This window comes from Onychostoma macrolepis, chromosome 19 (genome assembly GCF_012432095.1).
Source record: "Onychostoma macrolepis isolate SWU-2019 chromosome 19, ASM1243209v1, whole genome shotgun sequence".
Classification (NCBI taxonomy): Eukaryota; Metazoa; Chordata; class Actinopteri; order Cypriniformes; family Cyprinidae; genus Onychostoma; species Onychostoma macrolepis.
The window spans coordinates 11,219,343-11,474,002 of NC_081173.1; the positions used below are offsets into that span (position 1 = coordinate 11,219,343).

The 254,660-nt window shown below is 37.4% G+C and overlaps 8 protein-coding genes and 1 pseudogene across 23 annotated transcripts; 3 read left to right on the plus strand and 6 right to left on the minus strand.

Annotated features, from left to right (window-relative positions):
* The first annotated feature begins 438 nt into the window (after positions 1-438).
* Positions 439-105,600, plus strand: atxn1a (ataxin 1a). 4 transcript variants are annotated; one of them, XM_058752720.1, is made up of 5 exons: positions 439-844; positions 27,332-27,506; positions 69,943-70,043; positions 93,915-96,032; positions 96,913-105,600. In XM_058752720.1, the coding sequence occupies exons 4-5, from the start codon at positions 94,230-94,232 to the stop codon at positions 97,471-97,473; spliced, it is 2,364 nt and encodes a 787-aa protein (XP_058608703.1). In that variant the 5' UTR covers positions 439-844; positions 27,332-27,506; positions 69,943-70,043; positions 93,915-94,229; the 3' UTR covers positions 97,474-105,600. The 4 variants fall into 4 exon arrangements, with proteins under 4 accessions (XP_058608703.1, XP_058608704.1, XP_058608705.1 ...); XM_058752721.1 differs by lacking the exon at positions 439-844 and adding an exon at positions 17,314-17,697; XM_058752722.1 differs by lacking the exons at positions 439-844; positions 27,332-27,506 and adding an exon at positions 69,359-69,854.
* A 1,483-nt stretch (positions 105,601-107,083) lies between these two features.
* Positions 107,084-114,912, minus strand: gmpr (guanosine monophosphate reductase). 2 transcript variants are annotated; one of them, XM_058752725.1, is made up of 9 exons: positions 114,555-114,912; positions 110,951-111,070; positions 110,625-110,708; positions 109,858-110,031; positions 109,677-109,758; positions 109,445-109,551; positions 108,484-108,526; positions 108,211-108,370; positions 107,084-108,090 (listed from the first exon to the last, which is right to left on the minus strand). In XM_058752725.1, exons 1-9 carry the CDS (start codon positions 114,639-114,641, stop codon positions 107,910-107,912), a joined length of 1,038 nt encoding a protein of 345 aa, XP_058608708.1. In that variant the 5' UTR covers positions 114,642-114,912; the 3' UTR covers positions 107,084-107,909. The 2 variants fall into 2 exon arrangements, with proteins under 2 accessions (XP_058608708.1, XP_058608709.1); XM_058752726.1 differs by lacking the exon at positions 114,555-114,912 and adding an exon at positions 113,692-113,828.
* A 1,515-nt stretch (positions 114,913-116,427) lies between these two features.
* LOC131526173 (tissue alpha-L-fucosidase-like) lies at positions 116,428-123,004 on the minus strand (annotated as a pseudogene).
* Positions 123,005-124,000: 996 nt separating this feature from the next.
* On the minus strand, positions 124,001-126,964 carry LOC131526172 (tissue alpha-L-fucosidase-like). Its single transcript, XM_058754324.1, has 8 exons — positions 126,443-126,964; positions 126,233-126,367; positions 125,645-125,782; positions 125,374-125,479; positions 125,082-125,282; positions 124,759-124,949; positions 124,333-124,432; positions 124,001-124,249 (listed from the first exon to the last, which is right to left on the minus strand). The coding sequence occupies exons 1-8, from the start codon at positions 126,793-126,795 to the stop codon at positions 124,121-124,123; spliced, it is 1,353 nt and encodes a 450-aa protein (XP_058610307.1). The 5' UTR covers positions 126,796-126,964; the 3' UTR covers positions 124,001-124,120.
* A 3,622-nt stretch (positions 126,965-130,586) lies between these two features.
* On the minus strand, positions 130,587-134,579 carry zbtb8b (zinc finger and BTB domain containing 8B). Of its 11 annotated transcripts, none has more exons than XM_058754775.1 (5): positions 134,306-134,359; positions 133,683-133,749; positions 132,545-133,590; positions 131,925-132,139; positions 130,587-131,257 (listed from the first exon to the last, which is right to left on the minus strand). In XM_058754775.1, the coding sequence occupies exons 3-5, from the start codon at positions 133,560-133,562 to the stop codon at positions 130,952-130,954; spliced, it is 1,539 nt and encodes a 512-aa protein (XP_058610758.1). In that variant the 5' UTR covers positions 133,563-133,590; positions 133,683-133,749; positions 134,306-134,359; the 3' UTR covers positions 130,587-130,951. The 11 variants fall into 11 exon arrangements, with proteins under 11 accessions (XP_058610758.1, XP_058610759.1, XP_058610761.1 ...); XM_058754776.1 differs by having other exon boundaries at positions 134,302-134,355; XM_058754778.1 differs by having other exon boundaries at positions 134,331-134,349.
* A 16,160-nt stretch (positions 134,580-150,739) lies between these two features.
* On the plus strand, positions 150,740-155,831 carry heyl (hes related family bHLH transcription factor with YRPW motif like). The gene is made up of 5 exons (XM_058754104.1): positions 150,740-151,309; positions 153,033-153,099; positions 153,446-153,529; positions 153,640-153,721; positions 154,617-155,831. Exons 1-5 carry the CDS (start codon positions 151,230-151,232, stop codon positions 155,234-155,236), a joined length of 933 nt encoding a protein of 310 aa, XP_058610087.1. The 5' UTR covers positions 150,740-151,229; the 3' UTR covers positions 155,237-155,831.
* Positions 155,832-166,495: 10,664 nt separating this feature from the next.
* zgc:91944 (uncharacterized protein LOC436941 homolog) lies at positions 166,496-176,440 on the minus strand. 2 transcript variants are annotated; one of them, XM_058754553.1, is made up of 11 exons: positions 176,204-176,440; positions 175,598-175,709; positions 173,994-174,402; positions 173,055-173,140; positions 171,800-171,910; positions 170,838-170,963; positions 169,856-170,006; positions 169,230-169,312; positions 168,980-169,075; positions 167,940-168,061; positions 166,496-167,811 (listed from the first exon to the last, which is right to left on the minus strand). In XM_058754553.1, the coding sequence occupies exons 2-11, from the start codon at positions 175,674-175,676 to the stop codon at positions 167,668-167,670; spliced, it is 1,407 nt and encodes a 468-aa protein (XP_058610536.1). In that variant the 5' UTR covers positions 175,677-175,709; positions 176,204-176,440; the 3' UTR covers positions 166,496-167,667. The 2 variants fall into 2 exon arrangements, with proteins under 2 accessions (XP_058610536.1, XP_058610537.1); XM_058754554.1 differs by lacking the exon at positions 170,838-170,963.
* Positions 176,441-183,672: 7,232 nt separating this feature from the next.
* Positions 183,673-198,564, plus strand: tmem54b (transmembrane protein 54b). Its single transcript, XM_058753415.1, has 6 exons — positions 183,673-183,814; positions 184,527-184,720; positions 189,676-189,735; positions 193,790-193,981; positions 197,784-197,930; positions 198,206-198,564. Exons 1-6 carry the CDS (start codon positions 183,802-183,804, stop codon positions 198,407-198,409), a joined length of 810 nt encoding a protein of 269 aa, XP_058609398.1. The 5' UTR covers positions 183,673-183,801; the 3' UTR covers positions 198,410-198,564.
* A 1,183-nt stretch (positions 198,565-199,747) lies between these two features.
* hpca (hippocalcin) lies at positions 199,748-237,688 on the minus strand. Its single transcript, XM_058753416.1, has 5 exons — positions 237,409-237,688; positions 208,193-208,338; positions 205,356-205,637; positions 202,454-202,559; positions 199,748-201,423 (listed from the first exon to the last, which is right to left on the minus strand). Exons 2-5 carry the CDS (start codon positions 208,286-208,288, stop codon positions 201,326-201,328), a joined length of 582 nt encoding a protein of 193 aa, XP_058609399.1. The 5' UTR covers positions 208,289-208,338; positions 237,409-237,688; the 3' UTR covers positions 199,748-201,325.
* Between the last annotated feature and the right edge of the window lie 16,972 nt (positions 237,689-254,660).

The following is a 254,660-nucleotide window of genomic DNA, read 5'->3' on the forward strand; positions in this document are numbered from 1 at the left end:
ATGACGAATTCGGCTGTGGGCTGAACTAGTTTGAGGGGAAAAAACATTATGTGGATAATTCAGATATTTATAATAATACAAGGCCGCAGATGTGGCCAAAAGCATGCTGATATTTGCGATATCTTTTGCTGATGTGATATTGCTTTCATAAAACAAGAAATTAATATTAAGTAACTTATATTTGTCTATTTCATACATTTCTTTAATAAATATCGCTGGCAGAGTTCCAAAAGAAGCCACGGCGTCTATCTTTAATGTTTATGCACAGGCTAAAACCCGGTCTGGAACATACTCAACGAGTGGAGCGGAGTGACACAGCTTCATAGCGTTCTATAATCACTCGGCTCCAAATACACTCCGGGATTTCCATTTCCGAGTGTTTCTGTTCTGAGCGAATGATACAAGCTGTGCAGTTTCCCAGTGTTGTTGCACTAAATAGCAGCACTCCCGGAAAGCTGCTGTGTATATATCAGATTAGAGAAACTAACTGACATGTAATATTAAACTTTAAAAGACACCATTTGTTTATGGAGTCACAAACGTCATTATGTTTTTATATACTTTTAATGGAGCAGCCTCCAATGCCTTCTCTTTAACTGGGCCGGCCAACTGCTCCATATTTGGATTACACATTCACACACACTCTTACGCACGCCTCCACACACTCACTCCCTCCGTCACACACTCACTCACTCACTAACTCACTGGAGGTGGGGGCACGGAGCGATAGAGCTATTAGCTCGGCTGCAGTAGACCTTGTACGAGCGGAGGGGAGACGATTCCACCCGGCAGTGCGCGAGAACGCACGGAGAGCCTCGCGCTTCCCTGCCCGTTATACCGTACAGTAAGTCCGTGCATCTAATTTACCAGCACAAAACTGTATTTTGGATTTGCTTGCGATCTTGGAAAAATGGCTGGGAACTAAAGGACGCAGGAGGAACAGAGTGTGACGTTTATTTAAAAAGCTTTGTAAATATTTACTGTGACAATTGCACTAATTATTATGTCAACCTGTCTGCGGTCGACCGGGCGAGATGTTCAAGATGTGCTGTTTGTCATCTCGATTAAAAATTATATAACTACTTTGAAGTAGCGCACGGGAAGCGGGGCGGTTACTTGCGAGCTGTAAGCCCGAGCAGGGAGCGCTCTCGCCGGGGCTGAGTAACTGCGCCACCCCGCCTCCTTCCATTGCTCCGGATAGACTTATAAACATCAATTTATCTGCGGGTTATTGATCAGTCAGCTGTACTTTTTTCAAACAAACTGTCACTCGTCCTAGCTGTGCGCACTTCTGCTGAGTCAACACTGTTGCTGGAAGCCTTTTGATGTGAAAACACAATCGCGGAAGTGTTAAGTCTGTACTAGAGTTGCGATTTCAACCCGTTTAATCCACGGCGACGCGGTTTATGCAAGTGCATTTACCGCCCGTTTATGTTTAATTGAGAATAGCACGCACAAGTAGGCTACAACACTTTTGTCTCCGCTTCACTGTCACTGTGTTTTAATAGACATCGGTTGTGTGCCAAAACCTAGCGAGCGCACCATAACGCATGGTTCCTAAAACGCGGTGTGATTTGCTCGGCGCGTTCCGAACAGACTCCAGTAATGCTGTCTAGGTAGGCAGCCTTACTAGGCGTTGAGACGCAGCCATTGAGTGTATCCCGTCGTGATGTCACTCAGTTCATCCCGGCAGGTTATATAATGAGCTGTTGCTGTGTATATTTCATGTGTTTGCAGGGCTGATGTGGCTTCATGCATTGTGACCGACATGCAGTGCCAGGTTTTGTTTCTTTACTAAATAAACCGTGCGATTTAGCGTTATGTAAACAGTTGGTTAAGACAGCATTAAGTAGGTCTTTCGTTTGAATAACATTATATCAGATACTATACTGTACTATGTGATCTGTACATTAATACACTAAGCAGCAGTTTACAACAGTAATGTACTGTACTGTACCAAACTATATTGTGCAATGTATTTAGCCTTAACCATTTTACATTTGCAAAGATTTATTGCACGTGTCATATAACAGTTACGGCATATGTTACACTTTATACTGTATAGTATACTCTAATGCAGTACACTATGATATACTGCACTGTACGATGAAACGCATTGTTTTGACTTTTGATCTGAGCTGATTGTGAACAGTTATATGGGGCAGTTGCATATACTATACTGTATAATATTGCACATATGACCGTACAGCATATATTATACTTTACTAGAGTATGCTATAATATACTGTACTAAATATTCTACACTATACTGCAATATATAACTTTCATTTTTAATTCATTAATTCCATTTTATTTAATTGTGTGCACGTTTACAATGGTTAATGCACATACTGTACTATACAAATGTACTATAATATGTATACTATACCATGCATCTATATTATTCCATGCAAAAATTCATTTTTTTAATGTAGTGCATTACGTGCAGTTTTACAGCTCATAGGACTTTTGCAGCAAATGTGAAGCAAAAAAAAAATTCCATGTGAAAACATTGTTACTCCCAAATGGCTGTTTGAACAGAAAATATCACCCTTGATTCAGTTTTCTGAGGAGATTTAATTTACTTTTAAACTTTGCATGCCATAAAGGGGCAAAGAAAGAAGACAGACATAGTGAGAAATGAAATTTACTGCGTGAGATATTCTTGCGTTGAATGTTGAAAGACCAGCATGTTCAAATAAATAAAGGAGGATTATTTGCAGGGTCACCGTGCTACAGTTTCACCGTGTTCTGCCGAGTATTGCCTCTGCATGCTCGGTTTTCATGCTTATTATTAGTGTACATTTCCAAGGCTCTTGGATGATTAAGAAATCCTAGCTCTTTTAATGAAAATCCTATTGTTTCGGAGAGCGTGTGGATTAGTGTTTCCCCTTTTTTGTGGGGTTGTAATACATTTCAAACAGTATGGGCTGCCCTTTGCAACCTGGGACTAAGCAGTCTGCTCTGATTATGCAGTGAATGCTTTTTTCAGAGGGATTTATGTGGCGGTGAATTGCTCAGTGCTATAACTCGGTAAGCAAATCTCTGTTTGATGGCCCCAGTACCACTTACTTTTAAATGTTAATGAGTAGTAATTAAGACACCGAGTATGGCCTAATCACAAGTGCTCTAGTGCGTCTGCTCATTTGTTCGGTTTTACACATACACCTGCCGCTTGTGAAGTGCTCGTTCATGTTTCCCCTTAGTATCTGCGCTTTTCAAACTACCACAGTGTCAATGAGGTTGAGTTTGCTGAACCCAACTGAGCTTGTGACAGATGCAGGCAAGGCTAACTTGACACGCTCGAGTGCCAGTGAAAAACGGAGGGACACACCTCCACCTGCAGACAGTGCTTACATAATGCCGCTGTGATTGACAGGGACAGTATCAGCCAATGGCTGAGTAGAGCCAGCTGGACCAGAAATTTGTTTACACATTGGAGGGGTGGAGCTTAAGTCAACCTGATTTCACCCTTTGCTGGAAAATGAGTGTCAAGTTAGGCCTATCCAGGCAAGCTTTTAAAGTACACTCCCTCACAGGTATGCATGCATGAACTCAAGACCTGGGCCACATTGTTCTGTAGCATTAAAGGCAAATGAATGTTATGCCAATTCTTTCTTTGAGCTCTAAGTTTGTTGGCTATAGCTGCTTTTTGTGATTGCACCTTGAATTTAATACTTTACACAGAGTCTTGGGTCATTTGATCGCAAGTGGCCATCTGTTTCTGTTTATACATCTTGCATGTTCCATATATACTTTTGAAATTTTAATTTGGCTGCACGTGATGTTTTGAGCAGAATGCTTTTCATTATCTTAGGGATAGTTTACAACCAAAAAGGAAAATTCTGTCATCGTTTACTCACCTTATATGACTTTCTTTGCTCTACATAACACAAAAAAAGATATCTGAATAATGTTTGAGCTGTTTTTATTTATACAGGGTCCAAAATTTTTAATCTCCAAAAAGGAGTTCAGTGGTTTAGTTTAAGTCTTTGTATTTCATTCCTCTACCTACATTTTAATTTTAAACTTAAAAAACGTACCTATACAATTCACTGCAGTTGCCACTTTCCAACTGAAACAAACACTAGCAGCAGTAAAACACTTTTATTCCTTTTCACACTCATTTTTATTACAGAGGCAGATTATTGATTAATAAAGACTTATTCTTGCATGGTTCTGAACTCAAAAGGCTTTTTCCATAGTGCATGATTTGTGAACTAATGTATTTTGACATTTGCATCATATAACCTACTCCATATGTACTGTTTGGTTTTTCTGACATTGTAAACTTGCTCAGTAGCTCACCTGGTATACTGCATTGCAATTGCGATCGGAGGAGTGGACAGGTATGAGTCAAACAAAAGTCATGATAAAAGAGCACAAAGACTTGGAAAAGCAGGATAAAATGCCATTTTTGTTTCAGTAAATAAATACTTCTCTCACATTTGCTCTTGTTTACACTATTGACTAGGTTTAGGGTAGGGTTAGATATTTCACCTGAAGATCCAGTTATGACATTTTGATTAAAAATTACGAGATTAAAAAAAAAATGGAACATGCATGGATGAATTGTTAACAATAAGAAAATAGATAATTGAATTTCAATTAATTTAATTCAAAATCCTTGTTTTAGTGCACTGGTTGATTGACAGGTGAGTAGGCAGTCCATCACTGCTCTCCATGACGCCTCAGAACAGATTAGCATTTACACTACAAATGCAATGTAGTCACATGTTTTCGACTACCTCTGAATGTGATGTGAGGGATCCGATTTACACCTGTATTTTTCTCTTTCCACTGTCCACTTGTGATCGGATGCGAGGACCAGTGTAAAGGGAGTCTACAGAAGTTCAACGTCCTTTCACAGTGTCAGAGTCTCACAGTAGGGAGAGAGTATGTGGTGGGGAGAAAGGAGGCAAAGAATGGGAGGGGAACGGGATCGATTGAGCAGTGCTGTTTCCAGACCTTTATAGCCCTTTTCTTTCATCTCTCGGTTCTATTCATTTGCTCTCCCTCCATGGGCGCAGTACACATCCCCAACCTGCTTTTGTACTCCAGCGCTCAAGAGCTTTTTTTGATATTAAGATGAAAAACATTCCTTTCTCCAATGAGTGGATGTCAGCGTGCAGGCTGCTTGTCTTCCTCTAGACTCCCCGTGACGGCTTTATGTATAGCCTGAATTGAAGCTTTTTATTTTTTAGCTGAACAATGCGACGAACGTGAACGTGCTTGAAACTGTTCATTGTTCAGTAAATGTGCAGATTTTTTTTTTTTATTCTTCTTGTCAAAGTGTGGCGCTTCAGGATCATCAATAAATCTCTTCATCCATCTAGAAGCATAGTTAAAAATAAAGCACTTGCATGAATAAATCACATTCAGGCCTCCAGAATTCATGACATATCTAGGCTCTGCAGCTTGGAGAGTGACATACTGTACGAACGCATGTGGTTTCTGTACAGCCGGGAGTCATTTTGAAGCCTTTTAAAATCGTGTTTAATGGCCTTAAGTGGCCTTTGAGTCGGAAATATCGCAATTTTGAGTTGAACTTAAAAAACACATGAATGGCCATGCGAAGTCAATTTAAGAGTGTGTAAATTCTCAATGATACCTGGTCCCTGCAATATCTAAGATGTCAGAAGGCAGTATTATTGCAGAATTGAAATAGGGCTGCACAATATATATATATATATTTTTTTTTTCGGCCAGATGACTTGGAAAAATTTCAGATTTATTGTAAGTGTATCTGCCTAAAAAATAAAACTATTACTTTTCACTCTGAAGACGTATTTTGGTTGATCAATTTGGGAAAATGTGAAAAATTTGGGTGTATACTCGTAAAAAGATCCAACTCAAAACTCAAAGCCTTATTGCGATATTGATCAATATGTCGATATGTTTTGATATATCATGCAGCCTTAGATTGAAATGAACGATTTTACTCATTCCAGTGCTGTATATCAGTAATATTAATGTGTTTGGTCAACAAATATAAAGCTTATGACTCAGATTGTGGGTGGTTTATGCAAATTAATCTATCATTTTTCATATACCATGCATACATAAATCAAAGGCTGTGTGAAAGCGATGCAGGAATATTTAATTATGCTTAACCACTTGTACAAGCTCATCAGGTTGTCCCCTGTTTATTTGTTAGATTTTCCGTATTTTGTTTCCTACTCAGATTCTGTAACACGTTGCGATAATGTCTGCCTACCTTGGAAGTAGCAGCTTACCAGGTGTCCATGAAAGCAGAATCTGTGCTTGTCAGTCAGCTGATCTGAGGCTTTGTAGTGAAGATAGGTTCAGATATAGAAGGAATCGATGGCTGAAGTTCTGAATGGCAGAGTGTGAATAGTGTAGCGGCTCTGTGTCAGTGTGGGGATCGATGACCCCTCTATGGGCTGCTGTCCTCCTCTGGTGTGGGTATCTGTATGCTTGCTGCTCCCTCTGGGCATATCCAGACAGTAGAGCCACTATTGATGCCACTCTTTCACCATGAAAGCAACAAAGAACAGCAAAGCTTCACGCTCATGTGCAGCTGGTTTAGAACACGATGAAAATCCTCTTAAAGCTCGTCGTGGAAAAGGCCTGTTTCTGAAAGCCTTAAATAGCATCTGTTTTTGGAGCCTCCTTAAAGGGATAGTTCACCAGAAATGGAAATTTGGTTATCATTTATTCATCTTTATGTCAATCCAGACTTGTGTAGAAAAGTAGACATTTAGGAGAATATTCATGCTGCTCTTTTCCATACAATGAAATTGAATGGAGACCAGGAGCTGTTAAAAATACGAAAAAGGCACCATAATTGCATTAATAAAGACTCTTCCAGTATTTTGCAATTCTTCTGAAGCTTACTATGGTGAATAAATTGAAGTTTACGTCCTTATTGACCAAAAACCATCCTTGACCACCATTGTTTGTTACCATTCCTTTTCAGTGAATGGAAAAAGGCAGCTTTATCATTCTGCTAAACATCTCATTTAATGTTTTATAAACATTATAAAGGGTTGGGACAACACAAAGGCTAACAAATGATGACAATTTTCATTTATTGAAGAAATATTCCTTTCATTTATCTGTTTTGCAGTTCATGATTGTGCAGGAGGTTGATGGTTCTTAATATAACAGCCCTCAGGAAAGCGACAGTCTAAAAGCCTTATTCTCAACATATATAGCAAAAGAATTATGCATAAGTCAGTTATTGAGGTACCGCACAAAGCTAGACCTCTGTGCAATGTTAGTGTACATTCATGTGTCTCAACCTTTTTATCCCCACAGTTGGCCTTCATTTATATTTAATGGCATCCGCTATGTAGTTTGGCACTAGAATTGCCTTATTTGTAATGAGGAACTTGGTAGGGAAAAATTACCCACCTATTTTTAGGCTCCTTACTGTCAGTCTCATGTTTCATGTCACTAGTAATTCTTTTAGTATGAAAATGACTAAATAATAGAGCATTATGTGGCTGAATACCTCATCTCTGTTTCTCTGTTCCTTTCCATCTGATATGTATTACGTTTTGAAACTGCAATAAATTTAGCTTGTTTTGAACTGTTTTGCATATAGTTCATAAACAAAGGGCAGCTGGAACCATTTGACCAGTTTGTTATAAGCCCTGAGGCAGAGAACACACAAATGAAGACAATTCTCGTGGAGCAAAGATGCCATCCTTTCTGATGCAACTACTCAGATAAATAGGACCACCAAGTGTTCTTTAACCGCAGCACATACTTCTGTCCGCTCTCACATTTCATGCAGTACAAGGAGGGATTGCAGATTAAAGTTCCTTGGAGTGACAAGCTTGATCGTAAGAAGGGAAAGAGAAGGAATTGAGGTAGAGATTCCACGGGGAAAACATTTCAAGGGAATAAATTTCCCAGCATGGATTTCACATTGGGTGCAAGTTTGTTAAATGTGAAAAACTTGAATTCGCTGTGTTTACTGATATAAAGCTGTGTGGTTTGGAAGTGACCTCTGAGCACATGCATCACTACACTATTGACAATGGACCTTAGTTTCGCTAATATGACGGTGCCATAAGAAGTTTGTAAGAATGCTCCTTACAGTGCAATTCTAGGAACTAAAATAAACCTAAAATGCTAATATTTTCTTGAGAAATTACACTTTTATTTGTTTATTTAAATAGTTATATTTAAAAAGCTTTCTCAAGCATTTATTTGTCATCCGTTTTCTTGTGCTCTCTCTTTCTCTCTACAGTGAATGCATCCTGTATTTGTGTGTGCATTCTGAAACAACCTAAAAAATCATGAAACATCTTACCTTCGGCAATTTATATCAAGTTGGAGTTAGTTATCAAAACTTTAAAAGGTTATTTGCAATGATTTTAAGCACATTCTTTTCAATTCAAATTCTTTTGTCTTAAGAATTTTTTATTTTTTTTATTTTTTTGATTGTTCTAAAGAATATTCTTAAGTTAATTTTGAAGTTAGAAAATAGCAGTTAAGAAGAATTGCGTTCTTATGAATATTACATGAATCCAGCCCACTGAGGTGGGAATACTGGAAGATGTCTCCACCTTACCAGGTGAGAGGGATGCAGTGGGACCTGCCAAGCATCATGGGTCTCACAGCGGGTTTCAAGAATTGAATACTTCCAGCACAAAGGAGGATATGCACCGAGAGAGGAATTCAATAACAGGAAAACTGCATGGATACAAACAATCTGTGGAATACCGAAATCCACCCTTACCACTGTTATGTTTGGCATGATATAGTCTTTCCTTATTATGCATGCTGTATTATTCAGGTGATGTGAAGTCCCTAGCAACTGCTCACCTTGGTGAATTTGGTGGAAAGAACGCAAGGCTTTTGGGCAGGGTGCAGGGACTTTACTACAAGCTGTACTTAGTGCAGTTACAGTACGTTGAAGGAATTTCCTGAAGTTAATGCTGGCCTTGAATAGACAAAGTGTGGTTTTGACAAAGGGGAGACGCACCAGAGAAAAACCAGGCTGACGCAAAGCAAAATACTGCGTGCTGAGATAAAACAAGCGAACGGCCATCCCAGTTCCATCCCATTTCCCCTCTTAAGTGATGTCATTGGAGCGGTGGATACGTGCCAGTGTTTGGAGGGAGAGGCGCTCCCCTCCTCTCGTGGAGTTATCCCGTAAAATCTTTCCAGAGAGACTCTCAGAGGAGGCAGCCAGACAAGCATTCCTCCCTCTCACATCTCTACCGCTCCGTTTTTTTCTTTGTCTTTTTCCATCAATCCCTCCAACAATGTGCGTCTGAGTCAGCCAGAGGTACTTAAAACATAAATTCTCAACGTGGGCACATTGAGAACAATTGAGTGTGTTCATTAGCATCATACAGCATTCAAATCATTTGGAGAAGATCACAGATCTCATGAGTCTTGTTTAATGGCTGTTAGTTTATCATAAAAAGTATAATCTGTCTGTTTTTCATTGGCTAATGTTTTGATTAGTGGTGCTTCTTATTAGTATGTGCTCTTACTTTTGCCCATGCTTAAATCAAAATGTACACTATTGAGTTTGTTAGCGCACATTGCTAGTCTTGAGGTGAACAGTTAATCCGTGCAAGTTAATCCTCTGAAAACAAGTGTTTGTCTTGGTAATCTTTAATCAAAATCGGAAAATTTGCTTCCGCTGTGAAATGGCATTCCTTCTCTGATGACGTCAGTTTGACGGCTTGGGCAAAGTTTCCTTAACCTCTACCCTTAAACCGTTAGTTTGCTGCAAGCAAGAGAGATGGAGAGGATCCGCTAAAATAAAAACTCGTCCCCGATTTAATATTCCATTTTAGTTTGAAATATGTCACATAGTACTGAAGTCAAGTCAGTAGCAACTTCAGAATCACGCAGACTTTAAGGTTTGTAACATGCTCATGCCACATACGTAGTAGGCCTATCTCAAATCATTCTTTATTGATGAGAGTTATTATTCATTTTCTGAGCAATCTGACTTTTTTTCCCCCTAGTAGATAATAAAACAGGTGAATAAAATGTAGGGTTGCACTGATATTAAAGTATTGGTATTTTCTTAAAGATCAACTAAGCATTAGATGACTGAAAAAGTAAGTTCAAGTTAAAGGGGTCGGATGCAAAATTCACTTTTACATGTTGTTTGAACTGAAATGTGTGTTGGCAGGGTGTGTCTACACAACCACCCTATAATGATTTTAAATCCACCCAGTGTTTTAAAAAAAAATCCAAATAAATAATATCCCCTTTTTAAGATCAAGCTATTCTCAGATTCTTGGCTGTGACATCACACAGACCCAGGCCCCTCCCACGACTGTTGATTGACACGGCTGTCTTACCTTAGACCCGCCCTGCGTGAGCTGTCATCAGTCCGCCATTGTTTCAACGCCGGAGCTGTTGTAGACAAGAATGTCTCTTAAGCGATTGAGGTGTTTTGTTGTTGGATGTAATAATGAATATAGCAGTCGTCATTTACTCCTGACATCTGAGCCGCTGAAGACGCAGTGGAGTATGTTTGTTTTTGAAGGGAATCTGCATTAACTAAGTTCGCATAAATCATTCGTGATTCGGCTTCACCTCCAGAAGAAGTGAGCATAAGTTTTTAAATAAATTTTGCTAATCGCCTTTCCTAATAATATGGTAGTTAGCAAGTTTCACAATGAATGCGGCTAAAGTTTACAGTCTCTCAGAGAACTGCGCGTCACCCCATGGAGGGAGAGGGTAGCGGGGATAGCAGAGCTCATTAGCATTTAAAGGGAAATGCACCGAAAAGGCTTGCTGTGAAAAGAGCTGCATTTTACAGGGTATAAAAAGGGTGTTGTTTTACACTACCATTGAGAAATTTTATCCAAAGTATGTTATAGACTTTTCATTAAAACCCTAAAGAATCATATCAACATGTGGAAAATTGGCATCTGATGACCCCTTTAAAGTAGTGGAAAGAAACATGAACAATTTGAAATCCAATAATGGCCAATAAATAACCAATATACATATATAAATGAAAACATCTCTAATATCAACTAATATGTTGTATATCCATAAAACAACCACTTCAAGGAGGGACACAAAATATCATATCATAGAAACTTGAGGGTGGGCTCTCTTGACAGTAAGCAACCAACCAGCTAGCAATCTGAATTACACCTTAGCATTGTGGCTGCAACTTTTGCACATGCAAAATGTAAAAATCTAGTGGCTCACATCTTATACCTTAGCTAAAATCCTGTCAATGATAATTTTGAAGGCTCTTGCTAAATAGGCCGCCTCTTGCACAGAGTCAACAGCTGTCAGCATGGTGAAGCAGCTTTGGGACGGGGAGGTTTGCAGGATGAATGAGCAGCAGGCAGTGGACTGATGAGGCCTGACACAGATGAATGAGGTTAATCTGAAGGCCACCGTGTAAAGCGGTACCCCAGGTGTCAGCAGTGACTGAGAATATTTACCATAAGCTACTGCACATTAAATCCAAATATATATTTGTTTACTTTACTCTTCTCGCAATGGTTACCCAACCGAAACCGCCATCTCGAAAATCATACAGAGAAGGGGGTTGCTGTAGTACACGGCATGAGGATGTGCGGCTGTCTGATGAGTCTTGTTCCTGAAATGTCAGCTGTCTGTGACATCTGCAGATCAACACTTGTTTCTTAATGCAGATTCAAAGAGGTCTGCTTGTCCCAGCATGCATGTTCCATTGATGCACTCTGTTTTAAGGGCATCATGGAAATCCATATTGAGCGTAGTAAATACAGTCAATGTGCTTTAGCCAGGACTGAAAAGAGAACTTTCCTATACGTGAGACAAAAGGCATCATATCGGCTACAAAGAACGATTGAGGGCTTTTGGTTTGCGTCTGAAGTGCTGTTTTCCAGAGAAAGAGGTGGGGTATGCAAAATAGATACTACAGCCTTGGCTCTGTTAAACATTTCATGTCACGTCCGGAATTGCTATTTATTTACCCTTCACAGTTGGAGATGAGAAGGCGAGCAGGCGTGAGGGAGGGAAACAGGGGGAACTCTCTTCTTTAGCAGTCTGAATGCAACCGTCTCATGAGAAAACACTATCTACTAAAAGAAAACATTTCCTAGTTAACTTCATAAAGCTCTCTCTTTCAGTGGTGAGTGGTGCACATTCATATGCTGTAGCATATATCTGTAGAAAGCCTGCAAAGAACCAGGGTTATTATAGAACAGGGTTATTAAATAAACTTAATTATAATTTTTTTTTTAATTTCAGCTAGTTTCCATGGCAAAATTTCTTGTTTTCAGATGTGACATGATTGCTTTATGATGAGCAGATTTAATTTAACCTTTTGTTCACATCTAAACATTGATTGATGCAAATACAAAGAATACATCAAATATGGTAAACAGAAGCTCATAGTTATGCTTCCTTGACATGCCAGAATATGGTTTGCTCTTGTGCGTTAAGCATGTACTGACTTTTTGATGCTTGAAAGTTTTGTATGCTTGAAATTTTACCGGATGGCAAAATTGAAAAATACCTTAATTTGTGTTTCGAAGATGAATGGTAGTCATATGGGTTTGAAACTACAGAGTGAGTAAATGATAACAGAATTTTCAATTTTGGGTGAACTTTTCCATTAAATGTAAAATTTTAAGTTTAAGGGCCAGATTTACCTAACAGCTTGTGCCAGTGCAAACAATCTTTTGGTGCTAAAATAGTACTGTCAGGATTTACTAAAGACTCGCATGTGAATAATAAACGCTGAAAAGGCATGCACACAGTTATATTTGCGTCTGACCTTATTGAATATGCATTTGTAGGAGTTTCCCTTTCAGACTCAAAATTTATGGGTGGAGAGTATTAAAATGAATCACGCAACGTGATTTACTAATGTTTGCGCATGTCAAAATTACTGTTATTTGCGCCATTTAACACCCCAAAAAAGCATGTCTTAAAACAATTTTGCACCTGTGTTGTAAGTGGATCACCCGCGCCTGATGAGCATCAGCTCTGCTTATTTGTAACTATGCTAATTTGTGCTGTGCTTGGTATATTGTGTATATTAACTGAGATGTTGCGTCTGTGTTCTTTAGTTTGCGTGTTGTCAGTAAATCACCCCCAGAAATTTCCACGCCCATCAGCACTGTTTTGGAATTGCCCTCTTGCACAAATTGACCCTGCTTAGCAAATCTGGCCCTAAATTTCTTACCGAAAATTTTACAGATCAAAAAGTTGTAAAAGTTTTTAAGAATAAAAAAAAAGCTGTTTAGTCACAATGTGCAATATAAAGTCACAAAGCAAGAAAAAAAGTTGCAGTTGTGAGATATAAAGTCAAAATAACCTTTCAAGTTGAAATGGAGGGGTCTGGATCCACACTGACCATGATTTCGCCAAGTAGGACGTGTTTGTGAATCTGTTGGTCCTGGAATAGCATTCCTACCAACCAATCAGATTAAATGGTTATTGTGGGTTTGGGTCTTCCACCACATTTTTGTCAGCATTGATTTTAGGGGTAGATAATGTTAAGGGTTTGGTTTGGGGTAAGAGAGGCATATGTTTATATATTCCAGGACCAACAAATGATGTTGATCCGAGAGCTTGTCCTACTTGGCAAAATTAAGCTCACCCTGGATCCACCTAGTTAGGCTAATGTAACAGTACTAGGGCGTACCAAGCTTTCAGTACGACCTTTAGCATAGACACTACATAAATGCATGATGTTCTGGTATGACTGAATGTAGCCCCGGCCATGCATGTCATGGTACAGGTTTCTAAACCAAGCCAGTATGACACCTACCCACATTCAATGCGATTGTGATTCTAGTAAATGTCAATATGTGATGCAAAACCAGCTGTCAGAGGATTTCTAGTTGACACTGCCTGAAGAGTTGTAACCTTGCGTGTCAATGAACTTGATTTGACTGGAGACTACGCTGTGGCCAGGGTCATTATCGGGAGGACGGTCCTCTAGCTGAGCGTGCTTGTGTTGTTCTGGAGATTACATCAGGAAAGGCATACCAGAAAGGGGCTGAGGGCTTCTTCATTTTCCTGTTGGGAAATGATTTGATTCATGTGGCCTGTGTTCTCAGCAACCTATTCATACTAGTTACCTCAATGCTGAAGTGCAAGCCGAGCTCTGGCGTTTCCTCTCAGCCGCCAACAGTGCATGGGTAAAATATGGGATGTGCTGTGGAACACAGAATAGCACTGTATTTTTTGGGCTTTGAGCAACTTCACAGAGGAGGCAGTACTTGACAGGAACCCACCCTTAGAGAAACATTATACGGTAGACTCGCAATTTCAAGGATAGTCTACTTTGAGCACAAAGGCATTCTTTCCCATTCGCCGCCGAGCCTTCAAACTTTCAAGTCCAAAGACAAGGGAACGTAACTGTTTCCAAATAGTTTTCTCTATGAAAAACTTTGGCAGATGATGTGCCATAGTCCTCGCTCTATCTGCTCAGAAGTTGCTAGATTAGCAGGTTTCATTGAATTCTCACAGTCTGTTTGCCAAGTGTAGCGCGTGATTGTTCCATCAATAGTAATATTTCTCAATCCTGCCTGTTCTAGCTTAGAAAGTGTTGGACTTGTTGTTGTTGTTGTTGTCGGTGGTGATGTTTAATCTCTTAAGCCTGAGGGCAGATTTTGTAATACATTGTAAAGGAATTACACATTGTTACACCAACTTCCCATAGTTACTCCAATTTCCCAAATCTCAGAGGATAATTCAGACCTTTCAGTAAGCATTCTGTATTCATTTTTTGGAAAGAGGATTTCTTTCTTGTTTGGTATGGTAAAAAAAAAATCATTCAGCTTCACTATTTTTTAGATGAACCACATCTCATGTGCCAAGTCACAGACCCTTTATTGTGAATTGGGCAACTAAAGATCCTTGCTGGTTATTGAGGATAGCTACCTAAAGTTATACAGCAGTTATACTGTTATCTATAGATATCTAAAGAATAGCATCAAGACAATGACCCCACTTTCCATTAAAGTAGAAATGGCAAAAAGAAACATACTTAACATATTTGCATAATTGTTCCTGTTTGCTTTTCATAACCATTCATTCTCATATGAGCAATTTAAATGTAACTCTTTTGAAAAACAACTTTGTGTAAATATAATGAAATATACAACAAAATTAATAATAGTAGTAGTAATAGTAATAATAATAATTATAATTATAATAATGCAAATTATCTTTTGATTGATGCAAAATAACTTTGCATAAGTGTAATGTGATAAATAAGAAAATATTATTATTATTATTATTATTATTCATAATTCATGTCATGTTTTTACATTTTGTTTTCTAATAATTGTTAATATTGCATCAAAGCCAAAATAATACAATAATTCATATTCATTGTAGTTTAGATGGCAAAGCAACTTTGCATAAAAGTAATGTAATGAAAAAAAAACATAAATGGAAATATAATTGTATTGTTGTATATTATTATTATTATTATTATTATTATTGTTATTATTATTAATACTTTCCATGTTTTTTTATTTTGTTTGAATATTTTTGTTGTTGTGTCAAAGCTGAAATACATCATCATTATTCATAATACATGCTATTTTTATTTAATTTTCTAATTTATGACATTGTGTTATGCTGAAAAACAGTAATTCAAATAAATTAAAATAAAATATAAAAAAAGAAGATCATTTGTGTTGTGTAAGAGTTAACTAATTGCTGTGTTTCAAGACATGACCGCTCTCCACTCTCACTCGGTTTATTCCTGTTTTCTCACAGCAGTTTAATCATGTTAACTAATCACTAGGGGTCAGATGATAGTATTTCTGTTTCTGATAAGAAGTTTTTCCATTAAATGGGTCAGTTGAAAAGACATGAAGCACTGCAGTCTAATCTGGGTATTCCTCTTAAGGGCTTTTCGGTAACCACTGCTGCGTTACTAAAAATTGTGCAGCGTTTCTCTTATAGTTAATTAAAAGACCCCAGATCTTTCCCTCAATTACTTATCAATTATCCCGGTGCTTCTCTGTGGTTCTGCAGGGCTGACTGGGCTGTTCCCCCAGGTGATGCGGATTTGAATGGGACGGTATAATAAAGCGGAGCTGTATTGGTGTATTTATGCGTGTGAGAGTGTGTGTGTGTGTGTGTGTGTGGGGGTTCTTTTTATTTCTACCACTGGAGTCGTTTTCATTTTTTTTCTTGTCATCATCTGCCCCACTTTCAGTCTTTCATCTTCAGAATGGACTGTCAAGGAGATGTATGTTTGTGTGGGAGTGTGTCACCTTGTGTTTTTATGTGCGTGTGTGGGTAAGGTGCCTTTACACACTTTTATGTTACGTTGTGTGTGAAATGGGTGTGTATGCTGCGGTTTATAGAGTGTACGCAGGGAAGAGCTATTTCGGGCCTCTTGTGCTCTTGTATTTGAATCTGTAAACGTGTTGTGTGGGCTGGAAACTGAACGTTATGAGCTGCAACCGATATGGTGTGTGGAAACTAGTGGGGTCATTGGTGAAACTCCAGCCGGGGTTCTCCAGCCCTGATCCCTGGCACCTCTCAGGAGTCTTATATCTGTTTACCATGAGGTCGACTGTTCAGTTGAGTTACATACAGGGTCCAAAATTAACTTTTTGCCAAATCAGTCCATGGTGATTGAACTAATTTTCAACAAATTAATCATAAATATATGTTTTTGGGGCCATGAAACGATATAAAATGTTTGGGGGTCAATTCATTCAATTATATTAAATGTTTGGGGGTCAGTGTTGTTGTTTTTTCCCCAAAATAAATTAGTACATTTAAATTACTTTTTATTTAACAATCCGTAAACAAAAATGTCAGTTTCCACAAAAATATTAAGCAGCACAACTGTTTTTGACAGTGATAATAAGTGTTTCTTGAGCAGCAAATCAGCATATTAGAATGATTTCTGAAGGATCGCATGACAGTGAAGTCTGGAGTAATGACTGCTTAAAATACAGCTTTGCATCACAGGATTAAATTACATTTTAATATATACACTCTTAAAAATAAAGGCGCTTCACGATGCAGTAGAAGAACCTTATTTGTATAAATGAACCTTAAACATCTGAAGAAACTTTCTGTTTATAAAAAGGTAAGAAAGAGGTGATTTTTTTTTAAAGAACCTTTGACTGACCGGTTCTTTGTGGAACCAAAAATGGTTCTTCTATGGCATCGCTGAGAAGAACCTTTTAAGCACCATCATTTTTAAGAGTGTATTAAAACAGAAATTGTAATAATATTTCACAATATTTTTGTTTTTATACTGACCCCAAACCTTTGAACGGTAGTCATTCATTCATTCATTCATTCATTCATTCATTCATTCATTCATTCATGTGATTAATAAATATTTTTTTGATATGTTGTAATTTCAACCATGAATTATTTTGTTGCATGTAATTCCTAGAAAAGCTGGAGGCAGTTTTATCAACTTGCCAAGCCATTTGTTTCCATGTATTTTTATGCAATTTTTCAATATTCCTTGGATGGGAATATTATTAATTACTACCAACCACCAATATTATTACACTACAGTACACATCTCTGTTCTTTCTTCAGGATGTCATTGCTTTCCAAAGACACACACACAAACGCAGCTCTCTGGGTTTTCAGCAGTGGCTGTTGTTGATCACAGAGGGTCTGCGTTCCCCCTCCTGGGATTTGGGAAAGTTTTCAGGCTGGCCTGGCACCAGAAGGCTTCACATCTCAGCAGATATCCAGACCCAGTGTGTGTTAAGTAACAGCAGCAAGAAGCTCTCTAGTGTAAGTGTGTGTTTGTGTGTCTCTGCATCCTTCATTACATAAGCAGGGTCATTGCAAACAGAGACCCGCAGAGACGAGAAATGAGGGCCCCTGACGTGTCTGCTGTACACATACACACACTTTTTGTGTTTAGTTTTAAAGGATGGCGACCATATCGACAAATAAAAATCAACTTAACAACAAACAGACTATGAAAATCATTTCCACCCCAGGCCTGCAGGTCTCAAATACCCTTGCTGATAAAAATCACAAGGTGGGTCACATGACGTGCATGTTCAGGTCACTGGGTAGCTCTTTGAAAAATAGCTCCGCTTTGTAAAACAGGTTTTGTCTGCAGAATCAGTCGTATCATGTGTTGTACGTCCCACAGCCAATGAGATTACTGTGCGGGTCGGTTCAGCGTTAGTTTCCTGCGGTTTCAGAACTACCGTGGCGCTGTTATGTAAGAGTCTTCATTGAAAGTGACAGAAAAAGGTTTTTCCGAAAGGTTTCGTGACCTTTTATCCGGTCGTTCCGAGGCTGTATGTTAACAAACCATTTGTAGGGGAGCATGGGAAGGCTAAAAGGTTTTGCTGTCAAGAGTGGTGAAATCTCGTGGTGGTTTGGATTGAATCGGCAGGTCCCTGCTGACCTCGCACATGTGTGCGCGCACACACACACACACACACGCACGCGCGGCGGGGTGTCGTGCGATTGACTGTCGGCGCTGGATCACTGGTCTTGGGGTGTTTCATTCGCACTCCAGCTGTGTTTGTGCTGCTTTCACGGATCTCCAACTTACATAAAGCACATGCTTGTGTTCATCCTTCATGTCCTGCGAAAGAGGGTGGGAGTGACAGCTTGCGCTTAGAAAAAAGTATTATGGTGGTTCTTTTTTATGATATTTCCATGCCATTTTTCATACTATTAAAAATCTGTTCTTTAAATGTTTTCATGTTATGTCTGATAACCCATAAATGGCCCATATTGAAAATCTATAAATCTATTAAAATAAAACACTACAACTATAGTGTTTGTAGACAACATGTTTTTAGCCATGCAAAATGTTTTTTTTTTATACCAATACCATGGTATTGTCTTGTTTTTATAAGTGCACATGGTAGTTTTTTTTAAACATGCACAATGGTATTACATTATTATTTGAATTACACAATGGTATTACCTTGCTATTTAGATATGCATCATAATATTAACTTGTTTTTACATGTCATTTTATTACCTTGTTTTTAGACATGATTATGTTATTGCTCTTTTTTTTTCTTTTCTACATGTACCATGATATTATCTTGTTACATAAATATGTGCTGTGACATTACCCTGTAATTTTTAGATATACACTATGATATTAACTTGTTTTACATGCACCATAATATTAATGTTTTGAGACATGCATAATATTATTGATAGGTTTCTTACATGTATCATGGTATTATTATTATTATTTTTTTTATGGTACTACCATGCTTCTACCTTGTTTTTAATTTATCATGGTATTACCATAGTTTATTTGGTGTACTATGATAATACTGTGAATAAATACCATGGTTTTTGGGCCTGTACCATGCTGATACATGGTTATTTTGAACAGTGACACTACCTTGGTTATATTTCAATCATTTGGATTTACTAGACAAGATGATACCATGTTAATGGCATGATATTATTTGAGATATCTTTCAGAACCAAGAAAATGCTATAATAATTTATGAATAATGTAATCATTCAGTGTCATGGAACATATCCAAATATTACAATCTGAAATCACCAGTTATGTTTTTATCAGGGCAGAATGAGTAATTATTGAAACAGAGAGGGAGAGTACAGGCAGGTGAATAGAGATGCGTTGGAAGTGTGCTATATATTTCGGATTGTAATGCTTTGCAGCTCTAATCCTTGCATTATACCCTCTGTGGATTTTCCCGTGGAATTACCCTGTAGTAAAGAGATCAGTGTGTGTGTGACTGGTGGCCAGACACTGATAAGTAACGCTAATGGAGGGGAGGGTGCGGTCTGAGCGACAGCGAGAGGGTCTCTACTGTGTGCCGTTCTCGCTGAGTGGCAGGAAGCCAGGACAGGGAGAGAATCTCATTGGATGTGACAGTGTTGTGAAACAAACCAGCAGCAACATAGCAAGTGAATTACAGAAGCGGAGGCCTGGTGTCTGGGAAAGGACCGACTGCTGGTGTGTGAGAGCATGTGGTCGTGTGTGTACAGTATGTGGGAGAGGCTGATGTTAGCACAGTCGTGTGCAATTGTTTCTGTGTGTGTGTATGCTCTTGAAGGATTTTCTTTCTTTTTAATGTCTCCACTACAGCAATTTGAATTGCAGTACTAATTGATTTAATAAGCAGCGGCTGTATTTTAACACCCCATCTACACCGCAACGGGTGACACCAATCAGATGCTTCTGAGCATTTACTAAATCACAGAACTTAGTGTGTTTGCAAAAAAAATAATTATAATAATTTTATAAATACTAACTTCCATTTATATCAGTGTTACTGTTAACTAAAACGGTACTAACTTTGCTTCGCAAAGAAGTAAAATAAGTTTAAGCTGATAAAACAAAATTATTACAACTGAAATAAAAATAAATTAAAGCTACATAGAAATAAAAAATAAAAAAACTATTAAAATGAAGACAGCACCTAACAAAATTTACTTAAACTAAAACTAACAATAAAATAAAAACTGAAAATCTAAAAAAGAAAAACTAATTCAAAATATAGCATATAAATAGTACAAAAATAATGTTGGTTTATATGTACTGTATATTTTGTATGTAATGTATGTCTGTAGTGAATAAAAATCCACATTCTTCCTTTTGTTGAATCTAAATATATCAATTATTTATTTGCTCCAGAAAATGTTTTACAGAATAATTATGCATGGAGTTTTGAGAATTAACCTACAATCGTGTCAAATATGTGGCAAACTTAAACTATAGAAACATGTACTGTGCATGTTCTGTTCTTAACTTTTATAACACTGACGTTTAAAATAGACAAACATTTTAATCTACTGATTGATAATTGTTTTGTGCTTTTAAAAAGAAATAGACTATAAACAAAGAAAAAGCTTAATCAGAAATGAAACTGTATCTGATATTTACAGATACTCTGCATGACCGAAATCATTCATGGACACATTACGTAATTTCAGAACAGCAAATACTAAACACTGCCAAATTATCAATGTTCATGTCATAAAGTGACTATAGGCCATTTCAGTCTCATGATCATGTCTGGACTTGAAGGCATAGTTCACGCATAAATCTCATTCACATGTTAATTGTAAATTTATAGCATAGACTGGCACATTCTGGAGAAAGAAAGTCACACAGCTGACATGATGGTGAGTAAATGATGACTGAACCTTAATTTTCTGTTACCTGTCCCTTTAAGGATTAGGTACTCCCTCAGAGCCGTAGTGTTATATTACCGTGAAGCAAGAGTCCATTGACAGTTCACCAGTAAGTCATTGTCATGAAGCTTGTTCTGGGTGGAGTGTTTGTGTGTGTTTTCATTATCTGTGTCAGCAGTGTACTGCGTGACTGGCTGCTGTGCGCCGACAGGTCAGAGGTCAGCCATCTGCGGTGAACAGGAGAACTTTGAGCTGACCGATAGGGGTGTGTGTTTGTGGTTATGTAAGCACCACTGAGCCTACAGTAGTGTGTGTGTGTGTGTGTGTGTGTGTGTGTGTGTGTGCACCAGGAGCTTTGTTCAGTAGTTTCTAAAGGGCCCTTCACACTGACAGCAATTTGTAGCGACAGAACAACCTGAAGTCTTTCATTTTCAATGAGAGTTGGTGATTTCCGACGAACACTTGCCATGACTTAGATCAAATTTATGCAGATGGGCAATGACGTCACAAATCTGTTCTGTTCTGATGGGTTTGCCAAAATGTTATGTGCAAATAATACAGATGACCTAACCATATAATTGTGTATAATATTAATTATGATTGCAAAATAATACAATTCATTTTTAAAGGAAGTGAGAAAACTATTCCCATATCTTGTGTTATTGATATTGTGTTCATCTGGTAATATAGCTAATACTATAGCTAATACAACTAGTCAATAATTTTCATTATTGATTATTATTATTATTAAATTTGATTATCGATGAACTGCACCAGTGCACTGTGCATGGAAAACATCTGCCATTTATGTTACTTTACAAGATTGATGTATCGTAACTTTAAAAAAAAATTAAAAATACTGAAAATAAATTTTAAAAATCTGATTAATTGAACATATTCAACAGATTAATTGAATATCAAAATAACCGTTGAATTTCCGACTAATACAGTACTATTGCACACTTATGCTGTTGTGTATTCACAAAAATAGTTGTCCTATTCAGCCCATCCTGTTAATAAGTTAGCATTCTGTTGGACCAGTTTATGGTAATATTAATAAAATAAAAAATAACTTTTTAATAGATTAGATATTTTCATTTTACTTTAAGACTTTTATTTTACATTTTCAGGACAAAATAAAAATGGACAGTAAACACTTAGCCTAAGGTAAATATATGAGGGAGTTAAAACATTGTGGGAGATTGTGGAAGAATAATAGATAGATCCAGAAGAAAACAAGACTGATAGAGTGCGTTTAGAGAGAATAAAGTACACACTGTGCCTAAGTGTGTGTGTTTTGGTTTACTGTATTGCTATTTGGGGTCATAATTATCTGGGGGAAAAAAATTGCATTTTAAAACTAAACAAATATAAATATAATTCAATACTTTTGTGGTTAGTCATAATTTGCTCATAATTTGTGTGTGTGTGTGTGTGTGTGTGTGTGTATGTATGTACTGGTATATATGCTTTACGAGGACACAAATGTGTATAATGACATGGGTACTACAACGTGAACATGGTTTATGAGGACACTTCCTGTGTCCCCGTAAAACAAAAGGCTTAAAAAACATACTAAACGGTGTTTTATGAAATTCAAAAATTGCCAGTAGTTTCCTGTAACGGGTAGGTTTAGGTGTAGGGCAATAGAAAATATGGTTTGTACAGTAGAAAAACCATTACGCATATGGAGAGTGCCCGTAAACCACAAATTCAAGTATGCGTGTGTGTCTGCGTGTGTACCTACTTAACCATATTTTGGGGACAAATTGTTACTCATAATTGAGTTTTCTGTTAGGGTTAGGTTATAGTGGCCTAGTAAACGTGTGTGTGTGTGTGTGTGTGTGTGTGTGTGTGTAGCTATACTTCCAACATTTTTGACTAGTGAGGTCCAAACTGTCCTCGCTTTTCAAAAATGTACTCAATAATATAGTGAATAAAATATAGTGTGTGTGAAAGAGAAAGAGAGGGAAAGCTGAGGTTAAGACATTTTTAACCTTTCCTTTAGTAATATAAACACAGCTGCTGATGTGAATGGGCAGATGAACTTGACATTATGAATTTTTTAAAGACTGAAAGCCCTCAGGAACACACACACACACACACACACACTGTAGCTGCACAAATAGGCCTAGAAGTGGTGAAGGTAATTTTGTTTTATTAGGAGATTAAAGCTCCTGTATGTCTGTCTTTTTTGTGTTGTTATTATTATATTATCTTACTTCAGAGTATTGTGCAGCAAACCCTAGTAGTCCAACAACACTGAGGCTGTGAGGGACAGAAGTACAGTTTATATATATATATATATGTGTGTGTGCAGTGTTTGGGAGTAACTAGTTACATGTAATGGAATTATGTAATTTAATTACAAAATAAATATAATTGTAATCAGTTACAGTTACTGAGAAAAAAAATAGTAATTAAATTACAGTTACTTGTGAAAATGTTAAGAGGGGGTTACATCTGAATTGTATTCACACACACCCACATACAGATTTAATTGATTTCTTTCATAAATTGCAGTGATTGCTCTAAAATATGTGACACCATTGTTTATTCAATAACTCCTATTTGGATTAGTGTATTTGCTTTATTTTTTAAGATTAACATAACTATGCAAAGATTTGATTTCAAAAACCGTATCATAGCTATTAAAATATTTCTTGTTATGGTTTTAAATCTGTATTTAACCTCAGAATGATCTCAAAGTCAGTCTGATTTTGTGGTGGGTGTGCTTTAAAATTAAATTATTATAATTTTAATACAAGTGATGAAGGATTTTGAAAATTTGACAGTGTTGAGTACTGCTGTAAGGTTAACCCTGCCTGGTTTACATGTTTTAAAACTTATTTAAAAATGACATTAGAAAACATTAGAAATTTAGAGAAGTAATCAAAAAGTAATAAAATGTAATCAGTTACATTACTTTAATAAAGTAATTGAAAAGTTACACTACTTATTACATTTTAAATAGGGTAACTTGTAATCTGTAACCTATTACATTTCCAAAGTAACCTTCCCAACACTGTCTGTGTGTGTGTGTGTGTGTGTGTGTGTGTGTGTGTGTGTGAAAACACCATCCACGCTATACGCCATATCACTTAGCATTGTTAGCATGTTAATAATACCCCTTGACTTGTTTCGTTAAGGAACAAATACAAGTTGTATAGATTTGACTGTTTGTGGTCACCTGCCATTTAAACATTACACTTCTGTAATTCGTCAGAAAGATGAGAGAGAAACAGCAGCCTGCAGCCCTTCTCAGCTGCTGAATTATGGGAAACAGAAACAGAGAGTGCTCTTTATGAAAGCGGGACGAGAAGATGCTCTTTTTAGTGTAAACTAAACACTAGATGGGCAAAAGTGCTGTTTGAAATGTAAAATGACTCAAACCGCTACCAACGGGGAGAGATAAAGTCAGTAATATTATAATGCCACAATGCTCATGCCCTTTCTAAACTGTATTCATCTCGATTTTATTCTAAATACCATAGTAAGAAATATCTACCATAAAATAAGGACCATACATGTATACATACATGAAATGTTTTACATTTTGTCACTTCTCAACTACCTATATTCCAGTAAGCCTGTGTCTTATTTTGACTGTGATTATGAATAGGTTTTAAAATATCAGATGACTAACTGTTACTTTTAGTATGACTAAATAAATAGTTAATCTTAACAGTCAAGTCATACTGTAATGTTAGTATGTAAGGAGCATAACGTGTGTAATCCCTATGAAGGAAGAGGTGGGAGGTGTTTGACTGACAGTGGGCGGAGCATTAGACAGTTGTTAATATTCTTTCCTGTGTTTTTGAACAGTCAGCAAAATTCAGCGCTGCTGACTATGACAAAAAAGGGTGATGGTTTATATGTGAGTATATTTGTCTGTCTATATATATTTATATCTGTTGGTATGCATGTGTGTACGTCTGATTCATAACTTTTGCAGAAGTATTTAGCCTTTCTTCAGTGTAGTAGAAGTAAAACTGCTACTCTCAGTGGAGTCAAGGCTCCAGTATCATGTAAATCTCAGCAAAAAGAGCAAAACTGGTCTGTAGAGCATAACAGAGACCACTTTTCTTGATTTTTCCCATTCATTTTCTCCATAGGCATTTCAAATCATTCTGTAATAAAGTCTTCTAAATCATGAACCACACCAGTGAGGGAGTGAACTACTAATTATGCCATTTTAACCACAATATAATTAAAGCTTATTGCAAATTATTGAAATATATAAGCTATGGGCGCTTATACAGTGAATATTATGCTAGTTGCAATGCTTTTATAGGAGCGTTGCTCAGAGACTTGAAAGGTTTATACATTATGGTTAAAATCGGTTTCCCTGTAGAGAAAATGAATTGTTATGAATTATGTTTTTAGTTCTGCCAGATCTGCTGAGGATGAACACCATGTGGCCTACATTCAGTGTAAAAAAAAAAAAAAAAAAATAGTTAGTTTTACTCACTAGGATGCCCTTTCAATTAGATACGAAATCAGCCTGTAGGTGTTTAAATCAAATTTTAACCGATACAGTTTAAAGTGATGTAAACAGCTTGTGACTCCTCTACACGCATTAATACTGTATGTGCCCTCGTTGCCATGGGTGATGGCATCTAAACAAGATTAACTGGTGGTTTACTCAGAATAGATTTGACACAGCAATATTTAAGAGCACAAGTAGCTCGTACACAAATGCACAAAAGCACTCGTATTGTCCTGCCAGAGCATTACCTCCACCCTGCCCTTGTTTTGAAGGAACATACCAGAGCAAATCGAGACAACTGAGTGTCTCAAGTCCCAGCGCCTGCTTTGAAGCAAGAAGCGAAACATTTGAGGGGAAAAAAGGAGAAATAGTTTCTGATTCAAACAAACAAAGAGTGGTTGCCATGTCGACAGGCATCTATAAATAGTGTCCAATGTTTGTTTTGTGAATGCGGTCTCCCCCAGGAGCTTCAGAGACCAGGAGAGTGATTCTGATTAAACAGCCTTTCCTCATAGCTCTCAGCCCCGGAACGAACCATTAAACTAGACCGAGAGGTCAGACAATTTAAGGGGGTAAAAAAGCTTTTGTGTAGAGGAATGTACACTTAGTGATAAAAGGCTACGGCTTGAAATCAGGGAAATGTTAATTTAATAAAGACTATACTTATGTAAGCTTAGGGTTGGTAAGATTTTATGGTCTCTTTTGTTCACCAAGGTTGTCTTTATTTGATCAAAAATACAGTAAAAACATTTCAATTTCAGTCTGGTTCTCTGGAGAGCACCTGGAGATTTGGTTTGGTGGTCACACAGGGTGACCCATTAAATATAACTATAAAAAATTAAATAATTAATAATAGCAATTGTAGTATTTGCATTTAATTTAGTTTTTAAAAGTTAAAATATATTTTTTAAAAATAAACAATAATAAATTGTTATAATACTATTATATTTTAAAATTCATTAAATAAAAGTAAAAAATATATATTATTATCTTTTTAAATTTTAGTTTTTTAAGGAACTTTCAACATTTTCAAATCTAAAATCCTCAAGCTTTTATTTTGGTGGGTTGCGGGTTATTTTGGGGATATTTCAGTGACACATGATTTTTCAGAAATCATTCTAATATGCTGATTTGCTGCTGAAGAAGCATTTCTTATTATTTGCAGTGTTGAAAACAGTATATTTCAGGATTTTTCGATGAATAGAAAGTCCAAAACAAAACATTGTGACATTATACATGTTTTACTGTCACATATGGTTGTGTATGTATACATCACACACGTGTTAAAAAATACCTTTTATGATATGTTTTATTAAATATGCTTTTAAGGGTAACATTAGCAATTGATTTATTGACTAATTAGTTGATCTTTTTTTATTTTTGGATGGATGATATTAGTCTGATAGTTAAAGGAAATCCCAACCCTAAAGCGTCTCGCTGGTTCATACGGCTGAAACTATTTCAAGTACATTCTCAACTAGTCTCCTGTTACCTTGGTTACATATTCAAAAGGAGTGATGGTGGCATTATAAGAGGATCTCAGGACACATTTATTTTATTATACATAAAATATATAATCTAGCTAATTTATATGTTTCCAAAATTCATGCTGTAAATAGTCAATTAACACACATTTCTGTTTATAAAATGCAGTTTTTGTTCTGGATGTTGATTAGTCAGAAAAACATTCCAATCATGATCAAATACACAGTCTAGCAGTACAATATAGCCACTCGGACCTGATTGCTTAAGTGCAAAGCTCTTTGTTTTTGTATGTGGCAGGGAATGGTGAGGGCTGTTGGAGCCAGGCAGACGCAGACGTGGACAGACAGAGTGGGAATCACGAGCCGTCCCCTCAGACAGCAGGAGAGATTTATCCATCCCTATCCTAGTGGTTTTATCTGGACTCTCCTCTCCAACTGAACCTGGTTAAGATCTGCCTGTATCATCCTACTGGGTAAGACAGCAGTTTACTTTCACTTGAATGTTTCTGGATTGGCTTGTGCATGAGACTCATTCTTTCTTGGGTCAAGCTTTTTTACCCTCAACTTCAAAACAGATGTACTCGTAATAGAAAGAGAGGCTCGTGTGTTGTCTTCTGCCCAGCAGGGTTTTCTGACAGATGTGACAACTGGAAAATAGTGGAGCGTTTTCTGTCCCTTTCTCTGTAGCGGTTCTGTGTAAAGATGGGTGGTGTGAGGTCAGCCTCATCACACATCTGCGTGAAAATGCGTTGTGTGTCTGTTTCTCTTCTTCTTTCTTGCTATACTTCGATCACTTGTTATCTCTTTCACTTGCTGACTCAACACTGCACTTCCTCTTTTTCCACTCACTGTTTTGGTATTTGTTCCTACCTCTAGTTGTCTTTGTCGTCATCACATAGTTGTCTGGAATCCTCTCTGTTTTATTGTCTTTTTGTCCTGTGATTTCCACAGTCAATGCAGTCTATCTTTAAAGGAATATTTAACCCGAAAAATTAAAACAAAGAAAAACATATTTCAGCCTCATGTTTTCCAAACCCTTATGACTTTCTTCTGCTAAACTCAAAATGAGATATTTTCAGGGTTCACACTAGACCCCGATGACTTGACAAGAACAATGAGACCTTCTTGAGAATATCTTCTTTTGAGTTCTGTATATGAAGTCATACAACTTTGGAATGACATGATGGCAAAAGTTTCATTTTTGGGTGAACAATTCCTTTAATTTGATTAATACTTTCAGCTATGAATAATTAGGAATGAGCAGGATGGTTAAGTTGTCCAGCAAGCTGTGATGGTTTACAGCAATTACAGGTTGATAATTAGCCTGTTTATTCATTAAATGTTGGTCAGATTGTTGGGTTTAGTGTTTGTATATGTTTGCGGTAGGACAGTCTTAAGATGATTTTCAGCGTCTGGTTATATCAATACCCTGTTTTTAAGTTGGCGTACAAAAAGATAAAAAATCTAACATTTTAAAATGCGTCAATATCAGTATTGCGCTAACTTTTTTTTTTTTTTTTAACAGAAGGCAGTTTCATATAGGAATGAATGACCCATAAGAAATGTCATTCAGACAGACAATGACTAATTAATTTGTGAAATATGTATTTCTGCATATCCTACTGATAATATTGTAATACTCTCAGCTCTGTTTAACACATTTCACCATATTTTACCAACCTACCATTCAAAGGTTTGGTCGGTAAGATTATTATTTTTTTGTGTGAAGTCTCTGATGCTCACCAAGGCTGCTCTTATTTGATCAAAAGTACAGTAAAAACAGTAATATTGTGAAATATTTTTAGAGTTTAAAATAACTGTTTTCTATTTGATTTCTATTTACATTTATTCCTGTGATGGCAAAGCTGAATTTTCAGCATCATTACTCCAGTCTTCAGTGCTGAAAACAGTTGTTCTGCTTCATATTTTTGTGGAAACTATGATAAATGTTTCTCGATAAATCGATGAATAGAAAATTCAAAAGAACAGCATTTATTATAAAAATCTTTTGTAACATTATAAATGTCTTTATTGTACCTTTTGTCAATTTAATGCATCCTTGCTGAATAAAAGGCCCCAAACTATTGAAATGTAGTGTATGTTCTCATTCCACAACAACTCTTGCCATAGAAATGTATTATAGGGTCACATTAGTCAAGAGTGGTTCACCTTTTCCTCATCGAAGCTTTGATTTTCATCCTTCACAAGTTGTTTTTCCTCTCAGCGCCGTAAGACAGTAGAAATAGTTTAGCTTCTGTTGTGGAACTCATCTACCAGCTCCTGTTTGGAAAGGAAGAAGCTTCCAGCCTGTCAAAGCGTGTCAGTGCACATATAGGCTGAATGTGGATGTGATATGCGGTGTAAGATGACGTTTCAGTGGGATTGGCTGTGTGTATGCGTGTAGCTTGTCTGTGGGGACAGGATCTGATGCTGGTTGAGCTGTAGTCGGGCCCAGCGGTGCATGGATAAACCCGTCAGGAGTGTCTGTTCAGCTTTGAGCTCTGACAGGGATCTCTCTCTGCCTCTGGTGTCAGTTCACACTCCCTCATTTTCTCCTCCAGTCCCCCCTGGTCGGTCTAAACGGAAATCCACTCTGTCTCTCTTTCCCCTTCATTCGGTGACATTCTACAGCATCTTTTTCCTTTATGTCTCTCAACCTTTTTTATTAGGAGTGTCAGAAGTACTGGTACTTTGGTACCAAGTCGATAGTAACATTTTGAACATGTAACAATCAGTACCACAGAGTATGTGAGCGGAGTGGGGTATAGAGCTATTTTTTCTTGTAAACAGCTGTGTAAAATTGAACTTTTGTGGTCAAATGTTCTTGAATAATGACCGCCAAACCAATTTTCTACATAATTACATTTTACGTCTCTTGTATCACTTCACAGTCTCTTTTTTTTTTGTCACGAACTAAAATAAATCCAGCTGAAATCAATATTTCATCCCCATTTATTTGGTTTGTTCCAGTGTTTAAAACAGGATAATGTGCAGTCAGGGTCCTGAACACAATGTTTGGTAATTTTGCGATAATAGCTTGGTAACTGTATTACATATGAAATATTAATACTAATATTAACAAGTAAACTCAAAGCAAGTGCTTCTCAATTATCCCTCTACATCATCCCTTTTAAACACTGGTAAAAACCAAATAAATGAGAATGAAATAGGCTATTGATTTAAGCTGGATTTATTTGAGTGATGTTAAAGCTAAATTTTCAGCAGGCATTACTCCAATCTTTAGTGTCACATGATCCTTCAGAAATCATTATACTGTAAAATTAATCTAATATGCTGATTTGCATTATCGATGTTGAAAACAGTGACTTAATAATAATTTTGTGGAAACCACAATGCATTTTTTCTTTCAACAGTCTGTGATGAATAGAAAGTTTAAAATATAATTTATCTGAAACTGTGTTTCTGCTTTTGTAACATTATGAATGTCTTTACTGCCACCTTTGATCAATGTAATGTATCCTTGCTGAATTAAAGTATTAATTTATAAAAAAAAAAAAAATCACTGGTCCTAAAAATCTGAACGGTAGTGTATATTACATCCCTTTTTTATACATTTAATTTTTTTTATATTCATATTTTTTCTATATTTCACTTTTATTTTTTATGTTAATATTGACTTTGGTACTTTTGACATCCCTAATTCCTTTTCACATCCTCTCACCCTTCCTGATTTTTTTCATCTCCTACAAATGTTCTCCTCATTTTCTCTCATTCATTCTCTTTCTCTCTCTCCTGATCTCTAATTATTAAACAATGAGTTAATTACCTGAGTCAGAGCTCATGAATTTATTCATATGCTCTCTGGCACTCTGGTAATTACCAAAAGCTGGTTGTGTACCAAGCAGAAAGGTTCTCCCCCACAAAGGAGCTGTTCACATCTTATTGCAGTGCCCCCATATCCGTTCACCGTCTCTGTACAGGGAGACCCTGCCACTGTTACCACAAGATGACTTATCAGGCAACTCTTATTATGAAAGTCGTGCCTTTGTTCTCATAGATAAATGTTTACAATTTCCACTTGGAACGAGAGTGACTAAATAAACCATTACATCACCATTGTTTACTGCAGCGATATTTTGGAAAAGGGAGGGATGGAGGTATTTTTCAGCTGTGTGATTGTCCATCGATTGGCCCATTTCCAGTTAGTCCGTCCTCAAGTGGGTCTTTGTGCCGAAACTACAAGCGTCTGCACTCTTCACAGCTCTTGGCACAAACTGCACAACAATGCAGCCAGTCTAGTATCTATAGAGATACTGTGTACAGAAAGTGTTGCATAATGATCTTTAATATCTGCAGCTTATTAGGAGCTAATTCCTCCTCTGTGGCTCAAGTGTATCGATTGAAGGGCGACTGGGGAAGAATAGCTTCATAATGGCCTAAGAGTTGAGATTCAAGAGTGTTTTCGATCTGACAAATGAAAGCTAACAGTATGTTTACATTGTGAAATGAACCCTGTAGGCATTATATGGGATTATATTGTGAATGAACAGGATTGAGGGTCATAGGAGGTCAGTGTCAGAAGAAAAATACATAAAGAAAATATACATTTAACTCATTTTGTATATTTTTCTGTTATTTTTGGTATGCTTGGCATAGCATCACTGCTGTGCAGAAACGCTCTGGACGTACTGAAGCGCTGTCATTTCCCTCGTGGCCTCACTGATAAAGACTAAAAGGAAAGGTCAGTCGCAGGCCGGATGTCTCACAGACAATGTGAAATGTGTTCAAAGGAGCTGCTGTTTTTTATAGTTATTATCGAACGGGTCCTTCTTTCTCGCGCTTTGTTCGGCCAGATAATGAAACAAAACAATTGAAACATCCTTATCTGCCGTGCCTTGCAAATCCACATATTAGTGTTATTATTTTACGCCGTTATGTTACGATATCAGTGGCGACTATCTTTCGGCTATAATTAGATTTGTGTTAAGGTTATTATTTGGCTCTGTCCGCACTTTCCTTACTAGTATTTTTTTTTTTACATATCCTCTTCAACCAAAAGTTTTTGCGGCTATTTCAGTTTGCATGTATCTCATATGTTTTTATGAAATGTCGGTGTCTATTTTAGTCGCCAGGTAACTCCACCCACACTGAAATCTCATTGGTCCAAAGTCTTGCTTGACATTTTTGTATTTTAAACATCAAATATGTTCAGATTGGCTCTGTTTTTGTGCTCATTTTAACTTTCTTTCAAATGTGGAACAAAAGGAAGAACTTTTGAAGAGCATTCTAGTCGCTCTTTTCCATGTAATCCCAATGAATAAGGACTGAAGCTTTCAAGCTTCTAAAAGGAAAGGAAGAGGAAAAGGAAGTACGACAAGACAACTTTACATGAACTTTATACATATATTTCTTTTCAGTCAGATCTTTTGAGGAATTAGTTGATCCAGGTCTGAATGAACTGAGTGTGTAAATGGTCAGTAAGAGCTTTAATTTCAATCTGTTATAGCATATTTATGATGCTTTAATATAATTTCTGGTGATTTTGCGTCTGTATTGCTCCATGCTCAATTATGTGTAAGTGCAATGGTGAAAAACAACCCATGCATTCTGAAAAATTCTGCTTTTGTGTGAGAGATGGTGCACTTTTGGGTGTCCTGCACTTGCCAAGCGACTGAATGGGAATACTAACGGATAATAGGATGTTCGTTACCAGTATATGGTAGTTATTCTTATACTGTACTTTCCTGCAGGCTGTTTTGTCTGGGTCAGGGACACTGGTCACTAAGAAGCCAGAGAGACAAGAACAGAGCAAGTCTTTCAGCGAGACAGGGAGAGATGAGTCATTCCTCATGTGAGAATTTGAGGAAGAATTAAAGGGAAGCCTTCGGCAGGGATGCGCCAGGTCTTTCTGTGCTCTGAAGCTGCGAGAGAAAGACATGTGGCAGATAAGGTGCAAGGCGGGGGAGGTGATGTGTTTATCGTAGGCAGTGTGTGTGAGTGTGCTCATGAATGTTTTTCACAAGCCGGACAGCTTCCATAATGTGCGGCAAGATGCTCGAGGTCTCTGTGATTGACGGGTCCTGCCGGGTCCGATGGATCCTCGGAGGGAGAGGAGAGATTAATGTCGCTATTTTTCTGTCACTTGCTACTTTGTTCAGCTTTTGCCCTTTCGCTCTCACTCACTTTTTTCCCTTTATTGTTATTAAGAGTGAAACTTGATTCATTTGACTGACAGGAAGTGCAGTTCTTGGAATGCAAACCTGAGCATGCACGTATCTGTCACACCCTCGTGAAAATGCAAACACTGCACAGCAGTGTTTAATCAACACGTACAAAACATGCAGCGACACTCAGCAACGCTCATTTGCATGCAGCGATCCGTGCCGTGTGGACTTTTGAAATGAGGAGCCAAATTCCCCTCTGGGCTTTTTCGTCCAATTCATGCAACTAAATGATGTTTATATTTCCATTTGATGGAGACTTCATTTCCATTTGATGTTTACAAGGTTTATAGATGGCAGGAGTTTTCAAAATGGGGTCCAAGGGCCTGCTAGTGTGCCCATGAAAAAAAAGAAGAAGAAAGGAATACATACAAAAAAAACAATTACAGTACCGTTTCATTTTGCGTTAAAAAGACTAGTCAGACTAATCATAATGACTGCATTCACAGTTATTTATTCTGTTAAAAGCAATATATAAAAAACCCTTACATAGATTTCTATTTTACACATTTTATTTTTCAATTAAGCGTTCATATTTTCACATTTTCTCCCTTTCAGCATACATACTTTCAAGAATAGCTGGTATTTGTGTCCTTCGGTTTGTTGGATACTGTTTTCTATTAAAACTAATATAATAGTATATTGTCATATATAGTTTATTATTATTATTATTATATACTTTTATTGATTTAAAACAATATTTATGCTGTAAAAATAATTCTAAGATTTAATGCTACTTGGCTTAATACAAAGTAAATAATTTCAGACATCATTTTAATATATTCTTTTGCAATAAAAAAGCCAGTTATATAATTTAGCGCACAATCGTCTTGATAATATAATGCGTACTATTTTTCTCATTCAGTTTAAAAAATATCTTTATGAAGCTCCTTTGTATCCTTTGGTCCTTTGTATCAAAAGATTTGAAACCACCTTCAATATATGAAACACAATTTACCTTATTCTATCAACAAGCAACCAGTAATTAGTATTTTTGTATGGTCAAATACTAAAGTCATATGAAAGAAATGAAATGAATGCAATAAAAGCATATTATAACAATTAATAGGCCATTATTAATAGCCACTTTCTTTTCAGACCATTAGACAACAAATCCTTGGTAAATATACTGTACACTGAGCAGTATTCCTGAGCAGTTGCTGCCTACTTGGACAGAAGCCACTGGTTGTAATTGTTAGAGCATGTATTCAGTAGTCCATTCTTGGAAAATCATGCCCTCTTTTACTCTCTCTCTCTCTGTTCCCTTGTTTTTCTCTTTCTTTCACATTCACAGAGACAGAGCGAGGGATCAGTTGAGTAGCTCTCTCTGGTTGAATGATTCATCCCAACACACACACACACACACACACACACACAGCTAGGAGAGCTTCTGATGCAGATATTTTTAGAGCGCATTGGCAGTGGGATCCAGGGAGATATGTGTGTGTGTGCGTGCGTGTGTGTGTGTGTGAGTGAGTGAGTACTACAGACAAAACCAGAACGTGATCAGAGAAGTAATGTCACCTCAGAGCGCAAAGACAGTGACTCAGTCTACAATTCTCCTTCCAGTAAAAACACACAGCGCTCGCAATCAACAGACTCTACTGTCCAAATCATTATAGACATTATCACTAAACAAAACACAAATCATCACACTTTGAGCAAATCACAGAGAAATCAACACATTTGCTACAATCCATACTGACCAATTGGCAACCAGAGCACAGACAGTACTGAAACAAATAATTTGTGTTCTGTAACCAGGGCCAAATTCACAAAAATCTCTTAGAATAAATTATAAGAAGAATGTTAAGTGCAATACTTGAAAAAAAGATGTTCTCATATATTTTTATTCCCTGATATTTCCAGTTGGAACACAAATATTTGATAAATCCACAAGTATTCTAGATTATACAAGTAAAATATTCTAACAGTTATATGTATTATATGAAGCTAGTATTAAAATGTTTAATATCTGTAACAACCCAATAAATCCATTACACATCTTCGCTTTTGGTTTTACTTTATTTATTTATATTTTTTCAAGAATTTGAATTCTTTCTTTTTTTTTTCTTTAGAACATTCTTTTTCAGAGTTTCAGAATACAAAATATTCTTTAAAATCTTATTCTTTGGATTGTTTGATGCCTCAGACACATTTTTGTGAAGTGTAGTTAATCTGGGTAATGCTTTTTATCGTAATCAAGAATTTATTTTATTTTAGAATTTTATTGCTATAATTTTTTTATAAACTATCAGACAAGCCAACTTATTACTATACAGTATGTGTACTATAAAATGCACTTGCCCTTCCATTTGCAGCGTGATGAACGAACAAGAAGAAATATTGAATTTCAGTATCATTATAAATACCGTGTGTAAAGACACAAGGTTAAACACAGTCACAGTATGTTACCCTATGTGTATACCGCACAGTATGCATAAAGCAGTATGCTAGTATTCCTTTACTAACAATAGCCTTAGACTCTATACTAACAGCACAAAAACAGTGACCTCATAGCTCCGTAAAAGTGTTTCTTGTGATCTGCACATTGGGTATGTTCACTATGCTATTGTTATGCAAGCGCTCACTGTTCAACAATGTAATGTAAACACTGCCCTGCCCTGAATGGAAGTGCTAGTGCATATCGATGAGACTGTATCAGCCTGCTAATGAAAATACATTTCAATTAGCATGGATGTACTTCCAGTCGGACTTAGCTAAATCCTTTATGTGAGTCATATATCAGACTCTGAGCTTAGTCGAGGCAGCCATTCTGGTGTAAATGAGCGCCAACTCTGAATAATTAAAATGCCTTGTCCTTGCCTGGTCCCTCTCTCATAAGTCACCTACATATAGAGACCCGGGCTGCAATGGTTTACGGGCTGTGGAAACGCGTCATCTAGTCGTTCCGAGGGACAACCTGTTCTCACCGTCTAGAAGATGAATATGATGAGTGAGGTGTGGTTGTCATTCTCTCCCTTTCTCTCACTCTCACACTCTCTCAGGCGTTTCTCTTCACTCACAACTCTGAGTGAGCGAAAACTTGTTTAGTGAGTGAGAGTGTGGGGTTTGTAGGTGAGAATGGCACACCTGTGTGTGCGTTCGCACTTGAACCTGCAAATACATCGCATTGTGTGCAGGAACATCTATTCAGTGGAGCAGAGCTTCTTGTAATCAGCATGAAAAGGTATTCATACTTTACCTTTTTTCATTGTAGGTGTTTGCTTTGTGTGTTTGATCTACATATACTGTGATTGTGACGTTACAAGTGGGTTTTGAAGTAAATAAGCAGAAAGGAAAAAGGATGATGCAACAAGAAGTGAAAGGTTTTCAGAGAATGACCAGTTTCTATCGAAAATGCTACAGGCACGGTCAGAACATGAGGTTTTATATATACAGTTTTGTGAAGCAAGATTTTAACTCAACTATGATAAATTCAAGTTTTGGACTCTTATTGCTTTTATAAAAACAGTGCCAACAGCAAAATGAAAAAGAAAAAGAAGATGAAGAAAAAAATTATTTATTTTTTATAATTGTCATTTTATGTCAAATATATGTATAAGTATGAACAAATATGGATGATTATACAGCAGCGGCAACCAAGGGATTATATTGCTGCTGTTTCATAAGCGCCACCTGCTGTAGTGAATTTGCGTTTTCATTCAGCCCTCATTCTGCTGTTTTTGTTTCGTGCAGATGTTTTATGTAGTGTAGTTTCACAAAACTGTTTTTGCTTCATATTTCGAAATGATACAGTCTAATTTAGATTAAAAACTGCTCATGCTGCATGTATGATTAAAATACAGTGGTTGCCTCTCATTTTAAATGGAAAGAGCACAGGTGAAGGCTTAATTTGTTTATATGAAGATATTTCTTTTATTTGTGTTATTTGCTTATGTGATTTATTTATTTGTTTTTTTAAATTTCAGTGTAGTTTGTTATCTGACATATTTCGATTTCACAAAGAAATGTACAACATTTTGTCCAAGCAATAATAAAAGGACACCTTTTCATTTATAATTTGTCTTAAATTTCATTTAAAAAAATAGAAAGAAAAGAAATCATGAGAAAATAGTATCGTGAATTGTATTGCATCATGAGTGAATTGGTATATCCCTACATTTAATAGATAGGCCTAATAGATATAAATAACTTGTATATAAATCAAATAAATGCTGTTCTTTTTAATTTTCTATTTTTTAAAGAATCCAGAAAAATGTTTCCACAAAAATAATAAGCAGCACAATTGTTTTCAACACTGATAACACAAAAAAATATTTTTGAGCCACAAATCAGCATATATTATGTGACACTGAAGATTGGAGTAATGAAAATTCAGCTTTACCACCACAGGAATAAATTACATTTTAAAATATATTAAAATAGTTTGTTTAGATTGTAATGTTATTTCACAATCTTTTATTTATTTAATTATTTTATTTTTTTATCCAATAAATGCAACCTTGGTGAGCATAAGAGACTTCTTTCAAAAACATTTAAAAAGTGTTACTGACCCTAAACTTTTGAATAATAGTGTATGTTAAAGAAGTATGAAAATAAAACATTCATTAATGTTATTGATTATTTTCCTTCCACCAAGTTGTATAGTTTATTATCCTAATTATAGGCTGTTTACATTCAAATTTTAAATGTAATAATTCTTTGTTTTTTGTTTTGTTTTCAAATCCATGTATTCACTACTGTCACATAAAATGGACGCCCACCAACTCAGCTACCGCCTCCATCCTTGCGTTCAGCCATGCCTCTCGCATTTCTCCCTGTCTTATTGTCACACCTGTTTGGAGGTTTCCCGGCCCCTCAAAACACACATTTCATCACCCGACAGTGACGGGCACTGATTGGAGCCTCGGACCAGTACGAGGGTGTGAAGAGGGGGCGAAGTCAGTATTCATCCCGTATTCTCCGGCTGCTTTGGGTGGCTTTTCCTGCGGTTTCTCTCCTGACAGCCTTGGCTAGCACACAGGGCAGGCTGCTGTCACTGATAAGGCAGGTGACAAATGAGCCAGCCGCTGCCTACATCGGTTTTACATTTAAAAATGGCCTAGGCCATCTTTCGGGATGCCAGCGTGAAAGATTCCCACACCGCACCATCAGAATCGAAGCTTTCTGATGTAACCCCCCACCAAGTTCAAGTCCATTTTAACCCCTTGTATGGACCAGTGGAGGTTTGCTGGACCTGAATGGATGAGAAATCCATGAGAGTTGAGTGTCAGGCACTGTGGTTCATACAGCGAGACTTATGAAAGCAGTGTTGTTATTTTACGCTCTCCTCGTCTCCATGGTCACAGGGCAGATTAGAGTGCCAGCGCTGTGTGTTGTGATTGCGATGATGCCCTGGTAGCGGCACGACTGACGCGAGTGAAAGAGAGAGACTTGTAGTGTACACTACGAGAGGGTGCTAGATGGATTACATAGGATCCAAACCGAACACAGATCCATTAAACATCTCTCACATCCACATCACTTTTCTCACATTTTTTTAATCTACTGTATCAATGTGCTTTGTGTTTGTTTCTTCACATAATGTCTTTTTTTTAGCGTAGTCCACTTCCGAGGTCCTTTAATTAGTATTGTGGTCAAATGACAGGTCACTGTAAGCCCAGTGAGGTTATGATGTCATAAAGGCCATTTATAGTAATGGTCAGCTCTGAGATATTAGATATGATGTACAGTGCTAGGCATGTGCATGAGAAAACGTTGCTATATTTTTAATAGCTGTCCATTATGAGCCATGCTGTTGCTATTTTTGAACGTTTAAGGTCAACATGGAATCAAAATCTCAAACCATGCATTGATGTGTGTATATATATATGTACATAGATAGATACATACATACATACATACATACATACATACGTGGTCAGAATTGTTGGTACCCTTGGTAAATATGATCAAAGAAGGCTGTGAAAATTAATCTGCATTGTTAATCTTTTTGATCTATTATTTAAAAAATTCACAAAAATCTAACCTTTAATTCGAGAATAATTTAAAATGGTGGAATTTAAAATGATATAATATGAAATAAATGTTTTTCTCTAATACACATTGGACACAATTAACGGTACCCTTTTATTCAATACTTTTTGAAACCTCCATTTGCCAAAATAATATAGCAGTTTTCTCCTATAATGCCTGATCAGGTTAGAGAACACCTGACAAGAGATCAGAGACCATTCCTTCATCCAGAATCCAGATCCTTTAGATTCCCAGCTCTATGTTGGTGCTTCTTCTCTTCAGTTCACCCACTCGTTTTCTATAGGGTTCAGGTCAGAGGACTGGAATGGCCAGCAGAAGCTTGGTTTTGTGCTCAGTGACCCATTTTTGTGTTGTTTTTGAGGTTTGTGTTTGGATTATTGTATGGTTGGAAGATCCAAACATGGCCCATTATAAGATTTCTAATAGAGTCAGTCACTTATTGATTTTTTTATCTGTTGGTATTTGATAGAATCCATGATGCCATATGTCTAAACAAGATGTTCGGGACCTCCAGCAGAAATATAGGCCCACAACATCAAAAATACAGCAGTATATTTCATTGTACACATGGGGTACTTTTTATCCCTGTGTTCACCAAACCCATCTTGAGTGGTTTTCTGACCCCGAAACTCAACCTTTTTCTGCAATTCTGCAGCTGTGGTCCTTGGAGAGTCTTTAGCCACTCAAACTCTTCTTCTCACCATGCATTAGGACGATATAGACACACGTCCTCTTCCAGGCAGTTTCATAACCTTTTTCTGTTGATTGGAAATTCTTAATTATTGCCCTGATGGTGGAAATGGGAATTTTCACTGCTCTAGCTCTTTTCTTAAAGCCACTTCACTAATTTGTGAAGCTCAAATATCTTTTGCTGCACATCAGAAATATATTCTTTGGTTTTTCTCATTGTGATGGATGATTAAGGGAATTTGAGCTTTGTTTTCCCTCCTATTTATATTTCTGTGAAACAGGAAGCCACGGCTGGATAATGTTCATAATCACACTGGTGTGCTCAAAATTGTGAATATGAATGGGAATATACTTCAGATATATTTTACTCATAAGAATTTCTAGGGGTACCAGTAATTGTGTCCAACACACACACACACACACACGTGCTCAGAATTGTTGGTACCCTTTTTTTATATATATATTTTATATATATACACACACACACACACACGGTCAGAATTGTTGGTACCCTTGGTAAATACATACATACACGCATACATACATACATATACACACTACCAGTCAAAAGTTTTTGAACAGTAAGATTTTGAATGTTTTTAAAATAATTCTCGTCTGCTCACCAAGCCTGCATTTATTTGATCCAAAACTGCTTTCTATTTTAAAACGCAAGTTATTCCTGTGATTTCAAAGCTGAATTTTTCCATCATTAATCCAGTCATACAGTCCTTCAGAAATCATTCTAATATTCTGCTCTGCTGCTTAATAAACATTTATTGTTATTATTATGTTGGAAACAGCTGAGTAGAATTTCTTTAGGTTTCTTTGATGAATAGAAAGTTCAGAAGAACAGCATTTATCTGAAATGGAAATCTTTTGTAACCTTATAATTGTCCTTATCATCACTTTTGATCAATTTAATACTTCCTTGCCAAGTAAATGTATTAATTTGTAAAACAAAAACAAAACAAAAAACTGACTCCGAGCTTTTGAGTGGTATAGTGTATAATGTTACAAAAGCTTTTCTGATCTTTGGATCGGTAACACTTTACAATAAGGTGTCATTTGTTAACATTAGTTAATGTATTAACTAACATGAACAAACAATGATCAATACATTTAGTACACTATTTATTCATCTTTGTTAACGTTAGTTAATAAAAATACAGTTGTTCATTGTTAGTTCACAGTGCATTAACTAATGTTAACAAACGCAACTTGAGATTTTAATGATGCATTAGTAAATGCTGAAATTAACATTAACTAAGATTAATAAATGCTGTAGAAGTATTGTTCATTCTTAGTTCATGTTAACTAATTTTGTTAACTAATGAACCTTATTGTAAAGTGTTACCTTTGGATCTTTCTATTCATCAAAGAATCCTGAAACAATGTACTCAGCTATTTTAAATATTGATGATAATAATAATAATAATAATGCTTCTTGAGCAGCAAATCAGCATATTAGAATTATTTCTGAAGGATCATGTGACACTGAAGACTGAAGTAATGATGCTGAAAATTTAGATTTGATCACAGGAATAAATTACATTTTAAAAGATATTCAAATAGAAAGCAGCTATTTTAAATAGTAAACATATTTCGCAATATTACTGCTTTTGCTGTATTTTGGATCTAACAAATGCAGGCTTGGTAATAACCTGTATATTGGATCAAATTGGATCTTCGCACATGTTTTGGACAGTTTTGGCCTCAAAAAGGTTGAGAACTGCTGATCTAGGCTGCAAAAGCTTCTTTTTTTTTTTTTTTTTTAACTCGGGCATATGTCATGTTGTGGAAATATAGTGGGCTGCAAATGTTGTTTCCTTTTTCATTTTACAGGTTTCGTTTTGAATCAAACTGTAGTCTTGATATGACTGGTGATGAACCAAACTGCAGTGATGCAAAAGATTACAAGGCCAAATTTTACAAATAGGCCGATACAGGAAATTCACACTGGACGATCTGAAATTTAATGCGGATGTGGTCTAGGCAGTTGACTCAGTGAAGTAAAAGACCCCAGTGCTGTTTAAAATCTGTTCTCATGGCCCCGGTCCGTATGCTAATCATTAAGCTCAGGCCTCTCTTAAACACATGTTGAATGACCACAGATCTTGGGCCCGTCGAGTCATTTCCTGTTTAAGTGTACGTGTGAGCATATGATATGCATTCAGTGACTGTCAAGGTCCAGGAGTCATCGATCTGTACTCAAGTGAAAAGAAACAGGCCTGGATGAGGAGCGCCAGAAGATGATGGATGTCCTCATTCGGTCATTGTGTAAGCAAGGGTTGTTACCGAGTCAGTTTAGTGCATTACGCTATTGACTCCACTATGAACGCCACATCCATTGTATCCATTGTCTGTACAGTTATAATCTTTCCTTCTGCGTCGGCGTGAGATCTGTGTTTGGAGAGCTGTTACTTTAGACCTAAAAATACAAGCTGAGTTCACAGCTGCGATGGAGGCTGCTGTGTTCGTTTCCTTATGGGCTCGAGGGTTCGCTGAAAAGCATGCGATGAGGCTGTGAAAAGGTGGGAAATGGGAATGCCTGTAGGGAGGAAGTGATTGTGAATTCTCTTTGACAGGGTTCTTGCTGCTTTTGTTACTTTTTTTAGTCTTTAGCATTTCTGTACTCCTCTTTACAGCTGTACATGTCGATTCAAAGCGTATCTTATGCCATGAGAGAGAGGATGAAACATTGTAATGAGTAGCATATTTTAATAGTCCCTCCCACACTTATATTCAAGGCTGTGAAGCTGTTATGTGATACCTGGTGATTCCTGTCAGGAAGTGAATATTTGCTATGGGAAGTGGAGATTTTATGTTTATTTATGGTTGATTTTAGGTCCTTTCAAGTCAACAATTGGCTTCGGTGTTTAACCCTCATAATACATTCAAAATCTGTATACCATTTTACATTCCATATGGACCCGAAGAATTGGTGTTTTATAAAACGTAACTTAATATTTTTTTCTGGTAAAACCATATTGTATTGTAAGTGAATATAAATGTGTGTCAGTTTTGAAAGTTATCATACTATTACCATGTTATTACTCTTTTTGATTAATTAAAAAATATTTAGAAACTTTATAACTCATGATGGCTAAAAAACAATTCAGATTTATGAAACCTACATATTTATATCTAACAAAGCAAAATGAATATTAACATAAATATTAATCTGAAAAGATTTGAAACAAAATAAATTCATTTTACTTGCATAAACTTTCACTTTCAGATAAAAAAAAGTCATAAATTTTTCATATTTATAAACATAATTCAGCCCCAAAATGTTGATATGATGTAATGTGATGCACATTTTTATATTTTATATATACACACAGATTGATAATAATGCAACTTCATAGGTAATTTACCCGAACATAAAACGTTTAACTTTTTTTAAAAATGGTTATATCTCTTAAAAAATAATTGTGAAAAATATGGGGGGGAAAAAAAGTGTAATTTTAGGGACTTAATGCATTTAATGCACACAAAATTTTGTTCCCTTACTAAAAACTAAGCAGTTTTTTAAAATTGTTATGTATCTCTTCCAGGTCAAAACAGAATATGTTATGAGGGTTAAAGTTTGTCATTGCCAGGTTTGGCAAAAGTCAGGATGCACAATATATAGTTTTTAATCATTTGTAGCAAATTTTCAAATGTTTTGCATTGAGCAATATTGGATATTAAATTGTTCATGCTAATTTCCTCAAATTTTACATTTAGATCACCTAAATATAACTCTCACTTATTAACAAAAATTATTAAATTGATTGATTGTTTAGTTTATTCATTTTTTAATTTATTTAGACAAAATAGTATAGAATTTTCAGCCATGTATTGGTTATCGTTCAAGATTTGAAATTATTATCAACTTGTCAGAATCAGAATTTTAATATTAATTCACAGTAGAAAGTCAGTATGAGATATAGGACTTATAAAATTGCCCTTCTGTAGCGCTGTCTTTTCATGTAGAGGTCAAAGTGGTTCCTGTTGGAAGGTGCATTGAAGTCCTGATATGAGTCAAGGGAAAGGAACTTGTGTATACGTCCGTTAGATGTGCAGAACATGCAAAGACATCATTTTTCCATCTCAGCTTGCACATTATGGTCTGAACTTATAGAGGAAATGCATCTCACCGAATATATAGGAAATGTATTACTCTTGTTCGCTTTCTGCTTTTCTCATGCACTCCGACTTGAGGTCTGGTTTCAGTCAAGGTTGTGGTTTATCTGTGGTTTTCCATCCCCCACAATTCCATAGGGCAATGGTGAAAAGCTCAAGGGCTTGTTCTGTAACTGCCCTGAGGTTGTCAGTGTAAGCAGTGCTGCTACATAAGCACCCATAATTACACCGACCTTGGGTCAGAGTCGTGTATACCGTAACGAACAACTAGAGGAAATGGAGCCATTTGACATTCAGAATCTACTGTGATTGTTTGAAACACTGATAAACCGTTGTACATAATGACAGAGAAAAGGGCGTGCATCAATCTGACTATAAGGGACGGGAATTAAGACTGCACGATATTAAAGAAAAATGTGATTGTAAATTGTTTAATTAGAGTGAATTCAGTAAGTGAGCTGTTTAAGACTCGTTTGTGAGTCATATTGATTCATTAAAAGAATATCTCAAGCTCCATGACACTAAAAATTCAGTTGTAGCTGTGCAGAAAATTGTAGTATTTTGTTATAGTGCTCCCTACACAATGGTGAATGCATGTTTGAGAATTGTCAACAAAACCAACCATCACTAAAACAAAAACAAAAAAACTAAACGAGTATGGTTCTCGATTCCCAACCCACTCTTTACTTCTCCTGTGAAACACAAAGAGATTTCATACCGACTGACACATCGGTTAATTGATTCATCGTTTGCACTGCATGGCCAGTCACCTGAAGACAGCATCCTGATCTCGATATTCCTCCAGACTTAGACACAGATAAATGGATCAGGATGGTTTGTAATAGACACTGCAGGAGCCGTAAAGAAGCAGAACACATTGATTAGGTGAGAGTGAGTCTGAGAGCTGAAGAAACCTCCTCGTCTCAGCGCGTAGGACAAGGGCACTTATCAATAATGAGAAGATGGGAGTGATTGCTGCAACAGCAATGAATCTCTATCAGCACATATACCATGCAGTATCATATGGATGAGTTATGTTAGTGTGCATATAGTGGATGTTTAATGGAGATGTGGGGGAGTTTCCATTTGTTTTAGACGGCATGCTTCTCTTTAACACTTTGTCTGTTGAACACTTTGTTGAAAACAAGGGACCCATCTGGGCAGCAAATACCAAAGCCAGACCACTCCTGATTTTCTCTCTCTCTCTCTCTCTCTCTCTCTGCCTGATGGTGTGGTGTAGTGGCACTTAAACTCCCACTCAACTGGACTGTATTCACTATCATATGACTAGTGTATAAACAGATAAACTGTGGTCACAAACATTATGCACTGACCAAAACAGATCAACTTCCTCTTAAAGTAGTAATGCTTTAGGCTGTTCTCAAGAGGTGTGGAGAGGCCGATTCCTTTTTCTGTGCACTAGTATGTAGTAAAGCACACAATGGGAATAATTATAAAGTTCCAGCATTAACAGTATTTTTGCTCTTCTATGATGATCATAATTTTGATATTTTTAGTTGTCAGAATGTTACCGCTGCACTAATATCATAAAGAGGAAAAAATATTTCATTTTAATTAAGCTTTATTGGCATAATCTATATTATGATTATTATTATTTTATTATTATTCTAAAAATAATATTTAAAAAAGTAAAACATTTTGTCTGCCAAATCAAAGTTGTGTGTTCCAACCAATGTACAGAATAAATGCATATAAAACAGAAAATTATATCTGCAGTCAACAAAAATATTTTTTTGGTATCATTTTATCTTAAATATCTGATAATTTGACCTTTTTGTCATAAGGCTAATGTTAGTTCATGGTAGTACAATGCCATGTGGTGTGTCTCCCCAAAAGCTGAATGATATTGATAAATTCATTTATTAATTATAATATAAATATATAATCTGTCTGTCTGTCTGTCTACATACTTAAAAACCCATAACTTGAAATAATGATTTAGATGTGTACTCTGACCTCATCGATCTCATGAACTATAGCAATTCCTTTCTTCTTCTGTAAATAAAAGCCTAAATTAAATCTGTTCATCAAATAAAGTGATCGTATCACGTCACAACTCTTGGATTAAACTGATCAATTCATATGGATTTTGTTAACCCAGATTTGCAATGGAGGGACTTATTCAGGTTTAATTAAAAATATCTTAATTTGTGTTTTGAGGATTGACCCAAGTCTTAAGGGTTTGGATTGACATGAGAGTGAGCACTGTATATGATGACAGAATTTCATTTTTGAGTGAACTATTCTTTTAAAGCACATTATCTAAACCCACTTGATGGAAATTGTTCTGAAAGCATAATGGATGGTATTTTTACAGGAATTCTCTTCGGTTCTTGCTCTTGGCCCTTCTGAATTCAAACACTTCCATTCCAGACAAAGCAAGCAGGTTTCAATTAAAGAACGTGGGAGTTTGGCAATTTATTGTTACTCTGGACCTTCTGCTACACTTAGCGTCACAGCGAAGCCTGCAGAAGATGCACGTTTGTGTGTGTGCAAGCTAGCTTGCTTGATGTCTGTGAGAATGTCAGACTTTTGCAAGAGTGCCTTGATTTGTGCATCTTGTGTGCGGGCGTCCTCATGCTTGTGTAAGAGGCAGCGGATTCGATTGATTGAGAACTAAAAGCCCCGCTGAGGGGCGCAGACAGCTGTGTGTGTGCGTGAAATGTGTGGGCCTTAATGTAGATGCATTATCACAAGCGCTGGTCCATTAATAATGACACATGTAATTTGCTGCCTCTCTAGTGCCCTTCTTCCTCGTGCCTAAAATGGGATAAAAAGCCATGATTGGTGCGTTGTGTAGAAAGCTGTTTGTCAAACTGTGGATAGCCCTAATCTGCCACAAATAGGAGGACGGCACTGGCAAAGCTAACTGATTATATCAGCCCCCGCTCCCCACATAAATGTACGTACTGCCCATTTACAGCCGTTTAACTGGTGATCCCACTGGGTCTTTAGTGTGTGCAGTGGAGACGTATCAAATGACTGGAAATCGAAACACATCAAACTGTGTGAAGAATCCTTACATTTGTTTTAATAAAGTCTGTAACCACACTGTAAAAAAAAAAAAAGTTGAGTCAACTTAAAATTTTAAGGCAACCAGCTTCAGCAGATTTTTGAGTTTTCTCAACTTGTCGTTTTAAGTTTATACAACACAAATTTGAGAATCTCCCACAAAAATAAGTTGAGCAAACTCAAAAATCTGCTGAAGCTGGTTGCCTTAAAATTTTAAGTTGGCTCAACTTTTTATTTATTTATTTTTTTACAGTGCATGCACATTTTCAGCAGAATTCTTGAGAGATGTTGTCCTGTGATTTACTATTAGAAATGAGTAATAAATTACTATTAGAAAATAAGAAATAATTATTATAATACTTTTTACACGTGCTATATTATAGTATTTATACAATTTAAATATCATACTATTTATTATATTATTATATTTATAAAAATATTATAATTATTTCAAAAATATACTAGACAAAATAAATGATTACCTTCACATTGTTTGTTTACATGCATAAACTTCCGATCTGAATTTGATTTTTGATTTCATATTTTGAAACTTCTGTTCATATCCTTAAACTTTGCTATCCGATTCACATATTTTTTCCAAACAAAACTTCCATGTTGAGATCAGGAGAAAGACTTCAAAATAATATGTGCGCAAGGCATTTTTGAATCCATTTGAGAAAGGAGTTTGATTCAAGTGTTACATGCTTAATTTTTGTCTGATAAATTTAGTTGTACACCAACCCCAACATGTAGGACCGGAACCGTTTCTCCTTCTCCACTTATTTTGCTGTGCAGACATATTGACAAGCAATGACAGACAGCAACAGACAGTCACAGCACTCATTCAGACAGAGAGAACGGATGGAGAAATGACAGAATAACAGACATACCACATCTGGAGTTTTTTCACGCTAGATAACGACAAAGCTAAATATGACATTTGCTATAATGTGTTTGTGTGATTAAAAGGGATCTGATAATTTGCTATTTTGTCCTTTTTAAATGTTAAAAATATAGTAGAAAAACAAAAATAACTGACTAGATTAGAGGTTTAATATTAGCATCAATATGAGCAGCAATGCTGTTTTTGATAGATCAAAAAGGAAATAAGTGGTATCATGCTTACCTCATCTCTGCATTTTGCTTCTCAAGTAAACTGATCATGTTTCAAGACTTCTGAGATACATTTCCTGGAAAACAAGACACTGATTAAGAATAGGATTTTTTGCAGTGTGTAGGAAAATCCTTTCATTTCAGCTACATCTGCTTGTGTGAGTGAATATGTGCGCACACTCCACTAGCAAGCATCTGTTCTTGTGTGTGTATGTACCTATGTTGGGGATAAAGTGCACGAAAGGGCACAGGTGTGGTTGACTCAGCCTTTTAGACTTAAGTTTGTGAAGCCGTTCGTTTTCTCCTGCTTACTTCTCGGTCTTGCAGAAATGCTAAGCATGCTAAATGCAAAGGGCCATCGATGGTTCTAAACGGTGAGCGAGCTGTAGGCTGCTGTGATTCGCTGCCCACGGACAGAGCTGTAAAACCAGCTGGGCTCCTAGTCAAGGTTGATTGGATTGCAAATAGCATTGAGCGGAAGGATCGGCCCACGTCAGTGGCTATCACCGCTAATGACCTCTGCATTGTGCCTGAATTAAAGCCTGAGACAGTGGCTGTTCGGTGTGGATGAATATGAGAAATATTTTCTTAAAATCAGCCTCACCTAATCATTCTCATAACAAGAATCCTGAATGGTTGTTGCCATGCACTTGCTAAGGTATCCTCAAATAAATAGTGGATTTAACATCAAAATCCCTTCTCCTTTTGGCGAGTTAATAAGAATATTGGTAACACTTAAGTGTCCAATTCTCACTTTTAACTAGTTGGTAATTAGCATGAATATTACTGGAATATTGGCTGTTTATTAAAAAAAACCCCAAAAAACCCAAATATTAATGTCTAATTCTGCAAGACCTAAATCCTTAATCCTACCCAATAAACTTAACAACTACTTTACTAAGTATTAATAAGCAGTAATTAGGAGTATATTGAAGCAGAAGTCATAGTTAATAGTTTGTTAATAGTGGGAATTGGACTCTAATCTAAAGTGTGACCAGAATAATTTATGTAGTTATCTTTTATTTATTTGAAAGAATTAAAAGAACCGTTTCATGTCTATCCTATCATTAACTTGTTGAGGTTGATATAGGATTTAGAAAGTAATTAGTAATAAGTAATTAAGAGTAATTTGTACAGTAATCTAATTAAACTGTTGAAGATGTAATTCGTAACTAGTAATGAATTACTTTTTTAGAGTAACTTACCCAACACTGCTGCTATGGTGTTCTCAATGGCTGTTAGCTTGTGATTTGTTAATATGTCATGGTACTCTCCTGTACGTGCGCACAAAAAGTATTCTCTTAGCGTCATAAAATTAAGGTCAAACCACTGATGCCACATGGATTATTTTAATGATGTCCTTAATATGTTTCTGGGCCTTGAACGTGTCAGTTGCGTTGCTGTCTATGCAGGGTCGGAAAGCTCTCGGATTTCTTCAAAAATATCTTAATTTGTGTTCAGAAGATGAACAAAGGTCTTACGGGTTTGGAATGACTTGAGGCTGAGTAATTAATGACAGAATTAACATTTTTGGTTAAACTATCCCTTTAAAACCCTTAAAGGGATAGTTCACCCAAAAATTAAATTTGCTGTTCATTTCCTCAACCTCAGGCCATCCAAGATGTACAGTGGCGGCAAAAATTATTAGAAAATTAGATATAATTATACAGTTATATCTTTTGCTGTAGTGTGTCAGTAGGAAATATCAGTTTACATTTCCAAACATATATTTTTCCATCAATTGTAATTATCCAGTGAGATTTTTGTTTGACAACAGCGAGTGCTCCACACAGAGATCTGATCTGATCATCATCCAGTCCGTCTGGAATGACATGATGAAACAGAACAAACTGAGACGGACTAAATCCAGAAGAACTGTGGCAACGTCTCCAAGACGCTTCAAGAAACCTACCTGCAAAGCTCCCTGAAAAACTGTGCTCAAGTGCACTTAGGGCAAAAGCTGCTTTAAACGCAAAGGATGGTCACACCAAATGTTGATTTAATTTAGTTTATAGAAGTTAATCGAAAATCTATTTATGACATCATTTATTTATGACAACTTCATTTTACAGTATTTTTACACAAGTGCCTAAAACTTTTAACAGTAGGGTGATGTCAGCTAAAATGGGCCACGTTTTGGTAAATGACTTAAAATACCATCAAATAAGCTATGCATGAGATCTAATGACATTCTTATAAATTAGCATGGGTCTCTTAAATATATTTATATTTTTTAAATGTAAAAATTATAAAATTATGAGTTCGAGTATCAGCAGTTACCTTCCTGAGCCACGGCAAAACATTCAGGTAAAATGGGCCAGTTGTTCAGTTAAAATGGGCCAATATAAAAAGAGAACAACACAGGTTATTTCAGCTTAAATCATTTTATTTTTAACAGTAAATTGACACTATTGTCTTTAGTATGCCATAGCAACACCATAAATGTATTTCATTAAATAGAAAGTTGAATGAATATTTAATTAAACAATGCAATTAAAAATGAACTGATCATGTTGTGTAGGTGTTGTGTATTGGTGTCTTTTGTGTGCATGTATGTGTGTATGCTTGTATTTTTTTTTTTAAAGACTGTTAAGATTTTTTATGGATACATACAGTATATAGGCCTATTTTCCTATTTTCACCCTCAATTTCTGTCTAAAAGTGTGTGTGCGCGTGTATGCAGCCCATTTTATTTGAAATTGTGGCCCATTTTAGCTTGACAAGCTCTTTCTACCTAAAATGACCTTTTTCACAAACATCAAAGTTTCTTTTATAAATTCAACTTTTTTTTATTTGAAAGAGCATGTCAAAACATTGTTCATAAACCTTTGCTTTGTTGGTAAGCTTACTTATAATTGCTTTAGTACCCTTATTAGTGATTAATGAAATTTTCTGTGTCAGGCTCAATTACCTTACAATTTCTCTGACAAGCTTCATGTAACACTCTGCCCTGCCCGCCTAAATAAAAATTATTGTTACATGTCAACAAGTGTTGAAGCAACAATGCAAGATAAGTTATTGTGATTTTCTGTAAAAATTTAAGGAGATATGATGCTACAACCTCATTTGGCCCATTTTACCTGATAGCCCATTTTAGCTGACTTCACCCTACTGTAGCTTTGCAGGTAGCTTTCTTGAAGCATCCTGGAGACGTTGCCACTATCTTGGGTAAACTAAGTAATCAGTCTTGTACCTTTTCCCTTTTGTCTGACTTTCAAATACTTTTTAGCTTCAAATCAGATTTTGTAATGTTGTGATTCACCTAATAGCTGGTTAGTTTGGTTTATAACTCTTCAACAAAGACTTTTTGAAAATCCCTATAGAAAAAATACACAGGAAAAATACTTCCAGAATCAAAACCACTGAAAAAGTAGGCAGGCACTGTTGCACTCTGTAGTAATAGGCACTGTTGCAATAGTAATAGTGACATTGCTTAAGCAAACACCATCCTTTATCACATGAAAATCTCGATGAAGTCTTATTACAGCTGTAACTTCATTAATGTGCTAGTAGGAATTCTAGGTGTTGCCACTGTCATAATCTCTGTTCTTTATGAACGCCGGTGAAGTTCGAGAACAGCAGCTTGGCGAAGAAGCGCAGAGAAAAGTATATGGGAGGAGTTTCCCAGTCGCTCCTCAGCGAGTGTATCTGGTGATACTGTGCTTGGCTGCAACTTTGCACGGCTTTATTCGATCGCCTGCCTGTGTCCTGCAACACAACGACTCTCTCAAGACCGCATTTACCCGATACGAGTAGAAAGGGTACAGATCTGGCCTCTTCTACTTAAACATGGCCACTGATACTCATGCAGATTCTGCACGCCGACGTAATTCTCTCACACGCGTACACACATGCTGGCTTTCACACGCTTGTGTAGTGAGTGTAAGTAATCCCCCCTGCTGTTTCAGGCAGTGACTCATCATAAACACTCATGTGGCTGGCCTCGCTGGAGTACACACCGTCCTGCTCAACCGCACACACAAACACACTGTAGTAACGAGAAATGAAAGCACAGCTTTCCGACTAACAAGCACACACATGCTCTACTACATGATCTCTTGTAGCAATTGTAGTTAACAATAGTGCAAAATGCTGCCATAGGCAATATAGGTGGGCTCCTAGAGTGAAAGCGCTTTCTGGTGCAGCATAGGGTACATGCTATACAAATGCATTCTTTATTTATATATAGGTTTTATATATATATATATATATATATATATATATATATAGATATATAGATATAGATATATAGATATAGATATATAGATATAGATATATATAGATATATATAGATATATAGATATAGATATATAGATATAGATATAGATTTTATGTAGTTTCAGGTTTTTTATAATTTCTTGATCATTTTATTTGATGAAAGTTCATTATAGAATCATTTCTAATTTTATTTTATTGTTTTCATTTTTTTTTACAGTCATGTTTGTAGATTACGGAAATCATTTTATTTGTATTTAGTTTTATTGTTGCATTAGTTTGTATTTAATTTAATGTTGTATTTTATTTTCTAAACATGGGTAGAGAATAATTTTTTTAGTCGTTGTAGATGATTATTTATTTCCATTTAATTTTTCGTTGTGTTAGTTTGAATTTTAATTTAATTTTGTATTTTATTTTCTGAACATAGGTAAAGACTACATGTTTAATTGTTATTTCTGTTTACTTAAAATACTATTTTATTATTTTATTTATTTTATTCAAATGTGTAAACGACAGGTATTTATTTTATACACGAGCATATGCATCTATATAATTAATATATTTTTTCTGTTTGATTTTTATTGTATTATATTCAATGTAATTTATATTTTTTTGTTTCTGTTTAATTTTTATTGTATTATTTTGTATATAATTTAATTATGTATTTTATTTTTTTTTAAACATGGCTAAAGATAAGATTTTTATTTTTTACTTTATTTTATATTTATTTTTTATTTTATAAATGTATGTATAGACTGCATTTTTTATTTTATTTTATTTTATTTTAAAATTAGTTTTTTCACCTCATGTTGCCAGGACCATGTTGCATGTGAGTCAGGACCACTACTGTCATAATGACACGTAAACATGTTTGCTCACATGCATGCATAGACACACACACAACATAAAGCCAGCGGAATGGTTACCCACAGCAGGAAAACCACACGGCATATGTAAATGAGATGCGAGGGAAGTGTGAGTGCACAGCTCCCATGCAAATGTAATGGAGACCTCAAAGACAGAGGTTATAAATAGACTCGCAGCGTGCGGTTGCCTCAATGAACACCACGTCGCTCTTAAAGCGACACACATGACACATTCTCGTGCAAACATGCACACTTCAGGGCATATGAAAGGCCGATTTGGAGTTCACACAAGCGAATGCTCAAAGGGACATGTAACCCAGTTAAACAGGGGCCTGTGATGTCCGTCTGTACAGATTTTGTATTGTGTGCAGTTTGTTCAAAATAGACACACACTCTTATTCTACTGTATTACAGAAAGCCCTTTGAAGAAGAGGAGGAGAATTTTTGGGAAAAAAAGGCACAAGATGTCATTACGGGAATTTCTCAAATAATGGATGAAAGTTTGCCAAGCATGCGGTGTAATGTAAGCATTACATGCCCGCTAGTCTGTTCTCCTCACAGCGCCAGGCTGAGAGACGCCCTTAAAACTGCCTGTAAAAATGTCATATTTAAACATTATACTGTCAAAGGTTGCTTTGCTAAACCTATATTCTCCTGCACCGGGGTTCCCTCTCATTTGTGTGTACCTTCTCTCGCTATTTTTTTTTCTCGTGTTTACACTCAATTCATGACCTGGAGGTGTTTAATCAGGTTTTGTGCTGTTTTCCATATTGTAGTGATCTCAAGAAACCACCCACCCACCCGCTTCAAAACATTTGCATACAAACTCCATTTGCTGTTGCAGAGAGTGCAGAACTTCATGCTACAGCATGTTCAAACCAATCATGAAGGTTTTTATCCAGACAGCTACACAGGGTGATCTGGGATACACCTAAACCTACCCAACTGTCCAGCCCACCCTGAGAGTCCTATAACCAACCTTATATCACAAAGCTGGAGCATTTGAGCGGCATAATTTGGTCTGAAATCACCCCCTGTACCCTTATATAGTGCACCATTTGAGGAAACAGCCATTTGTAGTGGTGTCCGAAAACATAGTGGACATTTATCAAATGTGCTCATTCAATCCCATAATGCACTGCAATAATAAGTGCACAACCGATGTACACTCAACTGCTGAACGTTTTCATTCTCTCATTCAGTAAGCTATATTAATGGAGAAATTATAGTGGACATTTCTATAACTCCAGAAAGGCACTTCCACAGGATTCAGTGAAGGATATACAGGTGCTGGTCATATAATTAGAATATCATCAAAAAGTTGATTTATTTCACTAATTCCATTCAAAAAGTGAAACTTGTATATTATATTCATTCATTACACACAGACTGATATATTTCAAATGTTTATTTCTTTTAATTTTGATGATTAGAGCTTACAGCTCATGAAAGTCAAAAATCAGTATCTCAAAATATTAGAATATTACTTAAGACCAATACAAAGAAAGGATTTTTAGAAATCTTGGCCAACTGAAAAGTATGAAAATGAAAAGTATGAGCATGTACAGCACTCAATACTTAGTTGGGGCTCCTTTTGCCTGAATTACTGCAGCAATGCGGCGTGGCATGGAGTCGATCAGTCTGTGGCACTGCTCAGGTGTTATGAGAGCCCAGGTTGCTCTGATAGTGGCCTTCAGCTCATCTGCATTGTTGGGTCTGGTGTCTCTCATCTTCCTCTTGACAATACCCCACAGATTCTCTATGGGGTTCAGGTCAGGCGAGTTTGCTGGCCAATCAAGCACAGTAACACTATGGTCATTGAACCAGCTTTTGGTACCTTTGGCAGTGTGGGCAGGTGCCAAGTCCTGCTGGAAAATGAAATCAGCATCTCCATAAAGCTTGTCAACAGAAGGAAGCATGAAGTGCTCTAAAATTTCCTGGTAGATGGCTGCGTTGACTGTGGACTTCAGAAAACACAGTGGACCAACACCAGCAGATGACATGGCAGCCCAAATCATCACTGACTGTGGAAACTTCACACTGGACTTCAAGCAACATGGATTCTGTGCCTCTCCACTCTTCCTTCAGACTCTGGGACCTTGATTTCCAAATGAAATGTAAAATTTACTTTCATCTGAAAAGAGGACTTTGGACCACTGAGCAACAGTCCAGTTCTTTTCTCCACAGCCCAGGTAAGATGCTTCTGGCGTTGTCTCTGGTTCAGAAGTGGCTTGGTAGCCCTTTTCCTGAAGGCGTCTGAGCGTGGTGACTCTTGATGCACTGACTCCAGCTTCAGTTCTCTCCTTGTGAAGCTCTCCCAAGTGTTTGAATCGGCTTTGCTTGACTGTATTCTCAAGCTTGCGGTCATCCCTGTTGCTTGTGCACCTTTTCCTACCCAAATTCTTCCTTCCAGTCAACTTTGCATTTAATATGCTTTGATACAGCACTCTGTAAACAGCCACACCTTTCAGTAATGACCTTCTGTGACTTACCCTCTTTGTGGAGGTGTCAATGTTCGTCTTCTGGATCATTGCCAAGTCAGCAGACTTCTTTATTATTGTGGCTTCAAAGAACAAGAGATACCCAGAATTTATACTGTAGGGATGGTCATTTATTCAAACACAAATGTAAATATTCTAATATTTTGAGATACTGATTTTTGACTTTCATGAGCTGTAAGCTCTAATTATCAAAATTAAAAGAAATAAACATTTGAAATATATCAGTCTGTGTGTAATGAATGAATATAATATACAAGTTTCACTTTTTGAATGGAATTAGTGAAATAAATCAACTTTTTGATGATATTCTAATTATATGACCAGCACCTGTAAACTAAAAAATAATCCCAAACTTATAAGCAGTGACAGAACTGAATTTTTCTAACCTTTTTAAAAAGCATGTTTTGCCTTTAATGTAAATTCTTACATTTAATTACAAACTGTTTAATGCAGCTCAGAGATTCCATGAATGCATATACACTGCATTTACAATTGCATTAATAATGTTGAGATTAATGTTTTAAATATAAAATACATTATACAAATATGAAATGTTGGGAAAAAATGAAATTAGACTTTAAATATGAAATTAAAACCATCAGTAGATGGCAGCAAATCACTGTATTGAACCATTCACTTAATTGATTTGTTCAAAGTGGCTGATTCATTTAGAAACAAAGCAAGTGACTGTCTATAAATGGGTCATTGAATCACTGACCCACCTAATTTATTAAAAAGATGCTGAATCATTTAAGAACTAAAATGTCTAAAATGGAAATCACTTAATATTAACTTAAATATGGCCTATTCTTTTGTTTATTTATGAAAGGCTATTTATACCAGGCGTTGAACTGTCAAAACTGGTCTTGTCTGACCTAAAACCGGACAGATGGCCACCCTAGGAGTAATGTAGGGAATAGTGAATGAGTTCATAGGGGATGATTTTGGATACAGCCTTGCTTTCTATTGTAGTGACTATAAAACTCCACTCACCAAGCAATCCCATTGGTTCAAAATCCTGCTCCACATAACTATGAACATCAAATATGTTATAATTGTTCGTTATTTTGTCGCGTCACACTATCGTGCTTAGTTAGGACACATCTAAGGTGTTTTACAGCCTGTAGTTCAGATTCAGTGCCGCTTGTTCAAATGCAAAGTAAGACCATATGGTAGGCCAACCACATGCAGTTATTATACATCAGGTTTCTTCCATGGTGAATGTACACTGTGCCATATATAACATATAGTAAGGTTGTGCAAATCTTGAGATCGAATATGATAATCCTTCACTTCATCACACTGAGTCACTCCCATTGAACACTGACTACAGATGAAAGTCATTCTCGGTGTAATACTTGTGTAAATATTCTCACTGATCCTAGAATTGTTTTCGTTTCCCCCTCAAATCACTTGAAATACAGCGCCATCTGGCGTCTAAAAACAGCACTGTATTATCAGTCTGCTTGTTTGATCTTGCTCAAACAGTATGTGTATAGAAATAAACGCAGTCAGTTATCTAGACCCTATCTTTCCTTTGAATTTAATATCCTTTACGTAATCTGACTGTATGGCGTTTCTGAATTCTGCAGAGTCCTTACATACTATCAATTATGTATGAATGAGTTTTTTTTATGTCAGCACAAAGCTAGTTTGGTCTTCTTTTAGGCTTGTCTCACAGTAGGGGGTCTGAAGGAGCGGCGGTCCCATACGTGCTTTGGAGGAGTCATCAGGGCTTTGAACGTTTGAAGATCTGCAGAAATAGACTCTCCAATCCCTCTCCCATGTCCTTGTCTCTCACTCTCTTTCTCTTTTATTTTCTCCCTTTTTTGCTGTTGTATCTATTCATCTGCCTTTGTATCTCTGCAGCTTTGATTCTTTTTCATAGACCTGATGTTTTTTTCTGTCTATGAGCTTGTGTGAGGCTCAATTGCAGGGGTTAGACTGGAGGTGTTGTAAAGTGAAAACCAACGCATATAAAGTGTGTAGGTGCTTGATTAATTTGCTTGTCCTCTCTAACTGTGGATAAATAGACCGAAGCGAATTCTGCTTTTATGTATTTTTTCATATTCTGTGTGAAGCTGACTACATGTTTGTTTAACACTAAGTAGCTAAGTCACAAAGCTCTGTTTGTCTGAACCATCTCAACCAATGCCAAACATTTCTGTAAATGCTGTGGTCAGAAAGAGCATGTTAAGAATGACGCAGCGTCTGCACATGGAGGAATTTTCCAGAGTTTGATATGTAAATCAAACTAAAGCTGAAAATAAGACATTGTAGTATGCTTCCAGCTATATATATCTTATGCACGTACTAAAAAAAAAAAAAAAAAAATTAGGATTTACTTACTCATATAAGCTTTTCGAGTTGAATTTTTTCATCTAATATTAATATTTTTAGCTTTATTTCAATTAACGAAAATTATTTTTAATAGTTTTAGTTAACAATAACAACACTGGCCTCCTCTGATACCCCCACACACACACATTTTGCTCTGTCTTTTACTATATTGACATATTTACAGCTATGTCATGTTCCTATTTCTTATATTTCTGTTACTAGTAATACTGTTGTTGAAAATAGCTTTCAAAAGTTTTGTTTTCAGGCGATGGTAAACAAATCCTTGACAGAAAAAAGACCAGAGTGCCAAATGAAAGCACACACACGTTGACATGATGGGATGACAATGTCAGTCAGATTGTCAGAGAAAAGCAGCACCTATGACGCCCTCAGCACTGAGTGAGGGAGAGAGAGAGACAGACAGAGAATGAGAGAAGTTAAAAGGAATGAGGTCAGCCTGGGGTACGACACGGTAACCTGAGAGAAGTACCTGCCCCTCACACTATCCATTACTGCTGCATTTGTCCCAGCTGAGCACAGCAGGAGAAACGCAGGAAGCACAAAGCTATCTCTCCATCAGTCCCTCACAATGACCCAAAGACGGCCCTGAATGAACCTGTCACGGATTGAGTTTTACTACTTTGAGTGTGACCAGAAGCTTTGAGGGGCTTTTTAGGCAGTTGTAAATGAGTGTGTGTGTGTGTGTGTGTGTGTGTGTGTGTGTGTGTGTGAGTGTAGAAGAGATATCCACTTCCCTTCCTCCTGTTGTACCTCTCCAGTAGTTTTGCACAAAGGGAGCGTATTGAATGGTGATTGTAGGTTGAGTGACAGGCTTTGTGATTGTTAATGACACGATTGCGCTTGTCATGATTTATTTGTGACTATATCTACAGCTGAGGTATCAATGTTCAACTGCCCTGATAAAATTCTCAGCATTTTCTAAGTAGCACTGCATGTCTGCTGAGTCCATTAACAAATGACCAATTATTAATCAAAACAGTGATTGTTTGAAAATGAACTAGATTTGTTTATTTTGTGGTAAAGTAGCATGATAGAGCCAACCTTATGATATATGGTATGCGGTGAATGTGAAATAATGAGCAATACAAAAATAGCCCAGTTAAGTTTTCATTTGTATCACATATTTATGATTTAATATAAATCATAATCTTAAATATACACTACTTTTCATTTGTTCAGGGTTGGTAAGATTTAATTCATGTTTTTGAAAGAAGTCTCTTACATTCACCAAAGTTGCATTTATTTGTTCAAGTATACAGTAATATTGTGAAATTTAATTACAGTTTAAAATAGCTGTTTCTTATTTTAAGGTTTTTAAAATTGTATTCTGTATTTGTATTTATTCTTGTCATGGCAAAGGCTGGCAAACTTTTGAATGGTAGTGAAAGTGTAAATATTCATCTTTAATATGAAATGTTAAATGAGATTTATGTTTAAACTCAAAAATGAACCTAAATATAAATCTTCAACTTGACATTTAGAGAAAATGCAAACTGTCAAATTGCACATGGTGTTTAGTCTGTATATTAATTCATTAAAAACAGATTAGATTGAAGATTACTTCATAATGGGAAAGTATTCTGTGAAAAGTATTTTTACATTTTACATGTTTTTATCTAATATGATAATGGCATCTTTTTATTAAAATTTTAAAGGGATACTCCACCCCAAAATGCAAATTTGGTCATTAATCACTTACTTTTACGGGTTTGGAACGACATGTTCCAAACCCGTAAAAGCTTCGTTTGTCCTCGGAACACAATTTAAGATATTTTGGATGAAAACCGGGAGGTTTGTGACTGTCCCATTGACTGCCAAGTAAATTACACGTTCAAGGCCCAGAAAAGTATAAAAAACATCGTCAAAATAGTCCATCTGCCATCAGTGGTTCAATCTGAATTTTATGAAGCGACAAGAATACTTTTTGTACACAAAGAAAATAAAAATAACGACATTTATTCAACAATTCGTCTCCTCTCTGTCTCTCTGTGTCAGCGTAGCGCCATTTTGGAGAGCAAAGTGCGTACGCTATTCTCTGTCATCTGTAACGCATGGATATGTATTGTATGTTTATTTACGCTTTTGACATGGGGGGTAAGTGATTAATGACCAAATTTGCATTTTGGGGTGGAGTATCCCTTTAACGGCCCTTTAAGTGACTTTTGTTTTTGCAGTTTTTTAAAGTATAATAATGAATATATTATTGTAGTAAAAAGCTATTAAGCATTTTCTATTTGGGGTTATTTAAATGCGTCACAATTTAGCAGTTTTGTTTTGTTTGTTTTTTTGCTAAATCTGACAAAAGATTTTTTGTAGCACCTTTTCTTTTACATTCAGCACTTCATGATATGATTTCTAAAACATATACTTGCAAAGCTGTAAGGCACATTATTAAATAATATTACAGTGTACGAGCCAAAGCCATCTTCCATTAATAGTATACTGAGACATCCGTCCTCCAGTATGAGTCAGTGGTTTTCTGTGCTTGTTTCATGTATAAATATTGCTTTTTCCCTGGCTGAATAAGGTAGTCCTGTCTCATTATGTTAAATGGTGGAATGAATAGACTGTAATATTGCTGTGGAAACAGGGAGCATCCCTCAGCGCCGAGACTGTGTGAAGTCATTTCTCATCATTATAAACACAGCCACTCGCTGCATGGCTGCTTGCACTTTGTGGGATATATATATATGTGTATTTGTGAAACGGATTCTCATTGGGTGGCTCCAGCCATCTGGCATTAGCTGAGATGAACTCATTGCTGCTTCTCTATTGATCGGTGAAATATCTGAGCTGCTGTAGTAATGATGTCATCACCTGCCTCTCAGCACTGACCTTGAATGACGCGAGCGACTGAGCATGCTCATTGTGCTGCTCTTTGTGTGTGTGTGTGCTGGATTCCGTAGGTTGAAAGAAGGAAGGCTTTCAACCTGCTGTCCTCTAATGCACACACACACACACACACACACACACACACACACCTGCTGCTGAATTCCTTTGAGGCACTCCATCTTGTTTCCTCTCTGTCCGGTGAGAAAAGAGAGATGGTGTCTGCCATGCCACTTCCATCTGTAGAAGAAAAGCACCATGATTACTTTGTGTGCAAAGCATATGGTGCACCTTATGACAGCGGTATGAGGCATTCATGCATCATTATGTTTGAATATAAATGGCTTGATTTGACATAAAAATGCCTTTGTATAACCTAATAGGTCTGATTAGGTCTGTTCAGTTCGTTTCAGAATGAAAACACAGGTTTATAGAAATTGTTTATCCTAGATTCTGTCATCATTTCCTCTCCCTCATGTTGTTTTAAACCCATTTGACTTTCTTTCTTTAGTGGAACACAGAGAAAAACAGTACAGTGAAAACAGTACTGGTTACTTTTATTTCATGCAACTATACACTACTTTTCAAAAGTCTGGGGTCAGTAAGTGTTTTTTTTTTTTTTTTACTGTATCTTTAATCAAATGAATGCAGCCTTGGTGACCATAAAAGACTTCATTCAAAAACAGTAAAAAAAAATCTTACCAGCAACTTTTGAACAGTAGTGTACATGAATGAATGAGAACTTGAGTGAATAAGAGCTCTCAAGCTTCGAAAAGATGCAAAACTTCGTAAAATTAACCAGAAATTTAGTCCATACATTTTATAAGTGAATAAGGAGTTACATTTCAGTCTGTTAAAATATTTGCATTACTTGCATCAGTTTTAAGTCCATCTTTCCAATATGCTTATACTGTGAGTCATCTGTTGTGACTCATTTATATCTGAGTCAAAAATGTATTAAAACTCAAGTTTTTTCTTTGTTTATTTTACATGGTCAGTATTTTACCAAAATGGGAAATATGAAATTTTTTTCAATACACCCACTATTGGTAGCTGTGGAAAAAGATAGTTCTGTTCCCTGCTCACACAGATGTGGCTCAACCAGGTCCGTCAGTTTATAGGAAGGTAAGGAGGAGGGATTTTAAAGCCCTCTGCAAAGGGGCCGTTCACCCCTAAACTTTCCCGGATACTCTTGATGGGTCACCATGGGTCTCCATGGTCTCTTGATGGGAGTTCTTTACTCTCCCTCTCTTCATATGTTCTGTCTTTTCCCTGCTAACCGAGTTCCGCTACAAGGATGGTATTGGCTTACTGCTTGTCCTATATCTGCTCATGGGAACCTTACACACCACACTGTGTTGTGTAACACACTCATACACTACTCTACTCTAAAATGGACTTTGTGGAGCAGACTTGCACGAGAATACAAACTTGTTTTAGGAACCATAAACAGGTACAGGGAACTGGAACTTGCTTGTGTGCGCTTGCCTGCCTGAGTATGTTGCATTGCTGGCAATATTAGATATCTAAGATTTGTCTGAATTAATCATTCTCCTTCAGTCTGATTTGAAATTTCCCAAGTGATGATAAGGGAATACGATCAGGGCTTTAGAGACTGAGGGCAATGCAGCATTAGAATAAGAGCTGAACCTTTATATGATGAATGTGATACCAAGACAGTTTCATTTTGAACTCCTTTACACTGTAGGTATAACTAACTATGTTTTCTGAAGGGCAAAATTCACAGACAGTGCTAGGGTGTTGTAGGTGGTTGCTGTGTAGTTTTTAAGGTGTTCTGATCTGTTAATGCATTGTGATTTGGTTATTAGGGTGTTCTGGATGGTTGCCAGGGTGATGCTGTGCAGTTGCTGAGGTGCTCTGATGGGTTTGTTAATTTAGTTGATAGGTTGTTTTGTATGGTTGCTTGGATGTGGTTGCTATCATGTTTTGGGTGGTTGTTTACTAGTCCTAACCCACCCTCAGTTTAATGTAATTCTATGGGATTATTTTCAAAAAATTGTTTGTTCACAGTAGGGATAGGCACTATACCGGTAGACACCATTAACCAGAAGAAATTTGTTAACCGGTAGAGATTTTGTACTATCCTCTCTATCGCGATTACATGCTCACGTGACGTTGCTGTTCTACGTCAAGAAAACTTATCGATTGTATGCGTTTTTTAGCATTGCGGTTTAAAAACAAGTGATTTTAAGCCATTGAAGTGCAATCAGCAGTGAAAGAGAACTCATTCCTCTATATGCAAGCACTGACAGAGAGGTGTGTGCATGTGAAGATGGTGCTCATAAAGCACGGGAATATTGAACAGAGTTATTTTTGCAGCTTTATAGGCCTTGAACAGTTAAATACACACACTTGTATGTGTCAAAATGCCCTTCTTTGCAAGTATCCTTGTAAACACAGTAATTTAGGTCTTAAGTGAAAACAAACAGCTGAGAAAGAAACCATGTAACAGTATATTGGATCTGGGCAGCTCTTAAAGTGACAGCAATTAAGTGGCAGTAATTTTCCTGCTGTCTCTCATTCATGTTAATCAAACAACAAAAGAGAGAAAGTCTCTCACTGCTTTTGACTAAATCACTTTTGTAACTTTAATAAGAAGAAATATATATTTAATTTACACAGTGATAAATTTGCAGTGTTTTTATACATTTGATTACTTTCTATAATGTATGTAGCATTTATTATTTCTTATTCTTATTCATTTCTATGGTATCAAAAATGTGGATATCATAAAGACCTTATTTAAAGCAAAAATAACTATATTGTGATATATATCGTTACCATGAAATAACATTACTCATATCGTGAAGATTTTGGTCATATCGCCCATCCCTAGTTCACAAGGTGAAAATCTTAACCTTCAACAGCCTGATCACTTATTTTCAACAGGCCACGTGATTTGAGATTGTATTCATTTCTGTAGCACAGACGGTGCAATATGAGTTGTGAAGGTTAATATATTAGTTTGTTACTGAAATGTTCACAGTTAGTAAAAAGCAAAGAGCAGGTTTGCGTTCAGTGCTGATGTGATCTGATGCCTATCAGATTCTGACAATGATCTGGTGAGTAATAACAGAGAAGATATAGCAACTTCATTTAATTTCTGCTGGTGGCAATAAATGTGGAATTGAAAAAATGAGTTGCTCAGTGTCGCTTCCTATGTCTATATCTGGCCTTTTTGTTTTAGGTTTGGTTATAAATGTTAAGAGACCAAGATGTACTTTGAGACTCTCGATAGAGTATGAAACATTGTTGGCCTGAGGTGCTAAGATATTTCATAGAGATTTGAAAGGATTTCTGTGGGAAAATGATAAGAACATTTTCATTCCAGTATGTCTGTCCATCTGTCAGGCAGTGTGTCACCTCTGAAACACACTGTACAAAGTAAGAAGTATGTAATTTTTTTAGAAGTATGGTACAATCCACAATGGTACTGTAGAAATTACTTGTTCAACCAAACCAAACAAGTCAATGTTTGGTTGACAGTTGCAACAGTAGTAGATGTTGTATGTACATCAAGCATTTTTCTCATTCTACACATACATGTCACCTTAAACACTGACCTAGCAGTCTTGTTTACCCAACACCAACTCCTAGAGCTAGAGCTGATAGTAACTTTGAGGGAAGTGACATTCAGGGAAATGTTTAAGTGATTCTGGCAGTGTGAGCTGTGTCTCATAAAAATACTGAGCTTGCAGAATTACCCCATTGCTGTTTATGACTTGTGGCTACAGCCGCAAACATGTGACACACGAAAGGGGAAAAAGGCATTAAAGTGGCAGTAATAGTGTTTGAAGGTGTCTTTTTCACATACTAAGACAGCTGAATAGATCTGATATCACCATGCAGCCACAGATTTTGCTTTAACCTCTGATTTCTGGAAATTCAAAGTAGATTCATTGGAATTAGTATCATGCTTGGTTAACTATTGATGAACAGCACCTGGTGTAATAATTTTCTCACTGTAGTAATGCAGATCTCCTCATGACTCCTGCTTAGATTGATCATTCACGCTGTGCTCGTAGCCGCGCTCTCAAGCTCATCTGAGTTGTGGAATAGAGACATTTTGAGGTAGGATATTCAAGCTGTAGAATCTGCAGTACAGTATGTTTAATTTTAGTGCATTGGTATTGACAATTAACCAGTATCTGGATCCTCTTTAAATCAGCTGGGTTTAGTGAGTACTAGTACTACAACAGGGTAATTCCATTGCAACAATCACAGTTATGTGCAAAACATGACCAGATTCCAGCAAAAAGTTTTCTGTCCAACTTTAAAGTGAAAATATGTGATGCCACGCAGTCACAGCCAGTCAGAAAATATATGATGTTAATTATACAGTTTTGTTCACTGGGAGTTTTCCTGAATGATTAGGATATGTTGTTGGGCTGCTTTTATATAAAACAGACAAATTACATCAAACAACATTCGGAAGCATTTGTTCTTAAATGTGACATTTATTTATTTATTTATTTATATATATATATAATATAAAGTAAATAGAAAAGAGATAGAATAGATAGAGCTAGTGTTAGAGGTTCAAGGTATTATTATTTTTATAATAATTAAAAAGAAAACCAGTGGGTAGAGTACAAAAAGAATTGAGAACGCTAGTGTTAAGGTGAAGCATTTTTAAATACATAAAAAGAAAACAAGTAAATACAATATAATATAAAATAGAGAGTTCTAGTGTTAGAGGGTGAAGTGTGGATGGACTAGCTGTGTCCTTAGCTGTTTCTTAAAGATGTTTATTTACATTTGTTTTATTGATTTTATTGGTTAATATAGTTTTTCCACCATTTGTATTGTGCAACAATAAACATTTTTAACAATAATATGCAACATTGTTGTCACATGGTCTCATTATGTACATGTAAATTCATTACGTAGCATCCAGTTTTCATCTCTATAATATATAATTTAATAATATTATATATATTATATTATATACATTATAATAACATCTGTTAATAATATTAATAATATTCAAACAAGTTATGAGTCATGAATTTTAAAATCACACCTAATATTACTTCTGGATTGTTCATCACACTGGAAGGTCAAGTGAAATGCATTGCTTTATAGTATTGCATGCAGTGTGCTGTTACACATTCTGGGAAATTAAGTAGGTTATCTGAATAATTTCATACAAAAATTTCATTTCAGAATTTTTCTGACTTTTGTCTAATTGACTGGTTTTATTATTGCAATGTAAAAAATGCAGTGGCTGCCTTTTTTCTTGTTTAATCTATTGACAACTATCTATTTAATCTATTGTTTAATCTATTGAATTATATGATGTAAAAATTATAGGGTTAAACATGATTTCCTTATGATATATTAGGAGTGACCTACTAACATAAAGTGCTGCATAACTTTTTAAGTTATTATAGCAACCTGCTGTGAGGCAGTCATATTTTATTCAATACTTCTCTAGGGTCAGCATTGTAAAAGCAAACTGTTGTTGTAACATGCAAGTTACCGCGCTGCTGTAGTGGCTGTTAATGTGTGAAAATATGAATACAACAACAAAAATCACCATCTTCATCCTAATTTGAAAGGTTTTGATAACGTACAATATCAGAAAATAAAAGATGTTACAAAAGAGTTCCGAAAATACACTGAAAACGTGCACATTTGTGCTAATATTTTAAACTGTGTGGGGGGCACATTTTATTCATAGTGCCTATTGCATGCCAATGGCAAAGTGCACAGTGAATTATACATTACATTGCTGGATACTATATACTGAACATAGGATGTTTGAGTAGTTTAGTTTATTGATTTTATAAAGAACATTTAAAAATAACAGATGTTGAAACCAAAGTGCTGTAAAGAAAATATACAGCAAGATTAAAACAAAATGAAAGACTAGACAATATACAAAACAAAACGAAATGGACAAATGAGAAAATTTACACTCTTAGGAAGAATTTAAACACAAAGAATAGAAATAGGTCTTCCAAGAGGATTTGAACACAGAAGTAGAAGGAGCAGATAAAATATAGAGAGGGAGACTATTGCAGAGCGGCAGTCAACGAGAAACCTGATCACCTTTAGCTTTAAAACAAGAACGATGAGCTGAGAGTAGAAATTGACTGGATGATTGAAGGGGTCTTGAAGCAGTATACAGAGTGAAAAGATCACAAATGTACTGAGGTGCAAGTCCATGCAAAGCTTTAAAAACAAAGAGCAAAATTTTAAAAACCAAACGGAACTTAACCGGTAACCAGTGAAGAGAGGTGAGCGCAGGTGTAATGTGCTCACATTCATTAGTGCTGGTCAGTAAATCTGGCTGCCACATTTTGAACCATCTGCAAGTGATTGGATAAGAAATGATAAGTTGTGTCTCTGAATAATATGACCTTGCGGAAGCATATATAATGCAAAAAGAAGAGGACCCAAAATGAAGCCCTGCGGAACACCATAAGAGATTTGAGTAGCTAAACATTTTTCTTTTTAAATGAACACAAACTGATGAATCATTTACAATAAGACCACATATGATGCATGTATTTCAGTGCTTCTCAAGCACATAGGAATCTGGAAGACAATGCAAAGTGGCGTGTTTTGATACCAGAGGATGGTCTGTGTGTCTACATATAATGTTTTGTAGACTGGCTATAGCACTTATGTCTTGGTTTTCTCCACTGTTGCGTTTAGGTTTCTCACTCGTTCTCTCCCTCATTCACATGTTCACACATCCCACTATCTGTCCTCGGTCTCAGACTCCTGTAGCACTAATGGCTGTTGTCACAAGTTTTACTGCACCCACCCGGTGCGACCATCTGTCTGGTCTCTTTCTCTCTCTCTCTTGCTCTTTCTCTCTTATCAATGATGCTTTATCAGCACGTCTGCCAAAACACAATGTTGCCAAAGCAGTACAGAGGATAATTAATCTGCAGAATTGGACGATATGGCAGAAGTGTATACTTGTTAATCACCGCAAAGAAAGCACGAAATGACATTGACATATAACCATGACCTCTCCTCTTCATCATTAGCATCACAACTTAAGCCATAAAACCTGCTTCTTTGGAGCAACTAGGAGATGGGTGAAAATGGGCATATTGTGGTGTAGAGAAAGTGTAGAGAGAGACTGTAAATCTGAAAATGCATATATCTCATATAGAATAGAGTTTTATATATATATATATATATATATATATATATATATATATATATATATATATATATATATATATATATATATATATATATATATATATATATATATATATATATTTATGATTAATTTTAGATTTCTTCTTTTATTATCATTGTTATTATTGTTGTTATTTTGTGCCATTAAAGTGTAGAGAGATTTAATTTTGAAATGCATATATCTGATAAAATATGTTATAAATAATGTATTAAATACATTATATATAAACAGATATATTAATCTGCACTTTATTTATAATTTAATATATTTGTTTATTTAAAGTAATTTAATATATTTTTAATAATTTTAAATTTAAATGAATTAATTTTACATTTTAGAGAGAGTCTTAATTTTGAAATGCATACAGTATGTATTATTAAATATATATTAAAAATTATTATTATTTTTATAAACAATATAATTATAATAATAATGTGGCGAAAAAGTGTAGAGAATTTTGATTTTGAAATCTATATATCTGATCAAATTTACTAAATTATCTATTTATACAGTATATATGAACAAATATATAAATCTGTAATTATTTAAATTATTTTATGTTTTTAATTTTTCTTTTTTCTGCTTGTTTAGAGAGACTCAATTTTGAAATGCATGTATCTTATAATATCTACATGTGTTATATATTAATAAATTATATTTAAATATATATATATATATATATATATATATATATATATATATATATATATATATATATATATATATATATATATATATATATATATATATATACATTTTTATTTATTTATAAAATTTTACATTTAGTAGTAGTAGAAGTATGTGGCAAAAAGTGGAGACAAAGATTTTTTAAAATGCATATATCTGCTAAAAGTAATTTTGTTCGGCACTCAGGTTTAAACTGGCATATACAGTAGATGATCTCAGTCCATCTTTAAAAAAATAAAAAAATAAAAAAATAAACCCTCTGAAGACCCCTACTTTCTTTTCCATTCATTAGATCATAATCTAGCACTTTCTAGATGTTTGTGATTGCTAAGAAAGGCTAAGGTGAACCTGAAATCAGCCTTTTTATACAGGGCTTCCAGTTCTGAAAGATTAGTTGACTAGTCAACTTTTAAAAATATTTTTGCACATCCCTAGTTGCAACACAAATGCTACATAAGCAGAGGGCATGTCATTTGGAAATAGATTGCTGCTATCTAATCCTCTGAAGGCAACAGTTTATTTCTCACGTAATGCCCCAGAGATAAATGATACACGGCTTCCTTGCTGCAATCTGCAATCTGTGCTGCAGAGTCCTACTCCTGAATACTGATCTAAGATCTGCGCTTCTGGGAGTTGACGGATGTGATGTCATTCCCACTTTATGCCTCATGGAATACCCCAGGTGGTTACTGAAAGAAACCAAACAAAGTCTAGCAGCAGCTACGGTGTGTCCTGCGTGCTCGCGTGCTCAACGCTGATCTGAGAGCAGCTCTAATAAGGACCATCTTTATTTAAAGAGCACACTCACTGTACACCCACACCTCCGCCTTTGTGTTGTCTTGTTACTCGGTTTCCATAGCGGTCTGTTCTGTGTTGTGAGCGTCTGAAGGGAGTGGAGCTGCAAGATGACAGAGTTGCAGTAGTATGAGTGTGACTACTAGAGTAAATGCACCTGAGTGCATCTGTATGTGGATCATGTTTGCTCAGCGCTTAGTTCACGGCCTCGGGACAGGACGGGAATTCAAGGGTAGGAAGGTGTCCTGTTTGTGACTGTACAGGCTGCTGGCTCTGTATTATTGAGTAATATATGTGTGTTTGTGTGTGTGTGTCCGCAGGCTGTGCTGGAGGCCTGCGCTGAAACTACGAGTCGTGTTGGGATTGTAACGACTTCAATGGGCTGCAACACTCACTGAAACACTGGAGGCAACTGAATGAGGTACGACAACAAGACTCGCACACACGCACACACACATATACACGCACATACACGTACGCCTTTTGATAGCAGTGACCTTTAATTCTACATTTTACTACTTGTGTCGAGGCATTATCTGGAACGCAATTGTAAAAATAACTCTTGCTTAAGCTGTGTCCTACTCACCCGTCAAATCAGGCCCTGATTGGTGGAGCAATAATACAGGTCTGCCTAGCAACAGGGCTGTTTACCAAACAACACAGCTGGGGCTGAAAGCCGCGCTTTCACGTAAAACACCTCCAGGAAAAAGCTCGCTAGCGCAAGCCGCTTGGGACAATACTGCTTTAATGATTCATGCTTGAAGCACGTTCGGTCACAGGCATACTGTAACATCCAGGTTTACTGTAGCATGCTCACACACTGTCGTGTGCACGTGCAACGGGTTCGTAGACAAGCGGTTAAGCGTCTCATTAGCAAGTAATACACATGTTCTTGGGAGATATGTGTGTATGTGAACAGGCTCATGTTCTCAAGAGTTTATACACAGTCTACTCTAGTTGAAGTGCATTACATTAATTGCATTTATGTGCATATCATTCTTTTTTCTGGGTTTTTTTTTGTTTTGTTTTGTTGTTTTTGTGCTGGTTTTTATTTTTCTGATTTGTGAATGAGTCCCTAAAGTGCCCTCTGCTGGTGTAATATAGATTGTGGTGCAAAGATTTATACTCAAAGGATTGGAATATCATTTTGAAATAGTAGTGCTGTTGTTTATATGTATATATCAGATAGATAGATAGATAGATAGATAGATGATTTTTAATAAATTTTACATAAAATGTTATAATTATTGAAAGAGGAAAGAAAAATGTAAATATTTAATCCTTATATCTGATAAAAGTATACCAGAAATGATATATTAACATTTAAATTATTTTAAATATTTATTTTTAATTTTTAATTAATTTTACATATATTATTATTTTTATTATTTTGTGTTTAAAAAGTGGAGAGAAAAATGTAAATATGAAATGCATATATCTGCTAAAGGTATACCAGAAATGATATATTAATGCATTATTTCTAAATACATATAGAATTTAAATGATTTGAAATATTTTTAGTTTTATTATATTAACATTTAAATTATTTTAAATATTTATTTTAAATTTTTAATTAATTTTACATATATTATTATTTTTATTATTTTGTGTTGGAAAAAGTGGAGAGAAAGACTGTAAATAAGTTTAAAATGTATAAATCTACTAAACGTATTTTAGAAATTATTTTTCAATATACAACGTTTTGCCCATTGCTTCACTTTTAAGCCTCTACATAAATAGAAAGTTGGCCAAGTTACGATACAGTGGATAGAATTCTGGGTAATATGATCATCCGGTTTTACAAAAAAAAACTTTTAAAAGTTAAAACATACCAATTCGTGTTAATTTTTCAGTTCAGTTTTTCACTCAAAGTGATACGCTTCTAGTAGATTTCTAAAAAAGTGTATTAAATTAATCCATTAATCATAGACAAAGCTGATGATAGATATTGAAACTGACACAAGGGCAATTACCAAAATGTATCAGCAACAGATGCAGTTATAATCTTAAACTGGCCAAATATGAGGCGATTAGCCTAGTAGCCAATATATCGGAGCACGACTACTTAAAAACTCGGGGAATGAGAGACAAGAGGCAGGCCTGTGAAAGTCTTGATATGAGCTCATTTTGAGGGTAATTAATGGAGCCATATCAAAATTAGTACTTCATGAGCTGAGGCTCTCTTTTCTGTCTGTTTTTCTCTATGTCTCACTTGCTCTGTTTTTCATCTCAGACAGCTCTACTATCCCAATAGCTCCTATAACCAATCATGGGCTTTTAGAGTAAAAGCTCTCCTCCAGTTAAAGGTCACTGGACTCTTAGTACGCGTGGTGAAGCATAGCAATTCATCACACTCATGCTGCTGCGCTTCCTAATGCGTTCTGAATGTCCTAATCTTCTGTTAAGTGTTAATATGGCAAAGGTGGGGTTCGGCTATGTGTTTTTCCTGTTGGTTAGCTCTCAAAAGCCTTTAAAAAAAATAAATAAATAAAAAGAGCCCAAATGGATGACAAATTGAAGTTGTGAGTGCATTGGAATGCATCAAAGTCCATTTAGATAGTGTTATGTCATTATAAAAATACGGAGGATCTGCAAGATCAAAGCACGATGTGCTTATGAAAACATTAAAGGGGTAGTCGGTGCTGTCATGATTTACTGACCCTCGTGTCATTGCAAACCTGTATGTACTGTATTTCTTCTCTTTGGACCCCATTGACTTTCATTGTAAAATCACATTTTTCAAAATATCTTCTTTTATATTCCACAGAAGAAAGTCAGTCATACAGTATAGGAACGACAAGAAGGTGAATAAATTTTTTTTTTTTTAGTAAAATGTCACTTTAAGCTAGTCAACTGTGTTCTTCGTATCCATACACTCTTAAAAATAAAGATTCCAAATGTGACCCTGGACCACAAAACCAGTCATAAGGGTAAATTTTCTGAAACTGAGATGTATACATCATCTGAAAGCTGAATAAATATGCTTTCCATTGATGTATGGTTTGTTAGGATAGGACGATATTTGGCTGAAGATCTGGAATCTGAGGGTGCAAAAAAAAAAAAAACATTTCTTCATGGAACATGATCTTCACTTAATATCCTAATGATTTTTGGCATAAAAGGAAAATTTATAATTTTGACCCATACAATGTATTTTTGGCTATTGCTACAAATATACCTGTGCGACTTATGATTGCTTTTGTGGTCCAAGGTCACAAGTAGTTTCCAAATGCCACGGAAGAACAATAATTTGTGGTTCTCCAAAGAATCTTTCAGTGAACAGTTCTTAAAAAAAAAAAAAAGAAATTAGTGTAAAGAACACCGTTATTTCACTACGAAGAACCTTTTGTCCATTGGAAAGGTTCCATGTGTTAAAGGGTCTTCCTGGAACCATCAGTGCCAATAAAGAACCTTTAAGAGTATAATTCAAGTCATTTTTGTCAGGAGTGTGTCTTGCACACATGACTCTTTTGAAGTTCGGGTGCTGCAGAACCCAGCCTTCTGTTTGCCTAGTGTGTGTGTGTGAGAGAGAGAGAGAGAGAGAGAGAGAGAGAGAGAGAGTTTGGTGAGTGTGCGAGGACAGCAGTGCTATTCTTGGCGGTTGGGGGAAGTCTTGGCTCCCGGGCGCATGGGAAAAGTGTTCTTGGCAGGAGTAGCAGTGGCATTCCATTGTGCCTGAGTCCCTCTCCCCCTCAGCACTTAAAACTGTGTCCTTTCACACCATGATCTCAGCGGAGTGCTTTCTAGAAAGAGGGAGAATAAATAAATTACTAGCATAAACATGAAAGCACCTTGGAATCCAACCGTCCACACAGATGTACTCGTTCACACCTGTTTGCACACTTTTCTCCTCTTAATTTCTAACATTCACACACAGACTTCCATTTTCCATCTTCGTCTTTTGAACAGTTTTGAATGGCAGCTTCAGAATAACACAAACCACATTCACTGCTGTCATAAACATGTCTCTCAGCACACTGGCCCTTATTCGTTGGAGCCGCTTGGAAGTCAAAGGTTCTGGAACATTGAAAAAAGGTCAGAGCAATAAACATTCAGTTCTCCGACATGCTGTGATGGTGCTCTCCCAGAAATGAACTCGAAATGTATTTGACCTTTGACCTAGGGGTGGGAATCAGCAGGGATATGGCGATAAAATTAAGGAATATTACATCCGTCCGACTGACTGACATGATATTGCAGTTTTATGAAAAGCAGTCACTTGTTTTATACCATAAAATATTCTTCTTGGTCTTAATAGGGCCTGTTTTTGACTGCAGAGTTTGTTTTGCAGGTGTAGTTCATGTAGTCATGTTCATATTTTATACTTCAGACTGATTTAGGGGATGTGTGTGTTTGTTTGTGTGTTTGTTAATTTTATCAGTTGCCACGTGCATCAGGCATAAGCTGCATCTGCTGCACGTGTTTGTCAAGATCTGTGATATACACCATCTTCCTACCTTCTTGTCCATATTTGCTTTCATTGTTTGCAGAAATCATCATAGCAGCAGAACCATCCAACCTAAAAACATTTTTCTTTCACATTAGCTTTACCACTTTTTATGTATACATTTATTTATTTATTTATGTGGTAATGTGATTTGAGCTTAAGGATGTTTTCGTATTTTATTTCTGATGTTAAATTAGGGATACATAATATATCATCAATTACCATATCAGTTATCAGTTGTAAGTTTTATTTATTTATAATGTCCAATATTAGATATTTTTTAATTGTTCATGCTCATTAAATGTAAATGAAAATAAATGTAATTAAAAAAAGAACACCCTTTTTCATAAGTTACATTGTAATTTTGTGATGCCTAAATTCTCTTTTAAAGTTATTGTTTGTAGTTTTGAGTGTTACTTTTGATTTATTAATTTAATCAGTCTTTACCTATTCAAGGAGCTGTACTTACATGGTTGGAAATAACTGCCTGAGGACTTTATGAATATGACTGCCGAGTAAACTAACTTTAGCCTTGCTTTAAACTTTGATTCTCAACAATATGCTTGCCCTAATAATACATTCATTCTTCATACACACACATTGACAAGTTTACTCTTTATCCAAACAACCTCTTACACTGAATGGCTTTTAGGGACTTAGGAGCACAAGTGTTTGCTTTTGCTTTTCTAATCACCGAAGTGGTATATTTAAGCTGCGTCTGAAACCAAACAACTGTTTTCTTATTCTCAGGTGGCAGAGGTCTTATGTCTGACACACTGGGTCAAAAGGTCAGACTGTTACTGCTGAAAATCTAGACATCAGTTGCGAACAGTGTGAATTTAGTACTTGTATTCACAAATAGTTTTTACAAGTATTAACATTCCATCACACTAGACATAAATACTGATGTTATCTTCAAACTCTTTAGTTACATGTTACCAGCCCGGATCATTTCTGACTGCAGCTCGTTCTTGGAAACCAATTATATGTTATATTATACCTCCAAACAAGCTCCGGCTGGCCAGGGATTTGGTGGTGTGTGTGAAAGGCGACCCGCTGACCCTGTGCCGGTGTGCACGAGCTTTGAGGTCAGAGGTAGGGAGCTCGATGCAGAAGACGCATAAGTCATATCTAGTGCCGTTTTACATGAATTACAGGATGAACACAAATGACTTTTTCAACATGCAGGTTGATAGAGGTTATTTTTAAAATCTCGTCCTTTGAAAGCAGGGTCAAGGAGAAGGAGAGCTAAGCAATCAGTGTGAAGTAATATTCTGAGAAGTGTTGCTGCTATAAGCTTTCATTCGTCCTTGATCCTGATGTATTGAGGTAATGTGTTGACATTTTCTGGAGTTTTGTCCTCCTGATTACTCACTGTAATTAATCATCAATATCCTGCTTTGCAACCCACATCACAGAGCATGTTTAAGCAACAGCAAAGGTCAAAATACACCGTAAAATGACTTTGGTGGTGCTTACAGAAAACCATGAAATGGTTTTTATGAACTCTGAGAATAAAAGCTTCTGTTTATTTGTTCCGCATGTACATAGTCAAAGCACAGTCAGGGGTTGTTTATTGCGGCCGTATTTATCCCTATAGTGTCTTTCTCGTTTGCAGCAGGTCGCGTGATTCTCATGCTCTCGGGTTTCGTGCTGTTTTCAGTGGAGGTGGTCTGTGTGGGGAGCTGGCCTGTCACACTCATTTCTCACCCTCTATTTATTACCTTGACATTATCTAAATGTTTAATTTGTCATGAATGAATGATCACAGGACTGCTAAAGAGAGTGCTAGCTGGATGGGCGATATCTCACAGAGAGATAACAGCACAACATGCTGCAATTTAGACCTGACCAGTGATGTGTCTCCTATTTAATTTAATTTTATTTTATTTTGATTAGTATTAAAATGAAAATATACAGTGGTACCAAAAAAATCTACAAATGGAATTGCATGAAATAGCAAAATACCGGCAAAACTTTACAGTAAAGTTAACATTAGTTCATGCATTGGTATTATTAAAGGATTCATTAAAGTTGTTTGAACATAAATGTGTGTTGGAAGTGTGTGTACACAACCACCCTAGAATGATTAAAATCTACCCAGTATTTTTTTTTAAAATCCCTATTTTAAAAACCCCTTTCTCAAATCAGGCTGTTCTGAGAGTCCTGTCAGAATTACGTAGTCCTGCACAGGCCGCTCCCACGATAGTTGATTTGACAAGGCCGTCTTACCTTAGACCCGCCCTGAGTGAGCTGTCCGCCATTGTGTCGACTCCGGTGCAGGCGAAGACAAGATGTCTCCAATTAAGCGATTTAGGTGTTTTGTTGTTGGATGTAATAATGAATATAGCAGGTGTCATTTACTCCCGACATCTGAGCCGCTGAAGACGCAGTGGATTAACCTTACTTCCGTTTTTGAAGAGAATGCGCCGATCCCGATCTGCTTAAATGCATCCATGTTCGCGCGAATCATTTGTGATACAGCTTCATCTACAGAAGAAGTGAGTATAAGGTTTTTTTTACGAATCTTTGCAAATCGCCTTTCCTAATAATGTGCTAGTTAGCCAGTTTCGCGGCTGAAGTTTACTGTCTGCTAGTCACTCCATGGAAGAGAGGGGCGGGGTCAGGAGAGCTCATTAGCATTTAAAGAAATATGGACTAGAATGGCTTGCTGAAAACAGAGATGATATTGACAGGGTAAAAAGGGTGTTTTTTACACTACCATTGAGACATTTTAACCAAAGTATGTTATAGACTTTTCATTAAGACCCTAAAGAATCATATCAACTTGTGGAAAATGTGCATCCGATGACCCCTTTAACAAAAAATGAACAGCAATTTTTTACAGAATTTATTAATCTAGGTTAATGTTATTTTTTGTAAACATGCTGTTGTTCAATGTTAATCTATCTTTGTTCTAGGTATGTTAACTAATGTTAATTCATACAGTTTAAAATATAAGATTTAATTAGTAGGCTATATGTAGAAACAAACATTAATCAAGATTTAAAAAATGATGTAAAAGTATTGTTTATTGTAAAAATTGTTACAAAAATGTCATTTAATTTAAAGAGAAATACCTTAAGCACAAGCAAAATGTCTCACAAAAAGACGTTTTTTCATTTTTGCTAAAATAATAAGAACTTAATCTTTAATTGTCCTTTTGGTTTTATTTTCTTCCCAAATGCTAAATAGCAACAAACACCAACACAGCATTTTCCTGAAAGCCTGTTTGTCGCTATGCACTGTGAAATTTTCCTGAAACATAAGTTCAGTCCGTACAATGACAAAAGGTCGAATTTGATTTACAGTAACCATTTAATCATTTAAATGCTGTAGAATGTAGCTTATAATAGTCTCTGAAATGATCACATATATTTTGACACGCACTTTGACATGCCTTTCATTTACTAAAAGCAGAAAAATACAGATTTTTAAAAAAATATTTTAGTTTACACTTCAAAAGAAATGAAGTGTAGTTTTAGCCTAATTTCTTTGCATATGCCACTTGGGTTTGCATGTTGTAATGTAATGCAGTGACATTCATACATTGGCATGGCATATCTTAGCATTTCCAATACATTTTTTGTATCCCAGACCTGCTGCATACAGGACATCGGCCAATCTGTGCTGTGTGGGCAGACGTGAGTATTGTTATGGATCACAGCAGTGTCCTCAAAGCAACCCTTCAGTCTGTCTTAGTTTGGCCGGCACCGCTGAGCCACGGCAGAGCCAAACAAGGCCACACCAAACACAATTGCACGTCGCCCTATTTTGCCTCAATTCAAAGAGCCTCCATCCTGAGTCCTGCGGGCCTACTCTCTCAGGAACATAAAGACTTCTCGGCATGGTTCACAGTGTGTGAATAGCTTTGAACAGGGCCTCACGCTGTGCTTTGGTGCATATTGTGTGTGTGTTCGTTGGAGGTCCACTTTTATGTTCCGTCATTGCAGGTTCGGCGTGATGCAGCTGTAGGTTTGTATGCAGGGGTCGGTCTTCACAGCAGTAGAGTCGTGATAGTGGGCTGTAGCTCTGAGGTTTGTTTTGCTGTACGGCTGCGTGTTACATGCTGTTAGATTTTTGGTGATCTTTTATGCAAAAGTACAGTGGGTAGATGTGCACTGAAGCAGCCAGGTGTGTGTAAATTTCCAGTCAATAGACACATACAATTTTTGTAATTGTTTGGTTAAATACTATTTATTTTTCTTATTATATACTTTATATACTGTTTCCAACAGTCTGAGACCACTAGATGGTATTTTACATCTTTTTTTTTTTTTTTTTTTTTTATATATTTTATGATGATAATTTTTATGCTGCTCATAATTCCTAGTAAGGAACATAATACACCTAATAATAACCATGTATTTTATGTTATTTTTAGCATTCAGAAAGTTATTTTAAAAGTACCGTAATAACTAACAATTTATCAATTAAAAATAAAAAATTATCATAAAATGTAATTTACTGATTAGATTTTATTTATTTATTATAAAAATGTATTATAAATATAAAATAGTTCAGGGTAAAAACTGATAAAAAAAAATTACAAAAATGATAATAAAATTGTGTGTGTGTGTGTATATATATAAAATAATATAATATTTTATATATATATATATATATATATATATATATATATATATATATATATATATATATATATATATATATATATTATATATAGAGATAATTAAATATTATATAATAATAATAATAATAATAATAATAATATATTATGAAGTACTTCCGAATATATTTTTGAGAATTTTTCATATTGATGGGCGATTTGCTTTCTTTTGATTATTTTTATATTTATTTATGATTGTGTAATTGTGCCAGAGTGTATTTTGTTTGTTCTAGTTGGCGACTTGACCAATTCAAGTTTCCCAGTCTCCGCTCTGAGCGTGTGTGTTGTTCTGCCTCTTATTTATCACAAGCGTGTGTCTCTTCAGTCTCTATTTGTCAGTACGTCAGTGTGTTCTGCGAGAGCGTGTGTACACACTCCTGTGGGATTATCGAGTAATAGAGGGGCTTAGCAGTGCTTTGCCTCAGCGTAATCCGTCACACACACACTGATACACACTCCACATGGCTTGTGAATGGAGGGAAGGCGAGAAGGACACGGCGAGCGGTAACAGCAGACAGGACACAGAGGCACCGTCAACTGTTTGCGCTAAGGACAAACAAACACGTGAAATTGATTTCAGGTCGTAACCAGACTCCAGCGCACGTCTGCAATTATGTGCATCTAATCTGCACTTTTTCAACGCAGTTAAAGCTTTGGCTGTGTGGAGCTGTCTCTGAGAAGAGACGAGAGCTATTCATTTCTATGACTCAGATTTAGAGGTCATTCAGTGCTAGTATTAGTTCAGGCACAAAGCACCATAGCAATATCACCTCCGTTTATACGTGCTCATTAATACAGTCATGATAGATGTCATTCATGTAATATCAATGCAAACATTTAGCAGCCGCCAGTGCTGCTACATGGCTGTTAGTCTAAACTACTGTTACTACTCTGTGTGTTACTAAACCTCCCTTTATTTATAAATAAAATATATATATATATTTTTTTTATTATTATATTATTTTATGTTATATTTGTCAGTGTATATATTTATAAAATTATAAATATTTTTAAATAAATTAAATCTTTTTTTCTCACTTCCACCTACATATCAAAAAGTTGAGCTCCAATAATGGGTTTGGTTGAGGGTTAGTTTATAGTATTTATAATTAGCTATATATAAACACAGAATAAATTTATGGTTTATAGTCGTTAAGCTAGGTAATTGTATGTGAGTATTTTTGTTCAGTGACTGGGCCGACCTCAGAGACCTCCCTCACTCTCATTTATAGTTACACCCTCAGACTTGGCACTGAGAGAATGAACAGAGCCAAGACTGAGTTTCTGATCATCTACGGTTTCATCCCAGCCCTGTCTTCTTCTTCTCTCTCTGTCTTTCTCTCTCTTTCCCCTCCCACGGTATTACGCTTATCAGAAAGAGAGAATGAGGCCTCTCTGTGGTGGAGAGAGCATTCAGGTACATAGAAAAAACATACACTAAAAGGTTGGGCAGAATTTCATTATACTGTAATTTGAATTTACTACTTTATGAATTATTTTTAGAAATTCAAAATGATCATACATGATTTTTTAATAAATCATGAATAAATGCATGATAAATTTTGACTAATTATAGCCTATGTTTCCTGATTTTAGTTTTTTCCTCTCACATTTTTGTGTAATTTAATATGAATAGTCTATAAAACTATATTTAATATAGTTATTAAATTTATATAAAAAATATTTTTAATTTATAAATATATTTTAAAAATTAATATAGCTATAAACATTTAAAAATTCTTTGTTAATTAACTTAAGTATAATGAATTTATGTGCACTACATTACTGTGGAGTTAATACAGTTTTTTAAAATGTATTTATTTTTATTTTTTTACTTTTTGCTTACCAAAGTTACATTCATTTAATTAAAAATACAGCAAAAAAACATAGTAATATTGTGAAATATTATTTCAATTCAAAATAGCTGTTTTATATTTTAATGTAATTTATTCCTGTGATGCAATGTTTAATTTTCAGCATCATTACTTTAGTCTTTAGTGTCACGTGGTCTTTAAGAAATCATTATAATATGCAGATGCTCAAGAAACATTTCTTATTATTAATGTTGAAACAGTTGTGCTGCTATGATCTAATGTTTTTGGAAGTATCCCATATTGTGTGCTTGATGTGGGAAATTTATAGTCAAATACAAAAATGTATTATTAAAAACAACACTTACAACAACATGAATTTATTTGAATTTCATGAATGCAACATTACTTCCTTAAATTCAAATGTCATTTGCATTTCTACATCTGTTTGCTACAGGCACTGAATTGCAAATGAAAAGGCATTCTCCATTTAATAGTGCACAATTCTCACTCAGACTAAGAGCTGACTGCTACTTTTCTGACTGGTGTGAGCTCAGCATTCGGCCATTGCATTTTGCTGCAGGCGCTTCAGTAAAAAGCACATAAAGTTAATCTGCAGTCATTCCTCTCTCCTCAGGGCTCAGTATGGGGTTAATGCTCCACTCTGTAGCACTGCTGGGCATGCTGGGTATGACTGTGGCACTGCTCTCTCTGTGCCAATCTGTCTATTCACCCAGCTAATGAGTCATTGTTGGGTTGTTAGTGCTTAGAGGCAGATGACGGTGATACAAGCAAGGGAGAATGTTCCGCATGATTAGAGAAGTGATGGAGAGAAGGAGATACTGGATTAAAGGAACAGTTCACCTGGGGACTGAGATATAAAGCTTTAAAATGACACTAAGTATTGTAAATTCATATTGACTTTTTTATGATACTGTTATGTTGTATTTTTGTTTAACATTTTGACAGCTCCATTTACTTTCATTACACTACTGGACAAAAGTTTGGAATATTTATGATTTAAAAAAAAAAAAAAAAAAGAAAGTTTTTGAATGAAGTCCGTAGGCTCACTAAGGCTGTATTTATTTAATCAAAAATACATTAAAAAGTGAAATATTATTACAATTTAAAATAACTTTTCTATTTTAATATATTTTGAAATGTAATTTATTCTTATAATGCAAAGCTGAATTTTCAGCATCATTTTTACAGTCTTCAGTGCCGCATGATCTTTCAGAAATCATTCATTTTAATCATTAATCATTAAGAAATCAATTAAAATGTATTCTTTTATTCTGCCATGACTTATTAAATTGATCAAAATTGAGAGCAAATAAATTTCTAATGTTAAAAGAAGATTTCTATCTCAAATAAATGCTGTGCTTTTGAACTTTTTATTCATCAAAGAATCCTAAAAAATGGTTTCCACAAAATTTTAAGCAAATGTATTAACTGATATTGATCACAGTAAGAACCATTATTAATAATTGAGCTGCAAATCAACATATCTGAATAATTTCTGAAGGATCATGTGGCACTGAAGACTGGAGTAATGATGCTGAGAATTCAGCTTTGCATCACAGGAATGAATTATATTTTAAAAAAAATGTTCTTTTTAATTGTAATATTATTTAACAATATTAATTTGTTTATTATTTGAGTAATTTTACTGTAACTATCTTTCAAAAACTAAAACAATAATAATAATCTGAATTATTCCAAACCTTTGACTTGTAGTGTTTATGGAAAAAAATAGCCAAGACAAAATTTCTTCAAAATATCTCTCATTCTGTTCAGCTGAAGGAAATAAATTCTCTGTGAGTAAAGAATGTCAGAATGTTAATATTTTTTTTTTTTATTAAACTATGCCTTCAAAAGTAAAGAATGTGGTGTCGATGCTGCCAGTCTTGTGCCGGAGACCTTTTTCATGCACATATGTATGCGTGGGTGCGCACAAGTGCGTAATGCGTATGTATAGAGCCTTTCATGTGTCTCCTTGGCGACACGTCTCTGGAGTTGATCCCTCGCTTCACAGCGACAGCAGCGGAGAGAGGGAAGCCACAGCTGAATTGCAGACAGTCGGAGGGAGTCACAGCCATTCTCTCGTGTGCAGGTGCGATCAAAGGCTCGCTGCTATTCAGCTCTGAAAATGCATATCAGTCTGAAACCATTCAGTGTGCGTGCATGTAAAAGGCCACATCTGGCCATGAGAGGGTGGGTACATTCCATTGAATGGTGCTGAGCTTTCCTGTGAAGTTTCATTTGAGTGCTTTTTCAATCACTCCACCATTAGAGTGACACAGAAAGAACTTTGAACAAATTCTTATGCAAACCCCAGGAGCGACACCTTAGCATTCGGCGAGATTTGAAACCGATCATTTTGTGCATTAGAAAAACAGAACTATTTATAGAAGGCTGTAACTATGTTTATTCATGTGTGTGCATATTGCTGTATAAAATGATATACATTTTTTTTTTCATGTTTATTTATACATACTGTGATTAGCAGCATGTGTCAAGTATAAAAGAGGACTGTTAATTGCACTTGGATATGATTTTAACTCAGCTTTCCAAGAAATATAATAAAAGAAGCAGTTTAAAATAGATGTGCCTGTGATAGTCTGGGCAGCCACCATGTTAGAGTCATTAGGTCGGATGATTGCAAGACCAGATGCACCTTGGGATGCAAACGCAGTTGCCTCAATCAAGCTATTAAGCTTAAGTTATGAAACTGAAAAGTATATTATTATTATATTAGATTATATTAGATCAAGGCCTTATGCTCACCAAGACTGTATTTAATTGATCGGAAACAAAGGAAAAACAGTAAAATTGTGAAATAATAAAGCATTTAAAATAGCTGTAATAATTATTAACACTGTTATTATCAGTGTTGATGAACAGAAATAGATTAATAGAAAGTTTAAATGAACGTAATTTATTTGACACATATTTTAAATTAACTGTTTAATTCATTTTAATTAGTAAATGTTTCTTAATAAATCTTACTGACCCCAAACTATTGAACAGTATATTGTGTTGTATTGTATTGTGTTATATATTATTAGTGATGATGTTTTGCTGTCATCAACAGTGAAGCCATGCATAGACCCTCTGTGGTGTTATGGGCATTTCCATAGAAACAAATCATTTCTGAGTGTTTGAACAGCTCGGAGTAGAATCTGTATTGCCATCTCATAATTACAATAATTCTGGAATGGCGTGAACACAGCTTTAGTCCAGGCTTCGAAATTTCACACTGAACTTTGTAAACTGGGCTTAACTTTTTCATTTCGTGGACAAGTACAGCACAGTAACACTCTGGTTGTCTTAATATTAGTATCTCATCATTCTATTTCTGTCCAGTATTGTGTTTGCCAGCACTGTTGTGTTCAACCTATTTAACTTTCCTCAGACGCCAAAACAACAAAAAAAACAGGAAGCGAGCATCTCTGCGACTGTACAAAGGTCATGTATAATTAACAAGACAAGCACTGTTTAGTTTATGATTGGTTGTCAGTTGCTAAACATTTCAGTTTGACAGTCTTTAAGAACTGAAGGTCTTACTTGAATAATGCTGCCATATAACACAATTCAGGACTCGTATGACAGCATCCCAAGAGTAATTAAAGCTGTTCTGAATGCAAATAGGAATCTGATATCTTTATATTGTCAAGTCTTTCTCTTATTTAATGACTGCAATCTGCAGAGAGAAGGAAGATGATGTTCTCTGCTGTAGAGAGCAGATTCGTCTCCTGTGAAGAATGAATTAAGGGAATATTTTGTTATCAGGTAGTTAGCAGATGCAGATTTCCAGAGCGGGAGATTTTAATCTGCCGTTTCTGTTTCAAATTGTCACTATTTCTTTTATCTTCTCTGCTTCTGTCTGTTGTCATAATCTCGGTTTGTATCTCTTTGTTTCTCTCTTATCCCCGTCCATTTATCAATCTCTCAGGTGACTGCACGCGCTTCAGAGTAAACACACAAAAACTAATTGAATTACCCTAAAGGCCCAGAAATGGAGAGCATAGCTAATTTGTTACCACAGCAACAGAAAAACCTTCCTGTGCCGCTTGTTTTGTTGACTGTGGTTCTGTAAACAGCAAGCACTCCCTCACCTAACAAGGGAACTCCTTGCGTGCCTGTCATGAGCTGCGCTTCAGATTGACTCGCATTAATGACCGAGGCCGAGCTCAACAACCTCTGACTGCCTCATACTTTCCATAACACGGCCCATAGGGACGCGTTCAGCCGTGCGTTAAATTGACTCATCGGCAGGCCCACATGGAGTCTGTGCACTCAGTACTTCAGCGAGCCTTATTCACAAAGTTCTGCGCACACTTTTTTTGTGTTTTCGTTCTAAATTTGTATGCATATTTTTGTTATTTTGTGACATTCTTGAAGACAAAGAAGAATATCAGAATGTGTGTTACCAGACTGTTGAAAAAAATACTATGGCAGTTAATGGCTGTCGTCAACTGTTTGGTTACGCACACTCTTCAAAATATCTTCTGTTGTGTTCAACAGAAGAAAGAAACTCATACAGGTTTTGGTGAGTAAATGATAACAGAATTTTAGGTTTTTTGGGGGGTGAACTATCCCTTTAATTCAGAATCAGTATCAGAAAGGGCTTTATTGCAAAGGGTGCTTTTGCACACAAGCATTTTTTCTTGGTAATGGAGCTTCCAGTGTACACATATAAATGCAACAAGACAACATTATGGATAATAATAAGAGTGAATTTACAGGATATTGCTCTAAACAGTGGAAGTTGCACCGAGGGGGTCTTGGGAGTTATTTGACAGTTTAATAAGGAGATGGCCTGTGGGAAGAAGAAGCTGTTCCTGTGCCTGGATGTTCTAGTGTCTAGTGTTCCGAGTCACAGGCCAGACGGCAACAGTTCAAGTAGGTTGTGGCCAGGATGAGTTGGATCTGTGATGTTTTTACCTGCCCTCTTCCTCAGTGGAAGGGTACAGGTCCTGGAGGCTGGGCAGGGGGCACCAAAAATCCTCTCAGCAGTCTGGACTGTCGGTTGTAACTTCCTGATGTCTGTTTTGGTAGCTGAACCACACCAGACAATTACAGATGAACGCACGACAGCCGAGTAGAATTGTGTCAGCAGGCTGAACTCCCTCATTTCTGTTGTGAAAAAGGCCTAGCAGTGGTTGTACTTCCTTCGCCACACTTTACCAAACTGAAATCTGTTCGATAGTTGTCTGCAGGCTTTCCACTACAATCAGTTTACACATTTTAGAAAAAAGTTGTCTGGTTTCAACTAGGCCTCTTCATAGGGTTTGGTAGAATGTTAGCTAAGCTATACTTTATTTGAGCTTTCGCCAGTGTTATTTTAGTATCACTTAGATATTTTTATAGTATTTTGATTTTAAAGTTTTAGTAAATTTGTTATGTGTTTTTGTCATTTTTAGTATATCAGGGTACATAAAATGAAACTGAGAAATGTTGTTTTTTTAAATATTTTCCGTCAGTGAACATAAATTTGAAGTATTTGAATTGTTATGCTTTTAGTTTTAATAAACGGTCACACTTTATTAAGGTCCAATTCTCACTATTAACAAACCATTAACTATGACTTTTGCCTCAATAAACTCCTAATCTGCTGCTCATTAATAGTTAGTAAGGTAGTTGTTAAGTTTAGGGATGTAGAATATGGTCATGCAGAATATGTGCTCTATAAGTACTAATAAACAGCTAATATGTTAATAAAAGGCATGCTAATAAGCAACTAGTTAATAGTGAGAATTGTTTCCTATACTAAAGTGTTACCTAATCAACTATAATAACCCTGGCGTGCACCGTCTTTTTTTGTGGGAAACATTTCTGTTGTCCAATCTCACTGCACCATCCTCACCACCACCCAGCAGAATATATATTTATCAAAACTGCTTAGCTAACTAGGTCAGCTAAACAAATTCGTTAGCCTTCAGCTATGAATCTGAGACATTGTTGTCTCTAGCACCACCTGCTGATGAATTCATAGAACTGTATAGCAACAGTTCTCACTAGTATTTAAATGCCACTTGAGTTTTAAATGGCACTGAAACTCAGAGGTTCAGAGGCCTCTGATTAGATGAGATGTTGCTGTACAGGATAAGCATCACAGTGTCCTTCTGCTTTCAATGATCTCACCTGAAATGAGCTTCTAATCCTGGCTCTCCGTGGAAGTGTGTGTGGGTCTGTGTTTGTGTGTGCTCTTCTGCTCAGATCATTAGTGCTGTGTGGGAGTGCATGTATAAGGGAGAGGGCATATTTACTCATCTGAGTAGTGTCTTATTTCAGTTATAAAACATTTTTTATTTTTTGTGAAAATGATCATTACTTCCATTCAGCAAGGATGCATTAAATTGATCAAATGTTTCAGTGAAGACATAATGTTAAAAAAGATAATTTTTTTCAAATAAATGTTCTTTTGAACTCTACTCATCAACAAATCCTCAAAAAAATCATAGTTTTCGCAAACACAATTAGCAACACAACTCTTTTCAACATTGATAATAATAAGAAATGTTTTCTGAGCACCAAATCAGCATATTAGAAATAACAGTTTCTTAATCATGTGACACTGATACACTATTTTACTGTATTTAAATAAATGCAGCCTTGCAAATAATTAAAAAAAATCTTACTAACCCCTGAAGTTTTAAACAGTAGCATGTACTATAGAAATAATTTCCACAAAAAATTAAATGTTCATTTTATTATTTCTTAAGATTATGATAGTTTTATAATAGTTTTTTTTGTGATTAATTAAACAATAAAAGATCAATAAGCTCTATAGCTACATAAAAGTTTTCTTGACACTTTTAATGTGATCTTCACTTAACAAAAAGCTCTTAATTTTAAAAACAATCAAACACCCTGGGACACAAAAGTGCCTGTAGTTGTAGAAACAGCACTCTATCTCTTCATCGCTCTCTAGTTTAATCTCCGTCTCTCTCTTTACGACCCTCCTCCCTCTCTCGATGTCCCTCGTACTCTCATCTCCCTCCTCTGTCTTTCTGTATATCCCTCCCTCTCTCCCTGATCTCCTCCCTCACTCTGTCTCTCTTTCATTCTTTCACTCTCTCTCTTTCTTTAGCAGTGTAGTCTGGGCATGCTGCCAGCTGGCTTGTGTCTTTTTTGAATGAATACCTGATGAAGTTGGTGGTGCGCAGTGAGGTGAGGTGTGGGAGGAGCTGAGTGAGTGAGTGAGTGAGCGAGCAAGCGAACGAGTGAGGGAGAGGAGAGGAGAGCTTGTGGCCCGGAGAGGCCTTGCATAACGCACGTTTGAGTGCTGCAGGCAGGGCTCAGAGCTCACACACACGGGGCCCGGCGGGGCAGGGGGCAGTGCCTGACCACAGCCATGACTTCAGCAGGAAGGGCCTCTGTACACGCCGGCAACACCGCTGTACCTCCGTAAGGTGTCAGGGTGGGAGGAGAGCGAGAGGGGGCTCGCTTTGTGTCTGTTTGACTCCTGTGGGAATAAGTGAAAGACTAAGAGAGTGACTCAAATGGCCTCTCTGAACACTAAGGTAAGCTTTAACACACTCCCACTACACTGTGTTTTACTCGAACATGTGTATGTTAGAGAGTGTGCATGTCTCTGTTATAGTTATAGCATGTTTCCCAACAGGGTGTTTCAGCAGCTTTTAAGAGGTATTTGAAAGAAGAAGAAAAAAATCAGTTTTGCTTTTTTAAACTTGAGCCATCATATTAAAACAATTAGTAGTAGACACAGAGGTTCTAATTGTCAAAAAAGCAAAACAAACTGTAAGTTGTGTCCATTTGTGAGTATATGTGCATATTGCTTGTATAAAGACAGCAAAACTGTAATGCGAGTTTTAATTGGTGTTAATGAAGTGGTATTTGATCGAACTGTGAAGGTTCGTAAGATAAGGTTGGGATACACTATTTAATTGTCTTGTCATTGTGATTCATGTTCTTTATGAGTATCTCTGGACTTGAAAGTGCAAGTCATTCAGCTGCACTTCTTCATGCAGCTACAAAGCTCCCTCTCTCCTGAGAGTGTTCTATTTCTTCTTTTCTTTCGTCGTTTCTACTTTACAACCTGTCTCCGTTTCACTCGCTCTATCCATTTCTGTGCTGTTCATTGTAGAGATCAGGCACTGGGACTGATTGTAAAGGCAGGGACAGTTAGTGAGTATCTGCCCACCTTTTAAAGGGATAGTACCTCAGAAACGTGTGGAAGGGGCTACAGTACAGTAACGTTGTGTCTAGTGTGCTGCTTACCCAGACAGCATTTTTGGGCATCTTGCATGCATTCTAAAGTATGTAATTTGTTCTATTGTAATTTTATAAGTATATTGATTTACACATTTGTTTACTTAAGTTTGTCAAATTTTTATATCTTTTATAATAAATGTATATACATGTATTCTATAAGTATATAGATATATATTGCTATGTATGTATGTATGTGTGTGTGTATATATATATATATATATATATATAGGGCCCAATGTACTGTGTTAATATAAAGGAATTTTCCATATTGATTTTATCCATATTTTGAATTACACTGTGTTGTTTTAGGGTTAAAGGAAATGTCAGTAACTTAACAGATAATGGCAGAAAATTACCTGTCAGTTCAAGTTTTCTGTGGATATTTTATATACATTATGCATTTTTTTTTTTTTTTAATTGTCAGATTAATATTCCATATAGTTTTTCAATTAATATGAGGTTTTAAAAACCCATAATTATACAAGAATAATTAAAAATTATGTTCGAAATAGTCACTATGTCAACTACAGCAAGACATGTACAGTATGCAAATAAGTGTAATACATTATATGTATTTTCTTCAATTGTTTTATGTTTATTATGACAGCATTTTCCAAATCAAAAATATTTTTGCATTTTAAATCGATGCGGTCGGTTGTGTGCATTATTCACAGAGTTTCATTCTTGTCAATAATGCTGTGGTTATATTGACTTAAACCTTGTCATCCTCACGGTCATCTCCCATTGACCCACTAATGCGGCCCACAGAGCGCTCTGGACGACATGAATTGTTGCGGTGCGAGTGGGGTTTTATGGAGCAAAATGCATTCGGAGAGCCCATGCTTTCCCTCATTCATGTCTGTGTTAGATTCACAGTGAATGTCTTTGATTAATGTCTCTGATTTGTCCCCGCTGTTCTCCGTAGCTCTGGGACCCCGGGGACGTGATTCATAGTGTTGCCAGGGCTGATGGAGGACAATAAGTTTAGGTTTCAGGTCATCTGATACTGTTCCTAGTGCGCTCAGCAAGATCCAGCTGACAAGGCTTTTATACTGCCGTATCTCTCTCTCTCTCAACTCTCACTACGCTCTTAGTTTACAGCACTGAAGCAATGGAGGTGTGTGTGTGTGTGTGTGTGTGTGTGTGTATTAATGAGTATTTGAATGAGCCTCTGTGCTGGTCTTCTGTTGCTATGTGCTTGCCGTTTTACAAGCATGTGTGTAGGTGTAGCATAGTGTTCTCACTAATGTAGGTCAGTAGATTGCTCACTCCCTCCCTGCTCTGTGTGTGTGTGTGTGTGTGTGTGTGTGTGTGTTGGGTTTAATCCTGAGGGATAAGCAGGGAGGGCTGAGAGGACCCAACTGTGAAAGATTAGGACTTGGCTTTCCCCGGGATACCACAGCAACACACTAAGGCATGTTTGTGAGTAAGTGTGTGTATGTGTGTGTGTGTGTGTGTGTGTACATAAAATACCAGCCATTGGCATCAGTGTCATTAATCCTAACTGGCTCCCTGCAGTATCGACATTCATTAAAGAATGGTGTAAGCTGCAGTCAGATTTGTTGAGAAAATACTACGGCCTCTCTCTCTCGCTCTCTCTCTCTCATACTGTGGCTTTCTCTTTCTTTTACTCTGCTATCCTTGAAATATTGTGGCTGCGTGCCTTTTCAGTATGTACTAAATAGGGATGAGTCATAGAGGTTGCTACCGATAATCATTATCTGTCAATTTGATGAACTGAGTTGTAAATGTTGTTTTTTTTTTTTTTTTTGTTTTTTAAATCCCTCTGAAACATCGTCCCATAGTGTTGGTACTGGACTGTGTTACATCAGAAAAAATCTGTGATGTATAAACCATTTGAACTCATATTTAGTTTTATTGTTTTTGTACTGTCAGCGATTTTCTTATTTAGTTTTTAGTTGTATTTAAGGCATTTTTGCCTTCATGGGATGGGATGGCAGAGATAGGAAGTGATAATAGAGGAAAGAGGGAAACAGGATCAGGAATAAACCTCAAGCTGGGACTCAAACTTGACAAACAATATTTCCTTTTTTTAATTTAGTTTAAATTGTTATTAATTATAATTGTATATTAATTTACACATTTTTACATATTAATTGTTATTATAAATCTATTTTATTTGTGTGCATCTGTATAATATTATATAATTCTTTATTTTTAAAAAGTTGTATAAAATATAGATTCTTTATATAATTAAAATGTTTTTTGCTAATTGTTATCACCTTTTTCTTTTTGCAGTTCATTTAAATAGTCTTGCAGTGACAAATTCATTTTTAGAATTAGGAATATTCCATGTATTTTCTCAATTAATATGTGATGAAAGGAAAATTATGATTTTTTTGTTGCCTGTTTTGTTTTAATTTTGATACTGTACTGTTGATTTATTTTTTCATTAGCTACCAACAGTCTAGGTACAATTAGCTACTGTCTCCTACCTTATAGGATTTCATTTTTTTTATTCTTTGGAGAACGTATACTGCTTCTGTTCTGTCCACGGAAACAAAGCACAATATTGAATTCAAACAACTGACTTCTCAACCGTTGATGAAGTGTTTTCTCTAAGAATGCAGCTGTGTAATGTCAGTACATTTTTGCAAATATTACATATGTCATGGTGGCATTGTCCTTTTACCTGTATGTTCTTTGACCTATGACGTAATAACAGCAACCATAAATCGTACTGAGGTGTTTAAACAAGTAAATAAACAAACAAGTAGAATTTAACTACAGGGAATTTTCTTGATACCTGAAGCAGAAAAGCACAAAAGAGCCACCCAACTCATAGTTCTCTCCATTTCTTCCATCCACCCCAGTTTTCATATCTTATTCATACTCATTTGATGTTCTGAATTCTGCATACTGTGTAGTTGGTAAGTACGCAAATTCAGATGTCTTCGGGTATGCTTTGATTCTCAGAAAGCATATATCATATGCTCTTATGTGTAGAGACTAAATCGAAATGTAGATCATACATCAAACTGGGAACAATGAACCACTGATTACCATTTAAATCAGTTTTCAAATATAATCCCATCATAAAGGGTTTATTTCACCGCGAGCATTCAAGGACCTGGAAGAGACCAGTTCAAACCACTAGAATTGCCTTTTGAGTAAGTTATAATACCATCTGGATAATATTGTCATCTACCATGCATGATTACTTAAATCATTAATTAAAATGATTATGATAATTGGGTTATTAACATGCTTGATTGCCCTTGTCTGATGCAAATTATGGTGAAGGAAAAAGACTTAGAAGAGAGTTTGGGGGTGGTGCAGAGAGAGATGAAAAGATATGAGAAGGAATGAACGAGTAACGGATGGGGGGATGAAAAGTAAAAAAGAAAGAAAAAAAGAGGCAGGAAACACTGATTGAGAGAGTTCTGAGAATAAACACCCTGCTCAATGTCAATATCTGTCAATCAATAGTGTTCAGCTGTTGCGTAACCTTTCTACACTACTTTGACTAAGAGCAAACAGGGAGGACATGCTCCTGCTGTTTGTAATCAGCCGAGGTCTGTTGTGTCTGCTTTAAGTGATGACATGACCATTGTGAATCTAAACATAACCTTTGAACATTCAAAACGATGAGTATTGTATGGTCTCTTGTCGTGTTTCATTTTAAAACATTGTCTGAGGATGTGAAGCTTGACAGGTACACTATAGTTGATATAGTGATGGTATATACAGATGGTAATGTCATGCTACTTTGATATATATATCATGATTCCGAATGATTTGCATATTCATACAGTATACTAAGGTATTTCCTTTTGTTTTTCATGATACAAATTTCAAAGTAGTCTTGCCATGTCCACCCAAGCATAGTATTACCATGGTGTATGCGCAAAACACCATTGTGCAGTGATGGTATCACATGGTAATACTGTGGTACTTGCATATATACCATGGTACATGAATTTTAGTCTCATGGTAGTATCTTCTGATACCTGGTACTCCAAGGTACATCCAAGTACTGTTTCTACATGTCCAAAAGATGTGCTTGTATTATGGTACTTTCTAGTTATTTTTGTAAATGTAGAATTATAATAGTACGTAGTATTACCATGGTGCCATGTCAATGATACTAGCATTTTACATAACACAATAGTGATACTATGGTACATTTTGTTACCTTTTTGTAAGTGTTCCATACACACAAAAGATAAGCTACTATACAGACCGGATTAAAAGGTGGGTTCCCCTTACAGCAGAATCTGCCTGTTCTTTTATAGCACTGCGACACTTGTTAAATCATCAGGGCCTGTTTATCATGCAAAACCACCCTCCCACCAGTGCTGGACAACAGTCGCAGCTGAATGGGTTCAATCAATAGAGCTCAGGGAGAAATGTCAAACAAGCCATAACACTGCACAACATCGCTGTTTCATCACGTGTCTCTCCATACACTCTGGAGTAGATGGGAGAGGAAAATGAGACACTTGCTTCCTGCATTGATGGAGAGCTCTTAAAGTCAACATCAAATCTAAATAGACCGTTTTACCTTCATAATACACTTACGTACAATTCAGAAAGAAACATTTGTGTTTATAATTTTGCATGTACACTTGACTAGCTCTGTTTGTCCATTTCTTTTTGTTTGGTGTCGCTTAAGCCTTTGTGGGCTTAAGTACTTTGTCCGTTCAAGTCTAGCTTCATTATGCCTTAGAAACACAAGGATTTTTTACAATCCAGTAAATTCTTGATGGATAGATAGTTCCAGCTTTTTCTCTTTGAACATGTTCTTTCAGATGTGAATGCTATTTTATTTCAACTTAAAGATGATTATTACGTTTTCACACTGTTGTAGATGAGCCTCCAGTCTAATTTGTGTTTGTATGTTGCATGAGGGTGAATGTGTTATTGGCTTCAGATAAGTCCTGAGTGCAGTGCTGGTTCATTATTAATGATGCGCACACTGTTCCATCTTGCCCTGCAGGGGGTCCACTTACATACTCCAAACACACACACTATGAGTGCTATCCACAAGACACTGATGCCCACTCACATGTACAGTGATAGTTTACAAAGCTATTGAATACACTGAACTACCCTTTCACTTTGGAGGTGTATAGGACTTCCTTCCATAGAGCTGTTTTCAAAACAGAAATAATCTTAATGATGAATGTGTTTATTTTTCAGGTTCTTCCTGCAGTCCTGGAGACTCGCTCTCAGAGGGAAATGATTCCGCATGAATTGCATGGACCGCTCTCCCACAGCAGGTGTGACTTCCGTTGCTTAAGACTGAAATCTGTGTCCATCTGACCATAGGCACAGGACACATCCCCTCACACCACCCACTCTCCTCTCTACCCCATCCCCATCCTCGCTCCGAGCCAGTCAGTGGGAGGGCACACTCTGTTAGCAATACAAACAGAGACCAAGAGGCAGAGGAAAAGAGCCAAAAAAGACGAGGAAGAAACATCCAGAAAGAGTGGTACAAGATTCCCAGACACCATGAAGTCAAACCAGGAGCGGAGCAATGAATGCCTGCCCCCAAAGAAGCGTGAAATCCCAGCAAGCACTCTGCCCTCAGAGGAGAGGCCCATGGTGATGGCGCCTGCCAATGAGAGCCAGCGTTCGGGAAACCTGGCCTGGCTTGCCAGTTTGGCAAGCGGACATGACAGAGGGCGGCAGCACTACAGCACCTCCTCAGAACCTGATGGGCCTCAATACAAACCGTTGTCAGCCACGCTTGAGAGCACACCTCCCTCGTCCATGCACTTAACCAGAGCTCACACTGCAGTGACCACCATACCTGCTGTGTACACGTCACCCCTCTCTCAGCCTGCTGGCACTATCCAGTACACACCCCTGCCTCACAATCTTCACTTCATCAGCTCTCCGTACTCTACACCATATGCTGGCTACATCTCACCTCTAGTTCCCCCTTCGGTTGCCACCACTACCACACAACGTGAGATTTATGCCAGCACCTCCATTTCTCCAGCATCCAAAATTGACCAGCACCACCAATTGGGCCGTCCTCCTGGCATGGTCACAACGGACAACACCTCTTCGCCCCACTCCACCCAATACATCCAAATTGCTGGTTCTCCTCTAAGCTTATCTCCTCGGACTGCTCCGTCACCCCATGCTCACTTGCCTCCACACTTACACCCTCACCACACGCTCCCAATCAGTGGCCCCACGCCAGTCTTTCACATCACACACACAGATGGACCTTTACCCAAGAGGGAGGAGACAAGACCCAGGGAGGTTCTGAACGGAGAGCTGGAGAAGGATAGACGCTTTGGTCCATCTCCCGAATCTAGTGCAGGGAAGCAGGGCAGCACTGCCAAAGGGGGTTCCTCCACCCAACAGCACCAGATCCACCAGCATCAGAGCCCACGTCACTATGAGGCTCGGCATGTGGTGCTACCTGCCGAATATGCGCAGGACAGTGCAGCCATGCGGACCTCGTTGGTGTTGGTACCCAACAGTCATAGCTCCGGTGGTGCTGATCCCAGAGGTACACCTGACAAGCTGCCTCCCCCAACATCCCACACTGAGAAAGGAGGGATTTGTGCAGGCAAACCTGTATCCCGCAGTTCCTCCTCCTCGGCCTCCCTTACATTTCATCCTCCCCCTCCACCTGTGGACAGTCTGAAGGGGGCAGTTACCACACTGTCTCCTCATACAGTCATCCAGACCACACATAACACCACAGAGTCACTCTCCCTGGGCCTCCCCTCCACCAATTTCTACTCTGCTCAGCAGCCCATTATCGGTTACATTGCCGGCACAGGACACCAGCAACCTCTCAGCTACCACACCAGCCTATCCCAGCACCTGGTCATCCCTGGAACTCAGCCGGTCATCATCCCAGTGAGTGGAACTGAAGCTACTGCTACATCGACCCCACCGCCCTTGCCTGCGGCACTGCCCCATGCTTTCGTCACCTCAATGGCCCCAAAAGTAGAGACTTTTGAGGCTCCAGCCCCTTACCCTCACCCTGCTGCAGCTGTGGTTCAAGCCCAGTTACATCTGCCTGTGGTTCCAGCCCCTGCCGGCCTTCTGACGTCTCCACCGCCACCCTCAGCCCCTTCACTGCCCCCTTACTTCACCAAGGGCTCCATCATCCAGTTGGCAGATGGGGAATTGAAGCGGGTGGAGGACCTGAAGACGGAGGATTTCATTCAGAGTGCTGAGATCAGCAATGAGCTGAAGATTGACTCCAGCACAGTAGAGCGCATCGACAGCAGTCATACGCCTAACTTTGCTATTATACAGTTTGCTGTCGGAGAGCATCGCTCACAGGTGGGATAATATGTTTTTGCTTTACTCTTGAAATATCTTGTACAGTGCTGGTTGTTTCATGCCACTTGTAGTACGAGTTTTACAATGGTTTGTCTAATTTTCATAACTGTTTATATACTGCATAATTTTATAGTGTTTATTATTAGCTATATACAGTGCATATTTTAAGGTGGTTACATTTACATTAGAATACCGATTACACTCAATTAAATCCTGCCATCTAAAGAGGATTACAGTGGACATATTTTGTCCCTCAAAGGTAGCTTGATAATATGCAAATATAATTTTTTTGAAAAGATGGCTAATTTAATTTCATATTTAACAATGCTCATTGGCAAAAAAAAAAAAATCTTTGCACCTTTTACAAATACCCAGGGATCTTCTTTACTTTGTTACATATTTCATGCATTTTTATCATCAGTTTGAATAACCATATGGTAGTCATTATACATTTTTTATAAGCTGTGAGGGTGTGAACGTCCTCCTATATGAACTCCACCTGCACTCAATCAGTGTAACTAGATGTGGGGTAAATTGGCAGCTGAAATCATCTCCCTGTCCCATAATCCCTCCCCTGGCTGTCCCCATGGCATCTTTGTTTAGTTTGTGTGGGATTCACTGGCAGAATTGAGTCATTCCTTATTTCTGCTTCCTTCTGTTGTACTGTGAGTGGGCTGTATGAAAAATCTGCTTCATTTGTCTGGGAGTTGAGATGGGGGCCACCCACTCGAAAGCAGTTCTAAAGTCTGTCAGTTTGAGAGGCGCCGATTAACAGATGCTATTTAGCAAAGGCATTCATTCATATCATCAGGCATTTTTGCATGACTTCTACTGTATGCATTTAATGCCCTCTCTTTTTGCCTTCCTTTTTCTCTTGCAGGTCAGCGTGGAGGTGCTAGTAGAGTATCCTTTCTTCGTGTTCGGCCAGGGCTGGTCATCATGTTGTCCAGAACGGACGACCCAGCTGCTCGAGTTGCCATGCACCAAGCTTTCAGTAGGCGACGTTTGCATCTCCCTCACACTGAAGAACCTGAGGAATGGCTCCATCAAGAAAAACCAGGGGCAAGTCTTGGATGCGCCTTCCCTCGGTCCACCACTTAAATCACCCAAAGCACTCTCAAGCGGCATGCGAGGGGGTGTTCGGCACACAGAACAGGAAAACGGACTCGGGCAGTGTGGAGATCAGGGAGGTGGAGGCGTTCAAGGCAATAGAGAGAATGGAGAACTGAGGTTTGGCGAAAGAGACATCTGCAAAGCACCACCGGTCACTGAATCAGAGTCTGGCAGCAAACCCACAGGCCGCAAAAGGAGGTGGTCGGCCCCTGAGGGCCGCAAAGTAGAAAATCCTGAAGGAGAGCCTCCTTTAACGTTCCCCAAACCTTCCTTCATCCCTCAGGAGGTTAAAATCAGTATCGAAGGCAGATCAAATATTGGAAAGTGAATGCACATTGGACTGTCATATTTTAAAAGCAAAATTTGCCCTTGGAATGTTTTAGGTTCTTTATTTTATGTTCTGATTTAATTTTCTATCCAGATTAATTTACCTAAAGGCTAAATTTACTCCGTATGTACATTATCACTTCTAACATTGTAATAGATGCATTCAATATTACACAGGCAATTGGGTGCAGTTCATTTGATTGGTCAAATTCTGGGTGGGTGTAGTGCAAGGTGGGAAGGTCGTGAGATACCTTAGCACTGCATGATATTCTGAAGGCTTCAGTATACACAATCAGTCACAGCTAACAAGGCTAAGACGTCTCTCCAGTCTCTCATCTACGACATCCTCTACTTTATTTTTTAGCTCAGACAAACCTGGTTTAACTATACCTAGTGGCAATTAAATCATTTGCCTGCTGAGTGAACCTGAAAATGTTAGTAAGGGAAGATGAACAACTGGTGTGAATAACATTGCTAATGGTGGCAGAACGGAAATCACTCCTCCACTGGTTGCAGGAGTTTACATGATGTCAGCCATCTTGTTTAACTGTGACTAAAAAAGACTATCCAAATCAATGCTAACAATGTATCGTCAGCGCAGTTAGACTAGCATAGATTATATTAACATTTATCGAAATGCAAGAAGAGGTTTCCAAATACTATGGTACAGGCCAAGAGAGATGATGTCATTGAGCGGTGCCAGTTGCTCCTCAGAAAGACGAAACTATCATTTAAAACAGGGAAGATGGACTAGTCTATTTTTATATATCCAACCTTTTATTTGACTATTTTTGTAGTTTTGCATGTTTTAATTTTCCGTCTCACTTTTCAAACCCTCCTATCACACATGATGGGTAGTTTTTTTTTTCTTTTCTTTTCTTTTTTTGTGATGAATGTGTAAACCTTGCAATCAGGGGTCATTTTTTTTACGTAGGCACAGGATGGGTTCTTGTCTATGTATATGTATATGCATGGATGTATCTTGATGCATACAAACATAATGGGTGAGAAGATCGACCAGTCCCTTGTTTTTAGCGCAGTCTCACCTGTTTTTGTTCAAACAAGAGAAAGTAGATATTTTTTCCGAAAGAAAGAGAGCGAAAGTTGTCTGAGAAGGATGAGATGAGTGTTGTCCTGAAGCACTTACTTAACACACCTGTCATGCTCACTAGCTGATAGTAACTTCAATCAAATGAATCAAATTATTATGTTAATTATTACTATTATTATTATTATTATTATTATTGCTACTACTATTTTCTGTTGTTCTTTCAACATGAACACAGTACTGTATGCTGTATCATGAATTGGATGTTGTGTGGCACTCTGTGGGATGGTGATGGCTCACAAGGGTCACTGTGAAGGGATGAATGTAACAGGTGATGAAAGAGAAAACAATGAGATTTTGTCCCCAAGAGGACTGTTTTAAAGGAAGCACTTTTTTTATTTGCGTATGATTGGCTTAGCCTTCTCAAGCAATCTGACGACTTGAGTAAAGACGGGCACAAGAGGCCGCGGACCGTGAAACAACTGCCATTTAAGTCATTTAAAGCAAAAAGAGTCGTATGAAAGTGTGAATGCAGGTGGGAAGAAGTACAGAGACTGTTTATATATTTGTGAGAGATATGAGAGACAAAGTGAAAGTGAGAAACTCTGGCTACAGGATTCTTCGGAGGATCGAAGGGTGTCGTATACCTGTTTGTTAGCAATGTATGTGGTCGTGCACGCATGCGAGTCCGTGTGCGGTTGCACATGGGCTCAAACACACATAAACACGTACATGGTTACGGTAATTTTCAATCATGTTGAAATATGTCATGTATTTTTTTGTACATTAACATGTATAGAACTGCATATGCTATATCTATCTTACTGTATGAGAGCGCAAGACTACATGAGCACGTTTTTAGTCCCGTCCCCCAAGACACTTGACTCATTGAACGTATGTGAAAGCAGTCATGTAGTAATTTCAGTGATCTGTAGTATATTTGTGTGAGCGTGTGTGAGTGTGTGTTTGTGTGTGTGCAAGTGTATGTGTGTGTGTACATACCACACATATTATAAATAGATATTTAAGTTCTACTTAAAAGAATATTGCAATTTGCACATCTGGAGAGATAGTAACATGATTTATTTTGTTTTCTGCCAGCACAGGACAGGGCCGAAAACCTGATTTTTACTGAAATGTAGCAGTTTCTTGACAAGTTTGCTTGGTTCGCAGGTCTGTTGGGTTCATTTTCATTAGGAACGTCAGGAAGCCCCTTTTCAGGGGGTTTGAATCACACACAAACACACAAAAGTAGGATTGTGCACGGTGCTGTCAAAGTGTTCGCTTCATAGGGGTGGATGAAGTCATAGCCTGTAGCCTGCATACTTGTTGAGTCCTTTGAGTGGCCACACTCAAGTTAGCTTGGGAAGGTGAAGATCTGGCAGGAGGATGGGTGGTAGTAGAGAATAAAAGATACATAGATGGATGGATTGAGTTAATGAATGGTGGAGGGCGGGTGGGTGAGTGCACCCCATATACAATTTGAAAATGCTTTATTTTTTTATAATAAAACAGGGTTTCTCAGATCAACACCACAACCGTGCATTTTTTTCTTTTTTCCATTTGACATGATGTCTCTGTCCCCTCAAAGTGTGAGTTTTACTTGGATTGTATGTGTGTGGATGTATCTGCTCTAACCAATCAAACTTGATATTTTCGTTGTGTTCAACATTTATTTTGGGCCAAAAGGTAGAAATAAGATGTGATATTGTTTGTCCATTGAACCACCCCAACAACACGACTGTCAATGGTGAATCAGTCTTGCGTTTTTTTTGTTTTTTTTCTGATCTTTCGCTGTTGTCCTTCTCTTCATGTAATGATCAGTGTTTTGGATGTCGCTCATTGCTTCGATCATTTTACAGCCTGCCTCCTTCTGGTTGCACAGTGCGGTTCCACGTACACACGAGATGCATTCCGAACAACGGCACGTAGCAATAACCCTTAGTCTCTAGTGCTGAACCAAAAAATATATAAAAAAACAGAGAACCGGACATCAACGCCAGACCTTCTGTTCGACCTCAGCAAGCTGGGTTTTTTTATCCTCTTTAGGTTGATTTGCGGTTTGCACATCCAGCCCTCAGTAACTTCAGGGAGAAATGTAAATTAATATGCAGTGACAGAGTCTGTCCCCTTCTAGTCGTCTTAACCCGTAATCGATAGTGACCTCCAGATGCTCTTCAGGTGCCCATACAGAACCAGTACGCCTCTCTCAGAGTATGTTTACCCAACTGCAACCGTTAGCTACCTTCTGTTGCCTGGCATGTACGTGCGACCGCTTTCTCACCCGGCTCACCCGCTATAGTTCAAGAACGTTGTTTTCTTTTCTCTCTTTTTATCTGTCTCTTTCTCTCTCTCTCTCTCATTCATAGCCATAGAACCTCGACAGTATTTGTGATGGAGTTTCATATTACCTAGCTTGTTGAAATTACAGTAGTTTTTTGGGGGGGTTAAGTGGAAAAGTCAATTATAACTCTCCACCTATTATATCTATTAGAGTCGATGTAAATTGACATTTCAACCCATTTTACTTCCATAATGTGATGTATTTCAGAGTTAAAAAGGATATTCAATCAAGAAAACTGGCTTTTCGAACCAGAATGCATACCAGATTGACCCTTCGCAGGGAGCTTGATTGACAGGCGATCTGACCAATCATAAAGCCGAATCTGCCATTTTGACAAACAAATCAGACAGTAGAGTAGGTTAACTTCGGTGGACTTAAACTTGCAAAATTGTGTGTATTTTGACATCTTTCCGTGGTTGAAATAAAATACTTTCCCATTTCCATTCATGTTTATTTTGTGCTTTACATAAATATGAAAAGGTGATCGGTTCACGTGCCACTTGAACTGAGGTGCTACTGTGACCTGTCACGACACATTAGAGAGCCACAGAATTATTTATTATTTATTGTTTGAATTTCTTACAAAATGACAAAATTTTAAAGCTGAGACTTTGTTTCATACCGGAAGTAACCTGCTCTGTCTTGTCTGTTGGCACATTGTCAGTGTCTACTTTGCTCCGCAATGTATTTTTCAGAACATGATGTATGGCGTGAGAGTGGCATGACTTATCGGACATAGCAAGGGGGTGGGTCTTTGTGAAGGGTCAATTGGTCAATATTCATCCCATAGCCTTTCTAGCTTAAGTGTTGTCAGTGAACAAGCAAAGTTTATTTATATTCTATACAATGAATCGCTCACAATAAGATCTGGAATAGGCATTGAGGAAGTAAATAGGGTTCATTTTGATTCACTTGTTATAAACCAGGACAAAAGCAGTTGTAAATGTATAATTCCAGGTATGTTTTTTTTGTTTGCATTTGGACTTTAAGATGTTACGACTTTAATCTGAGCGTCCATGTCACTGATTGTCTCTCAAATATTGAGGAATAAGTCCAACTGCAGATGAATTAAACATGCTTGACGTGCGATGACCTGAATGAATGAAACATCACAGATGTTCTGTGCCGTCACATTTGATGGTCATCACAAACAAAGAGAATAAAAGATGCACATGGTACAGCTGGCGCTTTATTGTGCTGATAATGATAGTCTCTTGTGACCTCCACGCAGAGAGAGACGAGAAAAATAAGTGAACATTACAAGCGGCGGACGCTTTTTTTTTTTTTTTTTTTAAAGCGTTAATGTCATTTAAAAACTCAAACCCCACTGATGACGTTCTAAACTCTTCTGTTTAAGTTTGACATGTTACACTCGTAACAGTTCGTGCCATCTGTATGTAGCACTGTTTCTGTGGTTTCCATTCATATACCTTCTCCCTTAAATTGTACTGCTTGTTTAAAACCAATTGTAGCCTGTGGGTTTTATGATTTTATTTTGCTATTTGTAAGTGAATATGGCAAATATTGTGTTTTCACTTTGTAGTGAACCCCTGATCTATCATTTTTGCACATTTTTGCTTTTTTTTCCCCTCAGTGTGTTTCATTCTCTTTGGCAGAGGGGTGAGTTTGCTGTCTGTGACATTGACAACATCATTTGCTTTTCTGTTAAAGGTCAAAATCTTTCCTTGGGCTTACTCAGGGATGAGAAATAGGTGTGAATGTGTGTGTGTTGAGGAGGTTTTGTGACCTTTGAAAGGTTTGTGTACATGTAAAGAGATAAATATATACATATATATATATATATATATATATATATATATATATATATATATATATATATATATATATATATATATATATATATATATTCTTGTGTGTTAAACTGCTGTAACCAGAAGCAGTCATTTCATTGGCCCAGTGCTTTGGTTTCCCACAATGTCTCTACACCATATGAGGCCTTCCTAACACACTCTGTCCGTCTCTGTGTATCCGTCTGTTGGTCCGCATCACAAGCTGTCTGTCCGTCTGCCTGTTGTCCCTTTGACGTCACAAGCCCAGATCCTCACACATGCAAGATACTGAAAAAAGACTGAGAAATGATTCATCGACCTCATCAAAGTGGGGACCACTTTTATAGAAACAAACAAAAACAAAATGCACATTTTTTTTGTCATTTATAGAATAGATAGACTTGATAATACTGTTTCAGCACTTTCTAATCCCGAGGAAGATAGGGTGAGAGGTTGGTGTCATCGCAGTTTCTCCCCTCCAATACGAATTCCCTCTGTCTTGGCCCGTTCCTGGGTCCAACGGGCTGAGACGTCGAGGACAGAGAGTTGAAATAAAGTTGGAATGGTCCTCTATGAACCTGAGATGACTTTACTTTTTGTTGTACTGATGTGTGCTCGAACACCGTTGTTCGGTTTTATTTGTTTTATTTTCATGTTGGTTCTATATTTGACCTTGCTTCATGTACTTTGGACTTTGTACTTTTGCTTCGGTCTCCTCTGTAGCACTCTTTTATCATGGTAGGAGACGAGAGAAAGTGTTTTAATGAATGTTTTTAAGAGTTTTTGAGCGGCTCTGTGACAGCTCGCTCTCTCACAAGAGGAGCACAGCTGACAATTTCCTTGTTTTTACTTTCATTTCTCTGGCACAAATGACAAAAAAGACGAATGTTGGATTGCGAGTTTCAGCAGTTTGAAAAATAAATCAAAAGATTTTCTTTTCTTTTATTGTGGCTCTCATTGAAAAAACGACAAAAAAGCTTTTATTTTGAGTTTTATTTTGACTTTGAAATCACTTGTAAAATCAGTCAGAATTTCTCTGTTCAACTTGACTGTTGTTTGACATCTTGTCAATTGTCCAAACCGCTGGATTAATAACCTCAGGCTGAGAATCTTCTACAAGCCCACATTACGGTTTTGTTTCACCCTAACTAACTGATGTATGGGCTGCTTGATATGGGTATTGTAACTAGTCCTATTGTTAATTCTATAATTAATAAATGAGCATTCAGCTATATCAGTGCTGGATAGTGAAAACCGTGCAAACTCCTTAAAAAAAAAAAAAAAAAAGGAGGCATGCCCGGCCCTTGTCCTTGTCATGCCGTTTTGGTGAGCCGGTAAACTGATAAACAGTTCCTCAGAGAGAGGTACGTCCTGTGTTCTGTCACCCTCATCTGGCCGGGCGCAGGAAAAAGACTTGAGCAACCATCCTCTGATGAATCCTGAGGAGTATATGTCACTGTTGGGTTGAACTGGACACTCAACCCTGGTTGACCACTGAGAACTAAACGCCAGGGACGTGTTGACCATCACAGGCCTGAACCGACTCGTGTACAGATGCTGTTTTCACATACCCGATGTCACCTTCACGCATAGCAATCAACAGCCTCGTAACGTGTGTATTTATCCTTCAGAATTTGTACAACTACACTCTCGAGATTACATATCTTCAAGAAAAAAGGTCATTTTGTAATTCTGGATTTCTTGCCAATGAATGCTTAATAAGATGTCTCTGTAAAACTGTACTCTGTAAAATCTTTTTAGGCCTAATTTTAACGTCAGTCATTTCCAAGTATGTTTTGTGTAAATTGGATTCTGAATGAACAGTGGAGGTAGTTTCTCAGCACTTTGAATAATCGCCCCATGATTTTAAAGCTGAGGCCAGATACGCAAACTATTAGCCGGAGGTGAAATAACACTATGTACTCCTTGTCAGGTGAACGGCGTTTGGTTATCATTAAATGTGAACGCATGTCCAGCCACCTCTTCTTTTTTTTTTTTTTTCCTTTTGAGATTGAAAAGTGTTTTGTGATGCACAGGAAGCCATTGGTCATTCCTCAGGAAGGAGTGGGTTCAGATATAGCAGTAAAACCCCAGGCTTGCTGGACTAGAGGTGTTGCAGGTCTTGTCATAAAGAGATTTGAAGTCTTCCATTGGAAGGGAAATGGAAGCTGTTTCTAGTTTCTTTTTTCACTTGCCATTGGGCAGAAAGATCCACGAGCATAAAACCTCCGGATTGGACCTTTACCTGCTGTTTGAAAGCAATGACTGGGTGGATGCATATTGTCAGTGTTGTTGTTTTCTTCATAGCTTCAATGCTGTGGATTTGCTGGACCTATAGTGTGTAAGACACCACTCAGAAATGTTGAGCGAGACTGTTAAAGAAAAATTGAATGTCACATCCAATCCTGAGGTTCTATTTTCTTGGAATTGTATCAGAGGAGTCTGGCCAGTAGCAAGAGATGGTCGTTGGAAGCGGAAGTAGTGTTTTGCACCTTATTTAGTAAAGGAAACTAGATATTAAAAAAATATAAAGCCCTAGGTAGGAAATCATTGTGAAAGGCAATTTTTTTTTTTTTTTCTTTTGGTTCATTTTATTTCCATATGCGTGCATACTCTGTAAGTTGTGCAAAATATTGTACTTGCACTAGCTTTTTTAAAAAGAAAACTAATATAAAAAAATTTGAATTGAAATTCTATTTTCTAATTGTGGTGTGTCTATTTGTAGGATACACTCACGTTGTTTCTTGGATTTTTTGGTCCCTTTCTTTGATGGTGCTTGCCGGTTTTCTAGTTAGAACTTATTTCATTATTCTGAACAACAAAACAATATTTGATTCAGGTTGTGAACAAATTTGTTTAAAAAAGAAATTGTCTGTATACCAGTACAAGTTTATTGTTGCAGTATACACGTACTAATAAAAATTACAGTGCCAATTGCAAACTGCACCCTTTTTGGAGTTTGTGATTTGTGAGAATGAGATTTCAAAGGTGTTTTTGTCATACAGCGTGGGACATGAACATATACTCGCAAACAATTGCACACAGAGGTATTCTGCAGGCTTCTTTGGCTCCAGTGCACCTAGTCAATGGAGTGTGGGTGTTGGTGGAGGTGGCGGCCTTGATTATTCGCTTCTGTTCCGGGCTGGATCATTCATTTGAAAAAGTGTAGATGCAAGACATTGAGATCTTATCAGACACTGACAAACCCACACTTGACTGGGAAATAGTTATGACTGATACAATAAGCCAGACCAATTCAGCTCTGTCTGCTTGTCTGTCCTTGTTTACTATTTAGTTTCAACCACAGTACAGTAGTCTAAAAAGTTGATTTAATAAAATTATGAATGTACACACTTAATTAAAAAATATGAAATACACTACCATTGTTTATAAACCATTAAAGACTTAACTACTGTGAGCCAAGAGGTCGTTAATCGATAGTTTTGCATTCAACAGTGGAATTACCCATGATTCTCCAGAAAAATCACCACCAAGTCCCCACCCACTCCCATGAAGCAATGCAAATCAGTCTTCCTATGCTCTCAAATGCATAGTGCATATTTTATAAGAAGCACATTGTTTCTGTATCAGTTGTGTCAGCCTCAGATGTCACGCACCCAAAAAGAAGAAAGCCGTCAACTGTGACGACGAGCGCTTTTCAGGATCAACTAAACGCTGGATTTTCAAAAGTATGTGAAATATTTAAAGTTCGCGGCATAGAATCTTTAAAATAAGTCTGAGAGTTTTACACACTGGTCTGTTATTGTTGTGACATTTCCACTCCCCGAAGCGTGACGCTGAACGAAACAAACTGTGATTGGTTGTTAGACATGTCGGTCAAACGGCCTCATGGGCGGGCCTTGGCCAGTAAAAGCTGCCATGGATTCCAGACCTTCAGCTGTCCATCTACGGAGACTAAATCAATAGTTTCTAGTTTCAATAATCTCTCGAATGAGTTCATCCTCCTCATTAAAACTGTTCTCAGTGTTCTCAACCTTTGCCTTTTTATCTTATTTTCAAGTACTTTTTTTTTATTTGTTTTGTTGCTATTTTGCTAAAGTTTGTAATCTTGTGTTTGACCTTGTAGCTGGTTGGTTTGGTTCATGTTCTATAACTCTTTAACAAAGGCTTTTTAAAAATATCCTTATGTGAAAAATGAAATTTTGGGAACCAAGGCCATTCTTTCTCTCTCGTTTCATACAAACTCAATTGGCACCATCTTGCTTTTCAGTTATCAATTGTAGTAAAAAAAATTACCTGAGACGACTTCGATACTTCTGTTACTGTAGTGTTTAGGCTGGTTGTTTTGTGTTTTAATGGACTGTTCTTTTCTTAGCATAATAACAGAATTTACATGTAGTCAGTCATTATTCCAAAATAACACATTTGATCACATAATTGACAAAAATAAAGATTTTTAAGGCATAAATAACCACATTTTCAGTGAGATGTTTATTCCTTAATGTGTGATGTTTTATTCGTAATATATTTAATAACATATTTTCTACCTCATCTAAACTGCACAAGGCATGTTGAAGAAATGAGGTGCAGCCGTTTTCACATTCCTATGGTCTGATATGACATCCCACCACACCCTCTGTACAATCACAAAGGAAGCAGGCCAGCAGAAATAGTTCACAACAGTACACAATGCACCACTCGCCGCTCAAATCAACTCAGAGTTACGACACGCAGGGACTAGATCTTAATGTGGCAGAGAATTTTCTCTGCTGGTGTTTAAATTCTCCACTAACATGCATTTCTTTCTCTCAAACTCTGAAACAGTCACGCTGATTGTTACACTCTAGGGAGAGAATGGGTTGCATAGTTACAAAGAATGACTACATTTGCCCCAGTATTGTCCTGTTTTCTAATTCACCCTCTGGCTCATACAGATGCAGACACATTACATACTATAGAGAACTTGAAATGAACAAAACTGAGCCATGCTGCAAGATAATTGGTTTTCCAAGGAAATGCACTGGTGTACAGCAAGGTTCCTGAGTGAAACAGTATCCATGGGTCTGTCTGTATGAGTGTAATAGTGTTTTGAGTGAGTTACATAATGAATCAGATACTGTAGATTCATGAATCCAAAGAGCACACAAAACTGGAAATATGTTTATGAACATGTCTTTCCTTTTCGTATATATCTCTGGACTGCCATTTAAAGGGACAGTGCGTCCAAATTCACAGAATTATTTTCAGTTCAACTATTCCTTAACTGGTGAATCTGTATTTGTGAGCGTGCATGACTAGGTGAACATTTGGCTAGACTGCTGTGTGACTCTGATGAAGGTCGTCCTGCGGCTCAGTTCTTTGAGTTTGGCAGCTCCTACATATGTGCAGGTGGACCGCAGGCCGCCCAAGATGTCCCTGATGGTGTTTTCCACGTCACCTTTGTAGGGCACCTGGATCGTCCTGCCCTCTGATGCCCTGAAATCACATAAACAGATGTACTGTACATAAGATGCTCTACAATATCACAGTTATTTTCTAGTAAAAAAACAAACAAAATAAATAGCCATAAATATGCCGTATGAAAAAAATCCTCACCTGTACTCTGCTATCCCTCCGACATACTTCTTCATGGCGGTGTCTGAACTCATCCCGTAAAACAGCTTGAACTTCTTGCCTTCTTTTTCAATGATTTCACCAGCACACTGATCGTGCCCCGCTAACATTCCTCCCAGCATGACAAAATCTGCCCCAGCACCTAATTTAACATTTATTATTAGATACAATAATGCTTTTTACCTAGTTGGGCAACAATATTATCTGAATTACAGTATATGAATTATAATGTCTATTATTAATATCTGAATTCACCAAAAGCTTTAGCAACATCCCCGGGGCAACTGCAGCCTCCGTCCTAGAAGAAAGAAAAAGAAAAAGCTTTACTACAAACTCTTACAGCTATATAAAGTCATATAAAATGCAGCGCAGTTGCAAAGCACTCCTATAGCTCAGTTGGTAAAGTATGGATTCAGTGTAAGTTGCTTTTGGGTTTAAATAAAATGTTAAACTTATTAAAAAAAAGAATTGGTTTCCAGTTATAAATAAATTCACTCTTAGAAAGTTTCTTCAAGATTGCTACCAGAACTGCCAAACTTGGGAATGACAAATAAGCTCAGGTGTCTCATTAAATAAACACACTACTTTAAGAGTGTTTTGTTTTTAAATAAAATAAGGAATGACATTTTTGTATGGCAAAACCCAAAAACAACTTTTCAGCTTTTACAGCCTTCTTGTTTAGAATTGCACTCTTGCAAAATATTCCAACTCAAACTTGTTTTTTGTTTTGCTTTTTTGAAAGAGTCTAAAAGAGTTGTCAAAAGCTTACTGGTGGTTAGCTTTTTGCTTCTGGAGATTTTATTTAGGCTTCAAAATTAATGAACGTTGTGTTCATTTGTGAAGATTATCATGATGAACAAAGCATGTAAGAAGCATAAACGTTTGTTGGACACAGAGCTTGTTTTCCGCAAAAATTCCAAAGCCAATGGAAAAATCCTATTGGTTTTTGTCAAGGGAACCTCCAGGCTGGCCTACAAAAATACATCATCACAGCAACAGTTTGTTCTAAAAAAAAAATATGCACCAACTGGTGTTAATGAAGCCTTTTAGTCTTTCTGAAGGGGCACATAAAACTGAAAAGGAAGGGAATCGCTGGAATTGAATTGAGAATGCTGCCCTCTTGTGGTAATGTGATGGCATTGGTTTGTAGGTTTCCTGTCGGTCTATGTATTGCATTACAACATGCTAACAATGAGAGCCATTTACAGAGACTCACAGAGATGATGTGTCCTTTCAGTCCATGGGCCGAGTCGGCACACTCGATAACAGCGCTCAGCTGAGGATAGCCCACACCGGTCTTAATGCGTGTGGTGCACACAGAACCTGAAGATCAGTGTTTTCAAACATCATAAACAAGTTACAGATTACGTAATAATATGTCATTTAATTTAAAAGTCAATTGTATTCAATGCATATGTGTGACAGTGTAGGCAAATCTAATCTGATACCTGGTCCAATGCCCACTTTAATAATATCAGCTCCAGACAGAATTAGTTCCTCCACCATCTCCCCTGTCACCACATTTCCCGCCTAAATGCCCAAGATTGTTTTATATGGCATTTGTAAGTCAATATTTTCTCATTATATTGATAAGGCATTTGTTATGTTTTGTTTGGGCAAAAATCTCACCATGATGGTGTGCTTTGGGAACCTTTCCCGAACTCTTTTTACAAACTCCACAAAGTGTTCAGAGTAGCCATTGGCCACGTCCAGGCAAATGTACTGGATGAGCGGAATGGCCTCCAGGATGCTGCACAGTTTCTCCAGATCCGCCGCTCCACTGCCCGAACTGGCCGCCACATGCTGAGGATGAGAGGAAAGATGCATTAGGCTTCAGTGATTCAAATGAGCTGTCTGTAAAGCTTTTGTATGATTTATATTACTCCAGTTGCATTGCATAATTTGCTGTCATTCTATTCTGATAAAAAAGGCATTTTAAATGGGAAAATCAAGTGGCGTAATTGTATTAAATGTGTGTTAATCATTGTACTCTCGATAATGGCGGCAGATTGTCCTGAAAGAGAACATTTCACAAGGACTATTTTAACAATGTCCTTACTACCTTTCTGGGCCTTGAACGTTGCTGTCTATGGAGGGTCAGAAAGCTCTTGGATTTCATCAAAAATATCTTAATTTGTGTTCCTAAGATCTTACGAAGTAAGAAGGTCTTAAGGTTTTGGAACGACATGAGGGTGAGACAGACAGAAATGTTCATTTTTGGGTGAACTATCTCTTTAATGTGATTGCTATGGCATTGCTAGGGTTGCAGTTGATAGAGTAGCTAGTTCTGTGTGGTTTATAATATGTTGTTGCTGTGTGGTTTTTTGATGGACTGTACCACTTAATTAAACAGATTTTGATTAAGAAAGGCAAGAAAGCCATTTTTGCCCATTCACCTCAAGGCATTCTGGATGACTGGCTGCAAAAGTCTTCCACTCCTCCAGGGAGTAGTGCTTCTGGATGGCTGTGAAGAGAGTGTGCTGAAAGACAGAGCAGAGAGACGTCTGAGAGGACAGCGAGTGTCTGGCACTGAGACAGACAGAAATATAAGAGCCTCTTGATCCCAGTGCATGGAAACAGGACACAGCTAATTATGTTTCAGTGAGATCTTGATAATCACAGGGATGAAACATAGTAAAACAAGACTTTCCCTGGGTTGTATTGCAAAGATACAGGTGCTGTGTTTCATCAGTTACTGTGCTTTGTTTAAAGAAGCACTCACCTTGCTGAGCACCTGTGCCATCTCAAAAGTGCCGGTGGTGTCCATGTTAGCAGCGATGATCGGGATGCCATTGTACGTCTGCTTTGAGTTCCGGAATGTGAAGGTCCTCTGCAGGTCAACCTTCAAGAACGAAACATGTGAAGGAAATTACTTTCCAAACATACAACAATGCAGTACATGTGACAGTCTGAAAAGCCTCATTTTAATGGATAGGCTCATAATCAACCCAAACATCCTGTGTTCTTGTCCCTGAAACCCATCCAAACTGCACTCAAATATATTACCACTAAAATTCTAATATATTTAGACCCATTAAGCTGACACATATGCACTGTAACAACTGAACGGGAGTCATTCTCCATGTCTAGTTGATATTAAATGCAATTTTCTTAGCCAATAACAATTATTTTTATGTTTAACCAACTTATATAGCAATATCAACCAATATATAGAAGATTTTTAATTTAATGCTGTAGAAACAATTATAATATGCTATTTTATATATATATATATATATATATATATATATATATATATATATATATATATATATATATATATATATATATATATATATATTCTTTTTTTTTCCTGAATCATCTAAAAGCTTGAATAACTACAAGTCTCAGGTGTCCTCAGAATTTGAATTCTTACATAATGTGAATTTACAGATTGTAAAAATAACTTTTTGAGTTTTTTTTTTTTTCTCTGTTTCTTTAAAGGCAAATGCCCTTTCTAGAAGGGGTCTGTGCCATAGATATCAATTCTTAAAAATCGGAAAGATGTTAGTATAACAGCTTGTAAACAATGTCACGTCACATTCTGAGCGCACACACATATGGCCGTGTGCAGAAAGATGGCTCTTTCATGTCAACCCTCTAGGTCAAGGTCAAGTTTATTTACATAGCACCTTAAAAGCAACAAGTGCTGACCAAGGTGCTGCACAGCCAAAACACCAAAAATATCAACCAACAAAAAGCATTAAGACATATAAAATTTTAAATCATTAAATAAGTAATACAAACATCACCAAACAAAATAAAAAAATAACAAAAAGGTGTTTTCAAGTTAAGCAAAAGCCTGAGAAAAAAAAAAATTAGTATAATAAAAGTATAAAGTATAAAATTAGTATAATAATACACACAAGGTTATGTCAAAACCCAAAGTTCACATAAGCATAATTGGTTATGTCTGTAAACGTAAACAGAAAGGTCTTCTTGGACATGGCGACAACACATGTACTAATAGAACTCAACCAGGCCCTGCCCCCTATTATTTATTTGCTTATGCCTTGGGTGGTAATTATTTAAATTAGGAATATTGTAACATGTACTGTATGTTCCCAGAGGAAAACTTTAACTGATGCCTAATCAAGGTCTTTGAGGGGGAGTTCAGAAATAGTGCTTAGTGATATAAAAAACTCCCTTTGGAGTGAACTTTGCAGGTCTTTTTCATGCACAAACAGCAACATTACACACTAAAGGAAGCTGAAAATGTAAAAATGCATAATAGGACCCCTATAATGTTCATTGGATATTCTGAATAAAGTGTTTATGAGACCCAAAATTCAGATTAAAATAGGAATATTCCAGCTGTTTCATTAAAGTGGAGTACTGACTTAATCTGGTCATGCCAATAACCTTTTTTTTTTTTAGTTTTGGATCAGTAACATTTATTTACTTGCCTATTTATTTTAAGTGAATGTAATTAATATTTTTATTCAACCAGGATATTAGATTGACAGTTATAATATTACAAAAAATGTCTGTTTCAAATAAATGCTGTTCATTTGAGCTTTCTATTCATAAAATAATCATTAAAAAAAATGGAAGACTGGAATAATGGCTGCTGAAAATTCACCTTTGCCATCACAAGAATAAATGACATGTTTCAAAATATATTAAAATATCTATTTTCTATTTTAAATTATAATGACATTTCACAATATTACCGTTTTTACTGTATTTTGATCAAATAAATGCACCCTTGGTGAGCATTAGAGGCTTATTTAAAAAACATGCTAGTATATATAATGTACTGTATATGTAATCAGAATATAGCCAAATTCTGATTAATATCATCATCCACAGCTGAGACATTGTGATGGGCTTAAGTGAATTTGTGCTGAATCATTTATAGGTTCGTCTGAGAGAGAGAAAAAAAACTGTTGCAACCTGATATGCACAGACGCTCTCAGGTTCTCCGAATCAGTTCTCAGTCATTTCCAGTTCCAGTAACTGCTGCAGTCACATCAGTTACACAACACTGACCTATGAATAACCGTCCTACTGCTATATTACTGCTGTTGTGCCACAGGGAACAAATTCACTGTTTTCCTATTTGAAGAGACATATTACAAATATTGCAGTCATAAAATGTGGATCCTCTTGCTTATTGCTTGTGTTTGAGGCTAGGTCAGTGATTGATTACTGCAGGTTATACGGTAAAGAGGCCCTCAGCTGCTGTTCTATTTCAATGAGCCTGTATATAATCACAGCCACCGTTACGACCATTATAGTGACAGCCATCAGATTAGCCAGCTGCAGCAAGATCTGACCAGCACTTTACGTCATCCTGCAGTGAAAATGCAGTGCAAACCTCTTCTGAATTCATCAGTAGAAACCAACAGGCAAACATAAACAGATCATAGATGGAAAACACATGGATTCGGCTTTAAGACTGGAAACTTAACCGGAAAAAGATGTCTAAGTGAATAATACAGTAATAACAGGCTTACAAACCTTATCACAGTTCAGCAAAGGTGTTCATCAGCCAGATTTCTGGAAGAGGGTTTTCCATACAGATCATCATGTAAGTGTATGTTTTGGTCCCATTATGAGTTGTGGGTGGGCCAAGTGTGACCAAGAGCAACACCACAGTGGAATCTGCTTCTATTGATTATGTAGGCACGCGTCAGGCCTATTTTTAAACATGTTTTCAAAGCACAAGCTCTCAGGTTGCTTTTCCTTTGCCTGGTCAGTCGACCCTGAAAACCACTGGGCATGTTTCAAAACACATCAACACCAGAAAATAAAGAGAAGCCAACACATACTGGCATCTGTTGATCGAGCTTGATAAACGGTCACTGGTTGAAGCTTAAACACTGGCCCCATAAATCCAGCTCTGTCAGACGGACTTCATCAAGGTCACCCTGATTTTCACTTTCATTGTTTGCCCCACACACACACACACTTTTTTGAACTGGTTTGCTATCCTTGTGGGGACTCTCCATAGGCGTAATTCTTTTTCTACTGTACAGACCGTATATTCTATTGCCCTACACCAACCCTACACCTAAACATACCCCTTACAGGAAACCTTCTGCATTTTTAGATTTTCAAAAAACTTAATTCTGTGTGATTTATTAGCTTGTTTACCCGTGGGGACCTCAATTTAGGTCCCCACCGTGACACGAGTCCCCATGAGTCTGTTTGTATTCAGGTTTAAGTCCCCACCTGAATAGAAAAACAGGTACACACACACACACACACACACACACACAGACAGACAGCTCCCTTGGTACTCATTTTAAGTGAATTGTTCAGGTATAACAAGACAAGGGCAGTGACAGATTTCTTTTAATACAGATGCAAGATGTTCTTACCTCAGACCTGCTCTTCAGACTGCTCCTCTTTGGTCTGAAAAGGACATCTTTGAAGTCCAGTTTGAGGTCAGCATCCACCCGGGGCATAGTGACGGTCCTGAGAGCGGATGTGAATCTCCTGAGCCGGGCTGGTGCAGTTGCTGATCCAGAGCTCCAGGCACCAAACCCGAATCTGCAGAAGAACAGCGTATTTATAGTGTAGAAAGGGCCGTCAATGCCCAGGCCCCCATGGCTTTATTTGGCAAGGCCTGTACGCTCTCTCCTTCCCTCTCTCTCCTCTCTCTCCTTCCCCCCTCCGCTTGCATTCAGTCTGGAGTGGCAGCAGCAGCAGTGAAAAAAAGTGTTTCCTGTGTGGCTGTCTGACACATATAAACACACACACACAAGCAAGCGCAGTGACTGCAGCTCAGCTCAGCACTGCAGTATGTGCACAGAGCTCCTGCTGTCCAGCTGGGGTATTGCTCCTCTGAATCAATGAGTGATCTCATGGGAAATGAGAGGGAGGGACATGAAGATACAGTGTCTTATTTACCCTTCCCTTTTTATTGTTGTCTAATACAGAAATCATGGGTTTGAAAAAGTATAATGATTGCTGTTATAATCCACAGGGGACACTTAAATATAATTGTATATGTGACCCTGGACCACAAAACCTTAAGTCGCCAATAGCGAAAATACACTGTATGGGTCAAAATTATAGATTTTTCTTTTATGCCAAAAATCATTAGTATTAAGTAAAGATCATATTTCATGAAGATATTTTGTAAATTTACTACTGTAAATATATCAAAACATCGTTTTTGATTAGTAATATGCATTGCTAAGAATTCATTTGGACAATTTTTCTCAATATTTTGATTTTTTTTGCACCCTCGGATTACAGATTTTCAAATAGTTGTATCTCGGTCAAATATTTTCCTATCATAACAAACCATACATCAATGGAAAGCTATTTATTCAGCTTGTTTACCCGTGGGGACCTCAATTTAGGTCCCCACCGTGACACGAGTCCCCATGAGTCTGTTTGTATTCAGGTTTAAGTCCCCACCTGAATAGAAAAACAGGTACACACACACACACACACACACACACACACACACACACACACACACACAGACAGACAGCTCCCTTGGTACTCATTTTAAGTGAATTGTTCAGGTATAACAAGACAAGGGCAGTGACAGATTTCTTTTAATACAGATGCAAGATGTTCTTACCTCAGACCTGCTCTTCAGACTGCTCCTCTTTGGTCTGAAAAGGACATCTTTGAAGTCCAGTTTGAGGTCAGCATCCACCCGGGGCATAGTATTCAGCTTTCAGATTATGTATAAAACTCAATTTTGAAAAATTGACACTTAAGACTGGTTTTGTGGTGCAGGGTCACATATAATATATTCGATGATGGCAAATCCCTGTATGGAGATGTACAAGAATTTCAAGAAGTTCGTCAATTTTTTTTTACTAAGCTCCATCTACAGCTTTATTACGCACAATGTCACATGCGCATTGTAATTACAAGTAATTACTCAGTGCCTATTGTTTATATTCATTAACTTACAAGTTTCATTGGCAACCAGTTTAATTGACATTTTATTCCACTGTATATGTGCATGTGGCTTACAATAACCCTGTCAACTTTCAAAAAATAAAAAAAAAATAAGATTAATAATGAATATATAAATATATTAATGAAAAATTATATATGACTATATTTTTGCAATTTATATAATAAATCTTATAAGTTTGCTTAAGACAAACTTTACATTGACATTACACTTCAATTTATTGTTCCAAGGTTGTTCCCAAGCTATCAAACATGCAATGCTTGAAATGAAGTAATGAAAATCCCCAAATGAGCAATCTGGAACTGATATTTGCTTCTGATGTGCCATTCAGTTGGTCACTTTTATTGAGCAATTAAATTCTATACAATAAAAAATGTATACAAAACAAGTGAATTACAAAATTCAGGCATGTGATCAGAGAAGGACAACAATCAAGGAAAATGTAGAAATATATTACTATTGCAATAACACTGAACTGCAAAATTTTTAAAACCTTAGTATTTAATAATAAAACAATTTTTTACAGAACAACATTAAAATTACAATAATAATATATATGTCTGTTTTGATTTCAGTTCTCGTTAAAAATTTGGGAAGATGGTTGTTACGCGTTGTGTTTTCAAATGCACAGACATGGAGTTTAAATGGAGCAGTATGCCGATTCACCAACACCGATTCAGTACATCAGAGTATGTATAATTAAATCTAAAACTTTGAGATTTGATAAATCACACCAACTGGGGAGTAACATTGTTTCATATACTCACCATTGCCCATTTTTACTCTCATTTGGTGCTTGACTGAGATGCTCAGGGCTTTCCACACACAACTACTAGGTTGGGAGTAATCCATGCATACAGATGCATGAAAGCATTTGAAAACAAAGTATTTCACAGTTTATTCAGTAATTGTTTCATGGGTGCGCCTGCCCATTAGCTCCTGCAAGATAATGGTAAACAAACTTGGCTTGTTGTACTTGAGGGAGGCTCAAACCTGAGGCACAGCTCGAGCTCTGAGTAAGAGCCCCCCTCTATGGATGTACGCTGTGGAGGAGGAAAAGAACAGAAAGAAATGGAGGCGAAGGGAGGCCAGAAGTATTGTTGCTGAGACGGAGCAGCGACTGCTGCTTATTTACACTCGCAGCAATGATTGACAGGACTGAAAAATTAGGCTCCTCCCAAACCTATGTTTGGAACTTCATTTAAAGCCATTCAAATGTGTCATAATTTTCAAGTAGGAAAATATGAGGGGAGGAATCACATCCCTGAGAATCTCATTAAAATCTACAAAATGGTTAAAGGCTTTAGGCCACCTCATCCAGCTTGAGGGTCCAGGCATCAGCGGGTGTGAAAGGCAGATCAGGCAGCAGAACAATCAGACCTGTCTGCAGAGGAGCCCATTTCAAAGGTTCAGGGTTCCCCAACAAAGTCACCTGAACAGAGATGCAACGTATTTCACTGATATCTTACCAAAAAATAACATATTATTTCTAAATGATGAATTGAAATATTTACCACTGTGTTGTTGGAGGTTTTAGGCGTTAAAAGCTTAAACGAGTTCTGCATGGGGTTGGAGGTCAAGATTGCATACACAGTGCTGCTTTTTGACGTATACCTGGAATTGAAGGAAAATTTAAAACACTAAAATTAATGGGGCGTTCACAGCTTTATTATATCTACACAACATGCTAACTAGAAATAAACTAAGACTGCAGAAACAAGCAGAGAATGAAGCAAAACTAGCTCACAAGAAACCCGGCTCGACAGATCGAGAAATATGACTCATCATATATGACAATTAAATGATCATATAAACATGTCACAGTTTCAGGGTAAAACTGTGTGTTCACTCTAGATTACGTGAGAATAAGTAACCATAAGTCTTTGAAATGCCAGTACAGTGAATGGGCTCTTACAATTGGCCTTAAAGTCTTTATTTTAAAGGGATAGTTCACCCAAAAATGAAAATTTGATGTTTATCTACTTAACCCCAGGGCATCCAAGATGTACGTGACTTTGTTTCTTCAGCAGAACACAAACAAAGATTTTTAACTCAAACCGTTGCAGTCTGCCAGTCCTATAATGTCAGTCAGTGGTACCCACGGCTTTGAGAGAGAAAAAAAAAACAAATTAAACCCTGCAGCTCGTGACGATACAGACACGAAACGATCGGCTTTGAGAGAGAAAAAAAACATACACAGACAAAACCAAATTAAACCCTGTGGCTCGAGACGATACATTGAGGTCTTTAGACACGGAACTGAACTGGATTTTTCTCTCTCAAAGCTGTGGGTACCATTGACTGGCATTATATGACTGACAGACAGCAACGGTTTGAGTTAAAAATCTTTGTTTGGGTTCTACTGAAGAAACAAAGTCACCTACATCTTGGATGCCCTTGGGGTATGTAGATAAACATCAAATTTTAATTTTAAACTATCCCTTTACGCAGAGGCTCATGAATCCTCAACTATAATTTTCTCACATGGCTCCTGTTATACTCATCATGGTCTCTAGGTGACACTTTTTCACTGCAACCACAACTGGATTTTCTGAAGGTTTTTCGAAGGAACTGTAAGGCACAGACAGATAAGAGGAAGTTTAAAAACATCAACACACCAGACGGGAACAGTAGCATTCTCAGCCTGAACTCTCCAAGGCTTAGTTGCATAGATGGCTTCACCATTGACCTTCAGCCAGGCTCCAATCCCTCTGAGACGTTCCTCAAAGACAGGTGCAATCAGGCCGTCTGATGTTGGCCCCACATTTAACAGGTAATTCCCTCCTAATGCCACGACGTAGACCATGTCCTGTGGTCACAATATATAACAGTCATTAGGCACCATATGAACTTGCATAAGCTTTTGTGTCCATGTTTCATTCATATATATTACATTATTTACAACACAAGAACTTTTGTCTGTTAGCAACACATCTCACCTTTATAATGGATGGTAGATCCATCAGTTAAACAGCTTCATATTTCGGCGATACCCCATGATATTGTGTCCACTGACTGGCATTTCTCCCACTTGTGATTGGGCAGTTCTCCAGGAGTGAACTTATCAGCACAGTTGTAATAACCTCCATGTTTACAGTAACAGCCTAACCCCCATCTGTCATTGGTCACCACCACATCCTGTAAAGAGTGAAATAATGCAGGCATTATGATCTGAATTACAATTTGAGACACCGTTTTAAAATAAGAACAACATGATGCATGATCTCACTTTGACCGGACTGTCGTTGTAGAGCCAGGCTAGGAATCCTGTAGAGTTCCAATAAGTGTCAGGTGCTTCCCAGTCCCCATCTGACCAAATCAAGTCCGGCTTGTACCTGAATCATCAAAAACATCACCAGTTAACTTCCATAAATGTCACACCATATATGTAGACTGTAAAGGTTGATCTTTGCACAGACAAACAACAGACAAACAGACTTATATCATAAATGCTCTTCGCTCGCCACCCCTGTATCATCACATGACTGATGCAAATTTACCTGTTGACCAGATCGTAGAGCTCTGGCATGGCTTTTTTTTCAACAAACTCCTGGGTCTTGAAACCAGACTGCTTGTCACTCAGGTAGATGGGATTGAACCATTCATACAGCGAGTGGTAGAGTCCATAATGTAGTGATCTAATATAAGAAATGCAACATTTTTGTATAAAATTCAGGAAAAAAAGGTATGCAAAGCCAAACTGAGATATCCACCTTATTGAAACGTAAGAGCAGGCATGGCCTTGTTTAATTTGAATATGCAGGACTTTCTGTGCTTCCACTTATTTTAGCTGTACAAAAACTGTTCACTGCTTGATGTTGCAAATTAGTATTTATCATATTTTATTTTATTAATGGAATCAAAATTTGCACACAGTTTAACCGCACTTTGTTATTCTAGTTATTTACCTAAAGACTGCAACAAAAAACCTCTTTAAAGACAAACCTACTGTGAGTGACGATGTTGTTGATCCATGGTATATACTTTTGTTAAAGCCATCAGCCCACATAATGTCAACTTATTTTTTAAATAATAATGTTAAACAGCAGAATTATCTGTACATGCACGTGGTTGTTTGTGTTGTGCAATAAATATAGAAATATATCAGTATTACACCTGCAATGATTTTATTAGTAAGTTCAAGGAAGGGTTTTCTCTGTAATGTTGTTTCTGTAAACAAGAGTCAGAAACAATTTTATTCTTATTTTTAAGGTATATTCAAGTTTTGTTAACCATTTTGAGCTGTCACAAAATTATACAAATACCTGGTTATATGGATATAAATGCACTCCATTAAAAAAAAAAAATTATATTTTTATATATATATATATATATATATATATATATATATATATATATATATATATATTAGTATTCATAAAGTTAGTAAAACTGACATTATTTTTAATATTAGATTATTTTCCACTGATTTTTTTTATGATTCTTTCATTTCTATAAAGAACAACAGTAAAGCTAAGTCGAAATCTCTGTTATTGAATAGGCTAACTGAGGGGGGGTTCGGGTGGTTCGAACGACCCCCCCCCCCTTAAATCGTTTTTTTTTTTTTTTCATGTGATTATTGTCATCATTGTTTTAATCAATGCTTGTGACAAATATTCTGGGTTGCTGTTTCAAATTAATATGATACATTGTAGCTGGACGTATGTGTGTGTGCCGCGCATGCAGTTCAGAGAGACTTCTCACAATACACTTTTCAAAGCAACGGTGAAGAAGCATCGCCTCGAATGATGGGGGGGAGGGGGGATATCGACTTTTGTGATTGGCCAATACCGGCAGACTGGAGCCAATGGAAATGCTTCTCCTTTGGTGCGCATCTTATTCCTCTGAGAACTTCAAAGCAGACCGCTTGAGGTAAATTATCTGGAAGAATAAAGAGCTAAAAATTCAAAATGTGGAGGTTTGTTTTATAATATATGATAGACTGACAGTTAAGTAACACAACTAAGGGATCTGTATATTATCACGATTTCAAATGTTACATTGCATTTATAGTTTAATAAACAAGTAGCCTAGTATGTAGTCACTTACCATTTAGACGCAATATTGACGTTTTTGTTCTATTTCACCAACGAAAAAAGTTACAGAAGAAAAGCAACACTCAGCACGGTGTTTTGTTATTGAATGATTCATCATTTTGAACGAATCGTTTTAATGAATGACTCAATGATTCATTTATTAAGACAGTCACTTTGCCGCCACCTATTGGCGGTTTAGTTTCATGTTTAAAAGTAGGCTATCGTCGTTGTCGTTGTTGTTTTTACATTTGTTTATCTCATAATCTCATAAATTATTTATTACAGTTGTAATCTTGCAGTGTAAATTATTTAATTTGATTGATAACAGCCCTTATTATTAAAACTGAATTTGATCAAATGTAAAAATTTGACATGAAAGATAAAGCTTAAAAAGATAAAGTAGCCTAGAAATAAATAATTTTTAACCTTTAATATTAGAATGATGTACCAACTGGGGTTCCTTATGGTTTACAGCATTAGTTGAAGCTGTGAACATATTCTCCAAATTGCACCCAAGAAGATTGGAACTGATACTAAATCCATAAGTGTCAAGACAAATACAGCAACAAGCAAAGAGGCATTGACAGAGTCAAGAAATGATGATGAGAAGAATTATTATAAATATTTCAGTAAAGTTCATTAAATCTATTCTGTTGTTAGTGTGGTCTTTAAACTTATGAACTGTGTATGGACTGACAAAGGTGTTACATGAGGAAGCAATTTGACAACAATGCAGTAAATATTTTAGGTGCATCAAAAAGCGTGCTTGTTAAGATACCAGCAGACAAGCTAATCCAGCACAAATTAGTGCATAAAAGGTCACCAAAATGAAGTATTTGAACCTCATAATTAAATACAAAAGGAGGAGAAAAACTGCAAAAAGGTCCACTTTTTGAAAAAAAGAACCCCCCCTTTCAATAGGCTGGCTACGGACCTGTACTGTAATAGTTATATGATTGATTTTTTTTGTTGCAAGATGTAGGAGGTAGCCTTATGCATGTAGTATTGTGTTGTTGTGTAATTTTCCCCGGTTTTAAAAAAGGAAGTGGCTTATTTCCGGTTGAAAAGGTAATGTAGCCTTCGTTACAACTAGCATCAGTCTGCCCTACAAGCACGATACCTCTTTCTTATCGCAGCGCCCAAATCTCCAACCAGATCCCTGTGAGGTCCATTATCAACAGAATTCCAATTCCAGGAGGTCGGGGACCCCCAGTTTGTGAACCCCTCGTGGTGTTTGGATGTGAGGACCACATATCTGCGCAGAATGACAAGCATGAATATGAAGAACTCAGGAAGCATCACTGCAAACCCATATGTTAAATACATACTTTGCTCCTGAAGCTTCGAAGATATCAGCCCACTCGTCGGGATCAAAAAACTGCGCGTGGAAATCAGGTGCGAAGTCTGTGTAGCTGAATCCAAGCGGATAGTTTTTAACCATGAACAGGATGTATTCAGGTTTTAGTGCGATCTTCCAGTACCACCAGAACCACTCGCTGCCGAACGCAGGCACTGAAAACACCCCCCAATGCACGAAGATCCCAAACTTCACCTCGTCGTACCATTCAGGAATAGGTCTGAATCCAAACTGGCCCAGTCGGGCGTATATCGAGTCCCTAGAGATGATGCGCATGATATTAGACAAAGAAACAGCGATATCTGACTCCGAGTCACTTGCATGATCGATCACAACTGAGCTCCACAGATGTGAGCATGTGCACTGTGATCAGTAAAGGTGAATCTAAAGCGAGAATGTTAGTATGCACCGACTTAATTACTAAAGCGAAATTTCTGCCGACGGCAGGTTTGTATTTCCTGGTTTATCATATGCCATCCAACGTGTGACTACAACACATGACTTACCTGCAAAACCACTTCTCTCAAGGAATATGGAACCCAAAAAATTCAACATTTGCTAGGTTAATAGCACTACACTGGTGGAAAAAAAAAAAAGGTTTCGGTTCTCGTCAGCATTGTTTCCCTCCTCTGTAAATGTTTTCTTTTGTAAAAGGGGAAATGGGCGCTGTACTTACTTCAACATTTTAAAACTAAATATTTTTAATTGCCTTTTCTAAAAGAATAAAAAAGGCAATATTACTTTTGGTTAGCTGCAAAAGTATATAGTATAAAAATAATGCACATTAATAGTCTAAATAAATATAACTGTAACAACAATTCAGATCATAATTACTGCATTATTTCACTCCTTACAGGATGTGGTAACCTAAACCTTTGCAACTAAAAAAAAAAAAAATCAGTTCAATGTTTTTAGTTTCGTGATGTTTCATAACATACATTTCTGCAACAGATAGTACCAAAGACTATATAGAATTAAAGAGACTTTGATAGTTACTCATAACACTAATTCAATCAAGCAAATGAAATGAGACCACTAAATTGGTCCCTTAAAAGTGTTTAAGGCAGATCACTTAAAAATGAATTGAAAAAATATATAATCCATAATTAGCCACTGCAAATTTGTACTAAACTCAAACATAATGTTTGCATCTTTACATTTTTATTCCACCAAATATTTATCAGTATTTTCTATTCCACAAATAATAAGTAAAAGTGTTTTGCAACAAAAAATTGCTTTGCAACTTTCTGCTTATCATCCTGTCCAGCAGTAATAGCACTCGCCTCCGCTTCATCTCCTTCCACCATTAACACGGGCCAGTCAGTCTCATTAATTTGTTTTAGACAAATACTTAAATGTCATTAGCATCCGTTGAAATGGTGTTTCAGTTTAAGCAATGTTTCCGAGGTATTTCTTAAGCAATGTTATATGAAAAGTTATGAAAAAGCATAAAATAAAAAATCTTAAAAATCACAATTGGTTCTGATGTTTCATTCAGTTGGTCAGTTTTATTGTGCAATCAAATACAATAAAAAAAAAATTGATTTATACAAATCTTTCTTAAAATCATTACAATTTATTCAAATCTACAAAATGGTTTTAAAGGCTTTAGGCCACCTCATCCAGCTTGAGGGTCCAGGCATCAGTGGGTGTGAAAGGCAGATCAGGCAGCAGAACAATCAGACCTGTCTGCAGAGAAGCCCATTTCAAAGGCTCAGGGTTCCCCAACAAAGTCACCTGAACAGAGATGAAATGTATTTTTATTGCATTAAAAAAAAAACATTTTATTCCTAAATTCTGATGAATTTATAAATATTTACCACTGTGTTGTGGGAGGCTTTGGGGGCAGAAAGTATCAAGGAGTTCTGCATGGGATTGGAGGTGAAGATCGCATACACAGTGCTGCTTTTTGATGTATACCTGGAATTGAAGAAAAATTTAAAACACTAACATTTTTGAGTGTGCTAACTAAGACTCCAGGAACAGGAAGAGAAAGAAGCAAGATGATTGACTCAGCTTACAGGAATCCAGGCTGCTTAAAAAAAAAAAAAAAAAAAAAAACAGACCTAGAAGTACTCAAATATTTTATGCCAACCATATGATCAGTTTATGTGAAGTATTTTTAGGGCAAAGTTGTGTGTTCACATCTACAGGGGCAAGTACCTAGTAGTTCAGCTTCTGAAGGTTTTTCAAAAGGAACTGTAAGGCACAGACAGATAAGAGGAAGTTTAAAAACATCAACACACCAGACGGGAACAGTAGCATTCTCAGCCTGAACTCTCCAAGGCTTAGTTGCATAGATGGCTTCACCATTGACCTTCAGCCAGGCTCCAATCCCTCTGAGACGTTCCTCAAAGACAGGTGCAATCAGGCCGTCTGATGTTGGCCCCACATTTAACAGGTAATTCCCTCCTAATGCCACGACGTAGACCATGTCCTGTGGTCACAATATATAACAGTCATTAGGCACCATATGAACTTGCATAAGCTTTTGTGTCCATATGTTTCATTCATATATATTACATTATTTACAACACAAGAACTTTTGTCTGTTAGCAACACATCTCACCTTTATAATGGATGGTAGATCCATCAGTTCGCTTAGCTTCATATTTCGGCGATACCCCCATGATATTGTGTCCACTGACTGGCATTTCTCCCACTTGTGATTGGGCAGTTCTCCAGGAGTGAACTTATCAGCACAGTTGTAATAACCTCCATGTTTACAGTAACAGCCTAACCCCCATCTGTCATTGGTCACCACCACATCCTGTAAAGAGTGAAATAATGCAGGAATTATGATCTGAATAACAATTTGAGACACCGTTTTAAAATAAGAACAACATGATGCATGATCTCACTTTGACCGGACTGTCGTTGTAGAGCCAGGCTAGGAATCCTGTAGAGTTCCAATAAGTGTCAGGTGCTTCCCAGTCCCCATCTGACCAAAGCAAGTCCGGCTTGTACCTGAATCATCAAAAACATCACCAGTTAACTTCCATAAATGTCACACCATATATGTAGACTGTAAAGGTTGATCTTTGCACAGACAAACAACAGACAAACAGACTTGTATCATAAATGCTCTTTGCTCTCCACCCCTGTATCATCACATGACTGATGCAAATTTACCTGTTGATCAGTTCGTAGAGCTCTGGCATGGCTTTTTTTTCAACATAATCCCGGGTCTTGAAACCAGACTGCTTGTCGCTCAGGTAGATGGGATTGAACCATTCATACAGCGAGTTGTAGAGTCCATAATGCAGAGACCTAATACAAAAAGTTCAAACTAGTTACTATAAAGATATTAAACATTTCCACTGTTACTGTCAACGAATGATAGTTCACTGAACATTTACAGTTCAAGAAGAAAAAAAAAACTACTCACTAAGCCTCACTAATACATAATGTAGCTTTTAGAACAAGGCAAGGATTTACTGACATTGATTTACTGACATTAGCGATGAAAAGGTGTTGACAGTTGTTTTTGCAGTTAACCTCGTATTTGTTGTTTTCCTTTCAAACGCAAAATTTATGGGAGTTTTTAAATTTATCATGCAGTGTGATTTACTTTTTTTTTGCGGCAGGTATTCGTGCCATTATTTAATGCCAAAAGCGTACTCTTCTTGTTTTTAGTAGACCCGCATGCCAGGCTATCATTGGCTCTGCTTGTTTGCGCTCTCACGCTAATTTGCCCTGTTTAGTAAATGTGGCCAATACCTCTTTCTTATCGCAGCGCCCAAATCTCCAACCAGATCCCTGTGAGGTCCATTATCAACAGCATTCCAATTCCAGGAGTATGGGGACCCCCAGTTTGTGAACCCCTCGTGGTGTTTGTTTGTGAGGACCACATATCTGAATGGAGAATGACAAGCAAAAGCATAAATATATAGAACTCAAGAACCATCACCGCAACACCTATCTACATACTTTGCTCCTGAAGCTTCGAAGATATCAGCCCACTCGTCGGGATCAAAAAACTGCGCGTGGAATTCAGGTGCGAAGTCTGTGTAGCTGAATCCAGGAGGGTAGTTTTTGGTCATGAACTGGATATAGCTGGGGTTTTGTGATCCTTTCCAGTACCACCAGAACCACTCGCTGCCGAACGCAGGCACTGAAAACACCCCCCAATGCACGAAGATCCCAAACTTCACCTCGTCGTACCATTCAGGAATAGGTCTGGAGTCCAAACTGGCCCAGTCGGGCGTATATCGAGTCCCGAGAGAAGATGCGCATGATATTAGACAAAGAAACAGCGATATCTGACTCTGAGTCACTTGCATGATCGATCACAACTGAGCTCCACAGATGTGAGCATGTGCACTGTGATCAGTAAAGGTGAATCTAAAGTACTAATGTCAATATGCACCGACTTCCGCACTATATATATATTTCTACCGGTGAAACAAAACCCGAAAAACCCGTTTGCATTTCCTGGTTTATCATATGACATAAAACATGTGACTACAACACATGACACAAACTACCTGCAAAACAACTCACCACAAGGGACAGGAACGGGAACAGGGGGCTGTTTCATAAAAGACGCCAAGAAAAGCGGAGATTAAAGTCCAATAACCTAACAAATCAACCGGGTCTAAAGAGGTTTCATAAACGAAAATTTAAGTTCACGCAATCTCACTAATCCGATCCTGGTTCAATGAGTCAGGATAATTTGATGTGCACGCTTATTCTTAAGCCCGGATCAAGAATCAAATCGATCCGCCATGGCAAACAGCGAATATTTGTGCTGTTTAATGCATTTGACACATTGTGTTTTCCTCACTGCGGTCAAGCCAGCCGCACTTTTTTTTTATAGCGCGTCAAATCGTGCACTTACAGTACGGGTGCTGACAGCGGTATTATCTTTCAATTAATATTTGTTCAGAGTGATCCTGACTATCAGTGTATTAATTTTACTGTATAGTTTCACTTTCAGAGAAAATTAAAGGCAATATCACCCCAAACAACAAAATGCGTCCCAGCACTTGCACTGTGTCCCATATTCCAACACTCATAAAAAGTGTTCCTTTATAGGTTAGCTCATTCTTTCAATTGATCTGTATTCAGAGTGACCCTGACTATTACTGTATTCATTTTCAAGGCATTCTACTGTATAGTTTTGGAGAACAGAAGCGAACTGAAATTGAGCGGAAGTACGAAGTCTGACATAGTCAGGCTATGGCTTGACCGCAGTGACTAAAATACTAGCGCAATAAATCTGAATAAAATATACATTCTGCTAAAATATTTGTTGTTGGACATTAAATGTGACACATGTAATCCTACATATAACTGTATTTTTATGATTTCAGTAACTGTAAATCAAATGTAAACTGGCCAATACAGCCCTAGCTGAAATGAAGTTAAATGTGTATTCCTCTTATCAGTTAAAATGTAGTCTGACTTCTAGCATTTATTTTCATTTTTAATTCAGTGATTTTAACTTTTCATTTAGTGTTTTGAATGATTTAATGCTTTAAAGAGCAATTTTAGATTGTAATGTTTTAATGTTCTACTAATAACCATAAAAGGTACAGCTGTCATAAAACCCGAGTGAAAGGCTGCGTGACTAGAAACTGATGATCAACTGAATGTGCAAGTAGCAACTACAGTATATACAGGTGCATCTCAATAAATTAGAATGTCATGGAAAAGTTCATTTATTTTAGTAATTCAACTCAAATTGTGAAACTCGTGTATTAAATAAATTCAGTGCATACAGACTGAAGTAGTTTAAGTCTTTGGTTCTTTTAATTGTGATGATTTTGGATCACATTTAACAAAAACCCACCACTTCACTATACTCAACAAATTAGAATATGGTGACATGCCAATCAGCTAATCAACTCAAAACACCTGCAAAGGTTTCCTGAGCCTTCAAAATGGTCTCTCAGTTTGGTTCACTAGGCTACACAATCATGGGGAAGACTGCTGATCTGGCAGTTGTCCAGAAGACAATCATTGACACCCTTCACAAGGAGGGTAAGCCACAAACATTCATTGCCAAAGAAGCTGGCTGTTCACAGAGTGCTGTATTCAAGCATGTTAACAGAAAGATGAGTGGAAGGAAAAAGTGTGGAAGAAAAAGATGCACAACCAACCGAGAGAACTGCAGCCTTATGAGGATTGTCAAGCAAAATCGATTCAAGAATTTGGGTGAACTTCACAAGGAATGGACTGAGGCTGGGGTCAAGGCATCAAGAGCCACCACACACAGACGTGTCAAGGAATTTGGCTACAGTTGTCGTATTCCTCTTGTTAAGCCACTCCTGATCCACAGACAACGTCAGAGGCGTCTTACCTGGGCTAAGGAGAAGAAGAACTGGACTGTTGCCCAGTGGTCCAAAGTCCTCTTTTCAAATGAGAGCAAGTTTTGTATTTCATTTGGAAACCAAGGTCCTAGAGTCTGGAGGAAGGGTGGAGAAGCTCATAGCCCAAGTTGCTTGAAGTCCAGTGTTAAGTTTCCACAGTCTGTGATGATTTGGGGTGCAATGTCATCTGCTGGTGTTGGTCCATTGTGTTTTTTGAAAACCAAAGTCACTGCATCCGTTTACCAAGAAATTTTGGAGCACTTCATGCTTCCTTCTGCTGACCAGCTTTTTAAAGATGCTGATTTCATTTTCCAGCAGGATTTGACACCTGCCCGCACTGCCAAAAACACCAAAAGTTGGTTAAATGACCATGGTGTTGGTGTGCTTGACTGGCCAGCAAACTCACCAGACCTGAACCTCATAGAGAATCTATGGAGTATTGTCAAGAGGAAAATGAGAAACAAGAGACCAAAAAAATGCAGATGAGCTGAAGGCCACTGTCAAAGAAACCTGGGCTTCCATACCACCTCAGCAGTGCCACAAACTGATCACCTCCATGCCACGCAGAATTGAGGCAGTAATCAAAGCCCTACCAAGCATTGAGTACATATACAGTAAATGGAAAATACTTTCCAGAAGGCCAACAATTCACTAAAAATATTTTAAAAATATTATACTTAAGTATTCTAATTTGTTGAGATAGTGAATTGGTGGGTTTTTGTTAAATGTGAGCCAAAATCATCACAATTAAAAGAACCAAAGACTTAAACTACTTCAGTCTGTGTGCTTTGAATTTATTTAATACATGAGTTTCACAATTTGAGCTAAATTACTGAAATAAATTAACTTTTCCACGACACTAATTTATTGAGATGCACCTGTGTGTTAAAATGTTTTCATATATCTTAAAAAAAGGTCATTACATTTTGGGTACAATATATTAAATACAGTTGGTTGTTTTTTTTAAATTTATTTTATAATATAAGTTGCATTTTCTGTATACTTTTAATTTTGGACTAATAATAATAATTTCTCAGCATAAGTTGCCACAGTGACAGAGCTTGAGCTATGGAAATGTAGCTTTCTGAAACCAAATCAAGTGAACATAAATCAGTGAACTGAAATAAGCCTGGCTTATTTGGTAAACTAGTTTTATGAAACAGCCCCCAGCAGTTTGTCAAAATTCCTCAGCATTTTGTTTTGATTCGTTAAAAAGAACGCTGGGCAAAGGGTTTCGGTTCTCATCCTTTTGTAAACAGGAGAAATGTCATTTAATAAATGAAGTTTCACTTATTTTAACATTTTTTTGGTATCTTAAAAGAAAATATTTTTTAATTATCTCTCAAAGACAAAATGAAATGGAAAAAATAGAGCAGTCTGACTTCTTGACAAGAAGCCTAGCAAAAAAGTAATGTATAGGCTAAACAAAGTTGTAAGGTCTCAAAATGAATAGAAAACTATTTTGTGTTCTGTCTTTTATTTCAAGGTCAAAATGTGCCTGTAAAAATCTGTAACCCTGTATAATTATCATAATGTTTTATTTCTGTTACCTATCAGCCTTCCAAAAAAACCAATAATAATTTAAATAAAAAATAATAATAGTAAAGTTGAATACCCTAAATGGCCAATAACATGTTTTTAGCTTCTTGATGACAAAATATTTTTTCTTCTGAAACATGATACTCATAACACTTCTAATCAAACAAATCAATTGACAAGACCACTGAAATGGTCCCTGAAAGTATTTAAGGCAGTTCACGTTAAAGCATAAAAATATTTATTCACACAACTGCCACAACACATTCAAATCTGTTGTGGCCTCATTGTCATACAGCAAAATATGTTCATAATCCATAATTAGCTAGTGCAGATTTGTAATAAACCTAAACATAATGTTTGACAGCTTTCCCAGCTGTGTAGTGTTTCCAATACAAATGAATCTTTTAATTGCACCAAATAATTAACCATCTTTCCTAACCCACAAATAATATGAAGAAAAAGTGGCTAAACTGGTAGTTTGTTACCGGTAGAATGTTGAACACACCCTCCTTTAGTCTCTTACGTACTCCTTTTTTTGTGTGTGTTATTTGTTTGTATGGATCCAAGTGCACCTGTGGAAATGAATCTACAATAGAGTGTCATTCTCTGAAAGCTGTTTCGCAACATTCTGCTTATCATCCTGTCCAGCAGTACTAGCACTCGCCTCCGCTTCATCCCCTTCCACCATAAACACAGGCCAGTCAGAGTCTCTAGTGCCCCTCTCCATAGATTCAGACTGGATGCTGAGGTTCATGGAGGAGGGATCCTCATTGGTTGTAGTAACAAAGGTGCAACCATCACAAAGTCCAAATCGCTTCATTCCCTGGGACACAATGCCTGAGAAAACTCGACGACAGCCTTTGCACACAATGGGCCAGGTCGAGCGATGGACCTTCAAAACAAAAATATACATGAATGAAGTTTCACTTACGTAACATTTTTTATATCTCTAAAGGAAATATTTTTAAATTCTCTTCTCAAAGACAAAATGGAATGGAAAAAATAAAGCAATTTGACATCAATGGCAACTACTTGACAGTTAGCTAAAATTAATGTATAGGCTAAACAATAATATGGAGATTTAAATGTAGTGCATTTGTATAAATGCATTCCAAAAGCATTAATACAGTTACTTTCATTGGGAAAATTTCATAGTTTTTTTGTTTGAAATTTGTTACTTATTCAACTTTGATTAAATTCCACTATACAGAGAGAGAGATATATATTTATATATTATATTATCAAAACAAATGATTCTTTGATTAATGTTGATTTTGATTAATGCTTGACCAGAATCATTTGAATTAATATCAAAGGCATGACTATTTCTGAGAGATTCAATACTTTGGAATTCTAGTGTTTGCATAAAACATGCCTTTCTCTGTAATTAATTAACCACAGGTAAGTACAGCAACAGGATTACCGTGTATATTTAACACTGACACTTGCTAATGTTCTTGTCTGTAGAATAAAAACAAACTGACTTACAGCAAGTTGAGTTAAATGAGTACAATATTTTCAGTGCAGTTAAACATTAACCTCACAAGCAAACAACTGACCATTTTCTGCTTTACAGCTACACATTCGGATACTTCCAAAGTCTTATGAAGACTTACAGATATTGCATGAGTGCGAAGATGTTCTTGTCTTGTGAAACGTTTGCCGCAGACCTCACAAGGATACGGCCTTTCACCTGTGTGGCAGCGGATGTGCCTCTTTAAAATACCCTTCTGTTTGGCCGTGTACGGACAGAACGGACATTTGTGCAGCCTCCCTATGTAAACACACACACATATATTACAACACAATTCAAAAATGATTCCCTGCGTCCGAATTCCATACTATATAGTAGGATAAAAACAGCATATGAGCCAAGTAGTATGTCTGAATGCATAGTATTCATAAAACAGTAAGCAAAAAGTCCCTGGATGACTTGCGCATTTTAGAATCTCATCTGAAGTAGCATCTGATTAACACTTTACTATCCAAAGGGCCCCCGGGAGGATTTGAGAATGGCAGTGAAATGACACGACTGACACCAGAGGTCAGATGACAGTGAAAACATGTTGGATGTAGTACATCATTCATACTATATAAAACAGTCTTGTAGCAAGTTACAGCATGCAATTTAAGATGCAGTGATTGTTTTACTACAACAATTTTATTCAACATCTCTCACCTGGATCATCCCCATACCAGTCATTCTGAATCTCCATCCCACAGGGCCCCGCAGGACCAAGCACGTCATCACCACGGCCGAATCCACCGACGTAGCCCAAACTCTGGGAAAAGTGTTCTTCACGGTTAGGGTTCATCCCCGCTCTGAACAGCACATCTGGAAACTGCTTCATCGGGCAGTTAGCAAATGATACAGACGAATGCTCAGTGCTTGGAGCTGGACTTGTGTTAACAGTTCTCTCCTCGTCCTGATTTGGGCCTTGATAAAGAGTCGTGTCTTTGGATTCTCGTGAAGATTCGCCCTCCTCATCAGGGTCATACTCTATTTTGGGATTCACCAAACCTAGCAGCAATCCTGGAGTGGATGAGTTGACTAAATCTGGGCCTGGACTGATCTTTAGTGGAGCATTCACGGGAGGATGGTTGGGAAAAGCTCCTTGAGAGTTTTCCCCTTCGGAGTCTTTACTACTGGTGGCCACTGGCATGCAGACAGCAGCTGTTGGGGTGTCATCAGGGCTGAGGGCCTCGGTGACCTGACAGGTCCTTTGGTCGGCATCAGAAGTGGACGCCACAGGAGCACTAGTGGCTGAAACTGGGTTTTCACTATCATTGAAGACCTTGTGTCTCTCCCTCTCCCTGTTACAGATCTCCAGGGATGACTTGATGTAGCCCTTGCAAAAGTTCACCACGTCGGTCATCTGCAGGTAGCTCGCGGCTGACATTATTTCAATGACATTGTCGCTGCGCAGGTCCAGGCGACCTGAATACAGAAAGTCTAGGATGAAGGAGAAAGCCTCGGCTGTGACGATGTCCAGGGAGGCTGTGCTATGTCTCTGACCATTGTCCTGCAGGTAATGCACCAGCAGTGCCCGAAAATAACCACTGCTGGCGAAGAGAATATTACGATGTGCTTTAAAAACACGTCCCTCTACTATGATGCTGCAGTCACAGAAGAAGTCCCTCTTACGCTGTTCGTTCAGCTCGGACAAGAGCCGGGACAGGTAGGAAGGAACCTCCATATTCACTGTATTAGAGCCATGTGTTTCTCTGGAAGAATAAAGGAGAACATATAAATCAATGTTCATGAGAAAGACAGGCCTATTCTATGAAATAATTCCATACTGTCAAACTGCTACAACCTTCACAAAGAGACAAAACAGGGTGCCCCGTTTTCCAGAGGCGGTTCTGTTTTTAGCGGCCATGTCCCTGGAAATATACCCATTTTTTTGTCACACTATATAACTACACCAGTTGGTTGAAAGCACACTACGATATGGGAAAATAATAACTAAACAATTACATTCACAGAAAGCATGTAATCTGTGCTTTGAGCCTAAAACATCATAACATCATTTTTTAAATCCAAAAACAAAAATAATTCTATATGGAGCCCACAATAATTTTCAAACTCATATTCTCTCATTTTTAATTAATAGATATTGATAAATAGCAATATCTATTAGATACTATTGCGACAGTGTATCACTGTCACAATGGTATCAAAAGTATCTGAACCAAATCAACTCGCGCTACATATCGGCGGTTATAATTTAGGAACAACAGAAATACGATTTTGACAATCGCTCTGCTTTACAACAGCAATGAATTTTAGAGATGAGCGAATTATAAGAAACAGCGGCGAGCAATACGAAAAAAAGCCCACTGCATCGTAACAAATCCAGCACACTCGAAATAACTCGGAACGGCTTTAACACAATTACTATTACCCTCTGATGCTATAATCCCGTTTGTTTATACTTGCGTTTAGGTGTCTGTTTGGTTATTACTCATGGTGGTCTTTTAAAAATGTCTCCCTGATTGACTGCTTCCTGATTTCTACGTTGTACTTCCTGTCGCTGCCATAGCAGCGGGCGAAGTGTTATTAGAAATCGCTCCCTACCCCCTATATAGTGTACAACGTCGGATGTCAGCCATTCGTTCACTGGTTTATACTCACAATGCACACTCGTCGAAGCACTATTGCCCAAAATCCAAAGAGAGAGCGCGAGAGAGTTTGAACGGGATAAGCAGTTTGCAGACCTATGTCCCCAGGGTCCTATGTTAGGGAGGGTTAGGGACCCCCCATGCTAGCTATAGTTTTAAAAACTTTTTATGACTTCATTAAAGCGATATAAGATTAAATAAAATAAAAATGAAACTAGATATGAATAAGGTTACAAATTACAGATTTTCTAAATAAGCCTATTAAATTTTATGGTTAATGACAAGTGTTTTCTCTCATGAGTAACTAATTCACTGAGGTGGCAGTTTTGTCCCAAGACTGTAGTTGATGATTAAAAGTGTTCAGTAATCATCTACACCCTGCCTCAACTATTTAGTGCCTGTTAATGCCTGTGTATATGAGAGAGAGAGAAAGGTAGGCTCAGCTAGATGGGATTTAGAAAGTTATTAGTAACAAGTAGCCTAATGCAATAATTTTCATCTAATTACTTGTTTAGAGTAACTTTTTTGAACATATCTCTCTGCCTGACTGATGTGGTCTAATTTACATATCTGTCAAGGCAGAAAATAGTATTTAAAAGGGAAATGTTCACTCAAAAAAAAAAAAAAAAAAAAAAATCTTATGTTGTTTTAAAGCTATGACTTCATCTTGCAAAAGAAGATATTTAAAGCATGTGTTTGTCCATAGAAGTTAGTGGAGTCCAAAAGAAAATTTCCAAGCGCCAAATGTTATTAATGTAGCTATAGATGAGTAAATAAATAGTGCATACACTAGTTTTACAGTGTGTGTACAGTGTACTGTGATCGTAGATATGAGTCAATGAATGTAGGCTATGATATGACCTAAAAGATTTGCTGGCTCACCGGGATCCTGTTCCTCAACTTTCCTGTCTTTTTTCATTGTTTCAAAAAGAAAAGCTAAAAAGCATGTAAATCTTTCAATTATTTATGCTCTTTATCCCCTTCATATCAAGACTACACTCTGACAAAACAAAGGCAATGTAGAAAGTGCAATAAACACCATCACCAGATGAGGGAGCAAAATCCCTGAAACGGTTGGCACTGCCAAGAGTTTCAGCAAGTGCACATTTACACCGCTGTTACACGGACGACAGGGTGATGAACAGCACATTCATAAGAAGTAGTTTATTTTTCAGCACAGTGGTCGACCACCATTGTGGGGGCAAGATGACAAGCTCACATCTGCTCTGAAATAGATCCCGCTCTGAGTGAGGACTGATGTCTTCACAATGCCCATATCCTAACATGCCCATACTGCCAGCTCATGTCAGACCATGTGCCTACCCCCATTGTCTGCAATGGAATGTGTGTTTATTTGCTCTCTTTAGCCCCAAAATAGCTGTTTTTTAACATTTGGACCGAGATAAAACAAACATGCAGTTCCTGCAAGCTGCACCGCACCCATGCATCACAATCCACAGCACTCGAAAGTGATTTTTAACACTGATGGGTCACCGGGTGAGTTATTTGTTTGCAGAATTTTCCCATGGTAAAGCCACAGAGCACAAAGGCTTCATGGTGGCCCCTCTAAACCGCAGGGTAGGCGAGTGGACATAAGCCGCCATACACCCTCTTTTGAAAATGAAATTTATAGCACCTCATAAAACTCTATTCATCCTTATAATTCCTATATACAAACCAGAGTGTTGTCCCCGAATCCTGTAAACTTGAAACTACCCTGAATCAAACGCTCAGGCTTCAAGATGGAGTGGCCCCGAAAACGACCAAAATAAGTGCTTTTTTTGCCATTCTCAGATCATAAGGTGCTTCTTATTATGATATACTTTAAGACTGAAAGTTGCAAGCGAATATTTTCCTGTCATCTTTCGTGAAAAGACAATGTGTTTTTTCATGAGTATGGATGCTCAAACATCAGCTTTGCCATCACAGAAATAAATTACAATTTAAAGTACAGTATAATGAAAAGCAGTGTATTTGTGATCAAATAAATGCAGCTTTGAAGAGCATAAGAGTTCTTTCAAAAGCATTAAAAATCTAATCAACCCCACACTCCTGTTAAAATTCTTCGAAAAATGTATTTTTTTTCTCTCTCTCAGTTCCAATATAAAATGGAATGGAATGGGTTTGGAACGATAATAATATAAATTATTCTAAAATATAATATAGGTCATCAATTCAATTACATACACTCCAGTTTTGTCAATAAAACACAATGAGAGAACACAATTATTATTTTATGACTTACAGGTGTATGCTAATATGTGTCTGCTGTAAGGCATAAAGCTCTATTCATCCTTGTAACTCCTATATATGTTTTCCAACTTAACCTAGAATCAAACGCAGAAGCTCATGCTTCAAGATGTAGCCTAAAAGAACCAAAATGAGTGCTTTTGATTCACCGCTTCAGGATGTGTCATAAATATGGCGGGAGATGTTAGTTTTTGTGCCATTCTCAGACATCCTAGGTGCTCCTACATATTAAGATTGAAGGATGCAAGTGAAAATTTTCCTGTCATTATATGCGAGGAAGCAGACAGTGCGGTTTGATGGCATGTTTCGGCACCGAGCGTGGCAAAGAGCTGCTTTTTCCCAGGCGTAGATGCACACCACGGGGATATTTAGAGCCACAGAAGAGCACTGATTAAAGAGAGAGACAATGGGGAGAGATTGCCATGACATGGTGGCATTTTCCATTCCAGAGCGCTGCCTCTCATGGGCGCAAAAACTGCGGCGTGAAACGTTTGAATTATTCCAGAATGTCAGGAATTTGTTTTGTGGCACCAGCGCAGACCCCTCGCACATTGATCACGAGATCTGAGACACAGCCTTGACTGTCTCTTTTGTGTGTATGCGTGTTGTGGGCGGGTAGGTGGGTGTGTTTGTTTGAGGTGGAACGGTCATAATACACCACAAAGGGTCTGGAGGATCTAGACATCAGATGGGGGGTGTAGTTGGGGGTCTTGGTGATATGATACCAATTTTGGGGACCTTAATAGGACCGGCGCCCCTCTGCAGTCTGAAGACACCACTCTCCTCTGTGGTCAGAAAGGAAATCTCGTCTCTCTGTAATTACCACTTAATGTCCTTGTGTCATTCGGAGACGATGTCTCATTGTGCCCCGCGCGTCTTCGCTTTCTCTCCCAGGCCAACGACTGCCAGAAATAAACATGTCAGCCTTTTTATTATCATTTATTTGAGGCAAAGGAGAGTAATAATTGCTATTGCTTCAACCACATGCTTCCGGCCACAAGCAGAGCTTTGCCGCCTAGATCAGCTGCACTCATTGACTTCTTCCTTCTCATTCCTCAATTTATTAAAGGAATAGTTAATCCAAAATTAATATAATAATATTATATATAATTATATTTATTTCTATTTCTGTCATTTTATATTATAATACATATGGTTAAAAATTTAGGGGAAGTAGGATTTTTTTTTTTTTTACTTTTATTCAACAAATTGATCAAATTGAACAGTGACAGTAAAACTGCAAACATTGCTACAATGCTTTCACACTGCTGTCACAGAAATATTAAGCAGCATGATTGTTTTCGACAATGATAATAATAAGAAATGTTTCTTGAGCACCAAATCAGCAAATTAGATTCATTTCTGAAGGATCATGTGACACTGAAGACTGGAGTAATGATTCTGAAAATGCAGCTTTGGTCACAGGAATAAATTATATATTTTTGATATATATCAATAGAAAACAGTTGAATTGTAAAAATATTTTACAATTTTACTTTTTACTATATTTTTGATCAAATAAATGCAGTCTTGGTGAGCATAAGAGACTTCTTTAAAAAACAAAACAAAAAAAAACCTTACAATCCTAAACTTTTTGTGTATTTAATATGCATTGCCATTTTTAGCTTGACATCTCCTGGTCAGTGCTATGACTACAAAAATTCTGGTAACACTTTACAATACGGGTGCACAAATATGCATTAAATAATGCTTAACTAATGCACAGATAATCATGAGTTAATGTATAACTCACGATGAACTAAACCATTTATTAACAATTACTGCATCACCAACTAATGAACATTCTGTATGATTCATGGGTTAAGTAATCAATAAATTGTTATTAGTTAAATGTGTCATAATGTATTAATTCCCTAATTACCACATTGGGTCGAAGCCATGCCTTTCAACTTCCAGTTGTCTGCTTTAATTAATCATTAGCTAATGATATGCAAAGGAATCATTATGTTATGACTTTACTTGTTGAGGCACAGAACTATTAACTAATTGTTAAGTAATATGTCATTGTGGTTATAGATTTTGAATTAGTTAGTTAGACATGTGCCTCAATAAGTAAAGTCAGAACATAATGATACCCATGCATATAATTAGCAAATGATTAATTAAAGCAATATATATATATATATACATACAATATATATTATTATAAAATGTAATAATGATTTTCATTTTTGGTCAACTATTCCATCAACTACTCCCCCAGTTCTGTCAATGACAGAACACAATGATTATATTATGACTTTAGTATGTATGATAATCTGTGTCTGCTGTAAGGCAAGGATTTTGTTTGTGTTAATGTGGCGTGCGTGACAATGGTCTTGCTCGCATCTGTATTTCTGTTTGTGTCTGTGTGGTTTGGATAAGTCTGTGTCCATCCCAATGTGTGTTTGCTGTACCCAAGAGAGTGTGTGACTGCATGCTGTTGTTTGGGATTCTGCTGCCACTACCTACGGGCCGGCTGTCGCTCGGCTGCTCTGGGCTGTAATGACAGGGCCGACTGGCTGTAATTAAGTTCAAACATAGCAGCGTGGTGGACAGAGCCGGAGGCCTGCAGCCCTCAATATCATGCAGGCTGACCACAGACTGACAGCTCTCCAACACCCACCAAACATTGAAACTAAGACCAAACTAACACTGAGCTAATCCAAAACTAAAACCCGGACTAAAGCCTGAGTTGACATGGGCAACAAAACTCAATAACTATCCAAAATCAGCTCATAACCCAACAACTGTGCATACTTGAGCTTTTGACATTTTCAGATTTGAAATGGTCTGCATATTCTAAACAGAGATGCACATATTAAATAAGTACCAAAGAGCCATTACATTAATCAGTTATAGTAAAGATGGTAACTTTAAGCTGTTTTTGCTGGTTTGTGATTGGCTGTTCATCAAGCACAAACTGAACAACTAGCATTAGCCTATATCTTTAGCCACGTATTTCAGGCTGTGTAAGCACATATATCCTGAACCCATCCTTTCATCCACACCTCCTTCACACTCTGTATAATCTCTTCTTCTTGGAAAGCTAAAATTAGCTTTCATTGGAATGCTACGACAGCTTTTCCAATGCAAAGTGTAAGGTCAATACATCTCAGTTAATGTCTAGGTGTCTCAGTCATTGTAGACTTAGCTTTAAAAACATGTATATGACATGACAATGTATGATGCATTCTACATGCTCTTCAATCTTTCGTTATTATTAGTCTGTCCACTTCCATATATAGTTTGCATTATTTTATAGGCATTTATACATATCATTTCATTAAATCAATTATACATGCATCAATAATATATCTGATAATTGAAAAGATGTAAGAATGTTATAGCTAAAAATTTAATTTAGAAATGAATTAAAATAAGACAATCTCCCAGTCCTGCAGAAAATAGAAGCTTGCAGGCTGGTTTGGTGGTAAGCGTTGGTCTAGCTGCTAATTTAGCTGGTCAGGCTGTTCAACCAGCATGGGTTCTCTGATGAAGCTGGTTGACCAAACCATTGTTAAGCATCGTCCTTCTGTAGGCGGTTATAGTGCAATGTTAATTGCAGCAGACAGATAGTGTTGAGCTTTGTCAATAAGACACAAACCTAATTTATATAGAAAGGAATGTGTTATGCATGCATAAAAGGTTTACATTGCAATTTAATTTAAAGGTTCACAATGTAACTTTTTTGTCCAAAATTTACAAAATGTATATAATGAGCAAGTACATTGTGAATCCATTTTCCAATCCGTATTTTTTTTCTTATCCTGAATCACTATGGTACGACCTTTAATAAGTGCATTCGAAAGGGGCAGTACCTTTTGGAAAGGTACTATATGCACCCTTTAGGGGAAAATAAGGTAAAAATATGTTCCATTTGAGAAGATACCATCCCAAAGATAGCTTTTGTGCTTTCTTTCCTGACTGCGTGTTTATATTTTGACTATTTTGGACTTGTTGGGATGACAGCGGCTGTGGAGTATCCCAGTACCTGCATCGCTGTATACATAAACAGGCTACAATGTTCTTCTGCAAGATGCATGCAGTTTTGTTTATTAACTGCTAGAGCACCAAATGTTACATAGTGTACCTTTAAATTAAAGGTGGGGTAAGAGATTTCTGGTAACCAATGTTGATATTTCAAATCACCAAAACAAACACGCCTCTACCCCAAAAGGGTCTTGGCCCTATTTTGATAGCTCCGCCCCACACATACGTATGCAACCCAGGCAACGTTTAGTTCTGTGAAACAAAGCAAAACCAATTTTACTCACCTATCGAAAAGAAACAGAGCAACCTCGGCGTCCGATCACAGGCCTTCCCAGCCTTCCCAGCGCTGGAAAGCTGATCTGATATTTACACAGGTCCTACTTCTTGCCTTATCGTAACACCGTGTCTACACCGGACGCAAGTGGCGCGGGGTGACAAAATACTATAGAACTCATTATAATCAGTGATGCTGTCTACACTGGATGGGACACGACAAATCCCCGACAGTAAACTGCTGCCACGTTCTATTTATGACGTATTGACAAATTTCAAATGATTTTCAATGGTTGCTTTTTCACGTCCAGTGTAGACAGACTTTAGCTGGCGCAACGCGACACGACAACTATCGCGTTTGGTGTAGACAAGCCTTCTTTTGTTCCGCAGGCGTTTTCCTCTTTTGTTTTTTATCCGCCATCTCTATCTTTCTGTCGTCGCTTGGCTGATGTCCATCATGTGCACTGAGTGCTCTCTCCTCCGCATCATGAGTAGACACGCCCCTTACTGCTGATTGGCTACAAGTTTGTTTTGTTACTCGGCCCGACTCAGTTTTCTAAAGCATTTTTAAAAACAATACATACCCCACCTTTAAGGTCCACAGCTTATTCTAACCGTCAGTGGGGCATCTGCCGATTGTATGGAAACGTACAAAATGAAACTGTACAAATTCATATGAATTAGCCACTAGTTTAGTAAAATGTAAAATGTTTATGAATTTCAACATATTTAGCATAGTTTAAACCGAAATGCAGTGTTTAGAAAATAAGAGGCACGTTTTTGTGCTGAGATACTGCGTGCGCAAAAGTTTGGCAACTATTTAGTGAATTCACCCCTGCGCTGTGAAGATATAACAACATTTAGGAAAATCTAAACACAAAACCAAGGAGATATTTCAGCAACATAAAACACATCCATTTTAAGATAAACAGTGGTTGCAAACACAGAAGAGCATTTAGAGTAACATTGCCAAAACAATGCTGTGGCACTGGCTACGAGCGCAAAATAAATTATTCTGACTTTCGTTTCTTCCCCTCCTCTTGCCCAGCTCATAAAAGATGGCGTAGTGTGTGATGTGGTCGACGATCTCAGTCAGAATGAACTGATTACCATGGAGCTGCAAATCCTTTGAGTCATGGCACACAGTGACATTCTTTAGACTCTTAAAAATAGAAACACTTCTCTTTTTTCCAGATTTGTTTTTCTCATTCGATGTCTGTGGGGCATCCTCTCTTAGTTTAGAGTCTCGAATCATAACCAGATCTTCTCTCTTTTCTCCACTTTCTCCTTTTCCTTCTGTTGTTGGAGCTTGTTTAATCTTGAGGAGAAAATTGGCTTAGCGTGGGAACGACAGAATTCTTTGGGGATAGGTTTTGTTGTTTTTGAGTGTTTTTTCCCCCTTTTTCAAGTCAGGAAAAGTATGAGCTTGTGCCAAAACCTCATAAAGTAAGATAAAAAAAAAAAAGGCAGACCACAACACTATGACAAAGATAGGGCCTGCCTACTGCTCAAGAGCTTTACAAATGACAATCTTTTGGAGGAATAAAGAGAGATGGAGCAAGAAAGAGAGGGAGGAGGATAACATTTGGACGGAGAAGAAAAAAGGGAAAGAAATGTGGATGGGTTGGGGGGAGAAGGGGAGGAAACATTCCCCTGGCCACATTAAAGACAAAAAAAGAAAACAAACAGAAAAACATGTCTGACATGAAGACGCTGGTTTCTGTGGCGACAGACAATGGCTGCTTGTGGCCTAGTGAGGCCTACCCGGCCCGTCTGGGCCCCGGCACCAGCGAGAGTTACCGCAGTCAGGCCCTCTATCGGGGGCTCGGCGCTGTGGGAAAACAGCTTGAAAGGGACCTCACTCTCGGCCACAAAGGGCCCTTTCTGCTTCCTCTTGTTGGCTTTTGCCCTTCTTATTTATCCTTTGGGAGCCGGATGAGGCGGGCATGGCTGCGTGGGTAAACACGTTGCTGTCTTCCTCTGGCAGAGATAGAGGGTGGAGGCTGCCGTACTCACTGCCTGAAATCACACACTGCCTTTTGATAGCAGTATAGACGTCGACTGTCATCATGAATGTGTAAATCATGGTATCGTGACCTTCACTGACTGGATGGGCCCAATGTTACTATGTTTTTTTGCAGCACATGCACGCAGAGTAACATAACTTTGGTCACATTGTGCAATCCATTGTTGTTATTGTTAGCTAAAACTATTAAAAAACAATGAAATGAAGCTGAAATAAAACAAAATATAAATGTAAAACAAAACAAAAACAAACTGAATGAAAATTAGAAATAAACTAACTGAAATAAATGTTGAAGAAAATTATTAAAACTAAAACGGAAATAAAATAAATTAAAGCTAAATATAAATAAGAAATATGTATAAAATTTCTAAATAAAATTACTAAAACCTAAATTAAATATAAAACCAAAAAATATAAAAATAAAAGGCAATTATATATATATATATATATATATATATATATATATATATATATTAATAGCATAGAATGTAGATTATAGATTATAGATTTAATAGTATAGATATTAAAATAACACTTAAATTATTATAATAATAATAAAATACAAATGTCTACCTCTAATTTTCAGTTGTTTCTTTTATTAGAATTATAGAATTCTAGTTATAGATTAATCTATTTATTTCACAATTATGCAGGTAAAATGTAAGAAGTCTTTTTATACAAAGAAAAATATTAGGAATTTAAAAAAAATAAAAAAGGTGCAGATGCAGAAAGATAAAGAAAGCTTATAGCGGACCTCAGTAGATAAATAACAAAGTAGAATAAAAACTATACTTTACTATAATATTAAAATAGGAATAATAAAAATTAAAAGGAAGGAAAGCATAAAAATTAGTGGTGGACATAGATTAATTTTTTTAATCTAGATTAATCTCACTGTAATCTTGGAATTAATCTAGATTAAAATGGCTCATTTGAATTCTGCCAAGTAGATCAGAATAAGTTCACTACTAGTAGTAAACAACTAGCGGTCATCAAGAATTTAATATTGATAATAACATTGAAGACATTGTATGATTATTCCTTAAAGGTTTTAATAGTTTTAGTAGTAGTAGCCTATTACGTTCTGCCCAATGTCTTCAAGTGAAACCGAACTTTTATTTTGACGGGTTGCCGTGAGGATAGTTTTTCTCAAATGAAACGCTCGAATGCTCATGAAGTGACTCTCAGAGCAGTTCTGGAGATGTTGTTCATGTATTTATGTCTTCATTTAGTGAGACGACAGACGTTAATATCGCCGCAAGCGTCACGCGGTCTTCAGTATGAATAGTGAACAAACCCATGCGTCTGCGCCATACATTAACACAGAGACACACTTAGAGAAGTCATATTTAAATAGACGTTTTGCGGCTTAATATTTACAAATAGGAGTGGGAGTGTGCTCACTTGTGTGTGCGCTTACGTTTGTTTGTGTGTGTGTGTGTGTGCGAACCGGGGCGGAACTCCGCTGTGCGCGCGATACAGAGCAGAGAGCGCGACCATGTAACGTAGAGACAGAAATGACTTGCCGATTTCCATTGGGAAGCTTCTTAAAAATAAATTTTCCCTGATGCAAACCCGGCGGCTTCATAGCTGCATCCATGTTAGCACGCATGCACACAGGTTCGAAGACTCGTTCTCGCCCCCTACAGTGCAATTCGGCTAAAATATCAAGGTGAAAGTCATCACAGCTTGCGTAGTATAGACCCAGCTCCCAACCCAACTTTGAGAATAGATTAACGGCGATATTTTTTTGTATCGCCCGATAAGAGTCTCACCTTAACGCAGCACGTTAACGCCGATAACGGCCCACCACTAATAAAAATGTTTTACTGTATGTGCCAAATGTGCAAAGGAAATTGATGATAAAATGTATTTGACTTACTATAATAATTGAATAATATAATTACATAATTATAAATATAAAATAATTAAATAAATAAAACAAGTAACAAACAAACACACACACATTTCATAAATAAAAGCAGTAAATATAAAAATATAAATAATAAATAATAAACTGAATTGCCTCAATGACATTATGGATCATTTTAGATATCCATCAATAAATTTCATCTGAAAAAAAAAGAGGAATTGCCATGTGAAAGCAAACAGACTCCTCCTCAATAACCCAGTCAGTTGTGACATGTGTCATGCATTCAGTGCATGTGTACTTAGGGACACATGTCCATGAATATACATACACAGATTCATGCAATGCAGAGCTGTGTCATTTGTGGGCTTTAAAGTGGGCAGGCCTCAGCGTCTGGCATTCCTCTCGTGGCTGGAGGAGAGATAAGTCCCTGTGGGATTCGTCAGCGCTCGCAGTGGGGCCTCTGCTCTCCGACACTCAGAGAGTCAAATGAAAAGAAACATCAAAACACAAGCTGATTTTGGGGTCAGCCGCTGAGATTTACACATAAAGGGAGGAAAGTCATGCAAGATGTGGCAGAGCTGGTTAAATGCATGTGGGCGCGTGGGTGTGTGTGTGTGTGTGTGTCAGCACAAATTAATACACGATTACCGCTCGAGGAAGACCGTGTGAGCTTTGGCTGCTGTCATTTGGCAGTAACATTTAATAAGCAAGTTGCACATTAGCTTGTGTGTACGACTCCGAGTGTGTGTGAAAAACAGAAAGCGGGCGATCGCGTGTGTGTGTGCATGAGCTTCTTTCTATGAGAGAATCGTAAAAATATGAGCTTGTTAATTTCAATTGTAGAGCTGTTCTTGTTGTGGTGAAGAGGGAGGGCTTTGCAAAAGCACTGAAGTGGCCAACCAAGAGCGTAAGAAGCCGCTTTGCTCAATACCAGCGTTCGCTTTGTTCTCCGTCTCTTGTTCTCAATTTTCCCCCTTCAAACTATTTTTGAAGATCAACTTATTTATTTACTTAATTCCCCCCTCTGTTGCTTTCGTCCAATTTCCACAGCGATTTTCCCCCTTAATTTGTCATCAGCGGAGGAAGTGTGCCATGAAAAAGATCAAAAACTCAGAGGAAGAGGAGGAGAAAGGGGGAGAAGCGAAGGATGCCGAAAAACCTTGCGAAAGAAAAATAATCAGAACGGAGAATGAGAAGAAAGCTCGGCTTTGAAGCGGGTGGACAACAAAAATAACAGCACAGACATGGCGAAAGGCCCGACTTCATAGATTTTCTCTCGAGCTCCTTTCTTCTTGCTTTCTGGAAATGAGATCCAGACCCGAATAAAAGAGGGATTGGTAATGAAAGGAGATGGAGTCGGGGGAGGATGGAAGGATAAAGGGATCTCTTACACTCGTTTTGACTCACACATCAAACCATAAGCCTCCCGCGACGGTCAAATGCCACACGTCCGCTCACTGCTAATTGCTGCCATCATCCATCTCTAAAAGCAGGAGGAGAGGGGAGATGTTTGAACATGCATATGCGCTTTATACGGATCATACCCTGGGAAAATTCATGAACAGATGCAAACAAGCACACATTTACATGTACAGTGGCCCTTAAGTGACACTCCACAAAGAATTTTGAATTCATAATAAAGTATCATAAAATACTGGCAAACCTTTTATCAAAACTTAAGAAAAGACTTCACTTCTCTGAACCAACTCTTATTTTGTGAATGCAGGAAGAAAGTTAGTGCAGGTGTTTAGCAGCTAGCAGTGCTACTAAAGGCTGGAATATACTACACGATTTTTAAAATCTATACAGATTTTTAAAACACTAGGAACTTGCTCTCTTTGTAAGTATAGTTTCAGAGTAAAATCTGTACGACTGAGAGTCACACACTTCCAGACTTTTAAGTTTTTCTGAACACAACAAGCTCACGCAAAAACTCGTGCCTTGTTGGTAGGAGACATGTGACAAATAAAAACAATATGCTTTTTAAAATCAGCTCAAAATATCAAACATGTTTGATATCCTCCAAATGGAGAGTATTCAAGTATTCATGCATCATGGCACTCTCGTGAACGTGTCGAAGACTGACACGGAAGAGAAGAAATTGCTGAATAAAGTTGTTATTTTTGTTTTCTTTGCACACAAAATGTATTCTCGTAGCTTCATGACATGATGGTTGAACCACTGATGTCACATGGACTATTTTAACGATGTCCTAACTACTTTTCTGGGCCTTGAACATGTCAGTTGTGTTGCTGTCTATGCAGGGTCAGAAAGCTCTCAGATTTCATCAGAAATATTTTAATTTGTGTTCTGAAGATGAACAAAGGTCTTACAGGTTTGGAACCACATGAGGATGAGTAATTATTGACACAACTTTCATTTTTGGGTGAACTGTTCCTTTAATTTGACATTATTACAAAGTGCACTTTAAAAAAAAAAAAAAAAGAAAGTACTTCCTGAAAGTGTTTTCTAAAAACAGTCATGACAGTTTACTGCCTTCGTGTTTTTTTATTTCATTAATATTGTATTCCCCGCAAGTTCAGTTCTTAAAAATACATACTTTTAAGATTTTAAGTACACTATAAGTGCACATTTATAATGGTCTTTAGGAAATGTCAATGTAGTCTACTTGGTTTTTGTACAACAAAAACCAAACTACTTTTTTCAAAACAGCAGATTGACTATAGTTCAGCTATATGCCATTATGGTTAATTTGTAGCAAACTACATTTTTAAATTAGCTTCCCCAACACTGTCTGGTACATTAACTGTAAATATATATTCCATTAACATTTAACAACCTATGAGTGTTCAAACACAGTTTGTCAGGACCACTATCGTCAAAATGATAGATACTTAGCATAAAGTTTTGGTTTGGTGGTATGGTTCTGTTCTGTGCAAAAACTCCCTGCCCATCCATGCAGCCTGTCATGAATAAGCAGGGATAGCAACAATAATAACCCCCCTAGGGTAAACAGAACAGAACAAAGCAGATATCATTAATGTGCTTAATGATATTTAAGTGTAACATTATTCAAGAAAAGAAGTCTGATTCAGCAAGGAATATCAGAAAGCCAAGTCCTGACTGTGCGAAAGGAGGAGTTCGGGATGGAGGAGGGTGATTCGCTCCTGAGTAAGCGGGAAAAGCTGCTGATTAAAACTGAATAGAGTTTAGGAATGCCGCGATAGGTGTCGTATTCCTATAGGTAGATGTGATGAGCTGAGAACCAGCTGATGCAAGCTTGACTCACGTGAGCTGCCAGAACTAACGTTCATTTTTGTCTTCATTTTGTACAGCATATCTTGTGATCTATGAATCTTTTAGGCGGTCACTGCACATACACTTTTAAAAATAAAGGTTTCAAAAATGGGGTTTTCACAGTGATGCCAGAACCATTTTTGGGTTCCCCAAAGAAACTTTCAGGAAACAGTTCTTAAAACAACCGTTTTATTCCTAAGTATAAAGAATATTTTAATAATCTACCTTTTCTTCAATGGATTCTTCATGGAACCATCAATGCCAATAAGGAACCTTTATTTTAAAGAGTGTAGGTGTAATTGCATCAGAGGAGCTGTCTGTCCCACACAATTGCACTGGCATGAATATGTGCACACCAGGAAACTATTGAATTGCATACGGCCCCATGGAATCAAAACAGCAGGCCAACAGGAAGGCAGAGGGGTGGATGGGGTATTGTGTAATGCAGGGCATGCTGCTGCAGCTCTTGGGTCAGTAAGGCACCATTCCTGACAGCAAACTCCTGCCAGACACTTGTAATTCTAGTTACCATGGCTGCTCTTGCCCTACAGCTTCCCACGGTAGTGGATGAGTTTACGTGTACGTGCTTAGCACTATTAGTGTGAAGTGAAATGTTTCTTTTGAAAATACCGTGTGTCTGACATGGGAAACTAAAAGGCTGTCATCCTTGAAAAGATCATCTGTTCAGACACTCAGTGGCTAAATCCTCTCTTAAACTCTCTTCATCTCTCTCTAGACTGAGGGCATCAGTTCAGGGTCACTATCAGAGCTGCTTTATCCCTCAGACTCAGGGATGCATCCACCACAGGGACTCAAGGGGACAAAAGCTGTCACTTATTACCTTATTTACCCATAAAGGGTGCATATTAAAGGTACATATTAGTAGCATTTGAAAGGAGGGTACCACCCCAGTGACAGCTTTAGTACCTTTTTTTTAATGAGAGTTCAGTTGAAGTGTGTAAAATCTGTCACTAGCACAAACAAACACAATTTTATTGCGAGATTTTGCGTCACTTCTGGCCGTAGCTGTATCCCTTCTTGCCACAATCAACTGACATGGAAGAGAGGAAATTGTTGAATAAAGTCGTAACTTTTGTTTTCTATGCACACAAAAAGTATTCTCGTGGATTCATAAAATTAAGGTCGAACCACTGATGTCACATGGACTATTTTAACTATGTCCTTACTATCTTTCTGGGCCTTGAACATGTCAGTTGCATTGCTGTCTATGCAGGGTCAGAAATCTCCTGGATTTCATCCAAATGATCTTAATTTGTGTTTTTAAAATGAACGAAGGTCTTACAGGTTTGAAACGACATGAGGCTGAGTAAATAATGACAGAATTTAGATTTTTGGGTCAACTATCCCTATAATAACAACAGGTTTCCCCCAAACAGGTTTCCCAAACACTCCCCCTGTCTGGCACTGGTTGAACAAACAGATAATCCTGCCTCAAACTCAAGCCATTGGTTGAGCCAATGTTGCTGTATAGATAAACAGATTAAATTGATATTGGGCTGCAAAACGTATTTGGACACTTAGGCCATAGCCTACTCAAAAACTTTTTCAAAATAATTTTATTTATATCCAGCTAGTGTTGCATTGATTTTATGACGGCAGTAACCAAATGAGTAGTTCATCACATTAAAAATGAACACATTTGTTTGACAGCTAAGGAGTATCCAAAGTGTTCTTTTAATTGTGAACAATATATACACTACAGTTCAAAAGTTTGGGATCAGTATTTTTTTAAAGAAAGAAAGAAAGAAAGAAATACTTTTATTCAGCAGGATTCATTAAATTGATTTAAAGTGACAGTAAAGGCATTTATGATGTTACAGAAGTTTTCAATTTCAAAAAATGCTGCTCTTTTGAACTAATAAGAAACAAGAACAAAGTTTAAAGCACAACTGTTTTCAACATGGATAATAATAAGAAATGTTTCTTCAGCAGCAAATCAGCATAACAGAATAATTTCTGAAGGATCATGTGACACTGAAGACTGGAGTAATGATGCTGAAAAATAATCTTTGCCATCACAGGAATAAAAGACATATTTCATATATTTGTGGGGAAAAAGTGTCCAAATGTTTTGTCCAAAAACAAAAGCATTCATTTTACATAAAGACAGTGGAAGCTCACTTTTCAAGCAAAACATTTAAATAATAAAGTTTCAGAGTATTGAAGTAATAGATATGCTGTCAAAACATATCTGGACACCTGTGTGAACTTCATACAAGTGTTAATGTACGTTTTTGGGGCCACTGTATGTGTGCATGTGGGTCCAAATCCGAGGAACTATTCCCACAGCGTTCTTCCTATTGTCCTGGGAGAGAGGGAGGGAAACTAATTAAAAAGAGTGGAAAAGAGGAGACAGAGAAACAGAGACAGAATGAAGGAGGGAGGGACAGAGGGGGGTAAAGATAGAGCGAGATGAGACAGCGGAGAGAAGAGGCTAATTGAAAGGAGAGAAATGACAGAGAGAGAGAAAGAAGGGAGGGCTGATGAGGGGCTGGGATGGAGGGAGGGAGGGAGGAAGGGAGGGAGTGTGGGAGGGTAAGGAAGAGGGAGCCAAACTGGCAACTTTGCCAAAGTGCCCAAGTTCAGTCACTTGTGCTGCTGCAGCAGAAAGCGGGAGGACGAGTCTAGCCAGGGTGACCGAGAGGTAGAAAGGGCCAGAAAAAGACGAAAACGTGAGAGAACGCAGAAGGACTGTCATTCTCTGGCTTCAAGTCCAGGGGTTCTGGAGATGTCAAAACACGACTACACATAGAAGAAGAAACAAGTACCAGACTTAGTTAGCAACAGAGGTCTAATAAAGACTCCCAAGCAAGCGTGCTTGTATTGTGGTCGGAGGACAGAGGGAGAAATAGAGGAGAAGAAGGTGGAGAGGAAATAGGGAGGGGCGTGTTCGCATTAGAAGGTGGCTGCTTTCCTTACAGTTGCATTTGAAGGACAGAGGAGGAATCCATCATCTGAGATCATCTCAGATCATCTCGTACGGCTCCATCGCTCCATCGATTCAACAGTCCCTCGCCGGGATAGAGGAGGAAAGAGGACCCTGTGGCGATGAAGAGACCTCATGATTACAGTTCCCCAGACTCAGACACGGACGAACTGATCGATGTCGGGCAGGAGGACAGCTACTGGTGAGAACTTTGAGTGTACATTGTATAATGTGCTCAGCAGGGATGATATATGGCTGTCAGTCGCTCTACTGTACATGTAGAGCTCACAGTACAACTCAGAAACTCTAATATAAACTCTCTTAAGTTAATTTAAATATTAATTGAAATTTACAAGTGAATTTTTTAGTGCAAAAAAAAATGCAAGGTGTTTTTTGAGAACTGCATGTCGACTCTACATGGGCCTTCAGGGTTGATGATGCACTGTGCTGTTTATAATAATTCATAAAATGTTAAATATTCACAAATCAAGATATATAAATGCTATATGTCGTTATAAAGATATTTGGCATTTTCCGAGATAAGCAATTTTGGTAACACATTATTTAGTAACAATAATTCCTTGTTACATGTATTAACTATAGTGTTAAATTATGTACAATTACAAGCAACTCTAAACTAAATCTATAGTATTTAATACTATAATTAATATAACTCTGTGCTTGTAATTACACTGTAGCATTAAAATAAATTATGACTACAATTTTTCATTTATTGCTATGTTTTATTGTGCTTTGCTTGTTGATTTTTTATGATGCATCAGTATTCAGTCAGATTTTAATGAGAAGCATAGATCCTGCATGAGGGGACGGTGAAGACACATGCCCAAAATTGTGACAAATCATCAAATTGTTAATATTAAAACCTAGATTCAGCGGAAAATGCCTTGTTGTTGTCCCTCCCTAAGTAGCGCATATCACTGTCATCTACACTGTCATCTATACTCCTGATAGTTGAGTACCGTGACACAGGAGTTTATGCGAGCAAACACACGTTGTCAAAATCACACATATAGGGCCAATGTCAAGCGGGCGGCTGATGCAGGCCCATAATGATCTTATTTGACTTAGTCTTGAGAGGCGTTTCTTCCTATTACTGTGCCACTGACGAGAATTAAGCTCAGCATGCCTTTTCCTTCTCTGTCTGTTTTACATTTTTCTCTCAGGCATTTAGTCTTTTTGATACAGTATTTCAGTAAAGCTGTGACACAAATCAAGAGCAGACTAAAGACATATGTAACCGGCGTTTGGTCCTTTTGAATTGCGCCCTACGATGACCAATGTTTTCTCATCTTATTGCAACTCTTAACCAGAATGCAAAAACTCTATACAAAGTTTATTCCTGTAACTAATTTTCTTTTTGGACTAGACCCTTTTCCTCTAAACAAACGAATGTTTGTGCATTAAGCCTCTTAATGTTAAAAGGAACTACAATACGATATAAAAATAATAGTTCTGCATGGAAGTTGAAGTAAAAGCAAAACAAACAGTGTCATTCTGCTGGCAGAGCGCAGAAAGTGCCCATGCAAACCAGATCCACATTGAAGGATAATACCAAGTATTGATGTGCTCAAAGTGCACGCAAAAGCCACTCTTTCAGTCTGCCCTGCGGATATGTAATCATCATGTCTTTTGAGCTTAAAAAGAAAATGCTTTTCTACGATGCAAAAATCATAACATATCAGCCATCTGACAATAATGCCCAAAAACGCGTTAAACCAAAATAATCTTGTTTTCTGTTTACCCCGGCGCTCCCGTGTCTAGCTGTTCCCCAAGACAAATTAGATTGGGTTTGATGATGTGCAACAGCGTTTCTGCGTTGTATTAAGTACAGTAATGACAACAATATGCATTGACATCAAAGCTTTAATCTGTCCCCTTCCCCGCTCACTCTTTCTCTTGCTCAGCCCTGTCACTGGGTCCATGTCTCCAGGCAGTACCTCACAGATCCTGGCGCGCAAGAAGAGAAGAGGGGTGAGTTTACGTCAATCTAGCTCTGGTTTTTCCCCTGCTTGTTCGAGAACAGACCAAATCTATAATTCGTATATGATCTCGGTACAAGGTCTCTTCTGTGAACGCTGGCCTTTTTCAAAACTCCCTGCAACATGACCCTCTGCAGCAACATGCATTTTTACAGTTTAAGCCCTCTTGTCTGACTTTGATTTGTGTTTTCCTAGTTGACTTTCCTAGTATTTTTTCCAAAAATCTGATCTTAAGAATGCTGCAAGTAGGCCTCGGCCACAAAAATAATCCAGTTAGCAAATGCTTTCCACTTCAAATTGTTGTTCTGTGTTTAAATTGATTCCGCTGGATTCCACAGATAATTGAGAAGAGACGCAGGGACAGGATCAACCACAGTCTGTCGGAGCTCAGGAGACTCGTACCCAGCGCCTTCGAGAAACAGGTAAGATGCCACAGGCTTCGTCTTATGCTTTATATTGTATATTCAAAACAGCTGACTGGACAATCTCAATTTAAAAAACTAAAACCAGTTCCTTCTTCCCACTTGGTCAGGGCTCCTCTAAACTGGAAAAGGCTGAGATTCTTCAGATGACCGTGGATCACCTGAAACTGCTGCATGCCATGGGTGGCAAAGGTGAGAGAAGATACTGAGTGAGAAATTTCAGGAGAACCTTCATGACCGTATACAGTATTGCTCATAATGTGGGTTATGGATTTACCTCAGTCCATAACCTCAAATATTCACTTAAGTGCATAACTCGACTCACATGTTTGTATTATGGGCATGAACCTTACCAACAGCACAGTAACAGCAACTACCTACAACATTGTAACAGTGATGTTCGCACATTCAAACACCACTGGAATTTACTTCTGAAAAAGTTCAAATTTTATCTTTACGTGTATTAAAACTTACTGAATTTTACTGACTTACAGAATGTACTTCTAGAGACTGGTCAAATGTCATTAAGATTAATCACAACTGTGCTATTCTGTTTTACAGATACTATTTTAGTACATAAAGCAATTATTTATTTAAAAAATAACATGTTTTTGTAAAATCATGTTTAATATTTTTCACACTATATAGGCTATATATTTAAAGGTTTGGGTTCAGTGAGATTTTTTTGAAAGACATCTTTTATGTTAAAAAATCTGCATTTATTTTATCAAAAATAAAGTAAAAACAGTAATAACGTGAAATATTATTACAATTTAAAATAACTGTTTTCTATTTTAATATATTTAAAAATGTAATTTATTCCTTTGATGGTAAAAATGAATTTTCAGCATCGTTAGTCTTCAGTGTCACATAATCCTTCAGAAATCTGGCTGACTCCAAACTTTTGAAAGGTACTGTAAATGGGTCTTTATGCATAAAAATTTGTTGCTGCTTTCATATTAGGAGATCCTTCAAAAGGGCATTATTATCATTGTGGGTTCTCCCTGGAATCAAAATAAAAAATAAATAAATAAATAAAACCTTGCCTTGTGTATCAAGTAGATCATTTAAGTGTTCTCTCTCCTAGGCTATTTTGATGCTCGTGCTCTGGCAGTGGACTACAGGACTCTGGGCTTTCGGGAGTGTGTTGGAGAGGTGGTGAGATACCTCAGCTCTCTGGACGGGGTTGAATCCTCAGACCCCATCGGCGCACGCCTCGTGTCCCACCTCAGCCACTGCGCCAGTGAGCTGGACCCTCTCCTCCAGAGCCCCGCCGCTCTGCCTTTTCCTCCTTGGCCCTGGCCCTCCTTTCCTCAGCTTGCATCCACTTCATCTCCAGCTTCGTCTAGCCCGTTTCCCCCAACCACCCGCCGGGATCTGGCCCCCCATGCCACCGCCGCCTTGCTGGGCTACCCTTCACCAGCCCTGCGAGTAGGATCTTTGAGCAGCCAGGGGGCGATACTGAGTCCAGCGCTGACCCCGGTTCGTCGACTGCCCTCTATCCCCGGACATCCACACAGACTTCAACAGCACTCACCTGATGGACCCACAATCCCATCATCCTCCTCATCCTCCTCCAATTCCTCCCCTCCCCAGATTTCCTTCAGACCCTTTGCCCCTCTCGGGTCTCCAGCCCCAGGTCGCAGGGGTTTGGGCAGCTCCAGTAAGTCCGGACAGGCTTGGGGCACAGAGATTGGGGCTTTCTGAATCAGAAGTTTGGAGTTTATGACAGTCTGAAAGGAAAAAAAAAAATCTTGGTCATTTGGACTTATTTATGACCACCTTTAAAAGGAACTACAAAGCATTGAACAATTCAAATTCAAATGTTTTTTTTTTGTTTTGTTTTGTTTTTTTTGTCAGTTCCATCTACTATTCCAACTCCAGTAAGCATTCAAAGTCTCAGGAAAATGGTACAAATGCTGTCACTGGGGAATTACCCGTATAAAGATATAAGATAGAAGGGTGAATATTAATACATAAATTTTACATATTAGTACACCAGTGACTGCTTTTGTACTTTTTCTGAGAGTTTAGAAATAAGAAAATAAAACAAAGTCTGGAGAGAAATGAAATGGTCTGTAGAATTCAAGTGTAAAATCAAAGGTAAATGCAACTCCCAGAAAGAGAGGGCTCAAAGAAACTCAGTGCTATGAACTTGGATTTTGAGATCTAGATACTGGAACTTTCTAGAACTCTGATTTTTTATCTTTTTTTTTTTTATTAGTGTACTTGTTTACTCTGTCATTTATGCATTAACTTGGATTCTGACATGATATACATTTGAGAGATTACATAAAGAAAAATGTGCCTTATCAAAGCACTGTTCCTCTTGTTCACTTACTTGTGTGTGCAAGTACATGTAGCTTCCAGAAGATGGCAGCACTAGAACAAAATGTGCTGATCACAGTTCTCTCAGAGGCATGTATGCATAATCTTGTGAATGTCTGAGAGTGCCTCTTCCTGAATCACAAAATCAAAGAAAAAGTATTATCAATATCATGTCTTTTTATTCTATACTGGACACCAGATCTTGTTACTTGTTACTTTTTAACAAAAAGGCCAACTGAAACTAAAAGAAAATGCAGACTACTCCAACTTGCATCATTAGGAAATTTTATTGGCAATGTTTTGTTCAACTGACCTTCCACAGACTTAAAAAGCCCATTCAAAAGGGAAAAAATATAAAATAAAGTGCCAACAAAATTTAAAGCACAGGCGTACTCACAAAGTACACAAACTGACTCTTATCTGAAAGACTCCTCTGGGTGCTATAAGGTGCCATTTAGAGCATCTGTTTTCTTTAGCTGTCTCCAGAGACGGTGATGAGAACACTGCGGTACGGCGGCCACTCAGTGAAAACATGGTGGCTGCTGGCCCTGATCCTGCAACAGCAAGAGGAAACCAGGCACACTGTGAGCCCTCTCAGTGCCTCTGCCAACCACTTGCCATCTACAGGCTGTAATTAGAGTGAAACCAAACTAACCCGCTCTCTTCAAAACACACAGGAAACAAAAACGGATCTCGTCGCACACATATCCTCACACTTATACGTGGAAGAAACAGAACACTGTGTAAGAGAAAATGTATTGTATACTCAAACTCAGTTATTAAAGCTGACAGGGTGATCAATACCACAATGTGTAACAGAGGGGTCTGCTATCACCCTGAAGGGAGTTGTTTTTTGTTGTAAGAACCTGCTGACGGTACACTTTTCCCAGATTACACATGCATAATGACCAGATAAATATGTGGATATAAAATATTGATTTAAGTTGAAGCTATGTTATAACTTTACCTATATATCACCTTAAATTATCAGCTAAGAATAGTCCATTACAATTTACAAAAGAATCTGCCTAGCAACAAAGATGAACACTGCAGCTGCATATTAATACTTAAGTCCACCTATTTTTCAGTCACATTGGTTAAGGAAGTATTTGTCCCATTCATTTTTTCCTATTGGGTTTTTTTAAAAGTCTGTTAAAACGTCATAAGCCATGAACCAAAGAGCAATGAGGCGAATGCAAATTTGATGCACAAAATGAAAACAAAAAGACAAAGGTACAAGACATAATGAGGGAAAGAACAATTACATGACAATCAAGACAAAATGATGGAGAAATATAAAACTATTGATTTAAAAATGTTTATGTTAGAACTATATGATACATTTATTGCAAAATATGCATATATAAACAAATATTTAAGTAGTTTGAGTGCTTAGGAGCACTAATTGTATATAATTTGCAGTGCTTCATGGGAATGGGCGTTGCTAAAGAGTTTTCTGGCAGAATTACATCTGCAATATAATTTTCACCAGGAATTCTGGCTGCAAGTAAATGAAAAAAATAAAAATAAATAAGTTGAAATAACATGGGCTGATGGCTTCAACAAAAGCATTTTATTATCAATTAACAACCTTGTCACTAACATTTGATTTCTTATTAGTAAGTCAGTTATCATTAAATCAATGGGATCTTTATCTTTGGAACCCAACTCAGTGTTGGCTATGCACAAGATTGATTTTTTAGCAAATATCTGACTGCGACTGAAAATGAACACATTCTGTGACAGAGGGCATCCATTATGTCTGACTCATAAAAAACAGATCAGCTTTCCAGCGACACCACCGGAAAGACGGTATGCATCATTTACAAGACGGTCTCAAATTAAAAGTGGTGTTAACCATGAAAACTGAATAATCGTGTGTTTTACCACCAAAAGGGCAATTAAAACAAAACAGCAAAGTGCTGGTCTATGATGATGTGATGAAGACGTGGTGCTTTTTTGATTCTTGGGTTTTTGTTTGTGTGCTTTCCCCAGTTTGAACTTTAAAATGGGCATGGAATGTGTGTATGCGTGTGCTAGACTGTGGCGGGACTGTGTGTCTGTGAGGGATGTGGCGCAACGAGGGCAGATTCTCATGCGAGTGGCGTGTGGATTGTGTGTAGAGAGACTCGCGTGTGAGCGTGGTGTGTGTTTATGTTAGTGAATGTTTAGGCTTGAGAGTGTGTGTGTGTGCATGTGTGTTTCTAGTCCTCCATTCTTTTGGCACCAGTAGAGTCAGTGCTGTGACCACAGCTTCCAGTATGGGCCACCACAATCACATGAGGCCAGCTTTCCCACGGGGAGGGGCCACAAAGAGAATAAACTCTAAAGAAGGAATACGACCCACACAGAGGAACAGGCAGGGTAGATATTTTCCTGTCAACATGAAAATAAGGTAGTCCGTATAGAAAAAAAATGTCAGTTTAGGACGTCTGACCCGAGTTCATGCTCCTTTAACATGTTCCATTATCAGTGTATTGTTGCTTTGATACAGTGCCTTTATCTTACCACATTTTACACTATACTATGCAGACTGTGGCTGTTTTAGCACGTGTTTCATGTGCTAGGAGAGCCACTCCAGCAAATCAGTTCATCATTGCAAAGTTTGTCATAACTTGTTATAATAACTTCCAATTTAAGCTACAAACAACAATGAAGACAGCCTTGGGTTACATGCACTCAATTGTAATTTACAATAAAATCTAAGAGCCTATCAAACCGGTTTACTTACAAGATACAGTGATAACAGTATCTCATCCTCTAATAAACATCATTGCCCTCTACTGGTCATGACAAAATCATCTGAATACTAGTGGTTCTCAACCAGGAGGGCTGCAAGATGTCTTAAAAGTATTTAAATGAATAAATTATTAATATACTAAAATAAAGAGTTTATAATATAAACTATAATCTAAATTCAAATTCAAATTAATCTAAACACATATGTTGTATGTTCATTTTTATTTTTGTGAAAGTGTTGTTTTGTCAGTAGTCAAATGTATTTGCAGGTAAAAAAAAAAATCGCCTAAATGGCTAAATAAATCAAATTGAAAAGGATCTTCAATTATAATTTTACCTTTAGCGAGAGACTGATCAGATAATACCATGACAAACTAAGAAAAACACCTTCACAAAACTAATTTTAACTTGAACTCAAATGAACAGTGGTTGCCTCTTTAGTGAGTCTTGAGGTTCTTGGTTACGTAAAATTAAAATAACAATATTTTTAATGTATAAAAAAGCCTTCTAATATCTTCAGCTTTTAAATAAAATATTGTTGACACCACCGATTTATACACTCACCGCTGTCCATGGAGCTCTTAATCCAGTGAAGATAGTGAGAAATGTGTGTGTAAACATTTGGCTTATCAGGTTCTGCTCAGCCCAATCCCCAGCTAGTGATCCCTGACGGGTACCATGTTTATCAGCCTCACACATAAGCAGACCTCCAGAATCACCCTGCCAGTCCAGAGCGAAAACAAAATGAAGCAACTGTGAGCATCCACAGATGCTGCTCACTAAAAAAAATTAAGAGTTCACAGACACATTAGAAGAACAGAGAAAGAACAAGTAACCACCAGAACAAATAATTAAAAATTATAACTGACAACTGACACACCTAATCATGCCACATATGTAGACATGAGGAGAGAAACAGAATATTCCTTTATCATGTAAAATAATGTTCCTTTTAGTTTAACTTCCAATTGAAAATGGCTTATGTTATTGCAGGCATCGTGTCTGGAATTTTGACTAGCTACAGAAAAATACTTTTATTGTTATATATTTCAGCTGGAAACGTACAAAGAGTTTGTGAGTGTACTTACAGGAAGAGACAGTAAGCTGCAGAGAATACTTGCCACTTGTTTGCAATGATGGATCCACCACAATAATGCTTGCCAGCGCAATTTAGCTGTTCTAGTGTAAACACCCCCAACGCCTTGATTGTGAAGTTGTGTAATTTTCCACAATCCATCTTCCCTGTGACAAAGAAGCATTCAAAATGGCTTTGTTTTCAGAGATTCTGTTAGACAGTTTTCTTTCCATTTTTCAAGATCACGTTCCTGGGATCTTTGAAGAGATGTATAACTCCGTTTTATACAAAAAAGTGCATGAAAGTCAGTGGCTATTATATACAAAGTTGCTCTGATACTCGTACACCTGCAGCACCATGGACAGCAACAAATCAATCAACATGACCCTGAGGATGACTCCTCTGTCTCCATTTACACATAACAATCCAGTAACAGCTTGTTCTGTCTTTTCACCTTAGCTATAGATCTTGTGCAAGAATAAAATCTCTGCATGCTAGCACTCCCTTTCAAAAAGGGCATCATTACAATGCATAAAACTATGTAAGCCATAATATTTTTTTTGACTGACTGGAAGCCTGAAGTTACTCCTTTGAAATGTTAATGCACTCATGGTGTACTTTAATAGTTCCATGAAAAAAATGTTTTCAATAGCATTGCATATTCAACCTTGTCATTCATCCAGTGAGAGCAAAAGAAGGTAAAGAAATGCTGACAGTGATAGACATCATGAAATTTAAACCATCAAACATCACCCCGCAGTCCGCCCGGGGTGTAGGCTACAAATAGCCTACACACAGGATGCAGAAAAAAAACAGAATAGAACCGTTTACAACACGGCTGAACCACCACTAGCGTATTTTTTTAAATATATCTGAAGAGAAACAAGTGTTTCATACAGCACGAAACAGTGGGCTACCTTTAATGAAGGTATCTGGTATGAAAACTATGTAAGTCAGTTTCCACCACTGAATGGAAAAAAATATATGTAATTGCTACTCTTTATTGCGTTCTCTTTTTGAATTTTTTTTCTCACAACTGTGAGTTTAAATATCTCAATTCTGACTTTTTTTGTGAGATAGCAATTCTGAGAAAATATCAGTTCAGAATCTGACTTTTGAACTTGCAATTGACCTTTCGCAAAGAGCTTGATTGACAGGAGATCTGACCGATCAGAACGCGGATAAAGTGCCACCACTGCTATCCGCCATCTTGCCTGGCAGCTACGGCTACGGTCTCTATAGAAATCCATGTTAAAGGATTAAAAAAAAAAAAGATAGACTGAATTGAAACTTTTTCAATATAACTAAATATAAAAAATGTGCAAAGGGTTAAGCTGTGCTGTTGTTGGCTGCCACGGTAATGGCAATAAGCTACTGTATTCCTTTAAAGTACTTATTTTGCGTACCAGAAAATCTGTCATGTCCGGCGCTGTAAACTGAGTGCTAAATAATAAAATAATATGTTAAAACCTGTGCTCTTATTCTGTGGACAAAATCCAGTGAACTTCTCCCCGAATGGGAGCTTTATATGCACGTGTGCGCTCATCTGTTTTCACTGCAGGTTAACCAACCTTGCGTCGCTTATGTCATCTTCCCACTCATTAAACTATGACAGGTCCTTTACTGCAAAAAGATGGTCACTGCGACACTCTATGGCGCCATGTGCTTTTTAAAACCATTTTTATAGGTTTCACGTGATATTGTTGGCTCAGAAAATATGTAAATACACATGCCCAGTAGCCGCAGCTGTATCCCTTCCAGCCACAAATCAGACAGGAGAGTAGATTAACTTCAGTGGACTTAAACTTGAAAAATGGTGTGTTCCGTGGTTGAAATAAAATACGTTCTGATGTTTATTCATGCTCATTTCTTGCTTTAAGCAGGCGACCACCTGGCAATAGATCTGTTGCGGGACACGTGTGAGACAGATACATTTACTACTGCTATGCCATTTAAATACTGATTTACATTACATCCGTTGTCTTGTGCGCCGATTTATGTTTCTGCCGGTGGATGCCCATTGCCCACACTCCAGGTTGCGCTTCTGGCAACATTAAATCCAGGAGAGAGTAAAGTTTGAGCGTGCACACGTAGGCCTAATGTCTGATCGAGAGAGCGCACACATCTGTTTTGTGTGAGAGTGAAGAGAATCCTGCCAGCGGATACATTGTTGCACTCTCGCATTACAATAATGTGCTACCTCTGGACACTTAGAAACCGCCTCAAACGAACTATTGAAATGAGAAGAAAGTCGTGTCTGAAAGCTGCAATAGTGGATTTTTAAATGCCAGTCACAGTGTTTAATGTATTTCTTATTTTGGTATTTCAATTTCTGGGATGAAAAAAAATATAGAATGCATAATTGAAATGCGGGACGGGTGGTCACCCTAATCGGTTGAACTGAGGCAATACAGTGATCTGTGACGCATAAGAGCCACAAAACGGTATTTATTGTTTGAATTTCTTTAAAAATGACTCGATTTAAAAGCCGAGGGCCCTGCAGACCTTGCTTCATACCAGAAGTAACCTGCTCTGTCTTCTCTGTCGGTGACTCGGTGTGTTGTCAGTTTCCAATTTGCTCTGCGATGTATTGTCGGCGTGAGAACGTGGAGTCCGTCCTCGCTGCAGCCTGTAGCACGATGACGTTCTGGATCACTTGTTTGGGCATTAAGCACGCTGAGGCTGCTTTCGTGGATGAGTCATGCTCTCACTGTGGGAGGATGACCATCTCTGCGTTGCGGTTGAGACTTCAATACCTCAGGAGAGGTGGAGTCCCCTTATCTATGCCCTGGTCTAGCTCTTCTTCTGTTCCGCAGAAGAGGATTACTTTGGTCAATAGACAGGGTGACCTTAAGGTTAAAGTGGGGGCAAACCTGCCAAGTAAATCTCCGTGGGCCCCCCATTCCTCTAGCACGCAAAATGCAAACACTCTCCAGTGCAGAGGATCTCTTTTCTTGGTATGCAGTAGTACTCGATCAACCTGACGGCACGCCTCACAGAGGAACGTGTTCGGTCAATGCTGAACTGCTTGAATTCTCTCAAGCGCAGGGCAGCGGCCCCACTGAAACTGTTTTAGAGGCTCCCGGGGCATATGCCATCCACAGCCGCAGTAACGGCACTCGGATTGCTTCATATGAGGCCGCTTCAAAACGCTGCTACAAGGCAAGCACGTACTGGTATGTATGGACAACACTGCGACCGTTGCGTACATCAACCACCAGGGTGGTCTACGCTCATGTTGTATGTCACAACTCGCCCGCCATCTCCTCCTATGGAGTCAGAAGCATCTGAGGTCGCTTCGTGCCATTTATATTCCGGGCCTGCTCAATCGTGCAGCCGATGAGCTTTCACGGCAGCATGCAATGGAGACTCCATCCCTGGGCAAGCCAGCTGATATGGAGACACGTTGGAGCTGCACAGGTAGACCTGTTTGCCTCTCCGGACACATCCCATTGCCAGCTGTTCTATTCCCTGACCGAGGGGAACCCTCGGCATGGATGTGGACCGTACACAGAGCTTTAGGACCTCAGAGCAACTCTTCATCTGTTACGGAGGCCAGCAGAAAGGAAAGGCTGTCTCCAAGCAGAGGTTGGCCCACTGGATAGTGGAAGCCATCGTCTTGGCGTATCAAACCCAAGCCTTGCCCCCTCGGGTTGAGAGCACACTTGACAAGGAGTGTTGCTCCTTCCTTGGCGTTGGCGCAAGGCGCCTCGCTGACACATATACAGTGGGGCAAAAAAGTATTTAGTCAGCCACCAATTGTGCAAGTTCTCCCACTTAAAAAGATGAGAGAGGCCTGTAATTTTCATCATAGGTATACCTCAACTATGAGAGACAAAATGAGAAAAAAAAAATCCAGAAAATCACATTTTTAAAGAATTAATTTGCAAATTATGGTGGAAAATAAGTATTTGGTCAATAACAAAATTTAATCTCAATACTTTGTTATATGCCCTTTGTTGGCAATGACAGAGGTCAAACGTTTTCTGTAAGTCTTCACAAGGTTTTCACACACTGTTGCTGGTATTTTGGCCCATAAGGTTAGGGCCAAAATACTTTCAACTCCCTCCAAAGATTTTCGATGGGGTTGAGATCTGGAGACTGGCTAGGCCACTCCAGGACCTTGAAATGCTTCTTACGAAGCCACTCCTTCGTTGCCCGGGTGGTGTGTTTGGGATCATTGTCATGCTGAAAGACCCAGCCACGTTTCATCTTCAATGCCCTTGCTGACGGAAGGTTTTCACTCAAAATCTCACGATACATGGCCCCATTTATTCTTTCATTTACACGGATCAGTCATCCTGGTCCCTTTGCAGAAAAACAGCCCCAAAGCATGATGTTTCCACCCCCATGCATCACAGTAGGTATGGTGTTCTTTGGATGCAACTCAGCATTCTTTCTCCTCCAAACACGACAAGTTGAGTTTTTACCAAAAAGTTCTATTTTGGTTTCATCTGATTCTCCCAATCCTCTTCTGGATCATCCAAATGCTCTCGGGGTGAGATCTTGCGTGGAGCCCCAGATCGAGGGAGATTATCAGTGGTCTTATATGTCTTCCATTTTCTAATAATTGCTCCCACAGTTGATTTCTTCACACCAAGCTGCTTACCTATTGCAGATTCAGTCTTCCCAGCCTGGTGCAGGTTTACAATTTTGTTTCTGGTGTCCTTTGACAGCTCTTTGGTCTTGGCCATGGTGGAGTTTGAAGTTGGACTGTTTGAGGTTGTGGACAGGTGTCTTTTATACTGATAACGAGTTCAAACAGATGCCATTAATACAGGTAACGAGTGGAGGACAGAGGAGCCTCTTAAAGAAGAAGTTACAGGTCTGTGAGAGCCAGAAATCTTGCTTGTTTGTAGGTGACCAAATACTTATTTTACCGAGGAATTTACCAATTAATTCTTTAAAAATCCTACAATGTGATTTTCTGGATTTTTTTTTCTCATTTTGTCTCTCATAGTTGAGGTATACCTATGATGAAAATTACAGGCCTCTCTCATCTTTTTAAGTGGGAGAACTTGCACAATTGGTGGCTGACTAAATACTTTTTTGCCCCACTGTATGTAGAGCTGGGCAATACCAAACTTGTTTGCTAGGTTTTATAGCCTTTGTGTAGAGTCAGTGTTCTCTTGTGTACTTGCCTCAAGTAGCCAGTAAAACCAGAGGAAGTGCTCGGAGTCTCTCTTGCTGCGCCATTCCCCTCTATGGACCGGATACCTGCGCTTATTCTGCTCTTCAGTTCAGTTTCCCACAAGGTGAACCCTGTGGAGTTCCTCCATCACCCTTGGCAGCTGGACGAGGTGGGAACGTCCTGAACACCTAACACTTATAAGTACGCCTGTTGGTTGACCTCTGTGCTAGGCTAGGTGTCCATATGTTGTGATCCCCACGGTGATCCCGTGTATTCTTCCATGGTATGGTTCTTCTCTTGGTGAGCCTGTGTGTTTCACTTGGCAGACTCTGCTCTGCCATCCCTGCCTCCCTCCTAACTGGGCCGGAGTCACCTCAGAGACATTCCATGTGTTGTACTGCCCTTAATGCCCAGTCCATATGTGTAATCTCCACATAATACCTCCCTGCAGGCAGGATGTGGATTCTGCAGCATCCCTGGAAAGGGTACGCTTTACCAGTGTTATCCAATAAGTCTTACTGTATGGGTCTAGTGGAACAGACTCAGTAATAGACTCTCTCCACGTAAGTGTTACCAGTCCTACTCTCCCCGCTCCTCGGTCTCCAGCGTGGGAGGCGGGCACTCTAACAAGGAGACTAAAGACTGCAGCCCCTAGCATCAATTGCTAGAGCGCCTCTTGAGATCAGGGGAGTGAGGTTTACACGCAACAGCTCTTACTGGCCTATGACAGTTACACAAGCCCTGTCCTATCTTCCGCCCCAGTTGCTGCGGGGGTATCAGGTGGCTTACTAGGGGCGCTGGAAGGGGCAGCAATAGTGGCGCTTTGTTAGGGATCCCAATTTGTCGGTCACCGACGTGACTCGGGAGAAAGGGAACATCTCGGTATGTAACCCTCGTTCCCTGAAGGAGTGGAACGGAGACGTCATATCCCATTGCCACAGTTGCTGTACCACCGCGGGGCACCAGGTCACTGGCCCAGCTCCTCAGCGAAAACCTGAATATGAGTTGTACCTGCTGCCTACTTATGCTCGTGCCATAACGAGCAGCAGCTGGATGTAATTATCACATGCCAATGTGCATTGGCTCGTTTAGTTTACACTCAAAGATGATAGGGCTCTCAGGCGAGATCCCAATTCATCGGTGACCGACGTGACATCTCCGTTCCTTTCTTCAGGGAACGAGGGTTACATACGTAACCGAGACGTTCTTTTGAACAGAAATATTAAGCAGCACTGCGTCCAAAAATTGTATGTTATAGGCTTTTCATTAAGACCCTAAAGAATCATATCAACTTGTGGAAAATGGGCATCCGATGACCCCTTTAAGCGTCAAGAATTCTGTAAATTCACCGTTGACATCAAAGAAATTTTACATTTTTAAATATATATTGAAAACATCATTTTTAATACTTAAATACTTTTTAAAAATTCCAATATTTGTAATTCCACAATATTACAGTTTTTACTGTATTTTTAATTAAATCAATGCAGTCTTGGTGAGCATAAGACAATTCTTTCAAATCATATATATACATATATATATATATATAATCTAACCCTATATATATATATCTTACCAGCCCAAACTTGGGCTCAGTTATGTTACCTGTTTTACCTAAAGGGTAAAATTAGCATGCAAAAAAACTTTCTTTAAATCCTTCCCAAACATAAATTTAATTCAAACTCGCATTACATTTGTTTATTCATTTTATTGTTTGATATCATTAGGAAAAAGTACAGAGTAGGGGGCCTTGACAGCGTGCAGCATTGAATCCTGTTGGTGTACAGAGCTGATAGGCCAGAATAATCATACTGTGCAGCTTATAGGCTTTGCACGCTCAAAGCGCTTCTCACGAGACACGTTGATGTGCCTTAAGCAATCGTCAAGTCTATTTGACACTGATGTAAAAAGCATTCTTTTACAACTTGGCCTAGCTTTGGCTTTTGTTAAGACACAGAAAAACAAACCGTGGATATCAATCCATTGAAAAGCAGCTTGTTGCATTAAATGCTAATATTATACTTGTAGTTTTACATACTGCATTACCTTATTAAAGAGGTAAGTAAATGATGCTTATAGCAAATAATACTTTAGGGGGGAAACTTTTGAAGCATTTTAGACCCCTCACACTAGTCAGGGTCAGTATAGCTTAAGTAGCTGGATACAAAGAGCTTACAATCGTTGTGTATACAAAAACAGAGCCATGATAATCTGAATATTACTTCCAGATCACATCTGAAAAAAAAGTGAAAAACCAATATGTACATAATCCTGTATGCTTGAGACAGGGCACATTTCTACCCAATGAACCATTATTATGAGAAACACTGATTTCTATGATGGTGAAAACTTCTCATTTAATTGCCAAGTTTAGTTCTACCTGAGTTGGCATATCTATTAGGGGTGTATCTATCCAATCTCGTTCTTTAACTATTGCATATGACAAATAAGAGACCGTTAAGCTCTTAAAATTCACAGACTCCAAACTGGGCTTAGTGCACCCATTCTGTCAAATTAAACACCTGTCCTGCAGGTTTTTCTAGACTGCTCGCTTGAGATAATAACAGGTGAAACTGTTGTATATGAGAACACTGAGAAATGAAAGCAAACAGCTTTAGCAGAATGAGAAAGTTACTAGTTTGCACCTTACGCATCTTTCCCTCTTGCGGGAAGCGTTAAGACTGTCTTGGAATGCACGATATACTGTATAGAGTAAATATTGCCGTTACTACAAGCGTGATTACTGTAGATACATAAGAGTGGCCTCCCTACCACTAGAGGCACCAGAGAATTTAGAGTGTCAGGCTTGGCTGAGAACAACCACGTCAAGCCACTTTGGAACAAAAATATGACTCGGCTCATTGGTTAATCGTCATCAGTAGCCTCCCTTTTTGATTGATTTAATTTCCGCTCCATGAGTTGAGAGGTCGGGCTTGGAGGAGACACCACTTCCACGGGAGGTAGCATGGCACCTTCTGGCTCAATGTCTTTTCTTTGAGAGAGCTCCTCCTGGATACAAACATCATCAAGTAAACAATCCTGACCACAAAAGAAGTCCAAGTAGTGCATTAACAACAACAACAACAACAACAACAACAACAACAACAACAACAACAACAACAACAACAACCTCTAACCTGCTCAGAGAACCGCTGACTCATGACTTGATCTCCAAACTCCTGAGTCTCGACCTCTTCACTGTTGGAGTGGCAGCTGGGGCTGGGCACCTCTATCCCATGACTTTCCAGTATGGCAGCCTCTGAGCAAAAGAGACAGAAAGTGTATTAACGATGATAACAATGACAGTTCAAAAGTTCATATTTATCAGACTGCAAAGGCTAATACCAAAGGGCCAAAGAAAAATAAAAAAGTCAAAATGATTAATGCTCCCCCAAAATAACATCATCTAATTACCTTTAGACAAGTCACATGATTATACCCTAATATACACTGTTCAAAAGTTTGGGGTCAGTAAGATTTTTATTCAGCAATAATGCATTAAATTGATCAAAAGTAACAGTAAAGACATTTATAATAGATTTATAACATTTCTATTACAAATACATGCTGCTCTTTTGAACTTTCTATTCATCAAAGAACCCTAAAATAATGTATCATAGTTTACACAAAAACATTAAGCAGCTGTTTTCAACATTGAAAATAATAAGAATGTTTCTTGAGCAGTAAATCAGCATATTAGATTGATTTATGAAGGATCATGTGACACTGAAGAATGGAGTAATGGCAACTGAAAATTCATCACAGGAATATTTAACATTTTAAAATGTATTCAAATTGAAACCAGTTATTTTAAATTTTAATAATATTCCACAGTATTTCTGTTCTTACTGTATTTTTGAGCAAATAAATGCAGACTTGGTGGGCATAAGAGACTCAAAAACATTACAAAAACCTTACAGAGACCAAACCTTTGAACAATAGTGTATAAATAATTATTTTTAGTAGCCAGGGATCATTACTGGATGGGGGCCCACAGACAGACAGTTCTTGATTTTGTTCTTAAAATAAAACTGTTTTGGTGGCTTAATGTGAGGAATATTCCACATGGAGTACTGGAGAAAAAAATGTAAACGTCAGGCTTCCTATTTAATCATTTAATGCTTGTGTCACTTACAATCAGTGACAACCTGTCAAACCATCATTCTTGCCATCTCACCTATGTTGGCACGTCTCTTCATCTCCTTCCTCCGATTGGCAAACCAGTTGTACACTTTTAGCGCAGTGACTCGTTCAAATTCTGAAAGTTTGCATCCTGAAACAACATTTATATGAGAAATTAATCATTTCAATCAATCCGTGAAGGCATTTATACATTCAGTGAGGCAGGGGAACATTTGCAACAAAGATGGCAATGCTACAACTAGTCTGGGTCTGAGGCAGTTCAGATACTGATTGCAATCACTTACCAGGTTTTTGAATGACAGCATTACAAGCATTGGCAATTTCCTCTCTTTTGGCCTCATCAGGATACTGATTCTCTATAAAGAAACTGAGAACAAACAGAGTGAATCAGAACAAGACTCAGGATATCATGATCATTGTTCAACCAACAGGAAAGGCCTTAGAACACTGTGTAACACTGCAGACTAATAAAACAGGCTACTTAATGTTGATGACATAATGACATTAAGTGTAAAAATGCGAATGAAGAAAATATTCCAATTTTATGGGTACACTGTCACCATACCTCACTACAAAAATACAGGGTTTGTGCCAATAAAATTCATAATTCCTATGGTGAATCAAACACTGGATGGATATTGTATAAATAAAAAAAAATGATGTTTTATAAATGCACATACTGGAGTGAATTCCATTGTATTATGTGCTTATCACTCTCATAAATAGTTTCCTATATGTATAGAAACAGATTACTTGGGGAAAAAAAGAACGAGACTTGTATAGCAATGTCAGCATGTCTGCGTTTTAGAGAGTTTTATCTCGAGTCATGCAAACGTTCTTTTACAGATGTCACCCTGAGAAACAATTACTGTCTGAATAGTGCCAAAGACAGTAATGCTCTGTGATTTACCTCTCCATGATTGACTGGCACTCCTTTCTCCAGGTGAAGCGACTACCTCTGCGAAGTCTAAAAGGACCAACTGCTGCCCTGTCAGCGGGGCTTCCAGCCAACCTCCAGTCAGGCTCCTCTTTAACCAGTGAACGCATGGACAATGTGGCACCTGTTGTGAACATTACCCAAAAATATGGAATATAGAACTTAAAACGCACACAAACCAAAATAACAAGCAAATATGAATTCACCGCACACGTAGTTAAACACAAATTAAAGGGATGGTTCACCAAAAAAATAACATTTTTGTTGTTTAATCACTCTGAAGTTGTTTCAAAACAGCATTACGGTCTTCCATGGAACACAAAAGGAGATAATTAAAGCAGATTGTCTGCTGCTCTTTTCCATAAAATGGTCCCTGGTCCCCATCCACTTTCATTGCATTTGTGTTCCATGCAAGAAAGAAAGTCATACAGGTTTAGAACACCATGAGAGTGTAATTTTCTATGAAATCTAAAGAGCCATTCTAAAAGATTCTAAAACCACCTTTCCACTAGTTCTGGACGTTTGTTGCATTTCGCCCCTAGTGGCAGTCGTAACAAAAAAAAGATCGCAATACGCTCGAAAGAAAAGCCTAATGGGTTTTCTAGAGCTAATCAACTTAATGAATTTTGTAATTAGTATTTCAGACATAATTTTTTACAACTGCCCGTTTTACAAAAATAGTATTTAAAGAGTAATGTACTAGTGCAAGAATATTGTTACAATTTTTATTAGAATAACATATTGTCTAGCTGCAAAATGTAAAATATTTCAACTCATCAATACGATCAGAGCTCCAGGCACCTGCCGTACTACTCTCCACTGGAAATGAACGACTTCTGGTCTATTATTTTTGGAGATTGTGAAAAGGTGGCTTAAGACTCAAAGATAACAAATATAAATTTCCCAAACCAGATGTACTGAATTGAAGCTGTGTTTCCTTCTGCATGGACGTTACCTGATTGGGATTGGTGAGCAGAGTACCAGGGGAGGAGGTGCATCAGCAGTTCTCTCTGCCTATTCGAGGGAGTGTCAGTCCTGCTCCTGGGGACCTGAGCATGCTGGTTTTCACTCCATCTGATTCCTTTAACCCATTTGGGCAATCAGAAAACTGTGTTAACTAAAGTCCCTTCGAGGGCCGAAAACTTGCTGTTAATGGTGACGTCCGTTAACAAATATTAACATAGTTCTAAATGAAAATCCTTTGAGAAAACTTCATTGCAGATAACAGTGTTAATAGACATTCAAAGTGATTAGGTTCTTGGAGCCATGCTCAATTCTCTAGCACTGTAGAGAATGTAAAAGCGTCATGCTCAGGGCTCTGTTAGTAGGGTCAGGTGTTAATTGCACCTCAGTGCAGAGAGGACATGAAAACCAGCATTTGACAAACCCAGGATCAGGACTGAGAGCTACAAAAGAAGGTTTAACCTGGGAGATGGAGAGCAGAAGTAGTCCTTGAGGGCTTCACATTACTTAATTAGCTCCTTTACGCATCAACACGTTCTTTATATTATAAATGCGAGATGATGCGGGTGTTGGCGTTGTTACAGCCTAAAAAGGTTTAAGGCTCATTTCCGACTTACACAACCTACACTTCTTGGATGTGCCAAGAACAGCATTAACCTAAGCGCATAACTGATGGGAAATGACACCAGTTGATTGAATTTCAATTCAGTGCGGCAACATAGCATGTCCTACCAATACACAGTCCTGATTTCTTTAACGTAAAGCCCTCAAGGACCATGCAAACTATACAGGGAAGATAAGGCAGAATAACAAATGAAGACCAAAAAAAAATATATATATATATCAAAACTAAACTTAAAGCTCTATTCCTGCTTAAGCCAGCCCCAAACCCAAAATTCAGGCCACTGCCTTATTTTCGGCAAATCATCTCCCTGCAGAGGAACCACAACTCACCTGGGCTGTTGCGCTCCAGCAGGTACCAGCGATAGAATGCCCTGCGTTTGGAGTCGCTCATCTCCAGCCCCTGCTGCAGAAGCCACTGAGAGATGTAGCTCTGACTGATACCTGCAGAATATCATACAGTCATAGAAAAGAAAAATAACCAGTGAAAAAAATGGCAGGAAAAGTAGAACGCACCAAAATAAAACCAAATATTCTGGAAATGCCATGCCAGGGTTATTATTGGTAACTAAAACTATTAAAAACATTTTTGTTAATTTAAATACATTTTTGAAATAAAATAAAATGGAAACATTAGATGAAAAACTGGAGAATTTATTTTTAGAAATGTTGCCTTTGCAACTAATTGAAATAATTTTAAGTTTTAGCACTAAACTACTACTAACTAGAAAATAAATGAGAAATAAAACTGAAGTAAAACTGAAAAAAAAAACTAAATAGTAATATAAATACCAAAAGCACGTAAAACAACAATGAAAAATGGAAATAGAAAAATAAAAGCAAATTCAAAATACTAATAGTATAAGTAATACTAAAATAAGATTGCTTCATTTAATTGGTGTGATTTTACGAGTATATACAAGGTCCAACCATTTCTAAAATATTGTTTAAATAAATTTGTTAAATAATAGTTCAGCATGTGATCAACGTAATATTGACTCACAAAAAACTTAAATTTCAAACAAACGTCTTGCTTTTTTGGCACACACAATTATGTTTAGAAAACTGCGAATGTCCTTGAAGTAAACCGATTTTGATCCTACAAGCACATCTGTACCCAATCTGCACTCTGTGTATTTAATGAGATCCAGTGCTGATATTTCACGGTATAAAGAATAATCTGTGTAATAAATCAAGTAAATTCAAGGAAACGCAAACTAAAGTGATTTTGTTGTGCAGACATGTTCGATATCTGTCTGAATTTCTCTATGCACTTGTCGCACATGCTTGCGGTTTGTTCCTTCATGTCAACGTTTGGGTTATCAAAGTTGTGGTTGGCCTAGATTTTCTCTGACAGTCTTGATGGGCAAAAGTTTGGAGCACCCTTGACATGTAGGAAAATAAAAATATGAATAATATATTTCTCCTGTTCAGCACAGGAAATAATTACTACTTTGTGAATGTACAGTAAATAAATATGTTTAATGGATTAAGATGTAAAAACAATACTTTGAGTACCCCATTTTCTGATGGTTTGCATGATTTGGCTACATTTTTTCTACTGCAAGACAGACAGCATTCAGAGTACCTGTGACTTGTCCCACAATTGCCTGCGAGATCCTTCTGTTATTGAGAAAAGCCTTTATCTCTTCTTTTACAAGGTTGCTGTCCCTCCTACAGTCCAAACAAAGACAAGCATTTTTATTTTGTGGTAGAAGTAATACCGTGATAGAAATGTATTCATTTGTGACAGAAAAATGCATTAAAAAAAATTCAATGGAGTTTTGATATAATCACCTAAACAAAATCTCACAGGAACCAATCAACTTCAAATTCGGAACATTAAATTAATTAGTTAGACATATAGCTTTACAGTAAACTTTTTACATTTTTATTTATTGAAATGCTGTCATTTCAATCATCTGCTGTTTGTATTCTTTAAAAAGAGACCAACCTTTCAACTATTCATGAATTACAATTACAGATTTTCACATCTAGCTTTTATTCCTAAAAATACGGTGTTTTTTTCTCTTTCTGGCTGTTGATTGTAAAAACCTTTGAATTTAATATTTCAATAAATAAAAACATTTTTACAATGTTCAGGTTTCTGTTCAGGAAATGAGTGCATATTTATAAGATAATGCTTCTTTTGTGTATTCAAGCATAACATTTCAGAAAATTTGAATTACAAAAATGTTTGCAATTCTTAACTTAATCAATCAACTGTAGAACTATTGGTGGTATCTTTTAGTTAATTATTCCCCTATTCACCTGTGTGTCTTGCCTTAAATGAGGAACATACTGTTTAATGTGCCATTCTCCAGAGCCAAAGCAGTAACTGAAAAAGCTACAAAAAGTATCCATTTGAACCAAATGTCCACCTGACCTGATTCAGAAAGGGCTCTTGTTCTCTGAAAATTACACTGTTGCTCAGGGACATTCACTGTCATTATCAGCTGTTATATTAATCTCTATCTCTCAGTAGACCTGAGAAGAGAATCCCACAGAAGCAGCTCATAAAAGATACCTCATGTATTCCTCCACCTTCTCCTCCAGATCCCAGTCCTCTTCTGCCAAGTCGTAACTAAACGACCTCTGAACTCCGCTGGGTGGGTACATGGGCGGGGGCGAGGCATCATAGCTGTTGCTAGGCGATAATGCAGCATCCATAACAGGGGTTTGTGTGGTGGCTGAGGTAAGAGAGGAGGAAGACGAGGAAGACGAGGGAGCAGCAGGGGCTGCGGAGGTAGGGGCACTGGGTGGGGCCGAGTGATTGTTGCAGCATGGAGTACGATGGTCTGGATCGAGCCTCTCTAAAGACTCAAGGGCTTGAATGATCTGAGGTTTCGTCATCCCTGATAGCCTTAAACGCTGGAGCAGGTCAATCTGTTCAATGGTATAGCGCGGCTCCACATCACAACACTCCATCCTGACATCTGCGGGACAAGACAGGGCAAAAAATAAAGCCAATTATGTTGTGTTGATAATTATATTAACCTTCACTTCTTTATATGAGAAGCGTGTCATTTCTGCATCACTAGTGTCACCACAAAGAACAGTAAAAATAGCAGATTGTAGAATGATTTTTTTCCATAGGAGAATTGATTTTTAACTATAAATTTCTAAGCCATTAAAGACAGACATGCTATAAGCTAAAGGTTATTAATTGATTTAAACTTATTTTTTAAAGTTGTGTTTAGCAGAATATCTAAAACCTAGATTACCCATGATTCTGCAAAATCTCCACCAGGCAGAGAACAACAAGAACATTTAAGTTAATTGAACTCAAGTAAACATTCCAGTGCCATTTTGCTTCAAAGTTTACAATGTTGTGATTCACCTCATAACCAGTTAAACATCTTAAACTTTTTTTTAAGCCCCATTAGAAAAATTTCGGAACCAAAGCTGGTGGGCACTGTTGCAATCTATTGAACAGTAAAAATCTCCCATTGGTAAGCAAAATAGATAGTCCCACCCCTCAACTCATTGGTTAAACAAGTATTGCTGGCTGGTCAGACTGTTCCAAAACAAAAAAAAAAAAAACAGAATACTATGAATGGAGGTGGGGCAAAAAAAGAGAGAGAAATATGTAGTAAAAAAAAAAAACCTTCTGTCCTTTCCTCACGCTTTGAAGAAATATACAAATAAATGTGAAATGAACTGAATTACACAAAGCTGTTCCATAAGACTTGGAATATATCACAAAAGCCATATTGGACCCCTTTGATAATACTTTTATGGTACTTTTTTCCTCATTTTGAAGCCTGACAGCCTCAGTCCCTCTGAGGCTCACTCTTTTATATGGAAAAGAGTGAGCAGGATGTTCTTCAAAAAGTCACCTATTATGTTCCACAGAACAAATAAAGTCATACAGGTTTGGAACAACATGAGGGAGAGCAAATAATGACAGCTTTTCATAGTATTATTATTGAACTGCAAAAGGGACGCTGAACACAAACATTTGTTCTCTTATATTGCTGTCAATCTCATATCATTTCTATTTTCTAACCTTTTAGTTTTACAAATCAATTATGCTACTTTGCAAACACTGCCATTCCTTCAGGAAATGCAAATCTAGTAGTATACAGTAACTTCATATAAAATGTTTGCACATCATATTTGTTGTCCTACCTGAGATTTGAGGTGATAATCGGCCCGTTGGGAGCGGTTCGGCGCGTGGAGCCACAGCAGGAAGGCACCACTGTCGCATGGTCGAGGAGTCACCCGCAGGGGACAAGGGGGGCTGTCAAAACATCACAATAACTACTAACAGCCAGTCAGCATCTGTCAGTTAGTCATGCTAGAGTAACGACACAAACAATTCGGCTACGGTCTGCTTTAATAACCACCTCAAATAACAGCTAACGCACGTCTGTAATCATGACTTTATTTTGTGTCAGGCTCGCGCTAACTGGCTAGCCCCAGCGGGCACGCGCTGCTGTGCAACTGCATGCAAGAATGCTTTATCTTCGCCTTTGTTTTCACACTTGCAGCTGATCCCAGTGACTTGGGGACGGCTTTTACTTTTGCCAGACAACGCGGAAAGTCACGCAGTACAATAAAAAAAGTCACTGCTGTAGTTTTTGAAACAGATTCGCCTCTCGCTATGTCACTTGTTATAACTGCGGGTGTGAGATGCCTTCATAGTAGCACAGCTTTGATGCACAGAGCGCTAGAGTAACTGTATTGCCGCTAGCATGAAAAGCTATATGCCCTACACGCAGTTATCCGCCTTACCTCCCCGCGCTACCGTCAAACTGCAGCCGGAGTTGGAGATGGTGCGGTCGGTGCACACCCTGGGTTATATCCCGGCCCTCCCGTGCGCTCACTTGCACTCCGAGGCGCTTCAACTAGCTAATGAAGGTGATCCGAGGAGGGTCACATTGTCCTGGGATGCCGCAGCATAATATTACTGGATATATGGAAGTCAACAATTGACCTCTCACCCGCAGCGACAGTCCCATGTGGATGCAGGAAGTGGATGCCAGAAGACACTTTCATTCGTTTACTTTTTATGACATGTTTATCTTTAATGACATGTAAAAAGATTTTGTAAGTCCTTATGAGGAAATATTTGGGAGTAGCTGTCAATTATGAAATGTGTATTTACTTTTTGTCAAGTTTGTTTACATTTGTCTGATTTCGCAGGACTGCTATTCTGTACGGATTTATGTTTTCCTTTTTTTTTCATACAGCAATAGGAATGTTTACGGTGCATCGGTAATGAGTTGATTGCACTGAGAATATGAGGTTTAAACTAATGACCACAAATAAATCGTTGTTATATTATTAATACTATATCATTTCATTATTGCAATGTGCAGTCATAGTCCTACAACTAATCTGAGGTTTCTACAAGAGGTCTGAAAAACAAAAACATTAATCATGACAGACTAAACAATGCAATCTTCTTTAATATATATTGTACTATATAATGTACAGTCTTTAATTGTATTGGATAAAATAATACACTCACATTAAGGCTTTTTTCTAAATTAAAAAATATATTAAGATGGAAATTTGACATAAATTTTCCTCTTTCATTAACTAATGTCATTTTTTTCTATCAGTTTTGTTTCACTCTAAAACAGTTCATCCTGTCTTATACAAAAAATACAGCACACACACACACACACACACACACAAGTACAAAGCAATAGCTTTCTATAGTTATATTATAGTAGTAATCAAGTTATAATAAGTGCCTGAGCAACAAATAAATGTTGTAACAAATTATGTTATGTTGGTATTATTTGTTGTTTTATTCTAAAACATTTCATCCAGTCTAATAAAAATTACAATACATATAGTGATGTGAAAAAGTGTTGGCCCCCTTCCTGATTTTTAAATTTTTTGCATGTTTGTCAGACATTAATGTTTCAGATCATCAAACAAATTTAAATATTAATCAAAGATAACACAAGTAAACACAACATGCAGTTTTTTTTTTAATTAAGTTTTTTATTATGAAGGGAAAACAAAATCCAAACCCACATGGCCCTGTGTGAAAAAGTGCTTGCCCCCTCCTATTAAATCATGAAAGAACTGTGATTAACCACATTATTTTAGAAAGCTGAGTTAATTTTCACTAGCCAAACCCAGGCCTGATTACTGCCAGACCTGTTGAATCAAGAAATCACTTAAATAGAACCTGTCTGACAAAGTGAAGCATGTTTAAAGAGCAACACATCATTCCGTGATCTTAAGAAATTCATAAACAGATGAGAAACAAAATAGTTTACATGTATCAGTCTGGAAAGGGTTATAAAGCCATTTCTAAGGCTTTGGGACTCCAGCAAACCATGGTCAGAGCCATTATCCACAAATGGAAAAATTTGGAACAGTGGTGTACCTTCCCAGGAGTGGCCGGCCTACCAAAATTACTCCAAGAGCGCAAAGACGACTCATCCAGGAGGTCATAAAAGAACCCAGAACAACATCTAAAGAACTGCAGGCTTCACTTGCCTCAATTAAGGTCAGTGTTCATGATTCAACAATAAGAAAGAGACTGGGCAAAAACAGCATCCATGGGAGAGTTCCAAGGCAAAAGCCATTGCTGACCAAAAGAACACAAAGGCTCGTCTCAGATTTGCCAAAAAAATATCTTGATTATCCCCAAGACTTTTGGGCAAATATTCTGTGGACTGATGCAACAAAAGTTGAACTTTTTGGAAGGTGTGTGTCCCGTTACATCTGGCGTAAAACCAACACAGCATTTCATAAAAAGAACATCATACCAACAGTCAAACATGGTGGTGGTAGTGTGATGGTCTGAAGCTGCTTCAGAACCTGGATGAATTGCCATAATTGATGGAACCATGAATTCTGCACTCTATCAGAAAATCCTGAAGGAGAATGTCCGACCATCAGTTTGTGACCTCAAGCTCAAGTGCACTTGGGTTATGCAGCAGAACAATGATTCTAAACACAGCAGCAAGTCCACCTCTGAATGTCTCAAGAAAAACAAGATTAAGGTTTTGGAGTGGCCAAATCAAAGTCTGGACTTAAATCCGATTGAGATGCTGTGGCATGACCTTAAACAGTCCATTCATGCTCGAAAACCCTCCAATGTGGCTGAATTAAAACAATTCTGCAAAGAAGAGTGGGCCAAAATACCTCCACAGCGATGTGAAAGACTCAATGCCAGTTATCGCAAACGCTTGATTGTAGTTGTTGCTGCAAAGGGTGGCACAACCAGTTATTAGGTTTTTTTTTTCACACAGGGCCATGTGGGTTTGGATTTTGTTTTCCCTTCATAATAAAAACTTCATTTAAAAACTGCATGTTGTGTTTACTTGTGTTATCTTTGATTAATATTTAAATTTGTTTGATGATCTGAAACATTAAAGTGTGACAAACATGCAAAAAAAAAAAAAAATCAGGAAGGGGTCCAACACTTTTTCACACCACTGTACATATACAGTAGTAATAATCAAGTTATAATGAATAAGTGCCCAAGTTTGATCATTTCTGACCAATGATTAAACAAGTTTAAACAGAACTTTCATTCACAATAATCCACAACAGAGTTCTTGATCCTCAAAAAATGACATACTTTTCTGGAGGGTCAGGTCACCTTTAGTTGTCAGTGCTGTTCATTTTCATTGTCTGAATGAGAAGTCCTGTCCTCAGGAGATTTTTTAACAGTATTCGTGGTGATCACCAGCCTGGTGCACATCCTGCTGCGGCTGCCCCTCTGTGAGATGCTGTATCTCATTATGAAAGGCTGATATGAGTGTGCCAGCTCGCACAGACGTAAACGGATGATCCATCTAGCAACTCTGGTCTGCAAAGACAATCTAGATAATATCCAGGAGACAATATTATTATAGTCTGCTGACCATCCTCCCTCAGACTTTATTAGTGCTGCTGGCTATCTCTTGAACTGGACTTGCTCCCTTCCCCAAATTAATATGCTTTGTTTGAGATGAATGCTTATTGTGTATGATCCAAAGACAAAACCATTCTGGTCCTGATCAAAACTCAATTTGTGACTACAATGCTGTGTTATTTAGTCTAAAACAAAATGTGTCATAATACAGTAGGCTATCATATATCAGTATAAATGCCAAAAGTACATCACAAGATGCTTAATGTATGGTTTCAGTATAACACACTGCAGATTGTATTGTACTGTAAACTCATGATAAATATCAGTCAGTAACAGTTTTGAATTATGCGCATGTTAAATCCATCAAATATGAAATAACCAATAATAGTAATATTTATGTTTTTAATAAAAATCATTTTCTAGAAAAAATATTTTTAGACATTTTGATCTGATGCATTTAATACATTTGTGTACTTGGTAATGATGCTTGTGCCTTGTGGACAGAGAGCCGCAGTACCGCCTTTAACACAGAGAGGGCGCTGTACTCTACGACAAAGGACAGAAACATAAAGATCTGTAAAATGTGTATCTACTCATTCTGTTTTACAAGACAGGTGTTGAGGTGCTCTTCCTTTACCTGCTTCATAGGCCTGTGATGTAGTTAACATACCTTATACATGGCCCGCATTCAAAATAAAATTCTAATTATTCAAAATAATTGCATTGCCATTTTATGTGTCATCATGTCCTTTACAAATGAAGAAATTATTTTTGTTACACTTAACAGATTATAATTAATTCAGCTAAAAGTTGTCACTTTTGCAGTCTTATATGCTTTGAGTGTGTTGTAGAATCCCTGCTGAAATCTTAAACTGGTTGTCTGGTTTTAGCTGGTCTTCCAACATGATCTTGGTTTAAGCTGATCACACTGGTCTTCCAACTGGTCTTCAAAACTAATTCCGGAAATGTCGGGAAGTTTTATTTTAATTTGAATAAAATGAAAATTAAAAGACTTTCAAATCACATGAGCCAATATTTTATTCACAATAGAACATAGATAACATAACATAATGTTTAAACTGAGAAATTTGACAATTTTATGCACAAAATGAGCTAATTTCAAATTTGATGCCTGCTACAGGTCTCAAAATAGTTGAGACGGGGCATGTTTACCATGGTATAGCATCTGCTCTTCTTTTCAAAACAGTTTGAAGACATCTGGGGTCTCATTTATAAAACTCTCCGTAGATTTCATCCTAAAAGTGTACGTACGCTGAAAAGGTAGATTTTGCGTACGCGTGAATTTTTTCAGATTTATAAAACCATGCGTATGCCAGAACCTGCGCAAAAATCCCTTTATAAATCCCAGTCAGGGGAAGATTGTGTGTATGTGCATCTCCACCCCGATTCCTCCCAGAAATCACCATATATGGAGCTTACAACGCCTAGTTTTACTATGCATAACCTCATCTGCATATCATTTCCATGCATATTCCCATCCACGTGACACGTGTTTAACACCGTCAAAGTCAGTCACGAAATCTATTCCCATGTGTCACCAGGGCCAGCGAGGAATGGGTAGGGGCACGAGCTTGCCCACCGGAAGGTGACGAGGAGTCGATGACACGGCACAGACTGAGTAACTGCAACGCACCTGAGGACATCACGAGACATACTGGGCCACCAGTACCAAGCTTGGAGGAGTGAGAGGGTCTGTTGGCTGCCTGGATGTCTAGAGCCTGGTACACAATGAACTGAGCCCAGAAGGGATTGCCGTTGTGATGTAGGAACAAATTTTTTCCCTTCTGGGCCTCCCAGCGGAGCGGGTTCGGTGAGAGTGGCGGCTCTGATCTCCTCGATGTTCCAGATGATGGGGCTTACTATGAGGGCTGGAGGGAGAATCGGTTCGGGATCCGAGGGAGTATCGAGGGAATGAAGTCGAGATAGGGCGTCAGCTTTGCAGTTGTGATTTCCTGGGCGATAGGTGATGGAGAAATTGAACAGGGTGAAAAACAGAGCCCAGCGGGCTTGGCGAGGGTTGAGCCTCTTGGCTTCATGGAGATACTGAAGGTTTTTGTGGTCTGTAATGATAGTGAATGGGTGATTGGCTCCCTCCGGCCAGTGCCGCCACTCTTCCAAAGCCAGCTTGAGGGCAAGCAACTCACGATTTCCGATGTCATAATTTTGCTCCGCTGGGGTCAGTTTCCTGGAGTAGTAAGCGCAAGGCTGGATGCGTGGAGGCTCACCGAATAGCTGGGACAGCATGGCTCCAACTCCAGTGGTAGAGGCGTTCACTTCCACCACAAATGGAACATGGGGATCTGGATGACGAAGGATGGGAGCCGTGCTGAAGGTGGTCTTGAGTTCTTTGAAGGCTTTGTGGGCACTGGTGTTCCAGGACAGGGACTTGGGCTTTCCTCAGAGCATGGATGTCAATGGGGCAGTATGCAGTCTGAAATCTTTGATGAAGCGTTGATAGAAATTAGCAAATCCCGGGAATCTCTGAAGCTCCTTTACAGACTGGGGAATTGGCCACTCCGTGATGGCAGTCACCTTCCCCTGGTCCATCTGAATTCCCTCCTGGCCAATGATGTAGCCGAGGAACTGCACAGTGGGGCGATGGAATTCATACTTCTCCAGCTTTAGGTACAGATGGTACTGACGGAGCCTCTGAAGGACCTGCTTAAAGTGGTGGTGATGGTCGGCCAGATTCCGGGAGTAGATGAGTATATCATCGATGTAGACAATCACGAAGAAATGGATGGCACAGTCCCATGGCTGATGAGGTGGAAGCTGGGTGGCTGCCTGCTTGCTGAAGACATCCTGGAACGCCACATAATCAGATGGGACGGAGGGAGTCACACTGGGCTCTGTACTCTCGATTTGCGTGGAGGCGACCTGGATGTCAAATTTGGACTCGTCTGACCATAGAACACTTTTCCACTTTGAAACAGTCTATTTTAAATGAGCCTTGACCCACAGGACATGAAGGCGCTTCTATACCATATTCACATAAAGTCGTGGGAAGTCGTTAAAGGGAAATCGTGGCTTAATGGTTAGAGTGTCTCAGGTCCGGCAGGAATTGTAGGTGGTGGGAGTGAATGTACAGCGCTCTGTCCACCTCAGTACCACGACTGAGGTGCCCATGAGCAAGGCACCGAACCCCCAACTGCTCCCCGGGCACCACAGCATAAATGGCTCCAGGTGTGTGTTCACGATGTGTGTGTGTTCACTGCTGTGCATGTGCACTTTGGATGGGTTAAATGCAGAGCACAAATTCCGAGTATGGGTAACCATACTTGGCCATATGTCATGTCACTTTCATGTGGCTTCCTTTTTGCATGATAGAACTTTAGTTGGCATCTGCAGATGGCACGGCGGATTGTATTTACCGACAGTGGTTTCTGGAAGTATTCCTGGGCCCATTTAGTAATGTCAATGACAGAATCATGCCGATGAGTGATGCAGTGTCGTCTGAGGGCCCGAAGGCCACGGGCATCCAACAAAGGTCTTCGGCCTTGTCCCTTACGCACAGAGATTTCTCCAGTTTCTCTGAATCTTTTGATAATGTTATGCACTGTAGATGATGAGATTTGCAAAGCCTTTGCAATTTGACGTCGAGGAACGTTGTTTTTAAAGTATTCCACAATCTTTTTATGCATTCTTTCACAGATTGGAGAGCCTCTGTCCATCTTTATTTCTGAGAGACTCTGCCTCTCTAAGACATCCCTTTTATAGTTAATCGCGTTACAGACCTGATGTGAGTTAACTTAATTAGTTGCTAGATGTTCTCCCAGCTGAATCTTTTCAAAATTTCTTGCTTTTTCAGCCCTTTGTTGCCCCCATGCCAACTTTTTTGAGACTTGTAGCAGGCATCAAATTTGAAATGAGCTCATTTAGTGGATAAAAGTGTAAAATTTCTCAGTTTAAACATTTGTTATGTTATCTATGTTCTATTGTTAATAAAATAATGGCTCATGTGATTTGAAAGTCTTTCAGTTTTCATTTTATTCAAATTTAAAAAAACGTCCCAACATTTCCAGAATTCAGGTTGTATACACACACACACACACACACATATATATCCATATATAAACCCAACCTGTTTCAGATCTGTTTCAAAAACATTAAACATTGTGTTCTCCAAAAGAAGCATTTTTTTCTCTCTTTTGTTGTGTCTGTGTCCCTCTTGGGGAGAGAATCTACATAATTTATTATCCTGTGCAATTATGAATTGCATTAAGACAAACCAAATACAGTGTTTGAATATTATTCAGAATACTAAAACAGGTAAACTAATCAATGACAAATTATGTATAAACTCACCAGCCCTAAAGACTGCCCAGCCTCTGAGGGAATATCCGGGGCACATTCCTTCAGTCTGCACACAAACACATGTGTGATCAGGACAGTAGTGACAGCAGGCAAAGCTCCTCTCGTCTGGAATATATTCAGAAGTGCCATGACCTAACCGAGGACTTAAACTAGACTGGAAATTGTTCAAATGGGGAATTCGGGTGAGTTACTGAGACAACCATAATAAATCTTCATGCACCCTTAATGAATTTAAATCTGTGTTTGTGAATGACAGATCATTTTCATTCTGTTTGTAATACTGACAAAGCCATAATTAATAATTGTACTCAATATGCATTTGTCTCTTAAATACACAGTCTGTTTCACATGTCGTAAAGTGTGTGGTTTATAGAAGGTCTGTTTATGGTTGTACCAAACAAACAACAGGCTGTAAGATGTATTACTTAGAACATCATATTTTAAATTTATGATCACTGTAGATTCTCCCTCATCAGCACTGTCACAAACTGTCTTCTTTTCCCAAAAGTCTAACCATTATCTTTTGAGTTTGCTGTGCCGAGTGTACAGAGTGTGTAATGATTAACTGAGGTGATATGTCTCTGCAGCCCAAACCCTGTCCTCAGTGGATCAGCGGAGCCTTTGTGTTTGCTGTGAAATGATGTCCACCCACACTGCTCTGCTCCACTTCTAATCTTTCCTTCAGCTTTCACAGACCTTTCCAGAGCACAGCAGCAAAATATCTGTAATGTTTGTCAGCACAGCCATGTCAAAATACGACCCTTGTCTTCTCTCCAAGTCTTTACTCAGTGTTTATGTTGTTGAGAGGCTGTAAATTCATAGACTGACAGTACATTCAGCACAGAGTTCTTGGCTCCATTTGGTATCCCATCAGCTCTCTCTCTCCATCCTCAGGGGTGTGTTGTGGCAATCTGGAGGAGCAGAAGGGGCTGATGAAGATGGGCCTTAGTATGGTGTTAGTAGGGCATGTGAACTTCCTGCTGAGTGCTTTGGTCCATGGTGTGGTGCTGAGACACTTCAGCCTCCAGCGGGGACAGGCCATGGAAAGCGCTATCTCGAACGTCATCGCCCTGGCAACGGGCCTGCTGGTGAGGCACGACATATTCATGTAAAGTGGGCAATTAGCTGATCAACCAGAGGAATATTTGAAGAGTTCAGATGCAAAAGCCTCTAAGTGCTGTTTGAAATTTTCTTCTAAAATGAGCATTTTTATTAGGCTCCTAGATTCAGTAATTTGACTTTTATGGCAAGAAACAGGCTTTTTTCATTGCCATTAAAGTGAAAATTTAAAATGGCACTTAGGCTTTTGCTTCTGAACTCTTCATTTTGTCTTATTTCTTGCATACTGCAAGACAATCTATTTATTTTACATAGCAGAGTAACCACAGCTGTTGTTCGTCTACAATGAACATTTTCTACTAATGTTTGACAACCAGAAGGTTTCCAAATCCAAATGCTTTTTATCTTTTAAAACCCTCACTGGAAAAAAAGAATCTGTAAAATTTACAGTAAAAAAGACTGGCAGTTGTGGTTGCCAGAATTGTACTGTAAAAATTATGGTAGCAACATTTTAGATCTTACAGATTTGACTTAAATTTACATTTACAAACCGTATTTCATTAACTGATGTAATTTTAATATACCAACCTATTGAAATACTGAAATCTGTTTAATACCTTTGTAATACACTGATAACCACCAAAAGCAGGTGATGATGAGAAAGTCACTTGATGAACCAAAGCTCATCACAAACAGCTTTTCCACAAGCTGAGAAAGAAAATACTAACATATACATTACCGCGGGAACCCCCTGGCGTGAAGCCCAAGAAAAATGGGGGGGCTGGGGGTGCGGTGTTAAAAATAAATAAATGAAAATTTTGTAACAAAAAATAAATAAAACTAATTTTATTAATTTGTATATTCTTTAAAATTAATAGAAAAAAGAAGCCTAAGCAACAGTATAACATGAATTAAGTTGAATCAAATTGTGAAAGTCGTTTCAACTTAATTGGGGGGTTGGATTCTCATGCCAAGCATGGACAAAGTAAAAAAAACAAAAAAAACAATTTGGACGTATTACAGAGTATTTGTGTGCCAAAAATCTTACTTCCAGGTTCGTACATGTTTCGGAGAGTTTTATTTTTCGATCGTGGCTCTTCATGACGTAAACGAGGGTGAAACTCCTTATATGGGCATTTCTCCCGGAAGAACGCGCCCGTGCAGGCATCGACCAGACCGAGAGCGCGCCCATCAACTCATTTCATCACTGCACGCCACGGGACTCGCTGGAGAACAATGTCTCTAAAGAAGTGTGTTTTTGGTTGTGAGCGAAAGATAACCTTGTTCAGCTTCCCGAAGAACCCAGCATTACATAAACAGTGGATGCATTTTGTTTTTCCAGGGCAACAATGGAGTTTCTCAAGTGTGTTTATTGACGAACGTTTTATAAACAAGGCCCAGTTTGACGCTGGATTTGCACATCGTTTGATACCGAAAGATGGAGCAGTCCCAGCTATAAAAGATCCTGGTCATGATTCAGAACTGCAGACAGTAAGGCTGGCTGCACACTAGAGGATTTTAAGGCTGATTTTAAGCCCGATTTGCACCCCCGAACGATTGGGGGGTGTGGCTTTCACGGCTTGTCGTAAGCAATTTTTTGTCCAAAAATCCTCTGTGTGGTGTCATTACGATTATTTACCTGCTCCCGGAGACTGAGCGTTGCTGAAGTCAAATTGTAAATATCAAACATGTTTGAGATCACGTGAGATCACGTGTCACTGTGAAATCGTTCCTAATCATCAAGTGTGTGGTCTCGCGGTCTGGTTGAATTGTCTAGTGTGTGCGTTCAGAGGATTATAGGCTAAAACTCGGTCGAACTGTCTTCATGTCTGTGGTCTCCTATGGTTTTAAAATTCGTTAAGATTTGAAAATCGTCCAGTGTAGGCATCCAATGTTTGTGTTTTGTTGGCGATTGGCAATCAAGTGCTGGTCACTCTTTAGCTCCGCCCACGGCGCGCCTCCAGGAGCTCTGCTTTTTTGAGAGAATCGTAAAGCTGTATCTTTCTTTTATAAATATAAAACTAAAGACTTTTTGGAGATATGAACAATGCAATACTATATAGGTACTCAAGATTAACATGAGATTGGATGAAACAGTGTGTGTTATGCCCCCTTTAAAACTGACTTAGGAAGTCGTTTGTTGCCATGACTTTTTGATCAAATTATTACCTGTAACATGTGCCGTACCCAAATCAAGAATTAACGACCATTTCAACAGCCATTGCAGATACAGCAGAGAAAGATTGAGAGCAACCAATCTTGCATTCTCGCATCTGCGGCACTTATTTTGATCTATAACATTAGATCTTTCCTATTCTTGGAACAAAATTAATGCTTAAGGTTGATTCAGTAATACTCTTAATGAAAAAAAAAAAAAAAATCCCACAACATCAGCAATACTACAAGGACAAAGAAGCTTATATTAAAGGGGTCATATGTTGCGTTTTCTTTTCTCTTTGGAGTGTTACAAGCTGTTTGTGCATAGATAAGATCCCTGAAGATGTAAAGACTAAAGTCTCAAAACCAAAGAGATATTCTTTATAAAAGTTAAGACTCTGCCACGCCCCCCCTAAAACAGCTAATTTAAACACGCCCCCTCATGACTAGGTCACGGTGTGGGAAGATTTGCATAACATCGCCCAAATGTATACTCAATGAAAGAAGGCGGAACTATTAGCTGTAGTATTGTTGCTGCCGCCGGCGCCATGTCCTGGAGACGCCGTGTTTCGTTGTGAAAGTACTTTGATTGGGCTTCCAAAAGAGAACAAAACTAGAAATCAGTTGTTAAGTTGTATTTACAACACTGTTCCAGAACAGTTCAACCCAAATATTAGAGTGTGTGCAGCGCATTTTACGTTCAGAGGATTATAGGCTAAAACTCGGTCAAACTGTCTTCATGTCTGTGGTCTCCTATGGTTTTAAAATTCGTTAAGATTTGAAAATCGTCCAGTGTAGGCATCCAATGTTTGTGTTTTGTTGGCGATTGGCAATCAAGTGCTGGTCACTCTTTAGCTCCGCCCACGGCGCCTCCAGGAGCTCTGCTTTTTGAGAGAATCGTAAAGCTGTATCTTTCTTTTATAAATATAAAACTAAAGACTTTTGGAGATATGAACAATGCAATACTATATAGGTACTCAAGATTAACATGAGATTGGATGAAACAGTGTGTGTTATGCCCCTTTAAAACTGACTTAGGAAGTCGTTTGTTGCCATGACTTTTGATCAAATTATTACCTGTAACATGTGCCGTACCCAAATCAAGAATTAACGACCATTTCAACAGCCATTGCAGATACAGCAGAGAAAGATTGAGAGCAACCAATCTTGCATTCTCGCATCTCATGCACTTATTTTGATCTATAACATTAGATCTTTCCTATTCTTGGAACAAAATTAATGCTTAAGGTTGATTCAGTAATACTCTTAATGAAAAAAAAAAAATCCCACAACATCAGCAATACTACAAGGACAAAGAAGCTTATATTAAAGGGGTCATATGTTGCGTTTTCCTTTCTCTTTGGAGTGTTACAAGCTGTTTGTGCATAGATAAGATCCCTGAAGATGTAAAGACTAAAGTCTCAAAACCAAAGAGATATTCTTTATAAAAGTTAAGACTCTGCCACGCCCCCCCTAAAACAGCTAATTTAAACACGCCCCCTCATGACTAGGTCACGGTGTGGGAAGATTTGCATAACATCGCCCAAATGTATACTCAATGAAAGAAGGCGGAACTATTAGCTGTAGTATTGTTGCTGCCGCCGGCGCCATGTCCTGGAGACGCCGTGTTTCGTTGTGAAAGTACTTTGATTGGGCTTCCAAAAGAGAACAAAACTAGAAATCAGTTGTTAAGTTGTATTTACAACACTGTTCCAGAACAGTTCAACCCAAATATTAGAGTGTGTGCAGCGCATTTTACGTTCAGACTATTTTCTGAACCTGGAAGAGTAGCCTACAATGCTGGCTTGCACAAAGGCTGTTTCTATAAAGTGGGGCAATTCCAACTTTGCAAGGACAGTCTGAGGCTTCTGATTCACAGCCTGTAAGTATGTTTCTGCTACTGACGATTCAAACACGAGTTTTGAGCAGTGTAGTAGTGCTTGTTGTTTCTCCGATCACAAATGCAGACATGGTAATTAACGCGTAAAAAGACAGTATAAGTCATTATAATCAGTAATTATGTCCCCACTGAATGCAACAAATGCCTCGTTTACTTATAAATAAATAAGGTATTTTCCCTCTTTTACAACAAATCCTATAGTTTGTGTTTCATTGTTTTATTTATTTTATTTTTGAATGAAAACACAGCAACAATAAAGACAAACTCGCTTAGGCTATATTAAACGAAAAAATGAAACTTATAGTGTCTCGCTTCATTCTCGTCACGTGACCAACCCCCCCCCCCCTTTATTTCTCAGCCCCTGCTCAAAATACGTTCCTGCTGCTATGAACATATATAGAAGGTTCACAGTGTCACACAAAAATTAAACACCATCATGACAAAACACAGGATACTGAAATAATGCAATAAACATTAATTTAACATTAATTTAATATTAGATGTAACATGCAACCAATAATGAACATAACTTGTAAGAAAAAACTAAGAAACATAACTATTTCAACGAAAAAGAAACATCAACTGTGAACAGGGAATTCTGGGAATATCAATTAATGGTTTTTCCCCTGTAAATTACATGAAATGTGCATGTTTTTTTATACAGTTTTTCACCGTATATAGTAAAGGAACTTACCATTAACCAATTAATAGGTTTTCACAACCATTACTTCTTTTTATGAAATACGTTACTTGAAATATATGCTTGTGCTATTTGTTTTTTAAGAAATTCGATTTGTTTGCATTTCATGTTTTTTAGAACAATGGCATTAATGCATTTTGAAATGTGGCTATTTTATTCATATGTGTGCATTCAAATATTTTTGGGGCCAAGAATAAATTGGATTAATGTGTTATGTTTATCCATAGGGTGTCATTATTGGGATATTGACTATTGTTCTGTCCAAAAACAGGAAGAACAGGGGGCTGGTAAGTAAAAATTTCTAGTAAACAAATTATTTTTAACTGTAATTTAAATTTTGTAAATAAACCCACACACAAAATATGAGAGGTTTCTTGGCCTTCATCAGTTAAGAATTACAAGAGATTGTAATGCTTAACAGATAAAGGCCAAGAAACCTCTCATATCTCAGGTCATATTTCACTTCACAATCAAAAAAAAAAAAGAAGCATATTATTATTTTTATTATTATTATTACTATTATATATATATATATATAATATATACAGTGAGGAAAATAAGTATTTGAACACCCTACTATTTTGCAAGTTCTCCCACTTAGAAATCACGGAGGGTCTGAAATTGTCATTGTAGGTGCATGTCCACTGTGAGAGACATAATCTAAAAAAAAAATCCAGAAATCACAATGTATGATTTTTAACTATTTATTTGTATGATACAGCTGCAAATAAGTATTTGAACACCTGTCTATCAGCTAGAATTCTGACCCTCAAAGACCTGTTAGTCTGCCTTTAAAATGTCCACCTCCACTCCATTTATTATCCTAAATTAGATGCACCTGTTTGAGGTCGTTAGCTGCATAAAGACACCTGTCCACCCCATACAATCAGTAAGAATCCAACTACTAACATGGCCAAGACCAAAGAGCTGTCCAAAGACACTAGAGACAAAATTGTACACCTCCACAAGGCTGGAAAGGGCTACGGGAAACTGCCAAGCAGCTTGTTGAAAAAGGTCCACTGTTGGAGCAATCATTAGAAAATGGAAGAAGCTAAACATGACTGTCAATCTCCTCGGACTGGGGCTCCATGCAAGATCTCACCGTGGGGTCTCAATGATCCTAAGAAAGGTGAGAAATCAGCCCAGAACTACACTGGAGGAGCTGGTCAATGACCTGAAAAGAGCTGGGACCACCGTTTCCAAGGTTACTGTTGGTAATACACTAAGACGTCATGGTTTGAAATCATGCATGGCACGGAAGGTTCCCCTGCTTAAACCAGCACATGTCCAGGCCTGACTTAAGTTTGCCAATGACCATTTGGATGATCCAGAGGAGTCATGGGAGAAAGTCATGTGGTCAGATGAGACCAAAATAGAACTTTTGGTCATAATTCCACTAAACGTGTTTGGAGGAAGAAGAATGATGAGTACCATCCCAAGAACACCATCCCTACTGTGAAGCATGGGGGTGGTAGCGTCATGCTTTGGGGGTGTTTTTCTGCACATGGGACAGGGCGACTGCACTGTATTAAGGAGAGGATGACCGGGGCCATGTATTGCGAGATTTTGGGGAACAACCTCCTTCCCTCAGTTAGAGCATTGAAGATGGGTCGAGGCTGGGTCTTCCAACATGACAATGACCCGAAGCACACAGCCAGGATAACCAAGGAGTGGCTCTGTAAGAAGCATATCAAGGTTCTGGCGTGGCCTAGCCAGTCTCCAGACCTAAACCCAATAGAGAATCTTTGGAGGGAGCTCAAACTCCGTGTTTCTCAGCGACAGGCCAGAAACCTGACTGATCTAGAGAAGATCTGTGTGGAGGAGTGGGCCAAAATCCCTCCTGCAGTGTGTGCAAACCTGGTGAAAAACTACAGGAAACGTTTGACCTCTGTAATTGCAAACAAAGGCTACTGTACCCAGGGCCGGATTATCCATACACGGGATTGGGCGAGTGCCCTGGGGCACCAGCCAATAGGGGGGCACCAAGTGATTACGATAATGACAAGACCTTTAAAATATTTTTTCATGTTTTATTTATATTATTTAGCTGGAAGCGATACAGATACATAGAAAACGAACAGTTAATGATACAATATACAGAGAGAATATCAAATATATGCAAGCATATAAAGAATTACGATTGGGTCAGGTCACAGTGTATTTGCCCCCTCCCCCCCAGTCAGAGTCGAGCATATTTGGTGGATAGGCAGCATCGACTTGGCGGTTGTGCGAAACGTAAATTTAAAAAAAAAAAAAGAGAGAAAATATCACGACACATAGCCAGGGCTATACAGTGCGACTATCAAAAATATTTAGGAGCACCTGTGCGACTAACCCAATCAGCATAGACTATTTGTGTTTGCGCTGAGAGGAGCTTCAAAGCTTTCTGCTTGCGTGTTTGTGCAGCGTTGAGTAATGTATCGCAGACATATGTTGATTCCTTGAATGCAATGTTAATCAGAATCCACTCACTGCTCAAAATACTTTTGTTCATTGCTGAGTTATGCAAGCTCACAAATCCTCTCGTTATAACAAACAAAGTGTAGACAGTGTAAATAAGAGATTCGTTGTGCAGTGTAGAGCGCTTCATTGATTATAATGGAGCTTTGTGAGATTGCGATGAACTGAAGTGAGTAACAGCTTTTAAAGATTATTAAAGGAGTTTGTAAATGTGATATTAAATTAATACAACAGCTCAATAAACAATAAGTTATATAAAGTGATGTACATTCTATGACTTTTAACAGTATTGCCTGATTTTGCTCTATTTAGTCAAGCAACATATAGTTTCAAACAGTCACAGCCGAGCCACTGCTCATCTCCATTCAAACACAGCGGTGTTTCATTTATGAATGAACCTGCATTTTTAAATGAATCTAGTGAGTCAGTGATTCAATTACCCACTCATAAAGACAGTCGCTTGCTTCGTTCCTGAATGAATCAGCTGTTCAAACGAATCAATTGAATGAATGATTCAGTGAAAAAATCAGTGACTTACCGCCACCTGCTGGCAGTTTCATTTTTATGTTTAAAGCGTTCTTTCAGTTATTTAAATAATTTCAATCAAACAATAGTTCTATATTCAAAATTTTATATTTAAAACATTAATCTCACAACATTGTTATGAATTTAAAACATCCATGCCACCTCTGAGCCTCTGTAAATGTCTGTAAATTTACCTACATGCCACTTTTGTGTTCTTCTGTGCCACCTTTGTAGTGGAAACTAATTTTGTTATATGATTTCTTTTGATTAGTAACTTATTCTTCTTATTCTATTTTTTTTTTATTCGAAATTTTGGAAAAATATAATTTTTTTAATTTGACAATGACATAGCCTACCTTTAATAAAATTAAGGGGAAAAAGTGGCATTACAAAAAAAAATGTTTTTTGGGGGGGGCACTTCAAATGTGGTCACCCTAGGGCACTACACTGTGTTAATCCGGGCCTGACTGTACCAAATATTAACATTGATTTTCTCAGGTGTTCAAATACTTATTTGCAGCTGTATCATACAAATAAATAGTTAAAAAATCATACATTGTGATTTCTGGATTTTTTTTTTTAGATTATGTCTCTCACAGTGGACATGCACCTACGATGACAATTTCAGACCCCTCCATGATTTCTAAGTGGGAGAACTTGCAAAATAGCAGGGTGATCAAATACTTATTTTCCTCACTGTATATATATATATAGACGCACACACACACACACACACACACACACATATTTAAACAAAATATTTTAATACTATACTGCTACTACAACTATTATTATTCTTAAATATAATATTAATTATAAAATATTATTTGTCCTAAAAGTAAGCTTCAGTTTATGTAAAGTATAATTTTGTATTTTATGAAATTCTGCTCTTTTTTTCATGAACATTATATTATAATAGCATAGACCTGTGCTTTATAAAAGCTGGATTTGTATTAAATGCAAATTTCATCCTATGTTGGTCCACCATGGTTGCTCAAATACCTGAGGAACTTCAAAAAGTTTCTTTCAAGAATCAAAGAGAACAAGCCCATGAAAGTGCTGTCATTGATTTATGTGTTTGTGAATTCTCTGTCAGTTTTCTCCGTTCGTTTTTCTCTCTCTTGCGTCTTTCTGCCTCAGTGGCACACACCTGCTTCCTCTCTCATTCATCAGGGCTTGTGTCGAGCTCGCTAACGTTTGATCACTGGCTTGTCAGAGAGCTTGCATGTGCCTTCACAGCTCAGAATTTACAAAACCCCTGTGATACAGAGAAGCCTGCAAGGACAAATCCTTTGCCTGGCACTTGAGCTGATTGTTCTCTGCTAATATTGCTAAACCAGCTCTCTTTTATTGTAGATCTGGTCACTGTTTGTGTCAAGTGCTGTAGCTGTTCTAGTGGCTGCCGCTTCAGTCATTGGACTGATGGTGTCCTTGATAAAGACCATCATTCATGGCGACAAGAGATTACTCGCTTACTGTGGCTATAGTGATGGCAGGAGTCACCTAACCATCGCCAATGACTGTCCTTTTGACCCCACGCGTATTTTTGTAAGTACCAAAGGAGAAATGAGAGAAAATAGTGTATGACTACTGAAAAATAATATGTACATTTCAAATAAGTTTCTGGTTCACCAGTAATTGTCTATAAGGGCTCTGCAGTAGAACTAATTTACCTCAGTCAAGATTATATAAAACAAAAATACAATAATACAGGCTATTAACTTCAAACTAAAGCTTGAATTCAGGGTTGAATTTATGGATGAAAAAAGCTTTTTCAATGTATAAAGTAGGCCTACTATATCACATAATTTTCACAACTCACAAATTTCAAAACTGTTTTATGATGTTTTTGCCTACTGAAAGTTTGGTTGGAAAGTTATTTTGTCAGCTGAACAATTGCTGTGTTGGTAAATTATAGTACAAATCCATTAAATGTACTGTACTTCTGACCCTCACAGTGTTGTTTTCATTCTTGCCAAAAATTAAATATGGTACTACACCTTGACTAAGGTCTATATTCTCTATTCACTAAGTTGTCGTCAGCCTGAAAAAGATTCAAGACTCTTGGTGTAATGCACAGTTGGTTTGGTATGAGAATGTGATTATAAACTGTGTCTTAATATCGAAACTTCAATATTAACTTTTTTAATGGCTAAATTGCGGTTTATTGGAATTGCCAGAGCTGTCAGTATTAAACTGGAGCTTTTCTGATGCAATATTCTTCCACTGGATTTCATCATATTGTGCTCATTAACTTAAAATAAAAAATGTGCACATTTGTAAAAAAAAACAAAAAAACATTTTCTTCTGTCACAATCCCCATTTTTATTCAAGCTGTTTAAAGGAGCACATTGGACCAGATCATTTTGTTCACAATGTGAGTCTTTACTCATTAAAAGTGCACTTAGTAATTTCTTCCTCATTAAAAAGTTTTACACAGAGAGAAATTAATAGTACTGTGAATGTTCAAAATGTTTTAGCCGACATTCATATCAGTAGCCTAATTGGGGCCAAGATCACATGATCAGCCAAAAAATGACTTGTTTTATCTCAGTAACCCCACCATTATTGGACATTAGTGGAATAAACTAATTATGGAAAACTGTAAATAACCTGTTTCAGTGGCACTGGTAGCTGTAAGCTTTTGCTTTTGCTTTTGCATGATGCTGCATTCACACATCAAGGTGACTTTTATATGGGTCAGTTTACAACATAAAATAAAATACTTTATGATGTGTAGATAGGTGACTATAATGTACAGTATTATTTACAAAAAGAAGCTAAGATTGTTTTAGTTTTGTAGAAGGTGATGTAATGCTACAGTGTTAGCACTGGATGGTGATAAAAATCTAGTACTTCTTTATTTCATTATTATATTTGCTCATTATGTTAATTATTATATTTGCTCATTATGTCAAAATGTTTTAACTATTTAAAACTGACATTAAAATGTATTTGGAAACAATATCTAAAAGTAAAAACTTACAATACAAAGCAATATGTGATAGTTTAGGATGTAGCACTTTACAAAAAGGTAACAATGTTATTTAACATTAGTTAATGCATTACATTACTAGTAATGAGTAATACATCTGTTACAGCATTTGTTAATCTTTAACATTAGTTAATAAAAATATAACTGTTCATTGTTAGCTCATGTTCGCTCACGTCCATTACATAATGCACCCTTTTCAAAGACTGTGATGACATTTTAACAGTCAATCATACAACCCGAATTCCAGAAATGTTGGGACGTTTTTTAAAATTTGAATAAAATGAAAACTAAAAGACTTTCAAATCACGTGAGCCAATATTTTATTCACAATAGAACATAGAGAACATAACAAAAAACATTTAAAAGAACCTGCTACAGGTCTCAAACAAGTTGGCACAGGGGCAACTAAGGGCGGAAAAAGCAAGACATTTTGAAAAGATTCAGCTGGGAGAACATCTAGCAACTAATTAAGTTCATTGACATCAGGTCTGTAACATGAATAGCTATAAAAGGGATGTCTTAGAGAGGCAGAGTCTCTCAGCAGTAAAGATGGGCAGAGGCTCTCCAATCTGTGAAAGAGTGTGTAAAAAGATTGTGGAGTACTTTAAAAACAACGTTCCTCAACGTCAAATTGCAAAGGCTTTGCAAATCTCATCATGTACAGTGTATAACATCATCAAAAGATTCAGAGAAACTGGAGAAATCTCTGTGCGCAAGGGACACGGCCGAAGATCTTTGTTGGATGCTTGTAGTCTTCGGCCCCTCAGACGGCACTGCATCACTTATCAGCATGATTCTGTCATTGACATTACTAAATGGGCCCAGGAATACTTCCAGAAACCACTGTCGGTAAACACAATCATGTGTTACATGCAAAAAGGAAGCCATATGTGAACATGGTCCAGAAGCCCCAATGTGTCCTGTGAGCCAAGGCTCATTTAAAATGTTTCAAAGTGGAAAAGTGCTCTATGGTCAGACGAGTCCAAATTTGACATTCTTGTTGGAAATCATGCCATGTCCTCCGGGCTAAAGAGGAGGGAGACCTTCCAGCGTGTTATCAGCGTTCAGTTCAAAAGCCAGCATCTCTGATGGTATGGGGGTGCATAAGTGCATACGGTACGGGCAGCTTGCATGTTTTGGAAGGCACTATGAATGCTGAAAGGTATATAAAGGTTTTAGAGCAACATATGCTCCCCTCCAGACCACATCTATTTCAGGGAAGGCCTTGTGTATTTCAGCAGGACAATGCAAAACCACATACTGCAGCTATTACAACAGCATGGCTTCGTAGTAGAAGAGTCCGGATGCTGAATTGGCCTGCCTGCAGTCCAGATCTTTCACCTATTGAGAACATTTGGTGCATCATTAAATGAAAAATACGTCAAAGATGACCACGAACTCTTCAGCAGCTGGAAATCAGGCAAGAATGGGACCAAATTCCAACACCAAAACTCCAGAAACTCATAACCTCGATGCCCAGACGTCTTCAAACTGTTTTGAAAAGAAGAGGAGATGCTATACCATGGTAAACATGCCCCCATCCCAACTATTTTGAGACCTGTAGCAGGCATTAAATTTGAAAGCTCGTTTTGTGCATAAAATTGTAGATTTTCTCAGTTTAAACATTTGTTATGTTATCTATGTTCTACTGTGAATAAAATATTGGTTCTTGTGATTTGAAATTCTTTTAGTTTTCATTTTATTCAAATGTAAAAAAACACCCCAACATTTCTGGAATTCGGGTTGTAATTCTATTCATGTTTTTTTTTTTTTTTTTTAATTATTATTATTTGATGTTTAACACAAACATGATTTTTTATTTTATTTTATAGGGCAAATGAAAATGCCAACAAAATAAAATAAAATAATAAAATACATTTGTTATAATTCCTGCTCACCTATACCATCTAATGATGATTTCTGCTTCTGAGAACACAGGAAATGTGAAAAGGCTCCAGATTATCTTTTATTTTAATAATGTATTACTAAATGTTGAAATTAACATTAACTAAGATTAAGAAATGCTTCGGAGGTATTTTTCATTGTTAGTTTATGTTAACCTATGTAGTTAGGAACCTTGTAGTGTTACCAAGAGGCTACAATGTATTTCTATTTTTCTTTTTTTTTTTCTTATATACCCCTGACATATTTGGTTATACTCTTGTTGTTTGTACAAAACAAAACAAAACAAAACAAAACAAGGTATAATGAAGGCTACAGAAATGCTGGGGATGCTAAATTGATCTGGGACAAACTGTAAACAGTAAAAAAGTGCACTGGTCACGATCACCCAGTGTATTCAGTATATATGCAATAAATGAAAGCTCTCTATATTTCTCTCTCTCTCTTTCTCAGAGCACCACGATAGTCCTGTGGGTCCCACTGATACTAATGAGTGCAGTGGAGATGGTGTTCTCATGCCGCTTATTTAAGGTCTCCATCTCCTACCTCGGTCTGCCCTGGTGCCTCTGCAAACAACATTTACAAGATGAGAGCAGATTGGTATGTGCTGGCCGGCTCTGCACTGATACTCAAGGGAGCTCAGATTTGCACTAATAAAAATAATCAGCACTTTGGCGTAGGTGGACTCATCCTGTGAGTCTTCAGTTGCACATCTGACAGCTCATGCGGTCCTCCTAATAGATGCTTGAGAGAGTACTAACTAACACGTGTGTGACTGACTCACGGTGCCCTGTGTGTGAGAGAGAGGGTGTGTTCGGTGACTCATACTGCAGTCATACTGTACTCTAAAGCGGCATCACTGTGCTTCATTTCAGATGAAAACCCCGAGAGCGGCTGAGCCCTGCTCACCCCAGTCCCGTCGTTGCCAAGGAGACGAGGAACAGAAGCTGTCCGTTATTAGACCCCCAGAGCGGCACAGGCCACCGCTCCGCTCCGTGTCCTCCGGTCAGTACCGCCAGCTTCCCTCCGCATCCCCGTTCAGCCGCGCGGCGCTGGAGAGGTCCAGTATCTGGATCTGATTATGGACTGGACCGTGGTTCTGGCATCATTCAGGGATCAAATGCATTTTAAACCCTTCTGAAGGAATGTTACATTGGTGCTTGTACAGGTCGGATCTGTTTTGTCACTCATGTATCATCACTTTGTGTTAATACACTAAACATACATATTTAAAAACTTTTATGCTGTCTAGAGAAAGTGTGCTTATGTCAGGTTTTAAATACATTGGCGGCAAAATTTCCACAAAATCTTAAAACAATTTAGGCTAATAAACGTATTAAATAATGTAGCCTATGTTTATTAAACTGTATCATTAGCGAATATCATAGCTTACTATAAAACAATATAAAGTCTATCAACTTTAGACTTTCAAAGACTTTCAAACAATCTGAAGCCAACATTGCTTTTCTACTTTAAAATGAGATAATATGAGTTTCTTTGAATTTCACTTCATTTTAATAAGTATTTTAATTTCTTTATATTCATATATCATATTCAAACTAAACTTTTGAATCCTGGTTGTTACTTTCAATTTAAAAGGCACTCTCGATCACTGTTGCATTCTGGGAAATTAAGTGTTTGTCCACCCTGATCTACAAAAAAATAATTTATTAAATATGATTAAATATCTATCTATCTACCATATTATTATCAGTATATATATTAATTACAGAAACTAAAACTGAAATGAAAATAAATTCAACATAAATAATTTAAAAAAACTTAAAAAATGACAACACAAAAATGTAACTAATATAAAATGAAAACTGATGATACAAAATTGTTTACAAATAATAGGCTACACTGTAAAAAAAAAAGAAAAAAGTTGAGCGAACTTAAAAAAAAAAATTTTTACAAGCTTCAGCAGATTTTTGAGTTTGTTCAACTTATTTTTGTGGGAGATTCTCACATTTTTGTTGTATAAACTTCAGAAAACTCAAAAATCTGCTGAAGCTGGTTGCCTTAAAATTTTAAGTTGGCTCAACTTTTTTTTTTTTTTTACAGTGTACTATAACACTATCTATCTATCCATTTACAGCACAAAACTTTCAAACTTCAAAGAATTTGAAACAATGTCAAGTCAACATTGCTTTTCTGAATGTCTACTTAAATCACATGAATTTCTTTAAATTTAAATTCAGTTTAATTATTTTAGGTTCCTTACATTCTATTCAAATTGTGTTACCTTCAATCCAAAATCAGGAATTGTACTGGAATTTTCAAGGCTTTCTTAATTCAACTCTGAATGCAGCACACTTTGTGATCACATGACCAGGTCGATCAATAAGTTATTGACACAACATTAAGTGTACAGTATGTACAGGACAGCGTTGTGTAAGAATCACTCTCAGGCGACATTCTAAACACAGAAGTATATTTTTCAACATCAGTAAAAGGGGACAATCATTTTGTCCTCGCATGAGGTTTTCATGCAACATAATAGAGGAAAGTTGCCATAGAGGGTGCAGCATCAAATATGGTCTCGGTACAAATATGGAAGCAACATGGATGCCAGCAATGTGAGAGAGCTACACATATTTTGAGAGTGGACATGTATGGAGTTAACAAGCTAATACTGTATGTTACAAAAGCAGGATCACCTGGAGAATTCAGGTCATGGAATGTCAGTCGTTGCATAAAACGAAAAGAAAAAACAAAGCAGTGGCCTTCTCCTTACACCTGTTCATTCAAGAGTGGAAATAAGCCCTTAGTGATCGCTTTCAGTATTCAAACTCTTTATCTAAAGGTGAGACATGATTATAAATTATAGCATTGTACATTCCTGTCTATGTTGTTGATGGAAACCTAAGATTGTGATTTTGAGTACCATATTACGCAGGATAAAGGTGTCACGAGTTTGCTGCTTCAAATCGGGGTTCAAAAACTTACTTGCATACAAAGATATTGTATTGAACTACACAAAGTGATACTATAAAGTTAGCACAGATGCATACATACACCAAAACATGCAAACCGTCACTCTTGCGTACATACAAACGCGCATAACCGCACACACACAGATGAAGCGCTTCAAATGATATGTGCTACCAGTGTCTTCCATTCAACGGAATGTGTCCCCTGATGCAAAAATTTCTCACAATGCATTGAAAAGCCTCGAATGACTAAAAACTTACTCCAAGCGGCATAATACATCACCAAGTGTCTCGCGTCTCGGTTCGACAGTAATAAAAATGCAAAAAATGCAAAAAATAAATAACGAAATATGGAAGCAAACCACATATTTACAACAACAACAAAATTAAATGAACAGAATTCAAGAATGGGATCCTCAGCCTTCTCTTTGTAAAATAAAGATCATGAGCGCCAGAGCATAAAAATCCCAACATTCAGTCCATCAGTCCACTGGGTCAATTGGAGGCGAAGTTTTGGACACTGCCTGAAGCTACATAATACTGCCGTAAGATGCATGTGAGTAAAAAGACGTCTATAACTGCCTTCCTTTGTAGTCCTAACATGTTTCTATATGCATTTATACTGTATATACACTTAAATATCAATATAAAAAGTAGATGGGGAACTGTGCCCTCACAAAACAACGGGGAAGAGAAACAAAACAGCACAGATATTAAACACAAGAAGGGTGGTGAAGATCAAGAGCGCATGCACGATTCCTAAAAAGGAACATTCCTTTCCAAAATCTGGACCCTGGAACACGATCAGCCGCTTTTTTGTATATTTTTTGGAGTCGAGAACTCCCATCAGCTTCTGCAGAGACAAGGACGGATGACACGCAGCAGACAGAGAATGTCCTGGCAGGTGTTGTCTTTGTTCTTCAGATGTACGCATGTCCTTTCTGGGAAAAACGGAAAGTAAAATTGTTGCATGTTTTTTTCTTAAAACTCTTCCGTCTGGAACACAAAGAAGAATGAGATATAACAGCTTTCATGCATTGAGTGCCGCTTGTCTGGAGCGACTCAAAACTGCGAAGCGCTGCTGGGGTCACACTGCAGTAGCCGCACAATGGAGGGATCACTTTTGGCACCTTTTATGAACTCTTCCAAAGACAGCTTGCCTGGAATGGGAAGAAAAAAATTTGAGAGAAAAGACACTGCAAGACCTGACCTGATATATGAATTGGGGTGCAGTGTATTTTTTTTTTTTTTTTTTAATATTGCAATACGATAGAAGTTAAACTTGAAAGTGAATTTTTGGTCAACATTTTAGTATGCAGCAATCAAGGTATTGTTTTAATATAATGCTAGTGATTACTGATTTTAATTACTGGAAGTTAATGTACATTTAATAAATTCATTTCTGTTATAATTTTGTAATTTGCATATACACTACCATTCAAATGTTTACATTTTTTCAGTAAGAATTATTTCAAATGTTTTTGAAAGAAGTCTCTTACGCTTCCCAAGGCTGAATTTGTTTTATAAAAAATACGGTAATATTCTGAAACATTATTACAGTTTAAAGCAACTTTACTATTTTAATATATTTTCAAATATAATTTATTCCTGTGATGCAAAGCTGTTTAATTAAATTAACGTGGTAAATCTATCTATCAATCAATCTAGATAGATAGATAGATAGATTTATTTTTTTGGAAAATGTGATACATTTGTTTTCTTTGATGAATAGAAAGTTCAAAAGAATATGTTTATAGATGTTTATAAATGTCTTTGCTGTCTCTTTACTGATCAATTTAATGCATACTTGTTGAATGAAATTATTGATTTCTTTTATTTCTTTTTTTTTTTTGTATTTTGTACACCAGTGTCACACACCAGTATTAATTTCTTACAAAAAAATAATTTTTTACACCTGTATTTTGAACACAAGTATTGCATTATTTATATAATTTTTTATTTATCTTATTTATATAGATAGCTATATTTATGATTTACGGTATATACTTGATATAAATGATTTATTTACCTAAAACTGCCTTTCAAGAGGCCTACACATAATCTTGATGTCCGCAGACTATACATTTATTTAATTAAATCACACACTTTTGCTTTAATAATCACACCAGGCCATTTTGTGATTTCAATTCAAAATGAATTCAAACAGTCAAGAACTGGTCCACATCTTACCATCATTGTTCAGGTCCATTTGTCTGAATATCTTATCTGTCCTCTTCTCTGGTGTGGATTCATCCTCAGGCATTTTCATCACCGATGACACCATCTTATAAATGGCCTGTTAGAGATATGAATAATGAACCAAGTTAAAATATCAGTGGACTGCCTTTATCTGGCTTTCACAGGTTCAGCTTATCCAATATTCTGTTCCATTAGTATTTCATCCTGCACTGAGGTTCACCACGAGCCATGAAGCAGAAAGCAAACTCGAGCAGGGAAACTTCTCAGGCTTTTTCAGCTCATTTACCTGCTGTACCCACTAAATCAGAGAAGTCAATCAATTATGTAATGTTTTTGAGGGATAATGAGATTCACAGTTGGGCAGACTGCTGGTGCTTGGCTTAGCCCTCCACCTTTTAAAAGCAGCCGCCTTGATAAAATATGCAACACGCTGCAATCTCTGAGTGCCAGCCAACTGTAACCTCCATGAGCTTGCGGATAATCTCGCCGTTCTGCACACACGGGGATAAACCCCGGTTAAATTTAACTCATTAATCCAACAGAGAAGAGAGCCAACGTGGGCACTACGGCCCTCCACCCAACTCTACGATATTCCCCACAGGCTTTGCTAGTCGAGGGGCATCACGCAGAACAGAGCTTTGCCAAGCCTAGCTGATGGAGACTGGTACCAACTGAGCATGCTAAACACATGCTAATAGCTCCTCTACTCCCACAACACAGGCTGACAGGGGAGCGATCATCTGGGACAGCGCGCTAATGTTTGTGTTTGATCTCTCCACCAGGGGTCAGGCTGCTCATCTCTGTGCTTTCTGCAAATTATGCAGACTTGTACTGTATGTACACTTAGAAGTGACTGCTGGTGTACAAGGAGAATGTCTGTCTGTGTGCAGAATTGAAGCACTACACAGTATGCTGCCTTGTAATTTAATGTAATTTAGTCAAAATACAATGCTACTTATTTAGAATCAGATGGTGTAGCATATGCACAGTATACATACTATATATCTCAGAAATAGTAAAAAATATATAATAGTTGATTAATCATTTCGCACACATGAAAGAAGAAAAATATTGAGGCAGGCTGAATAAGAGGATCATGAAAGGCTATGGCTGCACTGTTAATAAGTAATATATTGGGTGGGTAAAAATAAATGCTCAACATTAATTAAAATTGCGTCTGTTTCCTTCAAGTATTTTGATTCTTTCATTTCTTCAAAGATAAAAGCAAGTATTTTTCTTTCATCTGACATTATAAGGACACAAAGTCAGTACAGAAGTCAGTGAACAGGAGGATTTTTTGAGTCAAGATTGATCGTCATAAGACTAGTATACCTGAACTTTTATGAATCACAAATCCTTGCTGAAAACTTTGCTTGAAAGAAAAGGTGAGCAGATTTTTTTAAATGGAAACCAGGGACATTTTCTAGTTCAGTGGCCAAAATATCTGTGAAATGTCATGTTATTACAGTGGTGGCCAAAATTATTAGAACACTAGTATTTTCACCAGTTAAAAAATGGTTTTAAGTCAGTTGTTTCTATCTTTTGCTGGAGTAAGTCAGTAGGAAATATCAGTTTACATTTCCAAACATTAATTTTGCCATTAATTGTAATAATCCAGTGAGATTTTTGTTTGACAACAGCCAGTGCTCCACACAGAGATCTGATCTGATCATCATCCAGTCTCTCTGGAATGACATGAAGAAACAGAACAAACTGAGACGGATTAAATCCAGAAGAACTGTGGCAACGTCTCCAAGATGCTTCAAGAAATCTACCTGCAAAGCTACAGTACTGTTAAAAGTTTAAATACTGGAAAATACTAGTGTTCTAATAATTTTGGCCACCACCATCTATGATTTTTTTTTTTTTAAATGGGGACAATACTTTTTTATTGTTTTTTAATTGTTGTAATTTCCATATACTATTATTAGAATTAATAATTATTATGCAGTTTGCCGGTCAAATGGACCCAAACTGGTGTTAATAAAATTCAACAAAATAATTACACTATGAAAAATCGTAAATGCTAACCATTGCACAGAGCAAACAGATCTAAAGAGTATTATAATATAAAATGATGACTTTACAGATGCATTGCAAAAATAAAAATAAATAAATAACATGATAAATAAAACTGTATTTAGCAAACAATGTTTTTTACATTTTCTAATTGTATTTAATAATTACATTCATTTTCATAAACTGTGCTGTATCCAGTAGTTAAATATTTTTTTCACTTTTAAAATGTTATTTTAGATTTGTGCTTTTGGAAATGGATCTTTACTTTGCCTAATTAGGCTCATGTAACTTTTGAATAGCCTCTAGTGGACTACTGTCTATCAGAACATCTGCCAGAAGCTTCAGAGATGTTGAAACTGTGTTCAAAACAATCCTGCACACTGTTCAGGTCCTGTTATAGTAGAAAATAATCACTAAACAACTGCTCTGGTAACCAGCAGGTTATGTTGATCAGGCTTTTTCGCAGTGCACTTGTGGAGTGTTTCAATGGTCACCCTACTGAAAAAGCCTAAGGCTGTTAGCTGGTCTCCCAGCCTGCCCAATCTGGTTAGGCTGGTCTGTTTTGGTAGTTTGGGTGCTTGTCAGCTGGTCAGACTGGGACACCAACTGGCCAACCGGCTAAACATCAGTTTGACAAGGCTGGGAGACCAGCTAACCAAACGTTGAGGATTATTGAGCACACAAACCTTGACAGTTAGCAGTTAGCATCTAACATCTAAGTCCAAAAAAAACATATTTGTTCATCAAAATCATCATAGCAGTGAGAAAATTAGTGTATGGATGCAATATACATATGTACATACATATATGTTTTTATGTTAGAAGTGGATTTAAGCTGCAGAGTTCAGCACAAGTGTCCCAGAATGCCACTGACCTGCACGATCTCCAGCATTTCATCGCGGCTGATGTAACCGTTGCCGTCCAGATCATACATGCTGAAGGCCCACTTTAGCTTCTGCTCCAGTTTTCCCCGTGATGTCACACTCAGAGCAATGATGAACTCCCTGAAGTCAATGGTCCCGTCGTTGTTGGTGTCAAACGTACGAAAGACGTGCTCAGCAAACTTAGAGGCATCACCGTAGGGGAAGAAGTTGGCATAGATCTTCTTAAACTCCTCAACGTTCAAATGCCCACTGGGGCAGTCTTTCAGGAACCCCTGTTTAGAGTGAAAAATGTATATCGCCATAAGTGGCATGCTTTAAGAGGCTCCTTTATTAGAATATGACATCTCAGGTCAGACACAAGCATCCCAAAACCCCTAAACTCATAAATAATTTCTCATGATGATGCTGTAATTTCCACTTAAGTCTTCAAAACTTTCACAATCAGCCAAGTGTTTGTCAGTTTAATACCAAGTAGGAAGGTCTATTGCTGCATTCGTGTCCTCCTGGGAAATTCCTACTCGCAGAAATTACAACATGATATGTTTTAAAGTGATTTTTTAATACTAAAATGGACACACCAGACAATTTCATATTTGCTTTATTGCTTCCCAATAAAGACAGGAACTGTTTTCAGCACTGTTTCAACTGTTTCAATGAAATTATATAGTTTGTGTATTTTATCATTCTTGTGCTGTTATAGAAAGTCATTTGGTCAGCTCATAAATTCTCCATCAACAGTACATAAAATGTATGCAAACTAAATGTTACAGTCATTTCCAACAGCACTTGAATGCACAATATGATTTGCTCTTTTCAGTCTCAGGGCCACTGTGGCTCAAAATAGAGCAGCTCAAATTTACATACATATAGACATACATTGGCCCTTAACCTTCTTGTACAAGCGGCATTCATGTCTCCTCTGAGGAACCCTCCAGGGTAGGATAAGTAAGTCATTTCCCATGACCACCACTTATAGAGACATTAAATGCTACATTTAACCATATTTTTGGGAGGGGGGTGACTGTTTTTATGTTCAAATATGCATATAGTCTATGTATAAACAACACATAGGCCTATATTCTCAGAAATTTTTTTTGCAAAAATGGTATCTTAGAGATACAATACTGTAGTTTGTCACTGGGACAGTACCCTTAAAGTACCCTTAAAGGGACAACTTTGCATCTTATGTTCCTATAAAATGTTTTTAGTAGTACCTTAAGGGTACATACCACTACTCCAACGTGTTAATTTGGACCTTTTAGGGGTAGAAGGTTCAAAGTTGTCTTTTAACTCCCTTTAAGGCTACTGTCCCAGTGACAATTTTTGTGACAGTATTGCGGAGGGCATGAATGTATCTTTATAAGGCCAATAATTTACCCTCCATGTACAGTATGGGGCCCCAAGAAGTGTTTGGACCAAAGGCACCATCTGCAAATATGATTTTCCTACTTAGTATTTTCCCAAATGTAAAAAAAAGTGCACTTCCATAATATACTTAAAGTGCTATATTTTTGTACTTAATATACTAAAATTATTTTTAGTACTAATTAAGGTAAACTTAAGATCATCTAAGTATACTCAACTGTACTATTTTGGGACACCATGAATATGAACTAAAATGCACTTTTAACATACTATCTTTGTATTTAAAAAATGTGTTTCGCTACCACTTGTAGTACACTTGAGTGTACTAGTGTATGAAAGATGGGTTCAAGTGAAGTACAAGTGGTAGCTAATTTTTTCTTTTAAATACAAAGATAGTATGTTAAAAGTGCATTTAGTTCATATTCATGGTGTCCCAAAATAGTACAGTTGAGTATACTTAGATGATCTTAAGTTTATCTTAAGTAATACTAAAGAATCATGTTTAGTATATTAAGTACAAAATTAGTGCGCAAAAATAGAGCACTTTAAATGCATTATGGAAGTGTACTTTTTTTTCACCAGGGTTTGTATTGCTTTCCAGTACACATATCTACATATTCTTTAATTAAGACGCATTTACTTGTAAAGCAAAATGACTTGGGATATGTAAAATATCTGACAAAAATGTATGAAAATTAAGTAAGATTATGAGTAAAACAAGAAATAATATCTGCCTGTGGGGTCAGAAAAATAAAATTAATTAAATTTAATATTAGTCTTACCACACTGGCAAATGTTTTTTCTTGTTTTATGTAGAAACTAAATTAATTTTGATATGTTTTTCAGAAAACAAGACTTAATATTTTTGTCATTTGCCAAGTTTTGATATTTTTATTGGAAAATAAGTATAATATAGAAATTATTATTTTTTTGAAATATAATTATTATTTTGCTGTGCAATTAAAAATGTATGAATGTCACTGCATTAGATAACACACTATCAAATCAAGTGGAGATTTTCAAGCAAAAATAAATAAATAAATAAAATAAAATAAAATTCATACATGTTCACAATGAAAACCAAAAAGTAAATGCAAAATGTCTCAGTAGTGTAATTAGTTCTGAGAAAAGATCTAGCATAATTTGTTGATGCATGGTTTGATATTTTGTTTGCTAATGCAATGGAATTAAAACATTTTGTGTGGCTTAAGTACCCAGATACTTTTTAGGGCAGGGGTCATCACACTTGGTCCTGGAGGGCCGGTGTCCTGCAGAGTTTAGTTTCAACTTGCCTCAACACACCTGCCTTGAAGTTTCAAGTATACCAAGCAAGACCTTGATTAGCTGGTTCAGGTGTGTTTGATTAGGGTTGGAGCTAAACTCTGCAGGACACCGGCCCTCCAGGAACAGTTTGGTGATCCCTGTTTTAGGGGCACCTGTGCATGTCTCAAGATGTTCCCACCTTGTACCACTCCTGCAGCTCATGGTCCGTGAACTCTGTGTTCTCCCTCAGGTCCTGTAGCATCTCAGGCCTGAGTTTACTGTTCTGTTTTCCCATGATGATACGTCTCCGTGTGCGCAGTGACAACACCGAGGCCCGGGTCAGACCTGTTGACAAAAATTATATAAGGGCCAATGAGGTGAGACCTGAAAACATTTTAGACTAGGTTACAAGTTCAAGTGGTAAGAAGGAGTTTTAGTTATGAGGCCAGGGGTCAAGTGATTAGACGCTGTCATGGCATCGTGAACATAAAATTTCAGCTAATTAAAAACCACAGGCTTCTTCCAAATCATAACAACGTGTGTTTGAACTCTCTTGCTCTGGTGTGACACCCATCAGGGCTCAGTGAACTCTAATGTCTCCCCTGACATTACATGGATAATTAGAGACAGTGTGTTTGTGTGCGAACGTGTGTTCGTATATGTGTGTGTATGAACATATCCATTTGTGAATTAGTACCCTTCTGAGCTGACTCATTCTCACTTCCTGGGCACAAAAAGTGCTCTGATAAAAATACATAAATGTCTGTAACGCTGCAAAAGGAAATGTACAAATTAATTGGTCCAAATGTGAGGCAGAAAAACAGCCGTTCTCTCATGATGTTTTCAGAACACAGCTACCTGCGCTAATTAATAACAGAGCCGCCCACAATTACTGCGAGATGGGCAGCGATCCGAGACCGCGCAGTGCACCGCGGTAAAAACATTGTCTCTCCAAGATATATGAAAGCATCCAGCACTGAGCACTAGGCACATTTGTCTCAAACACACAGGGAGCAGTACGAGCTCAATGAAGAAAGATTATCTGACAGTATGCGATAGAGGCAAAAGCCCGGTTTGAGTTTAAGCTAAATTACCTTACATAAGCATTGAGAAAAAGAACATCCTCCAAACTGTATCACTTTCAGGGACGCTAATTTTTGCACGATTACGGATGATAGCAGTCTGTCTGATTTGATTTTCCTACCCCATGCTGAGTACATGTACTCTCAAGGGAGAAATAAACCCCAGCGGAGAGGGATGAGATGAGGAAAACCTAATTTAAAACTAATTTTTAGCTCTCCAGATGCATGATCTGGGGGAGAAGTCATTGTTTTAGGAAACAACAGTGATAAAGTTCAGATTTCAGTTTAGGGATATAACTAGAAGTCTGCAATAAAAACAGCCCAAAATATCTTCTATTATGTTCCACAGAAGAAAGACAGCCAGGCTGGAAATGACATGAGGGAGAGCAAATGATGACAATTTAAATTTCTGGATGAACTATCCCTTTAAGTCAGTTTTACAATTTTGCATTGCAATGAGTGCTGCACAATTAATCAAAATGAATCTGAAATGGAAATATGACGGAAAGACTGCAATGTAATTAAACTTATTTCAGAGTGAAGCATTGTGTTCATTTACACGAGCAGCTCATGAGCCGGTGTTTTCAGTTTCTCAAAGCAGCTCAGGTCACACTAAATGCTGCTCCGCACAAACTCCATCTCCTCTGTATTTGCGGTGCCTGTAACATGCATTTGGGAATGCAACATGCACTGTTCATCTTCCCAAACTTGTAAAGAGAAGCACTTACAAACCGGCTGTTGTCGACAAAAGAGAAGCTATAATGGCTCCCAGCAGTTTTCCACCAAAAAAGCTTGATGTTCAGTGTTTAAAATTTTTTTTTTTTTTAAACTATCTATAAATGTCAGTATTGTAATATTGCAGTTTTATTATAAAATAAAATTACTGTTATAATATTATTATTATATTATTTTTCTTAAATACTTGTTTAATGTTACAGTGATATATAATCATAACATTTTTGGCCAAACTGTCCAGCCTTACAAACAAGCACAGAATTTTTTTAAATAAATTTTTTTTTTTTAAATTCCCAAAATTGCACAGCCTAAATTGCAATTATAGTCATCCTACATTTACAAGTTCATACATGCTTTTCTTAGCAAAATCAAAAAGCCCACCACAGGATATCATCCGAATAATGCCATTGGTTTTGTCCCCACTTCATCACGCTCCAAGGTTCAAAGTCTTTAACCTCAGCTGAGTCCTGTGATTATATGTCCCAAACACTTTATACTTATAGCTGGAGGCTGATCTCCAGACTTAGCCATTTAGGGTTGAAGCTACAGCAAATGATTTAGCACAGGGATCACAACGAGGCCAACGAGGGAGTGTGGGTGGGGAGGGCTGATGGGAAAGAAAAAAATAACAACAATGGCAAGAATGCAGAGCAGGAGAAGCTTACACTGGCGGCAGGCCCAGTGGTGATGAAAGAGCATCACCGCTGAGTGTTGGTGTTGGACTGACCAGCAGACACGCAAATGGCTCTGTGCCGTGCATGTTGTTTCCATTATGCCGTCTCATTTTGTGCCTTAACCAGCCCTTTGGATAACTGTTGGATGTCTATAGCAATTGTGTTCTATGTTGCCTTCTACAGGAACCAGAAAACGGAGAGGTAATATAAAACTGAAACTACAGGATGAAGTAACTGTGTCTGCATCTGTGCCAGAAAAAACTCCAACTGGCTATCAGTGCAATGTCAAGCAACATGTCTCTCTCTCTGCGTAGCAGACACCTTGCTGATATACTGGAAGGAGTGCCGTTCCCCAGGGCTTGAATATCATCACTCACACTGGGACATGTCACGCTAGTTTTAGCACTCTACACTCATTAGACTTCATAAAAGAAGGCTGAAACGAGCCTGCCTAACTAAATGTCCTTAGCTCCAGCCAAGAAGAGTGGAACAAAAGACATCTGGAAGAAGATGAGGGCAATGTATAAAGAATGAAATGACTTCATCCACTCACATTTTCTCACATAACTGTCCCTTGGCCAATCCCAAAGGTAAAATCACCAGTGAGATCTTTTAAATATCATGTTTCTCCTTAGAAAGGAGGTTAAATATCCTGCTTCTTATAATTTTCTCTTGCAAAACACCCTAATAGTCTTCCCTAGGGTTTTCAGCAAGCTTTAAAACTACGCTTAGATTAGCCAAGATCGCACTCAGCAAGTCTGCTCTCAGAAGCCAGAGATTTGAGCAAGAACAGTCTTTTATGCTATTCTCGATTCTATTATTACTATTTAAAAGTTTGGGGTCGGTAAGATTTTTTTACGTTTTTAGTGAAATCTCTTATGCTCACCAAGGCAGCATTTATTTGCTCAAAAATACAGTAAAAACATCAATATTGTGAAATTCAATATATCTGTTCGATTCAATTTACCGGTTTTCTAAATATATTTTAAAATGTAATTAATTCCTGTGTTGGCAAAGTCTTCCATGTCAATCAGTGTCAAATGATTCTTCAGAAATCATTCTAATATGCTGATTTGCTGCTCAAGAAATATTTCTTATTACTATCAATGTCAAACAGGTGTGATTGCTTAATATTTTTACGGAAACTGTGATACTCTTTTCAGGTTTCTTTGATTAATCTGTTCAAAAGACAGCATTTATTATTGTAGAAAAAAAAATATTATAAAAGTCTTTACCTAATGTACACTGATAAATCATTCACTGTGATACCAGGCAAGAGCATGAAAAAAGTAAATGGGATCATATCTGATTTCATGTTGACTTTAAGCCTCCTGTGTTATGAACGAGCAACCTCTGAGCAATAAAATGTTCATCTAGAAAAGCCTGCAAACACAAAAGTGCACAAAAAAACAAATTACAAACAGAGCTTATTTACTGTATGACATAGAAGTGGGACAAGTGCTCTTGAAAACCCCTGATGACAGCAGATACAAGAGAGTCGGATATGCCGAGGCACGCTGGCGCACACACCCCCTCGCGACCTCAAATAGAATTTCTCCTTTTCTTGTTCTTTGCAGTTTCTCTTGTTCCTCCCTCTGGATGTTTGGGCTTAAGGGGTAATCCTCTCTCTCTCTCCACAGTGTCCCACATGTGTTAGTGGTTGTTCTGACTGTTAAAATCCAGGACAGCCTTCCCACCCCATCCTGCAGACAGCTGTTCCTCTACTCTATGTGGGTCAGCAACATCTGGACTGCTAATCCAACTGTGTAGGGATGGCTGGATGGATGAAAAGGAGAGGAATGCTGTGCTCTCTGGGAAAAAGACAGAGGCGAACATTCATCAAGAACTGCACTATTTGATTTGCGTCTGCTCAATGCTGCATCCGAACCACCAGGTGTCAGTATAGTGGCACCTGAAGTATCGGTCAGCACAACATAAACAAAAAAATCTTCAAGCACAGCTACAAGTAGCCATGTATGCGTTGACAAAAATGCTTCATTTAAATGATCAGTGCATTTAGTGCAGGATTGCGAACACTTAGTGTACCACATTCAAAAGTGCCGCAACTCTTCAGTGAATTCGCCCCAGAGTTGTTTTTGCTGTGTGGGAAAGCCTGAGGACTGAGGAGGCTGAATATCTGAAACACAAGAGCCTCATTAAAATCCCTGCCAGCAAGAGAGCGGAGAGTGAATGAGCCACTGCACACCAGTGAAATAAAAGTGCTAGGCCGAGAGGAGAAAAGAGAAATGAAAGGAGGGAGTTAGAGTGCATCAGAGGAGGGGAGAAAGAGCCAAAAGATGAATCTCACAACAAGAGTATCTTATTCCTGCATCTATAAAAAGGCAGAGGATAGAGGATGACAGAATTGATTTTTCTCCCCACTCCCACGTTTCTATCTCTTATCCATTTATGAGAAACAGAGGTAATCAGAGAATCAATCTGACCCGACAAGCGACTTTTGATCTTTCTAAATCGGCCGCCATCTCTTTCTCTGCTTCTTCCTTTATAATCCGCCAACTCTATCCCTTCCTTCATTTCATTTGCTTAAGACCCTTTTAATTCCTCTAAAGTTTAATTCTAATTGCGCAACCTTTGCATGAACCATCTCCTCTTTTAAATTCTCTCTCTCGTTTTTTCCCAAAAGTCCTGTTCCAAAACCTATTGAGTTGTCTCTGTAGGCAGCATTTTAAGAAATCATAGCCGCCCAGCTGTTCCAAAAAGAAGATGGCATAATTACACCGGCTGTTAATACAACACCATTTCAGAATGTATCCCTTGTGGGGAAGGCAATCCCATAATGCTCTGAAAAAATTCAAGGCTGTCAACTGATTAACAGTTTTAATCAAATTAATAACATACTACATACATTGAATACTACATTTCAATATTTGCTGAGAAAACCCCATAGTGATCAATAGACAATACATTATAAAGATGGATAAAATCAGTGAATAGATATTATAAAGTAGCTTTAGAAGTCTATTATTATTTGTTCTATTTTCATTTCATTGCACATTAGTCTTACTGGCCCACAGTCCATTTTACAATTTAGGGCCAGATTTACTAATAGATTGCACCAGCGTAAACTGTCTTATCATTAGAAGACGTTCAGTGAAGAATTAGCGCTGAAAAGGCGTGAACAGTTATTTTTGCGCTTGACCTTATTGAATATGCATTTGTAGAAGTTTCCCTTTCAGACGCAAAAACCTCATATGAGAGGAGGGTATTAAAATTAGTCGCAATGCAATTTACTTACGTTCGCGCTCGTCAAATTACTGGTATTTGCGGCATTAACGGCAGTAATTTGCGCTGCTCTTGGTAGTTTGTGCTGGTTATTATGGAAATTATAATGGAGAGGAGCACAGGTGATAAGAGCCCGGTCTCACGACAATACGTATAAATATTACGCCCAAAAAAAAAAAACGAAAACTGATACGCAAACGAAAACTCGTGGTATTGATACGCAAAAATTGACTTTTTTTGGCACATTTTTGGCGTGCATATAATACGCAGTTTTTGCGTGCATATGATACGAAATTGGTTGACGTGCATATGATACGCAATTTTCGCGTACATATGATATACACCACAACCCTAATCGCGTAGCATAGACACGCCAAAGTCCATTTTTGCATATCAATACCACGAGTTTTCGTTTTTAGCGTAGGGTACAACGGGGTAGAAGGCGCCTTTGATATTATTTTCATCTAAACCACTAGATGGCACAAAAACATGGCTTAGCACTTTCCAAAACATTTGCTTTTCAAGATGCACGTGTATATTTATCTGATCTTTGATGCGATTGCGCACAGCAGCAGCGCGAAGTTGATTCTGTTTACTTGACCTAATATTTTATGTTTTTTAAAATGTTGTAGATTTAAGTAGCAAATGAGAATCGCTAAAATGAATGCATATATTTTGAGACAAAGGTCTTCTTTATGATTTTCAGCTTTAAGATAATAAATAAAGCAATAGTTTTTAAATAACGAAGAATAGGCAAGGCAAGGCAAGTTTATTTATATAGCACATTTCATACACAATGGTAATTCAAAGTGCTTTACATAAAAGGAAGTGAAAAAGTCATTAAAAAAAACAACAACAAGGAATTAAAAAATAATAATAATAAAAACAAGATATAAAAATTGATTTAAAAAGAATTTAAAACAGTTAATAATATGTAAACGTGTGGTATTTGGGGTAAAAAGCGCCCCCGCAGTTGAGGCTTAAGGCGCACAGTAATTAACATGATAATTAATAGATCGCTGACTTTTCCTTTTGTTGACATGGTTAGATTCAGATGGAAAATATCAGATATTATGTTGGGTGTCCATATTAGAGATAATCACCATGTTTAGAATGAAACCATCATATTTAAAAACATGATATTAATCATATCATATAATAAAATATAATTAGTTGTTACTACTGTAAATATATATTCAATTATTATTGGATCTCCTTCCATACTTTCATAATCTTTACTTATTAAAATGATTTTGTTTCTGTATTTTAAAATATATTTTTTATATTAACGTATTTTAATGACAGTATATTTATTGAACAAAAACTCATTTTATTTTTCAAAATAAGCAGAAAATAGTACAAACTTTGCTAAAGTGATTGTTTTGAACAAGTATTAACTTAGACATTATTTTAAAAAACATTATTTTAGCTGAAGTATTTGTATCAATACCGTGTTCCTTTTACCCCGTATGTGGGGTAAAAGGCCCCCCTTGCCACCTCATACATTTATAAGATTTTTAAACTAAATAAACAACATGAATGATTTATTTCCACACAAAATCTGTTTCTCCATTAATGTTCAATACAACGTATAGATTTTTTCTGCAATTATACATTTTAGGCGCAGTAAATAGCAAATTTTTTTCTTAAGGGGGGCCTTGAGCCCCTTTGTACCCTACTATTTATACGCACTTTCATGAGATCAGGTTGGAGGTATAAGTACACGAAAGAGAACAGCACATCAAAGTATAGCTGGAGTAGCATAGAGAATCCACTTCATAGGAACGAGACCGGACACTGGAGTGGAGTGAGGTCTGTGCTTATAAAGCCATCTTGATGAGGGTGCAGATGCAGTGCAGGTGTGTGCAATCAGTAATCAGGTGAGGGTGTGCGCTGTGTGGTGAGTGAGCCTGGCTGATCTGTGACATATAACTGATCACACTAAATAACATGTTAAATAAAAGGAATTTAAATAGGAATTAAAATAGGAATTGTATTTTTTTAATTATATAAAATTATATATTAAAATGGCATTGTGTATTTTGGCTGCATGCGTGCATATGAATTATTTTACTTTTATAGTTATATTTAATGAGTCACATGTGTAGTGTGTGCACCAAACCAAATCTGCATCTTATTCAGAGCGCGTGTTAGACCTGAAGCGTGCGTACACTAAAAGGCCGGTCAAACAGCACCTGATTACTCAGTTATCTTAGTTATTGTCTGATTGCGCTAATACTGTCAAAAACACACAGGGTTTACATATAAACACAGTTAGTTAGACTATGTCTCAAGTGAAAGTAAACAGTTGAGAGAGAAATGAATGCATGCAGTTCTTGAAGGGACAGAACTAAACATGCTGCCGATTGTCATTAAAGGGATAGTTCACCCAAAAATTTAAATTCTGTCATTATTTACTCACTGTCATGTTGTACCAAACCTGTATTAATTTTTACTCTTGTGCTGAACACAAAAGAAGATATTTTGAATAATGTGGGTAACCAAACAGTTGCTGGTCCCCACTGACTTTGATAGTATGAAAAAATATATATGGAAGTCACTGGGGACCAGCAACTGTTTGGTTTCCCACGTTCTTCAAAATAACTTTTATGTTTAGAAGAAAGAAACTCATGCAGGTTTAAAACAACTTGAGAGTGAGTAAATGATGACACAATTTTCATTTATGGGTGAATTATTCCTTTAATGTTAATAAAATAAAACACAAAGAGAAAAATAACTCCCTGCTCCTGACTGAAGAACTTTAATACAGTTGCTAAAGTTCAGCAGTCTTAAAATAATCCTGATAAGTAGCATTATTGTTTGTCGCGGTTGGATGTTTTTCTTTCTGTGCTCTGTGTTGAATCCATGAAGTCTGGCCTTTTCTTGACAGGTAACTACATGATTGAGTTGACCAATGAAAACAAATGGGGAGTGGGGTTTGCGCTTACTTTAAAATGACAAAATATAAAGTCAATTTTATGCTTATCAGAGTAGTGCACAGTTAGCTTAGCAACATGTTAATGCCAATCTCTATTGGAGCGCTATTTGTGTGGCTGCCTTTATAGTGTGTTCCAATTCAGTCAGGTCAATCAGTCGGAGGTTCCATGAGGTTAGTATGCTTTCTTAGAAGGTAGACAATAAGGCAGCTCACTATGTTTTGGAACACAACCATTTTCTATTTTTTTTCCAGTCTTTTTCCCCTTCTGTGTGGTAGTGAGGAAAGAAATTACAACTTTTTTTTCACCACTCACACACACTTCACAAAATGAATCCTTGCGCTGACATTTTGACAATATACAAGAACATCTCCTATGAGCCAAAGGACAGACCTCCTTAAAAACACTGCGCCGAAATCCCAAATCCATCAAATTTCAGAGCTTACAGAGGCTAAAGGCTGCCTGCCAATCTCATTCCACAAGTGTAGTACAACACAGTAAATCTAAATGCAGATTTCAAATCACGGTTTAGCTGCTAAACAAACCTGACGTGACATCAGTGTCTGAAAAGACTCTAAAGCCATTTCTAGATGTTTCTAGATTTGGTTTAACATTTGAGTGTAGCATTACACAGCAGGACTCGTTTCATCCAGCTGTCAGGTATGGCTTTTAATAAAGACAGCAGGGGTCGAGCCCTGACCTGAATCGATGAATCTGCTTCACATTAGTCAAGCGAGAGGGAGGGGCTAGAGGACATAATAACAAGAACAGACTGAGAAAAAGAAAGAGAGAGAGAGCGAGAGGAAGATGGAGAATGAGTAAGAGAGAGAGAGAGAGAGAGAGAGGAAGATGGAGAAAAGACGCTAATGAAGGAGGTAAAAATAAGAATGAGGCTGTGTCCTCGGTGAGTGAGGTCCCTTCAGTCAGCTCACATTGTAGACATCATTTCATACCTCTTGCCAACAGAGACTTCAGCTGATCTCAGCTGGCTGCCCATCAGAGAGATGGAAAAGCACTGGCTGGGTGTGTATGGAGAGGCATTTGGCCTTTTTACCATTTTTATTGATGGGACAGTAGAGAGAGGACAGGAAATGATGACGAGAAGAGGGGAGAATGGCATTGGGAAATGACGTAAACTGCTGTTGTACCATATTCAAGTCTCTGTCATAACCCCAGCCTCACAGAATGAAAGATTCCACTGTATATATATACACGCACATTAATGAATTATGAGGAACTATGTCAGTAAGTATCTTATTTATAACAGAAGGATAGCATTTAATGAATTTACTTAAAAAAGTAACATATCAATACATCCATTTTTTGGTTCTAGTATCTGTATTGTCAGTGCTGAATAGAATGCCTACAAATTGCAGTACTGTATATTACTGATTACAGATTACGTGATAAAATCTGTAGTTAGTAACATAATCTAGGTTACTCATTTTTTTTAGATTACTTTTTAATCTAACTTCTTTTAAACCATTTTATCATTAAATGTAACAAATTGATATAAAAAAGTGAAGAGAAAGAAAATATATTCCGTTTTTAAAATGGAAATGCATTAAACATGACATTAAGCCAGGGTTTCCCAAACTGAGCTTAATGTGAGAATGCAGTGGGTTTGCAAGTTGATAAAAAGCTAATAATTAATTAAATCATAAAAATGTAAAATAAAGTTAATTTAAACAATTGAACTCTAAAAATAGAATATTTGCATGTCAATGTGACAATTAACCGAAATCAGAAAATTGTGAACATGTGAATGTGTTAAATTACTGAAATATTCCCTTCCTCAGAGATATTTCAAGTCCATATTTTATGTCAAAGGGGTTTGGCTGACAAAAACTTTAGGAATCCTTGCATTATATGAACAGACATTAAGAAACATGAAAACAACAATGGCATATGTTTGATACGCCCAAAGTCTTCCAGGTTTTAAATATTTTTGTCCAGACTTTTGTCCAGAATCATCAGTTACTGAAGGTCACTCTAGATATGGTGACGACATAATGTTTCAAAGTTATACATCACCAGTGTTTAGTAACTTGCATAATTATTTGTTTCATACATGATCTAATAGCTTGAGAGGTTTTTTTCCCCCCAAATTCAGAAGCATGGTTCACAAATTTATTTACATGACATTTCTGAATCTCTTATCTCTCAGTCTGATTACAGTAGGCATATGATGGCTTGAGCATTAGAGATATTATTGTGAGAGAAAAAAGAGATTATATGCAGGAAAAATATGGCATAAGCAGACAGATGGACACATGCGCTATGAGCATCTCCCCCAGCGTATGACCTACACCTCCATTAACAAGCTTTCCGACACGTCAGCTGTAGTGTGCCGCTATTACACCATCCCTCCTCCACCCTAACGAGAGATACATAAAGAAATTACTGGCATCCCTGCCAGCGTACTGTAGGCAGATCGCTTGATCATAATAAACAAAAGCGACTAGGACCCACTCTGAGCGTGTAAGCCTGATAATCACAGGAGACGGGATGACCTCTGTGACCCGTGCGTGAGCGCATGTGTGTGTGTGTGCATATATACAGTATATGTGTGTGTGTTGCATCATAAGCTGGATAGAGTTGCAGATGGTGCTGAAAGAGTATAACTGCTCATCTGTCGTTTATTGTTTCAGGAACAATAATTTGGTTTCACTGCGGCTGCAGAAGGAATGCAGTCCATTACATGCAATGATGGAGGGTTATTCTGTTCAACAAAAGACAATATTGACTAGCCTTTAATGAAATGCTTTCTTGCAGTGACTCGATGAGTAAGCTGTATATGACTATACTGCTGTAGAATACAAGCATCTCTCAATTACAAGAAGAAAAATGAAAACAAATAGTATTTGTACTACCATGCTTGAGTGTTCTGAGCATTTTAGCACAGATTGTGTTAGATTGTGTGATCGGTGGTGGTGCTGTCTGATTTTGGTGGGAAAAAAAATTGAAATTGTGATTTTTCTGATAAAAATTGCAAATGCGATTTAAAATGTGATTTAAGAAGTGCTGTTAGTAGGGGTACACAATTTGGTCAAACATTTTGTGATTATATATCAATATGACTATAAAATAATAATAATTATTATTATTATTATTATTATTATTATACATAATAAAATGTATATTATTTTATAGTCATATTGATTGTAATATCAATTATTATGATATTTTTCCTAAATACTCATTTTTATTTTACAGTAAAATATTTATTAAATTATATTTATAATAATTATTATTATAATATCATCATCATCATCATTATTATTATTATGCAAAATTATTTTATAAATATTTTAATGTAAAATAAAAATGAGTATTTGATATATTGATATTACAATCAATATGACTAAAATATGTAAATGTTATTATTGAAATATGTAATATTAATAAAGTGTAATATTTCACTGTAAAATTAAAAATACTAAAAGTATATTAAAATATAATAATATTTTTTTATTTTGTAATACTGTAAAATAACAACAAAAAAAACATGACTATCTTAATTTCTTTATTCTACAATCGTTAAACCATCAAGCTTTTATTTTGGTGGAAAATGCAGTCTAATACAGCCAGTTTCTAAGCACTTCTCATTACAAATATAATAATTTACACAAAGCCATATCGCAAATTTGGTTCTATTCTGATTAATCATGCAGTCCTAATTGCTACAAGGCTGTTTCAGTGTTTGCTAGGTGATTTTTTACTGGTCCAAGTTAAAACAATATCTGTGTTGAAAGTTTAGAATGACCTGAAGATGAGTAAATGATGACAGAATTCTCATTTATATGGGAAAAAAATGTATCTAAATATGAGCAATAGTGATGCTTGTATTAGTAAGCATTGCTAAATCGTGAAGAAAAACCACTGACAGTTGTAAACACCTACAGTTATCAAGTTACTTGGTCTGAGCCAGATGACACAGAGATGGAGTGTTTGAAAAAAGTGGTACATCGAGGTCAACCCTGAGCACATCTCCTTAGAGGAACTCAGGCTTTTAGAAGCACTTATGGTTATGTGGGTCACACAGAAAGGGACCAGCGGCCTTCATCCACATTGGCACAGCATCAGAGCACAGGAGGAAAGAATAGAGACATGAGAGAAGGACACATGCACAAAAGCACACAAAAACTATTTCACATTCCACTTTAAATGAGCTAAGTGCTTCTTTGAATATACATAGCAGCATAACTTAGTAATGTAACTGAGAGCTGACATATGAAATCAAGATCTTAACATATAAAACATTTGGTCTGGAGCATTAACTGAAGCATTTCACAAACCAGGAACAGATCATGACGTTGAAAGAAAATAGACAGCCACCTATTGGAAAGGAATGCTGTTTATATTGAGCCGTACACTCATGCTCACTCTACAGTCTAATTTATTACACTGGTACTGGCATCAAACAGCATACACTTCAGGGAAATGAAAGTACCCTAGTGAAAAATAAATATACTAAAATGTATTTGAAATACATTTATTTCATGCTAAGTATACTACAAATGTACTTAATAAATATACCCTGCAAGTGTATTATTGGTATATTAAACTGGTATGCTTAAAGTCTGCTAAACTGAAATAACTAATTTTGTGCTTAGTGTACTTTAATTGTGCAGAAATAGTCTAAAGTCCAACTAAAGATATACTGAAGTATATTTGATTGCGCTAAAGTGGAACTATTGCAAGTATACTTTAGTTACAAATATCTTGCATTTAAAGACCGATATTATTCAAAGATCATACAATCCACATCAATAGTGACATTAAAACACATTTTAGGCTCAATATCAAGAAATGTGCTTTGTGCACAAGTAGTGCCCCAAATAAAGTTTCATTATAATTCTTATATCATTAAAGGGATAGTTCACCCAAAAATGAAAATTTGATGTTTATCTGCTTACCCCCAGGGCATCCAAGATTTTTAACTCAAACCGTTGCAGTCTGTCAGTCCTATAATGCAAGTCAATGGGCACACAATCTTTGAGAGTAAAAAAAACATGCACAGACAAATCCAAATTAAACCCTGCGGCTCGTGACGATACATTGATGTCCTAAGACGCGAAATGATCGGTTTGTGTGAGAAACTGAACAGTATTTTTATCATTTTTTACCTCTAATACACCACTATGTCCAACTGCCCTGAGCGTAAAAGTCAACACTCCCGGATGAGTTTGCGCGAGCAAACGTAATCTTATAGGTCTAAGTCGATTTGAACAATCAGGATAAGTGCAAGTAATTACCATTTTGATTAGCCGTCATACCCACAATCTCTGTGCACTGTGTAAACAATGAGTGATGTATACGCGATCGCTTCCAGCGCTTGCGTAAACTACGCCAGAGCACATATAGACGTCAAGCACCGGATGCCGTGCACGCGCTCAGGGCAGTTGGACATAGTGGTGTATTAAAGGTAAACAAATTTCTCGCAGTTTCTCGCACAAACTGATCGTTTCGTGTCTTAGGACATCAATGTATCATCACGAGCCGCAGGATTTATTTGGATTTGTCTGTGCATGTTTTTTTTTACTCTCAAAGATCGTGTGCCCATTGACTTGCGTTATAGGACTGACAGAATGCAACGGTTTGAGTTAAAAATCTTCGTTTGTGTTCTACTGAAGAAACAAAGTCACCTACATCTTGGATGCCCTGGGGGTAGGCAGATAAACATCAAATTTTCATTTTTGGGTGAACTATGCCTTTAAGTCTCGAGTGATATGTCAGTAATTATGTTAACATGTTTGAACTATGGTACCATATCGATTATTGGTCGATATTTGATTTTTAAAAATGTTCGGTACTGGTTAATATTGTATATTTATTCAGCCATGCCCATTTTACAATTTAACTCAATAAAGTTCATTTTTTTTCTAATTTAATAACACTGTTTCTTAAGCAAATCACAAAATAAATATTGACTTTTATCATAAATTATGATGTTGTGATGCATAAATTCAGTTTAGCATCTAGAATGACAGATTTTATTTTAAATTTAAATAAAATAATTATTTAAATTAAATAATAGAAACTTTTAATAGATAGATAGCATTCAGACTTTAACAGAACATTGCAGGCTAACATATGTGAAAATCCTTAAACTGAGTTAAAATAATTAAATAAAAACAAAAGCAAAAGTCATCATGAGAGTTATTATCAATTTACAGTATCTTTATCGGACAGAAAAAGATTTCATTTCATTTCTAAATGAAAGTCTTTAAGAATAAAATATTTCTCAAAACAGACATCAACCTTTTAAAGTCTCTGAAATACCTTTTATGCTGCAAGCAAAAGCCCAGATGGAAAAGCAGTGTTTAAAGGCTGTGTCAAGCATTCAGTTTCAAAGAATTCAAGAGCACTGGGATGTTCACATTCATGAAAAATTAATTCTCAGGGACTAATCAAGGTTCGCCTCTTTAGAGATGCTCGTTATAGATGTGGAATTCAATTGATAACAATAGGACCTCTTAACAGCTTGTTGACCTAAGTCTGTAGCTTTATTACCTGTCACCTTATTGATGCGTAGTTGGCAGGAGCTTTTACATCGCAATATACACTTTATATGGAGCCTGCAAGTGCCAATCCTATCCTCAATTCATCTGCCTCATACTCAGGCCAAAATATAATTCATCTTGTTATGTCGGCTCCCAAACTTTCTTGTGCAGTCTGTAAAGATAGCGAACGCACACACACACAAATACTGCAACACTGCAATGGCACTCATAAAAGTCAGCTTATCTACTTCCACTGAAACACTGTTCTGAAATACTGCACAGATGAGCCACCCCTCGACCTGAAATCTCTCTAAATGTGTATTCAAATTCAGATAAGATGTTCGTTAGCTCTCTGCTGGAAAATAAACATTGATCACGTTCAGCTGCAAGAAATGCTCTTTGACAGAAACCACTGGAGCTGCGAGAGAACAACACCTACAGAGCAGCTGGACCATGTGTTTGACTCTCAGCCCCTCAGGATCTCTTCCCAATGTGGAAATAATGTGTACGGGAGTGGGAAACAACAAAGAGGTTTAGCATTTGTCTAATGACCCCTCAGGCAGTAGCTTAAATAGAATGAGTATGTATTAGGTTTCGTGCCATTGTTTTCCCAAAGGGTATAAAGTGGTGATATCTTTTACAGAGTGCCCAAAAGCAACAAATGAATGATGGCTAAATTACAGACACAGGCACTGAAAGTAACTTAAGGACTTATTTAAGCTACAGAGATGTTACAAACTACAGTCCGTGTGAAAGGATAAAATACTGCAATGATAAAGACTGTTTTATTCGTGTTACTGAGCTACGTTTCTTGATGCACATGTTCTAAAATTTGCTTCACTTAAAAACGGACATCACTGAGAGTAATAACTTACAGTTTAAAGGCCCGTTCACACCAATAACGATAAAGATATAGACTATAAAGATAACTATATTAGCATCCACATCAACGCACGGTAGCATTGTGTTTATTATAATAAGTGTGCTGCAGTTGTCATCTGCCACTTTAATGCTTGAGCTGTTTAAAGCAGGGTGGATTCTAATTGGCTGACAATGTTTTATCATTCATCAGCTGGAAAAAAAACATTGTCAAAGTGATTCTAATTATATTGTTCCTCTGTTCCGTAATCACTAGTGTGGCCTTGTCTATTCTTATATTATAGTGATTTTACAACTATATCTTTTACAGTTATAGTTAGGGAAGGGCAATATGACAAAATCTTTTTTCACAATATGAGTAATTTTATTTCACAGTAATGATATATATGAGGATATAGTTATTTTTGCTTTAAATAAGGTCTTTATGATATCAAAATTTTCGATACCGTAGAAATTTCATAATTCTTGTCATCAGTGTCAATATCACAATAAACTAATACTAGCCTAAAACAAATCTTGCTCAATGAAGACAAGCAAACAGTTATTGAATAAGTATAAGAAACAATTACAAGTCAATTACGAGTAGAACAAATAAGAAATGCTACATACATTGTATAAAGTAATCAATATATAAAAGTAATCAATGTATAAAAACACTGCATATTCTTCACTGTGTAAGTTAAAAAAAGTCAAGAGCGGAGAGACATTTACTCTCTTTTGTTGTTTGATTAATATGAATGAATGAATGACAGACAGCAGGAATATTAAACTGCTGTCATTTTAAGAGCTGCCTGAATCCAATATACTGGCACACGTGTTTCCTGTCTCAGCAGTTTGCTTTCACTTAAGAACTAAATTATGTGTTTATGAGGATACTTTTAAAGACAGGCATTTTGACACATAAAAGTGTGTGTATTTTATCATTCAAGTCTATAAAGCGGCAAAAATAGAATCAATACTCTTCACGATAGTTCAAAATCTCTACGAAATCTGTACCTTGACAAATTTCTACTGTTTAATTGTGTCTACCGGTATATCACACACCCCTAGTTATCGTTATAGTTATCATTCATACACAGTAAAACCCGTACAACCATAGATTTGTATAGGTAGATCCCTATTATTTTGATGGCGGACGTGTCTGTGTGCTTGGAGCGGTCAAATGGGGAATCTACCCATGCATATCTACGGGTACAACAACGAGCATGATGTTATTGTTTACCCGGTCGTCAAGCATACGCAGAGAGAATGCGGGCAGCCACGCCATCGTTTTCAAAAGTCTCTGTTTTGGTCCGTTTACACTGAAACGCTACCCCAGAGTTTTCAAACAAAAACGAGGTCTGCAGCGTTTTCAAAAGTCTCCGTTTTCTACCTCGAAAATGCCGGAGTAGTGTAAACGATAAGCGTAACCGTAGCAAAAGTTACGAAAACGCACTAGTGTAAACGGGGCCTTAGATGAAATCAACACAAGATAAAAGAAGACATTAAATCTCTCAAGATCTTGGCAAAGGATGATTAAACAACTCCATAACTCCAGCATTATCAGCTTCACGCATTCTTTCACGCATTACTAACCAGATTGACTTTAGATGTTGATGTTTTAGTTTTGTTTGAATTACCATTATCGAGGTCAGTGTTTACTTTAGTTGGGCTCTTGACCCTTGACTTAAAACATCGCAATTGCTTTGGTTGCCATAACTGTGTGTTTGTTTAGACGTGTTAGTTATGGTAATCGGGTGTTGATATTTAGACTTCAATGAAGAAATCACCAGCATTTAGTGACTTTCATAACCGATTTCATTCAGAGCATTGTTATTGATTGGTTAAAACTTTTGATTTTGTTCACATAAAATATAAAGCTTGATCCATCAGTTTTAAGATTAATCTGAAAGACTTTTAAAAGTAAATCGGCACTAGAAGCTTAAAATTGAATTATCATACAGACATCAAGAATCGGTGTATGAATCTCAACAATGGTGACAATCAACATATTCAGATAAACAGATCAACTGTGAACATCACAAAACACGATACTAAATGTCACAAAAATCGCAAAACAAAAGGAAATAGTAAGAATAAAAGAAAATACTAAGACAGCTGCCTAATTTATTCATGTCGCATTGCATGCTGGGAGCCATGGATGAGTTTTGATTGGTGCTCCCAGAATGCACTGCAACATGGAGCTTTATGTTGATTGTCACCATTGTTGAGATTCATATGCTGATTCTTGAAGTCTGTTTGATGAAGAAAAGCAAAACTTTCAGTGCAGAATAAGTTTCAAAAGTCTTTCAGATTAGTATTAAAATTGTCAGATCTTAAACTATGTATATCACAAGCTCAATAACAAAATTAACTAATAAATCTACCAGTGACTATACTCCAAATTACATCAGTTATCCAAGCCACTATACGCTGATTACGTCTTTATTGAAATGTAACCAACCCCTGATCACATTTTCTCTTGGCTTTTTTTCCTTTTCTTTTTTCTTTTTTTGTCATAACTAACATGTCTAAACAAACACACAGTTATGGCAGCCAAAGTAATTGTAATGTTTTAAGTCAAGGGTCAAGAGCCCAACTAAAGGAAACACTGACCTCAATAATGGTAATTCAAACGCAACTAAAACATCAACATCTAAAGTCAGTCTGGTTAGTAATGCGTGAAGCTGGTAATGCTGTTTATGGAGTTGTTTAATCATCTTCTGTCGAGATCTTGAGAGATTTAATGTCTTATTTTATCTTGTATTGATTTCATCGAAGGCTGTGGCTGAAGTCAGTTGTAGTTCTTGTATTTCTGCTCGTCTCGTCTCTTTTTTCTGTTCTTGTTTCCTTTCTTTCAGTGATTCAGTTTGTTAACAGCAGGTGTTCATCACTAACGCTCAATCGTCACTCAATTACTAAACTAATTATCTCATTAACTTTAACACTGTTTCAGTGTTACTCTTTTAACACTCTGAGTGTGGATTATACACACAGAAAAAATAAGGGTTTAAAATTGTATCGTTTTGGGTACAACAGCTTGTCCCTGGAGCAGTACCTTTAAAAGGACATATTTGTACCTTTTTTTTTTTACCCCTAATAGGTACATTGATTTAACACTGGAGGTTTTACTGTGTAGTTATGGTTATCATTCTTTGTGTTAAAAGTGTTAATTAAAATTTAGTTAAAAGAGTAATTTAAAAGAGATGTTGAATCAGTTAGAGACCTGTATCTATCATGAGTTCATTCAGAAAAGGATTCATCAGACTGAAAGTTTGTGAGTCTTCTTGAGTGAGTCATTTGTTCATGTCTGGTTTTGCATGTTGCCAAAAATGCAAACATACTGCAGTTATTTTGCAGTACTTTTTTTTCTCAATTTAGACTTCAATCTCACAACTCATAACTAAAATATATATTTCTTCCAATTCCAGTACAGCTGACATATAGCAAGTCAATGTAGCTTAAAGTTCAGCCAACAGAAACCCCTCTACAATTTGTTTTCACTTTGCATGATCCAATCAATTCCCGATGCATTAAATCAACTCTCACTCTACATTTTTTTTATTATATCCCATTTGACTCAGAAAGGTCAGATTACATGAGCAAAATGGTTTGTGAATGTCCTTTCATGTTGACTTTAAAAAGAAATACTTCAGTGCAACCAGCTGCACTGCACTGTGCAATTTAATAACTTTTAGCCATTTGAAATGTCACTTTACTCTTATCACCTCATATTAATATGAAACTCCAGGGAATTTGGACAAGATTACAGAGACAGAGTTGAGGAGAAAATGTATCCTAGTTTAGCCTCCATGTGCCTTTTATACGAACATAACATCAACATAGAGATATGTCAGCTGGATAATCTCCCAGCTGTACAAGCACAGATTAATTCAGATAACACCTTACTCTGCTCAGCCTGCTGACACAAATGCACACAGAAGGTCTGCTATTCTGTTATTGTAGATGGATTAAAAATATATGGCAGTGCTTATCAAAATATTGCAATTAGCACGATTTGGATTCACCCCAGAGTGTTGCTTCAAAACCTCTGCAAAACTACTGATGTTTAACAAATCCATTAATTTCTTCCTCAAACGTCCACCTGCTTGAAGTTGCTGAGGGATCGGTTTGTGAGTTCCTGCTGCCAGATTTGGTGGCGGTCTCCTGCCAACCAGGCAAGCACTGGCTGACTATTCAGCCACGAGAAGACACAAACACATAAATCACCTCGCAAGGCTGTGGAGCCCGCCTGCTGCTGCCCATTCCTGAGATCTACAGTATCTCCTCAAACTGGGCCTGAAGGTCATCATTAGTCACGATCAGGTTAGAGAAACAGACAGGGCACGGTTTCAGTAGCCCCATTTTTAAGGGTTTGGGTTATGGCAATTTCCTGCACTGCGGTCTGCATATTAGATCTGGAGAACCTGAATTATGGAGGCGACGTAATTAGAATGTAACTTCTGCTTTGGATATCCCATTTTTCCTCTGGGACGTGCAATGCAGTGGAGTGAAGCGAAGGCAGCGTATCATTCATCCCTCCGGAGTTACCTGTTGCATGAGTCCTTCTGCAGCTGTAAATCCCACTGACTGGGATTTGGGCGTCAGCTCTCAGTGTACTATCTCGAGGAACACAAATAGCTTTTCGCAGAGAGTCTGATCTTATTAGTGAAGGAGGTGATCAAGGTTGTGAGCAATTCAGTTTTCAAAGACATCATCCTGTCAATATCAAGCCAAATCGCCTACAAACGATGTTAAGAATGATATAAACACAAAAGAAGTGTGAACTGAATGTAACGTTTTCGGACACTTAATTGCATGTTAATTACAATTAAATGAAAATGTTTTAAAGTTTAAATATATATGCAATTAGATGAACTTTAGAGTGCTTTAGTAGTATACTTTAGTAGTACTTAAGCAAATATTTTAATGTAATTTTATAAATACTTCTGTTGTCTTTGAAACATGGTTAAAGTGTGCAGCCAAATGTACTGACTTTTGCAATGACAAAATTGCAATTTAGTACATATAGAATATATTAACTTTAAATGTAATATCGAATGACACACTTAAGATAAAATTATAATCAAGTTATTTGCATGTTTTAGAGTTTTAGAGAGGAAATTGGACTCCTGGGGCAACAGTTACACAAAAATATTTCTAAATATATTGAGCAATCAGCATTAAGTACTTGAGAGCGCTGTTAAGAAAAATAATAAAATCCACTGCAGTAGTGCTGACCACCTTTAAGGGATAGTTCACCCAAGAATGAAAATTCTGTCATTAGTTGCTGACCCTCGTGACGTTCCAAACCCGTAACACCTTCATTCATCTTCAGAACACAAATTAAGATATTTTCGATGAGATTCAAAAACGCACATCGAAGACTGACACGGAAGAAAAGAAATTGTATAATAAAGTCGTTATATTTGTTTTCTTTGCACACAAGAAGTATTCTTGTAGCTTCGTAAAATTATGATTGAACCACTGGTGTCACATGGACTATTTTAACAATGTCCTCACTACTAATGAACAGATCACACACTGATCCACTCAAGACTGGAAAAGTCTACATAAACATCTTTTTTTTATTTTATAAATTGCATCGTGCAAAAAGTGCAAAGTGCATGTGAGTTCAAAACAGATGGACATGAGCAAGCAGATGTTTCAGCACATTGCTATCTTCAGTGCTCTGAAGGGAGTGTCCTTGCAGACTTTTCCAGTCTTGAGTAGATCAGTGTGTGGTTAGCCACCCTCCTGTTCATTTTCAAGTACCCCATTGGCTCTACACACCAGCAGTACAAGGACTTATTTTTTCCTGTTCGGAGCGCTAAAATTTTCTCAAGTTTAACAATGTCCTTACTACCTTTCTGGGCCTTGAACATGGTAGTTGCATTGCTGTCTATGCAGTGTCAGAAAGCTCTCAGATTTGATCAAAATATCTTTCTGATCTGAATATGAAGGAAGGTCTTACGGGTTTGAAACAACATGAGGGTGAGTAATTAATTTTCAAAATTAATTTTAATTTTCACAGGATTTTCATTTTTGGGTGAACTATCCCTTTAACAATGGAATAACTAATAAGTTTGTCTCAAAGTATAATTCAAAAATCCACATGCACCACTGGTCATAAGTTTGGAATAATTACAATTTCAATGTTTTGAAGAGTCTCTTATGGTCACCAAGGCTGCAATTATTTGATCAAAAATACTGTTTTTATTACAGTTATTATTACAGTTTCAAATAATTATTTTTGATCTCATTCTTGCACTGCTTTAGTAAGGCTAGAAGTTGGTGAGGTTTCCTTAAGGCAAGAATAACAGGTTATCCTGCTGAGAATGGTATAAAAACACCATGACTGATTGGAACATCTCTGCACTCTAAGGCTCAGCCTGCAGTCACTTGTCTGAGCTTGTGAATTCTGCTAACCTGGTTTCTGGTGGTCTTCAGGCACTTAACAACTGCTAGACATACAAATCACATCTGTTCTTCCGACAGACACTTGTTCCAATTGCCATATTGAGACAGACTACGGACATGTTCCCTAAGCCTCCATTACCAACATTTCAGAATCCACTAATGAGGAATGAGAAAGCAGACAGTGGAGAGAGCATTAGCAGAAGAGCACCAGCTGTAGTCTCTGTGGCTACAGCTAAATCACATCAGGGATTTTATGCCATATTTTCAATGCAAATTTATTTAAACTATATTTAACCAATCTGACAATACAAATCATTCCAAAGCATATGTACATAGAATAGTGCTTTGAATTCCCCAGCAGAAAAGCCATGGCATCGACAGTAGCAAGGAAAAACTCCCTAAGATGTTTAGTAAGACTAAAAACCTAAGAAACCTTGGGAGGAACCAAGACTCAGCTGAGGAGTCCACATCCTCAGGCTGGCACATTTAAATGTACACAAACAACCTAAACAAGCTTGTGGGTGATCTTTATAGAGCTTTATTTAGCTTTGTTTTGAGGATGTTCCTTTTGGATAGAATTCATAAAGGCCCTTAGTCCAGTGTCATACTGCGTTAACTTTAACTCGAGATGATGAAAGAGTGTAAACAATGCTAGCTTGTAAGTTTTTTTTTCTTTCTTGCCCTTACTTTCATCACTTAACAATACAATCTATACACAAGAGAAAAAGCTGTGGTCATGTTGAACAAGAATATAATGTGAAGAATATGTTTGTAGAAATTAGTGATATACCAATTTATCATTCGGACCAATTGATCAGACAATATTTGTACATTTTAACAGATTTTTTTAATATCCACTTGTGTTAAATCCAAAAGTATTGCATTCACCCGGAAAACTTTACGTTCTCTCGCAAAACTACAGCATTCCCCTGAGAATCTTTGTATTTGCTTGAAAGGAGCACTGAAACATAAACAAATGCATTTTTAGGGGTAAGTCATTTGCTATCATTTAACTGTTTTATTTATTATGATATTATATAAGGGCCAGGCTGATTTGAGATTATTGGCCCAAGAATGATCAATTGACAGCTTTTATAGTATAGTGTATTGGCATTTACAAATATTTATAGTGATTTATAATTAGAAATGTGGGTCACACTTTATTTTAAGGTGTAATTCTCACTATTAACAAACCATTAAACCACCTCAATAGACTACTAATTTGCTGTTTAATTTCCTGTGCCAAAAACACAGGCAACACTAATCAAACATTAAATAACCTATATTAGTAGATTACAAACCAAAAACGTAAAGCCTCTTCAGGAGATATCTGGTCCCAATTTATTCTGTGATTTTTTTTTTTTTTTTTTTTGTCACACCAGAATGTACAACAGATTTTGTGGAAGTTTCCATTAATGGAAGCAGAATGTAGCACAGCACATTCCCATTTTTAACACTACACACTGAAATGTGCCAGACTCAGAGGACATCCTCCATCCCACATCGTAATTATTCTCACCACACCTTAATTGCCCAGGGCATCATAGTATTCAGGTCAAGGAGAACTGATCTCTCACTTCGCAGGTCTCCGATGATGAACAAAACAGGCTTCAAAGTGGCCAGTCACGGCCAGATCTTCAAAGTGCTGACCCTTATGGATGTCCAGACATCAGCCCGACATACCAACCTCAGCATATCCCATGACAGGACAGCAAGACAAGTAACTCTTTCCTATCACACCTGAGATTTGGATTCAAACTCATGGTTAAGAGACGATATACTAAGGATTCATTTTGATAAGTGTGACGGCAATAAATTCATTTTCAATAACAATTATACAGAGTTGTTCACAATAAGGCTATACGGTCAGATTGGTAAAAACAAATCTATGCTTCAAACCACTGCAGTGATATTCCCAAATAAGGACAAACTGTTCCACCTATTGTTTAGTGGGAGGGCTTGGGAAACTGTGTTAAGGGTTGGGAGACAGGGAAACAGAAAAGTCTCAAAAAGTATGTTATTTGAGACATTATGGAGCCCACTATCCCATTTCCTGTCGTGATGAGGCCAAGACTAAAAATACTCATCCCCTTTCGTCAGAACGCAAATTGCCCCCTCAGCACGAATTTCTCCTTCAACCGCTATCATGTAGCACAGCACACAGTCTCAGAGCAGGAAGCGAACCCCCACAATCCCCATGCCTGGGATCAAATGTGCCACACGGTTGGCTTACTTTGAGCCTGTAATGGGTCGTGTCTGTGTAAACTGTGTTGACCTCACTAGTCTACGAGAACAGTATCTTGGCATGACTCAACAGCAGCATATCAGACCAAGGGTGTGTGAAAACTAATTGCGTGCATTGACCTTCAATGGTTGCTCTCATTTTGTATATTAGTATCCATAGATCCTTTGGGAATACTGACAATATGTGTTCATTATATAATGAGAGTGTGGGGGAGAGATTTCAAAGTTATAAGAGTCCTTGTGATTTACTTTATAGCAGTGGTGCACAATGCTGCTTCTGGAGGGCCAAAGTCCTGCAGAGTTTAGCTCCAACTTTAATTAAATACACCTCTGCCAGATACTCAAGCTGCTTCCAGCTGCGTTGGAGAAAATATTCACGTAATGTTCAAAGAGTCCTTTTTTTATCAGCATTTCAGTTCTCTTTTTATTTTTTAGCTTCACTGGCTTTCATTCATCCTCCTAAACAACTAATACAACAGTGGACTTGAACTTTATACTGACACCTAGTGGCATGGATGACAAACCACATAACAATAAAAGGTTTTGCGTTATGTATGGCATTGTAAAAATTTTAAAATTACCATTTTACCAGGGTATTAAAATTCATTCGGCAAGCCAAAGTATTCAGTAATGAGGAGGTTGTCGAGAGTGAGTAGTATTTAGTGGGTCATGTGATCTCAACATGGCAGCGTACATGAGGAGGCACCATCCCTATGTAGAAAAAATATGCATATTTGTTAAAATTGCTAAAAATACAATAAAAACAAAAAATGTAAAGAAATTAAAATTATAAAATATAATTTCTGTATGTGAAAATCTTAAAGGGTAAATAATCTCTTATTCTCTCTTATTATTTCTTAATTCCTTTAACGACAATTTTTCTCAAGTTAAGTGATCAATATTGCCACTTTTTCATTTTCTTCTGTGAACTTCTGTGTTGATCTCTAAATTTCTTAAACGAGGAAGCCCTTACGCAAGTGACTTTATATTTACTTTTCCTCTTCTTATCTCTGTCTACAGCTAAGTCATCCCAAAACACCAAGTATGACTCTCATCAAGTTCAAGAGTTCCTCCTAACTCCCCAGTGTCAATGAAAGGTCGTCCAAGACATGACAGCAAAAGGAACTGACTCACCAAGGCCCAGTTCATACTGAAAACAAGCCAGTCCATCTGAACAGTGGGAAGATCCACTGAAAGAGCCAAAACTACTTCAGACTGGACGTACAAAAGCACTGCTGGTCAGCATGACCTCACAGAAAAGGAGACAGAAGTACTTGAGACAACTTCACATTTCGGTCCCCTTAATATCATAGTTCTGGAGGTTACCATACTTAAGCAGGGCACTCAGGCTTTTTTAGCACTAGCCACAGACTTAATGTGCTCTTAAGTTTCTATGCAGCCAGTGAGCTTAAAAAACAGCATGACATTGATTGCATTTACTCACAGACAGAGGCTCACCAAGAAACACTTGAGCTCACAAAAACACACATCCTACCACACACACTCTCCCTGTAGAACAACATAGCATTTCTGAGAGAGCTCCTTAGAATCAACCACAGCACGGCTGCTGGGAGTAATTGGCCTTCCTTTCAGCAGCCTAATGGAAGGTGCAGGGTAAGGCTAGATTTGGGTATACTATGGAAAAAGGAAGCAAGAAGTTCTCAGTGGGGGGCAAAAGCCACATCCTACCTTGAAAAGGTTCTCAAATTCACAATCACATCCCACAGCGAAGCCACAATCGGGCTGAGTGGAACGCAGTGGTCAGGTGAAAGGAGCACGCAGAGCTTGGTTACTCACAGTGTTCAAATGAGCAGTATAAAGCTGAGTCACACTAAAGCAAAAAAGTGAAATCTGAAATTCTCGAAATTTTAAATGCCTCTAAAAATTTCTGTAGGCTTTTTTGATTGCAGTCTCCCTGCTGCATTGAAAGTAATGGCACCTCCGATCTAATTTCCATATCTTAATTACAAAGGGCGCTGTAATTTTTTCGAACAACTAGCATGAACGTCATCTTTATCTCAGATTAAGTACCATGACTAATATTATCACTAATGTCCATTAACTCACAAGCCAGTAATGTGGTGTTTTATGGACCTGTGTTTCTGCTAACGTGTCATAAAGTTACATTTTATGCGCAGCAAACCACAGCTTCTTTGCAGTGAGTGCATATGGCGTCACTTACTGTTGAAAACGAACTAAGTGGATGAGATCCACCTTTCATTCAGCCTTTCACCAAAGGCAAAGAGGATCATGTGCTTCGAGCCACTAAAGAAAACTGCAAAGTAAGAACTAATGAGACAGCTAATGAGACCACGAGATTTCTAAGAGAAATCCAAGGAAAAGCCCCGACGGGAGATTCTAGCCTCACAGAGGCAATGCATCATGTGTCTCAAGCACTGATCACATACTTTAAATGGTGCTGTTAATCGCATGCGGAATCTACAGAGCCCTTGAGTCACTGGCATCTTCTGTTTTCTCAGTCTACACTTAGATGCAAAGTAACTTTCAAAGGAAAGCACTTTCTTCAAGGAAATGGTTCATCCAAAAATCGAAATTATGTCATTATTCACTCACTGTTCCAAACCCATATGATTTTATTTTTTCACTGAACATAAAAATAGAGATTTTTGAAAAATGATTATGCTGCTCTTCCCACAACAGTGGTAATATTTAATCTGTTCATCATTAAAAGCTTTGACTTGCAATATAGTGCAACAGTTATATGGACTAATTTTATAATACATTTATGTTGTTCTTTGTCGTTTTGTCTTCGCAGTAGTTTTTAATCAATACAAACATTCATTTTATTGGGAAAAAAAAGCTGTGTAACAATTCTATTTTGGTTACTTATAAAAAACATAACAGCACAATGCACACAAAATCTAAGTTTGTGTTCAGCGTCATTTTAAATGAAAATCTGACAGCTCAACCCCCAACCAAATCTATCATATTAGCCCATTAATCTTACACACTTCTCAGCACATCTTACGCAAAAAGAAATCCCTGACCCCACCCTGACCTGATGTCATAACCCTTCCATCGATCAATGTGCGACTTTGAATAAAGTATGTCCTGAAGGGATTCAGTGGGACCAGCAGCCTGATTACAAACAGACCGTGAGCCCGCCTTCCCACTCTTATCTTCTTACATAACCGTAGCCTTCACAAATATCAATGACATGGAGAAAACCCATTCATACGCAAGTGTGTGTCACTCAAATTATAAAAGGATTGTTTTTTGTTTGTTTGTTGTTTTTTTAAAGGATGGTTTTTTTAAAGGAAAATTTGAGACCCCTGGGACCTGTGGGCCCCTAGAACCATACAAAAAAATATGCACATATAAAAGTCAATAAAATGTCATCTGATATCTATTTATATATGAAGAGTTCAGATGCAAAAGCCTCTAAATGCCATCTGATATTTTCTTCTAAAATGAGCATTTTTATCAGGCTGCTATGTTTAGGTTCAGTAATTTTTCTCTAATAGCAATGTATAGGTCATTTTCTATGCAATTAAAGTGAAATACCTGAATATAAATATAGAAGCCTGATAAAAATGCTCATTTTAGAAGAAAATTTCAGACGGCACTTAGAGGCTTTTGCATCTGAACTCTTCATATATATACACACACACACACACACACACACACAAACACACACACAAAAATTGGACCAGAACTATCCAATGCTATATTCAAATGTTTATTTTTTATCTATGAAGCAATAAGAAATTTGCAGTCTGTTGGTATTAAGGGGTTTCACAAATATTGTACAGTAGCCAATGGTACACTAGCTATTATAGTAGCCTATAATATATAGCCTACTGTACGGTTCTTTATATAGGCCTATCTTTAATCGAATCGATTAAATAATTAGCTGGTTATTTTAAAAGCATTGTAAAATTGCGTCATAAAATAAGCTATACAGTACACTGACTCTCTTGTGCAACAGCACAAGAGTAAATATCATATGCCACTTTTTTCGAGATTGTTGATTAACATACTGCTTTTGGAGTCTACTGCAGCGTAATGCACGTTGCCGAACAGCGCTATGCTACTCTTCATAATAATTCCATTTACATTGTAGATAATTGCTTCAGGTTCAGAATATTTTTGCTTATTTAACTATAATATTTTGCTTTGACCACTTTTCCAGCTATTGACTGATCCCAGCAGCCGAGGGTTGCCTGCGCAGGATCCATGTCCCGCTTCCTCGAGCTCTTCTGAAGCGCAGTTTGAACAATAGCATCGCCTGACTGTCCAAACAGAATTACTGGAAGCGCGCACATCCGTCGAGCGCGACCCCTGACCCATCTAAACATTCCTTACATCCGTCATAATCACAAAACTATCAATTCATTCATAAAGTGCTGTTCACACGACATGGAGGCTGCACAATGACCCCAATCCCGTGTTGTGAACTATCCATCAATGGAGCAGAAATAATATGCTACGTTATTTTACATTCGCGTTATTTGTGTCTTTCTTTTTAATTATAATTGTTTGGTCGCTTTTTTGCAACTGCAGGCTTTACTTTCAATCGTTCTCCATATCCCAAACATCTCGTTATTTTCCGCGTGCTTATAATGGGATGCTATTTGACAATACAGACTCACTGCAAGAGGAGAGCCAACGTTCCGTCATTAAGAATTTAAAAAAAAAATGAATATTTTACAGTAAGTAAGCAAGGCGCGTTGATTGGCCATCATATTGGGCTTACCGTATCCAAGAAAGGCGAAGTTTCCCTCGATGTGTTGATATGTTGTGGAAGGAGAGCAGACTCTTACGGTCCAGTGATACTGTCTACTGCTGCCGCGCGCTGCACACCATGTTACCGGAGGAACACGAGCCGCGGCGCTGCTCTGCTGGAGGAGGAGGCTGTGCGTCTACGGAACTGCACCGGACCAGCGGATTTAAAGCAGGGGAGGGTGTTGGTAGGATTACGTGGTGCCGCTTTAATAAGATGTCACTACGCCGAATGGGACCGCTGCTACTGTGTCAGGGTCCATAACGCTTCTTTTAGAGGTACATCAACACCTAAAATAAAAAGAAGCTAATGTAGGCTAGGAGTCACGAATGAAAGCTGACTGGAAACATTAGAGTGACTGCAATTAAACCTTGGTTTAACCGTATTGATGTTGGGGTCCAGCCAAGAGTATAGTAGCCTACATTATGTGAGAGACAGACAGACAGATAGACATATAGATAGATAGATAGATAGATAGATAGATAGATAGATAGATAGATAGATAGATAGATAGATAGATAGATAGATAGATAGATTAGCCCTAAGCATAACTGTCACTGGGGTGTCAGCAGATCATGCAAAAAATAAATGAATGAGATCTTACAAATTCATACAAATTAGCGATAGACCTATAATCTATGGTAGATAGATAGATAGATGCTAAATTCCAAGTATACATACTAACATTTTACCTACAAAAATGTCTACTAATGTCTATGGGGCCCTTACAAATACATGAAACAAACAGGGAGCACTGTGTCATTCCAGAAGGGTGGTTGTGGCAGAGTGGGTTGAGTCCTGTTTTACTTTTAAGAGGGACGCCTCTGTTTGATTTATTTGTGATCTCACTGCATGTGGCCCCTGAGAGCCCAGGGTCCCGGGGTGTGTGCATCACACGCCCAATCTGTAATCCTGCCCTGGCTATGAGGAGGTATCACTACTGAGAGAAGAATAACATATGGACAAGATAATGTGAATCTGTGGCTCTAACAGTCTCTTTAGACACTGCAGTATGTTGAAAACACATTTTCCTTTTACTAAACAAATGAGTATGAAATACAATAAAGCGAGGTGGATCCAAACCATGAGATCTCTCTAGTGTGAGACTAAGTAGCTTTAAAACCTCTTAATGCATGATCTTAAAGACTACCAGGCAGGCAGAGCTTTGACAGAGATCCGGCTAATTAACAGCTTCCCAGCAGGATCTGCCCAAGATGCATGATGACCCACCAGGAAGGCAAACGTCGAGACAAAAATCATGCATTTTTTCCTGACAAAATGACTTGCAGCTAAAAAAAAAAAAAAAACAAACAAAAAACACGAATAGTTTTAGAATGTCAATATTATACAAACTCCCTCATTATTAGACAAAAACGGAAAATGCAGATTCAAGTTCTGAATTTAAATTGAGGTGGCCAAGAATTAAAATAGAGTATAATGTAAAGAAATTTATATGACTGCTGTTTTTTTTTTTTAATAATGCATTTTGTATTTAATTCCAAAATGGCCCATAAATGCATACACACTCAGAGAAAAGGTACAAAACTGTCACTGGGGCTTAAACACTTTATGTACAAATATGTAATTTTAAAGAACTAATATATACCTTTAAGGTATGATCATTTAGGGGTAAATAAGATACAAAGATGTACCTTTTACCTTTTGCACCTTTGGGTACCAGTACCAGCTTCATACCTATTTGATAATGTATAATTAATTACAGTATATTTTATAATAATTTTCCACTGTGATCTATCTATCTATACATACAGTATATAAAATGGATCACAATGGAAAACATTTTGTTGCCCAGAATGTCTTCAAAAGATCCCAAATATCCTCTTCCTGTCAATCTTCCTGTTAATTTAATTCTAAATGTGTGGTCAAATCTATTCAAATTCACACTCATGAATAAATTCCCGAAATTTGTCCTGCTTTGTTAGGGAATATTTCTTCAAATAGATTTTAATCTTCGAATTCAAGAGCTGAATTTTAACAGTGAAGTTTTACATTCCAGTTCTAACAAATTAAAATATCACTGTTCACTGAAATTAATAGGAAGTTGAATGGTCTGCTTTAAATATCATGCTGCTGGTCATTATTAAGTTTAGTCTCAAGGAGCATGACTGAAGTGTCTCATGGAAGACTGGGCAAAGAGCTTGAAATAACATTAATCAAATCCTGGGGGAATAGATCTTGAGGATGATCACGTTATGATCTATGAGAGCAGGTGTTTGTTTGTGTGTGTGTGTGTGTGTGTGTGTGTGTGTGTGTGTGTGTGTGTGTGTTTTGAGTGGCCGTTTTACTGGTAGATGGAGACGGCTGGTGTGGAGTCTTATCCCAGGCCAAAGCTCTGACTCAGCTGATGTTGATTGCATTAGTGTTGCTATATCTTCAGCTCCCTCCTTTCTCCTCTCTAGCTCTCTGTATGTGAATAAGAAACTGCGTGATTGAAGTTCTCCACTGCTCCTCATCCGATTGCACCTCTTGGTTTGTTAGCTGTGTCAAACATTATTCTGTTTCTTAGCCAAGCTCCAGAGACTAACTTGCTTTTTCTCACTCCTAATGTTACATACATTGCCTCTTTTTTTCTTCCAGGGCATTTTTGGCTTTGAAATGCACTTGACTCAAAAGCCTAGGGCATATCATAACAGTCTTTCCACAAAGAACAAAGCACCTTCGCAGGAGTCTCAAGGCCTAGACAGAACCTAGACATTTTGACACATTCTGTCCTGATTTTAAGGGGAAAATCTGTGCATCTCAAACAGTAAAGCATGACACAGCAATACCAAGGTTAAATAGGTTTGATTCCCAGGGATTGTATAAATCAATTAAAATCTACAGTATATCTTCAATCCCTTTAAAAAATATATCTACCAAATGTTTAAATAGCACTAGATAAAAATATAGATTTTCTGCTTACTTATTTAAATCCTGATATTGATCTAAAATAGTATGAGATATTACTATGACAAAAATTATACAACCAATTTAGTCTGATTCAAAAGAAATTCCTCTTATGAGCCAGTTCTCGTTCGTGAATCAAAAACATGCAGTGCAAATAGTGTAGCCTGATTCATGAAACAAATGACTCTTATGATTCAGATCTTATAAGTTACAGATTTGAATCAGTCTGAAACACTGTCCTGTACAGCTTTAGAAGAGAGAGGATTTCTTTCATATGTAAGGAAAATGGACATTATAACTGAATCAAATCAAAATTAGAATCACATAAAATTGCTGTGAATCTGAATGGAATCAGGGAATATGTAATAATAACTGGCTGTAAACATCGATGTAATCAGTCAGAAAAAAGTTTCCTTTACAGCTTTGGCAGAGAGAAACAATTTATATATAAGGCAAATTGGACATTATAGCACTCAAGAATTGGAACTCGCGGTCTTGTCCTGATGGCCGTCTAGGAGACAGGGTCTTCACTGGGGATCAGTCTCTGGGGCTCATCTAGTTGTCCTGGTCTCCGCTGACGTTCAGTGCTGTAGAGGTCATCTCTAGGTGCTGATCCACCATCTGATCTGGATACGGACTGGATCTAGGTGGCTGCAGTGACCATCTGATCTGGATACAGTCTGGATCTGGTGGCTACGGTGACCTCGGAATAAGAAAGAAACAGACTAATATTAGCGTAGATGCCATTCTTCTAACAATGTAACAAGTACATCGGGTGTTTTGGGAAGTGTTCCTGGTTCCGGTTGACCTAATTAATGTAGACTAACAATCCTTTAACGGATTTGAATTATAGAAAAGAGATGGGTCTTTAATCTAGATTTAAACTGACAGTGTGTCTGCTTCCCAAACAGTGTTAGGTAGATTGTTCCAGAGTTTGGGCGCTAAATAGGAAAACAATATCCCGCCCGCAGTTGATTTTGATATTCTAGGTATTATCAAATGGCCAGAGTTTTGAGATCACAGCGGACGTGAAGGACTATAATGCGAAAAGAGCTCACTCAAATACTGAGGTGCCAAACCATTCAGGGCCTTATAGATAATTAGCAAGATCTTAAAATGCATACAATGTTTAATAGGGAGCCAGTGCAGTGTTGACAGAACCGGGCTAATGTGGTCATACTTCCTGGTTCTAGTAAGAACTCTAGCTGCTGCATTTTGAACCAGCTGGAGTTTGTTTATTAAACGTGCAGAGCAACAACCCAATAAAGCATTACAATAATCTAGCCTCAAGGTCATGAACACATGAATTAATGTTTATGCATTTGACATTGAGAGAGCATAGGTTGTAATTTAGATATATTTTTAAGATGGAAAAATGCAGTTTTACAAATACTAGAAACATGTTTTTCGAAGGAAAGATTGCTATCAAAAAGTACGCCTAGGTTCCAAACTAATGACGAAGAATTTACAGAGCAGCCATCAAGTATTAGACAGTGATCTATGTTATTACATGCAAAAGTTTTTGGTCCAATAATTAACACCTCTGTTTTTTCAGAATTTAGCAGTAAGAAATTGCTAGTCATCCAGTTTTTGATATCAACTATACATTCCGTTAGTTTTGCAAATTGGTAAGTTTCATCAGGTCGCGAAGAAATATAGAGCTGAGTATCATCAGCATAACAGTGAAAGCTAACACCATGTTTCCTAATGATATCTCCCAAGGGTAACATGTAAAGTGTGAAAAGTAACAGCCCTAGTACTGAGCCTTGAGGTACTCCATACTGCACTTGTGATTGGTATGATACCTCTTCATTTACTGCCACGAATTGGACCATGCCAGTGCACTTCCTCTAATGGCAACAAAATTTTCTAGTCTATTTAAAAGAATGTTGTGGTCGATAGTGTCAAACGCGGCGCTAAGATCCAGTAGCACTAATAGAGAGATACAACCACGATCAGATGATAAAAGCAGGTCGTTTGAACTCTAATGAGAGCAGTCTCGGTACTATGATATGGTCTAAAACCTGACTGGAAATCCTCACATATATCATTTTTCTCTAAGAAGGAACATAGTTGTGATGATACTACCTTTTCTAATATCTTTGACAGAAAAGGGAGATTCGAGATCGGTCTGTAATTAATTAATTCTTTGGGATCAAGTTGTGGTTTTTTAATGAGAGGCTTAATAACAGCCAGTTTGAAGGTTTTTGGGACATATCCTAATGACAATGATGAGTTAATAATATTCAGAAGAGGATCTATTACTTCTGGAAGCACCTCTTGTAGGAGCTTAGATGGAACAGGGTCTAACATACAGGTTGTTGGTTTAGATGATTTAACAAGTTTATACAATTCTTCATTTCCAATACACTGTAAAAAGTGATAAGTTGACTTAACTTAAAAAAATTGAGGAAACCTGTTGCCTTAAAATAATTAATTAAATAATAATAATAATAAAAATAGGTAAGTGAACTTAACAATTCACTTAACTTATTTAAAAAAAAATCATTATTACTTAATAACTTTAAGGCTACGGGTTTCCTCAATTTTTTTAAGTTAAGTCAACTTATCACTTTTTACAGTGTAGAAGAGAATGAGTGGAATTGTTCCTCAGGGGATCTATAGCATACTATATGATATTATACTGTGCTGCTGTATAATGTCTGCACCTGCTAATGTTATATTTTTTGTTAATTTAGCCACTGTATTGAATAAATACTTGAGGTTCTGTTTGTTTTCTTCTAAAAGAGACGTAAAGTAAGCAGATCTAGCAGTTTTTAAGGCTTTCCTGTAGGAGAGAGTATTTTCCCGCAAAGCAATACAAAATACCTCTAATTTTGTTTTTCTCCAGCTGCGCTCCATTTTCCGGGCTGCTCTCTTTAAGGCCAGAGTGTGCTCATTATACCACGATGTTGGACTCTTTTCCTTAATCTTCCTTAAGCGTAAAGGAGCAATCATATCTAAAGTGCTAGAAAAGAGAGAGTCCATAGTTTCTGTTACATCATCAAGTTGTTCTGAGCTATTGGATATGCTGAGGAACTGAGATAAGTCAGGAAGATTATTTATAGCAGTCTTTTGTGGTCGAGGTGATGGTCCTACCATATTTGTAACAAGGAGTTGGCTTTACAGCTTTAGCTATATGGAATATACACAAAACTAGATAATGATCTGAGATATCATCGCTCTGCTGCAAAATTTCAATGCCACTGACATCAGTTCCATGTGACAGTATTAAATCTAGAGTATGATTTCAACAATGAGTAGGTCCTGACACGCGTGGTTTAACACCAATAGAGTTTAGAATGTCTATAAATGCTGATCCCAACGAATCTTATTCATTATCAACATGGATATTAAAATCACCAGAAATTAGGACTTTATCTGCAGCCAGCACTAACTCAGATAGAAAATCAGCAAATTTTTTAATAAAGTCTGTATGGTGGCCTGTATACAGTAGCCAGTACAAACATTGCAGGGGATTTATCATTAACACTTGTTTCATTGGATAACGTTATATGAAGCACCATTACTTCGAACGAATTATACTTGAAACCCGACCTCTGAGAAATACTGAAAATATTGCTGTAAATTGTAGCAACACCTCCCCCTTTACCTTTTGGACGCGGTTCATGTTTGTAACAGTAATCTTGGGGGGTAGACTCGTTTAAAGAAATGTAATCATCTGGTTTTAGCCAGGTTTCTGTCAAACAAAGCACATCTAGTTTATGGTCAGTGATAATATCATTTAAAAAAGTGCTTTTGTAGAAAGGGATCTAATATTCAATAAGCCAAGCTTTATCATTTGTTTATCTATATTATATCTGTTTATTATTTGTTGAACATCAATTAAATTGTTACTCTTACTTTGGTTTGGCTGTTTTCTGTATTTTCTAGTTCGGGGAACAGACACAGTCTCTATAGTGTGATATCTAGGTGAAGGAGTCTCTATGTGCTGAGAATTAGCTGACTTCTGTGACTTGAGGCGGCTAGCAGACGGTCGGTTTTGCCAGTCTGTCTGCTTCCTGACCTGGGCCCCAGTTAGTCAAGTACGAACTCTAAAACTATGTGCCATATTTCTAGAGAGAAGAGCGGCACCACCCCAGGAGGGATGAAGGGATCTCTTTTCAACAGGTCAGGTCTACCCCAAAAACTCTTCCAATTGTCTATGAAACCTATGTTATTCTGCGGGCACCACTTAGACATCCAGTCATTGAGTGACGACAGTCTGCTATGAATCTCATCATTCGCGCCGACGTGAATAACAATCTTACTGAATTTACGTTTAGCATTAGCCAGCACTTTTAAATTTGCCAAGATGTCAGGCGCTCTGGCTCCCGGTAAACATTGGACTATGGTGGCTGGTGTCTCTATTTTCACGTTCCGGACAATAGAATCGCAAATAACTAGAGCACTTTCATCAGGTTTCTCAGTGGGTGCGTCACTGAGTGGGGAGAACCTGTTTGATGTTTTAATTGGAACGGAAGAGCGGTGTTTTGACCCGCGACTAGGCTGCCTCACAGTCACCCAGTTGCCCTGCTGCACAGGCTCTGTTGCCGGAACCGAACAATGTACAGGACTCCCTGAGCTAGTCGCATCCAAAGCAGTATCTACAGCCCTCACATTCTTACTGTCCTCAACTAAAGTTTGGATGCGTGTCTCTAATTCTGAAATCTTCTCTGTCAACTAACTATTTCCCTGCATTTATCACACGTGAATCCCTCACTGCTGACAGAGACGGATAAGCTGTACACGTGGCAAGCAGTGCAAACAACAATAGCAGGAGAAGAAGCCATTACTCACCGTGATTGATGAATGAATTCACTTACCACTGTTGTATGATGAACTCGTGAAAAACGGAGCGAGAGAGCAATGAAACGGAGCGAGAAGAAAGAAAACAATAATAGGCACGAATAGAAACGCGAATGGAACCACAGTGACAAGCTAACCAGCTAACGAATGCTAACACGCTACACGCGCACTGCACTCGCGGTTTTAAAAAGCGAACGATCAAATTAGTTTGATAGATAATACCAGAAATATGGTGAAATTAAATGAATCAGAATCAAATAGAATCAAAGTGAAACTGAAATGAATCAGGCAATCTGTGTCAATATCCAGCCCATCAATATAAATGTGCAAAATTGTGAGCTCTATACTTTGAGTAGCTGAAAGCATAATAATATTAGCCAAAATATAAAATAAATGAACACAAACAGTGTTAAATTCTGTGATCACAGAATCAATTATCACTAAGAAAACAAGAATTAGTTCCCACCATGAATCCTCAACATTAAAGTAGCACGCAGGCAGTGAGCAAGCCCTCTTTTTCACAGTACAATTCCCTCTCTGATAGCAGTTCTGCAAGGTAAAACACATGACCAAAGGAAACCGCGCGCAGAGTTACTGGTGTTACATTTCTGCCTGATTCAGAGATCTGTGAAGCAGGCGACACATTCACCTGGCCACTGTCTCGCTCAGCGATGGCTAATCCTACGCCGCTCATGTCACCTCTGCTCAGTTAGGGGATTATCAGGTTGAGCTATTTCTGGTGAAACAGGGCGAGCTGCTCCATAATCTTAGTCGAAGCTTCACCAACCTCAACACAGTGGTCACTGAAGACAAGCACACAGGTCTTAACTCACTGCCTCTCAGAGCACAAGGTGACGATTGATTTAATGTGCTTTTCACAGCCGTAATGCTTATAGGTGCTAGAACACCTTTCAATAATCGCCTCTGAACTTGAATAGAGCGGATGTTCAAGAGCGCAAAGGATTATGAATGAATGCACGAACAGCTGAATGAAACTAATGGATGAATGAGAAGAGCTTCTCAAAGCTCTCACTGTACTGCATTTGGCTTATTCCCAGTGCATTACGATACATATTAAACTTAGATATTCTCTAGACAGCCTTAAAGGCACACGAAAGGTCAAATAAGCTACTGATCTGCATATAGATTTTTTGTGTTCTTTGTGATTCACAATCACTGATCTCAGTAGAAGCTTCTTAGTTTCATAAAGGCATGTCTTCTGTCATAGGCACCTGTGGCCCACGTGGTCTAACCAAAACAAATGCTGGCCAGAGTGGAGGAAAGTGCCTTTGCCATGTGTTGTCCATGATGTGGAAGTCATTTAGACTCTGCAGCCTCCCTCCATATAGGATATTACTGTAATTACGATATTGGCAGGGCTGGGTAATGTCCAGAGGAGAACATCTCTTTCAGCAGGGCAGGGCAGAGGATGAACCTCAGTGCATGGTGGCACATTAGTGAGAGTGCTCACAAAAGCAGATTAATAAACCGTGATTTGGACCTCACACCCTTTCTCTCAAATTAATAAAAGAAGGGTTGGGAATTGAGAAACAGGGCTTATTCAGAAAAGCAGGTAAAGGTTCTTTCACGTGCATTCTTATCCTGAGATGTGAATGGAACACTACTAAAATACAGAGTTTCCTGCGCTATACTTTACTTCTACTGAATCTACAGCACAAAATATACAGGCAAACCAGTGACCAGTGGGTCTAAACCAGGGAGTCTCATTAGAACTTCAAAGGGGCCTCAACATAAAATTATTTAAAATAAGACAAAACAAGCATTAAAATAACTAACTTAGACTTAAAATAAGCATATACTGTATGGTCACCCTGGAGCCAAAATGTTGAGAACCACTGGTGTAGACTGATTACAAAATTAAAGACTCTTATGAATTGGTTCTTTTTGACTTAGTCATAAGCATAACTGTTCAAGTATAGTCAGATTTTCTAAAGAACATATAGGAGCTGATTCTTTTTAGTGAGTCAAAACATGCAGAATAAGTGCAGTCTGATTTCTGAAGGAATGACCCCAATCATTTCTGTGCAACGAATCAAGCACATACTTAGAACTGTGATTTTACTTGATTATTTATGTAAAAATGAACATTATGGGTTTTGTCAGTAGCATTTCATAAAAATATTTAAATATTTTGTTAGTTCATTGTTCTTTGATGCACTCATTAAAGCATCTTACAACATTTACTATAAATTAAATGAAGAATCAAGAGAGAGGATAAAAAGAGTTTGATAATGGGCAAAGAATTATCATAATGAGTCATGATAAAGAGTAATGAATTAACATAATGAGTAATGAATAATGTATTATCTGCAATTTGGTGCAACAAAACATTCATTACAAAGAAATATGAGATGTCTAACAAATGTGCTTCAGTCGTAATATGTTGAAAGCTACATCCGAGTCAGTTTTTCTCAGTCTGAGAATTTTAAATATGGCAGGTTTACAATTCAACACGTGTTGTGCAACAAGGACAATCTGCATGCTTGACATCCGGATCGATATCGAGTACCTGACGATTCTCTTCCCTCAGTACACAGATGAGGCAATGAAACTGGTGCATATTAATGATGTCAGTTCAGTGACGCCAGAGAAAAACGATGGTCAATTTCTATTGCAATGTCAATATCAAGGTGGCACCATTCTGGCCATTTAGCACTAGCCTATAAACAAAAGCAGCCAAACGTTATCAATTACATTCAGCTGTATGTGAGAATGAATTTAAAGGTAAGTGGTAAGAGCATTTGCGGTCAGACTGTGTGAATTATTAAAGTGTTTGTCAATGTCAATACTGTTATTAGCAGCAGATTGCCTTAAAGGACAAATGTTGATGTAATGTTGTGGGAAAACCCTCTGTCACGATATATATTCCACTATGTGAAGCCAAGAAACACTGAGCATCTGCAATGCAGCCCCGGAGTCAGCCTAAAGTCTTGTATAACAGCAGCTGAGCAGCAAGAGACCGAAAAATGAAAAAAAGAAAACAAAGCTAAATTAATAATGATGGTGGAGCCCACCAGCAGCAGGAGAGTGTTGCTGCAATATTGATGAGATCTGAATAGGAACAGAGTCTGAATTCTATGCTCGTCTGTATGGAGGCTTAGAAGTGTCATGAAAAGCTTGTTATCGGTGTAACATATACTGTTACCTGCTTATTAAGCTACATATTGTAGGGCTTCTTTTTGACAAGGCCAGGGCATTTACATGCAAAATCAGCTCACAGACACAAAAAAAATGGACAATATTTTTCTCTGGTTTTGGTTTAAAGCATAAAAAGGGATGTGCACATTGAATAACCTGCCAGAATGCAAAGGTAAATATGTTTACATTGTGAGTTCAATTATGCTAATTATCTTATTCCAGATTACAAATCTCAATTACCTGGTGAAAATAACATAGTTTACGGTGTTTTCTCACCCTCACACATTGTTGTGTTATTAAGCATAGCAAACAATGTAAAGTTGTACATGCAAATGCACTCAGAGTGCTTTTACCAAGATTATTTGCATAAAAACTTAATTTTGTAATATTTGCTGCAAAGTTTCCTCTAAAAGTTGTGATTAAATTATTCCTGGTTCCCAAAGATATACAATAACCCACACAAGCACTGCATATCAATTCATTTGCTTGGGTTGCCTTTCACAAGTTGCAGTCAATACGCATCCTTAAAATGACCCATCAATTTTTGCAAAGCATATCGCTGGTTTATATAACCCATAAAATGCTGAATTATTTATACAGAGTAGATGGATGAAAGTGTTGAAATAAGAACTGTGAAAAGTGTTGAGGCAAGTAAGTAGCAGTTTGTGATTAAATACAAAACTTGCTTCTGCTAAGACATTTATAAAGGTTGATTAAGATGAACGATGGTGTCTAAGCTGTTTCCTCTGATTTACTCTCTTGCTGTTCTCTTGAGTCTTTTGCACAGACCCAGAATGCTCCTCATAAACTGTATTCCTCACCTATTATCATTCAGGTGTACAGTGGCCGTTTCATCCAAATGGGTTTAGTGTTTATCACAGGAGCAAAAAATGGCCAAACAGTGACAATGTTTATTGATGCTAATGAATACAGTTTTGACGTGGCAGTTTGTTTCCCCTGTTCATTCACACAAAGACACCAATCAGTACAACCCTCTAATCAACAAAAGTCACATACACACACCCACGAGAATTCACTTAGCAGTCACAGAAAATGAGAGGAAATTAATCAGGTTTACTGGAGTGTATAGGCCTATTTTTGTGATTAAAACAGCAGAACACACACACACACACAAAAAACATTCAGATTAGTAACTTTATGATCATATCTGATTCAGTCAGTGGCTCTCTAATTTGGGTCATGACCAACAAATGGATTGCAGGTTTTTTCTTTGACAACAGGGAAAACACTGCTAATTGGCAATAATAGAATGTTAATACATAATAAGAAAATAAATAATATAAAATAAAATAATGTTCTTTTAAGATTAATATTAAATTATAACCAAGTAATTCTGCAATTTTATGTCATTAAGTTGATGTTTATTGCATTATTTTAGTGTCGTGTGTTTCCCTGATGAAGTTTTGTCTTTGTGTGTATAATCCATCTTTATAATTGGTTGTGTTTTATGATTGATTATCATTATAACATTTTATGATAAGCATTTTACTGTGAGTTTAAGGATTTTTGAGTAGGAAAATAAATTATCAACTTTTTAAAAGAGATTGTAAAGCACATGTTTGGTTGACATCAAAGGCTGTGCCTCCAAAAAAAAAGAAAAAACTTCCGTCGCTTGAAGCAGCCAAAATTGACCAGTCATGTATCGTGTCCACATCCTAAAAACCGTGAAGGAAACTAATCAAGGAAGAAGAAAAAAATAAGAACACAACTCTAGACGAACCCTGAGCCCAGAAGGAACCACCATCTCATAATCCTCTGGAAGACCTATAACATCCCAAATCTGAACCCATGAAATAACACAGTGAAGAAGAACTTCATCTTGCCATCAGTCTGAAAGTCTGAGTGGTTGGGAATAAAATTTTCAACGAGAGCCATCTTTTTATGAGCATAATTCAGTTCTGAAATGTCCTTGCAATGTGAATTATTTTAAAAGAAATCCTTAAGCATTATTTATAATTTAAGATGCTCATCAATAAGAGATTTGTCCATTTAATTAAATGTACAACCATAATCCATAAGGCAGAAATATCCAGTGGCACTCAGAACGTGTAATCTTCTCTTACTGAATCACGACCAAACAAATCAGTAATTTCGAGTTCTTCAAAGCCTCCTCTTTTCAACTCTTGATCAAAGTATCTTTCCTTTCCAGCAACTGTCAAATCCACAGAGACTGAAACGATTATCAGAGCACAAGTGACATGCACAGAGCTGCCCTCTTGCTGTTGATGACGGCAAGATGTCACAAAAACACTACATTTGACTATTTTCTTATGAAAAACATGTTAAGTGTTCATTTGAGTACAAATTATGCATAAATGTAAATTAGAATGCTCGCTATGCAGCAGACACCTACAGTACACCAGACTAGTCCATTTGTGTACGACAGTAAATCCTGTTAAAGTGATGCTGTAGTGGAGTAATTGGCTTGATGTCTTCCCACGACTCTGGAGCCAAACTGTGACGCTCAGCTGATGCTGTACCTCTAGAGAAATTCACTGAGGTGGGTTAATGTGCTCAGATAGGAATCTTCTTGTGATGGGTCTCATGACTCATCCTCTCTCTGAAAGCAACTTTGTGTTCAGATCAATATTAAGTATCTTGTGTGGATATCAGAATGTGTTTCAGTAGTGATCTTAAGGTTTGCTGGGCAAAAACACGGTGCATATCTCTTTTCACACACTTCTCAGCTGTTCAGTCAGTGGAACATCACACACATCTATTATGCATGGGAAGTAATGCACACTTTGTCTATACTGTAGAGTGCAACTGCTAAAAATTGAAAACAGCCTGAAAATGTGACCTTGCATGGGTATTAATTAAAGAGATTTACATATTGCATCCTCATGTTGTTCGAAACATGTTGTCCCATTCATGAACAAATCATTCTTTTCAGTAATTTTTTATTTATTTATTTATTTATTTTTAAATGAGTTGGTTGATCCAATTCCGAAAACCAGCTCATTGATTTAGTGATTCACAGTTAACAGCTCACTGGAGGAGATGGTCCTCACTGCAGAACACAAGATCCAGGGGGTGGAGTTGGATCTAGATCCAACTCCTCCCACCTTACATAGACCTAAACCTACCCGTCTCCACCCCCTGATCCATAAACCCACCCATCCCCACCCCTAAACCTACCAATCTCCACCCCCTGGATGTGGATCCAACTCCGCCCCCTGGATCTTTTGTTCTGCAGTGAGGGGCTACTGCACTGGAGGGGAAGATTATTAGTGAATATCGACTTACATTTCTGTTGGTTATGGAAGCAAGTGTCTGCCACAGAATTAAAAAAGAAATTAAGAAGAAAATTGAGACTTTGGGACAGATTTACTAATAGCTTGCGCCAGTGCAAACTGTCTTTTGGCATTAAAATAGTGCTGTCAGAGGCGCAGTGAATAATTAGCGCTGAAAAGGCATGGACCTTATTGAATATGCCTTTGTAGGAGTTTCTCTTTCAGACACAATTAATGGGATGACAGTATTAAAATGAATCATGCAATTGCGCTCGTCAAATTACTGATATTTGCGCCATTATTCAATGCCCAAAAAAAGCATGTCTTAAAGCATTCAGTAATTTGTGGTGCTCTTAGTAGATTGTGCTGTAATTATGGAAATGAGACATTGTGTCCGTGTTCTTTAATGTGCGCATTGTCAGTAAATCACACACAGAATTTTCCCCTTCCATTGGCGCTTTTATTGAATTGCGCTCTAACGCTTATTTGCCCTGTTTAGTAAATCTAAATCTAAAAATTCTTACTTTGCTTCTCGTAATTCTGAAAAAAGAGTCATAATTGTTAGACATAAACAAATAATTCTGATTTTACATCTCGCAATTCTGAGCTTGTATCTCGTAACTCAGAATATGAGTACTACACAGTAAAAAAAAAAAAAAAAAAAGTTGAGCCAACTTAAAATTAAGGCAACCAGCTTCAGCAGATTTTTGCGTTTTCTCAACTTGTCGTTTTAAGTTTATACAACACAAATTTGAGAATCTCCCACAAAAACAAGTTGAGCAAACTCAAAAATCTACTGAAATTGGTTGCCTTAAAATTTTAAGTTGGCTTGGCTCAACGTTTTTTCTTTTTTTTTTTTTACAGTGTAATAAGATTAAAAAGTTCAATGATTTTGTGATTTGTAATTTATTAGTATTTTTAAAGAATGTTAAATGACAGAAAAAGGCTATCTATATGTATAAATAGAGGAAAGATAACATAACAACCGAAACCAGTAAATTAAAAACATTGGCTGATAATAACTGATATAGTAGGTACCAATATATCATGCAGCCCTAATAGTGTCCTATTTTTCAGTCTGGGAAAGACTGCAATGATATCAATACTGTAATAGCTGGAATCCTGCTGATCTCAACATCTAATTTTTTACCAAAAACATTTTTCTGTTTGATGCTGTTTACTCAGAGGATTTCGCTGTGAAATCTACTGTACAAGAATCTCTCACCCTTTCACCATCTCCGCCATCGCATTTCATTAGGAAATGTCACTAGTTCTTGTCACTTGTTTAGCGGAGTGTCTCTTTTTATTCGGGACTGAACTGTCAGATCACAGCTTGGACCAATTTCACATCTGACTCCCTCATTATGATGAACAATGGTTTTGACATAATCATGTTGACTTTCAATAAGTGTTAATCTCATCACTACATCCTTTTATGTACAAATACTTTGTAATTTGCTCTGTTTACAAAGTTATCAGACTCAGCCCTAAATAATTAAATGAGGAATAAAAGAGGATTTGAAATCAAACCACAGCTTATGGGCTAGTCCCTGAAGTGCTGTGCAATATATGATCCAAGACCATCTATTTAAGAGGCTCATGATCAAAGAGCAGAGCTCTATCTATGTAAACATCAATCACATTTGCACCAGTCCTTCGATTTAAGTCCAATTTGAGACCAGCTTCACATGGGAGCGATTTTAATTAATGTGGATTGCCCTAATTAGCCTCTTTGTGACTGTCTTAATTACCAGGACAAAAACCGGGACACCCCAGTCTGAATTAGCGTCATGCTAGTGGATTCTGAGCTTTATTTTTATGCAGCAAGGTCAAATGTTTCCGTTCTGCTCTCCTTGCGTTAATGAGACTGAATTTGCATGTGTATTGAATCAGATCTGACAGATTATCGTTCCTCTGCTAATCTCTGCCACTGGTATCCAGGGAATATTTTTTCAAAACAAAACTCGAGACTCCACCATTAACATGTTACAACAAAGTAGTCAGAGGATGGAAACGCTACAACTTTGCCAATTGCCAATGGGAAAAAATAAATAAAATTTTGGAAAAGCATGGAAGCCTGTTATCGCCTTAAAATTAAAAGAAAAACTTAAAAATGTAATCGCAACAAATGAGATATAAAGTTGAAATGACAAGAAAAGTAGTCACATTGTGAAATACAATGTCATACAAATTTGCAAGAAAAAGTTGCATTAACAATAAAAAGTCACAATTACAAGAAATAATCTCTAAATATAATGATAAAAAGAACCAAAAAGTTGCAACTGTGAGATATAAATTTGCAATGACAAGAAGTCATACTGAAATGGCACACTGAAAGATTCGCACAATGTGAAATTACGACAAAAAGTTGCAATAACAACAAAAAGTCACAATTACAAGAAATTCACAAGTACAAGAAATAAAGTCCAAATATAATGATAAAAAAATAAAGACAAAGTTGCAGCTATGAAACATACATTCGCAATGACAAGAAAAGTAGTCACTGTGAGATAAATTCGATCAATTAAACGAAATTCGCAATTACAAGAAATGAAGTCTAAATATAATGATAAAAAAATAAAGATAAAGTAGCAACTTTCAGACATAAGTTTGCAATGACAAGAAAAGAAGTCACACTGTGAAATATAAATTTGCAATAACAACAGTCACAATTACAAGAAATTCACAATTACTAGAAATAAATTCCAAAAATAAAGATAAAAAATAACCAAAAATGTGCAATTGTGAGACATAAATTTGCAATCACAAGAAAAGAAGTCATACTGTGATATGTCACACTGTAAGATATAAATTCGCACATTAATTTGCAATTACGAGAAAAAGTTGCAATAACAACAAAAAGTAACAATTACAAGGATTTTGCATTTACAAGAAATAAAGTCTAAATATAACGCTAAAAAATAAATAAAAAGTTTGAACTGTGAGATACTGTATAAATTCTCAATGACAAGAAAAGAAGTTAATATAATAATATAATGTCATTCTGTGCGATATAAATTCGCACAAATTCACCATTACAAAGAAAAAGTTTAAATAACAACAGAAAGTCACAATTACAATAAAGTCTAAATATAA

Bases quoted from the DNA above. Each gene is read 5' to 3' on its own strand.
- atxn1a (XM_058752720.1), top strand. From the start codon at position 94,230: ATGAAGTCAAACCAGGAGCGGAGCAATGAATGCCTGCCCCCAAAGAAG. The intron at 96,033-96,912 runs GTGGGATAATAT...TTTCTCTTGCAG, and splicing joins TCGGAGAGCATCGCTCACAG to GTCAGCGTGGAGGTGCTAGT.
- gmpr (XM_058752725.1), bottom strand. From the start codon at position 114,641: ATGCCCCGGGTGGATGCTGACCTCAAACTGGACTTCAAAGATGTCCTT. The intron at 111,071-114,554 runs GTAAGAACATCT...TCGTTCTTGAAG, and splicing joins GTCTGAAGAGCAGGTCTGAG to GTTGACCTGCAGAGGACCTT. The intron at 108,091-108,210 runs GTGAGGATTTTT...ATGTGATTTCAG, and splicing joins GGAGGGATAGCAGAGTACAG to GGCATCAGAGGGCAGGACGA.
- LOC131526172 (XM_058754324.1), bottom strand. From the start codon at position 126,795: ATGCAAGTGACTCAGAGTCAGATATCGCTGTTTCTTTGTCTAATATCA. The intron at 125,480-125,644 runs GTAAATTTGCAT...TTGATGATTCAG, and splicing joins CTCTACGAACTGATCAACAG to GTACAAGCCGGACTTGCTTT. The intron at 124,433-124,758 runs GTGTGTTGATGT...CTTCAATTCCAG, and splicing joins AATGCTACTGTTCCCGTCTG to GTATACATCAAAAAGCAGCA.
- zbtb8b (XM_058754770.1), bottom strand. From the start codon at position 133,628: ATGAACATTGATTTATATGTTCTCCTTTATTCTTCCAGAGAAACACAT. The intron at 132,140-132,544 runs GTGAGAGATGTT...GTGTTTACATAG, and splicing joins CTGGTATGGGGATGATCCAG to GGAGGCTGCACAAATGTCCG. The intron at 131,258-131,924 runs GTCAGTTGTTTG...TTTGTTTTGAAG, and splicing joins TAGCTGTAAAGCAGAAAATG to GTCCATCGCTCGACCTGGCC.
- heyl (XM_058754104.1), top strand. From the start codon at position 151,230: ATGAAGAGACCTCATGATTACAGTTCCCCAGACTCAGACACGGACGAA. The intron at 151,310-153,032 runs GTGAGAACTTTG...TCTCTTGCTCAG, and splicing joins GGGCAGGAGGACAGCTACTG to CCCTGTCACTGGGTCCATGT. The intron at 153,530-153,639 runs GTAAGATGCCAC...CCACTTGGTCAG, and splicing joins CCAGCGCCTTCGAGAAACAG to GGCTCCTCTAAACTGGAAAA.
- zgc:91944 (XM_058754553.1), bottom strand. From the start codon at position 175,676: ATGCGACAGTGGTGCCTTCCTGCTGTGGCTCCACGCGCCGAACCGCTC. The intron at 168,062-168,979 runs GTGAGATGGCAA...TCTTTTGCTCAG, and splicing joins GAAGAGACGTGCCAACATAG to AGGCTGCCATACTGGAAAGT. The intron at 167,812-167,939 runs GTTAGAGGTTGT...GTTTGTATCCAG, and splicing joins GTCAGCGGTTCTCTGAGCAG to GAGGAGCTCTCTCAAAGAAA.
- tmem54b (XM_058753415.1), top strand. The intron at 189,736-193,789 runs GTAAGTAAAAAT...CTTTTATTGTAG, and splicing joins ACAGGAAGAACAGGGGGCTG to ATCTGGTCACTGTTTGTGTC. The intron at 197,931-198,205 runs GTATGTGCTGGC...GCTTCATTTCAG, and splicing joins TACAAGATGAGAGCAGATTG to ATGAAAACCCCGAGAGCGGC.
- hpca (XM_058753416.1), bottom strand. From the start codon at position 208,288: ATGGGAAAACAGAACAGTAAACTCAGGCCTGAGATGCTACAGGACCTG. The intron at 202,560-205,355 runs GTCAGTGGCATT...TATCTCTAACAG, and splicing joins AAATGCTGGAGATCGTGCAG to GCCATTTATAAGATGGTGTC. The intron at 201,424-202,453 runs GTAAGATGTGGA...TTCCCATTCCAG, and splicing joins AATGGACCTGAACAATGATG to GCAAGCTGTCTTTGGAAGAG.